This window comes from Nycticebus coucang, chromosome Y (genome assembly GCF_027406575.1).
Source record: "Nycticebus coucang isolate mNycCou1 chromosome Y, mNycCou1.pri, whole genome shotgun sequence".
Lineage (NCBI taxonomy): Eukaryota > Metazoa > Chordata > Mammalia > Primates > Lorisidae > Nycticebus > Nycticebus coucang.
The window spans coordinates 787,994-1,076,351 of NC_069805.1; the positions used below are offsets into that span (position 1 = coordinate 787,994).

General features: G+C 45.4%; 2 protein-coding genes and 2 pseudogenes across 2 annotated transcripts; 3 read left to right on the forward strand and 1 right to left on the reverse strand.

The window, feature by feature from the left end:
* Nucleotides 1–629: 629 nt before the first annotated feature.
* Nucleotides 630–182,586, reverse strand: LOC128579082 (protein Shroom2-like). The gene is given in 7 exon segments (XM_053581357.1): nt 630–2,132; nt 13,296–13,396; nt 90,582–90,679; nt 92,487–94,911; nt 97,191–97,322; nt 112,809–112,960; nt 182,294–182,586. Coding segments are annotated over 7 exon segments (3,096 nt in total). The 5' UTR covers nt 182,459–182,586; the 3' UTR covers nt 630–2,109.
* On the forward strand, nt 123,637–124,231 carry LOC128579083 (60S ribosomal protein L29). Its single transcript, XM_053581358.1, has one exon. The coding sequence runs from the start codon at nt 123,650–123,652 to the stop codon at nt 123,932–123,934; it is 285 nt and encodes a 94-aa protein (XP_053437333.1). The 5' UTR covers nt 123,637–123,649; the 3' UTR covers nt 123,935–124,231.
* Nucleotides 182,587–201,876: 19,290 nt separating the features above from the next.
* On the forward strand, nt 201,877–235,180 carry LOC128579181 (G-protein coupled receptor 143-like; annotated as a pseudogene).
* Nucleotides 235,181–247,232: 12,052 nt separating this feature from the next.
* On the forward strand, nt 247,233–249,219 carry LOC128579166 (ATP-dependent RNA helicase DDX18-like; annotated as a pseudogene).
* The last annotated feature ends 39,139 nt before the right edge of the window (nt 249,220–288,358 follow it).

Here is a 288,358-nt window from a genome sequence, read left to right on the forward strand (position 1 = left end):
TATTTTGCTAAGAACTTTACATTCCACATTTAGTAGGATTCACATATACCCTTGTAAGATGCACTGCAGGTGTAATCCCATTAATCCCCCTTCTTCCCCCTCCCTCCTATCCCTTTCCCCTTTCTTCTTATTCTTAGGTTGTAACTGGGTTATAGCTTTCATGTGAAGGTCCTACATTAGTTTCATAATAAGGGTGAGTACATTGGGTACTTTTTCTTCCATTCTCGAGATACTTTACTAAGAAGAATATGTTCCAGCTCCATCCATGTAAACATGAAAGAGGTAAAGTCTCCATCTTTCTTTAAGGCTGCATAATATTCCATGGTGTACATATACCACAATTTATTAATCCATTTGTGGATTGATGGGTCTTTTTCCATGACTTAGCAATTATGAATAGGGCTGCAATAAATATTCTGATACGAATATCTTTGTTATGGTGTGATTTTTGGTCTTCTGGGTATATGCCCAGTAGAGGGATTACAGGATTGAATGGCGGATCTATTTTTAAATCTCTAAGTGTTCTCCATATATCATTCTAAAAGGAATATATTAATTTACATTCCTACTAGCAGTGAATAAAGACCTTCCTCTTATAAACATGGTGTTTGGGTGCTCTTTCTGTCCGTTTGTGCCTAGTCTTCCTGCAACAAAGGCACATAATGTCTGGTTGTACCGATCACTCTTCAGTAGGTCCTTGGTCTCAGGGATTCAAAGAATGAACCCACAGACCAGAGATCAGTGGTAAGATAGGACTTTTATTAGAAGTTAGAAAGGAATACAGAATCAGTAAAGAGCACCAGAGCTTCTGGAAGGGGGAAAGAACTGAAGAACTCACTTGGGAGTCTCCATGTGGGCTCTTTCATCTAGGGGTCTTAAGTCTATAGTATTAAACATGGCTGGCAGTTGGTCCTTTACAATCATTGTCCCTGAGAAGGGATTAGGATGTGTGCTCCTTCCAAAGATGTTGGAACCATCCTAAAAACCATCACAGGCTGCTTTGTTCATGACCTTATCAGAGCCCAGAGGGTGTGTCCCCCAAAAGGCAGTCTGCTTGTGCCAGGAGATAGGGGTCTGACCTGAGCTCACCTGGGCCTAGAGAATGAGGGGCTCCCTGTCTAGCCCTGAGTGGTGGAATCCTGTATAATCCTCCCTCTCCAAATAGAAGCTCTAATTGCTGGTAGGAAAAAGGGGCTCTGACCACTCCAAATTGCTTCCTGGTGAAGATGGACAGTGATATGGGGAAGCAAAGATTCCTCAGAGGAGGTTGATCTAGGGTTCACAGTAAATAGAAACTTAGGTTGATTCTTCTAGCTTGGTGTAAAATGTTAGTGTATTGTCTTCATGAAATTGCCCAAGCCCAGAAAACCGGGGTCCCTTGTTCAGGCTGGAATGAGGGAACCCTATATCAACAGAAGTGGATAGTTAGGGTCTCTTCAGATGAGTGATGATTCAGGGGTCCACAATAGAGTCAGGTCTGGGCTGGAACCCTTTTCACTGTTTGTGGTTTGATGATATCTCTGAAAGACATAAATCTGATTAGTACATTAAAAGGCAAGGTTAGAACCATGAAAGGAGGGGGTTGATTTTGACAGAAAACTGTATTAACACTTTTGTTGCTGTCAAATTTTCTTTAGGCTCACAAGCATAGGTGGACTGTAGTTGATTCTCTTCATGGTCTCCTTCTGTAGGAGGTGATGGATTTCAGGATTTTACTCATGACTAATGTATCCAGGAATTTATTCCCATAATTTAAAAGCTGTATAAAACAAGATAACAGGAAAGGGACCTTCCCAAGTTGGGGTTGGGGAAGGTGAATTAAAGAGAAGAGTCATGGGTGGCGCCTGTGGCTCAGTGAGCAGGGCGCCGGTCCCATATACCAAGGGTGGCGGGTTCAAACCCGGCCAAAACTTAGAAGGGATTAGGGTGTGTGGTGAAGATTCTGTGAAGATTCTCCAGTTTTTGGTTCCCTTTTTTGGTTGCCTTCTCAACTGCAACCAAAAAATAGCTGGGCATTGTGGCGGGCGTTGTACTCGGGAGGCTGAGGCAGGAGAATCGCGGAAGCCCAGGAGTTGGAAGTTGCTGTGAGCTGTGTGATGCCATGGCACCCTACCCAAAGTGAAACTCTGTCTCTACAAAAAAAAAAAAAGAGAAGAGTCATGTGAGCCCCAGACTCGCGCAAATGTTACACTTCTAATACGTGCACTCGTGTACTACCTCCCTGGCATGACAAGCAACACAGGCTGGTGTTGTGCCCTCAGTGGACTGGAGAGGCCTCAGGATCTCCCCCTCAGCCAGTGGGAGCACCAGCCTTCATCTTCATTGTGCCACGGTGGCTTTCCAGAGTCTATAAAAGCCTGTAATTCCTAAGCCTTGAATCTGAGGGTTTGAAGTTTAGGGTGAACCATTGGTCTTATTCTTTCTTTGCCAACGGCTGTCTTCCCCTATGAAATCTGGAGACCTGAATAGCAAACTTCAGGTACACATAATTGTGCCTTAGCCTTTGAAACTTTGAACCCACAATCAGCTAGAAAGTTTAATAGAGCTTAAGTAGCTTTGCGGCATTTCTCTGCATCTGGCGCTCCCAAAAGAATGTCATCTCCCTACTAAATAAGAGTTGTAGGATATGAAAAATGACTCAAGTCTTTGTCTAGAGCTTGTCCAAACAAGTGAGGGCTGTCTCTAAATCCCTTGGGTAACACAGTCCATGTGAGCTGGATGTTGGAGTCAGAGGGGTCTTCAAAAGCAAAAAGGTGTTGGGAATTTTATTTTCCCACCTGACCACACTTCTGGGTTAATTTTTGTCTCTACTAAGGGAAGGCATAGTAAAGGTTCCTGTCCCATATTCACATAAATGGTTGTTCCTATTTTAGTTGGTATGTCCCTCCCCCAAAGGGAGGCAGGACTTTCAGGCATGATTAGGAAGGTGTGAAAGAACAGCCAGTCACCCTAATTGCAGCTTAAAGGCTGAGAGAAAAATTTGGTAACTGGCTTTCCAGACACCCCCTGTACAACTACAGATTTGGGGGATAAAAGACCAGGGATAGAGAGGAGTACAGAAAAGATTGCTCCGGTGTCCAGAAGAAATTCTGTCCTCTGGCCCTCCACTATGAGGCAAACCTGGGGCACTTGAGGAGCGATGACACAAGCTGGAGCCATGAGAATCTGCCCTGGGCACCCTCATCCAGTTTGGGTGCTGATGGAATCACTGTTCCAGGAGGCCTTTGCCTCTGAGGACAGGCCACCACCCTTCAGTGGTCACCCTTGCACTCTGGACAGGGGCCCAGTGGCTTGCCTGACAGGCGGTCCTGCTGGAAGCAGTCCTTCCTGAAGTGGCCAGCCTGACCACATTGGAAGCACTTGTTCTTAGCCCCTCTGACTTCCTTCTGCCCTTCAATGGTCCCTGTTTGTTGGAGTACCATTACTAGAGCTATCATTCTTTTTTTATCCCTTCTCTCTTTTTCCTTCTCTTCTTCCTCATCTTCATTATAAAAAACCATAGTGGCCATTTTAAGAAGATTCTCCAGGTTATGATCTGGGCCTAGAGCCAATTTCTGGAGTTTTCTTCAAATGTCTGGGGCTGCCTGAGTGATAAGTTTACCTTTTAATTTGGCCCTCTAAGGAGTCGGGTGTTAACTGGGTGTGTTTCTCATTGCCCCCCTAAGCTGCTTAAGAAAGGCTAAGGGAGTCTCATTTTGCTCCTGGTGAATAGTAGACAACTTAGAATAGTTCATAGGTTTTTTTCTTGGATCAACATATACCTTTTAGGATACATGTTAGAAAATGTTTATTTATTTATTTTTTTTATTAAATCGTAACTGTATACATTGATATGAACATGGGGCATCATACACTCGCTTCATAAACCATTTGACACATTTTTATCACAGTGGTTAACATAGCCTTTCTGGCGTTATCTCAGTTACTGTGCCAAAACATTTACATTCTACATTTACCAACTTTTGCAAATACCCCTGTAAGATGCACCACAGGTGTGATCCCACTGATCCCCCTCCGTCTACCCCCCCCTTAAATCACCAGTCACCTTGTTTCTCAGGGTCCCAGTTGGGATCCTCAAAGGGAACTACCTGTCTTTCCATGGGGTATCTGTCCCTTTCCTCAGGAGACACATTGCCATCAGTATTGGGCATGAACCATAAATCACCCCACTTTCTAGCTTCCTCCAAGACTTCATTTTTCTCATTAAAAGTTAAGTTTGATCTAGTAGTAGCATTATATCTCTCCACAAGAGGTCAAAGCTTTGTCCCAACCCCTGGAGAACATCTATGTACTTATCCCAAATCAACCTTAATTTGCTTGAAATCTGCCAGAGAAAATAGAGTGGATACTTGCACACTTTCCCTTTCGACACTGGCAGTCTCCACTAAGAGACACAAAGATGGATATGGTTGCCTTCTGGTCCCATTAGGACCAGAAAAACTCTCGGGACAGCCTCCCTCCTGGGGTTTTCTGAACACATGGAGGAAGGTGTGGGAGAACTACATGGTGGCTTTGAATTAGGTGGTAACAGCATCTCTCTCAGGAATCCCTAACCATTTGGGGAAGTCACTACAGCCAGGAGAGCTGAATCTATCTGACAGGTCTTACACAGTTGGGGGTTGCCCCTGAGTGATAAGAAAGTTTGCACATAGGGCACTTCAGACCACTTATCTTTTTTCTTGTTAACAAAAATTATCTAACTGAAAAATGTGTAATAATTTAAAGTACCCTCTGGGGGCCACTGTTCATCAGTGGAGAGTTGATACTGAGGCCAGGGCTGGGTGCAGAAGAAAACCATACATTCTTTTTTCAGTGACTGGAGATCTACACATCCCAACATAGCCCAGCGGAGTGGAGTTCTGGCAGCACAGGCCAAAATATCAAGTATCTGGGAGCTTGGTCCCACCTGGTGACAGTTGTCTTGGCAAGAACAAACATCCAGCATATAAATCAATCCCACCTTGTATTCCTGGATTGTCAAAGTGTCCTCTGACACAACTCAAAAAGCCTCTGGCCAAACAAAAGGAAGCATCCTTCCAATGCTTGGGGAAGAATACCTGAGGAGAGTGGGCTCCTCAGCCCCTGCACTTGTCTGGAATTAGCCACTCCTACTAGTGTAGTGCTTAGTACCCATTGGTTCTCCTGTGCTTATTACTTGCCAGAAGCACAGCCTGAGAAATAAGGTATCAGGGAACCTGGTCTCACTTGATGCAAGTTCTGCCCCTTTCTGTGCCTGCTTCAGAGTGAGTGTCAAGCAAAGTGGGGATGAGACCTGCCCTGGAGAAAACAGCTATGCAGTGTTTGCACATTGAACCTTTCATTATTTCTACAAGCTTCTTCTAAATTCTCAGTAACAAAGCAAAATAGGTTTTTTATTATGAGCAGGTCTTAAATGCTGTGCTTTCCAACCTCTTTCCCAAAAAGTTGGAAAGGCAACAATAATTAAACTGAGGGTTGAGAGACACTTTAAAATTTGCATTATAATCAGCTACAACTAGGCGAAGTCTTAGAGAAATCTAGAATGACTTTGAACTGTTGTACCCATCGCCTCTTCTAGGAAGACTCAGACCCCACTTCAGGTATAAAACAGATGATGATTTATTACACCTGCACAGGGGATCGCTGCTCCAAAGAATGGGCAGCCCCCAAAGGAGGAGCAGCTTGATTTTTTATACCCTTTTTGTGTTGTGTGGCAAGCAAGCAAACAAACACAGAAGCAGAATGTGGCAGTTAGGTTGGGGTGGGGTTACAGCGTGGTGGTTGGCTCAGGGGTTACAGCATGGCGGTTGGCACAGGGACAGCTTGGGGAACTCAGCTTGGTAGCTTGGGAAACTCAGCTTGGGTAAGTTTCCATTGTTTCATGGCTAGGGGGTTTTCAGGAACTTCTTTGTTCTGAAACCTGTTCTTGGAATTTACCCAAGAGGGGACATGCAGGGGACTAAGGCTGAGACAGACTGGGGCCTTTTGGGGGCTGGTGGTCTATTACTAGGGTCTTCTGGGAGCTATTATTCTATTGCATTCCCCACTGGTCTTTTGGGGATCAAATAGTTGATTCATCTGCATCACTGGGGAGGGGCTAATAGTGGGTATGTAATAACATCAGTATTATACTTTGGAGTCTCTGTTGTATGAACGCCATGAGGTGGTTAAAGATGATGGGGCCACAGGTTAGTCCGATTAGAAGGAGTGGTCCAGCTATGGCTGATAAGAGGGTGGTAAGCCATGGGGACCAGTTAAATAATGATTCAGACCAATTATTGTTTTCTTTCATACTTCTTCTCATTCCTGTAAATTTTTTCTGACTAATGCTAAGCAGTCCCTTATGACTCCAGAGTGGTTGGTGTAAACACGTTTCTCCTAGAGCCATGCAGAGTCCTCCTTGTTTTAATAATAAATCTAGGCCTCTTCTGTTCTGGAGAAATACTTCTGTTAACAAGTTTAAAGATTTTTCTAAGTGGGCAATGGACGTTTCTAGGTTCCGGAGATCTGAATCTATTTGGTTTGTGAGTGCTCTGAAACTGGGGCTGAGGGGCCCATTTGCTAAGGCTATAGCATTCATTGCTGTGGAGCCTGCTAACCCTATGCCTACCACTAGGGGCACCAGATGGGAGCCCTAGTTTGTCTCTGTAATCCAAACATGTTCTCATCCTCCTTCTCCAGAATATAAGTAAACTTGAGGGATAATATGGGTTAAAATACAGATCTGAGGAGTGTTATACAGGATTAGAGAATTTATGCAAGGAGTTAATCCAGTATAGCATGTGAACCAAGTTCCTTTAGGGGCAACTAAATAGTACAAAGTGGTAGGGTGGGTAAAGTTGGGAAGTTGGATAGTCGACAATTGTCTTCGTAAGGGGAAGAACTTAATAGGTACCCAGGGATATTATACACAGTCCTTGTCCTTGTACATCTCCTAAGGTTAAGGTAGGGGTGGAGCCCCAGGTACATAGGCTGTCATTTCTACTCAACACATGGGCTGATGCATTTAATATTTGCACTGGGGAAGATTCGAGGGTTGCATTTGTAGCCCCACCTTACGATGTAGCAATTCCTACATAGTAAGGTGGGGCTGGGTTTAGGCACATCCAGCAATCATTGAAGGGTTAGATTGGCATTTGTGGTGTTAGCAAATTTGAACACGGCATCTAAAAGAGTTAATATGGGGGATGAAGGACTAGGAGTGGTAATGACAGGTAACGGTACTTGGTTTGGGATAGTGGGTATTAAAGTTGGTGGGGGAGTTTTAGGAGGAGGCTTGGGGGGAGCCTTAGAGGGCTCTAGATTAAGGAAGAGGTTTGGACCTATTGGCTTGACAGGATGTGGATGGGGGATTTTCTGGATGGTAAATAAAGTACCAGGGTCCCGTCCAGTGATATAAAATCTAATCCCCCAAGTCCAGCCTGTTTTCCATTCTTCTTTCCACCAATCTTTAATGCAGTTCTTACAGTGGGTACAGACACCTGAATTAATTCTGTGAAGCCCTATGTGTAGGTCTTTAGTTACCCCTCACAATGCCAAGGTTTCACAGCCCCATTCTCTACAGTAGTAATCCCCTGCCCCTCTGCATTATTTCCCATCTGAAGGGCATAGATAATAGTCTGAGTCTTGGACATCTGAGACTGATATTTGGCTTATGCAGCCCCACTCTAGATCTCCTTCCCCTGAATCTGAGGCCTCAGTGAAGGTGTGGCCAAGCAGCATGCAAAGGTCGAAGAAGAAAGCTGGTTGGGTATTGGTTGCAAATGCGTGGGTGATTTCAGTGTCGTCTTTGGTTCTGGAGAGAATCCAGTTATGGGGATGAGTTGATGTTTATTATAATAGTAGCCCCTTCTGCCAACTCCTTGGTTGATGCCGGTGTGCAGCAGGTAGGTGAAGATGAGGAGGGAGATTTGCACAGCCAGAGTTTGAAGGGGTCTATAGTGGTGTCCAGATGCCATGTTGAAGGGATGTGTTCTTGGTGTGACAGTAGTGAATCCACAGTTTCTTTCCTCCAACCTTTATGGCTGTAGGGGTAGTTAGAATACAGGGTACGGACCTTCCCATGGGGGGGGGGTGTGGGGGGCCTAAGGTTTCTGGGTTATGTTTTTTTACCCAAGTCCAATCTCCAGGTTGGAGGTTGTGAAGTTGGTTTAATGGTGAGGCACTGGTGGGCTCTAATGCGGTCAACTGACTTACATCTTGAAGGTTTAAGCGGAGTTTTTGCAGGGCCTGTGATGAACTTAAAAGTTTATGGTTATGGATGGGGGCTAATAGTTCATCAGTTAGCTTGGGATTATAGGGGGCAGGGTACCATGGAGTATTTCAAAGGGTGTTTATCCCTGGAAGGGGTGCATCGAGTCCATAAAAGAGTAGAGGGGAGCAACCCAGTTGCTGCCAGTTTCTATCTGTAATTTGGTTAAGGTTTCCTTTAAGGTTCTATTCATCCTTTCTACCTGTCCTGAGCTCTGAGGTCTATAGGCACAATGTAATTTCCAAGTAATTTTTAATGTGGTTGCCAGGTTTTTAGAGACCTGGGCAATGAAGGCCAGGCCATTGTCAGATCCCAGAGTGAGGGATAACCCAAACCGGGGGATAATGTCAGTGAGAAGGTGCTTTGTCACTGTTAGGGCTTTTTCTTTTTTACAAGGGAATGCGTCTTGCCACCCTGAAAAAGTGTCAATTAAAACTAAAAAGTATTTGTAACTGTAACATCCTGGTTTGATTTTGGTGAAGTTGAGTTCCCAATGTTATCCTGGATTTGTGCCCCGGAGGCGTGTCCCCACATGATGTGGTACCTGGGTTGCATTTACTTTGTTACGTGGGAGACATCTGGAAGCTGCATCTTTTGTCCACTTGCAGAGGTGGGGAACATACAGATGTCTGGAGATGAGTTGGCTGAGTTTTGTGGCTCTTAGGTGGTGTAGTTGGTCAACTAGTTGCTATCCTAATGTTTCAGGGAGGAAGGGGCATCCATCTGGACAGACGAACCAGCCTCGGGGACCTGGCAGACAATCCAGGCATTTTCTTTCTTCTTGGTCTGTTGCAGAGTAGACTGGTGATGGTGGCAGTAAGCGATCTGGTAAGGCAGGAAGAATGTGGGAAAGCCCCACTGGTTTTAGGGCAGCTCCTTTTGCTGTTCGATGGGCTACAGCATTTCCTTTGGCAACAGGTAAGTCTGTTTGCTGGCATCCGTTGGCAATGGCTGATGGCAAGTTGCTTTGGCAGCCAAAGGGCTTCCATGAGGGCCAAGATTTCTTCTTTGTGTTTAATGTCCTTTCCTTCAGAAGTTAGGAGTCTTTATTTTATTTTATTTTATTTTTTGTGGTTTTTGGCCGGGGCTAGGTTTGAACCCGCCACCTCCAGCATATGGGACCGGCGCCTTACTCCTTGAGCCACAGGCGCCGCCCAAGTTAGGAGTCTTTATAAAGGCACTTTGGACATGAACTGTGGCAAACGTGTACTGGCTGTCTGTGTATATGTTGGCTGCTTTCCCCTTAGCTAGCTGCAAGGCTTGTGTGAGGGCGGTAAGTTCTACTTTTTGAGCTGAAACCCCATGTCCCAATGTCTGTTCCCAAAGGACCTCTGTGTGCGAGATAACAGCTGCTCTGGCTATGCGTTTACCTTCATGGATATAACTGCTGCCTTCTATGAACAGGTCAAGGTCAGCAGTCTGGAGGGGTGTGTCCTTTAAGTCCGGTTGTAGGCAGTAAAGGGTATCCAGCATGTCCAAGCAATCATAAATGAGCTGTGTCAGAGTGTCCTCCAGCAAAAAGGTGGCCAGGTTTAAGATAGCTGTTTTGAGGTATGTTACTCAGGATGGATCAAGTAGTACCTGGTACTGAGTGACATGGGAGTTGGAGATCCATTGGTCAGGGGGACTCTGGAGGAAGAGTTTCTATGGTGTGGCCCCCAACCACTTGCAGGTCCTGGCCTACAGTTAGCTTTTTTGCTTCTCTGACTAGTACAGCTGTAGCAGTGACAGCCACATGCACCCCGGCCACCCAGAGGTGACTGGATCTAGGCACTTGGAGAGATAAGCGACAGGTCTTTTCCAGAAGCCTAGGTTTGGGGTAAGAATTCCTTTTGCTACGCCCTTGGTCTCAGCTACGAAGAGTTGAAAAGGCTTATTGATGTCAGGCAGGGCCAGGGCAGGTGCAGAAATGAGGGCATGCTTTAATTGGTTGAAAGCATCCAGTTCTGCCTGGCCCCACGGAAGGGGCTTATTGCCTCCCCCTGTGCTTATGTACAGGGGTTTGGCTATTTCTGCAAAGCCCAGGATCCACAAACGACAGTATCCAACTGCTCCCAGAAATTTGCATACTTGCCTCTTAGTAGTCAGCAGAGGAATGTGGAGGATGGCCTCGATCCAGCTCTTGGAAAGGGCATGTTGGCCTCCTTGTAGCTCATACCCCAGGTAGGTTGCAACTGTGGTGCATATTTGTGCCTTTTTGGTGGAGATGCAGCATCCCAGCTTCCCCAGTTCTTGAAGGAGGTTATATAGTGGTGTGCTCACACTCTGGCTCTGTCTCAGCAGCTAACAGGAGACATCGACATATTGTAAAAGGGAGACTCCCTGATGAGCATCCCAAAATGGGAGGCTCAGGGCTTCATTGAATAAGGTGGGGAAGTTTTTGAAGCCCTGGGGCAGGTGGGTCCAAGTCAGTTGTCCGGCTTTTCTGCTTTTCGGGCCCACCCACTCGAAAGCAAAAATAAGTTGACTAGGAGGGAGAGGAATTATGAAGAATTCAGTTCTTTCAAGTCAAGAACTGAACGCCAAATTCTAGAAGTGTGGATTAGGCTGAGTAAAGTGTAGGGGTTCAGGACAGTGGGTTGATTATGTCTGTGTGGGCAGTTACCTCCCTTAAGTCCCGGACAGGTTGGTATTCATATGTACCAGGCTTTTTAACGGGAAGGAGGGGAGCATTCCAGGCCGATTTGCAGGAAACTAATATGCCTGCCTTTCGGAGTCAGGTGATGTTCACTGCAATTCCTGTCCTGGCTTCTCGGAACAGGGGGAATTGACAGACTCAGACTGGGTGGTTCTGCTGGAGACCTGCACTACTACTGGCTACTGATGGCTTGCCAGTCCTGGGGTTGTCCTCAGCCCATACCTGTGGAATCAGTGACTTCCAAGCACAAATTCACTCTTATTGAGTTGGAATCTTGTTAAGTCCCTCGAAAAACAGGTACTTGTCCCCGAGGGGGGTAGAGAACAAGATATAGGCAAGGCTGTTGGGTACCAACAGGATGGCTCCAGCCCGCCCAAAGGAGACAGTGGTATGGAGTTTTTGCAACAGGTCTCGCCCTAACAAGGGGTATGGGCAGTCTGGCATAACTAAGAAGGAATGGGTGATAGTGCCTTTTCCCAAATCAGTTATGAGGGCCGTGGTCTAGGGGACCTCCTGGGGCTCCCCCGTGGCACCTACAATTGCTGCCTCTTGTTTTGTGATAGGTCCTTGCGATTTCTTTAATATTGAAAATGTTGCACCTGTGTCTAGTAGGTTGGCCCCGAAATTTTAAAGTTATTATGGGTTCCTGGGGGCCTAAGGGAAAGGAGCCCTGACATCTTTAGTCCAGGTCTTCCCCAATGACGATTTTAGGTGTCTTGTTTCTTGACTGCCCTTTGGGGGCATTCGTTTTTCTAGTGTTCTATTTCTTTACAATAGGCACATTGATTTGGCTTTGGGGAGGGTTGAGACTCCTTGTCTTGGGGAGCTCGCTGGGAGCAGAGTGCTCCTGGAGGGCAGCTATAAAGACTTTAGCCAACTGTTCAGTAGTGGTCACATCCACAGAGTCTGACTGTTAAAGACCCGTAGGGCTATTTCTACAAACTCACTGAAATTTTTCCCTTCAAAACCTTCTAGTTTTTGTAGCTTTCTCCTGATATCTGGGGCCAACTGTGTAATGAAGGTCATGTTTATGACTGGATGGTTGTCAGGGGCCTCCAGATCAATGGGGGGGTAAGTTTTATAGGCCTCTAACAGCCTTTCTAGGAAAGTTGCAGGGCTCTCAGTGGGTCCCTGAATAACTTCACTGGTCAGCTTCTTAGAGGCCACCCAAAGGCCCTTCATTAGAATCTGGAGGTACTCAAGTAGAGCTCTCCGTCCAAATTGGAGTCCCACTGGGGTTGGTCTCTTGGAAAAGAAGCCTCAAGAAGAGCCACATCAGTGGTGGCTGCCTGTCTGGCCCTTCAACAGCTTTCTAGGTTGCCCTCAAGATACACTAGCATTCTTTAGAGGTGAACAGAATCTGGAGAAGTTGCTGACAGTCTCCCAAGTGGGTTGGTGGGTGAAAAAGATAGTTTCAAGAAGATAGATTAACCCTTGTGGTTTTTCTGAAATAGGGGGGTTTGGGGTTTTCCAACTGTACACATCACTGGTAGAAAAGGGGACGTATACCATGAACGGCTGACCCCCTTGGGCCGGAGTGGGGGCTAACTGGTACAGGGGTAAAATGGGGGCTGCCAAGGAAGGGGGACTGACTCCGGCTTAACAGATGTTGAGTCTGGGCTGAACAGCTGGTATGTGGTTCCTCCCTTGGTTTGGGAGGGGCCACATGGGGGTCCTCCTGCAGCTTCCTGGGCCTGCGGTGCTGGGGGAGCCGAAGACACAGGTGCCTCTGGCTGGGAATCACATGGAGGGGGGTACAAAGACTGGGGTTGGAGGAGAGGGTCGAGGAGGGGGTCCTCTAGAGGAAGGTGCAACACAGAGGCCTTAGGTTCCTGTCTTTTCGGCTTCAGGGGCTCTGTGTTGGAGCAGTGCACGTTTGCAGCACCTGATGGGGAGGCAAAAAGGATATGAGAGGGGGTTAAACGGTTGGCATATTTCGGAGCATAACATGGTCCCTAAGAAGTGATGTCAAACCAGATAGCAATGTATGGGATCTGATCCAGGTGGCCTGGATGACCATAAACAATCGTCCAAATGCTGGAGAGAGCAGAAAGATTAAAGGTACTCACAGGAGTACCATCAGGTCCAAAAGGATGGCCATTCTAATTCACAAAGGGTACATAAGGTGCCTGGCTTCACCTTCTCACGTAACCTCGAGCAACGGTGGCTGAAATCAGAGATTTACTAAGAAGACATTCTAAGGGAGTTAGCAGGGTGGATGATCCCTGAGCCATTGCATACAAATTGATAAGTGGACACAGACAGACAAAGATGAGTAAAGACAGTCCAGATGGACAATTCAAAGAGACAGGGAGACATCTCTCCTCTGCCTCAGGAACCAACTTTCAGCTGCGTCCAGCTTGTTTAGTTTCCCCCAAATCTCTAGAGATCCAAACAGACTCACCTGAATTGCCACAGTGGAATCACCTGAACAGTAAATTTGGGACCTGTGCTCCAAATCCACGCATCCAAGGGCCCCAGGGTGGGAAATCTCACTGGGGCTTCCACAATGTTGTACCCGTAGCCTCCTGTAAGAAAAGACTTGGACACCACTTCAGGTATAAAATAGATGGTGATTTATTACACCTGCACAGGGGACCACTGCTCCAAAGAACAGGAAGCCCCCTAAGTGAGGAGCAGGTTGATTTTTGTACCCTTTTTGTGTTGTGTGGCAAGCAAGCAAACAAACACAGAAGCAGAATGTGGCAGTTAGCTTGGGGAGGGCTTACAGCGGGTAGTTGGCTCAGGGGGTTACAGCGTGGCAGTTGGTACAGGGACAACTTGGGAAACTCAGCTTGGTTAAATTTCCATTGTTTCATGGCTAGGCGGTTTTCGGGAACTTCCTTGTTCTGAAACCTATTCTTGGAATTTACCCAAGAGGGGACACACGGAGGACTAAGACTGAGTCAGGCCAAGACAGACTCAGGCATTTTGGGGGCTTGTGGTCTATTACTAGGGTCTTCTGGGACCTATTAGTCTATTACAGAAATCTTCCATTTATGCCAATAGATCAGGAAAAAATTAAGTAGCTGGGGTCATTTTTCCTGCCCTTCTTCATTTTCAAGAGACTGGACCCATAGCAGAGGGTTTAGGGCCAATCTTGCCCTGGGGACTTGCTCCCAGGCTTCCGTTCATAGGCTCCTGGTCGCCCAGAGAAGCCACATAGAGGAGTTATTTTGCTCTTTGTTTGGAGCCAGCTTCTTGGCCTCTAACTGTTAACATAATTCAGCTTTTTCTCAAATATATGGAGAGCCAATTGAATTTAATTTTGCAATGAAAGGCAGTAAAACCAACCTTATGACACATCTACAACATCTGAAGCACACTTATTACATCTGAAAAATACCAGAATGAACCCATACAAACTTAACTAGTATATAAACCAATCCTTTACCCACATTCAAACCAAGGATGTAAACTACAAGGAGAGAGAGAGAAGCAGAAGAGGTGTATAGAGATAAATAGGAAAAGTTTGGGACCATGGAAGAGGAGAGAAGATAGAGCTAGAAGAGCACTATTTATCAAAGGCCCTTCCATGCTGTGGGGTCAGAACCATTGCTAGCTACCCCAGGACCTCTGGCAGTTACTTCTATTTGTTCAGCTTTCAAGCCTTCAAGCATTCCCTTCCACTTCTTTCTTCTGGAGCCAAGGGGGAATTAGAAAGTTCATTTCCCAGCAGCCTCCTGCCTGAGACCTGGAGGTCAGCAGTCACACTATGCACATTTACCAGCCTATGGGCATCAAAATTATTAGTCTCCATTATCAAGATTATGGAGAAAAACAGGACAGAGGTAAGTGCTCCCATTGCTTACCACAGATTTTCATTCCCAGACGACAAGCCCCCAAATATGATACCAGAATTTAACTCTTCAATAAGTCCTTGGTCTCAGCGATTTGAAGAATAAACCCATGGACCACAGATCAGTGGTAAGATAGGACTTTTATTAGAAGTTAGAAAGGAATACAGAATCAGTAAAAAGCACCAGAGCTTCTGGAAGGGGGAAAGAACTAAAGAACTCACTCAGGAGTCTCCATATGGCCTCTTTTATTTAGGAGTCTTAAGTCTAGAGGATTACACATGGCTGGTATTGGTCCTTTACAATCTTTGTCCCTAAGAATGGGTTAGGGTGTGTGCTCCTACCCAAGGTGGAACCACCCAAAAAACCATGACAGGCCGCTTTGTTCATGATCTTAACAGAACCCAGAAGGTGTGTCCCCCAAAAGGCAGTCTGCTTGTGCCTGGAAATGGAGGTCTGACCTCTGAGTTCACCTGGGCTCAGAGAATGGAGGGCTCCCTGTGTAGCCCTGAGTGATGGAATCCTGTATCAGTACCATTTACAGTGATGCTAAGTTTGATCTTAGTGGATTCAGGGGAAGGAAGGAAGGAAATAATGTGAGAATATATTCCATCTTAAATATGAAATGCATTCTATTCCATTCTATTCTAAAAATAAGTCAAATATTGGAGGAAGAAAACTTCTTTTGGTGATATATGATTCTCCACCTTTCTCTCCTTTGTAATGAGTCTAATAAAGAGCCCTTCCATATAGGCTTTCAGAAACTATTACGTCTGCATTCATGAAAAATGAAGCAACGGTGCTTGACTCCTGTTTGAGAAAACTTCAAATATCTGTAATCATAGGATTTAGGTGACTGCATTAGTATCAGCCTATTATCTTTGGGAGCACGAAATGTTCAAGTGTATTTTGTGGACTAGTTATCAGAAAGAGCCAGCATGAATTTGTGTTGAGTCCTATTCATTAGTAGCATTACATTCTCCCACTGAATAAAACTAGCAAGATGAGACTACAATAAAATTGTTTTGTGCTCACATTCCAAAGTAAAGCGTTCTAACACTATGGTAATACCTAAAAACACAGACTGTATAGGAATATAACCACTAATGATGGCTTTCAGATGAGTAAATGTAGAATTGAAAGAAAGACACTTCTCAGAAATTTGGCTGTGATTGAATTAGAGGTATGGGGTGTCACTGGAGAAAATTATAAGTAGAATTTTTTTGTTAAATCATAGCTGTGTACATTAATGAAATCATGGGGTACAATGTGCTAGATTTATAAAACATTTGAAACATTTTCATCAAACTGGTTAACATAGCCTTCCCACATTTTCTTAGTTATTGTGTTAAGACATTTATACTCTACACTTAGTAAATTTAACATGTACCCTTGTAAAATACATGGTCAGTGTGTTCCCACCAATTACCCTCCATCCTCTCATCCTCTCCCTCCCCTTCTTCTTGGGTTATACTTGGGTTCTTAAATAGCATCAACTATACAAAATCTCCCTAAAAAGAAAAGCCTAGGACCAGATGGCTTCACATCAGAATTCTACCAAACCTTTAAAAAGGAACTAGTACCTATATTAGTTAACATTTTCCAAAATATAGCGAAAGAAGGAATACTACTCAACACATTCTATGAAGCAAACTACACCTTGATCCCCCAATCAGGAAAAGACCCAACAAGAAAAGAAAATTATAGATCAATATCACTAATGAATATTGATGCAAAAATATTCAACAAGATCCTAGCAAACAGAATCCAGCAACACATCAAGCAAATTATACACCATGACCAAGTGGGTTTTATCCCAGGGTCTCAAGGATGGTTCAATATATCTAAATCTATAAATATAATTCATCACATAAACAAAATAAAAAACAAAGACCATATGATTCCCTCGATGCAGAAAAAGCTTTTGCTAATATCCAGCATCCTTTCATGATCAGAACACTTAAGAGAATGAGTACAGAAAGGACATTTCTTAAACTGATAGAGGCCATCTACAGCAAATAGACCCATTAAACCCATATTGAATATCATTATAATTTCCACTCAGATCAGGAACCAGGCAAGGTTGCCCATTGTCTCCACTGCTTTTCAACTTTGTAATGGAAGTCTTAGTCATCACAATTAAGCAAGAAAAGGCCATCAAGGGTATCCATATATGGTCAGAAGAGATTAAACTTTCACTCTTCACAGATGATATGATTGTGTATCTGAAAAACACCAGGGATTCTACTACAAAACTCTTAGAAGTGATCAAGGAATACAGCAGTGTCTCAGGTTACAAAGTCAACACTCATAAATCTGTAGCCTTTATATATACCAACAATAGTCAAGCTGAAAAACAATCAAGGACTCCAGTCCTTTCATAGTACTGCTAAGGAAGATGAGATGTTTGGGAATTTATCTAACAAAGGACGTGAAAGATCTCTATAATGAGAACTATGGAGTTGGAACATATTCTTCCTAGCAGAGTATCTCAAAAATGAAAGAAAAAATGTCCAATGTAATCAGTCCTAATATGAAACCAGTTTCACATGAAAGCTATAACACAGCTATAGAATTTTGTTAATGTAGTAAAAAGGTTGGAGTAAAATGAAGAGATCAAGAGACTACCTAATAGGACCATCCAGAGAGGAATGGACATCATGATCCACATTACTGGAAATGCTTTGAATACATGAGGCTTTGAGAAAAGTTGCAAGGGACCATTTGGAAGAGAGAGAAATTTATTTGTATTAGGAGAAATGTACAAGTGATCCCTAAGGGTAAGAATTTCCCAAAAAAAAAAAAAAATACAGGAAAATTTCCCAAGAATAAAGAACTTAAAGTTCAAAAGTAAGCAACCAGGGCTTACTTTCTTGGGCTTGCAGAGTAGAAGTGTTAGCAGATATACTAGAAAAAGATGGAGTAAAGGCATCCTCCCAATGTGCTGCTCCAGGGAAAAGGAGTGAAAGTTGCAGGCAGCGGACTTCATATGGATGACTTGCTAGTCTTTGAAGCAGTGTTGTGAAATCCCAGAGAAGCAACGCAGGACACCCAATGTGGAACAAAAAAATGACAGTTAGACACATATAATAAGAATAGTGAACAGGAAGGGGGAAACAGGAAGTTAGTGTGAGGGGGCACTGTGCATGCCCAGCCAGTGCAGTGGGAGTGAACTATAAGACAGTTCCAAGTTCACCTACAGACCTTCTACCTGCACTGTCAGGGTACTGCATAACATCTGTGTAAAACCATCGCGCTAGACAATAGTCACTGTGGGTATTAGACAACAATTGAAGCCATTCTAAACTCTTGGGTATACCAGGCCCAGACTGCACCAATCAGGGGAGGGAGCAAACTGACTTGGTACTTCCTGAGCCATTCCCTGAAACTTAAAGCCAGGGGCTTTGTCCCTAGACTGCAATGGGACTTCCACATGGGAAGTAACCCATTGTGTTTTGGGAACTGACCAAAACACAATGGGTTATCACCCAAAAGATCTGGAAGACTGCTTCAGCTGTTCCTAGGTGGGGTGAGGAGAGCTAAGACAGCTATACATCTGGCCAAACATCCGCGAGACATTTGGGGTAAGAAGCAGCCTCCTGCTGGTGCGGCTTAAGTCCACCCTCCAGACCCCAGCAGATTCCAGCCTGAGTGAATTTGACTCTACCCACTCAATCACTTTAGCCCCCAACCTGCACACCCATTTCCAGCTAAGGGGCTTTGCATGAAGGCCTTGCTCCTGGCTCTGCCTCAGTCCCAGCTTAGTGAAAATCACTGTTGCTGGAAGTGCTTAGGCTGGAGTCACAGAGGTAAGACCAGCAGGCAGAATGTACAGAGAAGCAGAGGGCTACAGCTCTCTCAGGCACACAGCACTTAACTTTAGGCTTGTAACAAGCCTATATACTCTTTTTTTTTTTCTTTTTTCTTGTTGGGGATTCATTGAGGGTACAATAAGCCAGGTTACACTGATTGCAATTGTTAGGTAAAGTCCCTCTTGCAATCATGTCTTGCCCCCATACAAGCCTATATACTCTTAACAACACTAAGTTCTGCATGTACACTTGATAATAACAAGTATACAGTTGGCAGCAAATGGTCTATATGATAAGAGTAGAAAGAAACCATACAGAGTAACCGGTAATGGTTACTTATTCAGCCATTTGTCTGTAAAAAAACAACTGCAATCTTTAACTGAGATGTGCCGCACCCTCGCTATGCCGCACCCTCGGCACCAAGCCGCAGCGAGGTGGCGCTGTCCGCGTTGTAAAACAACGGAAAGGAGGTCTGTGCTCCCCGGAGCGAAGCCCCCAGCACCCCCAGTGTGCGCAGCGACAGAGATGTTGCCCAGCATGCTGTTTTTTGTCGCATTAACCTAAGGGTATGGCTTTCTGTTACAGTGTACGTGTATGTTAAGCTGAATGTCTGTTTGTCCTGATAAGTAAGCAATAAGTCCTTGTCAGAATGAACACAATGATAGTTGATCCAGAAACAGCACTAGAAGTATGACTGTGCCAAACTCAGTGGCTCCAAGTAAGCCTGCACAAAAGCAAGTCCCCACCATAAACGCCAGTGGGCTAAGACAATGCAGGCACAACAAACAAGATGTTTAAACAAGATGTTCCAACACGACATGCACCATCACCACCCACAGTAAAACTTTCCTTAAAAAACATCTTACTTCACTACATTTCTAATCAATCAAATCACAATAGAATAAGCACATATGATTAATAATAAGCACATAATAAAAGTATATATAACCAACATTAACTTAAAATTTATATATCTAATAAGAGCCTTAAAACAAATTATGCCTTTACTATTACTTAAACACAAATGTAAAGAATTACACTATACTAACATTCCACAGATAAGAGGAAGCAAGAGGAAGCAAGTAGTTTTCGCTGATAACCACTAACCTTTGTTCTCCTTAAGGGCAGGATATTGAAAAATAGTAATGAATAACTACCCACGTTTGCAAACTTAAAATATAACTTGTAAAGGTCAGCAAGTTGTAAAAAAGCTTTGTGTAACCTGTAATGCTTTGTGTAAAATGTATAAAAACCGTACTTAAAACTCAGTAAAGCGCAGCTGCATACTTCACCAAGTGCTGTGTGCCAGACTGTCATTCCTGCGTCGACCTTTCAACCAACCTGACTCCGTTTCCCTGCTTTCCCTCGGACTGAAGCCCACCGACAGGGTGGTCCGTGGCAGAGATGCATATTAACTTATCTTGTTTTCCACTCCCAAGGTCCCTTCCAGGAAATTCCAGAGACAGCCAGACTCTGCTTTCAGGGCCTGTCTCCTACATGATTAGCTTTCTCACCAGTTCAGAACATCTTAAAGGAACATCCCTTCATGTGGACTCTGAGAAAGCTTCTTCAAACATAAGTCAATGGCACTTGAAGTACATTGAGGTTATAATCACACTGGGCTTAGTAGGCCCCACCCTTTGAGGCCTTGAGAGGCAGATTTGGCAGGCTTTGAGTGGGGTGGGGAGAGCTCTGGGAGTGGCCAGAGAAAACCTAAGCTCACTTGATTTGACATTTGCAGGACTAGTACCTGTAGAGTGGCCTGTGGCTTGTGTGGCTGAGAATTTGACCTCTAGCCCCAATAGCCTCCTGCCTACTTGGTTCTGACCAACCCTCCAGGTTGGTCAAACCTTTAAGATACTTGCATGGCCCAGGCTCTGGCCCATAACCCTTGCTCAGGGATTCTGCTTCCAGCTCCACACCAGTCCTGGCTTGGTGGTAGGTCACACTGAGGCACAGCAGGTCTCACCTTGTGAGAGCCTGAGTGACAGCTTTGGTGGGCCTTGAGTAGGAATGTTGAGAGCCCTGTGGTCCCTTGGCCACTGTAGATAACTTCAGCCTGGCTGGCCTATCCTTGTGAGACCCCAGTATCTGCAGAGCATCCTGCTCCTTGCTCAGCCAAGACTCTGCCTTCTGGCCTCAAATATCTCTTGCCTACTTGGTTCTGACTGCACCCTTGAGGTTGGGCAGGGCCGTGTCAAACTCTCCCTAGAAGGACTCTTCCAAGAAACTGGAAGTAGACCTTTGAGCCATGCATAAATAGCTAATTTGTCTGCTTTTAGGGAACCTGAGGGCAAGCCCACTTAATCCAGTCCCACCCAACTGCACTCCCCCACTGCCTCTGATACAGCAGAGATTAAAACAGAACCAACTAATGTGAAACTTACTAAATGTATAATATAAATGTCTTAATACAATAACTAAGAAAATGTCATGAAGGCTATGTTAACCAGTTCAATGAAAATATTTTAAATTGTATATAAAACCAGTACATTGTACCCCCATGACTGCGTTAATGTACACAGCTATGGTTTAATAAAAAAAAAAAAAAGGAAAGAAAACTTTTCTGGAAGCTCCAGGGTCCCACCCACCACCTAGGGCAATCAAGTGCTTCTGCTGGGGGACTAGCACCAATCACAGTCACAATGTTGCCTCCTAAACAACCCACTTTCTTAGGGAACTAATCCATTCCCATGAGAACTCACTCACCCCAGCAAGAGGGCATTTAGAGTGTGTTAATCCATTAGACTGTGTCCATCCATTTCTATGAAGGATGTTCTCCCAGAACCCAAATACCTTCCTTTAGGCCCCAACACTACTGCATTGAGGATCAAATTTCAATATGAGTTTTGGTGGGGACAGTCTATGTTCAAACCATACAAGCAATTTGTATCCATTATTTTATTTAATTTTTAAAACAGACCTAGGCTGGATTGTCCAATTTTCAGAAGAAAATGAAGCAGAGACCAGTTAATTAGTAGGTAGGAGAGATGGCATGATGCATGCATAGCACTTAGTTAAGCTGGAAAATTCTCACTAAATGCTAGCTAATAATAAGAAAAGGATAAAAGCCATAGTGAAATTAACTGCCCTTAAGATTCTGAGAGGAACACATGTGTCACATATAAGAACTCATGTACATGAGAGCAGGAAATTGAGCTCACTAAAGCAAGAGAATTGTTCAGAAGTACAGGGACCAATGTTCACATTTCAGATGAAGCATGATTAAAAAGGAGATAGGGTAGAAAGCCCTATATACCAACAGAGATTTTTGCTCATTTTGAATTCTGGCCTTTGCGGACTCAGCCTCATGTATCCATCATTGATGAACCAATGGATTAATGTCAAAATTTATTCTATCATTTTTGCATAGAAGAAATTGAGAGAGGATGCCCAGAAAAAGTAAGGTCTAAGAGACTAGAGGTCTTCTCAAGGAGACTCCAAGGATACAACTTCAAGGTCCTCCCCATGGTGACTCAGCTCTTAAGAATTTGTGGACATTGGGGCAGCACCTGTGGCTCAAGGAGTAGGGTGCTGGCCCTATATGCCGGAGGTGGTGGGTTCAAACCCGGCCCCAGCCAAAAAAAAAAGAAAAGAAAAGAATTTGTGGAAATTTAACTTCCTGGGACCTGGAAACTAACACTTGCTTCTGCTTCTGTAAAATCCCTGGTTCTGTAAAAGCTGAAGCCAGCTTCTCCAGCTTGATTCACATTGAACAAGAAAGGGACCTGCAGGCTGGAACTTTTTGACTGGGGATAAAGAGAGAAGATTGACCCCGTTGGGGAGCAAGGCCATTTTGAATTCTTCTGTGCTATTGCTCCAGCAGCTGAAATAAAGCCCTTCCTCTTTTAAACACATGTTTGGGCATTAATTCTCTTGACTGGGCCTCATCTTCCTGCAACAAAATAACTGAAAAAAGTAATGTTATTTTAAGCCAAGAAATGTAGTATTCTTGGGAAAAGATTCTGTTTAATAGGCATGCTTTCTTGTTTTCTGTAAATAAAGTACTAAGAATAAAAAACTCTACACAAAACTCAACTCCCTCAGTTCCCACAGAATTTGTGATGTTGTGTCTGGAATCCTTCTAGTTTTACTATTACTAATCATGGAGATATTTCTGTACTAAAACCCAACTTGAATCTCACTACAGATCTCACAGAATCTCACTATACTATATAATACAGATATATAATTGCTCCCTTAGAACATTTTTTTTTTTATGGGCAGAATGTTTTTATGTGGCATATTTATATTATTTTTAAAGTGTCAGACTTCATTGTAAATCACCAGTCTATTCTATTCTGAATTGCAGCATTTTTCTTTTGTACAGATACTGATCCCTTAACGTGACAATTTAGTCAGATGATCACTTTACAGTTCATCCATATAATCACAGCATAACAGATGACTGTTAGAAGATCAGAGTTGAAAAGTGTGAGAATGCACAAGCAATCTCCAGGTGGGATTAAAATCAAATTGCCTGCCAACTCATACCAATAGGGAGAGCTGTGGATTATGCACTGTCCGGTAAACTGCATGTAGCAAAGGAAATATGTAAAACTAAATTAAAAAATCATATAAGGATTTTAAATCAACCAGTGTATTATAATGGACCTTAACAAATGCTTGGGTATCAGCTGAAATTATACATTGGGGAAGAAGATATGCTTATACCTCAACAGATTCATCAAACTTTTAAATCCTTAACAAGACTTTGAAACTGAGAAATGGCACAGAAAAGACCATAACCCTAGCTCAGAATAAGCAACTCCTGACCACATCCACTTGGTTCCTGGTTATGATCTCACTCCTCACTACCAAGGTAAGTGCTCAATCATATACATATTAGACATATGTCTTAAATCATCCTCTATTAAGAAAAGTCAATTGGTTTAAACCTAGTGTACTAATTTATGTTAATAAATCCAACTGACTTCCTTGGCTTTGTGACATTCGTGGTCCTTTAAAACCTAGTAAGGAGGCTCAGTGCCTATGGCTGAAGCGGCTAAGGTGCCAGCCACTTACACCTGAGCTGGCGGGTTCGAATCCAGCCCGGGCCTGTCAAACAACAATGATAGCTGTAACCAAAACATAGCCAGGCATTGTGGCGGGCGCCTGTAGTCCCAGCTACTTGGGAGGGAGACTCGCTTGAGCCCAGGAGTTTGAGGTTGCTGTGAGCTATGATGCCACGGCACTTATCCAGGGCAACAGCTTGAGGCTCTGTCTCAAAAAAAAAAAAAAAACCTAATAAGGAAGAAATGACATTTTTAATTACAGTATTGGTGTCTGTGGACCACCTATTTGTTTTAGTAATCAGCCCCATTATTTAAATTTTCAGTATCAACTTTGGGTAAGTATAGACTGTCATTCCAGTGAATCTCCACAAAAGACATACCTTTTAGCAGTCCTTTCTATTAAAGGAACAAAACTTAATAATACTCTGATTTCTTCTGAGTTACCTCTTTGTCAAATGCACAACCTTTCACAAGTGAATTAGTACATTGGACAAAATGTAGAGGTAGAATTGCGTTCTTAATACTTCTTATGGAAGCCTCATAGATTAAAGCCCCAAGGGTTTCATGCACTCTCAGAATTCTTTAAAACTTTTAAAATAAAAAGAAAACTGTATATTCATCTCCACTATAATATCTAGTTAAATTATGTAGAAAAATAAAAGATTTTCTCCTCCTTCTCCCGGTCTATCAAAATGTCCTAAACAAAACCATTTATGAAAAATGGGAGACAAGAAAAAAAAAAACTGTGTCATGAGACTAAAGGTTTAGTACCTCATACTCAACAAGAAATGAATGCTACTAATTTGTTTCTAATAATTATTACATTGTAGTCCGTTCCAGCTGAGTGCCAGAAATATAAATATTAGACTTATGTTCCTTTAAGAAAGCTCATAACTGAATACATGAGACTTCTCTCTTAAGAAGTGTGATTTGGTTAGAACCAATGAAGCCTGTTTATATTAATAATTCAGCTTGGCTCCCAGGTCCTTATGATACTAGAGAACCATATAAGATTGAGGAAAAAGGCACACTGTTTTTAATTATATAACTAGAGTAACTGGCCCTCCAATTTGTTTTAAGAATTAATCTCATTGTCTTAATATGACAATGCAACCTTGGGTCAGCTTATGTAAAAATAAATCAGAAAAGCTGGATATAATAAAGTATTTATGTTGAGGACTTATTCCCTGAAAAAAGTTTAAAAATAATCATACTTTTTCTAATTTTGAATTACCACCTTGTACTATGCATTCCTTTAAGGAAGCTCATAACTGAATACATGAGACTAAATATAAAAAAAATATATCTTATATGCTTATCAATACTACTGGTGGTGAGATAATTGGGCACAACTGTCTTATATAAAGACTTCATTTAAAGCTCCAATACCACTTGATATTCCAGTGAAAAAAATATTCCTATACACTGGAAGAATAGTGGGTTTTCACCACCATCTCCTAGTATAACTAAGATTTAGATTATCCTAAACAAATACATCTATAAAAAATGACTGCAACTTTACAGACTTTAACAGCTTGGACTGGTGACTTATATAAAAATAAGATTATATATAAGATAAAATTTGAAGTAAAAAAAACTAAATATATTCAAGACTGTTTACAACTACCTTTCGTGTAGTTGAAGGGCAATGTTGTTTAAAACAAAGCAACAGGTGAATTGTTTTGTTCAACTTTGTACAATGTATACTTGCATTAACAATGCTGTGAGTTTTAATCCATCTAAGGAACTGTACCTATTAAGAGTGTGCACTGAAGACTAGATCCAGATCAACTTGACCCATCCATGGGAAGAATCCCCAATGCTCTCAATTCTACAATTATTGGCTGATAATTATTGGCAAATTCTTATTGACTGTAACAGCTGCTATTCTGGAAAATCACACATAGAGATAAATGTAGCTGTAGACGAATGTAGAGTCTTGTATTATTGCTCTAGAGATTCCCAACAAGTTCAAATGTGCCTTCGTTCACGTTTATGACTGAGGTGACAAATAGGCAGTACTATTTTAGTAGATGAAAACACCTCCTTTTATACATTTGTAGTTGTTTCTGAAGCAAACCTAGTGCTTCCCATAAGGAATGGGGAATTTGTTAGTTTCAAGAAACAAAGAAACCATGAACTTAATGCATTTTGTACATTAGGTTAATGGAGGAACCATATCAATATCAGAGAATCTGTGTATTACTAGGGAAGTTATTTGATGTTCCACAGTTTCATAAATCATGTTTTAATTCTTACTTCTTTTTCAGGCCCACAGAAGTGCTGGCAAAGAAAGACAACGCCCAGCTATTTTTTTGCCGCAGTTGTCATTGTTGTTTTAGCTGGCCAGGGCCAGGCTCAAGCCCACCAGCATCGGTGGGTGTGGCTGGTGCCCTACCCACTGAGCTATAGGTGCCACTGTTTAAATGTTCAGATATTTACTAAATTAAACTGCCAAAGGAATTGCTATTTCACTAACCAACAGAAACACTGCAGTGATGGAAGTCATAATGTATGCAGTGGTAAAGACATGTTCAGAAGCAATTTGTCATTTCCCTTTTTGCTCAAAACACTCCTCACACATTTGTATGTATCATTTGGGATGCTTGTAGTTGTTTGCATTTTCTACACTTTAATATCCCAAGATACCTCTCAAAATGAGGTCATCTGCAGAATTGCTAAAAGACGTTATTTAGATAGTAAACCTGCAAGTATGCAGAGAAAGATTTCCTATTTCTGCGGGTGGGCTAGTAGAGAAATGAATTATATTGTAGTTGTAAAGCTCTAAGATGCTGAGATATCTGGGGGAAACTCGTAACTTTACAGTTTTTTCTTATAAATATATTATTGGCATTCTACAATTCAGTAAGATCAAGTTCAAGCTGTTGATTTGAATTTACTCTTTCATATTAATATGTGATACTCCTGAAATTTTATGTTTCTGAAAGAAATACAACTAAAAAGTGAAACAAAATCTCATCTATGCACAATGAAATACTTTCCTTTAGCAGAAGCAAATTGTATAACTTCATCCTAAATCCCTTTCCTTGACTTGCCTCTCTTGCTATAAGTCACATGAAGACAGAATTAAAAAAAAAATAGGTATCAGAAATTATTTCATTTTGTATTAAATGTCCAATGAAAAACACTTTTAACAAATCTTACAGTATGGGCGGCGCATGTGGCTCAGTGAGTAGGGCGCCGGCCCCATATACCGAGGGTGGTGGGTTCAAACCCAGCCCCGGCCAAACTGCAACAACAACAACAACAAAAAAAACAGCATTTTGGGCGGCGCCTGTGGCTCAAGGAGTAGGGCGCCGGTCCCATATGCCAGAGGTGGCAGGTTCAAACCTAGCCCTGGCCAAAATAAAAAACAAACAAACAAACAAAAAAAACAAATCATACAGTAAATATGATATAACAATACAGATTACTGAAGCTCTCTTTATAATATGAAAAAAGTTCAAAGTTGTAGAATACCCCTACCTCTCTATCTATGTACCTGTGGGTGTCTATTCATACATACAGAAATAGATAATAAATAGAGGTAATAAAAATAGACATCATTTATCTAGTGATCTATTGTTTTGTCCTATGTGATCCCACAGATTACAAAACTAGTGTTTAATCACTAGTGAGAAGGTTTGTCTGTTCTGGGAATTTTGTATAGGTTTGTTTTCCAAGGTAAGAAGGTAAAGGGACAGTGGGGTTGTGTGAAGCATAGGAAAAGCAAAAATGCAAAAATGGAGGATATTTGTATTTTCTATAAAATTTAAGCACTGAAAAAGTAATCATTTCAGTACATATAAAATTTGTTATGTCTCGTTGAGAAAATAAGTAAAAAAATCTCCAAATAAATTAAAGAGTTCTAATCTTCTCATATAATTTGTGTCTGCATTTTTTAAATTTTTTTTTCAGATACAGTCTCAAGCTGTCGCCCTGGGTAGAGCATCATCATAGCTCACAGCAACCTCCAACTCCTGGGCTCAAGCTATTCTCCTGCCTCTCCTCCCAAGTAGCTGGGACTAGAGGTGCCCACCACAACGTCCAGCCCTTTTTTTGGTTGCAGCCATCATTGTTATTTGGCAGGCCCAGGCTGGATTCCAACCCACCAGCTCAGGTGTATGTGGCTGGTGCCTTAGCTGCTTGAGCCACAGGTGCCAGCCTGTGCCTGCATTTTTAAGGACTATGGATAACTATCCTTACTGTGAATAACAAAGATTAAATGGAAAAATTCATTCTATTTTATTGTATCACTTCCCATCCTGGTCACTTTTGTGGATAGTTGTCAAAATCTGGCATCTATTATTAATACGGTTTCGTATCCACACAGCCATATTTTTCTTCCCACTTTTCTACGTGTAAGTCTATTTTATATTAGAAAAATACTTTAATGTACATCAGCGTGCCCCTGAATGCCTAACAGAGTGGTCTTCATGTGAAAACTGGTGTAAGCAGCTGTGTGCAGGAGGGTGGTACTCATCATTACAGAAGATCCTCTATGACTTAAAGAAAATATTTCTTTTCCAGTATGTATCAACAAGAATTAAAGAAGAGGCCAAAAACGTCTCTACATTTCAAAATTTAAATTACTATTACAAACATCCTATGATTTCCATCTTTTCACTTTAGTGGTACAATTTGATTGAAATGGCTAGTTCAAGAACGCTAAGGGAATTAGCCAGGTGTTGTGCAGGCACCTGTTGTCCCAGTTACTCAGAAGGCAAAGGCAGGAGGATCTCTTGAGTTTGAAATTACTGTGAGCTAGGCTGATGCCATGGCAGGGTAGCCTGGCAACAGAGTGTGACTGCTTCCAAAAAAAAAAAAGAGAAGAAGGAGAAGGAAGAAGAAGAACTCTAAGGCTAAACTAATCCTCATCCTTTGTCTATAGGTGAGGTGTTTTGAGAAGTTGGAAGAACAAGAACAAGCTTTCTGGAGGATGTGAAGTAGAGACATGGCATCTCAAGCAAGCCCATTGGAAGCTAGCCAGACTCCAGCTAATCTGTCAGCTGATCACAAACCCATGAGAAAACCCAGCCTAAACCAGATGTGCCCAGCTAGCCTCAGCCTAAACAGATGGCCTACAGCACTGTGACCTAAGTGGTTCTTGTTTTAAGCCACTATATTTTGGGATGGTTTATTAGGGAGCAAATGCTATCTGATGTAGATATAAATATTCAAGATAAGGTACACACAATTGTGACAGTGCTGTATCTTTGATAAGAAGGTACATAAATCTACAAAACCCAAACTAGCATTGATTTTACTCTTCTAAGATAAACACCAGAAATTTGTCTGTGAAAAATGGGAAAGAAAAAGTTTTCAAAGTTTTTAATAATTATAATAGATATTTGTTGTCTATTATTTGCATGTAGGCACTTACTAAATAATAGACCTAAGATAGCTTATATATTTTATATTATACTACCTGACATAAAACATATCTCTTCCCATTTACCACAGAAAGTCTATAAGGTAGTGTAACATTCTTCCTTTAACATGTCTTATTATAAGGAAATCCTATGGTATTAATTTGAGCTCTGCAAGGAGTCAGCTGATTCTGAGTTATAGAGGTTGAATCAAAATAACTGAATTTGAATATTACAGATATAGAGCAGCCAAACAGTAGGGAAATGAAATGGGAAAGGCAAGCCAGTCAATAAAGGTTAACTATCAAGCAACCTAACATTGTGGATGAACAGAGCTTACTTTTAGTGAAACCACACATCCAAGACTTGTCTCAATTGACAGGTGAGGAATTGACTCCCATTGATCACTGAGCAAGGGATATTCTTGGGAGCTATTAACTGCCCACCACTTTTTAAAATTAAAAAAAATTTTTAAAGGTTTTAGTTTATTATTATTATTTGTGTGTGTGTGTGTGTGTGTGTGTGTGTGTGTGTGTGTCACAGCTCACATCAACCTCCAACTCTGGGGCTTAGGGGATTCCCTTCTGAGTACCTGGGATCACAGGTGCCCACCACAATACAATGCCTGACTATTTTTTCTTGGGGTTTGGCCAGGGCTGGGTTTGAACCTGCCACCTCTAGTATATGGGGCTGGTGCCCTACTCACTGAGCGACAAGCACCTCCCCTGCCCACCACTTTCTGTGTACTGCATAGCTACAAACTAAGCCTCAGAAGCCACAAAAGTATAAATTCAGGAGCTGGCATTTCTAAGTCAACAGATAGGAACTGTGATGGTAAGGGTGAGAGGATATAGGTGAGATACCAGGTATGTCTGTTACAATTATCATTGTTACAGGGTCAGCTGAGGATTTGATTCAATCTATTCAAAGTTTTAAAAAAATCAAGCAAACACTTTTCATTGCACCAGGCTCCTTGAAATCTATTCTTTGTTCTTTTTTTTTTTTTTTTTTGTAGAGACAGAGTCTCACTTTATGGCCCTCGGTAGAGTGCCGTGGCCTCACACAGCTCACAGCAACCTCCAACTCCTGGGCTTAAGCAATTCTCCTGCCTCAGCCTCCCAAATAGCTGGCACTACAGGCGCCCACCATAACGCCCGGCTATTTTTCTGTTGCAGTTTGGCCGGGGCTGGGCTTGAACCCACCACCCTTGGTATATGGGGCTGGCGCCTTACCAACTGAGCCACAGGTGCCGCCCTTTGAAATCTATTCTTAACCTTTAAAAAATAGTGTTGGATCAGCATGTGTAATGCAAGTGAATCTATATCCAGCATTAATCTTAGATTTCTGATAGAGTTTCCATTACAAAGAAAATGCCACTAAATCATTTCTTTTGTGTATAAAAGGTACAATAAATTTAGATTCTTTATTATATTTTGTTCCAACAAAATATAGAAAACTGTTGGAATACCCTTAAAAGCCTCACTATTCCAAAAACTGTTCCAACAGCTTTTCTTCAAACTACTGTCATTTTGTACATTTAATCTAAAATACTGTTCTAGGGCTATTAGTTTGGGCCCTAGACCCCACGTCTTTTTTTACACAAATCACTATGTCATCTTCATCCTCATTTTTTGCCAATTTTAAACATGAACCCCTCATTAAACTTCCATTACATTTAACCAAACTATTTTCCCCTCTGAACCAATTAATTTGATCCCCTCTGCACTGTGATTTGATGTGGAATTGCTTTACAATGGCATGATTTCCTCAGGTCACAAGGTTATGAATGATGGCAGCAGAAAGATTAGATGTCTAGGAAGAAGAATAGTGAGGCTTTTAATGGGAATTCCAAGTGAGAAGGGACATGCAGAGGGGAGTGTGATGCCACTGCTTTTCAATATGGTCTAAGTAAATGATTAATTATGAACCACTTTCTGCCTCTTCCAAAGCTATAACATTACTATTCACCACAATATGTATCATATCCATGATCCTGAGGTTTTTACTGAACAAGTTTCACCAAAATAAACACATTTTTTGTATGTTTGCTCCATCCATGTGCATGTTTCCCTTCTCATAAAAAAAGATGTTTGGGGCAGCGCCTGTGGCTCAGTCGGTAAGGCGCCGGCCTCATATACTGAGGGTGGTGGGTTCAAACCCGGCCCCGGCCGAACTGCAACCGAAAAAAAAATAGCTGGGCGTTGTGGCGGGCGCCTGTAGTTCCAGCTACTCGGAAGGCTGAGGCAAGAGAATCGCTTAAGCCCAGGAGTTGGAGGTTGCTGTGAGCTGTGTGAGGCCACGGCACTCTACGCAGGGCCATAAAGTGAGACTCTGTCTCTACCAAAAAAAAAAAAAGATGTTTGGTGCATAAATAGGGCAAGGCTTCCCAGATACTGCTCTCTGTCTAATTCTATGTCCTCATCTCCTGAAACCACTCTCAGCATAACCCAGAAAAGTTGCCCCTTGCTCTAACAAGCTACATTGATGTCCCCACTTTCTACTTCACTAATCAGACTATTCCTCCTTCTGGGGTATGATAGGCCCCATCTCTCCATCAGAGAACTCTTGCCTTTGACTCTACTATTAGCCATCACATCCTTGGCAGAACATTCCTTGACATTAGGATGCTGAGTAAACCACTTCATTTTTGTGCTTCCTCTGTATCATGTTTTCTACGTGTATTATAGTAATTAGTTTACTAAAAAGTATTAATTCATTTCAATATTACTCTTCAAACTAGACTTGAAGTCCTTAAGAGCCAAACTAAGTCTTATTTTCTTTTAACATCTAGAGCCAGTAATGTACACAGCTATGATTTAACAATAGTAAAGTATCTCAAGAATGGAAGAAAAAGTATCCAATGTACTCAGCCCTACTATGAAACTAGTTTATGGCTTTCACATGAAAGCTATAACCCCAGTTATAACCTAAGAATAGGGGAAAGGGGAGAGGGAGAGGAGGGAGGGGGGAGGATAGGCAGAGGGAGGGTGATTGGTGGGATTACACCTGCGGTGCATCTTACAAGGGTACATGTGAAACTTAGTAAATGTAGAATATAAATGTCTTAACACAATAACTAAGAAAATGCCAGGAAGGCTATGTTAACCAGTGTGATGAAAATGTGTCAAACAGTCTATAAAACCAGTGTATGGTGCCCTGTGATCGTATTAATGTACCCAGCTACGATTTAATAATAAAAAAAAATTAAAAAAAGAATAAAAACACAAAAAACATCTAGAACCAGGAATATATGGTACATGTTAAGAAAGCAATAAATGGCGTTTATTATTGAATTACCATTTTATTTGATTCTATCTTAGAACTTCTTATGTCTCCGCGACTTTCTATATTATGACATTAACATAGAAATCTCTATTGAAAATTTTTACCCTCCTTAAAAAATAATAAAATGGCATATTGAACTTTACTTGACTCTCCTTACTTTTTTTTCTCTTTCGAAGCAAAGAAAACCTTGCCACTTCAGTTTTTATAAAGAAAACTTTTGATATTTGAAAATGCTTCATACTTAGGTACATCTCTGAAACTTATTTATATAATCAGCAGAGTTGCTTTTTTCCTCAGAGGTTACCATAAGACATCAATCGTATCTATATCCCTTGTACTCTATTTTAGTAATTTGGGATGAAAGAAAGAATGAATTACACATCAAAAGAGGTCCTTACTAATGCAAGTATCATCATCAACGTGGTGTTAATACTCCTCCTTTTCCAAAATCATTTCATTTTACTGTTACTGTAACTATGAAGGTAAAATAATTGTGTAGTAGTAGAAACACTAAATGACACTCAACATAACAAGGGCCCAATTTAGCCCTCACACTTTGTTGTGTGTGTATCCTGAAGTGTACCACTTAACTACTGAAGCCTTAGACTACTTGATTAATAAAATAAAATAACTGTAAAAATTAATCAGAAGTTCCATTCTAGCTTGAATGCTCTGATTTATATTTTATCTTAGGACACAATGCATTCTTTTTTTTATCTTTACTAATGATACGGTTTATATGCTTGTATATATGTTATGTCAAGTAAGTGAACTTCAGGAATAAAGTCTTAAGTTTCTATGATGTTAGAAAGAGTATAAAATGAAGAGAGACTTTGTATACTTACATGAGAAAGAAAAATACGTAGGTGTCAGATCAAAAAAATGGAAGCCTGCAGGATGAGGGTTTTTAATTTAGGCTGGGCTTATTTATATTGTGGCCATACAGATGTCAATGACACTTTCACTTTAGTTACTTTTATAGTTACCTCTATGTAAAAGGTGAGGTTTGTATCTAGATTTTTAATAGTAACCTTAATAATAATGGCAATAAGGAGAAATCTAAAAAGGATTAGAAAGCAGAAGCTATAAGAAAAGAAAAGAAAAAAGATTTAAAAATCATGCTGCTTCTCAAGTATCCATTAATGTGAAATAAGATAAATAATAAAAAAAAATTTTTTTTTCTTAAGGAACAAGTACCATACAAGTCCATTAAATTACATACATTTACTAAGATCTATGATGATGGTCCTTCAATTCAGGATACAGCAAACAGTGGAATCCTGTAAGAGCAATGAGAAATCTAAAGATGACAAAGGAGAACTCAACATTTATTTTCATTTGGCGGAACATTAAAACTTAAAAAAAAAAAGTTTCTCCTCCAAAGCTTGTAGTTAAACATTTTCAAACTTTAACAAAATAGAAAAACTAGAGAAATTACATTTCAGATCATTGCAAGACTATAAAAAGCTTAAAAGACCTTGGAATAGAGTTTTACTTAACATTAAAAGAAATTTGAAGACTATCTTAAAGTTGAAGACTCTTGTATTATACTGTCACTTTATAAAAATAAAAACATTTTGCAGAATGTTACTGTATTTGTGAAAGATACTCTACAAATACTTATTAGTGGACCAATATTTATTTCAACAATATCTGAGAAACTGACAAACCTAAATGAAACTTTGTTAGTTCTTAAGCAGATAGGAATTTACTTCAGGAAATCTCTCCTTAATCACAATCCCAAATGATATTAGAAAATAAATTCAAATGTGCAAACACTATCTTTTACCACCCATATTTTCTACTTGGTAAACAATCAAATTTTTATTTGAAAAACACAGCTCAGAGAGTTCTCTCTGACTCCTTATGTCCTGGTCTCAGCCTATCCTAGGCAAATATGAAGTTATTTTCTATAATAAATGTCAAGGAAATGTTTCCTAAGCAAATGTCTGTCTAATGTATTTCAAAGTTGGTATATCCTATTCATATAGTGTCCTAAATCTAATTAACTGTAGTCTGTGTAAAAATATCAAAGTCAGTTCACGAAAAAATAAAATTTAAAGCTATAACAATAAGGTGAAGCAGAGAATTTCCCTCTATTTGGTACCCATTAATTCAGTTCAATTGCAATGGTCTCCTTCCTGGTCTTTCTGCTCCTATCTTGGCCCCACTGGTAGTGTCTTCTGGGGGCAGAATAAACTTTTCATATCACTCCTTTTCAAAACCTAAAGGCTTTTGATCTCACTTACAAGGCTCAAAATAACCTGATTCTATGACTCCTCTTTCTCCTCTACTCAGCACCAGTCACATATCCTCTTTGTGGCTACTAGAACACATAATTCTAGCCTTGCCCCAGGAACGTTTTACTTATTCTTCCCTGTTTATATATTCTTATCCCAGATATCATCACAGTGCACTTTCAGCTTCCAAACAAAACAAAAAAACGAAAGCAACAGCAAAACAAACAGTATATACTTTTCCTAATACATCTCTCCCCCACCCCTTACCTTGCTTTGTCTTTTTTAAAATTTCAAAATATGAAGGGGTTTTTGATACATGGCTTGAGCCAAGGCTATAAATGTGCCCATCCCCTGAACAGTGTTCATTGTAGCTGTTAGGTCAATTTTTGCTCTTCCTCTTATGCCCCATCTCTCTGCTTGATTTCAATGACTTTTACTTTCTTATGTGTACTTGTGTGACTACTGGTCAGTTCCAATTCATTAGAGAGTATGTGTGATGAGTGTTTAACCATTCTTGAGATATTTTGCTTAGGGTAATGGTCTCAAGTTCTTTCCAAGTTGTTGCAAAAGGGAACATACACCATATGTATCTCCCAGTGAGCTTTGACCTGGGGCTCATTACCATTTAATTAGTATAGCATGGGTGGAGTTTAACAAGATTCTAGGAGGATATGCATAGTAAGGAAACTGGTATGTATCTCCCTATGCAATCTGTTACGTAACCCCAATCTGTCAATCACCCCAAAGTAACCAATCCTGCCAGGAGAAAGGCAGGACAAACCAGAGAGCATTTAAAAGACAGTGTGTGTTCAGATATCAAGAGTTTTTCTCCATTTGTCGACAATGACCTGTCTCTCCCTCTGAGATGTGTTTTGCTTTGCAATGAATGTGTGTGTGTGTATGTGTGTGTGTGTAAGTGCTCTCTATCTGTGATCACTCTCTCATCACCTCAACTCAGTACCAGTACTCACTCTTGATGCTGGGAACTAGAAGACCAAGGAACATCCAGACAGACCTGATGCTTGTTCAGTAGCAGGCTATTTAGTTTCCATGACTTTGTTTTTAACTGTTACTCTTAGAATTAATTTCTAGTTTAATTCACTGTGGTCTGAGAAGATACACAATAATTTTGATTTTCGACATTTGTTGAGACATGTTTTGTTGCCTAACATATGATCAATCTTGGAGCTGCAAACTGCAAGAAGGGAAGGAGCCCTTCTGCAGTTTGTTCATCAGTTTGGTGAATGCTGCCTCCCAGCCCTTAGAATAATGAGTGGAACTGATTGAAACTGATGAACTTCATGCCCACAGGAAGCTTATATTCTAGCCCAAACAGAAAAAGAGAAAATAAATTTAAATATATTAAAATGTCATCGTGTTATATATATAATGTAGAAAAACAAAGCAAGAATGGATGACAAAACACAATCTAAGTACATATATAAGTATATATATATATCACATATGGATCTTCTGAGAGAAAAAATATATATGTATATGTATAAAATGTATGTTGAAGGAAAGAATGAAGTTAGATGACACATAATAGTAATAAACTATTAATATCAATAAATATTAACTTTCTTTTGGCCATTTTGCTCTCAATCATAAGATTTGTCAGTTGAACAAACATTTGCGTAGTTAATATGGCTAGACTGTGTATCTTAAAAGTTTGTTGTGACCAACAAAGTGTATACATGTGTATCATTTTGCTTCTAAATGTAAACCCTGGATTATCACTATATATGCTTTTGGGAAGGCAGCCTAGACAGTCAGGACTAGAGATGGCATCAAAGAAGCTTTATGTGAAGTCTTGGTTTTATTTCTTCTTAGCAGTGTTCAAACAAACAAATTAATTGGCTTCTCGTAGGTCTTCATCCCCTTGTTTATCCAACAAGCAGTGAGACAAAAGCATCAAACAACTTACTAAGGAAAACCCATCAGACTACTAGTAGACTTCTCAGGAGAAACCTTACAAGCCAGTAGGAATTGGAGTTCCACTATAAACATCCTAAACAGAATAATTGTCAGCGATGTATTTGATGTCTGACAAAACTAAGTTTTATAAGTAAAACAGAAATAAAATCTATTCCAGATAAGCAAACACTAAAGGAATTTGTCCCCCTAAGCATTCCCCAATGAGAAATGTTCAAAAGTGCTTCTCATACCAAAAAGTGTAGTGAAGGCTCAGTGCCCATAGCACAGTGGTTATAGCACAAGCCATGTACACTGAGGCTGGTGGGTGTGAACCCAGCACAGGCCAGCTAAATAACAATGACAACTGTAACAACAACAAAAAGCCCAGCATTGTAGTGGGTGCCTGTAGACCCAGTTACTTGGGAGGCTGACACAAGAGAATCGCTTAAGCCCAAGAGTTGGAGGTTGCTGTGAGCTGTAATGCCATGGCTCTCTATTGAGGGCAACATAGTGAGACTCTCTCAAAATACAAAACAAACAAACAAAAAAAAAGTGTAGTCAACACTCACCAGTGCAAAATCACTTGAGAATAAAAATGCATCGTGTTACGTAATTGCCCCAGAAAGCCCCTTCCTGCTTTCAACAGATCAAGAGTAGCTGTCTCACTCTTGTGCCTACTAGACATCTCCTTATCTCCCGGTAGAAACATACCTCATCTCCCTGTTGCAATTATCTGCTGAAAATTTCAATCTTGTGGCCTGCCCCTAACAGCTTTTCCTGCCACAGCAGTAACTCCTTATTGGCTTCTACCATCCCGTCACCACTCTGAAATTTACCCTAACTTAACCTATATAAAGGTTCTCTCTCTCTCTCTCCTCCTTGTGCTGCTCTGTAGCATCCCTCACCAGTAAAGACCTTTCCTAAAAGCCTTGGTGGCCCTGTGAGATCTCTGCTGGTTGAGTGCCACCTTTTCACATAGCTCTTACAAAATAGTAACGTGAGGGAGAACACAACGCAAATAGTTAATAATCAACATGATCACTGGAATAATACTTCACTTATCAATACCAACATTTAATTTAAATGATCTAAACGCATACTTAACAGATATAGAACAGAATAGAGAACCTTTTTATGTTTACGGGACATATTAGTTAAGATGCAATAAAATAAGGCCACATTCAAGAAACTTCAACAGTATACCGTACAGTTGAAATGTACATTATTTTGTAATAATCTAACCATTATATACATAATTTTGTAATAATCTAACCATTATATACTTAATTTCAAAAAGTGAAAACTGTTTTGTTAATTTAAAAGTTACCTAAGCTTTCAATGACTTTGTCCTATCTGCTTTCTGTGGGAAAGCATTTGAATACTAGGTTGCAGGATGTACATTCTAGTAACTAAAGAATACCAGAATATATTCACAAGCTATACAACCAATAAAAGACTAATAATCAGAATATACAAAAAACTCAAATCAGCAACAAAAAATAATAATCCCACCAAAAAGATAAGAACAGAAGTTTTGAAAAGAATACATGCAAATATTCAGGAAACGTGAAAAATTGTTTAATATCACTAATCTTCAGTACATTCAAAACCACAATGATATGCCACCTTACCCCTGTTGGAATGGTTATTAAAAAGTAAAAACGTGAGAAGGTGGTAGACTCAGGAGACAGCAGGTCTGGAAGGTCTGGAAGGTCTGGAATTGTGGAGAAATGACACACAAGGTCTGGAATTGTGGAGTACTGACACAGAAGGCAAGTGCTTACGCGAGTGGGGACTGGCCTGTGGCCTTTGGACAGGAGGGAAGGAGCCCTTCTGCAGTTTGTGGATGTCAGAGGGAGCCCACATTGGAACTGCAGTAGAACGACTGGACAAGTAGGTAGGACTCAAACAGCCTTCAGGCACCGGGGTTTTTATTATCTTTATTTTTTAAAAGACGTGGTCTCGCTATGTTGCCCAGGCTGCAGTGCAGTGGCTATTCACAGGCACGATCCCACTACTGATCAGCACTGGAGTTTTTTTTACCTGCTCCGTTTGCAACAAGGGCCAGTTCACCCCTCCTCGGGCCCTCCCCGCCTCATGCTCCCCAGAGGTCACAATATTGACGCCCAACTTAGTGCAGACACCTGGTATAGCGCACTACAGTCCAGAACTCCTGGACTCAAGCGATCCTCCTGTCTCCGCCTACCTGAGTAGCTGGGACTACAAGCACCCGCCACCGCCTCTGGCAGCCACCTGGTTTGGATTTGGGGGTGGAGTGAATTTCCTATCAGCTTGATTAGGAGCTGGGTCGCTATTGCCAGAAGGTCCTGGCTGCTAACTAGGCAGCTATTGTAGGAAGGTCATGAATGCCTCCTGGGCGCCATTGTGGGAAGATCTGTCCTCAGGGACCTAGTACATGGCTGGCCTTAGCATGCCTGCCCAGCCTGAGCATCCACTCCTGGGGACATTTGGGTGGCTCCAGCACCCCTCCGGAATTATTGTCGGGAGGCACTGTGAGACTTGTCTACTAAAGACTCTGGATAGTGTTAATACCCCAACCCAGAGGGCACGGAATGCTGAGTAAATAATCAGGCACTCACCTGTAGTCCCAGCTACTCTGGAAGCTGAGGCAAGAGAATCACTTAAGCCCAGGAGTTGGAGGTTGCTGTGACCTGTGTGATGCCACGGCACTCTACCGAGGGCCGTAAAGTGAGACTCTGTCTCTACAAAAAAAAAAAAAAAAATCATCAGGCACTCCCCCAGGGCAACTATGTAAAGATAACAAGTCCCTTTCTCCTCCGGTACTAGAGGAACAAGAATTCTCTGCGTGTGTTCTCCCTCTCCTAATACTACAGCGCCCCCTGGGGTGCTGGTGGTATGTTGCAATATGTATGTATATAAACACATATATACAGTCAATATTGTTCTACAATTGTTTTATTTTTATCTTATTTTTAGTTGTTTTTCTTTTCTCTCTCTCTCTTTTTGTTTATGGTTATTTTATTTTTTGTTTGTTTTGTATCTTAGTTTTTTTGTTTGGTTGTATTCTTTCTTACTCTTTTTTTTTTTTTTTTTTTGGGACTTACTTTGAGTCTTACTTTGTCGCTCTCAGTTGAGTGTCATGGCTCCCAGCAACCTCCAACACTTGGGCTTAAGCCATTCTTTTGCCTCGGCCTCCCAAGTAGCTGGGACTACAGGAACCCACCACAACACCCAGCTGTTGCACTTGTCATTGTTGCTTAGCAGGCCCAGGCCATGTTCGAACCCATCATTCTAGGTGTATGTGGCCGTGCCCTGCCTATTGAGCTACTAGTGCCACCCAAGGTTGGTTGTATTCTGAAGCTCCATTTTTGCTTGCTTCAAGAGCAAGGGCTTCTGCTTGCTTTTTACAGTATCTCAAGCCCATTTATTCTCTCTCTGTTTTACTTGCCTCCCTTTCCTGGTTTCTCTTTTGGCAAAGACTTTTCTACTTTTCTCATCTTTCCCACATAAAATTCTCATACAACACCTAACATATCACCCCTTTTAGTTGTTTCTGATTTTTTCTTTCTTCTTTTTTTCTTATCTGAAATAACTATATTTTTAATTTTCCATATGTATTTTTTTCCTTTTTCTTTTTTCTCTGAGAGCTGGGAGTTCTTGGCATTGATATGCTTAGGAGGTCTTAGCAGAGATCTGAATCAAGTTGATGGTGAGATCATGGTCTAGGGAGACTTTGTACCTTTGGCCTCTGAAAAGACATTTGTAAGTCTATACTGCTGAATTTTTCTTTCTTTTTAATTTTTATCTTTTCCTTCTTCTTTATTCTTTTCTCCGTCTTCCTATATTTGGCAGAGGTAGGTCTTGTTCTCCTGAGACTGGTTAGGAGCTCTTGATGGTGAGGGACATGCCCAGCCCAAACATCTTTAATCCTTGAGTTGCAGGCATGGCCGTAGCACCATGCTAAACATCTCTAGTTTTTCTGTCACTCTCAATCTCTTTCTGTCTTCCTTCTGTACTGTTTTTCAATTCTTTGATTTCATCCCCCTTCCTTTGTTTCCTTCTCTTTTCTTCTTCTTTTTTTTGAGACAGAGCCTCAAGCTGTCGCCCTGGGTAGAGTGCTGTGGCATCACAGCTCACAGCAACCTCCAACTTCTGGGCTCAACTGATTCTCTTGCCTCTGTCTCCCAAGTAGCTGGGACTACAGGCTCCCGCCACAATGCCCGGCTATTTTTTGGTTGCAGCCGTCATTGTTGTTTGGCGGGCCCGGGCTGGATTCGAACCCACCAGGTCAGGTGTATGTGGCTGGCGCCTCAGCTGCTTGAGCCAGAGCTGCCGAGCCTCCTTCTCTTTTCTTCTTTTGTCCTCTTCCTCTTCTTTCTCCCTGCTGGTTATTCATCCTTCTCTTCCTTTTGGCCTTGTACTAAGAAGCCACTTCAACACCTAAGCTCTGAGACAAAGTAATTTAAAGTGAAGGAGGAAGTAAGAAGGAAAAAGTAGGGCAAGGAGGTGAACAAGAAGAAAACACACAGGAGGAGTAACCAACAAAGAATTCTGGCAACATGAAAAATCAAACCAGAGCAACTCCTCCAAATAACCATGAGTCAGCTACTACAGAGTACTCCACATATAAATTATTAGTGACATTTACAGAAAGAGAATTTAAAATATGAATGCTAAAGGCAATACAGGGAACAGGTGAGGAAGTGGAAAACCAGAATCAAAAAAGAAGGATGAAAGAGATGAAGAGTATAGAAATGATATGGCAGAGCTTAAGGAAATGAAGGAATGAAACAGAGATTTTAAAGATGCAGTAGAAAGTATCAAAAATAGATTAGACCATGGAGAAGAAAGAACTCAGAGCTAGAGCATAAAGTTGCTCAGTTGACCCAGGTAGTTAAAGAGGTAGAAAGAGTAGAGAGGAAGTGGAATATGTGCTCAGATTTAGGGGACTTCTTAAAGTGTTCAAACATATAAATAATAGGGATCCCTGAAGGGGAAGATCATCGCAAAGGAATGGAAGCCCTCCTGTAGAATATCATAAATGACAACTTCCCAAGTTTCACTAAAGATTCTGACACACACCTTTTAAAGTGCTATCAAACCCAGGTCAGCACAACTCTCCAAGACATACTGTAATTAACCTGTCCAAAGTCAAGGTAAAAGAAAATTCTGCAAGCAGCCAGAAAAAAGCACCCACTGACCGAAAGGGACAGAGTGTCTAAGAAATGATAAGTAGACATTAATTCAGAGTGTTCTATAAAATGATTCCAATAACCTTTAATAAGAAATTATTAGAGAATTTGCTTTTTCTTTAATTTAGAAGGTATTTTTCTCTGTGCATTTTATCATCATCTGAGGCAGTCAGGAAGTTATGGTGAATAAGAAACATAAAAAGCTTATTTTTGCAAAGTTCACACTTTTTGTGGGGAGAATAAAGGTAAACATGCAAACAAATATATAAAGAAGATAATTTTCATAATGATAAGTAAGAAAAACTAGCGATGTGCTAAAAAGTGATTAAGCTGTAAAGGTCTATGTGTGTGTTTGCAAGACTGGAATGTGTGATAGATGCTATTGATATACTGTCCTGTATTTCCTTGTCCTAACTCTGATTTCACTTGCAGCCGTGTTAGAGCATAGTTCTGTAACCTAACCTTCCCTTCTGTTCCCTTTTCTTTCTTTCTTCTTCCTCCCTCCCTCCCTCCCTTCCCTCCTCTTTCTTTCTCTCTCTCTCTGTCTCTCTTTTCCTTTCTTTCTTGACAGAGTCTCTCTCTGTTGTTGCAGGCTAGTGCTATCGCATCACAGCTCACAGCAACCTCAAACTCTTGGGCTCGAGCGATTCTCTTGCCTCATCCTCCCAAGTAGCTGGGACTACAGGCGCCTACCACAACTACGAGCTTTATTTAGAGACAGGGTCTCATTCTTGCTCAGGCTGGTCTTGAACTCCTGAGCTCAGCCCATCCACCTGCCTCAGCCTCCCAGAGTGCTAGCATTACAGGTGTGAGCCACCAGGCCTGGACTATACTTCTGTAATTTTCAAGCCCTGCATAGTCAGCTCTTCTGCCTGGGGCTGTCTCTGCCACCACAGGAACTTGTCTGACTCACAAGTCAGAAGCACAAATGTAGAGTTGATCTAAACCCTCAACCAAATAGAGGTAAGAATTTATATACAAATACAATAGCCACCTTCTCTGGTGGGAAAATTCTAAGGTGTGCTTCATGGTTTCTTAGAGTTTCTCTGAGGGATTATGCCTTGGTTGTTCAAAACAGCAACCTGCTGGTTAAGAAGGTGTTTATTATAGGCTTTTTCACTTTCCTGACTCATTTACCCCCACTTCTTCATTTGTGTTTTCTGGAATCACCTCTTAAATAAACTACCTGCACTCAAGTCCTTGCCTCAAAACCTGCTTTTCTGGAAAAACTGAAACTAAGGTAGTTGGAAGAGAATATTGAGCATTATAATTGGGGAGTGGTAGGAGGAATGACATCTAAATGACAAGAAGTTACTATGCATTGGAAGATCCAGAGAGAGTGCTACTGTTGAATGCTAGAGTAATTGCAGAAGCTCCAAGGAGAGAATGAACGATCCACATTCAATGAAGGGCACTCAATCCAGAATGGCCAGAGTAGCTTGCATGAGTGGCAAATGGTAGGCAATGAGGTCAAAAGGGGCAAATAAGAGATCAATTTTATAGGAATGTATTGACGCATTAAAGAATTCAGGCTTATAATTATAATCAACCTTTGTCAGATTTTAAGCAGAGAGTGATATAATTTGATTTTTAAATAACTCTAGCTTTGGGTGAAGACATATTTTAGGCAGACAAGAGTTACACACTGTCCTAACAGGAGGAAAGCAAGAAACTACTCTACTGCGTTGGATGAGGAAAAAATATAAGCTTCTCTCAGGGAAGTGAAAAACAATGGAGGCAGAAAAAGCATTTATATTTAAGATATATTTTGCAGGAACCAATAAGACTCACTGATGAATTACATAGAGGGGCAGTAAAGAGAAAGAAAAAATTATAAAAGTATAAGAGGTCAAATTAAAATGAGGATGAGACAGGAGATATAATATTAAGAGTCAGAGGTATCTAACAATTTAAATTTAAACACATGAAGCCAGATGTGATCCTCCAAGAGTACAAAGTGTAGATCTGTGTGGAGAGGAACTCTTGAGGACTTATAAAGCAAACCGAGATGGAGAAGTCCGCCGAGTAGGCAAAGATGTGAACTATGGTTTCATGGACACCACAAACAATACAAATCAGGAAATACCAGAAAGGAGGAAGTGTGGAATGTTGCTGAGAGTACAACTAAGAAGAAGGTAGAAATTCAACCATTCTATTTGTCACTTTTCAGATCATTGTCAAGAGTAACATGGAAAATGGATTATTGTATGTTGGAAAGATAATAGAATTTGAGGATGATGAAATAGAAAATAGAGAGAAAACTTTTGAAAAAGTGGTCACTGAGGCTGGGTGCTGTGGCTCATACCTGTAATTCCAGAACTTGGGAGGCTGTGGAGGGTGGATCACTTAAGTTCAGGAGTTCAAGACCAACCTGAGCAAGAGCAAGACCCTGTTTCTAAAAAAAGAAATAGCACAAATAGCTATGCATTGTGGCAGGCACGTGTAGTGTCAGCTACTAGGGAGGCTGAGGCTAGAGAATCACTTAAGCACAAGAGTTTGAGGTTGTTGTGAGCTGTGATGCCACAGCACTCTATTGAGGGCAGCAAAGTGAGACTCTATCTCAAAAAAAATGTTGTAGCTGGATAAGACATGTGGAATTAGTACTATTATGCCTGAGAAAATGTTTCATGTTCACAACAGTTTCCTCTTCATGAGAATAAGAAGAGTACATTTCTTGGTTTCCCTTGTAGTCAAGTTTCAACCATGACATTGCATTGGGATAAGGGAGGGTTGATAGAAATTATGCATGCCATTAGCAGGCATAGAACTTTACAATTATCCCATGCATCCTTCCACTTATTTTTCCTCCAATGGCAAACTTAAACAACCTGGGTTGTTGAAGATAGCCACAAGGAAGAGCCAAGCTACTGACGTCGCACTGTTATGTGGAGAAGAAATAAACTTTTGTTGTGTTTGGTCACTGAATCATCTAGGTTCATATGTCACTTCATTAGAACTAAGCCTACCCTGACTAATACCCTGGCAATGTTTTTAAGATGATTAATAAAATGCTATTTTGCATATTTTTGAAAATGCATAATGGAGAGACAGACTAATAATTGCAAGAATATTATGCTTGAGAAGATGAAGGCTGAGATTAAGAGTAGCAATTGCTAAGGCCAACCTAAGAAGTAGGGGCATTGCAAAGGAAGAAATGCAGAGAGTGTAAGTATAAGAAGGTCATGAGGATAGATTTGACTAAAAGGAAGCTGAGGAAGTTTTCTCATTTGTTGTTTCTATTTTGTCAGAGATGAATGAGATAAGAGTATAGCTGAGGGAGAGAGTAGATGAGAAAATATTGGCTATCTGAAGAAACAGAGCATATTATAAAAAAAATTTGAGGAGTGAGAAATCAGTCAAATTAAGAAGGCAAAGAAGACTCTTTGGCAATTTTGTGTGTATTTGAAATGTATGATCATGAATGTAAAGTATGTCCAAGTATATTATTTGTGTACATTTTTTAAATTGTGATTTCAGCTTCCTGGCTGAAGGCATAGGTATTTGGATAGATGGCTTTAGTCAAGCATGCATAATGGAGAAGAGTGGAGCAAGAATACTACAGGTAATTGCAAAGGAGGATTTTTTTTTTTTTTTGTAGAGACAGAGTCTCACTCTATGGCCCTCGGTAGAGTGCCGTGGCCTCACACAGCTCACAGCAACCTCCAACTCCTGGGCTTAAGCGATTCTCCTGCCTCAGCCTCCCGAGCAGCTGGGACCACAGGCGCCCGCCACAACGCCCGGCTATTTTTTGGTTGCAGTTTGGCCGGGGCCGGGTTTGAACCCGCCACCCTCAGCATATGGGGCCGGCGCCCCACCGACTGAGCCACAGGCGCCGCCCAAAGGAGTGATTTTTAATAATGGATTGAGGAATCTTAGCTGGGTAAAGAAGGAATATAGACATCCACAGACAATGGATTATGGACCACCTGCAGATGAAAGGCCTCCATATAGACAAACAGTTTCTCAATTAACAGTACTGGTGTACATGGTGTACGATTCAGCCATAAGAAGAGATAGAGACTTTATATCTTTTATGTTTAACTGGATGGAGTTGAAACATTCTTCCTAGCAAGGTAGCTCAAGACTGAAAAAAAAAAAAAATCCAGTGTACTCAGTATTAATATGAAACCAATATATAAACAACTACATACTCACAAGAAAGATAAAACACAAATATAGTTTAGCAAAGGGAAGGCAGAGGAGAGAGAGCAGAGGGGGGGAGGAGGATGGGGGATTGGCAGGATCTCACCTAATGTGTCCAGCACACTGCCTGGGTGAAGGGCTCAACTACAACTTTAATTTTAGTTTAGAATTGAAAATAACCTAAACATTTGTATCCTCATATTAATTTGAAATTAAAAAAAGAGTACTGGTATAAGTGTTCTAGAAGGATAAGATATGGTGGTCAGAATGTAAAATGCTTCAAATTCAGATTTTTAATGTAGTTCATTTATTGATAATTAAGAACTCAAGTCTATGCATACTAAAGAGCAAAATACAGTGTTTTCTTTATTGTAGTTCTTGGGGAAATCACTCTCATTCTCACATCAGACAAACTTTGCTACTTCTGAGCAACTCTTGCTTTTGTTTTATGGACTCTGAAAATCATGTGAGTTACGGGAAAGAGTTATACACAAGGCAGAAACATGAAATGTATTTCAGCTAAACATGGTACAGTTGATAATAAATCTTACAAAGAGACCAAGAAACAACTTGCTGCTTGTCCTACAGTCTGGATCTGTGGAAATACAATTTCAAAAGAAGAGAGACTAAAGGAGTAAGGACAGAAGAAAAGAGCAGGCTATTAGGTGGAGAAAGAAGGCATCCTGCACCAAGTGTGTCATCCTTACTAGAGAAGATCAGCAATATTTGGGGTAGATAAATGTCAGGACCATGATAGCAGCCTTGACAGGAAATATAAAATCATTTGCAGGTATAGTGACGTATCTAATGTTTCTCACCTGATTAAGAGGATGACAGCACAGGAAGGAGTCCAAACAAGTCACAGCACACTGCACTCTTTTCATCAAACACAGCAAAGAAAGGGGACAGATAACAAATATTCCCTAATTAGATGTCCTACAGACCTCATTGCCTCTCTCTTCCCTATAGCTACTGGATAACTGAATTACTAAGAAGATGTGGAGCTTAGTAATGACAGGAACCTTGTCATAGGGCTAAAGGAATGAGTGGAAGGATGAAAGTAACCCCTGCTTATCACTCTCGGGAAACAAATCCCAGGTCTGTTTATGATTCCCATTGTTCCAATGACATATCTAAAGACATATCTAAAAACTTATGAATTAAGTTTTATATGATAAAAACATAAGGAAAGCAAAGAAAACAAACTATTGAAAATATGTAGAAATGAAGTTTAATCAATATTTGTTATGTAATTTCAACTAAATTCAAGAGGATATGAATTTCTGAAGCAAGATTAGATAATGACATAGTGGGACAACAGAGTTACCCAGAAAGAAACTGCATAAAATGCAGAACCAAAGATTAGATTTCACAAGGAAAGTAAAGAAAATAAAAATTAAACAGCATAAGAATAGGGAAAGCACAAAATCTTAATTCTGAAATTATGGAAATAATAATAGGGAAGAAAAATCTGATAGACTCCTCAAAAACGAAGACAGAAAAATAAGAAGACATAAATTGTCTTAGCTCAGGGTGCTATATCAAAATATCATAAACTGGGTGGATAGAAACAAAAGAACTTTACTTCTCACAGTTCCAGATGCTGGAGTGAGGTCCCTCTTTTTGATTGCAGACTTCTGCCTTTTCCTTGTATCTGCACAGGTGGAAAGCAGAGAAAAGTAGGCTTCCTCTCTCTCCAAAATCTTTTTTTTTCTTTTTGAGACAAGAGTCTCACGATGTCGCCCTGGGTAGAGTGTTGTAGCGTCACAGCCCACCGCAACTTCAAACTCTTGCCTCAGCCTTCCAAGTAGCTGGGACTACAGGCACCTGCCACAATGCCCAGCTATTTTTTGGTTGTAGTTGTCATTGTTGTTTGGTGGGCCTGGACTGGATTCAAACCTGCCAGCTCCAGTGTATGTGGCTGGTGCCTTACATTAGATGAAAGGGAGGAGCCTTTAGGAATGAGATTAGAGAGGCAACCTAATTGTCTCCCAAATGGCTCAAGTTTTAATTTCATAACAGTGGGAGTTAGAATTTCCACATGAAAGTTTTAGAGGCACAAAAACATTCAGCTTGTAACATTAAAAAACGGAAAATGGTACATGTGCAAGAAAGAAAATAAAAATTCAACACACATAAAATTTGCTATTAATAAAGAACCAGGAAAATTAAAACAAATACTCCAAACCCATGACAGTAAATCCAGTTCTGGTGAATGAAGACACATAAGGGTAAGTTTAAAATTAAGGCTCCTGGGGTGGCGCCTGTGGCTCAAGGAGTAGGGTGCCGGTTCCATATACCGGAGGTGGCAGGTTCAAACCTAGCCCCGGCCAAAAACTACACACACACACACACACAAAAGTAAGGCTCCTGGGTTCCAGAGAGCTTCTTTCTTCAGAAAGAAGCTTGAAATGTATATTTTCTAATAACATGAGGGAAAAATCTACAACCATCCAGGCAGAAAGAAAGACTTAAAAAATTTTCCTCTAAAGAAAGAAAATCTTTCTGATGTCAGTCTTCTATTTGAAATCAAAGACCATAAATTAAAGAAACACTATGTACAGTTCTGGATGACGTAGAATTCTATCCCTAGAAGAGATTTTTGTTTATTTGTGAAGTGTCACATGTGTAAGTTTTAGATCACTCAACCTTGAAGAATTACTTGGAGATGAATCAAAAATCTCAAGAACTGGGAAGGCTGATGGGAATGATTGAAACCATTTACTAAAATTTTATTTTAAATAATTGTTAAAAATGTGAATCAGGCTCACAGATTCCTTCCTGGCCACTCTCAGGGACAGGAATGCTTCTGAGGCTCCCGTTCAGAAGGAGAGTTAAAGGACAAAAATTCAGCAAGTAATCTGGTGGATTTGAGCTGCACTAAGAGAGAAGGTTGTAGAACGCACGTCAACCCCACTGAGGCGAGCTGCGACCACAAGGATACAAACAAAAGGTACAAAATCCATCACCAAGCGGATGGGAGTCCCCTCCCCCAGGAGAACGGCTCAGAGTGCCCCACAAACAACCGGGCAGAGTTCAAAGGTCCTCCCACTACACTCCACAGGACAGACCCTCTAAAAACTGGACCTACCTCCCCTACTGGGGTGCCACGGCATCCTCCTGCCAGGCATAAAACTGTATAAACTGTATATGGTCTCTACCTGGAATTCTGAGCTCCCAGCGCTCTCCTTCACTCACACTGGGGTCTGGAGGCCAGTCCGGGTCGGTCGGCGGAGAGGGGACTGCACCAGAGTGGCAGTTCCCTGAGGCACAGTGCGACAGCCGTCTTTTGGTGATAATATGGCCAGGCATAAAACTGTGTAAAGCTGTGTGTGTTCTCTGCCCGCAACCCCAGGCTTCCAGCACTCCCTGCGCTCCCCTCTGCTCTCATTCTGAGGTCTGGAGGCCTGTCCCCCAGGGGTCCAGACTCTTGGGCGATTGCTTGAGGGGTGTAGACAGTGCTGGGCTGCAGCCTGTCGGTGCAGACTCTGGGGTACAGAGCGGAGAGAGGATGATTGGCCAGAGGGGAGCTACACCGGAGCAACGGTTGCCTGAGCCATAAGGCAGCAGCACTCTTTTGCTAGCAATACGGCTCACTACAGAATATTCTGAAGCCACATCCCCTGTCTCCCTGGGCAACCAGAGACTCTGAGTTTGCCTGAGGCAACATAAACTTGCAAACCAGGGAAACTCCCAGGGCGGGGCTGACCCAGAGGTCCGCTTTACTAAACCTAAGATGCTTTACTAAACCTAAGACGCACCTGGCCCTCAGGGGATCGTCAGCCTATAGACAATACAAGAGCAAAGACAAGCTGATTTGGAACTATTCAGCTTCTCTTCTGCAGGGGAAACGCAGAGTTGTTCTGTTCTGTTCTGTCAGTAACATTAATCAGGGGTGAGACTGGACCTGAGTGAAAACCCCACAACCTTCATCTAGCACCCGAGGTTGTCAGGCCTCACCTCCTCCTGCTGGAGAGAGGCAGAGCGCAGCGGCCTGGCAGACTTCCTTGTGATTCAGGCAGGTACAAACTCCTGGAGTACTGATTCACTACAGGCAACTGGGTCAGCCAACTGCAGGGCTATCAGTGACTGGGTGTGAAGTGGTACAAGGTAGGGAAGGAGGTAGCAACGTTCCCAGACTGATTTATAGGCTGGGTGGCTTCTCCTGACTCCACGCAGCACTGGAGCAAGCCACACCAGAGTAGTCACCAGACCCCGGTGATCCAGTTCCCTGAGACCTCTTAAACTCTCTCACCCGAGACAGGTGCAGACTGAGACAATTGATTTGGACATTTTTGAACTGAACCAATCACCAGAGGACAAATCAGGTGGTGCTCTAGGTGCACGGTGGTAGGAAGGTTTGATTTTCCTTTTCCAATTGTTTGCCGGTGGGGGGTGGGTGACTTAATTGCTGATATTTCTCCACAGCTGAGACTTCAATCCAAAGTATCTGTTTCACTAGTGTGGAACAGAAACCAGCTGAAAACAAGGCAGAACCATTTAGCCCCACCACACCAGACAGGGCCCCAGTTTCTCAGGCCACAACACTGTATGGGCCCTCGACAAAGCCCCAGGGAAAAAAATCAGAGGGAGTAAAACAAACATGGGGTGGAATCAGCGGAAAAACTCTGGTAACATGAATAACCAGAATAGATCAACCCCCCTAAGGAAAGATATGGCAGATGCAATTGAAGATCCCATTCATAAACAACTGGCTGAGATGTCAGAAATCAAATTCAGAATTTGGATTACAGACAAGATTAACAAAGTGGAATTAGGAATTCGAGGAGAAATTCATAAGTTGTCTCAAGAATTTAACGAATTTAAAGACAAAACCACTAAAGACTTAGATGCACTGAAGCAAGAATTTGCAGCCCTCAAAGATATGAAAAATACAGTAAAATCCCTTCACCAGACTTATCAATATTCTCAGTAACAGAATGGAGCAAGCAGAAAAAAGCATTTCTGACATCAAAGATAAAGCCTTTGAACGCTCCCAAACTCTCAAAGAGGAAGAGAAAGGGAGAGCAAAAATGGATCACTCACCCAGAGACCTCTGGGATAATTCGAAGAAGGCGAATATCCGAATCATAGGAGTTCCAGAAACAGATGAAGTGGCCTCGCTGGGCACAGAGGCCCTTCTGCATGAAATTATGAAAGAGAATTTTCCAGACATGCCTAGAGATTCTGAAATTCAGATAGTGGACAGCTTCAGAACCCCAGCACGACTCAACCCCAATAAGACATCCCCAAGGCATATCATAATTAACTTCACTAAAGTTAATATGAAGGAGAAAATCCTCAAAGCTGCCAGGAGAAAGAAAACCATTACCTTCAAAGGCAAGAATATTAGAATGACTGCAGATCTCTCTGCTGAAACTTTTCAAGCCAGAAGAGGCTGGTCACCGACTTTTAATCTCCTAAAGCAAAATAACTTTCAACCCTGGATCTTGTATCCAGCTAAATTGAGTTTCATTTATGATGGAGAAATTAAATACTTTAATGACATTCATATGTTGAAGAAATTTGCCATAACCAAACCAGCTCTTCAGGATACTCTCAGACCTATCCTCCATAATGACCAACCCAATCCTATACCACAAAAGTAAACTCACTCAGAAACTTTGGATCAAACTCCAATTTCCACACTGGCGAAAGGATTAAAAATGGCCACTGGACTTTTGAAAAACTCGATACCAAAACTTCGCCAGACTTATCAATATTCTCCACTAATGTGAACAGCTTAAACTGTCTTCTAAAGAGGCATAGGTTAGCTGACTGGATACAAAAACTCAGGCCAGATATCTGTTGCATACAAGAGTCACATCTTAACCTAAAAGACAAATACAGACTCAGGGTTAAAGGATGGTCGTCCATATTTCAGGCAAATGGTAACCAGAAAAAAGCAGGAGTTGCAATTTTATTGCAGATACAATAGGCTTTAAACCAAGAAAAGTAAGGAAGGACAAGAACGGTCACTTCATATTTGTTAAGGGTAATACTCACTATGATGAGATCTCAATTATTAATATCTATGCACCCAAACAGAATGCACCTCAATTTATAAGAGAAACTCTAACAGACATGAGCAACTTGATTTCCTCCAGCTCCATAATCATCGGAGATTTCAACACTCCTTTGACAGTGTTGGATTGATCCTCCAACAAAAAGCTGAGCAAAGAAATCTCAGATTTAAACCTAACCATCCAAACATTTGGATTTAGCAGACATTTACGGAACATTTCATCCCAACAAAACTGAATACACATACTTCTCATCAGCCCATGGAACTTACTCCAAAATTGATCACATCTTAGGTCACAAGTCTAACCTCAGTAAATTTTAAAGAATAGAAATTATTCCATGCATCTTCTAGGACCACCATGGAATAAAACTTGAACTGAGTAACAACAGGAATCTGCATACTCATACAAAAACATGGCAGTTAAATAACCCTATGCTGAATGATAGCTGGGTCAGAGATAAGATTAAGAAAGAAATCGCCAATTTTTGGTAACAAAACAACAATGAAGACACGAACTATCAGAACCTCTGGGACACCGCAAAGGCAGTTCTAAGAGGGAAATTTATAGCACTGCAAGCCTTCCTCAAGAGAATGGAAAGAGAGGAAGTTAACTTAATGGGACATCTCAAGCAACTGGAAAAGGAAGAATATTCCAACCCCAAATCCAGTAGAAGAAAAGAAATAACCAAAATTAGAGCAGAATTAAATGAAATTGAAAAGAAAAGAATAATACAACAGATCAATAAATCAAAAAGCTGGTTTTTCGAAAAGGTCAATAAAATAGATAAACCTTTGGCCAACCTAATCAGGAAAAAAAGAGTAAAATCTCTAATCTCATCAATCAGAAACAACAAAGAAGAAATAACAACAGACTCCTCAGAAATTCAAAAAATCCTTAATGAATATTACAAGAAACTTTATTCTCAGAAATATGAAATTCTGAAGGAAATTGACCAATACTTGGAAGCACATCACCTTCCAAGACTTAGCCAGAATCAAGTGGAAATGTTGAACAGGCCTATATCAAGTTCAGAAATAGAATCAACCATACAAAACCTCCCTAAAAAGAAAAGCCCAGGACCAGATGGTTTCACGTCTGAATTCTACCAAACCTTTAAAGAGGAATTAGTACCTATATTACTTAACCTGTTCCAAAAGGTAGAAAAAGAAGGAAGACTACCCAACACGTTCTGGGAAGCAAACATCACCCTGATCCCCAAACCAGGGAAAGACCCAACAAAAAAAAGTATAGACCGATATCACGAATGAATATAGATGCAAAAATATTCAACAAGATCCTAACAAATAGAATCCAGCAACACATCAAACAAATCATACATCATGACCAAGTCGGTTTTATCCCAGGATCTCAAGGCTGGTTCAATATACGTAAATCTATAAATGTAATCCAGCACATAAACAAATTAAAAAACAAAGACCATATGATTCTCTCAATCGATGCAGAAAAAGCTTTTGATAATATCCAGCATCCCTTCATGATCAGAACACTTAAGAAAATTGGTATAGAAGGGACATTTCTTAAACTGATAGAGACCATCTACAGCAAACCCACAGCCAATATCATATTGAATGGAGTTAAATTGGAATCATTTCCACTCAGATCAGGAACCAGACAAGGCTGCCCATTGTCTCCATTGCTTTTTAACATTGTAATGGAAGTTTTAGCCACTGCAATTAGGGAAGAAAAGGCGATCAAGGGTATCCATATAGGGTCAGAAGAGATCAAACTTTCACTCTTCACGGATGATATGATAGTATATCTGGAAAACACTAGGGACTCTACTACAAAACTCTTAGAAGTGATCAAGGAATACAGCAGCGTCTCAGGTTACAAAATCAACATTCATAAATCGGTAGCCTTTATATATACCAACAACAGTCAAGGTGAAAAAAAAGTTAAAGACTCTATCCCATTCACAGTAGTGCCAAAGAAGATGAAATATTTGGGAATTTATCTAACAAAGGACGTGAAAGATCTCTACAAGGAGAACTATGAAACTCTAAGAAAAGAAATAGCTGAAAATATTAACAAATGGAAAAACATACCATGCTCATGGCGGGGAAGAATCAACATAGTTAAAATGTCTATACTACCCAAAGCAATATATAATTTCAATGCAATCCCTATTAAAGCTCCACTGTCATATTTTAAAGATCTGGAAAAAACAATACTTCGTTTTATATGGAATCAGAAGAAACCTCGAATAGCCAAGACATTACTCAGAAATAAAAACAAAGCAAGAGGAATTACGCTACCAGACCTCAGACTATACTACAAATCAATAGTGATCAAAACAGCATGGTATTGGCACAAAAACAGAGAGGTAGATGTCTGGAATAGAATAGAGAATCAAGAGATGAATCCAGCTACTTACCGTTATTTAATCTTTGACAAGCCAATTAAAAACATTCAGTGGAGAAAAGATTCCCTATTTAACAAATGGTGCTGGGTGAACTGGCTGGCAACCTGTAAAAGACTGAAAGTGGACCCACACCTTTCACCATTAACTAAGATAGACTCTCACTGGATCAAAGATTTAAACTTAAGACATGAAACTATAAAAATACTAGAGGAGAATGCAGGGAAAACCCTTGAAGAAATCGGGATGGACGAGTATTTTATGAGGAGGACCCCCCGGGCAATAGAAGCAGCTTCAAAAATACACTACTGGGACTTGATCAAAATAAAAAGCTTCTGCACAGCCAAGAACACAGTAAGTAAAGCAAGCAAACAGCCCTCAGAATGGGAGAAGATATTTGCAGGTTATGTCTCCGACAAAGGTTTAATAACCAGAATCCACAGAGAACTCAAACGCATTAGCAAGACTAGAACAAAGGATCCCATCACAGGCTGGCAAGGGATTTGAAGAGAAACTTCTCTGAAGAAGACAGGCGTGCGGCCTTCAGACATATGAAAAAATGCTTATCATCTTTAATCATCAGAGAAATGTAAATCAAAACTACTTTGAGATACCATCTAACTCCAGTGAGAGTAGCCTATATCACAAAAATCCCAAGACCAGAGATGTTGGCGCGGATGTGGAGAAAGGGAACACTTTTGCACTGCTGGTGGGAATGCAAATTAATACATTCCTTTTGGAAAGAGATATGGAGAACACTTAGAGATCTAAAAATAGATCTGCCATTCAATCCTGTAATTCCTCTACTGGGCATATACCCAGAAGACCAAAAATCATGTCATAACAAAGATATTTGTACCAGAATGTTTATTGCATCCCAATTCATAATTGCTAAGTCATGGAAGAAGCCCAGGTGCCCATTGATCCACAAATGGATTAATAAATTGTGGTATATGTACACCATGGAATATTATGCAGCCTTAAAGAAAGATGGAGACTTTACCTCTTTCATGTTTAAATGGATGGAGCTGGAACATAGTCTTCTTAGTAAAGTATCTCAAGAATGGAAGAGAAAGCACCCAATGTACTCAGCCTACTATGAGACTAATTTAGGGTTTTCACATGAAAGCTATAACCCAGTTACAACCTAAGAATAGGGGGAAGGGGGAAAGCGAGGGGAGGGACGAGGGAGGTGGGTAAAGGAAAGGGGATTGGTGGGATTACACCAGTGGTGCATCTTACAAGGGTATATGTGAAAGTTGGTAAATGGTCTGTGAAGCTAGTGAATGATGCCCCATGATCATATCAATGTACACAGCTATGATTTAATAAAAAAAAAAAATGTGAACATATTCTCGGGGCAAGACATAAATGCAAGAGGGACTTTACCTAACAAATGCAATTAGTGTAACCTGGCTTATTGTACCCTCAATGAATCCCCTACACTAAAAAAAAAAAAAAAAAAAAATGAACATAACAAGAAATCGAAAGTATTTTGTCTTAAATTAGCAACAAAACCAGAAACCAAAGTAATGTTTAAAATTAAGACACCAGACTACAACAACAGACGTTAGAGAAAAGATATTAATTTCTTTTCATATGCTTAGCATGGAAAATATTAGAAGGTCCAATTTAATGCTTAAATTTTCAATTAAGGAAATCAGAACTCAGCAATTTTTAAAGTTTATGTATAATAGTAGATTTCTCTTAATTGAAGAATTACATTAAATTGCACAAATCTTAATTTCTGTGGATTTTTCACATTTGTTCACATATGTAACCACTACGCAGATTGAGTTACAGAATTACTCAAGCACACAGAACCCTTGTGCCCCTGCCAAACAGGTAGCCTCTCCCATAAGAGTAAATATTATTCTGATCTCCATTTGGATAGATTAATATTGTCTTTTAAACTTTATATAAATGGAATCATACAGTGTGTACTTTTCTTGTGTCTGATTTCTTTCTCTCAGCACCATTTCTGTTGAACTAGGTCACTTTACTGCATGTAACGATAGCTTGTTTTTCATCACTGAGTAATATTATATTGCATAAATATCATACATATCACAATTTGCCCATTCAGATTTTGATGAATAAAACTTCTGACATCATTTCTATACATGCTTCATACATTTTAAAACACTTGTTTCTGTTGGTATATATCCTGCAGTAAAATTAATTGCTGAAGTTGCTATCTTAAGTTAGTATGGCTAAGTATTTTTTCCCAAAATGGGTGTGCAAATTTAAGTCATCATGAGCAATGTAAGTGTTCTAATATCTCCATATCCTTGATAACACTTGATAATGTCAAACATTTTAGTCATCCAAATTTTGAATTTTTGAATTTTTTTTTTTTTTTTTGTAGAGACAGAGTCTCACTTTATGGCCCTCGGTAGAGTGCCGTGGCCTCACACAGCTCACAGCAACCTCCAACTCCTGGGCTTAAGCGATTCTCTTGCCTCAGCCTCCCAAGTAGCTAGGACTACAGGCGCCCGCCACAACGCCCGGCTATTTTTTGGTTGCAGTTCAGCCGGGGCCGGGTTTGAACCCGCCACCCTCAGTATATGGTGCCGGCGCCTTACCAACTGAGCCACAGGCGCCACCCTGAATTTTTGAATTTTTAAAAAGATTTTGCCTTCTAAATGACAGACAAAAAGAAAAACGCTTAAAGCAACTTAGGCCAGCTAGAAAAGGTGTGAAAACCCAATAAACAAAAAAGAAAAAGTATAAACAAAATATCATAAATTAAAATCATGATCAGTAAAAATACCCCAAATAGTATTTACTTCAATTATTACAATTCCTAGTTAAATCTGTATTAAATTACATCAGACAACTCTACCTCTGTTTTTTTTTATTATTATTAAATCATAGCTGTGTACATTAATGCGATCATGTGGCACACTGGTTTTATATACCATTTGACAGCTTTTTCATCACATTGGTTAACATAGTCTTCCTGGCATTTTCTTAGTTATTGTGTGAAGACATTTCTATTCTACATTTACTAAGTTTCACATGTACCCTTGTAAGATGCACCGCAGTGTGATCCCACTATATTTAGAAATCTTGAAGATACAAATATTTACCATTGTGTTACAATTGCTCACAGTATTCAGTACTATAACCTGCTGTACAGGTGTATGGCCTGGCTCTCCCATATAGCCCAGGTGTGTAGTGGCAGTACCATTTAGGTTTATGTAAGGACACTCTGTGGTGTTCATACAAAGATGAAATTACCTAAGGCTGCATTTCTCAAAACTATCACCATTGCTAAGTGGCACATGACTATATATAAAGGAAATCAGATGTGTTTTTCTTTTGACACAAATGATCATACTCTATATCTTATTACTCATTGGCTTTTTTGGTATGACACAGAAGCTTTTTCAGACAGTTGATACAGAGTAAGGTTTTCTTGGCAATGACCATGCAATATTTCACTATAATCTTGAATGTACTGTAACTTATTTAAACAGTACTCAACATGTAGACATTTAGGTTATTTTTTGCTTCTTCTCTAGGTATATTGTAAGCAGTGCTGAAACTCACATCTTACTATTGTTCCTGGAATCAGCGTTACTGAACAGGAAATATAAACACTTTAGCTTTTGAAAAACAGTGTCCAATTGTGTTTCAAAAATGCCATACAAATTAGGACCACGGTCATGGATTGCTAGGCTTCTTATTCTAATCTGAAACACTTAAAATACTAACTGAAGACCAGTTCCCACCTAGAATGCTTAAATACAACTTTCAAACAGGGATGAGACATGACTGCTTAGCGCTCTCTCTAGCATGGCTCACGCACTGTGTTTATTTTTTTCTCTTTGGTGTTCCTGCCTGAGTTCATGTCTCTCTGCATTGTCTTCAGTATGCCTGAAATGAAGAGCTGGATCTGCAAACTCTTAGGCCTCCATCTTACTTATTTGGTCTGGACTTTTGGAATAATCCTCTCAATCAGCAAATCCTGGCATGTGTGGGAATTTGACAGCCAGATTGTTCCCATTGTGTTCATTGGACTTTGGGAAGCTTTTTATGTTCAAAAGTTTAACATCTCTGATTCAGTGGTGCTTTTGCCTATGCACAGCAGTTTGAATGGAAGCTGGATCATTTCAAATGAAATCGAGTATGGACAAGACCTGATATTGTTTGCTAATTTTATGAAGTCAGTCGTCCTGGTTTTCAGTTCAATGGCCATTTTGGTCAGCTGGATCAAAGCACCGTACCCTGAATTTCTCCAATCGTGCTACCAGATCTCTACCTTATTTCTTTTTATCAGCAGTTTCTGTACTATGGTTGCAGTGTGCTGGAAGTGTATTGTGGATTTTTATGGCCAAATGAGTTTTGACTTCCCAAATAACTTTCCTGTTGATAAAGAAATGCTGATAAAGAAACGTGTCTCCTATGTGCTCCCATTAGGAATCTTCTGTCCTTTCAATGGTCAGTGGTGGCCTATTCTTATCTGAGTCATTACTTTTAAACCAGCAGAATAGAGTGAAACCCACAAGTATATCCAAATGATCAAAAGAAAATGTTGCAACTGAGTGCTTTTACATTTTGGAAAAGCTGCCAATAGTTTCCTTGAAGACGTTTCCTACATACATATACCATTGTAATCATCTACTCATATAAAATAAAATATACCTATCAGGATTCTTCAGAGCATGTCTGAAGCTTATTCTCCACTTCTGCTCTATTCTGTTCACCTATTCATTGTCTTTGAAGTTTTTCATGTTTTCAGTTCTGTAAGCAAATACCTTCTTTACATACACTGCCAAAAGTTGAAAGTGGGAAAAGTACTTGTGTAATACAAGCATGCATCAATGAACACAAACAACTCCAAGCTGAATGAGTTTATAAGTTGAGTAAATAAGCTCACCTATATACATAGAAAAATAACCACATCTAGAGTTTAGAGATCTTGAAGGCTTTATAATTGGTGAGGGTAGAGCAGGATTTCTCAATCTGGGCATAGCTGCCATTTTGGGCTGGCTTCTTCTTCTTATTTTGGAGGGGGAAGGACAAAGTTTCACGCTGTTGCCCTGGGCAGAGTGCCATGGAGTCTTTGTACCTCACAGCAACCTCAAACTCTCGGGTTTCAGCGTACTCTTACCTTAGCCCCCTGAGGAGCTGGGACTACAGGCACCCGCCACTGCACCTGGCAAGTTTTTCTATTTTTAGTAAAGATGGGGAAACACTTTGCTCAGGCTTGTCTGGCACTCCTGGGCTCAAGGGATCCCCCTATTAGCATCCCAGAGTGTTAGGATTATATGCCTGGGCTGGGTTCTTCTCGGGGTAGGGTGGCCCTGCCATGGCCTGTAGGGTACTGAGCATTACCTGTGGTTTATGCCCAGTAGATGGGCAGAAGCACTTCCCTTTTCCTCTGCTTGTGACAAGCAAAATGTCCAGACATATGCAAATGTCTTCTGAGGAGCCAAATTGCTCCCATTGAGAGCCACTGGGCTAAATGTAGCTAATAATGATGCCACTTGCTCTCCAGGCTAGGGCTATTACCTAGAGACCTAGTCTCAAAAAATAAAATAAAAAGAAAGAAAGAAAGAATGAGGGCAAACTAACACCATCTCAGATAAAGAACTTAGGAAAAAAGATACCATAACAAAAAAGCAATTGGGCTCAAATGAACAAAGAAATTGGTAAACATGAATAAATGAACAACGGCACTGATTATGATTTTTAAAAGTCTATATTATAGGTTTGCAGATAATATGCAAACTAGGGAAGGGAATATTAGGGCTGAGGAATTTTGATGTCTTTGCTTATTCCGGGTCATTGATTAACATTAGCTTTTAATGAGTGGCTCAGCGCCCATAGCTTAGTGGGTATGGCGCCAACACATGTACCAAGGCTGGCGGGTTCAAGCACGGCCCAGGACTGCTAAAGAAAAATTACAACTGCAACTAAAAAAATGCTAGAGTTGTGGTGGGTGCTGGTAGTCCCAGCTACGTGGGAGGCTAAGGCAAGAGAACTGCTTAAGCCCAAGAGATGGAGGTTGCTGTGAACTGGGAACTCGCAGCACTCTACAGAGAGCAACATACTTGTATTCGGTCTGAAAAAAATAATAATTTTAATATGCATTCCTGCCCTTAGCTACAACTCCTGCCTATGGAGGAGGGCTTAGGGTCTCCCTATCTTGCATAGTGAACTAAAGTAGCTGTCAAATTTCTGACCTTTTCAGATGACCAAATTTCCATCATTTCAGCCCAGCTTATCAATCCTCTGGGACCTGGTCCCTCTGCCTTCTGTTCTCTCCCACAACCAAAGCTGAGGCAAGCCCAGGGAAGGTGCTTTGTCCACGTGGGCTGCTGGCACAAGATAGCATGAACTATGTGGCTTGTAAACACCTGAAAATGATTTCTCCCAGTTCTGGAGGCCGGCGAGTCTCTGGTCAAGGTGCTAATAGATTCAGTGTCTGGTGAGGGCTTGCTTTCTGGTGCACAGGGGATGGGTTCCTGCTGTGTCCCCTCTTGCAGGGGGATTCCATTCTTTTAGATGGCTAAGGTGTATTCCCCCCTGTCTCTGTCCCACATTTGGCCTAGGCAGTCATCGCTTGACAGCCACTCAGCTTGATTCCTTATCTTTGCTCTTGTGAATAGTGTTGTGATAGACTTACCAGTGCAGGAATCGTGATGCTAGAACCATCTCTTTTCTACCGGGCAGGTAGGCAGGCCTGAATGGCACTTCTCTCGAGTCTGCAGTCAGATCTTTCCCGTTCGGCTCTGGGCTTTGCTTTAGATAGAATGCTAGTGCACTCTCACCAGGCTACAGTGGCTGGTACACATAAACTGTTCCACGCACTGGGCAACCCCCACAGTAGTGTGACGGCCCTGACTGCATGCAGTATTTCCTCGATGTGCGTGGTCTGGAACCAAACTCACAACCTCCCTGAGGTAGGTTAGGGCCCCATACACAAATGTACACCCATGCCTATGTGAACAGGCAAATAGGGGAGATATTGATTGCAGCGTATTCTGTAATGGTACAGAACCAGGAAAAGGAAGTTCAAGCTACCAAGCGAGTGGACCGATCTACCAGATCGTTGTGTAAAGAAAGAGTCTCGTTTGTAGGTAAAGAAAGCAGGAGGCAGTTGTCAGAGCTGTGGGCAAGCTGAGCCTTTCACTAGCAGAAGAACTGACCTTCCTCCCGAGAGCACGGCAGCACCCTGCTCTTTGTATCTCTCCTGCCCGGGGACTCAGAAACGTGAGGCAATGGTGAGGTCAGATTCTGGGTGTGGATTCTCTACATCTTCTCTATGGAGTGTGAGTTAAGTTCTCATCATAAAATTTATCGGTAATGTGACTCCCCCTTATCAGCAACCAGCACGTCTGCGCTTTCTCCCTTCCTCCCCGCTGCTAATGCATTCTACAAAGCTGAATGCACTAATACCTATCACAGAAGACAGGAGACCCGGCCGCTCTGCTCCTACTGCCACTGCTGGAGGAAGGTGACTGCTCACAAGCTGCCCTGGGCCAGCTGGTTCCCCACTCTAGTCACTCACCCGGGACCCAGGTCCTCATTAGCTAATTTGTTCACACATCACAATACAGGTTGTCCCCAGGTTACAAATGAGAAACATTTCTGAGGCTGTCTGCAGGTCAGATTCACATAGAACTCAGATCCCCGATGAACAGCACATAAGCTATAATGTAATAATAATAATAACAACAATGGCTCATATGTGGAAATAATACAGTGTAACTGTAATAATAACAAATATTCCTGTGCTGTAATAAGAAATTACAGAAACTATTGGTGCTCTTTCTTTTAACTCTTAGGCTAATGAGAATGTTATGCTTATTAATATTTTTATCTTCTAACAGAGTCAATAATAACCTTTCCATTTCAGTAATTAATCCATCACACTGCTCAGTAATAATTGATGCTCTCATTGGAGCATTGTCCTTGACGTGTTCCATTCTTCTCACTTTGTAATTGTTCCAACAGTCAAGTGACTGACGCCTAATGCTTTCCAATGAATGATGGCACTGGCCCTTCTCCAAATGCTTATTTCAACTTTCGTTTCCACTATAATCACATTTCTCTTGGCTGCTGCTCAGCTGAACTTGCAGTGGACTTTCACTTTGGAAGCATGGTTGTAAGGATAAAGACAGACTCACAAAATTGAATTAAAAAGACTGAAGTGATGCCTTGCATAAGTGACATATAAACAATGGGACGAGCGGCTAGTGAAAAGATGCTGCCATGTGGGTTTGTTTACACATGCAGGAAAACTAGTTCCTGAATTATTAATTTAAAGATTTAATTATAAATGATCCCTATGGGAAGCCCTGGGAGCCTGTTGGCAAGCACAGAACACCGTCAGCTGGGGGTCGTCCCTAAGCCAGGACTACCTGTAATTAAATGAACTGCTGAGACACACAGCATTGTGAACGGGTCCCCAAAGTGTGGACCCTGCCTGAAGCAGCCGGCCAAAGAACACACATACAGAATCCAATTAGATGAAGCTCAAGAACAGGCAATACTAATGAAAAGGCACAAATCAGAGAGCGACTGCTGTGGGGGAAGGGTTTGATCGGAAAGAAGAAGACTATTTATACACTTTGATTATGAAGAATATAAAATTGTCAAAACTCACAGAACTGAATACTTAGGATGTATACATTTTACGGACTGTTCATCTACCCTAATGTGAAAAAAGGGCAAGAGATTAGGTAAGTAGATGTCTTTCTGCCATCTTAATAAAGAGAAGGCAGAGGCAAGAACTCAGCACATTTGTGTGGCAGTCTTAAAATACGTCCCCCCAGTCCTTTGAAACTCCCTTCTTCAAAAAGCTAGAGTCAAATTCCCCTCCCCTTGATGTAGTAAAAGCTAGAGTCAAATTCCCCTCCCCTTGATGTAGTAAAAGCTAGAGTCAAATTCCCCTCCCCTTGATGTAGTGAAGGCGGGACCCTGAGACTCGCATCTCACAAACATCTCACAAACAACGTACGCAGAGCACCCACATTCTCTGCAGCACTCTTCACAAGATGAGGACCTAATCAGAGTGTCCATCAGCAGATGCATGGATAAAGAAAATGTGGTGCGTGCATGCAAGGGGCTAAAGAGGCCTTTACAAAAGGAAATCCTGCCTTTAAAAGGAAGGGAACCCTACTATCTGAGACGACTTGGACAAACCAGAGGACATTGTGCTTAGTGAAATAAAGTCACACACAGAAAGACAAAGGTCATGTGATCCCACTCACAGGAGGAATTTAATATAGTCAAACTCATAGAAGCTGAGAGTAGAATGGCGGTTTGCAGGGGAGCTGCTAGAGAGTAAGAAGTGTCAGTTATACACACGAATAAGTTCCACAGATCAGCAGCCTAGTGCCTATAGTCAATGATTCTGTTTCCTATACTTAAAAATTTGCTAAGAGGGTATAGGGCTCATATTAAGTGTTCTTATCACACACACCCCCAAAGGAAGAGGGAGGAAACTTTTGGAGGTGATGGATATTTTTATGGTATGAACTGTGGTGATAGTTTTGTACACATACACTTATTTCCACATTTACAACTTATATACATTAAATATGCACAGCCTTCCATATGTAAACCACAGCTCAACAAAGTGGTTCAAAATGTACACAGCAGAAGTCACAATGCATGACTCTTGAGACTCGCTCACATGGGTATTGCCATGTCCTCCTGGCTCTCTCTTGTGGATAACCCACCCAGGGGGAGCTAGCCGCCATGCTGTGAGGACACTCAAGCAGCCCTATAGAACGCTCTCTGGGGAGCAGCTGAGGCCTTGGGCCAACAGCCACACCTGTGCCTCTTGAAAGTGGATCTTTCTGCTCCAGGCAAGCCTTCAGAAACCTGCTGTCCTGGCCAACATGCTGGCTGCAACTTCCTAAGAGGCCGGAGCCATCCACCAGGCTAAATCCTTCCCTAACTCTTAGAGGCTGTGTGAGAGAGCAAGTATTTATCAGCATTTCAAGCCACTAAATGAGTGCCTAATTTGTTATGTAATCATCAAAGTGATCTTGCTGATTCTCTGGCTGGCTTTCCTGTGTTCAACAATATAATAATACAGGAACTGGGTATGTGTGGTGGGGCAGGCAGCATATAAAATTTATAAACACATCAGGACATTGGCTTCCAAAATCTATACACAATCAGCACCCTAACTGGATTTTATGCCAACATTCCCAATAATGGTGGTTTATTGCACATGAACCAGGTTTTTTTCATTACTAAATTCTTTTAGATTAAAAGACGAAAAATCAGATTGAATCCCTGTGATACATATTATTTTGTCATGGCAAACATTTTCACTTACCTTGAAAATAGTTTTAGGAGCATTTAGCTTGCATATGTTTTATTAGGTACGACTTATGATTGGCAAAACCTTGTGGGCAGGTTCCCAGCAATGTATGAATCTGAGTTCACCTTAATCCTCGTTCCCTGCATCTACGCACGCTTTTGAGCCACAAACGTATGCATGAATTCCTAGAAATCCAGCAACAGATCTAGAAGCTTTCCTTGTCACACTCTTTTCCTCTTCCCCAACCACACCCGGGTATCAGTCACATATTGTAAAATTCAGTGATTTTACAGGTCCTATGAGTTTGGGTAGACGTACGGAGCTGTGCATTTACCACCACGACTGACTCTAAATATAATTTCATCACCTCGAAAGCTCCCTCTCGCTCTTCAGCAGTCACCACAGCCCCACTGCAACCTCTGTTCAGGAGCCATGTTCTAGCCTGCAAGGGTGTACAACTTCATACCATAGAAGCAAAGCATTAAAATACTTTAACACTACAGATCAAACCATACTGAAATGACAGTTGTGAAGCACCCCATTTCAACAAGTGAGAGGGTGAATTTATTTACAAGTTCCCCAGGCGAGATTTTTCCGAGAACTAGGCCAGCCTGCAGGAGCGGCTTAGTGCTCTACTGGTTGGGAGAGAGGACTCCTGAGGGCCGCTCCCATATTCTCCTCTCCCGCAGCCATTACACTTTTAGTTCTGGGGTTGGGGACGGTGATGGTGGGGAAAATGCAGAGAGGCCCAATCCTCTCCCTGGTCTTCTGGCCTGATGCCATCTTCCTGCCACCAGACTGCCACTCTGCCCCTCCATGCTCTCCTTGTCCTCCGCAAACCACTGTCCACTCCCTGAGACCTTGCTCCTGCGCCACACACTTTGCATGAAGGCCCTTCCTGACCTGCTGTGACTGGCAAGGTCTAGAGCCCTCCCCACAGAAACCACTCCTGTTCTGAACCTCTGAAGGAAACGCCTTTCCCAGGAAGTGGAAATCTGGATCTGCTGACACACCCAAGTCTGAGTTCACACAGTACTTACTCAATCTCTTTTTATCCCCAAACAATATTTCATCAATCTGAGTTATTCTCATTTACATTTACTAGTGTGCTCCCCAACCCCCGGGGTGTAAACCGGTACTATTCTGTGGCCTGTTAGGAACCAGGCTGCTCAAGAGGAGGTGAGCAAAGCTTTATCTGTATTTACGGCTACTGCCCCTTCCTCACATCACCTTCCAAGCCCCACCTCCTGTCAGATCAGCAGTAACATTATATTTTCGTAAAAGCCCGGACCCCACTGTAAATTGTGCATGAGGGATCTAGCTTGTGGTTCCTTATGAGAATCTAGCGCCTGATTATCTGAGGGGGAGCTGAGGTGGTGATGGTGCTGAAGGGCGGCTGCAAAAACAAATTATCATGAGCAGAGCAGTCTGACTGCACAGAGACTGTAATAAATCAGTTGCTTGCAGGCTCATATCAAAACCATCCCTCCCTCTGCTAAAGGGTCCATGGAAAAACTGTCTTCCATGAACCTAGCTCCTGCTTTACTGGCCACAACTATTGTGCTCACTCCTGCCTCATCAATTCCTGTTTTCCAGGACCCAACACAATGTGTGGCATAAAGCAGGTTTCAGCAAAATGGTCACTGAGTCAACAGGAGGGGAGTTGGGAGAGAGAGAAAGGAGAGGGAGGCAAGGCAAGCTGATGCGCTTGGGGCCACCCTGCAGCACACTCGCATTTATGCTAGGGTCTGAATGTGTGTGTCCCTTGAAAGTTGTATGTTGAAATGCTCAACCTTTAAGGGGATGTGTGAGAAGGTGGGGCCTTAGAGGTCCTGAGGTCCTCAGGGTGCAGCCTTGTGAATGACTAGTGCCCAAAGGAAAAACACAGAAGACAGAGCTTGCTTCTTTGCTCTGCTCTCCGCCATCTGGGAACCAGGAAGCATGCCTTCACCAGACACCCAACAGGCTGACCCCTTGATCTTGGACTTCTCAACCTCTACAACTGTGAGAAATAAATGCTGCTGTTTGAGCTACCCAGTGTATGGTAATTTGTCACAGTGGGCGCTGTCACCAACACAGCCCTGGTGGCGGAAAATTGAGTCTGCTAACAGAGTTAATTTTATTTGTAAATGGGTATAAAAGATTTACATATATTTGCATCTCATATATACATTTTTGTTCATAGAAATGATGATGGCAAATGAGCAAACCAACACAACTGCAAATAAGCCCAGAGGGCTGGATAACATGATTTGAAGGGGAATTCAAGTTTCTGGCTTCTCTGCCATGAGATTCAAAAATCACTATGGCTGAAAGGAACCTTAGAAATTGATTTAATCCGGGCAGCGCCTGTGGCTCAGTGGGTAGGGCGCCGGCCCCATATGCCGAGGGTGGCAGGTTCAAACCCAGCCCCGGCCAAACTGCAACCAAAAAATAGCCGGGCGTTATGGCGGGCGCCTGTAGTCCCAGCTGCTTGGGAGGCTGAGGCAAGAGAATTGCTGAAGCCCAAGAGTTGGAGGTTGCTGTGAGCCGTGTGAGGCCACGGCACTCTACCCAGGGCCATAAAGTGAGACTCCGTCTCTACAAAAAAAAAAAAAAGAAATTGATTTAATCCAATGTCCTTGTGAGAAACAGGTTCAATGTTAGGCAGCTTGCAAGCCACAGTAATGCAGGCTTAGGAGAACACGCCCTTTGCCTCTTCTTGAAGGTTGAAAGTGCTGTGTGTTTCTGTTTGTGGGAGTGTAGGGTTTAGAAGCCCAAAATTAAATTTCTCTTCGTTGCACTGTCAGTGCACTGAAGGTGGGATGTGAAAGTTAATAATAGCTTTGGCATCTTGTACGTGTTCCACACTCAGGTCGTGCTTACCGTAAGACCTTTTCCCATTTGTTAGCAGGACTCCACTGGATTGAAAATCAGTCACCCTGCTTGCAAGTGTGGTCTATTAGCAAGCTGTGAAAATTTGCACACTCAACCCCAGCCTGCTTAACCATAAAGTGAACTCAGTATTTTTAAAAAGTGTTGTGTCAAAATGTTTTAAAGGTGAACCTTAAAAAACTCTAGTATCTCCTTAGACATCCACAGATGTCTACAAGCCTTCCAGAAATGAGCCACTATCTAACCTGCTCCAGGAAAAGCTGGCTAGAAAGCACAATGGTCCAAGGACAGAGGAAAGTGGGTGGCCACAAACTGCCAGCTTGTTTCTACTGCTCCTTGACCCTAGTCTTCTTGAATTTTAAAGCATAATAAGCAAAGCACTACAGGTAGTAAGGAATAAAATTAATGTATTCCCAAGGCCACAATATAAAACACTTCCTTTCCCAGCCTTCAGAATCCAAAGGCAGATTGGGGGAGCAGCCAGCCCATACAAAACCATAGTCAGGGGACATTTACTAGGGTCACCGTCTGTCCAGCTGGCCAGCGGACGCCTTCTGCAATCTATACAGCTGACAACAACATGTATGGTTATGCTCAGTACTCAGTAAAAAATTCCTTGTGTTCCTGTGTTCTGTTCAATCCTCTACGAATGAGAATTCCCTTGCAGATGTGTGTGTGTGTGAGAGTGAGCATGAGAGACAGTATCAAATGTTTTTCCATTCTGCATGACAAAGGAAAGCATAGCTGAGCCCCTCTTTCTACCACACATGCAACAAAAAATACTTGCAGAATATGGCTTTGAGGGATCTATTTTGCAAAGAAGAAAAACATGCCAACCATTTATCAATTCCACACAAAAGGTTTTTACATGACATGTTGAAACACTATTTCCCATTAATTTTACGGATCTTAAGCAGGCTGTTTACTATAAATGCTGCCAGGTAGATTTCTGGAAACCTTTTTTCAAACACTTTTTTGCTTTTTACCTGTGAAGCAGCACAACCAGTAAACATGTGTTTCATGTGAGTCAGTAAATGTAGACCCAGATAGAGCCTCTGTGTGTGTGTGTACGGATGAATCTATGCAGCAATTTCAGTGTGAACATGGCACTGAGCCTACACACTCTCTCTCTCACACACACACACAGCTTCCTTTAGTAAAACAGGCATTCTAACCACTTGGAAATACAGCCAGAAATAATAATCTATTTCTTTTATTATAAAAGAAAAAAAAAGCGCACATACAGTAAAATCCTTAAACTGTCACAAGCACACCAAACACAGTAAATAAAAGAACTAGAAAATGCTAAAAACCACAGTGATTCCATTTTCTCCCCTGAAATTTTTTCACTGCTGTCAGCAGGCTATGAGCGAGTGTCTCCACGGAGCATCTGTCAGGACTGAAGGTGCACTCCTGATTTCGCCACCGTTTCCCTTCATTTGGCTGTGGCTGACTCACCATTTTCTTTCGGCGTCCGCATTCAGTGCCTGAGCAGTGGGAATGCCTGGTTCTTAGCGCTACTGGAAAGGAAGAGGCAGAACTAGGCAGACAGGTCTTCGAGTGCCGCCGCGTCCTCCAGCCAGCTCCCTCGGGGAACCCATCTGCAGACCTGGCACCCCAAGGGCTGCCAGGGCCACCAGCACAGATGACAGCGCTCGGGTCCAGCCTAGAACACGCTGTTACGAGGCCGGCCTTCCTGTTCCAATGTGCTTTTAGCTCACTGTGAAACCCAAAGCTGCCATGGTCACATCCATGCACACGCACGGCACAGGCAAGCGTCCCTGCACACACTCCTGCAGCACGCCCGCAGAGCCGGAGCCGGAGTCTGCACCCTGATTTGCATTAGTTTTCTTTTTTTATTTTTGTGTAGAGACAGAGTCTAACTTTATTGCCCTCGGTAGAGTGCCGTGCCCTCACACAGCTCACAGCAACCTCCAACTCCTGGGCTTAAGCGATTCTCTTGCCTCAGCCTCCCGAGTAGCTGGGATTACAGGCGCCCGCCACAACGCCCGGCTATTTTTTGGTTGCAGTTTAGCCGGGGCCGGTGCCTTACCGACTGAGCCATAGGCGCCGCCCGATTTGCATTAGTTTTCATCTTCAGGAGGAACAATAAGAGAATGTGTGCAGATCGCGCCAGATCCTGCCCACAGCACTGTGAGCTGACAAGCGGAAGGCAGCAGAACAAAAGAGTGCCGGGTAGTACAACCCCCTGACAAACAGCACAGGCGTTAGGGAGCCAGTCCTGGGGGGATGAGACGCCCTGAGAGCGAACACGGGGGGCTCTTACCTGGCTCTCTGCTTCCTGCAGCGGACCCCAGCTCAGCCAGCCTGCAGAGGCAGCGACCTGCTCCAGGGACTCGCCGCCCGCCTCTGCCGCAGCCCTCACACCTCGCTGCCTACAGCGCCGCCGAGGAGTCTCCAAGCCAAGCTCGCAACAGCTGGCCTGTCTGTGCTTGGTCCCTGTGACAGACAAGTTCACGCAGGCTCCGTCAACTTTCACCTCCACTGCTGAAGGCAGCCTCGCAGGGTTTCACCAGCGACGCTGACCCCAGGGTGGGTGGGGGGACGTTCCAAACCTTTCCCCAAGGCTCGTCCCTTTAAAGCCCTAAAGACACGAAGGTCTTCTTTTTTACATTTTAAGCCTGCTGCACCGACCTTACGCAGCTTTCTCTGTTTAACTATGCTAGACAATCCCTAAGCGTGCGTGACGCACGGATCAACCCAATAACCAGAACAGAGTAAAAGACAACATTCAATAGCCTATTTTATGTCCATTGAGATTCCCGGGTGGATTACACACTCACTAGGAATATAGGATTACACACTCACTAGGAATCCACTGTTTCCGGAAGTTTTACAGCTTGCAGCGCACTTGGGGCAAAGGCAAAGCAGCCGCAGGCTGACCCTGGCTTGCCCAATTTACCACCTCCACAGTGCTCTGTGTTTACAGCGCCCGCACCCCCCAGACCTCAGCACCACTGGCTGCCCCTACAGAGAGAAGCCTGCCACCCACCCTCCCAACCCCGCAAGTCCTGGGCTGAGCCAGCAGGACACATTTTCTCCTTCCAACCTGCTCCTGAAACTAACTTCTTATAAATTCACAGCAGCTACTTCCACCATATTGCTTCAATTTAACAAGAGTGACTCTTAACGTTTTTATTTCCGCTTGCTCTTAAGCACCGGGCTGGCATATTAATGTAACATGCCTTAAGCAGTTACATAAATCTGCAAGAAAAGTTGTACGGATGTGCCTGTAGTCCCAGGACGTGAGGTCAGCAAGTGTGGGTGGCCTGGTGCAATCCTGCTGAAAAGCAGAATGAGGGCTAAGCCCATACTTAAGTATGCGTCTTCGGCTCCAAAGCCCACATTCCTTCCAGTAATTTTGATCTTCACATGTTATTTTACCAAGTGCATGTTCCCATTTGCCCCAGCTACCTCCATACCCCAAATGCTCACTGCAAGGCCACACAGGGACAGAATCCAACAAACAGCTAGAGGCTGATTAAATATTTCATCACACTTGGTCCCCCAAAGGTATGTTCTTAATATGGGGTCATTCTGAAAGTTTGAGATACACAAAAATTGGGAAACATAAAATCTGCACAGACGGAAACAAATGAAGCACTCCCAGCAACACATAAGTTTAGCAAGTTGAAACTTGCTCCGGTGAATCGGAAAGGATGCTGTCCGGCCAGGTGCAGTGGCTCATGCCTGCAATCCCAGCACTCTGGGAGGCCAAGGCGGATGGATCACCTGAGCTCTGGAGTTGAGACCAGCCTGAGCAAGAGCCAGACCCTGGCTCTACAAAAAACAGAAGACGAGTTGGGCATTGTGGCGAGCACCTGTAGCCCCTGCTAGCCAGAGGTTGACTCAAGAGTTTAAGCCCAAGACTCTGAAGTTGCTGTGAGCTGTGACACTACTGCACTCTACCCAGGGTGATGGAGACTTTGTCTTGGGAAAAAAAGGAAAAAGAAAGGACACTTTCAACTGTTTCTTGGAAGTGAAATAATGGACCATATTCTTTCTTTGAGAATTTTTATCATTTAATGCCTTAATTTTAAGTCTTTTATCCATCTCGAATCAAATTTTTGTGAGTGGAGAAAGGTGCGGGTCCAGTTTCAGTTATTTACATGTGGATATCCAGTTCTCCCAGCACCATTTATTGAATAGGGAGTCTTTCCCCCAAGGTATGTTCTTGTTTGGTTTATCAAAGATTAGGTGGTTGTAAGTTGTTGGTTTCATTTCCTGGTTTTCTATTCGATTCCAAATATCTATGTCTCTGTTTTTGTGCCAGTACATGCTGTCTTGACCACTATGGCCTTGTAGTACAGCCTAAAATCTGGTATTGTGATACCCCCGGCTTTGTTTTTATTACTAAGAACTACCTTAGCTATACAGGTTTTTTTTCCTGGTTCCATACAAAATGCAGAATCATTTTTTCCAAGTCTTGAAAACAGGATGTTGGTATTTTAATAGGGATGGCGTTGAATCAGTAGATTGCTCTGGGAAGTATTACACATTTTAACCAATGTTGATACTTCCCAGCCATGAGGATGGTATGTTCTTCCTTTTTTTAAACTTGTCTGCTATTTCCTTTCTTAGGGTTTCATAATTTTCTTTATAGAGGTCCTTCACCTCTTTTGTTAGGTATATTCCTAAGTATTTCATTTTCTTTGGGGCTATGGTGAAGGGAGTTGTGTCCTTAATTAACCTCTCGTCTTGCCTGATGTTGGCGTATATAAAGGAACTGACTTGTGGATATTGATTTTATATCCTGAGACATTACTGTATTTTTTGATGACTTCCAAGAGTCAGTCTTGTGGTTGAGTCTTTAGGGCTAAGTGTAAGATCATATGATCAGCAAAGAGGGGGAGTTTGACCTCCTCTGCTCCCATTTGGATGCCCTTTATTTTCTTGTCTTGTCTAATTGTATTGGCTAGAACTTCCAGCACTATGTTGAATAGTAATGGTGACAGAGGACAGCCTTGAACCTGAAACTGGATCTGCACCTTTCTCCACTCACAAAAATTGATTCAAGATGGATAAAGGACTTACATTTAAGGCATGAAATGATAAAAATCCTTAAAGAAAGAATAGGAAAAACACTGGAAGATATTGGCCTGGGGAAAGACTTTATAAAGAAGACTGCCACAGCAATAGCAACAACAGCAATAATAAACAAATAGGATGCCTTTCGGCCGGAGACGCCATCTTCCAGCAATTCACCAAAATGACAAACACAAAGGGAAAGAGGAGAGGCACCCGATACATGTTCTCTAGGCCTTTTAGAAAACATGGAGTTGTTCCTTTGGCCACATATATGCGAATCTACAAGAAAGGTGATATTGTAGACATCAAGGGAATGGGTACTGTTCAAAAAGGCATGCCACACAGATGTCACCACGGCAAAACTGGAAGAGTCTACAATGTTACCCAGCATGCTGTTGGCATTGTTGTAAACAAACAAGTTAAGGGCAAGATCCTCATGAAGAGGATTAATGTTCGTATTGAGCATATTAAGCACTCTAAGAGCTGAGATAGCTTCCTGAAACGTGTGAAGGAAAATGATCAGAAAAAGAAGGAAGCCAAAGAGAAAGGTACCTGGGTTCAACTGAAGCGCCAGCCTGCGCCACCCAGAGAAGCCCACTTTGTGAGAACTAACGGAAAGGAGCCTGAGCTCCTGGAACCCATTCCCTATCAATTCATGGCATAATAAGCATATAACATAGCACATAGGAGTACCAGTGGATCCATGTTTTTAGGAGCAAGAACCTATTTATTCCCCATGAGCTCAGGGCATAATATGTGTACAGCATAGCACACAGGATAACCAATAGTCCCCATGTAACAGTGATACAAGGTGCTGGGACCTATTTCCCATGAATTCAAAAGTCAAGCAACACTTTGTCACATTAAATGGCAAGGTGCCTCCCTGAGCTGCTGGAACCTCTTCCCCTATGAATTCATGGCATGGTAGATACAAATAATAGCATAAAAATGTTTCTTGTTCATTCACTATAAGTGTGTTTCCCCCTGCCCCCAAAGAAGTATTAAAGCAAATTTTAATGTGTCCTAAAAAAAAAAAAAAAACAAATAGGATTTCATTAAACTGAAAAGCTTCTGTACAGCTAAGGAGACAACAACCAAAGCAAAGAGACAACCTACACAATGGGAAAGGATATTTGCATATTTTGAATCAGACAAAAGCTTGATAACCAGGATCTATAGAGAACTCAAATTAATCCACATGAAAAAAGCCCACAATCCCATATATCAATGGGGAAGAGACATGAACAGAACCTTCTCTAAATAAGACAGACGAATGGCTAACAAACACATGAAAAAATGTTCATCTCCCTAATTATTAGAGAAATGCAAATTAAAACCACCCTGAGATATCATCTAACCCCAGCAAGAATGGCCTATATCACAAAATCTCAAAACTGCAGATGCTGGCGTGGATGTGGAGAGAAAGGAACACTTTCACACTGCTGGTGGGACTGCAAACTAGTGCAACCTTTTTGGAAGGAAGTATGGAGAAACCTCAAAGAACTCAACCTAGACCTCCCATTTGATCCTGCAATCCCACTACTGGGCATCTATAGGAAAGGAAAAAAAAGGAAAAAAAGGAAAAAAGGAAAGGAAAAAAAAATCCTTTTATTATGAAGACACTTGTACTAGACTGTTTATCGCAGCTCAATTTACAATTGCTTAAAAGTGGAAACAGCCTAAATATCCTTCAACCCAGGAATGGATTGGCAAGCTATGGTATATATATACCATGGAATATTGGCCATCCATTAAAAGAAATGGAGATTTTGCAGCATTTATACTAACCAGGATGGAGGTGGAACACATTAATCTTAGTTATGCATCACAGGAATGGAAAAGTAGGAATCCTATGTATTCAACTTTGATATGAGGACAATTAATGACAATTAATGACACATTGGGGCATGGGGGAAGGGGAGAGCAGACAGAAGAGGAGGAAGGGGGTGGTGGAAAGGAAAAGAAAAAAAAAAGAAAAGAAAATAGTGACTAATTCTCACATAAATTGGATTTAATTTTGACCAAAGTATATTACTTAAACATTAATCTTTAATTCAACTTGTTAATATGTTGTTTAGGATACTGCATCCTCACTTCTAAGTGAAATATATTCGTAATTTCCCCTTTATAATAATAATATATTTCTTCCAATTTTAATATCAGGTGTATCCAGATGAAGTAGAATGATTTTGAAGTATTTCTTCTGTTTTTTTGAAGTTAACTTTTATTTGTATTTATAAATATTAGTTGTCTATTTTTTGAGACTTTGGAAAAAAAAAATAAGAAGTTAACTGATGACTCCATACCAAACCTCAGAGTCAAAGCATTCTATAATAGACATACTCTTATTTGACAATAGTGAAATTTGTGAATGTTACTTTTATTATATTATTATTGCTCAATATTTCGTTGCAGCAATCGTCTGATTTCTTTTCTGAATGTATTTATCTTTGTTCGTTCTTTATGAGGCTTTTGTTTCTAGTCCTTATCTTAAACATTGTTATTGTTATTAAATTTTAAGCCTTTTTAATTTTGTGAAGGCAAAAAGTGGAAACCAAATAAACATATATATGTAAAAAAAAATATAAAAAATGGGCCATAACACAGTCTGTCTCAAAACTTTCATAGTGACCTATGTACTTATAAATTGAACAAGTCAATATGTACACTTTTAAATACCTTTTGTCTGATGATGGTTTTAGATTTACAGAAAGTTGCAGCTGTGGAGAGAGCACCAGTATGCCCTGCCCTCAGTTTCCTCTGTTACTAACATCTGATTGCTGTGGTGTCTCTGTTACAGTTAATGAACCAATCAGTTCTAGTACACTGGTATTAACTAAAGCCCAGACTTTATTCAGACTTTCTTTTGACCTAATATCCTTTTTCGGCCAAAGAATCCACCCAGATACCAAATCACTTTGTTCATGCCTCCTTAGGTTCCTTTGGCTGGAACAGTGCTTTAGACTGATTGTGTACCCTGCCCAGATTCACAGGCTGAAGTCCCAACCCCTAGGTTAAAGCCCCAATTCCCCAGGCTGAAGCCCCAATTCCCCAGGCTGAAGCCCCCACAACCCAGGCCGAAGCCCCGATTCCCCAGGCTGAAGCCCCGAATCCCCAGGCTGAAGCCCCAATTCCCCAGGCTGAAGCCCCCACAACCCAGGCCGAAGCCCCGATTCCCCAGGCCGAAGCCCCCACAACCCAGGCTGAAGCCCCGACTCCCCAGGCCGAAGCCCCGACTCCCCAGGCTGAAGCCCCGACTCCCAGGGCCAAAGCCCCAATTCCCCAGGCTGAAGCCCCCACAACCCAGACTGAAGCCCCGACTACCCAGGCTTAAGCCCTGACTCCCCAGGTGCTAGGAATTGAGGCCTCTGGGAGGGTCTTGAGGGCGAGGCTTCATGAATGGGATCTATACCCTTTTCTTTCTTTTTTTTTGCAGTTTTTGGCTGGGGCCGAACCTGTCGCCTCTGGTATATGGGGCTGGCGCCCTACTCCTTTGAGCCACAGGTGCAGCCCAGGATCTATACCCTTCTGAGAGAACTCCTTCACTCCTTCCACCAGGGGAAGTCACACAAGAAAATCTGCTGGTGAATCGGAAAGTGAGCCCCCACCAGACACCAAATCTGCCAGTGCCTTGTTCTTGGACTTCTGGACTCAAGAACTGTGAGAAATGAATTTCCTCGGTTTGTACCCCATGTGAGGTATTTTGTTATACTAGGCTAAATGGACGGAGACAGAAGCGTTGCACTCTGCCCTTGTTTTGCTGCCCTTGACAGCTGTGAGGAGGACTGTTCAGGAATTCTGCAGGCTCTCAACTGGAACCGTCTGGTGTGTCTATGGTTAGGGACGATGGACATTTGGGAGACGGAGTTGAAGTATTACTGTCACCACATGTGATCAAGGGTCCTGCTGTCAGGATGCGTCAGGTGATCAAGGTCTGTCCACCTGAGCTCTGCCTGGCAGGGTCAGTGCAGGCTGGGTTTCCACACTGGGATACTGTCTTTTACCTGCACCATTCCTCACTGCACTCTTTGATAGGGCCTTCCTCTGCTCAGCATGAGGTATGGGGGGTTATGCCCCACCTCCTTGAGGGTGTAGTAGTTACATAAATTATCTGCCATTTTTTCTGCATGGCAGCATGGCAGGCTTGTTTATTCTTTTATTTTTATTTTCATTTTTTTTAAGACATAGTCTCACTATGTCACCCTCAGTAGAGTGCCATGGTGTCACAACTCACAGCAACCTCAAACTCTTGGGCTCAAGCAATTCTCTTTCCTCAGCCTCCTAAGTAGCTGGGACTACAGGCGCCCACCACAACGCCTGGCTATTTTTTTGTTGCAGTTGTTATTGTTGTTTAGCAGTCCCAGGCTGGGTTCGAACCCACCAGCCTCAGTGTACGTGGCCGGAGTCCTACCTACTGAGCTATGGGCGCTACCCAGACTTATTTATTCTTCATTGACTGATTCATTCAATTATTTCTGTGTATCAGTATGGGCTCATGGATTTGTCTGGGGGTTATAATCCACAACCATTTTTGTTGTTGTTGTTGTGTAAATTACTCCAGCTTTGGCCATTGCTGGCTCCTGTGTTCCTTTGATACACCCTTTTGTTGTTGCTGTTGGCTTTATTCACAGGTGTCTTTGAGCCCTTCCTCCCTTCTTAGCAGTGTAAGATGAGCCAGGCTCATCTTGTATTTTCTCTGCCCCAGTGGTTCGTCCAAGGAGTCCCAGTTCCTTTCCCAGGAGAAAGACACTAGGAACCAAGATCTAGGTGCCTGCTGGGCTCTAGGAGTTTCTCTTCAAAGGAGACGCTCCATGAATCATTTCTAAAGAGAAAACGCTTTTATAATATTAAGGTTTTCTGCATGTCTTTTTTTTTTTTTTTTTTCAGCAAGGCATAATCAGCAGGACTTAGAAGGTGATCAAATCTTTTCATACACTCTAGTATCAGTACTATTTAGGTGTCCAACCCACAGCCTGCAGTGGGCCATGAGACAATTCTTCAATGTGGTGCAGAAAAGCCAAAAGGTTGGATACCCCTGATAGACTTTTAAATTACAAATCATGACCATAAATTGCATACTAATCTCTTTTTAAGTGACACAAAGATCTGTGCCCTTGAAAAATTCCACAGATAAAAAAGGATCAGAACAGGGCGGTGCCTGTGGCTCAAGGAGTAGGGCACTGGTCCCATATGCCAGAGGTGGTGGGTTCAAACCCAGCCCTGGCCAAAAACCACAAAAAAAAAAAAAAAAAAAGGATCAGAACAAAATAACCAACCACCCTAGCACCCTTCCGTTCCAAAGAAAATCTTCCTCCTCACCTCCCTGATAGCCTGGTTGAAACCTTGAATCTTTCCTAAGTCACTTCACATTTGTTGAGTGGCACAGCTACCCCTTGTGGTCTTAAGGACAAGCTGCCCTCGCCCACGCTGTCACTGAGAAGTCAGAGGGGCTGGTGTTGACAGCATCCTGTGTTCTCCTGAACTTAAGCAACTATGCCCGAGACTAGGAAAATAAAAGTAACAGAAAAGTGCATATCACGTTGTAAGAAGCCTGACAAACATCCAGCCAGAATGCCATTCAGTTGCACCTTTCCTATCCAGGAAGCACTCGTGTTCAAGGCCATTCCTTACAGCCTCCAACTGAGTCTAATGTAGTTAGCAAACACGTGCATAAATGGGCAGAGAATAGATATTTTCAGCTCTAGGAAACATTTGATCTGTCCCAATGACTCAATTTTCTGGTCATTACAGACAGGCAGCAGTCACAAACAACCTGTGAGCAAACAGGTGGGGCTTTGTGGCCCTGAAACTTTATTTGCAGAACCAGGCAGGGGGCCGGAGTTGGCCTGAGGGCCAGTGTACCAGACCCATGATTAAACCAATGGTTACCCAACTATCTCCTCTGTTGAATCATCTGGACAGCTGCTTCCCTAGAACTGGAAAACGGATCAGGCTACTCCACACAGAGGTGAAAGCTGCTCTGCTCATATGTGCACCTCCATTACCAAGTGCATTTTACCTGGACCCCCAACATTCCTTGGTTCTACACCATCCAACACCATGCGATTTCACGTGCTCCTCCGAGATAGCATATCATAAACAGTGAGACCCAGACTCTGCAGACATCTCCCAGGAAGCCTGTGAGATGCAGCCTAAAGGGTGTGCAGGATCACCGAGGAGGAGGAGGAGGGCCAGGAACTCTGGTGTACATGCTGCAGGCAGAGACACACAGAGGACAGAGGGGCCCCCAGGGAACTGGTGCAGAGACGCTCATGGCAGCATAGAGAAGCTCCACACAGAAGTGTAGTCTGTGGCAGACACCTTGTGATTCTATTCAAGAAACTAAGGCGGGTTCTGCTGACAGACCTCTCCACACAACACTTGCGTGCTAAATAGGAGGCAGGGTGGCTGCACGAAAGACAGAGATGGCCTTGCAGGAAGGCAGCCAGGGAGTCCCGCCAGCTGACACCCACATCCCTGATGTCCACAGAACTTGGAGGTTGTACTCACTTTAGCTCCTGCTTTAAGCTGGAGGGAATGTGGAGAAGGGAACAAGGGTCCGTGTGGCCGCCAGGTGTGGTGGACAGTATGGATGCTGCCCCTGGTTGAGAGGACAAATGGGGTTTGAGGGCCAGCCAGGCTCCACTCCCCAGGCCTGTTTAGGAGGGCAGCCAGGTCACACGATGGCTGTGGTCATGTTGCTGGTAGGGCTGAGTGATCACACTACAGGGACATCACAGACCCCAGAGCCACAAATACTGACGGTTTGGTCTCCCCACAAAGTCTGACGACTTCTGAGCCATAGGCCCTGAATGCACAGACCCATTTTAAACAAAAACCAGAAACGAAAATGATTTTTGTAGATTTCCCGTGTTGACTGAGATTTTTTAAAATTTTAGATAAAATTTACATGCTGTTAAATGCGCCCTTTGAAAAGGTCCAGGTTCAGTAGTTTATAGGACATTCGGAGTTGTGCAACCATCATGACCGTGTCATTCCACCTTTATCACTCCAAACAGAAGCCCCTGCTCCCCGAGACCCTGGCAACCTACTTTCCGACTCTACACATTTGCCTATTCTAGACATTTTATATAACTGAAATCGCATAGTATGTGACTTCGATTCTTTATATTTAGATGTATTCAGTACTACAATAAAATACTGTTTCAGTTTCCTTATTTTTATGGCCCAGAGGCTGTAAACCACAACAGAAATTTGCAAGTTATGTGCAAGCAGAACTCTGAAGGCCCTGCTGCTCATCGTAGGGACCTGCCCTGAGGATGAGCTAGGGGACACATGCCCCCAGGCACTGTAGCATGCTTCTGGGTCCAGCTAACACGGCTTCGCGGGTGTTGCAGAAGGACCCGTTCCAATCATGGCTTTTCTCTGAATGAACAGGACACAGATCACACTGAAGACTCACCCTTGCACAGAGGAGGAACACTGCTTTCATAAGAACCCTGGACTTACTCTTTCCTCCCAACCAATGTCAATGAAGCTGTCACCACAATGAGATTCTCTCTCTGTCTTTCTCTCTCTCTCTCTCTCACACACAGACACACACACACACACACACACACACACGAGTTGCGTCATGTACGCTAGCTGCAACATATTGATAGGAACTTTAAGATTAGCATAAAGGCCAGGTGAGGTGGCTCCTGCCTGAAATCTCAACACTTTGGGAGGCTGAGGTGGAGGATTACCTCAGGCTGGGAGTTTAAAGTCAGCCTGGGCAACATATAGAGACCCCACCTCTACAAAAATTACAAAAACTAGCCAGGAGTGGTGATGTATACCTACAGTCCTAGATATTGTCTAGAGACTGAGGCAAGGGGGTCACTTGACCCTGGGAATTTGAAGTTGTGTGGAGCTACGATGATACCACTGCACTGTAGCCCAGTCAACAAAGCAAGACCCTGTCTCCAAAAAAACGCTTTAGTGTGGGCTCAGCGCCCACAGCACAATAATTACAGCACCAGCCACACACCCAGGCTGGAGAGTTCGAAACCGGCCTGGGCCAGCTAAGCAACTATGACAACTGCAAGAAAGCAATGCGTGCCTAGCATAGCTGCGTGTCTGAGCAGCATGCCCAGCGCACTGCGTTATCAAGTGCAGCAGCATGCCTTGTGTGCCTAAACAGAATGCGCCTACGTAACTGCATGCACCTGCGCCTTGGCACCCCTAGGCGGCGCGTGCCAAGGTGTTAACACCATACCTAGCATACTTCGTATCTAACGCATCGCGAGCCTAAGCAGTGCGTGCCTACACATACCTGTGTGCCTACGCCTAGCTGCGCAGTGCATGGCTACGCATAGCTGCGTGCCAAGGCGTAGTTGTGTGCCTAGGCGTAACTGCGTGCCAAGGCATGCCCATGCGTGGCTGCGTGCTTAGGTATGGCTGCGTGTCTAGCAAAGCCGCTGTCTAGCAAAGCCACATGTCTAGGCAGCGTATGCCTAGCGGGCTGCGTGCCTAGGCAGCACGGGGCTACATGCTTAGGTGTAGCTGAGTTCCTAGAGGTGCATGCCCGGTAGCTGCATGCATAGGTGAATTGCGCTGCTAATGTAGCTGAGTACCTAGACACGGTGTGCCTCGGCGTACCTGCATTCCTGCCAGGCTATGCCTGAGCAGCACATGCCATGCTTGACTAGTGTGTGCCCTAGCGGGGCCGTGTGCTTACATCGCTGCGTAGCCAGGCGTGGCTGTGTGCCTAGGCATTTCTGTATGCTGGACTAGCGCATGCCTAGAGGGGGTGTGTGCCTACGTAGGTGCGTGCTTACGCCTACCGGCGTGCTTAGGCAGCGCATGCCTACGCCTGCCGGCGTGCCTACGCATAACTGCGTGCCTAGGTGTAGGTGCGTGCCAAGGCGTATATGCGTGCCCATACGTAGCTGCGTGCCTACGTAGCCGCGTGTCAAGGCGTAGGTGCGTGCTTACGTGTCTCTGTGTGGGTAGGTGTGGGTGCGTGCCTACGTGTAGCGGCGTGCGTAGGCAATAGCAGCGTGCCCAGACGTAGCTGCGTGTCTGCACGTAGCTGCGTACGAAGACGTAGGTGTGTGTCTAGGCAGCTAGTGCCTACGTGTAGCTGCGTGCGAAAGCGTAGGTGCGTTCCTATGCGTAGCTGCGTAGCAAGGCGTAGCGGCTAGTGGCGTGCCAAGGCGTAGGTGCGTGCCTGGGCAGCGCATACCTACCGGTAGCTGCGTGCATAGGCATGCCCATGCGTGGCTGCGTGTCTAGCATAGCTGCCTGCTTAGGTGTAGCTGAGTTCCTAGGCAGTGCATGCCCGGTACTGCATGCCTAGGGTAGCTACATGCTTAAATATAGCTGCACCCCTAGGGGGAATGTGTGCCTGGCATAGGTGCGTGCTTAAGCATTTTGCATGCCTGGCATAGCTGCATGCCTTCATAGCTGCGCACCTACCAGGTCACATGGCTGCGTGCCTAGGCAGTGTGTGCCTAAGGTGTCTGCGTGCCTAGGCAGCGAGTGCCTAGCATAGCCGCGTGCCTAGCATAACGGTGGGTCTAGGCAGCACGTGTCTAGAGTAGGCGCGTGCCTAGGCACACGTGCTTAGTGTCAGCATGTGCCTAGGCAGCATGTGCCGAAGCAGCGTATGCCTAGTGTAGCTGCGTGCCTAGGCATATGCCAAGGCGTTGCCTAGTACAGTTGCGTGTCTGCCACAGCCGGGTGCCTCACGTAGCCACGTGCCTAGGGTAGCCGCATGCCTAGTACAGTGCACAGTCTGCCGGAGCCACGTGCCTAGGCAGCGCATGTATATTGTAGCGTGTGCCACAGCAGCTCATGGCTGCGTGCTTAGGCCTGGCTGTGCTTAGGTGTTGTGCCTGCTGTGTGCCTGATGTAGCTGCATACCTAGCATAGCCGCATGCCAAAGTAGTGCATGGCCCCGTGCCTAGGCGTTGTGCCTAGGTGCATGGAACAAGCAACAAAAAAACATCTAGCATGGAAACAAAGACACAGAAACTTAAAACAGGCATGTTCCTGTGGACGTGGCTCCAAATGCTACCTGTGGGGAAGTTTGAAGTAGGTATGCTTCTCAGGCCTTGTATCCCCAACCACCTGCCACCTTCTCACCGGGCAGAGATGGTGGTGCGTCCTGCGGTGCAAATGGGAGGAGAGCAGGCTGCCCAGTGGGGTCTCAGTGGGATGCAAACTTAACGCGGGTTCCTGGCACTTAATGTCTCTTCTAGGAATTTTTGGAATTTGTGCAGGTTCAAAACACACAAAACAATGTGGATGGTTTGAATGCATTTTCTATTTATATTGAGAACAAGGTGACTCACATACAGAACTGTTTTCCTTTATTACAAATGCGTAGGCCTTTTCAGAAAATGGATGAGTGATGCCAATTTCTTAGACTAGGTACAAGTATTGAACGCCCCCCTCAGACACTGAGTCTGTGGGACCACACTTAAAGTCAATGTACTTCGCCGGCTACACGTCTAAAATCCCACCTGATGGAGGCTGCAAGTGTGCCCTGAACTTGCCTGTGAATACTCACTGCACTCTACCTGGGGCAACACAGCAACACTCCATCTCTTTGAAAAACAAAGCAAAACAACACATTTCGGGACTGACTGCTACCTGGGTATGGGGCTTCCATTTGGGACTGATGCAAATATTCTGCAACTAGATAGTGGAGATGGCTACACAGTATTGTGCATGCACTGAATGTCTCAGTTATACAGGCTGAAATGGTAAATTTTGTCACATGGAGCTCACTATTTAAAGGTAAATAAGTTGACACCATTTTTGAAAAAGCAAGCCACGTAGAATAACTCTCAGAATAACTCTCCTAACCTTTAATCCTCAAACCATCATCTTAAAATTCCTCCTAATTAACATTGGAGTCACGAGATCAACCCAGCAAATAAACAAACCTGTGGCCGCCCGTCCTGGCATGAGGTTTCCTAAATCCATGTGCACATAAGGGGAAAATGTGTTGCAAATTAAGAGAGAACCACCCCACATACATGATGCGGTCTCTTTCCTCTGACGCTGCTGGCTCTGGGATGAGGGAGGCACCTGTGCAAGTACTCCCTGCACAGAGATTCTCCCCGCTGTGCAGTGTGGTGCGTAACAAGGACCTGCTCCACGAGGCTGGGCCGCCCTAAACCCCCATGCTTGACTTTAGCTATGTCACCAATCCAGCACCAGCCTGGGCTTTATAATTTACCTAGCAGAGCAGTTCCAAAGGGAAAGCTGCAACTGCCCCCCTAGCTAATTGAACGCCAGGGAAGGCAAATGTCTGCTCTCATACAACAAATGAGAAGGGCCTGCCTGAAAAACCTGTGACTTACTCTGAGAAGTACTCTTATCTCATGAGAAGCTTGCCTTGAAAAAATGAAAAAAATCAGTTCACATCTTTCAGGGAAAACACTCAGGAGGACAACTTCGGATTCATTTAGCTCGTTTATAATTTTATGTTAAAACACATTTTTCTGTGAAGAGTTCTCTGTTACTTTTTTTGCAGTTTTTGGCCGTGGCTGGGTTTGAACCTGCCACCTCTGGGATATGAGGCTGGAGCCCTACTCCTTTGAGCCACTGGCGCCACCCTCTGTGTCCCATTTTTGTGGCTGGTGCTGGATTTAGCATGTACTCTCTCCCACCCCTTCATCCCAACCAGATACAAGCCCAAGGCCAGTGCCATCCCGTCGGCCCTTGACATCTGCTCCAGCAGACATGGGCGGAAGGGGGACACTGCCAGCACCCACAGCTGCTGAGGGCCACCCCTAGATCTCATTTCAGATCCAGCCTCCAGAGCTGCCCAGAACACCATCCTCATGGGGTCTCAAACTTGAGGAGTGACAATCAAATGTAGTCCATCTTAACTTCCTCACAAGACTTACTTCTGATGCTGAAAAACAAGTCCACGCTTTCAAATTTATTTTGAGACATTTATATCTGCTTGATTCTAAATGCTATGCTGGTGCGGAGAGATAAAGCCATTTCACTTAGTATTCCATAAACTAGAATCTTAAAACAAAATTTCAGCACACAGGATACTAACATGGAATGATTTTTAGTTTTGAAAGGCTAATCAGGGGATGCAGTGGGAGGGGAGCTGGAACAAAGAAATCTGTAACTGCTTGTGATCAATTAGGTATAAACACCACTGCGCACTGACTAGTGTAACACAGAACGATTATTCACCCCAATCAAGGACTGACTCAAATAAAGTCAGGCTGGTGCCCACGCATTCAGCCATCAACCCTTCTACTTCCATGTCCACTCTCCCATGCTTCTAGCTATGTGCCCATCCACCTAGCTGCCCATCTTCCCACCCTTCCTTCTATCCAACAGTCCACACACCTATCCATGCACCCATACAATTATCTACATACTCTTCCAACCATCCGTCCACACACTCATGCCAATAGCCACATACACTTCATCCATCCATCCATCCACCCATGCAACTATCCACATATCCTTCCATTCACCCATTCACATGCCCATACCAGTAGTCATGTACACTTCCTTCCTTCTTTTCATCCATCCATCCACGTGACTACCCATATACCCTTCCATCCATTCACATGCCCATGCCACTAGCCATGTCCCCTTCCAATCATCCATCCACCCACCTAACTAAACATGTATCCATCCGTCCTTCCTTCTTCCCACCAACTATCCACATACCCTTCCATCCATTCACATGCCCATACTAATAGCCATGTACCCGTCCAGCCATCCATTCATCCACCCTCCCATCCATGCAACTAACCACGTACCCTTCCATCCATCCATCTTCCCATTCTTCCGTCCATCTATCCTTCCATCCATGCAACCATCCACAAACCCTTCCAGCCACCCATCCATCCACATGCCCACACCACCAGCCATGTACCTTTCCACCCAGCCATTCATCCACCCTCCCACCCATGCAACTCACCATGTACCCTTCTATCCATCCAACCATTCATGCAATTGTCCACACAAAGATCCACATACCCTTCCACCCATCCATCCACCTACACAAGTGTCCACGAAACCCATCCATTTATCCATCCATCCAACTATCCACATACCCTCCTGCCTACCTACCATCCATCCATCCATTCATGTACTCATACAATTATCTACATCTCTTTCCATCCACCCACCCGTCCATGTAACTATCCACATACTCACCCATCCATCCTCACACACATGCAACCTTCCACATACTCATCCATTTACTTACCCACTCACCTATCTCATCCATCCACCTATTTATCCATTGATGCTTCCATTGTATGTGCCTAGTGCAGCTGCGTGCCTAGCCTAGCCGTGTGCCCAGCATGGCGGTGTGCCCAAGCAGCACATGCCCAGCCCAGCCGCACGTCTAGTTAGCGCGTGCCCAGTGTAGCCGCCTACCTAGGCAGCGCGTGCCCAGACAGCGCATGCCCAGTGTAGCTGAGGGCCCTACGTAGCGGAGTGCCCAGGCAGCACGTGCCTAGAGTAGCTGCCTGCCTAGCGCAGCCGCGTGCCCTACGTAACAGCGTACCCAGCGTAGCCGCGTGCCCTACGTAGCAGCGTACGTAGTGTAGCCGCGTGCCCAGGCAGCGCGTGCCTAGTGCAGCCGCGTGCCCAGCGTAGCCGTGTGCCTAGCGTAGCAGCGTAACCGCGTACCCAGGCAGTGCGTGCCTAGTGCAGCTGCGTACCCAGCGTAGCCGCATGCCTTACGTAGTGGCGTACCCAGCGTAGCCGCATGCTTAGAGAAGCAGCGTGCCCTACGTAACAGCCTACCCAGCGTAGCCACGTGCCCTACGCAGCGGCGTACCCAGCGTAGCGCATGGTAGCAGCGTACCCAGCGTAGCTGCGTGCCCTACGTAACAGCGTACGCAGCGTAGCCGCTGCCCAGGCAGCGCGTGCCTAGCGCAGCCGCGTGCCCTACGTAGCAGCGTACCCAGCGTAGCCGTGTGCCTAGCATAGCAGCGTGCCCTACGTAGCAGCGTAACCGCGTACCCAGGCAGTGCGGGCCTAGCGCAGCTGCGTACCCAGCGTAGCCGCATGCCCTAAGTAGTGGCGTACCCAGCGTAGCCGCGTGCCTAGAGTAGCAGCGTGCCCTACGTAGCAGCGTACCCTACGTAGCAGCGTGCCCAGGGCAGCCGCATGCCCTACGTAGCGGCCTACCCAGCGTAGCAGCGTGCCCTACGTAGCGGTGTACCCAGCATAGCCGCGTACCCAGGCAGCATGTGCCCCGCGTAGCCGCGTTCCCAGGCAAGGGCGTGCCCATCCATCCTTCCTTCCATCCATCCATTCACATGCCCATACCACCAGCCATATACCCTTCCACCCACCCACCCATGCAACTCACCATGTACCCTCCCATCCTTCCAACCATTCATGAAACTGTCCACGTAACGATTCACATACCCTTCCATCCATCCATCCACCCACCTACGCAAGCATCCACATACCCGTCCATTTATCCATCCATGCAACTATCCACATACCCTACCTACCTACCATCCATCCATCCATTCACATACCTGTGCAATTGTCTATGCATCCTTCCTTCCATCCACCCATGTACCCTTCCAATCAACCATCCATTCATGTACTCATACAACTATCCACATATCTTTCCATTCAACCATTCATCATGTACACACCCATGTAACTATCCAGGTACCCTTCCATCCATCCATTCATGTGCGTGCACAACTATCCACATATCTTTCCATCCAACCATCCGTCTATCTACACACTCAACTCTCCATATACCCTTCTTTCTATCCATCCATCACCCATCCATGTAACTATCCGCATACTCACCCATCTATCCTCACACACATGCAACCATCCGCATACTCATCCATTTAGTTACCTACTCACCTATCTCTCTCATCCATCCACCTATTTATCCATTGATACTTCCATTCATCAGTCATCCATCCAACCAACCACTCATCAAGCACCTAACCTGTGCAGGAATTGTGCCAGGTACAGGGTGTTGAGGAATGAGAAGTAAAATCCTGGTCTTCTAGGAGCCATCATTCTAGTCTAGCAGGCAATGAGGACAGGTGAAGTTGTGGCAAATACATGTGTGATGTGACTACGAGTCACCACCACCCCGACCCCACCCACCCCTCATCCTAGTCTGCAGAGGACACCACTGTTCAGGGGTGGGCATCCATTTAGAAGGTAAACTCTTAAAAGTGAGTTTTACTGAACCAGACGGTGTGTGCAATTGTAAGGTTTGCACCTCATGTTACACCCTGTAAAAAAAGCCTCCCAGACAGGTTTTGCCAAATGCTCCTCTTCTGTGCTACCCACAAGGTGGCAGCGCCCCTCTTCCCTTCGAAATTTTAGGGGTTTTCACGCCAGTTGTGAATGTAAAAGCTCATTAGCTCAAAGATGGCATGACAATTCCTGAGAGACCTGACAGAAAACAGTTAGCTAGCACAAAGGGAGAGGGAGAAGCAGGGCCCTTTCCCCCATTGTAGTGGACTGAAAGGTAAAATTCAGTATGTCAAAGCCTTACCCCCCAGTGACTGTATTTGGAGACAAGGTCTTTAAAGAAGTCATTATGGCAAAACGAGGCCTTTAGAGAGGCTCCGATCCAAGAGGACTAGTGTGTTCATAAGAAGAGACACAGACACGCAGAGAGAGACAACCACATGAGGACACAGGGAGAAGACGGCGTCTGCATCCAGAACAGACACCTCAGGAGGGCCCAGCCCTACCAGCACCTTGATCTCAGACTTCCAGCCTCTCGACTGTGAAAAAACACATTTCGGTAGTTTTAGCCACCGTCTGTGGCAGTTTGTCATGTTGGCCCCAGGAAACAGACCCAGTGATGGAGAGATCCGGTCAATGTGTGAGAGCCTTTGCAAGACCCTACTGCTCAGGAGTGAGGTGGAGGGTCTGGTGCAGGGGATTGTGGGACTGTGTGGCAAGAGGGTGAGATGATCTGAGCAGGGCAGGTGGGCTGCCCAGGACAGGAAAAACCGGGCAGATAGCCAGGTGTTGTGGCGGGTGCCTGTAGTCCCAGCTGCTCGGGCGGCTGAGGGAAGAGAATTGCGTAAGCCCAAGAGTTAGAGGTTGCTGTGCGCCGTGTGACGCCATGGCACTCTACCCGAGGGTGGTACAGTGAGACTCTGTCTCTACAAAAAAAAAAAAAAAAAAAACGGGCAGAGGCAAACTGCTGGATCTGCACCCTTGGGTTCAGGCTGACTTGAACTCAAACACTTGTCTGCTTTGCCTGTGACCCAGCCAGAAGTCACCTGGCTCTCTCTCCTCCAAGCTCCTGAAGCCACAACATAACTTTAAAAACAAAATTATAAATATGTGCCATCACTTCAGTCCTAAGTATTTGAGTCTTTCTTTTCCTTCTGCACTGAGGTCCCTTTCGGGGCAGAATCTTTGCCCTATTTGCCTTTTTATATAACACGGGATCTCAACTTCACAAAACATTTTATCTCTGGTTGATCTGCACACACAACCAACAAAAAACAACTCCTATTCCAACATTCTTCTGTTGCCCAAATAGAATACAACAGCAAACACGTTTTATTATCATATGTCAATTAGGAGACTAGTCATTTATATTATTTGCACAGATATGTTTACATTGCTTTAAACTTATGTAGAACACTGTATCTTTGAACATTTTGGCAGATTTTGGTTTTGGTAGGCAAAAGATAACCCTTTGCTTGAACTTTCATTTCTATTACACCCAAATCAAACTTTTTGGGTATATTATTCTTTGTTGCTGACCCTTCAAACACTAAATAGTCTCTGGAAAAAGTTGAAAACCACTTTCCAACATGCATATTCTACAATTTCTTTGAGCCTCTCCCCTGTTAAAAGCACATAAACAAGTCTGAAAATTGCTGGGTTTGTAGCTCAGAAGCGGAGAGCTTCTGGAACCAATTTCTTCAGCCTAGTGTACAGTCCGCTGGGAGACACAGCCATGACAAATGGAGAGCTGGCCCCACCCCCTGCTTCTTGTGCTTTCAGTACCGACAGGGACATTCACTCACACAGCATGCACGTGAGAGCTGCTCATGGTAACCCCCTCTATAGCTACACTCTGGCCACCATGGTGCCCACGACATAGTCTCAGTGCTTGCAGCCCAGGCAGAGCAAGGGCCTGCGTGGCAGAGCCCCCCGAGTGCCAGGCCCACACGCTCTGCACAACTGGCCTCAGGATGGCAGCAGTGCCGGGAAGCCGGCTTTGAAGACAGACCACAGCTGGCGCTCGGCACGTGACTCGCTCGGAATCCACAGTAATAAAGCTGTAATTGTGCTTCTCAGACACGGCTAAATTCTGTAGTTGGATTATTCATGGGCCTTTCCTACCCAAGTGTTCTTTGTTTTATCCGTGCAGACTGTAAAGTAAGTGCAGAGACTTCTTACACAAGCACACACACAGTGTCAGTCCTGCTGCCTCACAGCCACATAAATATTTGGTACTCTTGTTTAAGGCTAACGCACTCAGCTCAAAGCCAAATGAAATCAGACCCCATTATACCAGGTTCTTCAAAGCAAACATTTAAATTGGTGATTTCTGCAACAGAACCTTGAGTTTTGAACTCAGCGTTCGAGTTGAATGGCACACCAATCACCCAAGGTTCTTAAGGCAGCAGAAAAATCTGCACCCAGAACCGTGTCCTGTGCACTAGCTTCTACCCCTTCACCGGCCCTTTTGAAATAAGGTCACACGTCTTCTGCAGAGATGTACACTTTCTTCTCCTGCCCTCCTGGTAGTTAATCTAAATCCCATGCGCACCACAATGAAACAGCTACCGTGCACATTTTGGAATTACGGCCACAGTCTGCCACAGCTGCCGCCTGGGAGCCAATTGACTTGATTTCTATTTCAAACCTCAAAATAAACTCATTAGCTATGTCCAATTTAGGAAGATTTGCCTGTTCCTTTCTGACTGACAAAGCCTTAGAGGCAACTGTGCTTCCAATACCATGGGCCAGAAACACAGTTGTGTGCTAGGTGGCCAAAGCTTCCCTTCAGCCAGGTGCCCAGGACAAAGACTCCGTTCAAGCTGCTTAAACCGAACTTCTCCTCTTTGTTTCCATAAAGAGTCTCACTGTAAGGAAGACACAGCAGCCATTTTAAGAACCAAAAACGTCACCATGGTGTTAGAAGGCGTCTCTGTCTTTGGGACGCTTTTTTAGGCAGGGATGTGGGGTACGTGGGGTGCATGGGCTCTGCTCAAAATTCCAGGGTACTGGGGATGCTGGAAACCATGCAGTTAGCAGTCACTCGGGCTTGGCAAAAACCAGACATCTGGCCATATTCACTGAGCGTTCACCCACCATAAAGAAACCCGCCCCAAAATACCTTTTTAGTAACCCCAAATCCTAATTTTACCCACCTCGATGTGGACTGCCCCTCCTCGGCACGGACTGTAGAGGGAGGTTCTCTGCACTCCCTGGGGTCCTCTGCCTGCCTTCGTGGTTCGACAGAAGCTTCCTGCGAGGGACAGCACAACAGACACGGAGAACGTCCGTCATTATGAAAACCCTCATTTGTGGGTTTGCCTTGCACGCCCATACCACGACATCAGTGACGCTGCCTGCTGTCCATCCCGGGACTCAGCGGAGAGCCTTGCCAGTTCAGCTCTACAAAGCGTTTCATTGAAGCGATTGAACTAAGACCCCCACCGCCCACCACTTCTATTCTGGGCAGGAAACAGATCTCCTATGTGAAGCTGTAACTGTGTGGCACAATTGGCCAAAAGAAATAAAAGAAAGTACAGCTGGTCACAGATAAAGCAGTAAAGCCTCAAGTCCTAGGACTTGTCAGAGTGTGGGATTCTCTGTTCCTGATGGGGCACACATGGGATTCTTGGAGGTCATGCTGAATCGTCCACAAGCCAGACCGACCACAGAAATAAATGCTTGCAGGGTCTGGTCTGTGGACCAGGGTGCCACAAAGCAAGCCGGCAGCTTTCTTGTGTTCATGTTATATATTATTATATCTTACATCAAATCTACCACTGGTTTGTTTTTTTGTTTGTTTTAAGAAATTGCATCTGTTGCGGCAGAATTTTTTTTTCTTTGAAATAAGAAATTAAATAAGTTACAAAAACAGATGTAACAGGCAAAAAAGCAGAAAGAAGGTGAGAGACTGGTGAGTCTGAAGTATGGCTAAAAATATGGAGTTTTCTGGAAAGCTTGATGCTAACTCTCACCAAAAAAAGTACAATGGTTAAATGCATTTTAAATATATTTTGCCTTAGGGCAATTCTTAAAAATATTTGCAAAAAGGCTCAGCGCCCGTAGCTCAGTGAGTAGGGCACCAGCCATATACACTGAAGGCAGCAGGTTCAAGCCCCTGGCCTGGGCCTGCTAAATAATGACAACTAGAACCAAAAAAAAAAAAGGCTGGGCGTTGTGGCGGGTGCCTGTGGTCCCAGCTACTCGGGAGGCTGAGGCAAGCGAATCACTTGAGCCCAAGAGTTTGAAGTTGCTGTGAGCTGTGATGCCACAGCACTCTACTGAGGGCGATGTAGTGAGACTCTGTCTCAAAAAAAAAAAAAAAAAGAAAAAATTTGCAAATAGGCCGGTGTGGTGGCTCACACCTATAATCCTCTAACTCTGTGAGGCTGAGTTTGGAGGATGGCTTGAACCCACGAATTTGAGACCAGCCTGGGCAAGAGTGAATCCCTATCTCTACCAAAAATAAAAAAATTAGCTGGGTGTATACCCAGCTACTCAGGAGGCTGGCATAGGAGGATCACTTGAACCCAGGCGTGAGTTATGATGACATCGCTGCACTCTACCCAGGGCGAAAGAGCAAGACCCTGTCTCAAAAAGAAAACAAAACAAAAATCTTACAAATAAAAAACCAAATACTGAAAATATTAAATGGCATCAATGTTGCAAAAGTGGCTCTCGTGTGTCACTGTAAGCCACCTGTGCTCATTTCAGAGGGATTCGTCACCGTTTTCTATAGTTTCTCTCCAGGTTTTTCGCCTAGCGGGGAGGTAGCGGGGCAAGCTAACTACGGGAAAGACAGAAGCCGGAGAGTGTAACGACCAGGCTGGGAATGAAAGCTGCAGGTTTTGAGGAATGTGGCACTTAACGGTGCCATGAACGTATGTACCAATGTCTGTCCCCTAGTACCTCTCACACCAGGTGATACTAGAAAGGCTGATGGACACAGATGCTCAGACAGCACGGCTGAAGTAGCACTGCCACCAGCCACCTGACCTCGGGCGTCCTGTGTCTCATGACAGCCAAGGGCAGCTGTGCCCTCACTGTGGCTCCACACTCACCTGTTTGTAGTGGTCTGTGGATGGCGATGACCGGGATCTTTCGTGAATGAACTGCGGCTTGTCGAGTTGGTCCAGACCCACATCCAGAATGTCATCTGCTGAGTGACAGCGCCCAGAACTCCTGGCCTCCAGAGGTTTCCTCTGTTCCTTCCAAGAGGCCTGATACTCTGCAAAGGTTCCAAGCCGCTGTGGGGCTTCCAACTTCCCTGCCTTTTCTGCTCTTCTGTGACTGGTGAGGCTCTCCCCAAAGGAGCTGGTGTGCAAGCAGGGCTCGGTGCCCTCACACCCTCGGCCAGCTGGCTGGGGCCTCTCCGGCTTCTCTCTTAGGAATGCATGAGGCACTTGTCTCTGCCCAGGCCTCTGGGGAACCAGTTTGCTTGTTTCCTCAAAAAACTTCCATCTGTCAGCAAAAGAGCCCATAGTATCTTCGGGTGTCCTGGGGTGCTGGCAAGGACCATAGGCCCCCGAGAGGCCCACCTCATTGATTTTCTCTGGTTCAGAGTACGACTTCAGTTTCTGCTCTGCCGTGAACCGTTTCCGGCCTCCGATGCGGGGAACCTGGGGCATGTTGCTTCCAGAGGAGGCTGGCTTGGCCAGGCACGCTTCCCACAAGTGGGGCACAGGATCCGGGTCCCCGGGCACTGAGGGTGAGGTGTCGTGGTGCCCCGTCCTGTGTTCTGTTGACCTTGAGTGCTGTTCCACTGGGTGGGGGTCTAAGTCACGGCGCTGGAAAGACGTGGCTCTCAGGACCCGCGCCTGGGCCTCCTTCAGGTGGTCCTTATAGGTGCCGGAGAAGGGTCCTTCTGTCGGGGTGCTGGCGGCATCTTCCCCCTCGCCGGCGCCAGTCAGAGTCGCTGTGCTTCTGCTCTTCTGCAACCTGGCTCTGCGCATCTGGATTTCATTACGCAACGTGGTGGCAAATTGGTCACTCCTCCGCGTGGGTCTTCCCACCTGGGTGTCGAATGGCGAGGGCCTCATTGTGCCGCCACCCTGGCTGCTCTCCAGCTGGCACGTCCCCTCCTGGGCCAGGGAATGCAGCAGGGGTGTCTTCTGCGGAGACACCTCACTGCTTTCTCCAGCCTCCCACCTGGAGCTGTCTGCCCGTGGCGGCTGGCTGGCTTTGTCCATGAGGCTGGCCCCGGGAGGCTCCTGAGTTCCAGTGGAGCAACCCTCGGCCCCTGTGTCTAGGGCGTAGCAGCGTCCTGCCTCGTGGGTGTCCCGAAGCTCCTGTTGCTGAGACAGGTGCCGGTGCAAGCTCTGGCCCCTCAGCTGCAGGGGAGGATGCTGGAGGGCCCCCAGGGCCACACTAGGAGGCCAGCATCCCCCTCGGGGCTGTGCTGCCCAGGTGCCCGCCTGCAGGGGCTGCCTGGTTGACACGCAGTGACGTCGGCCCTGCCTGCTGACGTCCACCTTCTGGTCGGCAGCACTGAGGTACCTCACTTGAGTATGGCTGTCATCCAGGAGGTGGGTGGTGGGAGGCTCCTGCCGGAGGCCTGTGGCCCATAGCTCCCTCGGTAGCATAGGAGCCCCAGGATTCTCAGGGACAAAGGGGCTCTCATCACTATACTGCCGTGGGTGTTGTCCCTTGTGGGGAGGCTGTAAGAAGCGCACATCTGTGCTGGACAGAGAGGCCTGGAGCCTGCCAGGAACCCTGTCTTCAGAGGATGGCTGGCTGGAGTCCAGTCGGGGCTCTTGTGGGCAGCCCAGGCCTCCTGCTCCCTTCCCACTGGTGGGGCGCACGGGCCTCCGTGGCCGATCAGCAGGGTCTGGTCGCCAGTCACTGCGAGGCTGAGCCTGGGCCAGGACTGTAAAGTGCTGGGTGGTGGCCACCTCTGAGAGTGGGGGGCCCGGGACCTTCTCGTGGCTTTTGGTGGCAGCAAAGCTATCGCTGCGGAGAGGGGGCGGGGGTGGGGGTGGGGAGGAAGGTGCTTTCTTCTTGTCAGGAACATGCCAGACTGGCCCAAAACTGGACCTTCCACAAGAGGACGTCTTGGGCACGGCACTGTCCTCTGGCCTGGAGCTTTTGCTGCTGTCACCAGGCACACTGGGCGGGAAGGACCCAAGCCTCTCCTCCAGGCCCAGAGGGTCACTGGTGGCCTGGCCGTGCCGGCTGCCGCCCTGCCTGGAGGCCTCCCAGAGGCCCACGCTGTAGGGGATGCTCTCTATGGAAGAGGCGTCAGCCTTGGACAAGGTGTGGTCTGGAGTGCCCGAGCTGGTGGAGAAGAAGCCGTAGGCCGAGTCTCACTGGCTATGGCAACCCAGGTGGTCAATGCTGCTGTTGGACTTGGCTGCTGAGAGATGGCCAGAGGGGTAGTGCTGGGAGGGGTGGTCCAGGCTGTCCATGCTCCCCAGGGAGCTGAAGTGGCCAGAGGCACGCTGGAGGGTCGTCTGTTCCCACGAGCTGGACAAGTCATGGGAGGAAGAACTGTAAAAACAAAGCAAAGATGGGCAGGCTTTAGCGTCTAGCATGGGCAAAGGGCAAGACTACAGGGCCAGGGCCAGAGCCATGAGCATGGTGCCCTTGACCAAGTGTCAAGACTCCCACAGTAACTCCCCGGGTAAGACCCCTGAGTCTGAGGTTTCAGCCCAGCACATCTAAACTGCGTTCTCTCCACTGAATGACTTTTCACCAGGCAGACACCTTTGAAGGCCAGCGCCTCTCCCAGTCCAAGGTCCATATCGCCTGCCGGCCATTGAGTTGAGACTCACATGCAGAAGTTGGCATGCTATAGCCCTGGAGTTGAGGATGGATGTCATACTTTTAAATGGACCGAGGGAAAGAACTCAAAGAAGTAATCTCTTTCCTATTTGGTATGTTAAAATTATATGAAATGCACACTGAAGCTTATTAATTAAGTCTTACTGGAACACTGTGCCTGTTCATGCTTGGTCTGTGGCTGTTTTCATGCTAGAGGAGCCTGTCTGCTGCACAAAGCCAGAAATATTTACTCCACCACCCACCCGCAGAATCAGTTGTGGACCCCTGGTTTAGTGTATGAAATGATGGTTATTATGGATTAACAACACAAAGAAAGCAATCAAATGAGAACAATATTAAAATTAAAAGAGAAAGTTCAAGGCTAACATTTCGCTTCCCAACCCAAACAGTAAAGTGTTAACAGGTCCTCTTTACACCCTCCAGTCAGTCTGTCATTTGATTGGGTAACAGGCTTTACTAGCAAAGCCATATGCAGGTGCACTTAGGACTGGTCACACCGTATGGAGTCCCTGGAGCCACTCACAAACCACAGAACAAGCACCCCCCACACAAGACGGTCCCTAAGAGGGAGAAATAAATCACCAGCTGAGAAGTTAATGCTCCAGAGAGGAAGTAACTGTCCGTGCAGCTGATGGCTCAGAGTGAGGGACAAAAGCTGTGGTACAATCAAAATAAGGGAGAACGGAGCACACTGCTCGCCCAGAAAAAGGGGACAGGAGAACAGATTGGCTGAGTCTTCAGGTTGAGGGAGTCTTACTCCATTTTCTGGTAAGGACAGGTGTCTTCAAACCAGGGGCATGTTCCTGGCCACCCTCCCTGCAACATATGCCTAAGTGACCCCTCCAAAGATCCTATGTCCAAGCAGCTATAAATACACTAAGTGCTGTTTCCACACCGACATGGGGAAGACAGATGTGTCTTTACTTGAGACCCTGCTACATTAAGTCCCATCAGTAATAAAAGGACCCCTTCCTTACTTACGTTTTATTGCTCAGTAGAGGACCTCTGGTTTTCCTAAAACACTTGGGGCTCTAGATACCACCACCTCTTGTCCTAAGCAGGTAATGTTGTATTTGAGAAGTATTCCCTTCATGTCTCATAGGCACTTAGCAATTCTGCAGCAGGTCAGTGTTTGATTACAGTCAGAAAATAGATTTTGTGTGGTTGTTAGCTCCAAACACACGCAACCGTAAGCACATACATGGATCAACATGAACACTCATGCTTGCACACTCACATATATTCAGGTGTGCACGCACAGGCACACAAAAACACATGCGCACATACAGGCACACAGGTACAACCACAACTGCACACAGACACACATGCACATCCACGCACACATGCAGTTGCACACACCCACAGAAACACATGCATGCTCACAGATGTGGCAACACACACATGCACACACCCTGAAACCACACTATCTACTCTTACCACCATCCTTCCGGCAGAAGACAAGTGAGGATATTTGCCACCAACCCCAAGAAGGCCGAGGACAGGGTGCAGACACTTAACAGAACCTCCTGGGAAGAGTACATGAAATATGCCTGCTGCCCAGTAAAAAACTCCTGCCTTCTCATGCACATGGAAAACCCTTGAATTTGAAGGGTGATGATGGCTGTAGGCACAAGAGTGCCCCGAATAGTAGCCTAGCACCTCTGAATCCACTGCTTGGCGTCCGCTCGGCTGCCCAAAGGCACTCTGCTGAAACCTAAGCCCCAGGGCGCTCCTCAGGCAACAACCCACAACACAGGCCCAGCCTGCTCTTCCCATCTTGCAATTTCTTTGTTTTCCATTGTCACACGCTTGCTCAGGGAACAACGTAGAGAGTTCTAACCATAATCATGTGTCCGTGGCCCTGCCTCCTCAGAAATGTGAGAATCATTCTCAAGTCAAGACACGTGCCCTCCTGACAGGGCTGCAAGGCCTGGTCTGTGGAATGCTGAGCAAACCTGGCACCCCTGTGGTGAACAAGCACCTACCTGGAGTGGTGTCGGCTGTGCCAGGAAGGGCCACCGCTAGCAGAGGGGAACAGAGAGGCCGCTGGCTCGATGTGGCTGTCAGAGAATTTGGTGGCATGCCAGGAGTGAGGCCTCCAGCTCAGATCACTCTTCCTGGAAAAGAACGCAGGTGATTCAGGGCAGCACATGCTGGACGTTCTCCTGTCATGACAGGAGTGCAGGAACTACGGCTGCAGCCACCTATGCAGCGTCGAGCCCGGGGGCTTCCTGTTGAGAATGCATGCGCGCTCTTTTTAGGTTTTTGCTCACCACCAACTTGACTTAATGTAGACTGGGAATCACAGAGAGCCCTCTTTAAAATTTACTCCATTACAAACATGTACAATTATTATTTATCCATTTAAAACTTTACAAATACAAAAATAAATAAAATTTATTGTAAATAAGTAAGTGAGCAAACCTTGCCCTCTCCCCTCTCCTATTCTTTTGCATTTCAGCACAGCTTTGCACAGGGCCCTGGCTAAGGAGCAGAGAAGGGGTCAAGCCAGAGAAATGGTCAAAGAGTTATGGGCCCTTGGGTGACCCGGGGTTCACACTGCTTATCTCTATTCACCTGGGTAACTAAGTAACCACAGCTGGCTTGTAGCTCCCTAATTTCAGGAGGCATGTCCTCCCCTGAGCCTACTGTGTGCACCCATGGAGGCACCCAGGGGTCCCTGTCGAGAATCAGGACACCCCAGACCAGGAGGCTAGACTCCCTGCCAGCCAGGGCTTCTGGTCCTGATAAAAGCCTGCTGGGCTTCCCTGAAACCGCCCCAATCCCATGTGGGGCTTATTAGTGTTTTGGCCACACCTGTCCATGCTTGTCGTATGACCAGCTGAAAAACCCTACAGATGTCAGTAAGGTGACAGAGCCTGCAAGAGAATGTTGCTAAGACCTGCCTCTCTCCCAGCTTTACAGGAAGTTTTACTGTTTTCTCTTTACAGCTTTACTGTTTTCTCTAATTGGGACAAAAATGACCTCATTTCGGAAAGTCGACAGCCCAATCACGAATGGAGAAGACACTCGGTTGAGCTCTTTCAGGTATTTTATGGAAATCATTGTTCAGGCAAAATATTAAATAATAATAAGCAACAAAGAATATCTGAGAAAGTAAACCCCCAAGGCATTCATAACACAAAACTTTGCATGAGTCACATCACTTTAACAAGGAAAAAAGTCTATGGGTGGCCAAATGTGGACTGTGCTGGCTTCCTAATAGTTTCCCACGAGCCAGACAGAAAGAATAAAACTGACAAATTCATCATACCACAGGAGGACAGGAATTATAAAAGCCCAGACTGTACCTCATAGAATTTCTCAAAATCCTCGTAAGGAAGGTTCTGGCCACGTGAATTTCATTTTCAGCTGGCTTTTTCTGGCCTATGATATCCACAACTTCTTTCATATTCCCTTATAGCTAATTAATGAAGGAAATAAACTACATTGAGTGAAACTCGAGGCAAAGGGCCGGGGGAGAACGCTGGGAAAAGGAAAGAATGCCTAACACTCTTGGCCACGCTCTTTCAGCCTCACCCCTGGAAAAGTGGGCTGCTAGCTGGGATTAGTGGGGCAGTTCTTCACGGGTAGAATAAAAGTCCTCCCGAAAAAACTACCATTAGCAAGCACGTGTAAAAATACTAGCAATACTTTTTGTTCTCACAAAGCATGTGTGCTAGATTATGGGGAGTCCAGTGACCCTGAGATGCCGTGTCAGCCGAGACCCCAAGCGAGCCACATGGAAGGCCATGTAGAGAGCAACACCAGGCAGCCCCAGCTGTCACAGTCTCGGCCCACCCACCTGACACAGGAGGGAAAGGAGTCATTTGTGCATTGTGTCCCCTGCAGAGGGGACATGGAGAGAGACTGAGGAATCCTGCCAATAGCAAGAACCAAGGCCTGAAACTTCCGGGTGTTTCCAGCAGGTCAAGTCACCCCTGAGGAGGCCCATGTCATTGTCGCCACTGTCCCTGTGTGGACACCTGGCTTTGGTCCCAGACAGATGTGCTTCAATCCCAGATGCGGCCCCTCCTGAGTCATGAGTTAGGAGACAAGACACTCATCGTCTTAAAGTGCTGCTGGAATCACCAGCCAGAGCCGTTATTTAAATTAATCAGCACAAAACGGAAGCCAAAGTTCAGTTCCTCAGTTGTACCAGCCACATGACAAGGGCAACAGCCACATGCTGGCTACCAACTTGCATGGTAAGGACACTGCTGCACTCCTGAGTGCCTGCTAGCAGGTGACTATCCACACTGCCTCTTCCCCTACCCTCCCAAAATGTGGAGATGACCACCTTCTGGAGATCTTCTATAGCAGGTTTTTCATCCAAAAATATTAATAACCAGCCACAGCACACACATGTGCTTCTTTCCATAGAGGTCAACTGCATTGTGCTCATGCAATTTTACAACTGGAAATACTATTTTACACCAAGAATTTTGGGACAACTTTTCATGCAGCAGAGATCATCAGAATAGAGGGTATGGATCTTAAGTCTGCTTCTGAAGATACCCATTAAGCATTTCCTTCCTGAAGACACAAAGTTTTAGTTTGTAGAACTGTTGCAGAGACACTGAATCACCCCCTGGGACCCATTCCTCAAATTCAAGCCTAAAAAGGACCCACATCTTTAACTTAGTTACTATTATAGGGAGAGCAGCTTGGTGGTAACGTTAACCTATCAGCCCTCAACAAATCCCTAACAAAACAAAAGTTTTATCCAACTATTAACCTCCTGCAGAAACAAAGATTAACTCAGTGCTGTAAATAAATCAGACTGTGACCGCAGACGCAATCTAACAGATAAAAGGACTAAGCAACCCCATTCCTGCACCAAAATGTTGTCTGCTAAAACCTGAATACTCTGTTTTAAAATAAAATTGTAGTTCAGCTGGGGCTGGGTTTGAACCCGCCACCCTCGGTATACTGCAACCAAAAAATAGCTGGGCATTGTGGCAGGTGCCTGTAGTCCCAGCTGCTCGGGAGGCTGAGGCAGGAGAATCGCAAAAGCCCAAGAGCTGGAGGTTGCTGTGAGTCCTGTGACATCATGGCACTCTACCGAGGGTGGTAAAGTGAGACTCTGTCTCTGCAAAAAAAATAATAAAATAATAATAAAAAATAAAATTGTAATAGTAACGTTTCAGATTTCTTCTTTTCCCTTAAAAGTTCATTCTATAAAATGTTACAAAATATTTGACTATTTCGCAAATAAAGTTACCTTTAGCTACAAATCCCCATTTCCCCCTACATACGGGGGGGGGCTTTAGTAAATTTTGTTACATGTATTTTACCACAATTACAAAAAAAGCAAAACGCCTTCTGTATATCTGTGGTAGCTACGGGACAACACTACGGATGTGTCTATCAGGAGGACACAGATGTACACGTAGAGATCAAAATGTAGGCCCGAGAAGGAGGAAAGAAAGATGGAGAGCCAGAACTGGGGGCATCAGAGGCTGATGGCGTGGAAGAGGGCTCCCCACAGCACAGCATCCATGGCAGGCGGCAACACAGTTAAGTGAGATATCCCACATGTTCGTAACACGCATCTCAGCTGGCTCACATCTTTGACAACTACCTAAAGATGATGGGCAATGCTCTAGGAGGCAATGAACAAATGAAAACAAACCCAGAAACTCCTTTTTAAAAAGGTAACACACAGATATATATGTCAATTTCAAGAACACCTAGTTAGCAGCTATGACTCTAATTGAGGTAAGGCTACTTTAAAAAAGAAACAGGCTCGGTGGCGCCTGTGGCTCAGGGAGTAGGGCGCCGGCCCCATATGCCGGGTTCAAACCCAGCCCCGGCCAAACTGCAACAAAAAAATAGCCGGGCGTTGTGGCGGGCGCCTGTAGTCCCAGCTGCTCAGGAGGCTGAGGCAAGAGAATCGCGTGAGCCCAAGAGTTAGAAGTTGCTGTGAGCCGTGTGATGCCACGGCACTCTACCCGAGGGCGGTACAGTGAGACTCTGTCTCTACCAAAAAAAAAAAAAAAAAAAGAAACAGGCTTGGTGCCTGTGTCTCAAGCGGCTAAGGTGGCAGCCACATACACCTGAGCTGACGGGTTCGAATCCAGCCCGGGCCCACCAAACAACAATGATGGCCGCAACCAAAAAACAGTCTGGCATTGTGGCGGGTGCCTGTAGTTCCAGCTACTTGGGAGGTGGAGGTAGGAGAATCTCTTGAGCCCAGGAATTGGAGGTTGCTGTGAGCTGTGATGCCACAGCACTCTACCCACAGCAACAGCTTAAGGCTCTGTCTCAAAAATAAAACGAAATAAAATAAATAAAAAAGAAACGAATGAAGACACATGGCCAAAAGGGTTATACACGTTCTGCCATAACTAAAGACACAGTGGTTACTGGGAATGGTGAAAATTTCCTAAAATACATGTGCTTTTTTCCCAACTTCCCTGAATTTCCTGGTGCCTAATGAACATGCTTAGGAATCAAGCCAAGGTCAGGCTGTTTTCTGTGTGTTCGTGCCTCTGAAATGGCTGGGTTATGTGGATAAGGAGACAGGAGAGGGGATGGAGGAGGGGACAGGGGAGGGGACATCCCGCCCTGCAGGCTGGCTGCCCAAGGGCAAGTCAAGGGATCTGGGCACGAGGCCACTCTGGCGCCACCTGGTGCCCACCCTTGGTTATGGTCCCTCTGGCTTAGTTCCAGCACTGCCTCAGCCCCAAGGTGGCCCAGAAAAGAGACTCCTTTTCACAAGGTTGTGGTATTTCCTCCTGCACAAGATGCACAGCTTTAAACCACCTGGTCCCCAGAACTGTGGGTGTGACAAGCAGGATGCAGATACAATTCTGTGCATTCCTTCCATCTTGCAGGTGTGGTGGGCAGCTTTCTTTTCTAGGTATGGCTGGTTTTGTGTATTCCCCCCAAACATTAACTTGAATTAGTCCATAATATTCCTTTCATACAGCTATCAAAATTATATAGTATGAACAACATCAGCAGTGGGGTTTCTGGTACTCCAAAAGAAACCGTTCATTCTAATAGAGGGGTCCCCTGAAATCCTTTCCCACTAATTATATACCAAACTTAACTTTTTAGAAAAGTCTTTCCCCCCACTCCTTGGAAAGGATAGCATTCAGATCACAACTTTAAAAAATATTGGGATGTCCTTGAACATTAAGAACCACACATTCTTCTTAGTAAACTATCTCAAGAATGAAGGGAAAAGTATCCAACATACTCAACAATAGTATGAAACCAACAGATAAACAGCCACACGCCCACACAAAGGATAAAACACAAATACAGTCTTTTGAGGGGGAGGGTAGGGAAGGGGGAAGGTTGATTGGCAGGATCTCAACTAATGTGCACAACGTGAGGGTGTTCAGCACGCCCCCTGGGTGAAGGGCTCAACTACAACTTGAACTTTACCTTAGACTTGAAAGAAAATATTCATTTGAAATACAGAAAAAAGGGCAGTGCCTATGGCTCAAGGAGTAGGGTGCTGGCCCCACATGCTGGAGGTGGTGGGTTCAAACCCAGCCCCGGCCAAAAAACTGCAAAAAAAAAAAAAAAAAAAGAAATAGAGAAAAAAATAATCAAAAATATTTGCTCTACAGATCAAATATTCTGTTTAATTTTTAAAAGAAATTATTAGAAGAACTGCACAATAAAATCTTTATTATTCACAAAGAAGAAAAGTCCTTCCTTCTCTTCAAAAAAAAAAAAAAAAAAGCACGTCAGTGTTGGGTCAGTTTCCTAACTTTATGAGAAAGTAAAGTACAAGCACCACCTGCCAAGCAAAGAAGGCTGGGAGCTGAAAGGGAGGGGTCCTGGCCTGCAGGGAGCCCACATCCCCACTCTACACCCTGCTTGGACACTATGATGGGAGGGCTGCAGAGGTGGGGGGCTGGAGGCTTTAAGCCTGGTCAGGGTTGCTGGGAAAATAGTAGACCCTCTGTAGCTGACCAGCTCCCTACACTAACCACCTCAAGTTGGCCTAATTTTCATAGAACAGACATGCCCCACGTATCAGTACAGTGGGCCCTAGTTCTTTACGGCGACCACCTCCATATAGTGACCAGTTTGTTACAGTCCCTGGGGTGGTCCACTTACAGAGGTGGAATGCTATCTGAGGGTTGAAAGAGCACTGAGTGGGAAAGGCCTTGCAGATAAAGGGCCGGGCTGGGAAGTAACGAATATATGCGGAGCTTCCTGATGTCAGAACTCCGAGTCTGGGGAGGGCCATGGAGGGCACATGCTTCAGGAACAGATGGCGTGGGGGGACAGGAGGCTTTGCTTGGCAGCTGAATCTTTAAACACCAAATGAAGCCCAGCTCTGACCCCGTGCTTCCTTCTGTTTCTTGCTAGTCCTGTGGGAAGTCCTCTTCCTTTCTCAGTCTGTCTCTAGCTCCTGCCAGATAAAATCTCCTGGCAACACAGCTCTGGCCAGATCTCCCCCTCACTCCGGAACCATCAGCTCCCCGTCACTGTGGAACCAGTTTCCACAGAAGGAAGGGTACCATCCTAGGCTCTTGGTGGGCTAGCCCAGGGGTTCTCAGAGCATGCGCCCAAGGCCCACAGCATCTGCATCACCTGGGGTAGATGCAAACACCTCTCTCCAGGTGAGTCTGCACAACCTCTTCCCCGGCCGTCCCTCAAGCCTCCCTTTCCTCTGCAGCCTCCCCCACCCCCCTTGCAGATTTCCTGCTCTGGTTCCCAGCTTTGAAGAGCTTGGTAAGGCTGACAGAGGTTCACGTCTGCATCTGAAGCCTGGCTCAGCTTCCAAGCACAGCTCTGCTGCCCTGTCCTCAGTAAAGACCCTCCTGGAGTTGGCTGCCAGCCCGTCTTTCCTCTCTCTGAGTCACCACTTGTCACAGCTCTAGCAGCCCACTCAGCAGTGCACTCTCGGAAGGCAGGACCTAACGGGATGATCTTAACCCATCCAGCTGGAGTGCTTCTAATATACATTCAGTGTGTGCACAGAAAGCACGTGAGTTGGGAGGCTGAGGCAAGAGAATCGTTTAAGCCCAAGAGTTTGAGGTTGCTGTGAGCTGTGACGCCACAGCACTCTACCCAGGGTAGCATAGTGAGACTCTGTCTCAAAAAAAAAAGAAAAAGAAAAGACATGAGAACACTGTGTAAATGGTAACTATGTGTTTACTATGAGAAAAAAAGGCACCGTGGGAAGATTTACAGAGTGTTCTCTCCTGGGGCAGTGTTGTGGACAATGCCATCCTGTAGACGGTGACATCATGCCTGATAAAATCTGGTAATCCTAGAAGATAAGGGTCAAGTAGTTCCTGCCTTTATACACACAGCGAATTAAGGCATGATAAAAATTCCCCAGTGACCTAACTCACTGAAACCCATACAAGACATCAAAGCCAAATTGTAAGCAAATGCCAGAAGCGGTGCTCACACCAGATGAAAGCTTCGAAGTTGCTCTCCCCAGCAAGAGCAAGCAAGCCCAGGCTTCTGCTTCAGCCTCTGGCCTTCCTCCTGGGTCCCTTGGTGTGCCCGAGGAACGTCACCAAATGGACACAAGCAGAACTTGTCCGTGAAGCAGACCCAAATGACTTGTTTTTTCTATGTTTATGAGGGCTATGTTTATAGCCCTCATTTCTATAAACCTGTAACTGTGGGAAAGAAAAAAAAGACCTCTCTCCCAGTATCCCAAGCCACCTGTGCTCTAAGACATATGCCCCCCAAATATCTACCATCTGGCTTTATTCATGTAAATGAATAAGTAGATAGGTAGATATTCGTAAAACGCATGAATAACTTCCAGCAGAACTTCCTGGCAACATTGCCGCAGAATGAATTGGTCAGCAAAGAATTTCAGGATGTTCGAGTGAGTAATCATTCTTAGGGCTAATTATACATAGCCCTAAGGATTAACAACAGGGCCAAGGAGGTTTATATATATAAGAGTAAAGACCAAAAATCCTGGTACCTGAGCGAACGTATCTTTATCAGGCAGAAACGTTACCAAAATAAAGCAAGGAGAGACTATAGCCTGCTGTCACCTATATGCTGCGTAGAAAGAGTTCTACGTGTGTGAAATAGATGCAAAGGAGAAGGTATGAAATCTCGAGAAACAATCTCACCCACCTCACCCTTTCTGGAATTCTGTCCAGTACACAAAGCCCACAATTAACTATGTTTTCACTGAATTTGCCCTCAAACTCCCCTCCGGGGGCCCTGTGGTTACTCACAGCATCCTCGAGGAGAAAGGTAAGGCAAGTTGAGAAGGTTTTTCTCCTAGAAAATGGAATGAGGAACAGGAATACACGGAAGATATGACATGCAGGGAAGGAACCGAAGAGAGGGCTGTCAGAGTCACTGCAAGCAGTGTGGGGCACTGACCATGAAAAGAGGGAAGGCTGCTGTTCAAACAGAGAGAGACTCAGGAGGGGAAATTTACCAAGAAAACCCAGCATTCCTCCCAATGCAAAGTATAGGCATTACCACTATAAGGTAACTGTGGCAAAGTTGAATGCTATTTCCACTAAATAACATTTCTTCACAGGAAATCTGTAATTTTACTCCAAACATCTCGCAGATCCTTTAAAGTTGGGAGAACTTTAAATACCACACATAGGGTGCTCAGTGCTCAATACAGTAAACCACCAGCCCACTCACACGTATGCTAAGTGGCTGATACTTGGGTCACTAGGAAAGTTTTGAGACAGACACAGTCGACAGCATCCTTTCTGATTCACCTGTGCAAGTTCCAACTTGCTTGGCTCATCGCTTTTGCTGGGAGGGCTTCATTTCTTTCCGTCCATGGGGATTTTACATTTCTTGATTTCTGTGTATCTCAAAACCTGCATAATGACCCAGATAAAACCTTTCCTATATTTTATATAATCTTCTGTCTCAGGACAGAAGGCATCCTTCTGCTTGCAAGACCATCAAGTCAGAGATTGATCAACTGTATTCTTATATTAAACACCACATCCTACTTGAAAAATTAAAGTAGGAAAGTCACTCAAGGAAGATCTGACTCCCCCCCGGACCCCAATATGTTAGTTCTGTCCTTTTAACACAGCTGCAGACAAACACCCTTGCTGCCCTTCTTATCACATGAAGGCACACCCACAACAAACGGAGTAAATGGCACAACCCGCTCCACGGTGGGTGCCAAGGACTCTGCCACCTGTCGCCAGTACCCCACCTGAACAGGGGCCGTCTCCATGCTGGGGTGACCCAATTTAGCTAACCAGCACATTTCACATCTGTCCCAATGCTGTGCAACTACCCTGCTGCAAATACCTCCTGAGTACTTTACCTAATAATGCCGCCTCATTCAATTAAAAGGCCTTTGGACTCTAGCTGCCCCGAACAGGCTTTCTTTCATGATAAAAATCAAGTTATCAGACACCTTCTGCAAGCAGTGTCAAACAGCTTGTTATCAGGGGTGGAAGGGAAGCATGAGATGAGGTAGTTTTCATCACTGAGCATTTCCTTTGTGTGAGAACAGGTGATGCTAAAATAAAACAAAAATGGGCTTTCTTTAACGGTAAGGTATGCCCTTACTTTCTGTAAAAGGTCAGGGCCATACTGTGTACTCATTTTCTTCTCCAGAGACTCGTGCCTTGGAACCAAGGGATGTTCCTGGTGGGAAGGGGACAGTTTTTTTTTTTTTGAGACAGAGCCTCAAGCTGTCGCCCTGGGTAGAGTGCTGTGGCATCACAGCTCACAGCAACCTCCAACTCCTGGGCTCAAGTGATTCTCCTGCCTCTGCCTCCCAAGTAGCTGAGACTACAGGCACCCACCACAGCACTCGGCTATTTTTTGGTTGCAGTCGTCACTGTTGTTTGGTGGGCCAGGGCTGGATTCGAACCTGCCAGCTCAGATGTATTGGTTGGCGCCTTAGCGGCTTGAGCCACAGGCGCTGAGCTGAGGGGGACAGTTTAAGGAAAGGTGGCATTTACTCCTTTATAACCCGCTGGCAGCCATTTGCTCAGGGCTCTGTCAACCTCACCTTTCCCTGAACCTTGGCAACAAACCAAAAGTGTGTTCACTGTGTCTAGACAAGCAGCCAGCACAGAGCACCGGCTGCTTGCGGGTACAGCTACAGCCAAACACAAGATGTGCAGAGAGGGGACCCCTCGGTGCGCTCAGCATCATGCGGCACAGAGCCCTGGGAGCGCTCACCCACACAGCCTTCACTCCAGACAGGAACACTCAACAGAACCGGATGTGGACCACCTCCCCTGTCATGCCCCTGGGCATCTGCTCAGCTGCTTTCTCTCACAGCCACCTTCCCCTGGGTGACAAGCACCGAGGTATGCCCCCAGAAAGGACACTCCCCAGGTCTGCTCTCCAAAACTCACCAGAACACCCCTCTTTCCAACTCAATAGCTGCCCAGCATGGATAAACCTTTTCTCCTAAGGCTGAGGGAGCTCAATTTGATGTGTCTTGTTAATGCCGCTCCTTCAAAAAAATAATAAATAAAAGTCATTTCGACCTCATCATTAATGCTATTATTAATTTCTCACCTTTCTAAGCCTCAAAATGATCTTAAATTGTACAGTGTGAACCCCACTGCACAGGATTCACAGTCCCCCTGGAGGCCTCACACAGAAAAGTAAGGGAAACATTCTCTGCATGTCCTAATATATTGGAACCATCATTGCTTTCGAACTGAAGTTTGCAGACATCACTTGCTTGCCTCAGTCATCACCACATATTATGTGCTTTGGACAGGTCTAGTTCCTTTACTACAATTAATAAAGGAAGAAACACAAGCAAAATCTGAACTTTTTACCATCTCTACTTCACTAATATATGAAATGTCATGTAATTAGAGGTTTCCCCGATTAAATTTCTCTCGCCACACACGAAATCTAAACCCAAACATAATTAACTTTCCTTGAAATAAAACAATTCTGGTCTATGTGGTTTTCCCTTATTTCTTGATTTTACTCAGTAAAAATAATCAGCCGAGGGCAGTGTCATGAGCCTGCAGTCCCAGCAACTCAGTAGGCTGAGGTGGAAGGATCACTTGAGCCCAGGAGTTAAGGCCAGCCCTGCAAGACCCCGCCCTTCCTTCCTTTCCTCCTTCCTCCATTATTAAATAAACACATAAATAAATAAAAACAAAAATGGAAAAACATCCTCAACACATTAGGGCCTCCTTTGTCTTAACAACAAAACAAGCACAGAGGCAAACAGCCCTAAGCCCCCCAATGCGCACAGAACAGAAACACCCACTCTGGAACCACAGATAAGCAACCTCAGACACCTGCCAGAGCTCAGGTTTCTCTTGGCATCTTCCAGGGCCCCCCCGGAGGAAGCAGCACACCCTCTGAACACACATACAGTTTCTGACCAAGGAATGGCTCTCTGGGTAGAGCGGAGGGTTTGGGAAGGGCAACCTGCTGACGTCTTAGCCAGTCCCCTACTCCTGTCACACTGTCAGCGCTGAGTGGCAGCTCCCGGAACATCTGTGCTAATTGATGCTGGGGCCACAGGGCCACCAGCTTAGGGACAGCTCCAAGAAGCCAGAAGCACAGGGGAGCGCCGCACAACGCTAGTGTGGAACAGAAGTCACCACAACTCGGTAACTTCCGAGAAGGGGTGCACGCTGCAAGAAAGGAAACTTGCTCCCAGAAAGCACTAGTGTCGCCCCCCCGCAGGAAGCCTCCTTTCTGCAAACGTGTGACCACACCACTCAGTCCAGCAAACCCTTACAGCCAGCAGCAAGAAACCCCCCCCCCACCCTTCTGCCGCTAATCTGCTCCTGAGTGCAGGCTTAGTGGATATAATTAGATTCACAAGAGGGTTTTGGGCAGAGAGGCAGGAAGTAACACGGATCAACCCTGCCCATGATTCGGCCCCAGGAAAACTCCTTGGAACTCATGACAGGTTCAAGAAAAATGACCCAGAACAGGGTTGACAATGAGGTGGACGGTATACTTCACTGTAAATACACTAATATTACAGTACAAATTTGGGGAAAAGGCCAAAAAGGTAATTACGGGCTTTAGAAAATAATGTGATATTTTATTTCCCAGGCTTGGTTTATCTTGGCATGTATAGTGGCCAGAGGACCAGGGGACCAAGTGGCCAGGATAGGATCACAGTGGGCCTGCTTCACAAAGTGAATAAAACGTGATTATTTTCCCTAGGCCGTTTGAAATTATAGATACTTTTTGAAAGTTGATTTTTTGGTGCTTTGCCTTTGAAGTGTGAAAAACGGGCGACTCCGTCCCCAGAGCTGTTAATGCACAATTTAGAGCACTGAGTGGGTAGGGCACCCTCAGCCAGGAGACACGACCTTTTTGGTCGTTCCTAGCCCAATTCCCAAACTCCAGCACAGCTTGAGGGCACTGGGCTCATCTGCCCTTGGCACATTACCCCAGGTCATCCACTGGGTTAAATTCGCCAGGCACAAGCCAAACTGCCACCCAGTTTTTTGCCTTACCCTTTTCCAAGCCCATTTGCTTAAGCCAGCAAGTGGTAGAACTACCTTGGCTGCCCAGCAAATAGCCTGTGCCCTCTGTGACAATCCCAGATGCAGATCCATTCCAGACCTGCCCATTAGGATCTCCGAGGGTGGCCAGGACAGCTAGAAAAACAGTGCAGACACAAACTGGATAGAGAGACACCCATGTGACAGAAGGCCGCATGTCACCCTGAACTTTCCTAGAAGGGGCACTTCCTTGTTCAAGCAAAGATGAAACAGGTCGCCTGGAAGCAAACGGCAAGTCAAAAATGCCTGCCTCCCAGCGTCTCCCAGCCTGACTAGTGGATCTGACTCCTGGGCAATCACCCATACCCCACCCGTGGCCCCATCTTGCCATCTCAGGGCCAAGAATACGACCTAAACACCACAAAAGAGCCTGTATGTGCCCTCGGTGAGGGTGGCTGTTCCGAGCTCTTTTGTTTCCAGCTAGCCCTGCCCCAGGAGGAAGGAAGCACTGTCCCTGTCTGTCTGGGGAGACAGAGATCCGTGCGTCTTCCCACACATCACTTTCCCAGCACTGGCTTCTCCATGATAACAAGGTCTGCACTGCCCACACCCAGGAAAAAAGATGGCACCGCTTTGTGAAGCGGTGATCGTACTCTGGCCGCTTGCCCTCCTGGCCACCACACACACCAAGATGAACCAAGCCTGTGAAATAAAAGACGCACCACAGCTGTTGCACAGGGGAGGGGGTTTTGTACATGAACCACTATTCAAGTTACACTAAGAAAGCCACCGGCACAGGTGGTTTGTGCCGAGGTGTACCAACCTCCTCCCCACATGGCTCCTGGGGTACCTGAGGCGGGGCAGACGGCTGCTTCAAGGTCAACAGAGGCTGAGTAACTTCACTCACCGCTGGGTCACACTTTCAGGAAGGGCGATGGGAACACGAGCAAGTAAGTGTCTCCCTAAGATGCTTACAGAGTAGCTTTTAATGAATGAGCCATTTATTTTTTATTTTTTGTTAATAGAGTAAACACTGCATGGAGCTGCAGATAAATGCTAGAAAATGCTAACTAACCCACAGGGACAGAAAGCAGGTTAGTGGCCGCCCTGGAATGGAGAAAGAAGAGGGTGGGGAGGCTTACAGAGAGACTTGAACCTAGAGAAGAATCCAGTCCTTAGAGAAGAACACCACTGAGAGGTGTTCCAGCTTTCACAAGAACAATTTTAAAAGCCCTTTTTTGTGTATTTGCAATAAAGAACACCATACAAGGTTAGCCGGGGTTTTAGGAGTCCTTACTATGTCCACCTTTGGTCACATAAGTCACCTGTGTCGATTGCTGTAGTGTAAGAACAGAGGAAAAATAGTTGGTGGGGATTTTCCCCTAACAGTTATTAAAAGTGTGTTTGAATAAACGGCTCTGCTTCTCTTTATATCTAATTGAGCATATTACTTAAAATATTAAATTGTATCAGAATCACCCTTCTGTGTATCCTTCATTTAAAGGAAATCTGAACAGAAAATGGTGATTCCACACAACGGCTCCTGTCTGTGTCCCAGGGAAGACATTTAATCCTCCTTCCTGAGTCTTGAAGCACTGTGTCAGCTCAGTCAGCTGGCAGCAGCCCTAAGGCCTTTTCTCTGTCCTTCTACCAGTCACTTTTCATGTGGCAGGGAGGCCTTTCTTTCAACAGATTTCAGATTGTCTATCTACATCCTTAAAAATGTATTTTTAGTTCAAGAAAGAATTATATGCACGTTGCACTTCTAGGGAATGACGCCTAATCAAACTCGTAGCTATAGAAACACAAATGTAGATAACAAAGCCATATGTCACTAGCACATTCACAGAGAGAGAAAACAAAAATACCCTATGCTAGAGATGATGTGGAAAAACAAGTGGCCTAAGGAATCTGGGGATGCCTATCAACACGTACAATGCACTAACTTCTGACTCAAAACCAGCCACGCTAGAACGTGCAGGCACAGACAGGCCCTGCTGAGGCACGGTTTGCTCGCCGAGTTGACTAAGCAGCCCTCTCCACCACAGGAAAGGCAGACAGAAAAGCTCAGGGCTTTGGGGGCTCTGGCAGCCCAGAACCCAGGCCGAATAAGAGACAGAAGAAAAAGGAAATCCCAGCTAGCCTGGGGCCTGGGCTGCAACTCCTGGAGACCTTTCACAGCTCCTTGTCTGAGCTCTGAAGCTTCCCCCTCTGTCACCATCTCCTGCTAAGGGAACTGAATCTTGTGAGAACAAAGGCACTGCCCCTGACGAGGGACCACAGGGACTCCTAGCACAGTATCACCGCTCACGCCCACCCGCCCCAAAAGGCGCAGACACTGCCATCTGAGATTTTACTTTCTGACTGTACAAGGAGGTATTGGAAGGAAAGCACAGACCACAGAAATGAGGCGGCTGAAAATGTTTTCCCTCCTTTTTCCTTTTTCTTTTAAAGTTTATCTTTATTTATATATATTCACGGGGTACAAGTGCAATTTTGCTGCATGCATTTGCTGATCACCATCAGTGACGTCGAGGCTTCCATCCTTCCTTGTTTCTGGATCTCCTGCTTGTCTGCTGTTTTGCACCACCTCCTCCTGCCCCCCAAAAAGTCCTTACGGAAGATGCCTTTAAGTCTACACTAAAAATTGAAATAAACATTTGAGTCTGTTTATTTATTAAAATCTACAGCCAACCTTTAAAAAAGTACAATAATTTGGTCAAGAAGGACAAGTAAATGCCTTACTGTTAATTAGCCACCTATAAAACCAGGTGGAGAATTATTTCCATTTGAAAACAGCAAATCACAAATGTTTCCGGTACCCAGGAGCACTCTTTCAGTTTCTGTAAACAAGCAAATTCTTTACAGCATAAAATCCTTAAACGCAGAAGCCTGCCACCTTGTGGAGACAACAGGCAACTACATACCCAGTAGCTGGGCACAGAAGCAGAGTTCCTCTCTCTGCCAAGAGAATAAAACATCTGCATGTTGCCAAAGGAAAAGACATGAGCAGTCGATTCACTTAATACATCAAAATTTTTTAAATCAGCAGCAATAAAATAAAGAAGATTTTTAAACTTTTCGGACTGGATTCACCCTTGGCCAACGGATATAATTCTAGGTGTGATTCACAAAGGACTCAGGCTTCCCATTCCAACATTCTACCCACTTGCACAACTGTCTTGATAACGTGGCAGGGGGCACTGATCTTACCTTTTGACCATGAGCTTCAGAGTCGTATGGGACCCCTTCACCAGGCAGATGGCTTCCTGCCTGAACCCTGAGAGACCGATGTCACTGATGCCCACGATCTCGTCTCCCACCAGTAACTTGTTGACGGCTGTGGCTTTGCTACCCTCTTCAATCTGAAAGAGAGAAGCACGGTCCATGAGCCCCAGTGAGCCTGCGATTCCCGAGTAAAGCAAGTCCCCAGATCACAGCTGGGGGCTTCACATTCGTAGAGCAAAGGGGACCCGGGCTGACCTATTCTCACTCCAGGCACTGGGACGCACCAAGCTGGGGCGTCTCTCACCATGTCCCTCACCCCGGGGGCCTTTGACAAGGTTTATGGTTCCTGCTCACCGGGCAACAGGAATCCTTGGAAACACACACCACCAAAAATATGGAACCTAAAGGTGTCGTTTTCTAGATTTCCTTTATCCAAACAAGAATTCTGGACCATGTTTATCACTTACTAATGATTTCTCCTGCATTAATCCTGGACCCGGTTGGATGGCATTTGTACCTGCTCTATTAAGCTACACTTCAAATACCATACGTTCACTCCTAACGCATATAATTGCATGGCTGGCTTTTAGTGACTTCACAGAGCTGTACAAGCATCACCACCACCAATGTTAGAACATTTCCTAATCCTAAAAGAAACCGCTTGCTCATGGGCAGGCACTCTCCAGTCTCCCACCCCCAGTCCTTGGCAACCACTGATTAACTTCCTGTGTCTCCGTCTTTGCCTGATCTGGACAGTTCATGTTAATGAAACCATACAATGACACGGCCTCACGTGTGTGGTTTCTCTCACCGAGCATGATGCCTTTCAGACTCTATCCACATTGTACCTGTGTCACTGCCTCATCTGCTTCTGTGGCTCAACAGTATACGTGGGTGTCCTTGTTTTTATGTGGAATATGTCTTCGTTTCTCTTGGGTATATACCTAGAAATGGAACTGCTGGGTCCTATGGTAACTACGTTCACCGCTCAGAGGAACTACCAGCCTGTTTTCCCAAGCAGCTGCACCACCGCATGTGCCCACCAGCAGTGTATGAAGGTCCAGCCCCTCCACATCTTGCAAGCACATCTGTATTTCATCACAGTCCTCATCAGTTATTCCCCCAGGCTGTGTGTATTAAGAAGCTCACTGCTCAGCACTGAACAGTCTGCTCTCAATGTATAACAAATGACTTCTGAAGAGCATTTTATGGTAACTTTATATCCTGAAAAATCTTGGTCTTTATTCCTATATAGTAATAATCCAACTCAGCTGCAGGTAATCTCAGTTGATACATATATTTTCTGAACAGTTGTAAGTCCAACCCAGCCAGCCACCTTTTTCTTTTTCGGTAAATAAAGTTTTACTGGAAGACAGCCTCACCCACTCGTTTACATATGCTACAGGACAGAATTGAGTAGTTTGGCCACAAAGCCAAAAATATTTACTACTTGGCTTGCTCCAAAAAGAGGTTTGCCAAACTCCATTTTACTCCCAAAAGCTTTACAAACTGCTAAGAAAACCTGTGGGGTGGGGGTGAATCACTGATTATGAGCACATCGGTGTGTAGTTTGAAAGTCTGCGGCTATTTGAAGCAGTGGGAGTTAAAAACAACTAGGGGCAAGCACCTCAGGATGCCTTGGTTCTGAAGCTGCATTTTCCTAAAATCTCCACCCAGATCTTAGCATAAGTGAGAATAAAGCAAATTACTCATTGCAAGTCCACGCCATAAACAAAGTTAAAAGACCACTTTTAACAAAAATATGAAGCAATTCATTTAGTCAACAACTGACTTCCAAAGTAGTGTAGACTATTTTATTTCAATGTCCTGATAGGTTGTAGGTAAGTTTCCATTTGCCCAAGACTCAGCCGCTGATCGCACAAGGCAGGCAATACCTGGCGGAGAGCAGACTGGGGCATGCCCCAAACAAGAGACCCCGGGGTTGCCTGGGTGGGCTACCAGGGCTCAGGGGATCCGGAGTACCCGCCCTCCTCTTCTGCACAGGACAGGTTCTTATTCCAGGCCGTGCCAGGATGGTTCAAAGACGAAGGGGGCATTTCTATCAAGTGTTATAGCTGGAAAGATGCACAGACATTTACATGTCAGTGACAGAAAGCCTGAGGCCTGATGTGGTTGATTTTGCCCCTTTCTATTCCCCTCCGCCCCCACAGCCAAACAAGGTGGGAGAGACAGGGTAAGTCAGGGTATGGATGAGGAGGCGTACCCAGGGATTCCAAGGCAGTTTCTGGCATCCTGGGGCCAGTCTCTTCTTTTGGCAACGTCCAGTCTTTAGCAACTTTTCTTGACTATAAAGAATTCCACCTCGTTCAAAGACCACAGAAGTTTGCTCTATCCATGGCTGCAAAAGAATTCTGCCTTCTTTTCCCTGGTTTCCTTGTATTCACAATGGGTAACACAGCTTGTGGGCAATGTTGACGCTGTTAATTACTAACGTACACTATTTATAAAAAAAAACAAAACTAATGTAACAGACTTTTAATTCAAAGCTTAAGCTAGACACAACCAATCAGTTCCTAACAATTCTTAGCTTAAAAGTGTACAACTGACCTCATTCAGAATAAATATTAAGTCCTTTCGCCCAAAGAGATAGCCTCACAATTGAATGGAAACATAATTTCTTTAGTACAAACAGGTGAAAAGACTGGCCTCTAAGTTCATTTTGATAGTAGGTATTTTGCAACTTACACTGTACTTTGGGTTGTTGTTTTAGAAAATTTGCTCTAGTGTAAAACAACAAAAATAAACAATTTGTGTATATTTATATACATTTATCTCATTTAAGATTTGGACGCTGACCACTGTGTGCATGTGCATATAGATGATTTTTCCCAATTCTAATTCTGCAGCGAAAGGAAATGCGGTATAAACTGAGAATTCAATTAATACATTCAAGGAGTTAGAAGGATGGCCATTTAATGAGTTAGAATGATGGGCACAAAAAGGAACTAGGAAAGAAACCAAAATTTATACAGAGAATTAAAACATAAAAACATGTTAAATTAATGAGGAAATCTCCTTAGAAAAATAATTTAACCTGTATTTTGGAAAGTATCCCAAAATGCACATTTACAAAGTATAATTCTATCATCACAAATGTCTAAGGACAGAACTTTATCATCCTTATTATTATTGCCTTTACACAATTATGAACTCCAGGTGGAAACAACACAAGTGTCGATCAACAAGTGAGCAAACAAAATGTGGTCTGCACATACAGAGGAAGGCCACTCAGCCTTAAGAGGAGGAAGAAATTCTGCCTCGGTGCCTGTAGCTCAGTGAGTAGGGCACCGGCCACCTACGACAAAGGTGGCGGGTTCCAGCCTTGCCCGGGCCTGCTAAACAACAATGACAACTGCAACCACGTATTAGCCGGGCGTTGTGGCGGGCACCTGTAGTCCCAGCTACTTGGGAGGCTGAGGCAAGAAAATCACTTAAGCCCAAGAGTTTGAGGTTGCTGTGAGCTGTGATGCAGTGGCACTCTACTGAGGATGACATAGAGTCTGTCTCAAAAAAAGAAAAAAGAAAAGGAGGAAATTCTGTCAGATGATACAATATGGATGAACCTGGGGACATTATGCTCAGTAAAATAAAGTCGTCAAAACCAGCACAAGTACTGCATGGTTGAGCTTACAGATACCTTAGCCATCCAGACCACACACATGGAGGAGGGTAGGATGGTTGGGCTGGGAAGGGGAGGGGAGGACAGGGAGGGAAGGAGAGCTAGTGTGTAACGGGCAGAGGTTCACTTTGAGAAGATGCAAAGTTATGAAAACAGACGGTGGTGATGGTTCACAGACAATGTGAACAAGTTCAATGCTGCTAAACCACACCCTTACAAATGATAAACTTCATGTTAGGTATATTTTACAACAATAAAAAGTTGGCCGTTACTTTACATCTAAAAACAAGGCAACGACTTTGGGCCAGTATAAGAGTGACATATGCTGACTACTTCTTTTTTATTGTTTTTTTAAAGACAGAGTCTCACTCTGCTACCCAGGCTAAGTGCTAAGTGGTGGCATCATAGCTCACTTTACATCTAAAAACAAGGCCAGTATAAGAGTGACATATGCTGACTATTTCTTTTTTATTGTTTTTTTAAAGACAGAGTCTCACTCTGCTGCCCAGGCTAAGTGCTAAGCGGTGGCATCATAGCTCACTGCAGCTTCAAACTCCTGGGCTCAAGTGATCCTCCTGCCTCAGCCAAAATAGCTGGGCATGTTGTAACTTTTGTAGAGATGGGGTCTCACTCTTACTCAGGCTGGTCTCAAATTCCTGGCCTCAATTAATCCTCCCAGAGCACTAGGATTACAGACATGAGCCACCACACCCAATTATGCTGAAATTGAAAACGGTATCCTTCTTCTTATGCTGCTATCTTGAAATTCAAATGAGAAAATGTTTAGGCAAAACCACGATGACTAATGGCTTGCAGGGTCTTGGGACAGCTTTTGAACCAGTACTTCCTCAGAGGGACACATTACCTGTGTCTGACTCAGCTATGACCAGGTGGGTTTTTCAGTCTCATTCCCACAAACACTTATATACACGAGTCCTTCGCAAAGTGCTGGCATTTACTCTTTGACTTCAGCTCCAAGGATGTTACTGTGTTATTTCTTCTCATCTTTAAAGGTTCCTAAAGCTCCCCCTCCAGAAACAAAGACCACATTCCCCAACATTCATCCATCTGCCTCCCCCAACCACACTCCACCTACATTTCCCAGCAAAAATATGTTTTGCTTTGGGAGATAAAGGAATCTTTTTTCCTCCCCCTTTTCTTGCTGGCCAAGAGAAAATATCTCTACGTGTTTGTTTTGCTCATGGGAAAAACTGTCAGAAAAGAAAAAGCAGCCTTGAAAACTTCCTTTCTACTTTCTTTATCAAACTTCTCAAGTTCAGGAGAATTCATTAGGCTTGAACTTGGTGGGGACCAAACCTAAAGTTGGCAATGGTTTTCACAGGAGAATGACTGGGACTGCCGGCACCCCTAAAGTGTAACCCAGGACAGCACTGCAAAGCAAAGCTCATGCCGTCTTAGTCTCCTGATTACAGGTAAAGACGGCGCTTGGTGCTGTAACTATTAGCAGCAATCGCCTCATGTCTGCAGCATGTTGAGCCACAGACAGGGCGGCTCTGCCCTGAAGTAGTTAGGGAAAAACCTCCAGTCTCACGTGGTCCAACTCCAAAGAGTCCCTCTGCAAAAACATCATGAAGTAAACTGTTCCACAACCACGGCGACGCAGGCCCCGTGGCTGTGCTGTGGGTATTCACACCAAAGCCCCAAGTTCACATGCCAGGCGGCATACTTGTGTCTCAGCCATTAAATGGTATTCTGCATGGAAACCCACTCTTACACCCTGAGATTAAGAGTTAAGCAGAGTGCCTCATGGTTCTTAGAGAAATGTTTTTTCCGCAAACAGTAGGGAAAAAACAAACAGTTAATCAAAGTCTTTTCTGGAACAAAGTTTTTCATACTTCACTGACTAGATAATGAAGGATGAAGACCCATGAAGGTAAAAGCACCTTGATTTCCAGCAGGAGACCAGGCTCACAGGGAAAGGAACCATGTCCCTCCCAGTGGGGGTGTGAGGAGGTCATCAAAGTCCCCCTCTGCCTCCGGATGGGGAGGAGAACTTGAAAAGGCTGGGACGAAGGGCGTGCAGGCAGAAAGCCTAGGAAGGGGTCTGGCAGAGAGTGAGCAGGCGGCGTCTGAGCTGAGGGCCGAGTGGGGAGGACAGGGACCCGGACCTGGCATCTGGATGCGTCCTGCCGCATGGGGGCCCAGCACTTGCAGGCAGGGAAGGGGGGCTTATTATTGAACCAACTGCTTCTAGATGATCAATCTTACAGTCACACACAGATGAATGATAAAAACAAATGGCAGGGAAGCAGAGCCTGGAGGGCACCCACCCCTGGGTCTGCAGCACTTTGGGGGAAAAGGAGGACCCCAGCCATCATGGGGTACAGAAAACTCCAGCGAGGGCTCAACTGAGACACTGCAAAGGAACAGACCTAATGATGGCATTACCTGCCTTGAGGCTAAATCTTGAGGGGTCTGGAAAAATCACTTTGACCAGAGATCAACATGAAAGGAAAAAGAACAACTTTCTTTTAAAAGTCCAGTATCCTATTTCAACCGATCCTGACGTCAAGAAAGCTCAACTTTCCAGAGAATGAACACCTGCGTGAGGTGAGGCCTTTGTTAGACAGGATGCCACCTCCTGAGTCTGTTACCTTAACTCTTATCCAGTCTGGTCGTGCTCGGTCTCTGGAAAGGAAGCCTGACCCACGGAGGGTGGAGGGGTGGGCGACAAATGGTCAAACAGCCTGAAAACACCCCATCCACTGCATGTTACACAGCGGGGCAGACAGGCTCTCTGATGACAATGCAGCTCCTCGAAAAATGGAAACCACCACCCAAAAGTGTTGAGACTTTTAAAAATAATAATTCCTGCTCTTGCTGTAGTACCAGCAGCCGCTGGGTCCACAGCACCAGGCACCAGCACCAAGGCACCCAAAAGGCTGGTTGGTGAAGAACAGTCCACAGGCCGTCGGCCAGGGCAGCTCAGCCTGCAAAAGTGGAGGTGAAGCCAAAAGAGGGAGTGGGGCAGGATACATCTTCAGATAAAAGTGCCCCCGAACAGAAGGAAAAAGCAGAGCAAACGGCAAATGGGCCAAGTGGCTAAGCAAGCAAGGAAGGTTTACCTGTGGGACAGTGGGAGATGTCAGCCTCATGTGGCAGAAGAGAAAGAGCTGAGCCCACCACGCCCCCGGTCTTACCAGAGCTCCTGTCGAAGCTGCTCTTGTATAAGTACAAGTTTTTCAGTAGCTCTAAAAACATCTTTAGGAGAAATCCCACCTCATTTCATTTTTTAAGTATAAACTCTTTTTAAAAAAGAGGTGATATTGTTTGCTGTTTATTTTTTGGCATATGTTTTATGTTAAGCTTTCACTGGGGTGCCAGGTTAACATTCTGTAATTAGTAGCAGGGAGAGCAGTTTTTATATCCTATAATACAAAGCATATTCAATGGCAATTTCGAGCCACCGTTCTGCATTTAATAATATGTCTTCAACAGTTTAAATTACTTTTAAATAGTCTTTTAAATTCCCAGGCTGGTTTTTTGTTTGTTTTTTGGGGTTTTTTGCAGTTTTTGGCCAGGGCTGGGTTTGAACCTGCCACCTCCAGCATATGGGGCTGGTGCCCTACCCCTTTGAGCCACAAGCGCCGCCCTCAGGCTGTTTTTAGAATTATTTCCTCGGGAAAACTGCTCCTTGATCCTGTTTCTACCTGTCAGAACTGCACGCCCTTGTGTAACATTTTTGGTCACAATAGTCAGTTTTCCTGATAATTTTGTTAATGTCCTATCAAAGATCAAACATTTGAATTTGTCATTTATATGATAATAAGCTGTGAATGACTGGGACTTACAATGTCAGCTTATCAACCTCTAAAGATATCAGTACTTTAGATTTTCTGTAAGCGATTTAAGAATTAAATACAGATTGAAAGGTCTGTTTTGATCTTCAATACAGCCAATAAAATCTCAGTTATGAAAAAAATTATTTTCCATGGTTGATCAAAAACACAAAACAAGAGAAATGATTAAAAAATAAAAATGAAAAATGATAAAAAACAATACCTCCCCCACCCCAAAGAAAGAGCTAGTGTTTTGGAACTAAATGATCAAGGAGGTATTTAAATGTTTAAGAACGTAAAGGTCTAATGCTCCTTTCATCCTTCACTAAAATGAGGGCTGGGTCACATATGGCCCCAGGATGGGAGCGGCAGATGTGGCCGGCACAAGGGGACACAGCCAAGCTAAATGATGGACAGGCCAATGAGCTGATGCTTGGGGATCAGTTCAGGTGCTAAGGGGCGTGTGGCCAGCAAAAATGTCCCAGGAGGACTCCATCAGACTGTCACTATAAGAAGATGAGGTTTGGAGGCTGTGACAATTGAGGTTAAAGCAATTCCAAATAGAAACTAAAAAGGTGCTGACCCATGCAGGAATGACGGGGGGGAGCCAGGTGGGGCGTGGAACCTGCCTCAGGCAGTTGGGAGTGGCAGCTGGCCACAGAATTCAGGCCAGCTGGTCAGGGAGCCAGACAAGGAGCATGTGCACTGTGACAAGGATCGACCACCTTCTGGGGACAAGATGAAGCTCAGAGATGTGTATCTTCATTCCAGACACAGCAAAAGTCTTGGGGTCTCAAGACTTGGCTGAGTTCTGATCATCATGCCAGCCCGGTACTCCAGAGAGCAAAGGGCAAGATGCAGCTTACAGACGGCTAAGGGAGAGCAACGCCCAGGGAGGATTATTTGAACATTGTTGGGTGTCAGAGGAATTCACAATCCAGCAGAGAAAGAAGAGTCACAAATAACCAATTCCAACACTGCCAGTTAGGACCACATTGCCTGTCAAGCCCAAATCCACCTCCGTTGCCTGCACTGTGATCGTGGAGCTGGACCCTGTGCACATTTCTCCCGTACTGGTGGGCACCTGTCAGCAGAGGGCACTGGAGCCATGCTCCTGGTGGGAGGGCTGCCTTCATCACTCCGTATGCTCGCCCCTTTACCTGCTCCTATGGAACAATGCATGGCACTCACTCCAGTGGGCAGCTTCCCACAGAATTTCCATAACACAGTCCCTTGGGAAGCTCTCCAGTGAGTTCCACAGACACCCCAGTGGGATTCCTACTGAGCTCCACCAGCAGCCAGCCAGTGGCACCCTGCTCTCCAGCTGGCAGTGGCCCCAGTGAGCTCCTCCACCCTCCACTGTCCCATCCCGTGCAGCAGAGTCATGCACACCCCAGAGAGATCCCAGTCTCCGCTCTGGAGGGCGTGGGGAATGGAATTCCAAACTTCTTCCTTCCTTGGGCATGTGGCCTCTGCCCTGGAGGGAGAACCTGCCCCCTGTATCTGCTGTTCCCATATTCTGTAGAGTTCCTTTCACCTGTGGTACTTACTAGTTAATAATTCGTGAATAATAAGCAATACCCTGATGCTAGTTAATAATTCTTTATTTTTCGGGCAAGTAAACTTTTTTACAAAGAGCACAGTGTAGATGTTTTTGGCTTGTCGGCTACACAGCCTCTGTGAGAACTGCTCAACCTTGCTCTTGCAGACAGACGAGGCAGGTGGGACTGGACCGACTCCTGACACCCGGCTCCACGTCAAGCATTCCTGTTCTGACTGCTGTGTGAATTCCGTCTCCTAACTGGATTCCGGTAGTTATAAATACCAGGAGACCAGGGCAGTCTCTCTCTCTCTCTCTCTCTCTCTCACACACACACACACACACACAGAAACCCTGGTGGTACAGAGTAGGCATGACCCCTTCATACGTGGGGCTGGAGGGCCTCAGAGGGCTTGAAAGATAGGGAGTGACCTTAAACTTAAGCCTTGCCTCAACCACCTCCTTAATGGTATGACGTGGAGAAAGTTACCTCATTTTTCTTAGTCTGAGTTTTATCACCCCAAAATGGTCGTAAGACTTGGCTGTCTTACATCTTAAGCCAACTAAGAGGATAAAAGTGAGGCAGTTAGGAAAATAAATGTCAAACTCTAAAGTACAGCACCAGATTTACAAATCACTTTATTGTTATGACCTGCTGATGTCCATGTTGTGACTGGAACCGAGGCTTCTGCTCCCTTGGGTCCGGTGACAAATGACCTGGTCTAGATTTTAACCTGAGGATACCAAAAGCGTAAGTGGTAAAGGGAAACCTCTTCACCTGCAATACTTTTATAGCTGTACAGGTAGAGTAGTTCCCAAGCCCTTTTATACAAGACAGTTTGAAATAAAAAATCCAAAACCTTATCCTGGGTGTCCTTACCATTTACTTTAAATGTAATTTAACCTTATGCTGGGTGTCTTACCATTTACTTTAAATGTCATTTAACCTAATTTAAAGTTTCCTTTTTCTCTCGTTCAGCTGCAACAGTATTATAGAAAATTCTACAAACACAGAAAGCGGCCATTTATAAACACGATGTTTTATAAAAGTTTAATCTAAGTGGATTATGTGCAAAGCAGGCCTTATTTCCTCCATTAAAAAAAACATGATTTAAACGGTTGCCGAGCAACAAATGCTGCTTTGAAATGTGCCCACAATTCCATTACTGTGTTCACAATCAAGCAAGGATTAAAAAAGGGAGCATGCACATGTCCCCAGCTGGCCCCTTTGAACATACAAAATAAATGCACAGGTGAGGTGTTGATAACACAGGAACAGTACTGAGCCACCTTGGTGAAAATGGGAACTACATTTTCCAGTATCTCTGTCCCTGTATGGCTCTCTGTTAGACCAGATCAGAAGAGGAAGCAGCCCACGGTCTGAGGGTGGAGGTGGCATGGTGGGCATTGGCCTGTGCATCACAGTCACCCGGGGCAATGGACGGGCATGGAGGTGTCTCTACCGTGTCTTCACACCCCACCGCCTCGCATCCCCTTCTTCCCAACTGGGGATTCTATGACCCATCAGCAGTGGCCTCGGCCCCCTGGGAGATGCCTGGCTCAGCCCTAGAGAGAGCCAGCCTCCCCTTCAAGCTCCTGAGAGCATCCCCTCCCCAAGAGGTTAGTGACTCGTGTGGTCCGGGACCCTCCAACTCTCCCTGTGAACCTTCTTCCACAATCACACAAGTCCTAATTCCTGCAGTAACCTCCTTCCACACAGAAAGAAGGGATCTGCCTATGTGCACGTAGCTGCCCAGAGCCAGCCTGTGAGGCCCATGTCAGAATGAGGTGCACACAGCAAAACCCCACAAACTCCAGAATGGCGGTCGCAGGTTGCGGTGCAGACATGGCCAAGTCCAAGAACCACACCACACACAACCAGTCTCGAAAATGGCACAGAAATGGCATCAAGAAACCCCGATCACAAAGATATGAATCTCTTAAGGGGGTAGATCCCAAGTTCCTGAGGAACATGCGCTTTGCCAAGAAGCACAACAAGAAGGGCCTGAAGAAGATGCAGGCCAACAATGCCAAGGCCGTGAGTGCACGTGCTGAGGCTATAAAGGCCCTTATAAAGCTCAAGGAGGTTAAGACCAAGATTCCAAAGGGTGCCAGCCGTAAACTCAGTTGACTTGCCTACATCGCCCACCCTAAGCTTGGGAAGCGTGCTCGTGCACGCATTGCCAAGGGTCTCAGGCTCTGCCGGCCAAAGGCTAAGGCCAAGGATCAGACAAAGGCCCAATCTGCTGCTTCATCTGCAGCTGCAGCTTCAGTTCCAGCTCAGGCTCCCAAAGGTGCCCAGGCCCCCACGAAGGCTCCAGAGTAGAGGCACTTGTCTGCCATGAGGACAAAAGGACTGGTGTGACCTCTAGGCTGCTGTCTGTATGGGGCTGGGGTCCTCCTGTGCTATTTGTACAAATAAACTTGAGGCAGAATTTGTTAAAAAAACAAACAAACAAAAAAAAAAACTCCAGAATGGCTATGAGGGACAAGGTGCCCATGTGGACGGTGCACCCACAACTTTTTTTTTCTTCTTTTTTTTTTTTTAAATGAGACAATCTCACTATGTCGCCCTCACAGCTCACAGCAACCTCAACCTCTTGGGCTTAAGCGATTCTCTTGCCCCAGCTTCCCTATAGGTGACTGCCACAATGCCTGGCTATTTTTTCTTTTTAATTTGTTGTCGTTGCAGTTGTCATTGTTTAGCTGGCCCAGACCAGGTTCAAACCTGCCAGCCTCACTGCATGTGGCCATCACCCTAACTACTGTGCTATGGGTGCCGAGCCACAACTTTCTTAATTGGGATTTTTTTTTTTTTTTTTTTGTAGAGACAGAGTCTCACTGTACCGCCCTCGGGTAGAGTTGCCGTGGCGTCACATGGCTCACAGCAACCTCTAACTCTTGGGCTTCCGCGATTCTCTTGCCTCAGCCTCCCGAGCAGCTGGGACTACAGGCGCCCGCCACAATGCCCGGCTATTTTTTGGTGGGATTTTTTAAAAAACACCAAACTCACCCTCTAAGCTGGGCACGTGGCTCAAGCCTGGAATCCCAGTACTTTCAAGGTGGGTGGATTGCTTGGGCTCAGGAGTTCTAGATCAGCCTGAGCAAGAGCGAGACCCCATCTCTAGTAAAAATAGAAAAATTACCCATGCACAAGTGGCATGTGCCTGTAGTTCCAGATTACTTGGGAGGCTGAGGCAGGAGGATGTCTTGAGCCCAGGAGTTTGAGGTTGCAGTGAGCTATGGCAATCTCAAAGTCTGGGCTCAAGTCTCTCTCCCCTTGCCTTTCTATGCCTGGCCACCTCTAACTATTTTTAATGGTACAGTTCAGTGGCCTTACCTATAATGATACTGTCATATAACAGATCTCTAAAACTGAAGCTGTACCCAGTGAACCACCCTCATTGCTCCTAGCAAACTTTGTTCTAAGTTCTGTCCTTACTGTGTTTGGCCATTCTAGATGTCTCATGTGGAACCCTGCAGCATATGTCCTTTGGCGACTGGCTTATTTCACACAGCAGAACATCCTCAAAGTTCGCAACGTTGCGGCACGTGACAGGAATTCTTTCCTTTTAAGCTGGATAATATTCCCTGTACATAAAGACCACATTTTCTCTACCCATTCATCTGTTGGACATTTGGACTGTTTCCTGCAACTGCAACTCTGGTATACACGGAGTGGATAACATTCATACCAGCACCATGTGTAATAGCTAAAAACTGGCTGTTTTTATCAAATGTCGAATAAATAAAACACAGACAGTCAAACAATGGAATAATGCAGACCAGGCTTCTCCTCTTCGGCACAGATGACATCGGGGCCAGATCACTGTTTGCTGAAGGGCTGTCTTGTGCTTGGAGGAATGTTAACCGTTTCCCCGGCCTCCACCCACTGGAAGCCAGGAGCACCCTCCACCCTGAGCTGTGACAACCGTGAATGTCTCCAGACACCCACATTTTCTGCAGTGCACAAAATCACCCCCCAGTGAGAACCACTGCCCCACGCCAAGCATGATGTATGCAGATGGCCATTATCGCTTGTGTGGAACAGAACCAAAAGCAAGTGACCTCTAAGGTCGCATTTAATCCCCCATTTATTGCAGCAGGAAAGAAGCAGCCACCTGCCTTACACAATGGTCTTCTCTCTGGCCTCTAGCAACAATGTAAAAGACTGGATCAGACCAGGAGGGGGCCGCTGTTTTTAATACAGCCCTTACCATCGCCATGCAAAACAAGCCTTGTACTTCTGGACAGCATCAGCCCGGCCCAGACATCACAGCCTTTGTCCTTCCTCCCTAGAGAAAGGTGTCTCTTGTCTGCAAAGCTTTGTTCACTGAGTCCCCTCTGGTTACACTGCCTACCACGCAGCTCCTGTGCACACGTTGCCTGCCTCCCCACATTTAGGCTCGAGGACACCCCTCCAGACCCCACGCCCCCACTACGGAACAACATATGCCTCTCCTGGCCTCTCTGATGCTGTGGGCACATTGCCACTCACTGTCCCTCACCCTCTGTTGACCATCACCTGCTTATGCAGAGATACAAGTCCCACATCTCTGAGGAAAAAACCCAAATCACATCTCTGTTTCTTCCCCTCCTATATGTGTGTACCAAGATTGGCCGCAAGGCACAGTGTCATTTCTGGAAGGGATGAACACAGAGGAAAAGATCAGGGAATGTGAGTGAAGTCGCTGTCCACACCCCTGCTTTCATCGCACGAGAAGGTGAAAAAGAACAAATCACAACACAGTGCTGGTCTCTCGAGTCAGTGCTAGAAGCGTCCAGGCCAGGCTAGGAGCACAGACCCAGATCCTCGCCTTTCTCAAAGAGCTTTTGAAAAGGAGTAGCCACGTCACTGAACTGACAGCTTAGACAGAGGTGACCGGAATGACTTAATTTTGCAGTTTTCAAAGTGAAAAGGCAATCTGAAAGAACTGATATGCAATCAAGAAACAGGAAAAGGAAGTGCTGGACAGGAGAACAAAGTGTCCCGCTTCTCAGAACACACGGCTGTTTATTTTCCACCGACTTTCCCATGCCAGTGCTGTTCAAAGAAACAACGCTGTACCGTTACATAATCCGATGCTGCCACTGAGCAAGGAAAGGGGGCTGTTGGGAGAGGGGGATTCGTGCCACAGCTAACCCTCCGTTCCTTGGAGTGAACTCCGAGGCCAAGGCTTCCTCTTTTTATTGGGTAAAATATGGATGCTCTCATTCCTCACTACCTTTCTTTCTGAAAAGCTCTTTTCAGGGATGTCCTTTGTCAAAGGTCTCGGCAGCAGAGCCTGACAAAGAAATTCAGGGAAAACCTGAAGCCCTGGTTGTACACACAAGTGCCTGCAGGGTCACGGCCAGTGAGGGTACACAGACCCCTGGCTGGGGATGAGTCTACAGCCCCCAGGGCAGTCGGCCTCATGGGAAGGGGCAGGGTCCTCCCTTCAGAAGGGGCAGTCGCCACCCAGCACCAAAGGGGCATAGCCACGTGGAAACAAGTGTCCAGGTCAGGCAGATTGCAAGTCTGTTTACAGCAGCTGAAAATCTGGACTCCTAGATCCCCAAATGCTGGCCATCCTTTTGGTTTTAAAACTGGGTGAGAACCCTCTCCCAACCCCCAAAATCACATCTGAGGATCCCACCCCCCTACGTCCTCTGGTTTGGGCAGTCCACACCCCACTTCCTGATACAAACATCAATCTGTGTCACTTTTGTGTTTGAATCCACAGCGCTGTGCAGCGACCCTACGCACCCAGGCAGTCTTCTTTCTGAGCCTTTTCTGTTTTCTCCTTGTCCTGGACTTTGCTAACTTGCCACCCTTTGTGTCTTCTTTTGGCCTCTCCAAAGCTCACCATTCTTTGAGGGTTTCCCTTAACCTCCAGGTCTCCATGATCCCTGACTGCATCTTTCAGAAGTGACATTACCCTCCCTCCCTCAGTAACGTCACTCTATGGTGGCCATCAGCCCTGCCCCTGGATCTGACTCCATCACAGAGACTGGAGGGGCAGTGCAGGGCAGCATGTGGCACAGGGGAGGTCTGCACAAGTCAGCTGGAGGCTTGAGGAGGGCCTCTGTCTCTGCAAAGAAAGGGGCAGAGATGTCTGGTGCCGCCCTTTCCCTTTTCTTCTGGCCTACAACAAAGACAGGATGCCCGGGGCTACCGAGGCTACTGCAACCAAGACAGAGCTGAGGCGTCATGGAGCCCAGGGCTGGCAGAGCCACTCCAGGAAGCACCGGGGGTGAGAGCACAAGTGCCCGGGAGCTGGGCACCCAGGACAGATGCTCTGTCACAGGGCTGCCTTCTCAGTCCAGAGGCCCAATGTCCACCGGAGGGGCCTGCAGCAAGGTGGTGAGGAAAACTGTGGGACTCATCCCAGAAAACATTGATATTTTAGAGTAACTGACAATTCTAAGTCCAAATTATATGTATTTTTCCTTTAAGTATTTATTAACTTAAAATTCAACACCAAATGGAATAGTTCTAAATAGCAACACTTTGCTTTTGTAATTAAAATTAAAAACTATTGCAGGGCATAATTTATTATTGTGTCTAAGATATAAGCAAAGAAGAGCTATAAAATCTGGCTGTTTTTACGTTTTTCTTTAAGGGTATGACTTATAATGGGTGGCGCCTGTGTCTCAGTGAGGAGGGCACCGGCCCCATATACCCAGGGTGGCGGGTTTGAACCCATCCCTGGCCAAATTGTAACAAAAGAAAATGGCTGGACAGTGTGACAGGCACCTGTAGTCCCAGCTACTCGGGAGGCTGAGGCAAGAGAATCGCCTAAGCCCAGGAGTTGGAGGTTGCTGTGAGGGCGTGTGACACAGACCATGGCACTACCAAGGGTGACAAAGGGAGACTGTCTCTTAAAAAAAAAAGAAAAAAAGAGTATGACATATTGCATCTGCTTGAAAATCTATCAGCCACAGGGAGTCATCACATTTCCCCTGGTCTACTGCCTGCACTCCTCCCTGACCAGGAAATATAATGCCATAACAAACTTAAAGAACAGTAAAAAACAGGGGAGTGAGGGCTCAGCACTTACAAAATCTTAGTAGTTTAAATGCAACTGGACTATAAGGAGGCAGTATTTTTCACTATGTTGAACACATTCTTCACCTCATTGGTGCTATTATTTCTCCGGGCTGAGATCATGTTAGAATCAAAGGAAAATAGCCCAACTGTTATCTAATTTGTAAGCTTCCTCTGCACGTATAAAATAGCAAAGTAGTTCAGATGTATGCCTTGCATACCGGGACAGCTCTGAACAAAACCCAGAGATTCTCTGCGGGCCTTTTCCAGCAGCCAACTCTTGATAAACACAATCTAATTTCTCAATGATATGTTTATTTCTCCTGAGTTCATTCAGAGTTTTGAAAGACAAAATGGAAACATTAAATCTTAAAAAAAAAAAAAAAAAGAAGACGACTCGTTTAAATCACTTAATCCTTCTGATACAGTAGCGCCTCAGCCACCCTGAGCAAGCAAACTGGACAGCTTTCTAGTTTTGCTGGGGGGTGGGGACAGTTGTCCCTTCTCCAGTATGACAGAATTTGATGAGACACCTACCTGTTTTTCCCAAGTTAAAAAACGAATTATCTGGGCGGCGCCTGTGGCTCAGTGAGCAGGGCACCGGCCCCATATGCCGAGGGTGGCGGGTTCAAACCCAGCTCCGGCCAAACTGCAACAAAAAAATAGCCGGGCGTTGTGGCGGGCACCTGTAGTCCCAGCTACTCGGGAGGCTGAGGCAGGAGAATCGCTGAAGCCCAGGAGTTGGAGGTTGCTGTGAGCTGTGTGATGCCACGGCACTCTACCGAGGGCAATAAAGTGAAACTCTGTCTCTACAAAAAAAAAAAAACAAAAAAAAAAAACGAATTATCCTTCAGTCTGTTGTAAACGCTAAGTATGTGCGTAGTTTTCAACGGGCAAGAATTTGCAGAGCAAGTGAAGATGGGACCGGACACTTCCACCGCCGGGTCGTGTGAGGCGAGGACGGGCTGATGGAAGATGGACTTGACTTGAGTGTTTCTTCCTGGCACAGGGCAGTTCCCACCGGCCGCAGCAGAGCAAAGCCAAATCCATTTTCAAAACTGTCAGCACCCTGTTGTTATTTACTCCGTGTCCTGTACTGTATTCCGTCCTTTTAGGGACAAAATGTGATGCCAAAGAAATATACATTATCTGTTAGGACTTGATGTGGGAATATTTGGAATTTTTATCATTGTGTTCAAAAAAATGAGGGGCACAGCAACTATTTCACATGACAGGCTATTAAAAAATTCTGTCTAAGGATTCTAAAAACAAAATAAGTATAGGGATCAGTGACAGATTCTGAACACAGCTAAAATGCCAAGCACATATTTAGATATCAAGGGCGCAATTCTAAAATGGCATGCCAGGGTGATGAGGAGATGGACTATTTATATGATTTTTAAAATAACACATTTAAACCAACAAAAACATGATTGCAAGAGGGACTTTACCTAACAAATGCAATCAGTGTAACCTGGCTTATTGTACCCTCAATGAATCCCCAAAAATTAAAAAAAAAAAATAAACTTTTTTTTGCAGTTTTTTTTCTTTGGCAGGGGCTGGGTTTGAATCCGCCACCTCCGGCATATGGGGCCGGTACCATACTCCTTTGATCCACAGGCACCGCCCTTAAAACAAATTTTTTAAAAAGAACAAATTTTTTTGCTCTCCATTAAAAAGATGCCCCCAAACATGTCTCACAGTATTACTCCTGGCATTCTTTGACATGGTTTTAACATGAAAGTCAGTAAAATTATGTGTGCCGTTTACTTGAAATCAAAATCACTGAGGGGGATTTGGCAATAAGGCCTTACCCGCATGCTTCTATTCATTCCGACCCTTATCAGTGTAATACGATGTAACTGTGCACACGACACCCCCAATCCAAACACCTCCTGTGTTGCTCAAACTTCATGTTTCACTCATGTCCTGTTTGCTTGGTTTCTGCAGAAGCTACTACAACGGAGGTTCTAAACCCCCTGTTCTTTAGCTTTCTAGCTTTGATTCCCTCTTTTTTCCTTCCCTCCCTTCTCCTCTCTCTTTTCTCTCTCCTGTTTCTCTTCCCTTCCTTCCATTTGAGAGACACGGTCTTTGCTCCGTAGCCAAGGATGGAGTGCAGTGGTACGATCATAGCTCACTATAATCTCCAACTCCTGGGCTCAAGTGTTCCTTCTGTCTCAGCCTCGTGAGCAGATAGGGCTGCAGGCACGGGCCACCAACAGCCTGCTTATTTTTATGTTTTGGAGACACGGACTCTTGCTGTCCTGTCCAGGTTAGTCTCAAACCCCTGACCTCAAGCAATCCTCCCACTGCAGCTTCCCAAAGGGCTGGGATTACAGGTGTGAGTCACCACGCTGGCCTGATTCCCACTCTTAGAAAACAACAGTGAAGTAGTTCTTTCTGAATTCTACAGAGAAGCAAATTAAGAACCATGAAAGTCAGCAAATTGATGGGCGGCGCCTATGGCTCAGTCGGTAAGGTGCTGGCCCCATGTACCGAGGGTGGCGGGTTCAAACCCGGCCCCGGCCAAACTGCAATCAAAAAATAGCCGGGCGTTGTGGCGGGCGCCTGTGGTCCCAGCTACTTGGGAGGCTCAGGCAGGAGAATCGCTTGAGCCCAGGAGTTGGAGGTTGCTGTGAGCTGTGTGACGCCACGGCACTCTACCGAGGGCCATAAAGTGAGACTCTGTCTCTACAAAAAAAAAAAAAAAAAATATATATATATATAAAAAAAAAAGAAAGTCAGCAAGTTGCTGTAGCACTTACTACGTACGTGTGACTCCACAGAACAGCAGAGCTGGAAGCAGCGAGCAACATGGCTTTGAAATGGGAGAAAGCACAGACTAACAGGACAGCAGCTGCAAGCCCTGCTGAGCTGCCTTCACTGTGTCAGATTCAATGGGGCTCCACTCGCTCAACCTGCCCTGCGTGACAACAGCCTGGGACCAGATGGGACTGCGGTCCCCTCCCACTCTCCAGGGAAGAGAGCTGTCCAGACAACCCTTCCACTTTAGGGCGCCCAAAACGTAAACGTGGATGGCCTGACAGCTGAGGGTTCCAAACCATGGCAGGTTAGAGTGGCATTTCTGCTTTTACGAGGTACAGGTCACATCTGAGATTTATTTGATAAAGACAACTTTGGTAGAATCGCTAACTTAAATCTAAGTATTCGCACTCAAAATGCAATTTATTTTATAGCAATATGTTTTGCAATAGAGTTCTCAGGAAGCTACAAGGTTAAAAAACAGACTTGTCAATTACGGCTTGCAATACAGGACTCCCATCCTCAGGTATTTAATGACACAGCACTTGACTAAAGTGTCAACAACGTACCACATTATACCCTAAAAGCTCAAACCAGACTAAAGAGCTTTGAGAAAGGCCTTGCCACAGAGGCTTTCCTTTTAAGGTGTGGGATTTGTGGTCTATTTTTTTACACTTGATGGTAGCCAAAAGGCCGAGAAGTAATTTTTTTAAAGACTATCACTTATATTTCTTCATCTAGGTGGAGGTTAAAGGTGTGGTCTGCCATCTAAACATTCAGCAATGTTTACAATTAGAATTTGAGCACTTTTCTGTACACAGATTATATCTCAAAAATTTTTATTACCCTTTCTTAAGATTTGAGTTGTGTCTCCCAAGATATGCAAAAGCGCTAACCTCCTGTGGTTGTATCCTTATTTGGAAATAGGATCCTTGCAGACATAATTACTTTAAGATGAGGTCATCCTGACACTGGCCTAGGGTCTCACACCTGTAATCCCAGCACTCAGGGAGGCTGGGAAGGGAAGATCCCTTGAGCTCAGGAGTTTGAGATCAACCTGAGCAACAGTGAAACCTGCCTCTACTAAAAATGCCTGTGGCTGGGGCGGCACCTGTGGCTCAGTCGGTAAGGCGCCGGCCCCATATACCGAGGGTGGAGGGTTCAAACCCGGCCCCGGCCGAACTGCAACAACAACAAAAAAAAATAGCTGGGCGTTGTGGCTGGTGCCTGTAGTCCCAGCTGCTTGGGAGGCTGAGGCAAGAGAATTGCTTAAGCCCAGGAGTTGGAGGTTGCTGTGAGCTGTGTGATGCCACGGCACTCTACCCAGGGCCATAAAGTGAAACTCTGTCTCTACAAAAAAAAAAAAAAAAAATGCCTGTAGCTCAAAGGAGTAGGGCGCTGGCCCCAAATGCCAGAGGTGGTGGGTTCAAACCCAGCCCTGGCCAAAAACTGCAAAAAATAATAATTAATTAATTAATTAAAAAATAAATAAATGGCCAAGCATCATGCTGGGTACCTGCAGTCCCAGCTACTCGAGAGGCTGAGGCAGGAGGATCATTTCAGTCCAGGAGTTTGAAGTTGCTGGGAGCAAGGCTGATACCACAGCACTCTAGCCTGGGGTGACAGAGTGAGACTCTTGTCTCGGGGGGGAAAAAAAAAAAAAAGAAAGAGGTTGTCCTGGATTAGGGTGGACCCAATCCATGGCTAGCACTGACGTAACAGGAGGGAAATCTGGACACGGATGTACAGAAGAGCTGTGCGGAGGCAGACTGAAGTGATGCGTGACAAGGTACGCCCGCAGTCACAGAATGCGGAAATGGCACAGAAGGTGCCTCTCCAGAGCCTTCAGAAGGAGCTCCTGGCTTCCACACACCTTTCCTGGGTGTCTTTACCACGAGACGCTAAATTTCTGTATTCTAAGCTGCTTGGATTGTGGTACTTTGTTAGGACAGCCCTAGGAAACTAATGAACTGTCCCTTCGCTACAAGGAAAAAGCTGCCAACAAGAGCACAAACTCAGATAGGTTGCTCACTAAGGGCTCCAGAACAGAGCCAGGCTGCCCGAGCCCCACAGCAGGGCCCAGCTGGGGCTGGTGGGGTGCCTGCCCCTCCACAGATGCTTCTGGACCCTGCAACCAGCAGGAAAGACCGAGGCTTCCGCATGAGCTGGGGGGTGGGGGGGTTGGCAGGCATGCAATACGTCTACATAAAATTCTTTCCTGTAAGAAGCTACAACCCCAGGGTGGTAGAAGGCCTGGTCTTTCCAGACTGTTGTAATTGGATACCGGGGAAGGCTGGGTGAGGCAGACAGTAGGTCTACTCAACCATCCACTATCCTGCGCTTGTGTAGACAGGGCACCACTGACTGAAGAAAGAGGGTACATTTCCAGCTTTCCCCAGAGACACACACACACACACACATTAGGGGCCGACTGTACCCTTTCTGGGCCTCAGCTTCCTGATTCATAAAATAATCAGCTCAACCCTATTTTTAATATCTTTTAGCTTAGAAGATTTGTCACTATAATTATATACTCATGTTAATTGGGGGTCAATGCAAGTCTTTACAATTTCAATTCATGTATGGATAAGGTGTGAGGGGTGTCCAGGGGGAAACTGGGCACAACATAAAACGGAAAGGCTTCAGCTGCCCCAGCTCAGGGATGACCTTCAAGGTGGGGATGGCAGTAAAAATTAAGCCTTAAATGTCATGAAGACCGAGCAAAAAGCTAGAGTAGCCCCAGCAGGGAAACTCCTACAGGTGGCTCAGGAATCAGAAGGCCATACCTTTAGCACCCGCCACCCTGCCAAAGGAGAAAAGTAGAGGGACAGTGCTTCCTAAAAGCAAAGCATGAGGGGGAAAACTAGCCAATTAACCATTCCAGTAATCTAAGCTTCGGCCAAATGTGTTGCTCAAGGTTTTTCAGACTACCATGTAAACCTTTTCACGGGCAGTCACCTCCTCCAAAGCGAGTGACATGCTCGGCCAGCCCCGAGCCATGCTCTGCACCCAGCACCTTCCGTCAGCTCTTCGGAGACTGCTTTTAAGCAGCACGCCCTTCCTACTGGACCGTGACTCTTCATAGGAGCAGAACCAGGGAGTGACAGGCCCCTCTCCTATCACAGTGAATTCCTGTTAACCCAAAACTAGAAGCTGAAGGATAAAACAGACTTCAGCCACCTGGGGAACATCCCTGGCTGTAAGTAAAATTCCTGTCTACAGGGTCAATGACTGATTAACAGAGTTTTACTACATCAAAAAGTTTTGAACTTTGTATCTTTACAATAGCAAGAGAGGGGTGCCCTCACAAAGCAAGAGCTGAAAACGGACAACGTCAGGGATCTTTGTGGCATGTGTCTTGACCGTCTGTACGTCAATATCCTGGTGGTGACAGTGTTGCCACACTGCTGCAACAGGCTGACGTCGGGGGAAACTGGGTACAGGGTCCATCCATATCCCTGTGTTCTCACAACTGCACATGAATCTATAATGGTCTCAAAATAAAAAGTTTAATAAAGAAAGAAAAACAACAAGACTGGCAAGGAGGTGTGAGGTGCCCCTGATTCTACTAGGGACAATAAGCATCTTGTGAGAGGCAGGGGCCCTCCTGCCAAGACTCGTAACACAGGGAACAGCTCACTCTATAAGGACACGGATACCACAGGGAAGGTCACAAGAACCAGGAAGCTAAACACCAATAGCCCTGGACCACGGTGTGACTGTGAGGAGATGAAGAGCTCTCCCTAGCAGGCCAATAGGCCACTAACTCACTTCATAACCTGAAGCCACTTTTTTTTTGTATGACTAGACAAAGAAGCTGGGCGAGGTGGCTCACACCTGTAATCCCAGCACCGTGGGAGGCTGAAGAAGGTGCTAGCTCTCTGGGAGGTCAAAGGAGGAGGACTTCTTGAGGTCAAGAGTTTAAGAGCAGCCTGTCCAAGAACGAGACCCCATCTCTACTAAAAATAGAAAGATTAGCCAGGCGTCATGGCAGGTGCCTGTAGTCCCAGCTACTTGGCAGGCTGAGGCAGGAGGATCACTTGAGCAGAGTTTGACATTGCTATGAGCTAGGCTGAGGCCAGTGCAGTTTAGCCTGGATGACAGAGGGAGACTGTTTAAAAAAAACAGCTGCCTCACACAGGGCATCAGCAGGTTCTTGGCATTATTTCAAGCGTCCTCAAACTTTTTAAACAGGGGGCCAGTTCACTGTCCCTCAGACTGTTGGAGGGCCGGACTATAGTTTAAAAAAAAAACTATGAACAAATTCCTATGCATACTGCACATATCTTATTTTGAAGTAAAAAAAACAAACGGGAACAAATACAATCACTCCGCCTCATGTAGCCCGCGGGCCGCAGTTTGAGGACCCCTGATTTAAACCTTTCCCTAATCCTGGGAGATACATCTGAATTTCCCCATCTTATAGATAAACAGATCCAGAACGCTAAAAAATTGGCCAAAGGATAGGCAGTTTGTCACAGAGACACAAAGTAACGTGCTCAAGGTCACACAGCTAATTAGTGGTACAGTATAAATCAGTAAAACAGAAAGCCTCCTTCTGTTTTCCACTCTTGATATCCTTGCAGCAAAGGGATTTTACCTAGATATCATATTAACATTCACAAGGGATACACAAACTGAGGCTTCTGTGACCCAGCCATGACCTGGAGAATCCCTAAATGTGGATTTATGAATCTATGCAACACACTTCCTCTTCAAATCCACCCAACACTTGCCCTAACACACATTCTAACACTCTTAGAAGCCTTCCAGGGTGTTCCTAAACAGCTTCCCAAAGGCTAAATCCATTACATATTCCTGCCTTTCTTGGGCACTGCAGGATAAACTCAGCTACAGATATGAAGGATTAAGGCAAAGACAAAGTGATCAAAAAATGGTAATTTCAGCTTGGCGCCTGTAGCTCAGCACTAGGGCACCAGCCACATACAGCAGAGCTCGTGGGTTCAAATCCAGCCCAGGCCAGGCAAACAACGACAATTACAACAACAACAAAAAATAGCCAGACGTTGTAGTGGGCACCTGTAGTCCCAGCTACTTGGGAAGCTGAGGCGAGAGAATCACTTAAGCCCAAGAGCTGGAGGTTGCTGTGAGCCATGTGACACCACGGCACTCTACCCAGGGCAACAGCTTGAGACTCTCTCACAAAAAAAAAAAAAAAAGATAATTTCATTAGGACACAAATAAATCACATGTAAGAACTCTTTAGAAAAGGACTAGTCAAGATCTTACGTGCTGAAGACCCTGGGGACTGTTGTGTACAGCAGCGTACTTATGTAAGCTGGCACCAGTATTTATGTATTGTCAGGATGCAGACCTCAAAATTGTTAGTAAGGACAACAGCAACTAAATACAATGAGTATCGTTCATATTTTAGGACTGGCTAGGGCTGCGCTAAAGACCTCTTAGGACAGCAAGCTCTATACCTTTTCTGTAGGTCCCTCTTCTCCCTTTTACGGGAGTTCAGCTTACTCAGTTACCCCGTAACCCTGCACCCCTTCTGTTCATCTGTGCTGACTACCTCCAGGGTATGGTTACATTTTCTGGCCATATCTGGATTCACATAGCTATTGTGACAACCACACAAAAAAATCCGACACGGTCCCCTACTGCCAAAGGCTGTTTGGTGATGGCAGTCAGCGTGTATTAAGATGCAGCATTCTCATCCGGCAGGCCAGGCCTTGTGCCCTGGAAGTTCCCAAAGTGAGTGCCCCTATTCACTATAATACAGCCATCCCTCTTATAATATAAACAAAGCCCCAGCCAGTAAAGGGCCCCCAGAGTGGATGCAGAGCAACTTTGAGGTCTTCCTTTGCACTCAGACTGAACGTTATAAGCCTGGTTGGCCAGGCTTATTATACATGGAGATTTGTCTGGTTTCGTGGATGTTGAACTGAAGCCAAGATAAGCACAGAACAATAAAAATGGTCAACAGTCTTAAGAAACCAAAATGAGAAAAACCTACAGATTAAAGATGATACTCTGGCGGTTGGATTACCCTTATAAAAGTAGGAAGCTGATGTGTCTCAGAGCCCAGATTCCATCTGGAAGGCCACCCCCTCCAACCTTTATAGTCATCGAGTATGCCAGACGCTCGGTGAAATGAAACCCACAAGCAGCTAGCATGAGTCCCAGCACCTCACTGAAACAGCAGCAAAGTCACTGTGGAGAACAATGGATGCTCTGGAAGGCAGACGCCAACCACAGAGTGGCTGAGCACGGGCTAGACCTCAGAAGGCAAGACAGATGCCAAATCTGTGTTCAACACCATTAAATTCCAAGGAAGGAAGGCCACTAAGCATTTTCAAACACACCCTTTAAAAACAACAAAGGTTCGGGCGGCGCCTGTGGCTCAGTCAGTAGCGCGCCGGCCCCATATGCCGAGGGTGGCGGGTTCAAACCCAGCCCCGGCTGAACTGCAACCAAAAAACAGCCGGGCGTTGTGGCGGGCGCCTGTAGTCCCAGCTACTCGGGAGGCTGAGGCAGAAGAATTGCTTAAGCCCAGGAGTTGGAGGTTGTTGTGAGTTGTGTCATGCCATAGCACTCTACCAAGGGCTATAGGGTGAAACTCTGTCTCTACAAAAAAAAACAAAAAACAAAAAAATAACAAAGGTTCTCAGCAATGAAAACGAACACACTCTGACTGCCATCAGCAAGGATGTGAGCGAGCCTCGTAAGTACAATATTGACCAAAAAAAGCTACACATGAAAGAGTCTCTACCTGAGGTCAGAGAGAGGCTGACCTGGTCTGTGCTGTGAAAATTCAAGAAGACAGCCATATCCCTGGGGGTGGGGGACATCGTGAGAACATAAATAGGAAGGTCCTCTTTCTTGATCTGGGTAGAGAGTTACATAGCTGTGTTCATTCCATGAAGGGGCAGAAGGGGCTGCTACGCTGGAGCTGCAGGAATGAGGTTTCTCAGCTCCAGAAGAGGGACTCCAGGAGTTGGGAGAGCAGAGAGGCAGAGAGGGAAGACAGGCAGAGAGGGAAGGGGACAGCAGAGGGCTGGTGTACCCAGGAGGTGAGGGCCACACCTCCCCCCCATCCTTTGATTCTGAAAACTACCCACCCCCATCCTTCCAACAATTACAGACAATAAAAGTCTTCATTTTTGTGTCCAGCAAAAAACAAAAGACAGCTTTGGGGATGGTGGGATGACTAGAAATGACTCCCCTGCCACTTCAAAAGCTAGTCCTTCCAGCGGGATTCAGGGCAAGAAGTTATGGAGGACTGAGACCCATCTAATTGCTCAGCCCTGCTCCTTGGTCAGGTTTACTGGGTGGGTTTAAATGTTACCTAAACATTATTCAGCAGTACAGCACTTAGCTGCCTTACAAACGGAACAGGTGCCCAGCAAACACCTGCCAAGTGAACAAATGAGATGTCTACCAAAGCAACAGACAAAAGCAAAACAAAATCAGGAAAGAAAGTAAAGACAGTATACACTTTGACACTACATCAAGGGTCAGCAAACTACAGGCCATGGGCCAAACCTGCCTGCCACCTGTTTGTGTAAAGTGAGAGTCACAGGAACACAGCTACTCCCTTCATTTATACGTCAGCCAGGCTGCTTCTCCCTGTATAGGAGCCTGGAGTAGCTGGCACAAAGGGGCCCACCAAACCTAAAATGTTCATTCATTCATTCATAGTCTCACTTTGTCACCCAGGGTAGAGTGCTATGGTGACATAGCTCACAGCAACCTTGAACTCTTGGGCTCAAGTGATCCTCTTGCCTTAGCCTCCCGAGTAGCTGGGACTACAGGCGACCACCACAATACCTGGCTATTTTTAGAAACGGGGTCTCACTCTTCCTGAGGTTGGTCTCGAACTCATGAGGTCAGGCAATGCATTGGCTTAGCTTTCCAGAGTGCTAGGATTACAGGCGTTAGCCACCAAACCTAAAACATTTCGACAGAAGATGCTGGCCAGCTCCTAGCCTAGAGAAGTGTATTAACTTGTAAGCCCAACGTCACGAGGGTCAGGGAGACGGTGGGCAAGTGTACAAGACTGAGAGTGAAGATGAACACAGGAGCAAATTGCTTCACTAAGTAGTTTCAAGCACTATTTTGAAACCTCCAATATTTATTTTTAGGGTGCAGAACAGCCCAGGATGAGATAAATAACATCCACAGGATACACTTAGTAGACCTTCTGTCTGGGACAATTATCTCCATAAATCGGCCATTCTCAGCAGCTCTGACCAGGGATATTCCAGGAACAAAGTCTCTTCACCAAAACACTTTCAGAAGAAAATTAATTCTTTCCCCCTTTAGAAGTTTCACCATCAAAGGCAAGTTTCCAAAGCATAGGGACTGTGAAAAATCTTCATTAATTCCTAGAGTTAAGAAAATTTGGAAACTCAAAAAAAACCAACCATCTTGTGTGATGGAATGGTCTGTTTTCTTCTCTAAAAGCTGTCACTTCACTCCCCTGTGAGAAAATCATCAGGCAAATCCCGGAAGAGGGGACACAGTTAACAACATACCTTGACCAGGACTCCTCAAAGGGCCAAGGTCAAGGTCATCAAAACACAAGGCAAGTCTGAAAAACGGTCATTGCCGAGAGGAGGCTAAGGCAACAGGAAGACTAAAATGTCACGGGACATCCGGCATGAAACTCCTAGGACCAAAAAGGACACATTAATGGAAGACCAAGGGACTCTGAATAGAGTGTGGCCTTCACACAACAATAAATAATGACTTGGTGTTTGTTCATCACTTGCACAATTTACCACATGAGGGAAGATGGCAATGGGAAACTTCGTGCAGGACGTGAGAGAATGCTGCACTTTCTCTGTAGATTAAAAACCTTCTAAAAATGGTGTCTCTGGGTGTGTTTGTTTATATTATTTTTTGGACACAGAGTCTCACTCTTTCATGCTGGGGTTGAATGCCATGGCATCATAACACATAGCAATCTCCAATTCTTTGGCTCAAGCCATCCTCTTACCGCAGCCCCCCCCTCCCCCAAGTAGCTGGGACTACAGGCGCCCACCACAATACCCAGCTATTTTTTTTTTTCCTATTTTTAGTAGAGATGGGGTCTTGCACTTGCTCAGGTTGGTCTGGAACTCCTGAGCTCAAGCAATCCATCTGCCTCAGCCTCCCAGAGTGCTGTGATTTCAGGCATGAGCTATCCCACACAGCCTAAAAATGGTATTTACAAACAACAATCGTGTATTGTGTTTTGCACAGGACAAGTAAAACTCAGCCCTGAGGGCGACCAGCACTCTCCTCTGAACTGTGTTCCTAACAAGTGATGCCAGTAACCAGCATACAGTGGTCAGAAGCCCCTCCGATAGCTGGGAGCACCCCTCCTTTCTGGGAGCTGAATGGTGTCAGAAAAGGGCTCCTGGAGGCTCCAGACAGCTTGGAGGACAGATGCCAGCTTTCTCTCCTGCCTGGCCATCCTTCCCTCCCTCCTAAGACAAACCCCACCCCACCGCCAGGCAAGGGGATAGGGAAGGGGTTTGGAAGGGTGGAGGTGGGGGGGAGGAGAAAACAACAGAGAAAGACTGATCTAGGGCTCTGCTCTCACCCTGCTGGGAGCAAGGGCACTAGGTCCAGGAAACCTACCACCCCCAGTCTTTGTTCTGGTGGGAGAGGAAGAGAAGGGATGAATTGTCTCCAGGGTCAATTATCTCACAAGGACACAGGGTAGACATCGACCCACCATGGTTAAAAAGAAAAATAAGAGATATCTCAGAGAAACTTCTCAGAATCCCACATGGGTCTTCAGGAATTTTTTTTTTTTTGCAGTTTTTGGCCAGGGCTGGGCTTGAACCCACCACCTCTGGCATATGGGGCCAGCGACCTACTCTTTTGAGCCACAGGCGCCGCCCTCTTTCAGGAATGTTTTTATGTGTCCAAAGATGGAAACAGTCCAAACTCTCTTAATTTATGTTGCTTGAACAACAATGAAAAGAAAAGAATCTCAAGAAGTCATAAATGTAAAATTCACGCTCAGAATGTTAAGTACCAATTACCATAGCATTCAGACATGCTCAAGGCAGCAGCACCACACAGCAGGAGCCTGAACTTCAAAGACTCCGCTCTGTGGCCCATTTACGTTGAACTCTCTGTGATCGCTTTGCACATAACTCGTTCTGAATCATTCTGCGAAAGCAATGGCAGAAAGGCTCAGACCAAGACCAGCATAGACACCCATCTGTAACTGCCTGGCTAAACCCGGGAGCCTCAGGCAAGTAACGCTAATCCTCGGGAGTTGCTCAAGTTGCAAGGCCAGAGTCCTGGGGCAAACGTCCAGTCTGGCACACAGCAGACACCACCGCCCTCCCACCACCCCCAAAACCCTCCTGTTTTCCCACCTCCTCCTCTAGAATCGTCACTTCTCTATTCCCTTCCTAAGGTGTCTGGATGGCCTGACTCAGAGGCTCTGCAGGGCTTTCTTCATTCATTATGTAATTCAAGGGGAGAAGGAAAGTAAAACAATTCACAGAGTGTGTACCATCATTCCTATAACATAGTATTTTATGCAATATAAAAAGCCCTGCATACATATTATTTTACTGCGTTCAGTGCCTGGAAGATGTAAAGAATTTCAAAACTGGGGTGGCGCCAGTGGCTCAAAGGAGTAGGGTGCCGGCCCTATACACAGGAGGTGTTGGGTTCAAACCCAGCCCCAGCCAAAAAACCAAAACAAAAAAAAAAAAAACAAAAAATGAAAAAAAAAAAGGAATTTCAAAACTAGAGAAAAACAAAAATATTTTAGCCTTCAAGTAATCCTAATGGGAAAAGCAAAGTTTTGGAAAATGTTAGATACAATATTTATCTGCTGTCCTAAAACAATTTACTACAGAAGAGTTTGACATTATGTAAAACTGTAAATATTTGACATCTTAGCATACTCTCTATTCTTCTTCCCTTCCTAAGCTACATACACAATTTTACATTAGATTATAACATCTGCCCTACTAAAAACTGCTCACAAACAGCAGCTGGAATTGCCACAGTCTATACCATAGTCTGAGCAATGTCACAGAGTTCTTAACATTTTCACTTAGCAACTGTGAAAACAGCAACAACAACAGATTTTAATCCCAGGGTTAAAGTTTTTGTTTTCTAACATATTAGTCCCAAGAATTTAAAATAAGAACCAAGTGTACGTGAGTTCAATTTACAGTATTTCTGTATAACAAGACTTCAAGTATACAGACATGGTTTGAATTTTTAAGAGAGATTAATATGAAAGGGGGCTTAGACTTGGTATGTTGAAAGGAAGCTTGTGAGCCTGTGTGCTGTTCTCCAATTAGCAATGCACCCCTAGACCACCTGAAAACTTCCCACTTCTCAAATGACCTCAAATATGGTAGAAAATAGGTCTTACCTAAACTTGGAAAGTGGTTTCAAGGTTGGAGTTAGAGTTGTGTGGTGCCGGAAATGGACTCTTGAATCATCAAAAGCACAAGCTGCCTTCTCTCCCTCAGTGGGAGGGGCATCCTCCACTGGCTGGCCCTCAGGGACAGGGGACATGTCTCTGTTCTCCCTGTTGACTCTCCCTGCAACTCTTTTCTAAAAGCTAGCCTCTACTATTAAATAAATAAGTAAATAAATGTCCCACCAGCATTTAAGTCACTACCTGATAACGCCATAAAAAGCAAGGAGCTGGTGACACATTTCACACCACGGGTGCATCTCAAAGCCAGCCAAAGAGAGGGCGTGCTGTAGACTCCATGTGTAAAGTCCACAAAACAGCGCACTAAGGCACAGTGACAGGAAGCAGCTCTGTGCTGAGGCTGAAGGAAACTGGAGGGACATACAAACGCTGCACATGTGGGGTGATGTCTACCGTAGGTCTTCTTGACTGTGGTTGAGGTTCCCTGGGGAGGGCAGGAAAGTTCTCTGATTGCAGGACATACCAGACTGACAAACAAGGTTTCCTTTCTGGGCAGATTCCAGACCCAGTGAGGAAATGTGAGTGACAAAAGAAAGTGGCCAAACCCTCAGACATACTGCATGCGAACCACAGCCAGCCACCTCCGGAAAACCACAGCTCCCCCCACACCACCTCATTACTCTGGAAACCCAACATCCACTCAGGTGTGACCACAGGACACTCTCACAGTGACAGAAGCACACCAATTAGGAAGTGACAGAAATAATCAAGACTTGGGGGGACCTGGTGTGGCTCAGTGAGGTAGTCTCAACACCCAGACCCATCTGGTGAAATTTCAGTCAAGAAAGCGACGTGGCTTTTTTCATGCACGTGGCACCCTTGTTGTGTCTCTGACTTCCTTCCAGACTAGACTAAAAGTTGTATGTGAGTGGACTGTATCTCTACATGTAAGTGAAATATCTGAAGCTGCTTCCAGAGAACGTGGCAGCCGTCTTTGCTATCACACGCAAATGTTTTCGTACCTAAACTGAGGTAGGGGCTGGGGCTATGGCTCACACCTATGATCCTAGTGCTTTGTGAGGTCAAGGCAGGAGGACTGCCTGAGGCCAGGAGTTTGAGATCTGCCTGGGCAACAAGTAAGACCCCCATTCCTGCAAAAAAATGTTTTAAAAAATGAGCCCAGCGTGGTGGTGCACGCCTGTGGTCCCAACTACTCTGGAGGCTGAGGCAGGAGGGTCGCTTGAGCCCAAGAGTTTGAGGCTGCAGTGAGCTATGATGAGGTCATTGCACTCCAGCCTGGCCAACAGAGCAAAACTCTGTCTCCAAAAAAATAAAAATAAACAATAAATAAAATAAAGCAAATTGAGCCATGAAGGGGAGGTTGTGTAAATTCTCTTATTTAAGGGTTTTTGTTTCTTTCTTCCTAGTCTTTCTTTGCATCTCTGCAAGGCTCAGGCTCACACTAGACTTGCCCTAAAGTTTTGAGAAGAAACAAAGGCCAGGTGATGAATTCTTCCCCATTATAGATACTTTCTTGCAATTACTGTCCCTCCTTTTTCCACTGGAGTGAAGACTTGATCTCCAGGATCCCTGCGGGTCACACACACCACAATAAAATATGTTAAGAGCAGCATTTCATATGCAATTTCCAACTGTCATGGCTGTGGCCAGAAGCCAATCCCAACCAACTCCCAGCCTTAGAACTCCTGATATACCCCAACCTTCCTCAGCGCCTGTCCCTCAGTGTCCAGCCCATCCACGCTGTGCTCTGCTGCCCACTGGCCTGTTCCATCCATGGGGCAGATGTCACCACTGTCCAGGCTGCAGTGCCCTGGAGGCGGCACCCGGCCTGGCCCCAGGTGGACAGGCAGGCCTGCCACACCAGACCCCAGCCAGACATGCAGGATGAGGCTGAGGGAGCCTTCAGCCAGAGAGCACAGCAAACAAGACAGGGAGCAGGTGTGTCAGGCACGGCCCCCAGTCTGGGGGACAGAAGCAAGGCTTTCTCCCCAGTTCCTTCCACATTCCTCCCTGCAGGAGGGCAGGGGAGGACACGTGGGTACCACACATTTTCTCCTCAGAAAAACGACACGAAGAATATGCCTCCAGAAGCCTCTGTCCACTGAGCTGTCAATTTAATGATGTTGGGGACTTTTCGCCACATGATAAGAACTGAGAGCGATTTCCTGAGGTCAGGGAGAGGCAACATGAAACAGTGTTCAAATGTTTGGTTTATGAGATTTTTCTAACAATCTTATGATATATTAAAAGAGCCTCACCCCTGCTCACAAGTGATGGAGCTCATGTTTCAAGGACCAGAGCGACCAGCACAAATGACCTGCTCTCCAGACCTGCTGGTGCCTGCAGGAGGCCAGCATGCAAGTGGCTGCAAAGAATATGCCTGGGGTGCAAAGATGCGCATGGGCTCAGCTCCTCCACAGGGCTGTCCACCCCTGACAGCCAGCTCTAGAACTCCAGCTAGCTCTCCTGGGTGAACCCCGTGCCTATCCTCCAAACAAGCTCCATGAGAGCTGGTGAAGAGGGGCGTGGTAAGGAGATCAGGTACATGACGAGGGTGAGGAGGCTGAAGTGGTGAGGGAGGGGAAGGTGCTGAGGGTGGGTGAGGAGGGGCGGGAGCTGGGCTTCTCCATGAGGCCTCCAGGGTGGGGCTCTATCTCTTCCACAGCCTTGGCAGTTCTGTTTTCTGAAGTCAAAATTCTTGCAACATATGCTTGTGCTGGAAACCACAGCCTTCTCCTGGGGGTACAAATGGCCTGTATGAGCCCTGCTTTTGTTTTGCATTTTGCCCTGGGCATCCCTGGTAGGACTAGGGGATGCTTCTCTCAAACCCAATGTGGCTGCATGGTCCTCGTGAATATAGATTATCATCCCAATTTCCACCATACGCCACATGGATGAGGCTGCTGCCGGCCTGCTCCCCTAGGACAGCAAAGCTTGCCACGCTGAAAGGGCTACAGAGGAAGGAAAGATTCCCAGAAATTATATACCACAGGCACACTGTACATGCATATATTCAGCTGGCTGCTTCCTCCTATGAACTTCTGGCCCTCCAAGCAACCCCAATGCACAGGTCCTCTGGCAGGGCAGGTCAAAATTCCTGACTTCCAGTTTTGAAAGGAAAATGTTAAATTAGGTCACCATAGTTACAGTGAATACTGTCAATGAGTGTTTTTTCCCCTCACCTTGTTTTCAGGGTTAACGCACACTTCAAATAAAGAAAAGAATTCTCTGTAAGATCCTGAACATAGGAATAATAGGATTAAAAGGGACTGACCCTACCTGGCACCTTGAATGGGACACGATAGCTGCCCACAACAGAGCCACCTGTCTCTGCACAGTGGCAGGTGCTGGGTGGGGTCTCAGAACAAGACCAGTGCAAAGCTAAGACTCGAGGTCTGCTCCAGTTATCCCCACAGCACAAGGCACAGACAGGGCGCCTGGCAAACATCCCCTTCCTCCCCCGGCTCAGCTCTCTAAGGAGGAAAACCCTAGGGCGGGCTGTACTGTATCCAGCTGCGCCCTTGCTGTGTCTGCTTGAGGGACTTGCCTGTTTCTGTTCATGTCTATGAGAAAACCCCCACCGCCCTTGCCTCTCCTTCCTGGGCTCCCTTTTTCTCCCTGAGGGATCTAATGCTGACTCAACCCTAAGATGCGGTGCTAACCCACCAGGCTCAAAGCCAGAGGCTGTCACTCTGAGCCCTCAGCTTCCCCCGCTTCTCCGGTCAGCTTCTGCCTGGGCAGTGAAGACTGTTCCTCATTGGCCACCTGCTGCCTTCTTTGCTCACTGGGGTGACACTCTCTAATCCAATGCCTTCAAGCAGCAACCAAAGTGAAACCTCCAGCCCTCTGGCATTTCCAACTGCCCAGCGGAAAATCTTTAGTTACAAACAGGAAAGGGCAAAACAGATATCAGAGACAACACAGTCCACCATGTGTGATTCATACAACGCGCTTAACACTATCTAAGGCACTAGTCCAGCGGGGGAGAAAACAGGAGTGGAAAGCAGAGGAAATCGCAGGACGAAGGTCATGACGGAACGGGGTGCCTGTCGGGTGCCGAGAAAACAGACCAGGCTGAAAGCAGCAGCAGAGATGCTGCCCCAAGGGACCAAAGGTATAGACAGAACAGAAGAGACCAAAGACCAAGTACTGGGGACAAGACAGGATAAACTCTTACAAGTGGACACAGAGGCGCCTGAGAACCAAGGGCCCAGCTGCTGTTTTTAAGACAAGAGAATAAAGGAACACTCACACAAAAACTCGCCAGATGACTTAAAGGACAGAACAGGCCTTTGTATCTCAGCTAGAAACAGAAATTCATTAGAGAAGGTTGTAACCGAATATAAGAGACGGCGTTTTCTGACTCTTTGGTAACATCCCAGTGGCAACTATGCACCCTTCTTTTAAAGCAATACCATACAGCGGCGAGTGGGGGTGTCCCAGAAGATCTACAGCTCTGTGCTCTCTTTAGAACACCACCATCACCACCATGAGAACAAGAGTCAGCTGTCAGAGTCTCACAAGTTCACGGGAAGGAGAGCACCTGGCTTTGCAGCCCTCCCTTACTAACCAAGCGCTGAGCTGGTCATTTAATGTGTGTTCCTTGCTCCCTCATTATAAAGAGGAACAATGGTCCTAACCAAGAGAGTCCTTGTTGGTTAAATGGCATCAACCATGACTTACACTTAGCAGAAAATCTGCTCAACTAAGTGCTCACTAAGTGATATTATTTATGTGGTAACATCTGTAGGGACACTGCAGAGGGCTGACTGGAATACGGAGACCAGCAGCTCGATGGTCCAGATGGGCGGTGAGGGGAGGCTGCTGTAGGAGGCAGACAAAAAACTGTCAAATTTTACTTAAAAAAAAAAAAAAAATCAAATTTCACTCCGTAAGTAGTAACATCATTTTCTGCTCTGCAGGACATTTCAAAATGAAAATTCACCACTAGAATTGCACCTGGCCAGCCCACACATCTCTAATCAGAAAACACCATGTTAAGAAAGAGACACCAGGGCGGTGCCTGTGCCTCAGAGGGTAGGGCACCAGCCCCATATGCCGGAGGTTGCGGGTTCAAACCCAGCCCTGGCCAAAAAAAAAAGAAAGAGACACTGGGGCAGTGCCTGAGGCTCAAAGGAGTAGGGCGCTGGCCCCATATGCCGGAGGTGGCAGGTTCAAACCCGACCCCGGCCAAAAACTGCAACAACAACAAAAAAAAAAAAAAAAAAAGAGAGAGAGAGAGACAGAGTGAGACCAGGGAGCCCAGTCTGCATTTAACTTAAACATAAAGCCCAGGCTGGAGTAGTTATTGATTCTTACCAATATCAACTGCTGCTATTGTGATGATGCTCTTGAGAAGTAATTACATAACTCCTTACCACCCATAGGAGTTGTTTTTAAAGGAATGGCCCAACACAAACGTTCTTTGAGGCACCCTATTGCTCAGTTAGCCATCATCCTGCCTTGGGCCAGCTGTATGACCTTGGGATGTGTCCTTCCCTTCCCTGGACTGCAGCACTTCCTCCTTTCACAGGGGCGGGGGTCCATGCACATGCCTTCCCGACACCTGAAGTGATGCAGGGGTGTAACTTCACAAAATGAGCAGATGGGGGGAAAGAAAGCTCAAACAGCTAACAAGGGAAGTGACAAGGTTTGCAGGAGCAAAAACAAGGGGGAGAAAGGAGAGTGGGGAAGAACGCCCAAGGGCACCGAGGGGCAGAGCCAGAGGCCTGTGCAAAGCTTCTCAATTACCCTTGACCTTTTCTAGGTGAAGTTCCAGGAACTTCCTCATCAGCACCTGCCTGTCACAAAGAAGCTGAGCTATGCCTGTCTGTCTTAAAGCACTCTCTGTGCCCTGGCAGGTGACTGGCAAGTGTCCCTGCAGGGTGCTCCTGGACAGTGCCATATTCGCCACAGAGTGCCCTGTGCGCGCACATGCTGCCATGCAGAGACCCTCTCCCGCTTTCCTTCCTTTTGAGGAAACCACCTCTCCCTACAGGCTTTCCCAGCACTCTCTGGGGCACAGCACGATACCAGCACATTCCAGCAGGCCATGTTGGCTACAGGGCTGCAGCTCACCACTCAGCCAGCACTCCTGCTGTGCTGGGATGGACCCCACCTGCTGTGGGCATCTTATGGACTGCAGGAGGCTGAGCAGCCCTCCTGGTCTCCACCCACAAAGACCAGCAGCATACTCCCCACCCTCCATGACAACCAAAGAGACCTAATATTGCCAAATGTGCACAGGGCAAAGTACCCGCCAGCTGTGAAATACCAGTCCACACAAGAACTTCTGCAAGACTAGAAGAGGAACATTCCCTTCCTCTGCAACTGCAGGTCTGTAGCCAGACTGCATAATTAACTTCCATGACACAGCCATGGGGCCACTACACCTCTCCTAGTGCTGGGGGAAAAGGTGTTTGGAAATCGATCCAGCAGGAAGAAGAAAATCTGACGTCCTTGTAGGTGGGTCCGCGAGACTCAGGAAGACCCCCAGCGTTTGTATGATACCCTTTACCATCATGCTTGAAGCAACTTTGAGACTTCCCTGCTGGCAAAGTCAATGTGGTCCCTTTTCCACTGAAGTTCATAGTTTAGGTTGTTACCACCACGAACAACCAAAATAGCTCTGGCTCTCTCAAGTTCTGTGATCTGACAGACACACACCGCAGACAGTGTTCCTCGCGGCTCCATGTCTTAGTAACTAGTCGCTTAGGTTTGAGGTCCTGCATCAGATCTGCCTGGGGACAGGGAAGCTGGGAATGGATGCAGAGATTCACAACATAGTCTTAAACAAAAACAATCTGTGATCAAACAAGGAACCATGTCTCCATCAATGACCTAAGAGAGGGGAATTTCAGAAATGTTGGAAAAATGTGTAATTCTCCATCCTGCAGAGGAGAGACTGGGTCACCACAGTCATGGAAGCACCAGAAAGGGAAACTGGAAAGAAGTGCCTTTGTTTTAACACAGGGTAATCTGTGTTACAGATTGTTACAATCTGTGTTGCCAGAAATCTCTGGCAATAAATGCCCACTAGCTAATGAGGTGGGCTTCTGTTGCCAAGCAGAACTAAAGTGCTCACACGTGCAGGGAAGGAAGCTTGGGGAGCCCTCACCAGAAGGTGCGTTTTTCGAGTGTGTCATTTCCTAGTAAACAGAGTGTGAGGGTTGCCTGCAGGACTCCTTTCCAGAACCACTTGTTAAGGAGTGGGAGGGAGGTACTCCCTGTGGTGCCGGCAGCTCTGTCCCCCTTTTTCCTCTCCCCTTTGCGATCTCAAGGTCACAGGGAAACTTTCTCGAAACGTGTCCTCACCCTTCCTTGGAGCCATCAACAAGTGAATTTCTATTGTTCCCTGGACACAAAACAAGAGACATCAAATATTTGATGTTTTGACTTTGGCCAGAGAAACACCTGGTAGACCAGCAAGCCAGGTGGCAATAGCCCAGCCGGCTCTGCAGGTGAGCTGGGCCCTGTGTGCAGCACACACTTCAGTGTCCACAGCTATGAGCCCAGTGACTCATGGCCCCATGACACGCTTATGCTCAGGGGAGCCAGCCACACAGCTGGTCCACACACAGGCTCCTGCTGCTTTTGCAGTGTGCTGGGAGGCTCCAAACCACTCCAGCTGTGCCCACTCCCCACCCCATCTGCTTCCTTCTAACTGAACTGTTTCCCAGCTATGGAGCATGCATGCGCCACCTGGTCACACCCCTTCAGTGTGCCAGCACACTATGACCTAAGAGATGGTACACTGCCGCACCCCCGGCATCTAGCCGGGGTGAAGTGGCGCTGTCCGCATTATAAAATGCATGAGTAGGTGGTATGTGCTCCCCGGAGCGAAACCCCCAGCACCCCTGGTTTGCGACAGCAGCGCATAAGTTGCCTAGCATGCCTTTGTTTGAACGTAATGACTCACGAGGTGCGGCATAAAAGCCTAAAAAACCTTTGCTCTGAAACCTGTCTGTTCAGTTGAATGCCTGATTGTCTTGAGAAACTAAGAATAAACACAGTGACTTACTGATCCACAATTAAACACAGCAAGTATAGCTGTGCCGGACTCAGTGGCTCCAAGAGAGCCTGCACAACAGCACGTCCCTACCATAAATGTCAGTGACTTGAGACAATGCAGGCACGGCAAACAAGATGTTCCAACATGACACCTCCTGCAGTAAAACTTTACTTAGAAAAACATCTTACTTCACTAATTAGTAAAACTTTACTTAGAAAAACATCTTACTTCGCTAATTGTCATATGTAACACAAATCAATAGAGTAGTTTAATGTTTAACAAACAATGAATCAAAATATAGTTACTAATTAGAGTAAAAATACATAGAATATATATAGAAGTAGTCAAACATTATACATAAAAGAATATGTTCAGCTGTTTTTAAAAGAGATCATAAGAAACTGAAACCAATTACAGAACTAAGAGAAGTCACAAACCTTGACATTCCTAGATAGGGGGAAGCAACCAGGTGTTACTGATAAAACCACCTCCCTAAAGCAAAAACCTTGAAAAAATAAACTACGTCCCTCCGCCACCTCCCTCCAGAGAGCAAAACCTTGAAAATATATAGTGCATGATAAACCACATATGGAGACACAAAGATAATTTACAAGCATAAACAAAATAATGATTACATTGTTTAAACCCTGGGAAGAAAATGTATAAATACCAGACTTAAAAATCAGTAAAGTACAACTGTTCCCATCATCACTCGTGGTGTGTGACAGTTTGTCATCCTGCGTCGACCTTTCAACCAACCTGTGTCGTTCACCCTGAGCACCCTCGGACTGAGGCCCATCGACTGGCGGTCCGCGACAGTACACATCCCAGATGCCACAGGGCTGGAGTTTCTGTTTCCACTCCTGATCACACTCCCAGACAAACACAAAGTCCAAAATGAGGGGGGAATGTCGCTTGGCAGAGGGCTGTGCCACTTCATCCTCTAAGACAGAAATAAATCCTGATGGTCCCTGGCTACCCCTTGGAGGGCTGGGGAGGGCTCCCCACCTCTGTACAGGAGCCCTGGGCCCCTCTGGGTCTGAGGGGCTTGCCAAGGCTGTCCTGCCCCTTCAAGAAGCAAACCACTTATAAACTCCTAAGAAGAGCGAAGGCAAACTCCAGTGCAGAAGCACACTTACAGGGAGATGCCTTGACCAAACTCCACTGGGGCTCCCAGCCCAAAGGCCGAGGGAAGGTGACCCTGTGAGGAGAATCTATACACAGCAGTGGCTCCTGACTATGGTGGGCTGCACACTGAATGTGTGTGCCCCCCTCCCTTACGTTGGAATGCTCACCCTCAAAGTGATGGTGTGAGGAGGGGGGGCCTTGGGGAGGTGATGAGGTGCGCTGGGTGGAGCCTCATGGATGGGATCAGTGCCGTTATGAGCGGGACTGCAGAGCTCTCTCACCCCTTCCACCAAGTGAGGACACATAGAGCTCTCTCGCCCCTTCCACCATGTGAGGACACAGCGAGAAGGTGCCATCTCTGAACCAGGAGTGAGCCCCAACCAGACACAGACTCTGCCACGCCAGATCTTGGACTCGTAGCCTTCTCATGAAAGAACTGAGAGAGATGCGTATCTGTTGTCCACAAGCCACCTAGTTCATGGTATTTGGTCACAGAAGCCAGAACAGACGGACTGTGGTCCCCACCCCTAGCCCTGGACACTTGGCAATTTATGGGGACACTTTTGGTTTTCCCCACCAGGGCTAGAGGCCAGGGAGATTGCTAGACATCCCTCTAATGCACAGGACAGCCCCTCACACCAAGGACTAAACCAGCCTCTGTGGTTGAGACAGCAGGGAGAGGAACACATGGGGGAGAGGTGAGGGAGAAGGAGGGGAGGGTGAGAGAGGGGAGGAGGAGAAGGGGAGAGAGGGGAGGGAGAGAGAAAGCGAGAGGGAGGGTGAAGGGGGAGAGAAAGGGACAGCGGGAAGGGCGGAAGGAGGGGCAAGGATCATTATGAGATGAAATCATATAAAGATGAAGATAACATACAGAGAAAGGAGAGAGAGGGAAAGAGAAGGGAAAGAGAGGGGTGGGAAAGAGGAGGGGGGAGGAGAATGGGAAGAGAGAGAGGGAGAAGGGGAGGGATGGGAGTGGAAAGGGGGACAGGGAGAGAGAGACGCGAGAGAGGGGCTCAGACAAGCCACAGAGAATCTGAAACTGACCTAGCAGATCTTCTGAAGCCATTAACTAATGATCCTTTAAACAAAAAGAAAACAAAACTACCGTGGGTCAAACCGCTCTCCTGAAGGCATCCACTGGACCCGAAACCTGAACACTGCTGGATGAGATATGAGCCCTTGGTTTTCTCATCCTCAAAACACACCTGATCAATAATCTTGGTACTTACCCCAACGAGAATGTCATAAGGGGCACACTCAGATAACGCCGCCGCAACAAGCAGGGGTGTTCTTTTTCTAATCTGAATAATACTTTCTGGCTTAGAAATACCCTCACTTATGATTCACCCTCAGCCAACAGCAATTTCTCAACCTAGATACTCTCCTTCCCTGTTTTCATGTATTTTCTAAAATGCCTTATAACCAGGGCTGGTTCCCAGTCTCTTGGCCCCAACTCTGAAGTGCTGCAAGGGAGTCAGACAGTGTGAGGATGAAGGGCAACCCTGGATTCCCTCCTGAGAGGACAACCCTGGTCAATGGCATCACTGGCCTCCAGAGCCAGCTTTCCGCTGAACAGACCAGTCACACCCACTGCAAGAGCATTTGGGAAGTGGGGACTCTAACCAGGGCAGCTGTTAACATCACCAGCACCAGCGTGTGTACAATGCAGGCCCCATTTCTCACACCACCCAGGAACCAGCACGTTGCCAACTCTACATATGGAAAACTGTGCTCAAAGAGTTAAGTCCAAGGTCAGTCACCAGAAAAGATTAGTACCTGGTTTTTGACCTCACACATAACACTATACCGTTATGCTATACCTTGCTGAGGTGTTTGGTTTGCCTATTCAAAGATGGAAATAAGCACTGCTTTGCCCCACTTAAAATTGAATGTGTGGAGGAACAGATACAGCAGACAGAAATACACACATACAATTTTGCTTAAAAACCCAAGCACTACAGTCATGCATAAAATATAAAGAGAAGTTAACCCCTTAAGGAGACCAGATAAAAGTTTTAAGAAAGAAGTCTGTAATCCTAACACTCTGGGAAGCCGAGGTGGGTGGATCACCTGAGCTCAGGAGTTCAAGACCAGCCTCAGCAAAAAGCAAAATCCTATTAAAGGATCTCTATTAAAAATAGAAAATCTCTATTAAAAGTAGAAAAACTAGCCAGGCGTTGTGGCAGGAACCTGTAGTCTCAGCTACTCCGGAGGCTGAGGCAAGAGGATCACCTAAGTCCAAGAGTTGGAGGTTGCTGTGAGGTAGGACACCATGCCACTTTACCCAGATCACACAGTGAGACTGTCTCAAAAACAAAAACAAACAAACAACAACAAAAAAAACAACAAACCTAAACACATATCAACACCAAATCCTATTCCCCCAACACATTGTCCTGGGAGCTCCTTCTGTTTCAAACCCCTCACAGCAGACACTGCCCCCTTTCCCTTCCCACAACCCTTGGCAACCACAGCCTGGCCAAAGTCAACCTGGTTGCCTGCCCTGGCCCAAAGGGAACAATGTGACCTCCTCCCTCCTCAGGAAACAATCTATTCAGGGCACCCAGGAGGGCCCCAGCCTGGGAGATTCATTTTCCCCTGGAGCTCTGCAGAGAAAGCTTGGTGGTTGTGAACACAGGTGCTTGCAAAACCCAACCAGCAAAGTAATTCCAGCATTTTGGGGGGCCCAGGTGGGAGGATCGCTTGAGGCCAGGAGTTCCAAGACCAGCCTCAGCAAGAGGGAGACCCTGTTTCTACAAAAAATGGAAAAATTAGCCGGTGTTGTGATGCACACCTGGAGTCCCAGCAACTCAGGAGGCTGAGGCAGGGAGCTGGCTTGAGCCCAGAAGTTTGAGGTCCCAGTGAGTGAGGCTGATGCTGCAGCACTCCAGCCTTGGCAACAGTGGGAAACCCTGTCTCAAGAAAAAAGATGGCAAGGGGATGGAAAGCACCCCTTTCACTTAGACTAAGGGCACTGCACAACAGATCCCCTGAGGACCTGTACTGTGGCCTAGGCTGAGTAGTGTGGTGGGGACACTAACCCCAGAGCCACTGTGGCCTATTCAGTTAAGCCATGGAGTTGCGACCTTGGGATGCATAAGCTGCCGCCCTGGGTTGGGGCTGGTGGGGCTGGAGGAGCTACAGGAAACTGGAGGCCAAGGCAGGCTTGCCCACCCTGGGCCACGGGTGGGATCACTACAGGGCATAAGACATACTCAGGGGTACTGATGAACTGCTGCCCAATCATCCTTTTTTGTCTTTTTAAATTTCTTTAATGGGCAGACAGGGGCCTAAGCGCCAAGTGAGGGGGAAGTAGCTACCGCCTTCCTCACAGAGACACAAACACACACCCTGCTTAAGGAACCAGAAATATGCCTGATCGCCCAGTGTCCATAAGAAATGCCCATTTCCCAAGGGCTGTGCTGATCATCCTTGACACTGCAGTCCCTGGGGAATGAGCTACACAAGGCTGCATTTTTATCACTGTGGATGTAAACAACGGGAGAAGCAGGACATTAATGTTCTTAAAATGCCATCTCATTGATTTTTTTGAGTCTTCGGCAACAAAATACCAAGAGTCTCACCATGTTGTGAGAACCCCAAAAGCTTGACAAGTTACAATTTCATGCTGTCATGGGATTATGGGTTCAAATACGGCTTTCCTGAAGCACAGACTGAGCAACAGAATGAATGGGCCTCTGTCCTGGGAGAAAGAGCCTGGGGGCAATCAGTGACCCCTGAGAAAGAAGCTGGCTTCAAATACACATCTTTCTTCCCCCTTTTCCAAGAGGAATCTATAGTTTTTCTTCCTCTGTCTCTTTTTGGGTTTTTTTGTTTTTGTTTTTTGAGACACATCTCACTGTCACCCAGGAGCAGTGGCCCAATCATAGCTCACTACAACCTCAAATGGTCCTCAGCTCTCCAAAGCACCTTGGCAGGCCTATATCTCCTAATAAAGAGCTGCAAAGAGAAATTTTTTTTAAACAATTTGAATTTTCTAGAGAGAGCTATTTAGGACTATTTTTTCCAAAGCTCCCAAGGAAAGGACAGTGAGCTCTGATCCAGAGAAATCTTTCCTCCTTGCTCCAGGACATCTGACAGACACCCAGGGGAGCCCTGAAACCACACAGAGCTCTGACTGAACCTCACTGCCATCCATTGGAACCCGTTTCTGTTCAAGTCTTCCATGCATACAACTCACACTATGCACTTAGCACACATGGTGGCTGCAGCTCTTGCATTTGAAAGGAAAACAAGCACAGATTTCTTTTTCCCTCTTCACAATTACAAATAGATCTGTTCATGCCATAGATCATGGTTTGTCGACATTTTCATCTCACAGAACACGTGAACCTATAGTTAAACTTCTGCAGTGCACCTTAATTACGTTGGTCAAATAAAGTAAAAAACAACAACATATACACACACACACACACACACACACGTTTGAACTGTTTTCAAAAATAATTAATGATCTTTGAAATTTTTCCCAGCAGATGAAAATCACTGCCACAGACCTTACCAACATCTGCACGGGATGTGAAATACTGCGGAGTGAAGCTGCATCACTCCTTTCACAACATGGAACCACCACAGCCTCTCCTGTCCTGAGATTATCTAGGGACCAGAGTCTCAGGGAGCAGGCAGCCCAAATGCTGCTGCAGGAGACTGCAGGAATGCTGGTGCTGGAGCATCTTACCCTACTCTGCCAGGTACTGAACTATAACTGAACATCCTACTGGGAGAAAACAGCCATATAAGGACTGGCCCAGCCCAGCACAGGCCCTGCACAGTTCAAAAGTGCAGAATTCTAGTGCGCTGGGATCACAGGAGCACAGCGGGGCCACTGAGCCAGTGGCCTGCATTCCAATACCCAAGATGTTTCTTCCTGCTTTCTCTATTATTCATCTGGGGAAGCTCTGGTGCCCCCTAAGAACACAATTCATGCAATCGCTTTTGTCTAAGTGAGTTATTTTAAGAAATAACGCAGAGAAGGGGAGAAAAATCTATGGAGGATTTCTAGGTTTATGTGTCCCGACTTACCTGTCCCTCCCTGCTCTTACTAGAAATCAATGATCTTTTATTTTTTAAACTGTTGTCTAAACTCAAGAAAGATTTAAGGCAAAACCAAGAATGTAAGTGAACTTCCTCCACATCTTACCTATATGTTGTTTGCCTATGTAAACCTAGAATATAAATTCGTGAATTTCATGATTACTACCAAAAACAACCCGCAAAGCAAAAAATAAAAATGACTTTGTACAGATCCAGCCTCTCCCTGGGAAAACTATTAATAAATATCCAACTACATCTTCATGGCACACTATGTAATTTTATGTGAATTGAGGGCATGACTATATAAATAACATCTCATTACTTAGATTATATTGACAACTCAAACACAATCTCATGATTAAGAATAACTCAAAATTGTCGGCCAGATGCAGTGGCTCATGCCTGTAAGCCTAGCACTTGGGAGGCCAAGGTGGGTGGATTGCCTGAGCTCAGGTTTGAGACCAGCCTCAGCCAGAGTAGATCTCGTCTCTAAAAATAGCCGGCATTGTGGCAGGCGCCTGTAGTCCCAGCTACTCAGGAGGCTGAGGAAAGAGAATCCCTTGAGTCCCAGAGTTTGAGGTTGCTGTGAGCTGTGACATCACAGCACTCTACCGAGGCGCAACAAAGTGAGACTCTGTCCAAAAAAAAAAAACCTCAAAATTAATGACAACAAGACTCTCAAAAAGCATTTTATCATAAGTATTATTGTAGAATGCAATTAATTTGGCAGCAGTCACATAATCAGAATGGTTATTTGTGCAAAATTAAGCAATTAATCTGATGAGTTTCTTGGCAATTAATACTTCTATTGGGCTACAACTTGGGGCAGAATTGCAAGACAAGTCTGGCTTTAAGTGCTCCTATTGGCATTGGGTCCCCAAAGTCCAGGCAGTTCAACACAGAGCTATTTAATATTCACTGCCTCTCCCAATTAGAGTGAACTTTTAAATTACCTTTCTCTGTGTCCAGCACAGAGGTCTTCTCTATCTGCAGCCCATAATCCACAATTCCACATAAAGGCACTCTTCATAACTGCTAATGACAGGGACAAATGATGCCCCCATCAAATGATCTTGTCGCATCTCGAGCTACTGAAATCATAATTATGGCATTCAATCCCCACCAAGAATTGCTGGCTCCATGTTACTTTGAAAAAGAAAAAAGGGTCTAATCTTCTCTTCTAGAGACACCTGACCAAAACATCTCCCCCGTATTCATTTGTGACATTCTTACTCTGACTCATGAAGTTCACAAAAAGGAGAAAATTTAAGTTAAAGTGACTCAAATGTGTTAGCTGAAAAACTATTCTTTATTAATTCTAATTCTCAAATGGAGTAATTTCCATCCACTTTCCTCTTTTCCTTTAGAAGCAGCAAGGACAGGGCCTGGAAAAGCGCACTGTCAGTTTCTATCCTCAGGGAAGCGAGAGCCCTTGGGTGACCTGGGCCCTGTGCACATCTGCTCCTGCACCTGGGCCAAGAGAAGAGCCACTTGGCACCAAATGTGCCCATGCCATCCACAGAGCTTTCTGGAACTGCTGCCTGCCTGGCACTGGGGGCGGATCTCTAGAAGCTGAGATTCCCAGGACTCATCGCTGCTCGGCTCTGGCTCCCCAGCAGAGGGGTGGATGGAGGCAGAGGCAAGCAGGCCCTGCAGCCACTTGCTGTGTTCAGGCAGCACCCCCAGCATCCTCCACCCTCCATGGTGCAGGTCCCATGCCCGGGGCACCAGTCAGATCACTGGGCTTTTCCCTTCTCCTCCCTGTAACTCCTTGCCCTTCAGCTGCCAGAGTGATCCCTGCCACCGCACTGCTTAAAAACTCTCCATGGCTCCCACTGACCCTGGAGCAAGGCCCTGTCCCCTGCCTGCCTTGCTGGGGCACTGGAGCCTTCTGCCCTTCCCCTAACCTGCAGGCTCCCTCAGGCTCGTGGACCCTTCCCGCTGCACACTCCCCAAGGAACACCCTGTGATTTCCTTCCTCAAATCACAGATTACCCGGTCAGGGGCAAGGCTCCTTAAAGAACACCCAGCTCTTTCCCAGGCCTGTCTGCCTGTGGGTCAGATTCAGCATCAACACAGACAGCTTAGCGGTGATCCTGTGAAAACAAGATCTGCAGGGGCCTCCTCTCAGCCTCTCATCAAGGTCTGTGCAGCTCAAGAATAACGCTGAACTCGTGACCCATTTCATTTTTTCACACGCTGGCTTTCCTGAGATATAGTTCACATACTATGAAACCCACACATTTAAAGTGCACAACTGAGGTGGGACACAGTGGTTCATGCCTGTAGTCCCAGCACTCTGGGAGGCTGAGGTGGGAGAATCACTTGAGCTCAGGAGTTCAAGACCAGCCTGAGCAACAACAGCAAGACCCTGTCTCTACTAAAAATAGAAAAACTAGCCAGGTATTGTGGTGGACACCTGTAGTCCTAGCTACTCAGGAAGCTGAGGCAGGAGGATCGCTTGAGCCCAGGAGAGAGAAGTTGCTGTGAGCTGGGATGGCTCAAGCCTGGATGACCGAGTGAGACTCTGTCTCAAAAAAAAAAAAAAAAAAAGGTGCACAATTGACTGGTTTTTAGTATATTCCCAGAGTTGTACCACCACCACTATCTCCGTCCAGACTATTCATCACTGCCAAAGAAACCCCGTGTGCTCACTGGCAGTGGCTCCTACACCAGTCTCTGCGCATAGACCCGTGCAGGGTATTTGATACTGACAGGATCTTACAGTGCTTCTCCACCACAATTTCCACTTCGAGTACTAAACACCAGTAAGCAAATGTGGTGGGGAGCAATGGCCATTATAACCAACAGGCTTAGTTAAAATTCCAGAACTGCCTGGGCTTCAGGATAGACATTACAAGTTAGAAGAAAAGGTGTAAACCCACCCTCCCAGATCGGGAGCTCCAGGTGGGGTTCACAACAAGGTAATACAAAGCCACACCCACCATAGTTTTCCAAATCCACTTCACCAGGCATTGTGGTCGGGAGTTTGAGACCAGCCTGGGCAACAAAGCAAGACCCCCATCTCTCTTAAAAATTAAAAAATTACCCAAGTCCCAACTACTTGGGAGGCTGAGGCAGGAGAATTGCTTGAGCCTAGCCATTTGAGGCTGCCGTGAACTTGATTGCACAACTGCCTGTGTGACAGATGTAGGGAAGGGAAAAAGGAGGTTAAGAGAGGGAAGGAAAGAAGCAAGGAAGGGAGGGAGGGAGGGAAGGGAAGGAAGGAAGGGAGGGAGGGAAGGAGGGAAGGAGGGAAGGAAGGAATGGAGGGAGGGAGGGAAGGAAGGCCTCTCCCCTACCCCGAGTAGTTCATGTGGAACAGTGCGTGGCAGGCCTTTCACCCGAGTTACACCGCTACTGGAAGAAACTCTCAAACATCCCAGATCAGGGGGCTCCTGCAGCAGGGCCTGGGAGGAAGTCGGACCATGGGTACTATCCACCGGCCAGGCCTGCCAGCAGTGCCAAGCCTGGGCTTGAAGGTGAGCTCTCTTCTCTGCACTCCTGGGCCACACCCCTCCCCACCTCCTGACACTGAACCCTGGTTATGAAGGAACTTTAGAAGGAGTTAAGACAGGGAAAATGCCTCCCCCAGAAAGAACCAGGCAGCTGGGGGGTGGGGGCGGTGCAGGGGAGAGGATACTCAGGGCAGCCACTGAACCCTCTCCCCAGGGGAATCCCAGCCTCTAAATGCCTAAGCATGCCTTTTCAAAGCATGGCCAAGTTGCGAGCAATTTGCAAAGAAAAGCAAGTAGCTTTAATCTCAGGAGTGTAATTCCCCGGCTTTCTTTCTTTCCTTTTTGGTGGGGCAGGGGCACATTTCTTACAGTTTAGACACCCAGACACACAGCTTTACAAGGCGGCGTCACTCCCACCACAGCACATGCTCTGTGCCAGGCCCAGCTGTGGGGAGGCCCCTGCATGCCTGGCCCCATGATGCCTTTACAATAGGTCAAGGCCTGTTCCTTGGAAACACCAAAGGCCCATTCTTCAATCGCCCAGGACTGATGGCCTCCCCATAAGTCATGGAGGCCCAGGCCCACAAAAAGTGTCCTGCGTGCAGCACTTGCTTGGTCCTGGGAGCACCCTGACCTCTCTCCCCACAAACTCCAGCAGAACCCTGGCACCAGGCTTGGACACAGGAAGGTTCAGAGTCCTGTTACAGGTTGGGTTTCCTGCCCCTGCCAAATATCTGCTGAGCATCTGCCATAGGCTAGGCAAGGCTAATAAGAGGCTGGTCCTGCTGTAACCCCAGGCAAGTTTCTTAACCTCCCTAAGCCCAACTCTATTTTTTTTGGAGACAGAGTCTTACTATGTCGCCCTCAGTAGAGTGCCGTTGCATCATAGCTCACAGCAACCTCAAACCCTTGGGCTTCAGCGATTCTCTTGCCTCAGCCTCCCAATTAGCTGGAACTACAGGTGCCTGCCACAAGGCCCGGCTATTACTAAGCCCAACTCTCATCACCTGCTCTCTTGAGCAGCTAGAGAAAAACACCATAGACCAGGTTTTCAAATGAGAAAAACCTATTTCTCACAGTTCTGGAGGCTGGAAGTTCAAGATCCCGGCATGGCAGAGGCTGTGTCTGGTGGGGACTCACCTTCTGATCATAGATGGCACCTTCTCGCTGTGTCCTCGTGTGGTGGAAGGGGCAAGGGAGCTCTCTGAGGTCTCTTTTCTAAGGGCACTAATTTCATCCAGGAGGCTCCATCCTCATGACCTCATCCCCTCTAGAAGGCCCCACCTCCTCACACTATCCCCTTAGGGCAGTGGTTCTCAACCTTCCTAATGCCTCCTAAAACCTCGACCCTTTAATACAGTTCCTCATTTTGTGGTGACCCCCAACCATAGAATTATTTTCGTTGCTACTTCATAACTGTAATTTTGCTACTGTTATGAATCGTAATGTAAATATCTGATATGCAGGATGTATTTTCATTGTTACAAAGGGGTCGGGACCCACAGGTTGAGAACCGCTGCCTTAGGGGATAGATTTCAAAACAGGAATTCTGGGGTGGACGCAAACATTCCAACCTGGCACCTGCTCAAACTGTTATAAACCTACCCTGCAGAACCATGGTGAGGTTCATGTCACATTGAACAGTGCCCAGAACATTGGAGAGATTCAGCAGATGCTACTTGGGAGTCTGGCTCCACCACCTCAATGTGGTGTGACCTGGTGACCTGGGGGATGACAGCAGTTCCAAGTTCCCAGGAACTGTGTCATCCCGCACAGCCACTCCATATAGCAGGTTCTTAATGGAGGCAGGGGATCACCACCTACAATGCTCTAGCAGGACTCCAGATTGGCCAGTGCTGGTGAGGGGAGGGAAAGGAAAACTCCTCAGAGGTGTGGGGATGCCACCCGGGGAAGGTCAGTGTGTAGGAGATGGCCACCAGCTCACCATCGCCCGCCTCAAGGAGCGGCTCCTCAGAGCCTCGGGGGCAACTTCCCCACAGTGGATCAGGCGCCACTTGTGTAGCAGACAGCAAATGACAAAGTGATAATGTGCTAACACCTGCACACTTCTTATTAGGTCATTTGAGGCCTCAATTTTCTTGGTTACAAGCCCAGCTCCTACATCTAAACTAAACGGCAATTCACTAACATGCTACCAGGAACACCGGGGCTGGTGGAAGTCTTGAGTAAAGGGTCAAAAATGAGCCAGAACCAAGAAGCCCATGGAAGGTCAGTCTTACAGATCACTATGGCCAGGCCTTAATCTCTGGGCACTGGCCTCAGCCACAGCAGGCCACAGATCCTAGTTCTGAAGCATCTGCTCGAGACTCAGAGCTCCAGGAAGGAGCGTGAGGTTACACACCTGCCTCCTGCAGCACCAGAAACTCATGCCCCTTTGGCCTCCACCTCCTCACAGACCTCGTTCAGTGGGGAGGTGGCAAAGGAAGACAGGGCAGCCAGCAGGTAGGACCATCCTCCCCTCCACGGAAGGGCGGAGTTAACCTAGAGGACTCTGCCCATCTTCCCAATGACAGGCATGAGGCGGAGGGCCTCAGAGAGCTGTCGCACAGCCAAATACTGTACATTGTGGGCTTATGGACACTTCTAGCTTCTTAATGCTACCCACACACCAATGCTTAACAGGAAAAAAATGCCAAGAGGAGAAGAAAAGTTGAGTCTGCACCCATATCCACATTGCATGTAAAAGAAACACTGATTCAAACAGGCAATGTATGCACATGGTTATATTACCAAATCAAGTCAAAGGAAGGGGGCAAAAGAAGCTTGGAACTCTACACAGCAGGCAACAACAGCCCCTCAGGGCATGCGGGTATTGTATCTCCCTTAATAAGGTTTACTTTTGCTTATCCAGGGTGCTATCCTCTCCTCTTCTCTAAACTGTGATGGACTGGGTTAACCATGTGTATTTACTTTTCCCTGTATAATTAAAATAATGTCTGTCATGGATGGAGTCATTATCAGGATTGGTTGCCTGTTCTTATATTTAATACACACACATGAAAACAACACTATCTAAATTCTTTTTCTCCTTGCTGCAGAATTTTTTAGCATTCTGCCTAAAGCCAGGTGGCCATGGAGCGTATTACATGCACGAACTTCACCTACTAGGTGGCTCCGTTGAGGAGAAACGGCTAAGACCCTGATTTCTGTGTCCTGAGGTGTTCTGCAGAGGCAGCCCTCCTCTGTGTGATGTGACAACGAATGACTGATGCACATTTAGTGAAAACCACACATCCATTCCTCATCAAAATCACAGGGCAGGAGCAGCTCTGAATCAGGTGGTGGGTGGCCACTACTTCTTTCTTCCTGATTGGAGGCCTGGAGCATGAGCAGGTGAGAAAAGCACCAGTCCTTTTCTCTGAATTCCTGGGGGCAGGCACCAAAGACAGGCAGGTGCAGCCTGCCTCACACCCAGCCACTGGCACCCCAGCAGGTTCCAACCTTGTGGGACCAAAGTTCACCCCACTTCAAGGGTGCTGTGTGCATTTGTGCTGTAGGGAAAAAATTTTTTTAACATATTTTGAGCCTATAATTTTTTTTTTTTTTGCAGGGAAAGAGTCTCACTGTACCGCCCTTGGGTAGAGTGCTGTGGCGTCACACGGCTCACAGCAACCTCTAACTCTTGGGCTTACGCGATTCTCTTGCCTCAGCCTCCCGAGCAGCTGGGACTACAGGTGCCCACCACAACGCCCGGCTGTTTTTTTGTTGTTGTTGTTGCAGTTTGGCCGGGGCTGGGTCTGAACCCGCCACCGTCGGCATATGGGGCCGGTGCCCTACTCATTGAGCCACAGGCACCGCTCCTTTTTTTTTTAGAGTCTCACTTTGTCACCCTCGGTAGATTGCCATGCTCACAGTTATGGGGCTCAAACTCCTGGGCTTTGATCCCCTTGCCTCAGCTTCCCAGGCAGCTGGAATGACAGGCACCTGCCACAACACCCAGATACTTTTTCTATTTTTAGTGGAGACAGGGTCTCGTTTTTGGTCAAGCTGGTCTCGAACTCCTGAGCTCAAGCAATCCACCAATCTCAGCCTCCCAAAGTGCTAGGATTACAGGTGTGAGCCACCACACCCAGCTGAGCCCATAAAATTAAAAAAAAAAAAATTACTTCTACAAAGCCTTGGTGAGGACGCTCCTAATGTTTACACGGTAAGAAATCAAACATCTCATGTAGGAAGGAGGCAAAGAGGGAGAAAGAGCTGTGATGTCACTCAGGTACAGATCTCAGATCCTGATTCTGCACATATGACCTACATGCTTACGGCAGGTCCCTCTCAGCCCAAGCCACTTTGTCTGAGGGTCCTCCTAATAAAAATAAAAGTGAGGAGATGAAGGGCTTGATGGTGCTCAGAACAGTATAAACCCTCAACACACCTGTTCTCTTTTGTCCCTCCCAACGTCACACGTTAACTGTGTCTTTAAAGGACTTTCATGTTTGAGGACCTATTCCATGCAGGTGGTAAGCCTGTGATACCACTGTCAAGGACCTCCCGTCACCTGGGCTCAAGGATGCTGTGATGTCAGTGATCAGAGACCTGCTAACGGCACTACGGGAATCTGTGCCTGGCCGGGGCAGAGGGCCCAGGGCCTGGGTGGTGCAATTTGCACAAAACCTTCCACAAAGCTATAACTTGGGAAGAATCTGTGCAGAGCCTTGAATAACACAGGATGCTGGGAGACCAGCAAATTATTCTTTCCAGCAGCACTTGGCAAACTTGACTCTATGAATGAATCACTTTGTTAAAATATGGGTCTGATTCTGCATTTCTAAGAAGCTCCCAGGCAATGCTGAGCTTCCCATCCCAAGGACCACACTTTACCCAGCAAGATTCTAAAAAGCAGAGCTGTCCAATTTGAAAGCCTTAATGTAATTTTAAATTAAGAGCCTTGTTTTAAAAAGCAAAAAGAAGCCTGAACTTAATTTTAATAATACATTTTACTTATTTAACCCAATGGAGTCAAAACAGTATAATTCCAACATATAATAAACATAAAGAAATTATGAAGATATTTTACATCCTTTTTGTTTCAGAGAAAGTCTAAAAGCCAGTGTGTAATTTAATTTACAGCACATTTCAATTTAGCCACACTTCAAGTGCTCAATAGTCACATATGGCAAGTGGCCACCAGATCACAATCTATGACAATGTTGGAATACAGGATCAAGGTGGGGGACAGCCAGAAGATGAAGCTAGGAAAAGAGCAGGTGCTAAAACACACACACAAAATACCCTTTTATACCCAGCTGAAGTATTTATAAGTTAACAGCAGTTGAGGGTAGGAGAGGCTAGGATAGAGAGGTAGGAGCTAAAACATAAAAAGCCTTCTGTACCCTTGGCTCAGTGCCCATAGCACAGTGGTTATAGTGCCAGCCACATACACCAAGGCTGGTAGGTTCAAAACCAGCCTGGGCCAGCTAAACAACAACAACTGCAACAAAAAAAAAAAATAGCCGGGCATTGTGGCAGTTGCCTGTGGTCCCAGCTACTTGGGAGGCTGAGGCAAGAGAATTGCTTAAGCCCAAGAGTTGAAGTTGCTGTGAGCTGTGACGCCACGGCACTCTAACAAGGGCAACATAGTGAGATTCTGTCTCAAAAAAAAAAAAAAAAAAAAGCCTTCTATACCCAGCTAAGGTGTTACATGAAGAGATACGGAGCCCCTGGCAGGAAGAGCATGAGAAGCACATCAGTGTTCTGTCACATCCACTGTTGGAGGTTGGAATAGCACCCCACGTGCATAGGTTAGCAGCAGTAGGCAAGTCAGACACCACGGTGACTGCCAGGCAAGGAATAACGGGGGCAGGAACCCTGGGAAAGGGTAAAAAACCCAACATGCACGAGATATTTGGGCTCTAAATCAACTGGGTGTGGCAGGTTAAGTGAAGGGAGGCATCAAGGATTTGAGGACAAACCTATGGTCCAGAATCAGAGACAGTAAAAGAAAATGAATGATTTCTCATCATGCTGAGTTTGAAAGGGCCCTTGGCAACACCCAAGGGCCCTTCCAGGGTTCTGAAGAAAATTAGGCTGCACTTGTAGATTTGAAAGTTGTCGTCAGATACATATGATTTCAAGAAAACACGTGAGGCCATGTAGATGAGCGTGGAGAGACATGGGTAAAGGACCTTTAAGAAAAGCCCAACGGGAAACAGTCCGTAGAAGCCACTATAGAAATAGAAAGGAAGAGAAACAAGGAGTTTTCCTGCGAACCAAACACCTTTTTCAGAACAGTGATTACAGCCTGGCTGATTTGAGAATTAAACTCTGTAAACAGAAAAGTGAGTTCTTGCCTCAGGCTACAAGAAGAAGCATCCTTAAGAACTACCATAGAGGGCGGCGCCTGTGGCTCAGTCGGTAAGGCCCCGGCCCCATATACCGAGGGTGACGGGTTCAAATCCGACCCCGGCTGAACTGCAACCAAAAAATAGCCGGGCGTTGTGGCGGGCGCCTGTAGTCCCAGCTGCTCAGGAGGCTGAGGCAAGAGAATCGCGTAAGCCCAGGAGTTGGAGGTTGCTGTGAGCCGTGAGCCGTGTGACGCCACGGCACTCTACGGAGGGCCATAATGTGAGACTCTGTCTCTACAAAAAAAAAAAAAAAAAAAAACTACCATAGAATGTAGAATTTACCTTTGAGTTAAAACATCTCCACTATGCAGATATGAGGTTTCATATGAGGTTTCAATTACTTTCCCTCAAACACCAGCCACTAAAAAACGGTGTAGAAATAGCTCCTCCCAAACCCTAAAGGCATCAGCTGTGTAAGATCTCTGTTGTTAAATCAGCACAAGGAGGATTCACGCAGCAGCAGACCTATCTTTTTAAGTCCAGATGTTTTCTTTCCAAACTTTGGTTTAAGATTTAGGGCATCTAAGCATAATGAAGATGTTAAGAAAAGCTGTGCATATAAAAACAAGCACACAGTTGTTTGAAAGACTGACATGTTTAACCAACAAAGTACTCAGTTTTTCAAAAGTTAGGCGATTTTATACGCCTGCCTAGAAAACCTAAGTTATAAAACTCAATATTTTCCACAATAACAAAACATGCCATTTCTTAAAACTTCAAATGCTATACCTAAAATTAAATTTCTTTTAATCTAATTCCAAAGATTGTTGACAATGTAATTCTTAAGAGAATTATCCCTAAGCAATTAATACTTAGGTCCATCCGGTTCAAAACAAAGAATTCCACCGAGAGAGGGGAGAAAAAAAAAAATCAACGTAGCTATACTTCCAAAAATAGGATTATTATATGTTTCGGGCTTGCCGACCAATCTTTTTGTTTATTTTCAGTTTTTTTTTTCATTTTAATGTTTGTTCAACAGGATAAAACAATGCCACTATGCTCACAACTTTATATGAGCATATGCACAATTAACATAGATTAATATCACTGCCTTTACAAATTTACAACCATATGCACAATTAGCATGGAGAGATGCAGAATTTAATCTGCTTCAGAATCTGCAAGCCAAAGCATCTCCTTCACCTCTTTTGCAAGTCCAGGGAGAGCTTTCAGCTCCAAGAATCTGGGCTGGGCCACTGGTGTCCTTACCTCCTCACCCTCCCGAGATTGGCTCACTCTCCTCTGCAGGGGGCCGGCACCTGAACAGACTGGTCCCTTCCCCCCACCTTTTCCTGTGGTCAGTTTCACTGGGCTTTCACCTTTATCTCCCTTCATATGCTGGTCTAACCGCCATGTGCTATTCCCTAAGGGGGAAAAGTCTGCTGTACAGGATTATAATGAATTAATCTGATAAAAGCAGCTCTGCTAATGGTGACTTAATGTGTAGCCCTCCCAGGCAGCATCTGCACTTTAATCAAGGCAGTTAAGGAAAAGGACAACAAGATCAGGGAAAGGTCCAATCCCTGGGACCATATAGCTGGCCACTGTCCCCCCCTCCCACCTCTGCCTCTGGGCAACCCCACCAGAGAGCTAATGACCAGTCTTCCCACCTCTCTAGTAGGGCAGGCAATCATGTGGAGGGAGGGGCAGGAAGACAGGGGGAAAATTAAAATGCCAGCTGAGAAAAACGGCCAAGTATGACGAGAAGAAGCTGGTGGGCGCAGAGGCCTCATTTGATATAGTAAGTGTGCAGGGAAATAAGCTGTGTGCTGGATACCCATAGCTATGGGTATTTACTCCTTCCTCAAAGTAAATGATCACTCCCCTCTATGGGTGTAAAGGAAACATTGTGTATACCATCTCTTACTGCCTCCTGTAGTTGTTAAAACTTATTTCTTTCAAGATTTCATTTGTTAGCCCAAACACAGCAGAGGCTCATTGCTTGCTCATGTAATGGTACTGCTGGGACAGTGGCCATATCACAGGGGCCACCTCCTAAGTCCTTCAAGGACTGCTGAGCTCTGCCCGGGGGCCATCTTCATTCCAGCCTGCCAGGAAGGGGAAAGTATGGTGGAGCTAGAAAATTAATTGGAGACATCACTTCTGCTTGGTCTGCACTGGGTAGGACTGTCACACAGCCATACCTGGCAGCAAGGAAGGCTAGGAAATGTAGTCCAACCATGTCTAAAAGAGAAGGAAGAGGAGCAGACACAGGCTCAGCCACACCTGTGGGTCCAACTCCAACTCTAGGCCCAGAAAGATGGTCTACTGCCAAAGAATGAAGGAGAGAAGAAACCAAGTCTTATTGCAGGTACATTTAGCCTTCATTCTTCCACTATTCCCACTTTCCCCAACTACTTTTAAAAACCTATTCTGGCCAAGTACAGTGGTGTTCATTCATGCCTGCAATCCTAGCATTCTAGGAGATCAAGGTGGGAGGATCACTTGAGCTCAGGGGTTTGAGATTGCTGTGAGCTAGGCTGCGGCCATAGCACTCTAACCTGGGCAGCAGATAATTTTTTAACCTGGGCAGATAATTTTTATTATCTCAAAAAATAATAATGAATAGGCTTGGTGCCCATAGCTCTGCGGTTAGGGCGATGGCCACATGCACCAGGGCTGGTGGGTTTGAACCTGGCCCGAACCTGCTAAACAAACAACAAAAAAATAGGCATTGTGGTGGGCGCCTGTAGTCCCAGCTACAAGGGAGGCTGAAACAAGAGAATCGCTTCAGCCCAAGAGTTTGAGGTTGCTGTGAGCTGTGATTTCACAGCACTCTACAGAGGGCAACATAGTGAGACTCTGTTTCAAAAAAAACCAACCAATAATAATACATAAAATAAAAATCCAATTTTTCTGAATATCACATTCATCTAAAAGAGTTACTCCCTTCATTAGTGTTAAAAAAGGAAGAAATAGGCCAGGCATTGTGGCTCAGGCCTGTAATCCTAGCACTGTGGGAGGCTGAAGTGGGTAGGTCGCTTGGGCTCAGGAGTTCAAGACCAGCCTGAACAAGAGTGAGACCCCATCGGGGCAGCGCCTGTGGCTCAGTGAGTAGGCCACTGGCCCCATATACCAAGGGTGGCGGGTTCAAACCAGGCCCCGGCTAACTGCAACAAAAAAACAGCCAGGCGTTGTGGTGGGCGCCTGTCATCCCACCTACTCAGGAGGCTGAGGCAAGAGAATCGCCTAAGGCCAAGAGCTGGAGGTTGCTGTGAGCTGCCATGCCACAGCACTCTACCAAGGGTGACAAAGTAAAACTCTGTCTCTTAAAAAAAAAAAAGTGAGACCACATCTCTAAAAATAGCTGGGCCTTGTGGTGTGTGCCTGTAGTCCCAGCTACTCTGGATGCTGGGACAAGAGGATCGCTTGATCCCAAGAGTCTGAGGTTGCTGTGAGCTATGACGCCATGGCACACTACCCAGGGTGACAGAGACTCTGTCTCAGAAAAAAGAAACACTATTCCAAAATATTAAAATTTTTGGTAAAGGAAAGAATCACTGCCAGTAAGCTAGTGGGCTGTAAACAGCTCAGACAATGCACTGGTGCTGGCCATTACATGTATCTTTAATTAAACGCTTTCTTACAAATCTGATACTTCACCATCAAAATCAATAAAAAAACATCCCTTGGAGACACATTAAACCTCTGCCATACAAACTCCAACTTAAAGTCTTTCCGTAGCAAATTGGAGGTTCAATACAGTATCTTTTATAGTTTTCCAAATTCTTAACAAATCAGGATTAAGTAGGGAATGGGGAGAGGAGAAGGAATTTAAATTTACTAGAGCTAGCTTCACAGACATGTCGCCTCATTTAATCCCTGTGATTCGACAATAGGAATGATTCTAGTTTAACAGACTGAGGATTAAGAATTAGAAAATATTAAGACATGATTGCAAGAGGGACTTTACCTAACAATTGCAATCAGTGTAACCTGGCTTATTGTACCCTCAATGAATCCCCAACAATAAAAAAAAAAGAATTAGAAAATATTAAGAATGAGCACGAGACGGAGCTCCAAGCACTGATACTTCTTACCAGGGGTAACCTTCCCTCGAAACTGGAAGCGATGTGCGCAGAGTAGGGGGCAGAGACAACCACCCGCGCCCAATTAAGCAAGAAAGGGATCCCCTCAACTGGTCAACTTCCTGTTATTTTTCATTCTGCTGTACACCAGAAATGTATTAAGTAGAGAAAAGTTGCTATCAAACAAGTTGCCAGCCCAGAAAGAAACATCTGAAGCTGTGTCCTTAGCGGAGTTCCCAGGAAAGCAACCCTGTCAGCTGCCTCAGCCGCCACGTGCACAGAACCAGCCGGCCACACAGTGATAAAGGGGTGGGCTCAGCGAGAGGTCGTGACACACTCACCAAACCATCCAAAGCCACTTCTGGTAACCCACTCTTCAATCCAGCAGATGGCCAAGGAGCACTAGACCCTTGAAGTAAACCGCTAACAGGAAAAAAAGAAGCCAAAACAAATAAAAGCAGAGCCCAGAAACAGAATCTATGCAGAAAGAGGCCACCTTTATAAACCAGCTTAACATTTATTGTCAGAGATGTGGGAAAAGAACCCCGAGACAGGTTCTGTATGGTATGAAAAAGGAACATATTAGAAACAAACAAAAACCTTGGAATTTGCGAGGAGAAAATGAGTGCATAAGTTTAAAACTCAATAGAAGGACTGGAAGAAGAGGCTGAATACGATCTCTCAAGAAGAACAAAAACACAAAGAAATGGAAAATGAGAGAGACACAGCATGCTATGGCACACCTGTGATCCCAGCTGCTCATGGGGCTGATGGAGGAAGGTGCCTTGAGCCCAGGAGTCTGAGGTGGGAGTGTGCTATGACGAAATGACACTGTGCATAGCCACTGCACTGTGCTATGACGAAACTGCACTGTGCATAGCTACTGCAGCAGCCCGGGCAACATTGTGAGACCCTGTCTCTCTCTCACACACACACACAAAAGGAAAGAAAAGAAAAGAGAAATAAGACAGAAAACATTAGAGTCATCCCAAAGTATAAAAACACAGAAAGGAGGCTCGGCGGCCATAGCTCAGCAGCTAGAGCGCCAGTCACGTACACCGGAGCTGGCGGGTTCAAATCCAGACCAGGCCTGCCAAACAACAATGACAACTACAACCAAAACATAGCCGAGCATTGTAGATAGTGCCTGTAGTTCCAGCTACTTGGGAGGCAGAAGCAAGAGAATCACTTAAGCCCAAGAGTTTGAGGTTGCTGTAAGCTGTGACGTCACAGCACTCTACCCAGGGCAACAGCTGAGACTCTGTCTCAAAGAACAAAAAAAAAAAAAAAAAAAACTCCCAGAAAGGTCTGCTCTCCCCCAAGCAATACTGCACATCAGCAGAGAATGGACACCCTTCAAAGTGCTGAGAAGGAACTGTCTCTGACTGATACTGCACTCAATCAGTTCATTGTCAAGATAAAAACCATGGCATCTTCTGAAAATAAAAGTCTCCAAAGATGACACCCTGTGTGTTGGGGAGGATTTGAGGGATGAATCAATGATAAAGCCACAGAAAATCAAGCAAAGAAACAAAACTGCCCTTAACTCCAGTGATTTGTGTAGGAAAAATAATTACAGTGCATACCCCCAAATGGAGCACTGATAGCATTTGTGAACAAAATAACATCAACAATGAATATTCACTGCCCTTCTCAGAGGAGGCAATTTTGCTCCCCGCCCAGAGGAGGTCTGGAGATGTCTGCAGACAGGACTGGCTATTGTGCTGGGAGAAGGGGGTGACAGGGGATTTCAGGGGCCAGAGGCCAGAGAAATTGGGAAACATTTTACAATTAAAGGATAGCTCCACAGCAAACAATCAGGTGTTCCAAAGTGTCAATAATGCCAGGGGTCAAAAGCCCTGTTCTAACCAAAATTATGATGTGATTACAAGGTGAGGGATGGGGCCAAGCAAAGTGTCTAAGTGCAGGAGAGTTCGGGGAGATAAGGTGACATCCTAATCTCCTCCAGTGGAAGAACAAGCCAACAAACAAAAGTAGGGGCAAAAATGGGCGGCGCCTGTGGCTCAAAGGAGTAGGGCGCCGGGCCCGTAACCAGAGATGGTGGGTTCAAACCCAGCCCTGGCCAAAAAACTGCAAAGAAAAAGTAGAGGCAATACACACAGTAAGCCATGATTTAAGGCCATGGATGAAAAAGCCAGAAGAAATTGCTAGAAAATTTCAAGAGAAATGACAGTGAGGAGAGTTACTCCTATGTAATAACCTCTAAAGAACTACTTGATAATTCATACCTTACAAGAGGCACTTCGATAAAATAAAAACAAAATTCATAAAAGATAACACTAACATTTAGAATTAGCATGATGACTAAAAAACACACTAACATTTTGCCTCTTTCCTTCTGTGAGTAAGTAAAAGTGTTGCCTTTCAAAGGCATAGACCTACCCTGCCTGACTTCTTGTTGACCTGCACAATTTGCCTTTGATCTGAAAGTCTAAAAGTCACCTTTTGCCAAAAGAAAGATAATCTCAATCCTTCCCAGCCAATCCAGAAAACTGCTTTTCCTCCCTCTCCATTCAACAGAAGCGGCTCTCACTGCCTGCAACTTAATAACCTGGGGATTAAAGAAAAAAAAAACCTAGGGCGGTGCCTGTGGCTCAAAGGAGTAGGGCGCAGGCCCCATATTCCAGAGGTGGTGGGTTCAAATCCAGTCCGGCCAAAAAAACCCAAAAAACTCAGGGTCACCATAATCAGAAAAAAATGTTACCTTTGCAATTCAGATCCTAGTTTTGAAGTTGAACCAGATGAGGTTAGCCTGATTTTTTTTTTTTTTTTTTGTAGAGACAGAGTCTCACTTTATGGCCCTCGGTAGAGTGCCGTGGCCTCACACAGCTCACAGCAACCTCCAACTCCTGGGCTTAAGCGATTCTCTTGCCTCAGCCTCCCGAATAGCTGGGACTACTGGCGCCCGCCACAACGCCCGGCTATTTTTTGGCTGCAGTTTGGCCAGGGCCGGGTTTGAACCCGCCATCCTCGGTATATGGGGCCGGCGCCTTACCAATTGAGCCACAGGCGCCGGATTTTTTTTTTTTTTTAAAAGATGCACTATTGTCCTTCTACTAACGCATGTTTCCCCAAAGAGAAGCCTAACATTCCCACCCATAATTGGAGCAGGCTCTGTCTTCTACAGGACAGGGCAAACATTGGATAAAACAAAGTAAAGGAAAACAATTCTTCCAGAATACTACCTTCCCTGTGTTAGAGCCTGGTAATGCTTTTTAAAGGCCTAAAAGAGCAACATGCCACTCAGATCTCTTTTAACATCTTTCATGTGGGTTAAAGTTTGCAGCTTTTATGTGTAGGAACAGCCAAAGCTTGCAGAAACCTGCAGAATTTCTCCTCAGAGTGTTGCCCCATTGCTGACTACGGTGTTTGAAAGTAAAAGAAGACCTAAATAAAAAGTCTATTCAGACTTTAAACCCTAAAATTATCCTGTAGAATGTTTCCACTGTGCCCGGTTTGCAACCAGAAAAGTTCTACAAAGCCCCGACTTTCCTCCCTTGCCCCAAAAACTTGGCCACAGAGCCAAGTTTATTTGCATGCTGAGACAAAACAACTCTGGCAAGGGGACAATTCCAAAATGCTTTCCAAAAAGAAAACCCAGCCCTTCCAGAGAAGCCTAGTTTCCCTGGCCATGAGACATACAGGGGGTTTAAGAAACTCCAGCTCATTATGACAAGGTGAAAACTGTTTGTTATAAGTCTTTCATTATCATGCTATTCTAACAGTGAACTCTTGGGCAAACTAGTTTTCTTCTTCTTCTCCAAAGATACATGTTAGGACATGTTAAGAAATACTCATAACCAAGCTACGGATTCATCCTGGTACAGGAGCATGATGCATAGCTCATGTTTATGGCTTTCCATAATCGTGAAGGTCTCCTGGGATTTATAGGTCTGAGTCAAACTAAATTAACGTCTAAGACAGGAAGAATCCACTAGGAGTTGAACACCTCAGAGCCTCCAGCTACCACACTCTGGAACAAGACTTCAGGCAGACCTTGGAATAGGACTTCAGGCACTTGGCCTAACTCCCCCACCCACCCCACACCCCCGCGCTGAAAACATCTCTGGAGGAACAAGAATTAGAATTCAGCAGGGCCAAGTTAATTTGCAGACTGGGGAAAGGTAATAAAGATACATTTGAAAGCCAGTTGGCAAGGTATGTTCTCCAACTGAAAGGGGCTTTCAGGACAGGAAAGAAAATTCACCTCTTGTTCTTTAACCTATTAATTCTTTTTTTTTTTTTTTTTTTGTAGAGACAGAGTCTCACTTTATGGCCCTCGGTAGAGTGCCGTGGCCTCACACAGCTCACAGCAACCTCCAACTCCAGGGCCCAAGCGATTCTCTTGCCTCAGCCTCCCGAGTAGCTGGGACTACAGGCACCCGCCACAACGCCTGGCTATTTTTTGGTTGCAGTTTGGCCAGGGCCGCGTTTGAACCCGTCACCCTCGGTATATGGGGCCGGCGCCTTACCGACTGAGCCACAGGCGCCGCCCTAACCTATTAATTCTTAAGTACAAATGAGTCTCTGGAATTACACTCGGCCTAATATTAACAATTCATGCAAACAATGTAGCTGTCATCAGAAAGTGACCAGGACTTTATATTGTGGAGGAGTCGCTGCAGCCACAGCACCCTGGGTTGGACGCGGCTGTGCCCCAGCCCTGACCCACTCCCAGTTCTCAGACACCTGGAAACTGCAGCATGCCCCAGTGCAGACGCTGCCCAGACGGCCCCCACATCCACAAAGCTTATAACCATTTGTTTCTAGCCCACTGCTGAATTCAAGGAACTTTAGTGATATTTGATTGAGAACTTGACTGGCTCTTGGGGGTGAAATAAGGACATAGGTTACAACTTATCCCGACCCAGGTTGTCACACTACCATTCCCAGTGCTCTAGTCGTGGTGGACCGTGACTTGGCATGATAGCCCCATAAGATGTGGCCACCGTTTCAAACCAGTAAGGAAGGTGCATTAGGTCCAAGGGGGCACCCTCACATATCACCAACCGCTGGTCTTTGTGCCAAGCTCCCTGCTACCACTGACTCCAACTTTACATAGGACATTTGCAACCTAGCCACAAAGTCCCCCAAACATGCCGTGATTCCACCTTCCACATTCACACTAGAAAGGATGTTTGAAAGTTCAGTCTCATATCTAGAAAAGTACTCTAATGCTCTGAAGCGCCCCTCGGGGTGAGTCATGTGGGGACCTCTCCCCCCCCCCCCAAGCAATACAGGTCACAGCATTCCTGCGCCCTACAGGATGGCTCTGCTCTCCAAAGGAACCTTGGCCTGGACCAAATTAAAGTCTCCTTTGGAGCTGGTGGCTAAGGCTTTCTTGCATTCTTGAAGGGGGGAGACTAAAAAATGGCATGGGGGGAGCTGGGGCTTCATTCCTTCCCTCCCTTAACAGACATTCCTAAGGCCGCAGGGGGCCTGCTGACACCCAGCTGGTGGATTTAATGCTTCCTAATGAATCCCCCAAACTGCTTTGTGGAATTCCAGCCATGCCAGTGACATTTTAGAAACCAGCCCCCTCCCCAACCCCCCAATGAAGTTTACCACTGGTTGACTTGACAGGGATGGGAATGTACAAACCCACCAGACCCCACATATCCATCTTATCTACTCACACAGATCCTGAGACCAACTTGCAGTCTTGGAAATACTAACAGCCACACGGTTTCCTAGAACATGGGCATAATTCCTGTTCCCTTTCTAAAAGCAACATGGAAAAATGAGTTTACAGGTATTTTTTTCACTAACTGTAGCAAAATTTTAAGCCACAAATAAGCAGAAATGTACTACGTAGCTATGACTCCTGCTGCCACCCTTCCGTGGAAAGCTTGCTGGACTTCCTGCTTGCACCTCCAATCCCAAGAGGGCCACTCCCCCTCAAGTTAGAGTCTCTTTAACTTCGGTCTAGACCCAGGGACAAGTCAGTCCTAACCCAACAGCCACTCTGAATGCCCATAAAACACAGCACTGGGTGTTCCTACTTCAATTTCCTTTCTCCAGCTACAAAAATGCAAATAAAGCAAATATTTGAGTTTTACTATGTAAATAAAGCCTATTCTAGGGGCCAGTGCTTGGAAAGAAAACAATCCTCCAGGCTAACACTGGCAATGCCAGAGCCTCCAAACCCACACCATTCTAAACGCCACTGTCTTCAAAAAGAATTAAACACGACCTCTAAAACCAAAACTCTTCAAGAGCAAAAAGGATACACAGTTAATCTAACGAAAGTGATTCCCCTCCAGGGTGATATGCCCACAGGGAATATTTGGCAATGTCCAGAGACGCTGGTCATCACATCTGGAGAGAAGTGGCGTGGAGTCAAGTAGGCAGAGGCTAGGGAAGGTGCTGAACAAGACACAGGACAACCCCACAGCAAAGGCTGACTCAGCCTGGAATGTCCACAGTGCCACGGCTGACAAACCCTCACCCAACGGACGTGACAAAGTTATTCAATATGGTACACAAGAGATCCTGGACCCAAGCAGATGGCAATGACTGGAGAGTGGGGAGGGACATTTGGGGCCAGGGTCTGATTCTTGGGGCCTCTCCCAGGACTAGGCAGGCTTGTGACTTCAGGGCACACCGTCTTAACCTCCCTGGCCACAGCCGATCTATAAAATGGGCTAATAAAACCTCTCCATCCTAGATCAGGAGTGAACCAGACTGGTTCTTGACACCCTTCTCCGTTCTAAGAGACACACTCCTGTGAGGCTTTCAAATGATGTCTCCTTATCAAGAGACTGTGTCCTCAGCCTCTTCCATTGGCTCAAACTGCGCCCAAATCAGAATGTGCTAAACAGAAGGTGAGTTGTAGTATGAAACCATCAGAAGGCTTTTTTTTTTCTTTTTGGAGACAGAGTCTCACTATGTCCCCTGGGTTAAGTACAGTGGCATCACAGCTCACAGCAACCTCCAACTCTTGGGCTTAAGCAATTCTCCTGCCTCAGCCTCCCAAATAGCTGGGACTACCGGCACCCACCACAACACCTGGCTATTTTTTGGTTGTAATTGTTATTGTTGTTTGGCAGGTCTGGGCTGGATTCGAACCCATCAGCTCTGGTATATGTGGCTGGTGCCTTAGCTGCTTGAGCTACAGGTGCTGAGCCCAGAAGCCTTTTTAATGGGTAGGGCTCCAGCCAGTGTGTAGGACGCCAGCCACATACACTGAGGCTGGTGTGTTCAAACCCAGCCCAGGCCTGCCAAACAACAATGACAACTACAACAACAAAAAATAGCCAGGCGTTGTGGCGGACGTCCCAGCTACTTGGGAGGTTGAGGCAAGAGAATCACTTAAGCCCAAGAGTTTGAGTCCACTGTGAGTTGTGATGCCATGGCACTCTACCCAGGGTGACATAGTGAGATGGTCTCAAAAAAGAGAAAAATTATAATTTAATGAACCCCAGTGACTTTTCAGTACTATTGGAGGAGAAAGATTCAAAGCTTGGATTATTCTAAATTCTGGTGGTGGAATAATTTTCCCCAGTGTATTTCCACTCTTTCAGTAGTCACAAACGAACATGTTTTCCTTCATCTTTTTCTAATAATGGGACAGTCACTTATCACCTGTCAGATTGTACGTAAGCAGCACCAATGGTCCCAATCCAGGAGAAAAGACTGGTATTGAAAAACTGCTGATACCATGCAGTTAAGATGTGGTTAAGCACACATGTGAGCACACGCATGCCCATACACATATATATGTGTAGAGATTTGGTACAAAAGTCCAAAATTGGCTCGGCGCCCGTAGCTCAGGGCGTAGGGCACCAGCCACATACACTGAGGCTGGTGAGGCTGGAGGGTTCGAGCCCAGCCTGCGCCTGCTAAACAACAATGACAACTACAACCAAAAAATAGCCAGGGGGCCTTGTGACGGGCACCTGTAGTCCTAACTACTCCAGAAGCTGAGGCAAGAGAATCGCTTAAGCCCAAGAGTTTGAGGTTGTTGTGAGCTGTGATGCCATAGCACTCAACCAAGTGTGATACAGTGATACTCTGCCTCCAAAAAAAAAAGCCCCAAATTGTCCTGAATTGCCTCCATCCCAAGCAGTAAAACCACAATTTTCCATTCACATTGGAGCCATGTGTAAAAACTAAGCATCAGTTCAAGGGAGGGATTTACCAGCATCCCAGATAAGAATAGATAAGAATTACAAGCAGCTTTATTTCTGTCAAATGCTACTACAAAGGCTACTGCATACACTGCTCTGAGACTAGCCATAGAAACTTCCCCCCAAAACCTTAGCAACTGCCCTGAGAGCAAACCAAAGGGCAGAATCCCAATCAGAGGAAAACTGGCCAGCTGTTCTGAAAGGTCCTGGGGTGTGTCCACTAGGTCTAACAACCTACCCCTTCAGTTTCTGGACTACTTCCAGAGTCCCAGTCAGGAAGACCTAGAAGACTACTAAGGATATATCAGAGCTTTTAGTTTTTAGGAGTACCTGGAGAAAGGGGGATGGACTCTGGGGGGTCCCTCCTTCCAGTAGGAACTTTAGAGCTTATTAATTTTTTTATTTATTAAATCATAGCTGTGTACATTAATGCAATCATGGGGCACCATGCACTGGTTTTATACACAATTTGAAATGCTCTCATCAAACTGATTAACATAGCCTTCCTGGCACCCTCTTAGTTATATTTATTTTTTAAGAGACAAGAGTCTCACTTTGTCACCCTCAGAAGAGTGCCGTGGCATCACAGCTCACAGCAACCTCCAGCTCTTGCACTTAGGTGATTCTCTTGCCTCAGCCCCCAAGTAGCTGGGACTACAGGCGCCCACCACAAGGACCGGCTATTTTGTTGTTGTTGTTGCCATCCTCCGCCATCCTCAGTATAGGGGGCCGGTGCCCTACTCACTGAGCCACAGGCGCTGCCTGGAACTTTAGAGTTTAAAGGGACTCTCATCTGTCTTACACTACACAAGAGCAAAAGCAAGACTTCATCTTAAATGATGTTTTACAGCTTATTCCATCTGCTATAAAGACAATTCAGAGGAAGAGGTGTGAAATTATGTGGATGTCTTTTTTTTTGAGACAGAATCTCACTTTGTTGCCCTGGGTAGAGTGACAGGCTGTCATTGCTCACAGCAACCTGAAACTCTTGGGCTCAAGGGATTCTCTTGCCTCAGCCTTCCAAGTAGCTGGGACTACAGGTGCCCACCACAACACCCAGCTATTTTTAGAGACAAGGTCTTGCGCTTGCTCAGGCTGGTCTCAAACCCGTGAGCTCAAGCAATCCACCCGCCTTGGCCTCCGTGAGGGCTAGGATTACAATGTATGTCTTCTTTTAAAAAAAGAAATCCCTAAAGTGGTAATGTTCTGAGTGCTTTACCTGAATTTTGTTTAACTGTTACCATCAGAAATAGCGCCTAAAATCTTTATTTAAAAGGCACAAGCTGCTGGGCGCAATGGCTCACACCTGTAATCCTAGTACTCTGGGAGGCTAAACCCAGTGAATTGCCTGAGCTCATGGGTTCAAGACCAGCCTGAGCAAGAGTGAGACCCCAGTCTCAAAAAATAGCCAGGTGTTGTGGCAGGCACCTGTAGTCCCAGCTACTCGGGAGGCTGAGGCAAGAGAATTGCTTGAGCCCAAGACTTTGAGGTTGCTATTAGCTATGACACCAGGGAGACTCTGTCTCAAAAAAAAAAAAAAAAAAAAAGAAAGAAAAAGTAAAATAAAATAAAAGGCAAAAGCTAATATGTTTTAAGAAATATGCTGGCCAGGAGCGGTGGCTAATGCCTATAATGCCAGCACTTTGGGAGGCCAAAGTGGGCGGATTAGCTGAGCTCAGAAGTTGGAGATCAGCCTGAGCTAGAGACCAGGTCTCTAAAAAACAGCCAGGGGTTGTGGTGTGTGCCTGTAGTCCCAGCTAGTGGGGAGGCAAGAGAATCCTTTGAGCCCAAGAGTTTGAGGTTGCTGTAAGCTGTGACTCTACAGCACTCTACCAGGTGCAACAAAGCGAAACTCTGCCTCCCTTCCCCCCACAAAAAAAAATGAAAGAAAGAAAAAGAAATGTTCAGAAGAGTGCCTGGGAGGGCAAGCTACACACACTTTATGACTGCAATTACATAAATGACTATACATTGGATAAATTTATAATAACAATGACATCTTGTTTCTTAGGTTCAACATAAATTTAGTGCACAGCCAAACAAGCCTCTCTCTAAAGCCTAATTTTTTAAATATTACATAAAAACGAAAGAAAATACAGAACAGAGAAGTCTGCTGTGTCATTTGAATTTTCAACAACAAAGACTTCCCACTTTCCAAATTGATTCCACTGGGCAGGCTACTTGCTTAATTTCTTCCTGCTGTGGTGAGGCAGGAGAGCAGAGAAAACCAGTAAGTCACCTTCAAACACTTCGGGTAGCCAAGAAGTTTTACGCTTTACCGGGAACTTTGTCAGTAGGAATGGCCCGACTTGACCCTTCCCGGAGAAACTGACCACCAGACAGACACTCTTATCTATAAGGAAACAGGGTGGGCTGCTGCTTCTGTTTGTTTTTACAGGTTTATGTGGGTTGGGCTGGTAGGTTTCAAGACGAGTTTTGAGACAACTTGAGAATTCCATGTTTTAAAGCAAACCATACAGCCCCATTCCTGACGAGACACGCCAAGAATTTCTTATTACTGGAATGCAAGCCTAACTTTCACAAAGGTTTACCGCTTCTATGTGTTTTTACAGGTATCTGTGCGCGGTGTACGCAGGACTGGAAGCCGAAAGGCAGTAAATATTGATGGGCCGATGGGAATCGAGACGCTAGGCCGGCGACAGCTGCTAGTCTGGGTTTCGTAGCGATAAGGGATACATGTCCAAGGGGTGCAGAACCGGCAGGGGCACCCCAGGAGGCCGCACCAAGTTAGGGCTGGACCCATTCACCCCCTGACTCGTGTAAATGCGCCTCCCCTGGCCTCTGGGCAGCCCCGCAGGTGCAGGCCGCCCGTGGCGAGCACGGGAGTGACAGAGGACCCTGCCAGGCCCCTTCCCGGAGAGGGACGGGAAGGGGAAAAGGAGCAGGAACGAGAGCCATTTAAACTCTGCGAGGCTCTGGGAGCCGCCGGAGGGTGGACAGAGGGGCGCCAGGACCACCCACCGACCGGTTCCAGCGCATAGGTCCCCCGCAGGTGACCCCGCAGACGCACGCCCCAAAGGCGTGGGCCCCAACAAGCCCCGCACCGCGGCCACCTGGGGGCTGTCAGAGCGCGGGCCCCGCGGGCGCCTTACCTTTGTGATGACCAGAGGCTCTCCGTCCTCGCCGCCGCCCTTCAGGGTGAAGCCCCACGGGGCACCGCCGCTCAGATGCACCTCCACCAGGCGCCCGCCGTCGGCCGCCCGCGCCTCGGCCTCGGCCAGACGCTCGGGCCGCGCGCGGGTCTCGGCGCCCTCCATGGCGCGGGGCGCAGAGGGGGCGCGGCCGCTCAGCCCCCCGGGCCGGTACCCATGCACTGCGGAGAACGCCGGCTGTCCGAGGGCGAGGAGGCACGGGGCACACGCACCGCCGCCGCCGCCGGCCACTGGCGAACTTGCGCTGCAACTTGGGAGGAAAGTGCCGGCCGGGGCCGGAGAGCGAGCGGGGAGCGCCGGCGGCGCGGGGGCGGGCCGGCGGGGAGGGGCGGCGCGGGGGCGGGGCAGGGCGGAAGCGCTCCGGAGCCCGCGCCGCTTACCTCGGGCCCGGGGCGGGGGGGCGCGCGCGGAGACTCCTGCCGGTGGCCCGGGCCCCGGGGGGCGGGGCGGGCGCGCGCCTGGGGGTGCGCCGGGCCCCGGGGCTGGGAGGGGGAGCGCGGCCCGGCTGGCGACCCTTTGCCCGCACGGGGACACTGAGAGGAGGGGCGCGCAGGGGCCAGCGCCGTTCGTCTGGGACGGGGGCGAGGAGCGCGCGCTCCGGGGTCCACAGGACCGGCGCGAGTGGGGGCCGCGGCGCGAAGTCCAGTCCTTTCTTCTGCGCGAACGCCTGGCGGAACTTCGAGGCTCGGGGCGCGACTGCCCGCGGCGGGGAGGCCGGGCCGCAGCAGGTGAGGCGGCGGGGACGTCCGCGGGGCGCGTTGGCGGTGCCCAGAGCCCCCCTGGGCCCTCCATCTTGGAGCGCGTGGCGGGCCCGGCGACACGGCCTTTGTTCCCGCCACCAAGGGCGGCGGCGCAGGTGAGGGCGGAAGCGCCGCGAGAGGACCCTGAGTGCCTGCGCGGTTTCTGCGCGGCCAGCCCCGGGGCACCGGGACGGCCTGTGGCTAGAGCCCTCGGCGCGCAGCCCAGGGGACTGGAAGGGCGACCCCACAGCCTGGCGGGGCGCGGGGCTCTCCGCTGCGCTGGCCTCCGGAGCGTGCCCGGAAAGCCAGGGCTGGAGGGCAGGACGCTGGACCTGCCCCCCGATGGCCTCCCACAAAGTACCTCCTGCAGCTCCCAGCCACTAACGAAATGAGGGTTGTGTCGTTGACTCTTTGGCTGCCCATAGCTGAAAAAGCCTTTCCGTCCAAACCCAGTTCTTAACAGAGAATCGTGCCACCAGGTCTTAATGTCCTTTCCCTCTTCAGCGCCGCCCCACCCCGTTGTATCTTTTCCAAGGGGGAGGTGGTGGTCTCGGACAAAAGAGGTCTGCCACTTCCGTTTGCTTCTCTTTATTGCCCCTAAAACCTTGGTCTAAAGCAAAAGACATTTGCATGTTTTCACTGTTGCTTATATACGTATTGGGACCCTGCTGAACACCTGTATACTCAAAGAGGCTCCGCCCAGGCATTCCAGGAGGTGGTGATGCTGAGAGTAGGGGGCAAAAACAAGCCAGAAGAGCTCTGGAACCCCCCCACCCCGTCCCCCAGAGAACTAGGGGTCTCGGGGTCTTCGGGTTTTGCCACAGTCCGTCTGGAACAGAGAACCTCAGTCTGCTCTCAGTTTCCTCAGGTGTTAAGCGAGAGGTTTTTATTGCATGGGAGTTCATGTTGCGTTTCACCAGCCAATGGAATTTGGAGTCCAAACTCCACTGGGCCCCTGTCCTGGCACTGGGGCACGTGGTTACTGCATCGTAAACAAATTTCCAAGGTACAGTCTTCAGAATGCTTCTAGTTAGCAGAATGAGGCCATTCTCTTCTTATTCAGGACAGAGACTTAGGAAGTGTGCTCTCTGAATCCCAACTGTACTGTGACTTTGGTGGTGACAGGATTCCTTGCAGATTGATTAAATTGCAGAGAACTGACTATACAAATGACTGAAACTGGGGAAATCCCAACAAACTTGGTGGATTGTATCAGTGTCGATCTAGGTTGTGGCATCCTGCTGTAGTTTTTTTTTTTTTTAATTAAATCGTAGCTGTGTACATTAATGCAATCATGGGGTACAACGTGCTTATTTTATATACAATTTGAAATGTTTTCATCAAACTGGTTAACATAGCCTTCACAGCATTTTCTTAGTCATTGTGTTAAGACATTTATATTCTACACCTAGTAAATTTCACATTACTCTTGTAAGATGCACCATAGCTGTGGTCCCACTAATTACTCTCCCTCTACCCATCCTCCCCCCTCCTCTCCCTTCCCTCCTCCTCTCTCCTCCCTCCCCTCCCTCTCCCCCCTCTCCCCTTTCCCCTTCTTCTTGGGCTATAATTGGTTATAGCTTTCTTATGAAATAGGTTTCATAGTAAGACTGAGAGCTTACTTCTTGGGCTATAATTGGGTTATAGCTTTCTTTTTTTTTTTTTTTTTTTTTGGCCAGGGCTAGGTTTGAACTCGCCACCTCTGGCATATGGGACCAGTGCCCTACTCCTTGAGCCACAGGCGCCGCCCGGGTTATAGCTTTCTTTCTTTTTTTTTTTTTTTTTGTAGAGACAGAGTCTCACCTTATCGCCCTCGGTAGAGTGCCGTGGCGTCACACGGCTCACAGCAACCTCTAACTCCTGGGCTTATGCGATTCTCTTGCCTCAGCCTCCTGAGCAGCTGGGACTACAGGCGCCCGCCACAATGCCCGGCTATTTTTTTGTTGCAGTTTGGCCGGGGCTGGGTTTGAACCTGCCACCCTCGGCATATGGGGCCGGCGCCCTACCCGCTGAGCCATAGGCACCGCCCCAGGTTATAGCTTTCTTATAAAATTGGTTTCAGGGTGGCTCCTCTGGCTCAGTGAGTAGGGCGCCCGCCCCATATACCAGGGGTCGAGTGTTCAAACCCAGCCCCAGCCAAATTGCAACAACCAAAAAAAATAGCCGGCATTGTGGCGGGTGCCTATAGTTCCAGCTACTTGGGAGGCTGAGGTGAGAGAATCACCTAAGCCCAAGAGCTGGAGGTTGCTGTGAGCTGTGATGCCACGGCACTCTACTAAGGGCAACAAGGTGAGACTCTTGTCTCTAAAAAAAATAATAATAAATAAAATTGGTTTCATAGTAAGACTGAGTACATTGGATATTTTTCTTCTTTCTTGAGATACTTTGCTGAGAAGAATATGTTCCAGCTTCATCCATGTAAACACGAAAGAGGTAAAGTCTCCATCTTTCTTTAAGGCTGCCTAATATTCCATGGTGTACATATACCACAATTTATTGATCCATTCATGGGTGGATGGGCCCTTGGGCTTCTTCCATGACTTAGCAATTATGAATTGGGCTGGAATAAACATTCTGGTGCATATATCTTTGTTACAATGTGACTTTTGATCTTCTGGATATATACCTAATAGAGGAATTATAGGATGGAATGGCAGGTCTATTTTTAGATCTCTAATTATTCTCCAAACTTCTTTGCAAAAGGAATGTATTAGTTTGCATTCCCACCAACAATGTAGAAGTGTTCCCTTTTCTCCACATCTGGGCCAACATCTCTGGCTCCCTGCTGTAGTTTTATAAGGTGTTACCACTGAACAAGGCAGGTGAAGAGTGCTTGAGACCTCCCTGTGTTATTTATGACAACTACATGTGAATCCACAGTTAACTCAGAAACTTTAAGAAATGGATGGACAGCAGTAAATCAAAAGACAAAAGACTACCTACATGTACTGAGTGTACTTATTAGAGTTTGCAGAATTCTCCTTGTCCCTAAAACCAGCCCTCTCCCCCACCCCAAAAGCTGATACAGTCTTAAGTCTGAGCTCCTACCAGGGGCTGAAATTCAGACCATTAGATTCAGTATAAAGCAGAGACAATGATTTAATTGTCTCCATCAATCTGACATTATGCAGTCCCCAAGTCATCGTCAACATTTTTTGTTCTTGCATAATCATTGTCAGATGACCCATCTGTCACTTGAAAGGGTTATACTTTTAAAACTCTCCCATTCTTAAACTTAAGTGCAAATTTACATTTATCCTTACCAAATACCATTTTGCTGAGTTTTCTTCACATTAGGCATCCATCCCAGTTTAGCATCATTGCAATATTTATAAGGCTGCTATCTATAGTGACATTAGCATGTTGGAAGGGACTGGCCCACAACTGGTGTGGCCTGCCATGAGACAGATGCCCGCTTAGACTCATCATCCTTTAATCACAGTTTTTGGAATTACTTTATAGTCGAGCATGTCTTACCTGGGCTGTCATCACATTGAGACTTCTACCTTGTGTTTGCTCTTTCATCACAAGACACTCTCCGACACCTTGTGAAAATATCAGTGTATTGCTGGCTTGCTGTGGCTCACACCTATAATCTTACCACTCTGGGAGGCCTAGATAGGTGAATTCCTTGAGTTCAAGAGTGTGAGACCAGCCTGAGCCAGAGTGAGACCCCGTCACTAAAAAATAGCCGGGCACTGTGGCAGGCTCTGGCAGTTGCAGGTACTTGGGAGGCTGAGGCAAGAGGATCACTTGAGCTGTGACAACACAGCACTCTACCAAGGGTGACAAAGTGAGACTGTGTCTCAAAAAAGAAAAAAAAATCAGGGTCTTGTGGCTGACAGGCACCACCCCAATATGTCAACCTTGCACCCCCTTGGGTGAGTGTAGGATGATATTGAACTAGCACATGGACTCTTAGTAGCGATGGCCTTCTTTTCTGAGAAGTCACTACTTTCCCAGAATTTCCAAAGGTAAAATATATTTGTTGGCATTTGTCTTTTGTCCTTTTGGGAAGCCTGTGTAACTTCTTACTGCGTGGGCATTCAGCTGCATTGCTCAGAGCACCGGAGGGTGAGCATGTACTCTCTTCTGGATCTGCAGGGAGGATTACCTTTCAGCACCTACATCTAGGGTTCTAGGTATTGATTGCACTTTTTCCAAATCGGAGGTTTATTTCCTGTGAGAGAGAAGCGATTCTTTACTTTGTCAACAGTGAAGGAATCAGTCAATCAAAGGCAAATCAACCAACTTACAGAGACTCATCCTTTTTGTGAAATACAGCTCAAATTATTTTAGTTTTTGTTCTAACAAGATTTAGGCTCATAAAATGTGGTAGAGGATGGTGTTCAAAATTTTTACTTTTTATCTTTTCAGTTATTGGCTCTGTGGGAGTCAAGAGTGGTCTTTTTAAAAGGGCAATGTTAACAGTTTCCTACTTGCCCCACATGCACCTGAGTTAGGGTCCCTGTGACTTCAGACTGGCAGAGGGTCAGCCGAGATCAGACAGCACGTGAGTGATGCAGTTAAAAGAAAACTGACGCAGCAAGTTTAGCCTTTGTCACCAAGGTTCATCATCTTATCCATGATTTCTCCCAGTTATTACTGTAGACTGACTATTGGGATTCAACTCAGCTGCACATCTTCTGCCAGGGATAAAATGCTGAATGCTGAACCACTTCCCACTGACTCCCCCCTCTGACCACTGAAGGATTTTACTTTACACTGATATTGTTGTTGAAATATTTACAGACCTGCAGGGAAGAGCTTTCCTCTGTTTGTACTGGTGGAAGGAGGGCGGGGAGACCACTTGGTCTCTGCCTGTGCCTGGCACCATTATCCTATTTATGGATTCCACATTTGGAATTTGCATTCTAGGGCCTGCTACTTTTCACTGAGGAAGGAAGTAGCCACAGCAACTAAAAAATAGTAACTCTCATTCACAGAGCATCTTCTGTGTGTCAGGCATCTTCTATAAAGTATTCAGGTCCTCGCCACGTTGCTGGGTATATGCATCACCCCATTTTACAGTTAAAGAAGCTGAGATCCTGAGAGTTGAATAACTTGAGCCCAGGTGCTCATGAGAGACCCCTGCTCTTCCTCTCAAGGACACCAAACCTCTGCTGGGTTCAGTGATGGCAGCTGAGGGAGCTTCTCGCTGTGTAGCATGTTGGCTTTCCTCTGTCAGATACTTGGGACACTGCCACCTTTAGAGATTCCCTTGATCTACAGTCACCAACTGCCAAACAGGAAAAAGGCTGAAGCCCACCAGTGAGACAGCTGTGCTCATCCGATCAAGCTGGGTGCTCAGTTGGGTCTGCTCAAGTTCCCATTCTTTTATATTTAGGATGTGTTCTTTAAAATGTTAAAGAAATGTGTGTGGTGGCTCACACCTGTATTTTTGGCACGCTGAGAGGCCGAGAGGGGAGGATTGCTTAAGGAACTTAGGAGTTCAAGAACAGTCTGAGCAACAGCAAGACCCCATCACTACTAAAAACAGAAAACTTAGCTCGGCATTGCACCAGGAGCCTGTGGTCCCAGCTTCTCAGGAGGCTGAGGCAGAACAATCACTTGAGCCTAGGAGTTTGAGGTTGCCGTGAGCTATGACAACATTACTGTACTGTAGGCTGCTTATGTGTGTGACGTGGATATGAAGTATACATCAATAAATCTCTTTTTATTTATTTTTTCTTTTTTTGGCCAGGGCTGGGTTTGAACCCACCACCTCCGGCATGTGGGACCAGCGCCCTACTCCTTGAGCCACAGGCGCTGCCCCATAAAAAACGTTATATAAAAGGCCATGTTTCCTTTTTTATGTATTTATACTATCTGTGTCTGTATAGTTATGTAATGTCCATATTATGTAACAGATTTATGACATAGGTTTAGATTTAGATACATTTTAATAAGTAACTTTTCAAATCAGGAATCCTTAAAAGATTACAGTACTTAGCTGGAGCTATTGTAACAAAGTTTTTATATTTTAGCAAGATTGTAGCTTTAGGAAGCCCTCAGCTGTTCCTTGCATTGTAATAAAGTAGCCAGTGAGCCTCTGTTTCCTGAGCCCTTTTTACTAACCCAGCACTGGGGGCGGGGTTGCTGGGGAATGTAAAGGTCGCAGGAAACATGAAACATTAACTCTGCAAGGAAAAATAAATGAAATCTCATGAAAAAAAGAAAAAACCTCAGCAATTAAGTGCTAAGCCACTTTTAACTGCAAAAGTTTCAGCAGTTTTTTTCAGGGAGAGAAATTAGAGATGAAAAAGAAAAAATTTATAAAGCCACACATGAGAGCTTTTCATTTTTCACCTTTCATTGTGGAAATTTCAATGGGACACAGAAGTAAAGCTCTTGTTTGAGCCATTGCCCACTTTTTTCCCTCAAGTATTTCAAAGCACGTCCAAGCCACAATGACAGCTGTCTTAGGCGGAGAGGAAGTGGGGTGCGGGTTCATTTGGTGGTCCCCACAAAGGCTGCATGCTGACTAGAGGTCCTATTGAGAGCCTCCAGACTAGAGGTAGAAGTCTCTGAGTTCAACTCTTATTAGACTCAGAAGAATAATGCCAAAGGCAGGTTTGGAAAGGCTGTTCCCACATCCAAAGCGTCACTGCAGTAGTACCTGGTGGCCGGCAGAGTTCATTCCTTCCACCAAGCTACTGAGCCCGTGGACTGTGGGCCAGGCTGTGTCTCAGACCTGGAGTGGAGACAGCAGGGAGGAAGCAGGTGGGACCTGTGCCCATGGGGGCTGGGTGGGTTGGGAGGGTGCCTGGAGTCAGTGGAGGGACTGCTGCTGCCCCTGGTAATGTTGAGTACCACGTGTGACCTCAGCATGGTGACTGAGCTCAGGAAGGAGAAGATCAGCAGTCAAGGTCACAGACCTCAGAGGTGTATCCCCATGGACACTGGAATAGGAGAACGGAGGATGAGGGCTGTAGGTGGCCAGGGACTACGTCCAAGGAGTGAAGGGTGACTCTGGTCCACAAATGACTTCTGCCTGAGCCGGGGTTGGGCAAGGTAGAGTGCCAGGAGAGCCGGGGGCTCCTCCACGCACTGGCAAAGGACTGGGTTGAGGAGGCGAGGGACAGGGATTTCTGCTGGAGGAGGGTGGAGCTGTGCATAGGGAAGAGGTTGCTAGCACAAGCAGTGATGGAGGGCAGCTGCTCCTGTGAATTCAGAGGACAGTGGAGGCAGGGAAGGACACATTTGGAATGCAGTGGGGATGTGTGTGTGTTGGCAGTGGTGTCAGAGACAGCTCTTGGAGTTGTGGCTTCAGTAACTGGGTGAAGACACTGGTAATTGGGAGATTGGGAGCAGAGTGGGGTGGGGGGAGGTGGTGAGTTCTGTTTGGGTAGGTTGAGTATAGGATGCCTTTGTGTTAGTTTTGTAAGACTGTGTGTAAATTACCAGAAATATGGTAGCTTAGAACAAGAGAGACTCTCTCCCATTTCTGCAGACCAGAAGTCTGAAATTCAGGGGTGGGCAGGGCCGTGCCCCTCTGGAGTCTCCACGGAAGAACCTTCCTCCCTTCCAGCTTCTGGTATGCCGGCAGCTGGCATTCCTTGGCGTGCTGTCACGTTGCGCCAGTCTTTGCTCTGCTCACTGGCCTTCTCCGCTTCTTGATTTTAGCCTGCCAGCCTCCAGCAGTGTGATAGAACAAACTCTTGTTGTAAGCTCTTCAGTCTGTGGTCATCTGCTCCAGCAGCTACATTTGCCATGAATGCTTTTCTTCCCTCCCAGCGGCCTACCCCGGCCCCTCCCTCTAGGACACAGCCTCTGGTACAGCACTGAGCTCTGCGCCTGTGCTCAGAGAGCCTGACGGGCCAGACGGGCAAGGAGTGCCCACCCCCGGGGGAGCCCTGGCTGGCAGAGCAGGGCACAAACATTCCAGCCCTACCCCATCCAACAGCGCTGAGTGGCTGTGCTGGGCACCCTTTCCAGGGGACTCCCTCAGGGAAGGCTTGGAGGAATCAAGCCTTTGTGCGGTGAGCTGCCCTGTGGAGGGGCCTGAATGCCAAGAAATGAGGATCTGCCTCTGGCCCCCAGCCCACCAGGAAGTGCATCCTGCCAGTGAACACTGAGGCTGGGAAGCATGTCCTGCAGCTGACGGTATTCCTGCCTTCTGACTTTAGCAGTGAACAGGATATTTAAGAACATCTATCATCACTTCATTTTGGAATGGATTTATTGATTTTTTTTTTGGCAGTTTTTGGCCAGGCCTGGGTTTGAACCCACCACCTCCAGCATATGGGGCCAACTTTTTTTTTTTTTAAACAGTCTCACTTTGTCGCACTTGCTAAGAATGCTGTGGCTTCATAGCTTACAGCAAGCTCAAACTCCTGGGCTCCAGTGATCTTGCCTCAGCCTCCCAAGTAGCTGGGACTAGGGCAGCATTTCTCAACCTGTGGGTCGCGACCCACAGAAACTGTATTAATGGGCTGTGGCATTAGGAAGGCTGAGAACCACTGGACTGGGGACACCTGCCACAATGCCCAGCTAGTTTTTTGTTTGGGGGGGTTATTTTTTAGAGATAGCATCTCACTCTGATTCAGGCTGGTCTCCAACTGCTGAGCTCAAGAGATCCACCTGCCTTGGCCTTCCAGAGTGCTAGGATTACAGATGTGAGCCACACCACACTGCCTGGATTTATCGACTTTTGATTGAAGAAATCATTTCTATTATTCATGATCTTAAAAGCACAGTAAAACTTTTCTTCTAAGTTCAGTTTGGATGTCAATGAAGGATGTGTGATTTTTCTGCAATTCTCTTAAGAGTTAATTTTGTGTATACATTCAAACAAACAGCGTGTGTGTGTCTGTGTGTGTTGTCAAAGCTACTCCAGAGACAGCAGATTTATATGGAAGAGATTGCCCTTGATGGGCCTTCATTGCTCATCAACAGAACACAAGTATAGCTGAGCACTATCATCTCTCAAAGTCATTACTTTCCTTTCTATGTGTTTTTGTTTTTGTTTTTGTTTTTTGAGGCAGAGTCTCACTAGGTGTCCCTTGGTAGAGTGCCATGGCATCACATCTCATAGCAACCTCAAACTCTTGGGCTTAAGCGATTCTCTTGCCTCAGTCTCCCAAGTAGCTGAGACTATAGGCGCCCAATACAATGCCCAGTATTTTTTGGTTGCAGTTGTTGTTGTTTAGTTGGCCCAGGCCAGGCTCGAACCTGCCATCTTCAGTGTATGTGGCTGGTGCTCTACCCACTGAGCTACGGGCACCGCTCCTAGGTGTTGTGAATTTTCATTAAAAACTTTACCCTCTTTAAATTGAAAAGACCAAATGTCAGCCGACAGTGTAAGGTGCACTGAACTGAAACTCTGATATGGCTTGTTATAAAAAATGGTTGAGAAATGTCCTTAGGCATGCAAATGGGAGCAGGGTTGTTTCTTACAATGACGGAATGTAGAATTTTTTTTTTTTTTTTTGAGAGAGAGCGCCTCAAGCTGTTGCCCTGGGTTGAGGCAGGAGGACCACTTGAACCTAGGAGTTTGAGGTTGCTGTGAGCTGTACTTCCACCAAGGCACTCTAGCTAGGGCAGCAGAGTGAGATATTGCCTTAAAAAAAAAAAAGTTTCTGCTTGTCTGCTTATTTGTAACACTGTTCCTTTAGTTGTCAAACATTTTAAATAATAGCATTAGCCACTCATATCACAATCAACCTTTGATATATGTTTTATTTCATTTTATTTCTACTTGGTGTTTACTCCATCATGAGTGGCAGTTTCAGCCCTGAGCTGTACAAAAACTGTCACTCCTGGTACATTTAGTGCACCTGACTGTCACCAGTGGTTCCTATGGAATGGACTGCGTGTGTTCCAGTAACTTTAGCTGTGAATTAATTGAAAGCCGATCGCTGTGAGGCAAAGCCTGGTTTGCCTTTCATTTGAGCTTTACCCTCACAGTTGACAACTGGCCGGTTGACATTTGGTGAGAAAGGTGTAAAAGGCCATGTGAGGATTTGGGGTGCTTAGCGATGGGCTTGGTCCACGGGAGGGCAGGAACCTGCTTCTCAGGGAGTTCACCCAAGGCCAGCTTCCTGTCTTATCTAGACCAGGATGGGAGTTCTCCTGTAAGTCTCAACCTGCGCAAATTGTCAGGACATCCTCTGTTTTGGACACAAGTCGCTTGTGTTTGTCACTCCTGGCCTTTACCTGTTGTCTTCCTCCTCCCTTTGCTCCCTTTCCTGCCAGCATCCTGACTTCTGTCCCCAGTTAGTCCCTGACATGTCACTCAGGGGGCTGCAGACTCCCAGAGGAAGGCTGCTGTTTGTCAGCCCTCGTTCGCCACCTCCCTCCCTGACTCACCCTTTGCATAGGCAATGCTCTTAGTTGGTGGTAATCAATTTTTCTGCACCTATTTGTTTTGAGACAATCTCACTCTGTCACCCTGGGTAGAGTGCTGTGTCATTGAAGCTCACAGCAACCTCAAACTCTGGGTTCAAGTGATCCTCCTGCCTTAGCCTCCCAAGTAGCTGAGACTACAGGCACCTGCCACGATGCCCGGCTAATTGTTTTGTGTTTTTAGTAGAGGTGGACACTCACTCTTGATCATGCTGGTCTCAAACTCCTGAGCTCAGGGATCCTCCCTGTTCGGCCTTCCAGAGTGCTGGGATTACAGGCGTGAGCCACCTCACCGGCCAGTGCATCTGTTTTAAACCAAGCTCTCCCCAAGTTCAGATCTGATCTGGAAGTGCTGTTGGTCTTTCAGGGTGACACACAAGCCCCTGGGATCTGCTAGTCCAAGTAGGAGCCACAGACCACAGTCACCATTCTCCTGGGAAGTGGTTAAAATGCAGAGTCTCAGTCCCCCACCCTAGACAGGATCCACCCTTTTACAAGATCTGCAAGTCAGTGCTCAAACTGGACACATACTGCTCTCTGGCCTGATGTCACTTCAAATGTCTCCCTGTTTTCTAAAAGCACAATTTAATTTAAATTTTTTTTTTTTTTTTTTGCCTGGGCTGGACTTGAACCCACCACCTCCGGCATATGGGGCTGGCGCCCTACCCCTTTGAGCCACAGGTGTCACCCCTACAATTTAATTTTAAACCGTGTTCATTCCCTAGCTTTTCCCACCCCCTTCACTTTTCTGGCAGCTATAGTTTATTTGGGGCTGGCAATGCCCCTCTGCTCTTTGGGTGTTCTTTATTGAAGTCTGGAAACATTCCCTTTCTTTACTGCACACAGATTGTCTCTTGATTGTTGCTCATTCAACTTGCATATGGCACCCAATAAGTTTCTGTCAAATTGAACTGAATTGAAAGGCAAAGGTGCTGCTGGTCCTCAGAGGGTTCCGAGGGAGATCTGTGGCTCAAGCAGCTGAAATCCCTTATCAGGAAGGCAGCTGTCTGAGCCGGGGCCCTTTCACACAGAGCCTCCGGCCATTGTGCCAAAGCTTTATTGGGGTCAGATCCGAAGACTACAGGACTGAAGACAAAAGGGAAGTGAGTCAGTGGAGGAGGAAAGCACATTGTTTATGAACTGGCCGCAAGATCCCCAAGAAGCCAGGCTCATTGCTCAGGGCCCTATGGCACCACTCCTCAGACTCCCCAGGAAGGATGAGCAATTTGTCTACCAGTGGCTTTCCACGTCTGCTCTCCCACTGGATTCAGTTTGCCTGCCCCATGGTGTGTTAACTGCCCTGAAGTTCCAGGTTAGTTCCCCAGCCCTTTGGGTCAGCTGCTGAGTAAGCCAGAGCCGCAGTTTGGAGCTGCAACCTAAGGCCCTTTGCCTATGTTGTAAATAAAGTTTTGTTGGAACACAGTCATACCCATTCATTTAGGTATAGGTAAAAGCCCCCTGCAAGGCGCAGCATCGTGGCTGCCCACACTCCATCAATTATTTCATTATTTAAATCTTATTATTTAAAGTCATATTACTGTGAATAATAGCCTCCTTACTTAGGCTGTGACTACTGTTCTCTGCCCCAGTCATCTCCTCTATTAGACTCTAGAGGTTACCTGGATTTTTTACCGTGAACTCAGTCCTTTCTGGGAGACATGTGGATATGGGGACTCGCTGTGAAAAATCAGCTGCCTGGGGCGCCTGTGGCTCAAGGAGTAGCGGAGGTGGAGGGTTCAAACCCAGCCCCAGCCAAAAACTGCAAAAAAAAAAAAAAAATCAGCTGCCTGGGAGAGAAATCACTGAGCACCTTCCTGCTGATAGTGCATCTGATCAAGCGTGAGTGGTGAGCAAATGGACAGACGTATTTCCACATACTTGGAAACTAATCGTCACTGTGCAAACGTTCATGCTCAGCAGTACCATCTTTGTGTTTCTCCCATCTACAAAACACCCAGATGTTTTCGCCTCCTGTGTGTGTGTGTATGTGCGGGTGTGTATGTGTATGTATGTGTGTAGGTGCGTATGCATATGCATGTATGTGTATGCATGTGTGCGCTTGTGTGTCCGTGTATATGTGTAAGCATATGCACGTGTCTGTGTGTGTGCATGTGTGTACACGTGTGTGCATGCATGTGTGTAGGTGCGTATGCATATGCATGTATGTGTATGCATGTGTGTGCTTGTGTGTCCATGTGTATATGTGTAAGTATATGCACGTGTCTGTGTGTGTGCATGTGTGTACACGTGTGTGCATGCATGTGTGTAGGTGCGTATGCATATGCATGTATGTGTATGCATGTGTGCGCTTGTGTGTCCATGTGTATATGTGTAAGCATATGCACGTGTCTGTGTGTGTGCGTGTGTGTACACGTGTGTGTATGCATATGTGTAGGTGCGTATGCATATGCATGTATGTGTATGCATGTGTGTGCTTGTGTGTCCATGTGTATATGTGTAAGCATATGCACGTGTCTGTGTGTGTGCATGTGTGTACACATGTGTGTATGCATGTGTGTAGGTGCATATGCATGTATGTGTATGCATGTGTGCGCTTGTGTGTCCATGTGTATATGTGTAAGCATATGCACGTGTCTGTGTGTGTGCATGTGTGTACACGTGTGTGTATGCATGTGTATGTGTGTAGGTGCGTAGGCATGTATGTGTATGCATGTGTGCGCTTGTGTGTCCATGTGTATATGTATAAGCATATGCACGTGTTTCTGTGTGTGTGTGCATGTGTGTACACGTGTGTGTATGCATGTGTGTGTGTGTTTCCTTTATATCATCTACTTTCCCCTTTCATGAAAAAGTTTCTGTCATCTCCGTTTTATTTCTCATGCTAATTCCATACCTGTAGGCCCAGCTATTTATGGGGAAGCTGAGGAAGAGGGTTGTTCAAGCCCAACAGTTTGAGATTGCTCTCCACAGCACTCTACCCAGGGTGACAAAAATTTTTTTTTTTTTTTTGAGACAGAGCCTCAAGCTGTCGCCCCATCACAGCTCACAGCAACCTCCAACTTCTGAGCTGAAGTGATTTTCCTGCCTCCGCCTCCCAAGTAGCTAGGACTACAGGTGCCTGTCACAACGCCCGGCTATGTTTTTGGTTGCAGCCGTCATTGTTGTTTGGCGGGCCCAAGCTGGATTCAAACCTGGCAGCTCAGGTGTATGTAGCTGGCACCTTAGCTGCTTTAGCCACAGGCGCCGAGCCTCAAAAACAAAATTTTAGTCTTATAGCCATGCTTCTTCCCATTCACTCTGAGGCCCTTCTTTAGCATAGTCGTCTGCACACTTGGGCCTAGGAATCTGCTTTTGTAAGGAGATTCTGACTTCTGACCCTCGTGGGCTGGCTATTGAACACTGGACACTAGAGTCAGCCAGAGCCCTGTGGCAAGCACCCCCAGGTTTGCATGTGGGAAGCAGACAGGTAGACATGAAATGGTTGGAGGGTAACCACTCCATTGACTGGACTGGCCACACAAGCCCCTGGCATTTGTGCAAACATGCAGATGCTCCTTTTCCACTTTTATCTTTTTTTTTTTGCAGTTTTTGGCCGGGGCTGGGTTTGAACCCACCACCTCCGGTATATGGGGCCGGCACCCTACTCCTTTGAGCCTGCCTCCATTTTTATCTTTTAAAGCACATTCCATTACACTAAACTCCAGGAGCAGCCTCTGCTCACCAAGAGAGAAAGAAGAGAAAAATCAGCTGTCCAAATGAGATATCAGGATTCTTGTGTTTCTTTTCTTTCTTTTTTTTTTTTTGAGACAGAGTTTCACTTTGTCACCCTCAGTAGAGTACTGTGTCTTCACAGCTCACAGCAACCTTCAACTCTTGGGCTTAAGTGATTCTCTTGCCTCAGCCTCCCAAATAGCTGGGACTACAGGCACTCGCCACAATGCCCAACTTTTTTTTTTTTTTGTAGTTATTGTTGTTTGTCAGGCCTGGGCCATGTTCTTGAGCTACAGGCACCGAGCCAGGATTCTTTTTTTTTTGAGACAGAGTGTCACTATGTCACCTGGGGTAGTGTGTCCTATAGAGTGCCACAGCTCACAACAACCTCAAGGTTTTGGGCTCAAGCGATTCTCTTGCCTCAGCCTCCCAAGTAGCTGGGACTACAAGCTCTGGCCACAATGCCCAGCTATTTTTTGGTCGGAGTTGTCATTGTTTTTTGGCAGGCCTGGGCTGGGTTCAAACCCCCCAGCTGTGGTATATGTGGCCAGCGCCGTAGCCACTGAGATACAGGCGCTGAGCCAGGATTCTTGCTTTTTAATAACAATGTTTGGGAGGTAGTTCTCTGGTCCTTTCTATTTTTTTTACGGCTAAGTGTGTAAGACAGAAGAGCCGTTAAGGTTTCTGAAAATGCTGCTGTGTTCTGACTTCTGTCAGGGCAGCTACAGTGTGAACAGGCTGTACTCATACACGTCCCTGTCTGTTCTTTTGAAGTGGTGGTATTTGCAGCCCATTGTTAAATAGGGCTCCGTTTCCTGTCTGGCACTAGAGCTTCCTGTCTGCCATCCCTGGGATCCCAGTGGAAGTCCAGGAGCCATATAGGCACACAGTTTGCCTTTTTTAAACTGCAAAGCTGCTGTGGAAAATTTAGACGAGCCCTCACCCTCCCACCCCCGGGAGGAAGAGCCCTCTGAAAGAAAGGGGACATCTTAGCTTTGGGGGATTGAAAAAAACTAGACTGGGGCCTGTTTTACTGGGGTAGAGGCAGAAAGATGTCTCTTTTGTGATGGAAAATGACCCTATTGAGTTTAATGATGACAAAGAAGATAGATGTGGAATTTTTTTTTTCTTTTTTTTTTTTTTACTTTTTATAAAAAATAAAGGTCATAGACTAGACAGGGCATTTCTATGTTTAACCTTGAAGAATTTTGTAAAAATGTAACTCAGGGGTGGCGCCTGTGGCTCAAAGGAATAGGGCATAGGGCGCTGGGCCCATATGCTGGAGATGGAGATGGAGGGTTCAAACCCAGCCCCAGCTAAAAACTGGAAAAAAAAAAAAAAGTTAGTATGCCTTTTTTTTTTTTTTTTTGTAGAGACAGAGTCTCACTTTATGGCCCTCGGTAGAGTGCCGTGGCCTCACACAGCTCACAGCAACCTCCAACGCCTGGGCTTAAGCAATTCTCTTGCCTCAGCCTCCCGAGTAGCTGGGACTACAGGTGCCCGCCACAACGCCCGGCTATTTTTTGGTTGCAGTTTTGGCCGGGGCCGGGTTTGAACCCGCCACCCTCGGTATATGGGGCCGGCGCCCTACCGACTGGGCCACAGGCGCCGCCCAGCCTTTCTTTTTTTTTTTTTTTTTTTGAGACATAGCTGTCACCCTGGGTAGAGTGCCCTGGTGTCATAGCTCATAGCAACCTCAAACTCTTAGGCTCAAGTGAGCATCTTTCCTCAGTTTTTCTTTCTTTTTTCTTTTGGTAGAGACAGGATCTTGATTTTGCTCAGGCTGGTCTCGAACTTGTGAGCTCAAGCAATCTACCCGCCTCAGACTCCCAGAGTGCTAGGGTTACAGGTGTGAGCCACCGCACCTGGCCTTCAGTATGCTTATTATTATCATTATGACTGATATTATTTTGAAACTCCTATGTATAGAATAAAGCCAGATTTTCAGAGTATAAGACAATACATAGAAAGATTAATGCAGGCTCGGCTCCTGTGCCTCAAGCAGCTAAGGTGCCAGCCACCTATACCTGAGCTTGCAGGTTTGAATCCAGCCTGGGCCCACCAAACAACAATGATGGCTGCAACCAAAAAATAGCCCAGCTTCTGGCGGGCACCTGTAGTCCCAGCTACTTGGGAGGCTGAGGCAGGAGACTCGCTTGAACCCAGCAGTTGGAGGTTGCTGTGAGCTGTGATGCCATGGCACTCTACCCAGGGCCACAGCTTGAGGCTCTGTCTCAAAAAAAAAAAAAAAAGAAAGAAAGAAAAGAAAAAGAAAAAAGAAAGATTAATGCAGTTAAGAAAAATCTGAAAAACTGGAATAGCTTTCTTTTTATTTTTTTATTGAGACGGAGTCTCACTTTGTCATCCTGGGTAGAGTACCTGGTGTCACAGCTCACAGCAACCTCCAACTTTTGGGCTCATGTGATTCTGTTGCATCAGCCTCCCTTGTAGCTGGGACTACAGGTGCCCACCACAACGCCCGGCTATTTTTTTTTGTTGTTGTTGTTTGTTTGTTTGTTTACCAGGCTGGGGCCAAGTACGAACCCACCAGCCCCAGAGAATGTGGCTGGCACTCTAACCACTGAGCTATGGGTGCCCAGCCAGGGATTAGCTTTTTTTCTGTTATACACAGGATTTTTTTTGAGACAGAGCCTCAAGCTATGGCCCTGGGTAGAGTGCTGTGGCATCACACCTTACAGCAACCTCAAACTCTTGGGCTTAAGTGATTCTTTTGCCTCAGCCTCCCATGTAGCTGGAACTATAGCCTGACACAACGCCCGCCTATTTTTTGGTTATAGTTGTCATTGCAGTTTGACAGGCCTGGGCTGGATTTGAACCTGCCAGCTCTGGTGTATGTGGCTGGCGCCTTAGCTGCTTGAGCTACAGGTGCCGAGCCCAGAGGATTATTTTTTTTTTTTTGTGGTTTTTGGCCGGGGCTGGGTTTGAACCCACCACCTCTGGCATATGGGACCGGTGCCCAACTGCCTGAGCCACAGGCACCGCCCTGCCCAGAGGATTATTTTTGAGAGGTAATTTGGAGTGTCAGAAACTTAATACTATTGTGTTGCAGCTGAGTAAAAATGGAACAGAACTGAAGTTAGGGTGCAAAAGGTATGTGTGTGTAATGTTTTTTTTTTTTTGTAGAGACAAAGTCTCACTTTATGGCCCTCAGTAGAGTGCCATGGCATCACACAGCTCACAGCAACCTCCAACTCCTGGGCCTAAGGGATTCTCTTGCCTCAGCCTCCCAAGTAGCTGGGACTACAGGCGCCTGCCACAACACCCAGCTATTTTTTGGTTGAGGTTCAGCCGGGGCCGGGCTTGAACCCACCACCCTCAGCATATGGGGCTGGCGCCTTACCAATTGAGCCACAGGCGCCGCCTTGTGTGTGTAATGTTAAGTAGTTTTCCCTTTCTTTAAGATTGATCTTGCTGAACTCAGTGGCTCATGCCTGTAATCCTTGCACTTTTGGAGGCTGAGGCAGGAGGATCGCTTGAGCCCAGGAAGTGGAGGCTGCAGTGTGGTATGATGCTGCCACTGCACTCTAGCCCAGGAAACAGAGCAAGATTCTGTCTCTTCCAAATTATGTGTTTAATTTCATTTAAAAATTAAAAAGAGATCTTAATTTTAAAGGAAACTCTTACGTCTGCCAAATTGTTTCCAAGAATTGCAGAGTCTATAAACAAGCACTGCACTATTTTAACAACAATCCCTGCTTACAGGCATTCGTGAGCATCAGACACAGTGTGTCAACACGTTCTGGTGCCTGAGCGGCCTCAAAATCAGGATGTCAGAATCCTAAATAGGAAAGATCTGGCTCATGAGGCCTGCATTTCTAGTAAGAGGGCAGGTTAGGGGGTCTTGATGCCTGAGAATTAAAGCACCGGGAGCTCTGGTGACTGGAGAGAGGGCAGAGCTTCCAGACATCCCTCTCCCCTCTCCCCTCTGCTCCGTCTCCCGTCACTGCCCTCCTCTCTATTTCCATTCCCCTTCCCCACTCCACCCCTCCTACCTCCATTCTCCTCTCCCCCTCCCCTCCTCTCCCCTCCTCCCATTTCCATTCCCCTCCCCCCTCCATTTCCATTCCCCCTCCGCTCCCATCCCCCTTCCCCACTCCACCCCTCCTACCTCCATTCTCCTCTCCCCCTCCCCTCCTCTCCCCTACTCCCATTTCCATTCCCCTCCCCCCTCCATTTCCATTCCCCCTCCGCTCCCATCCCCCTTCCCCACTCCACCCCTCCTACCTCCATTCTCCTCTCCCCCTCCCCTCCTCTCCCCTCCTCCCATTTCCATTCCCCTCCCCCCTCCATTTCCATTCTCCCTCCGCTCCCATCCCCCTTCCCCACTCCACCCCTCCTACCTCCATTCTCCTCTCCCCCTCCCCTCCTCTCCCCTACTCCCATTTCTATTCCCCTCCCCCCTCCATTTCCATTCCCCCTCCGCTCCCATCGCCCTTCCCCACTCCACCCTCTCCTACCTCCATTCCCCTCTCCTCCTCCCCTCCCATCTCCTCCTCCTCTCCCCTCCCTGCCCTTCTTTCCCACCCCTCCCCCTCCTCCTCCCGCTCAAGCTTCACCCTCGTGAGGTCTCGTGGCGTTTGCAGAGGTCCCAGGGCCCCCACGGCGCCTGGCGCCTTCACTTCAAGCGCAGGGGGGTTGGGGTGAAGGGGAGGAGGCCCGGGGCGCGTGATGCCGCCCCCAGCCCGCCCAGCACCTGACCCAAGCCGGCCTGCCGCACTCGCTCCACGTCCCCTAGCAGGGCCCATGGCTTCCCCGCGCCTGGGGACCTTCTGCTGTCCCACCAGGGACGCGGCCACGCAGTTGGTGCTGAGCTTCCAACCGCGGGCGTTCCACGCGCTGTGCCTGGGCAGCGGCGCGCTCCGCCTGGCGCTCGGCCTCCTGCAGCTGCTGCCCGCGGGCCGGCACGCGGGCGCTGGGGCCCCCGCCACCTCTCCGCCCGCCTCGGTCCGCATCCTGCGCGCGGCCACCGCCTGCGATGTGCTCGGCTGTCTGGGTAAGGGCGTGGCCCGCGGGCTGGGACCTGTCGGGTCCCACGAGGGCCAGAATCTGTTGGGTGTCCGGGGAGGGCGCGCGGCCCGCGGGTGGAACCGGGCATCCACGTACTGGAAGCTGGAGGCTATTCCCTAGGGATCCCGCCAGACGACAAGGTGATTTTTGCAAAGCAAGAAGATCGGTAAAATTCATGCCCCGTGAACGTGGAGTTTTAAAAAATAACTTTATTGTGTTCGATGTAATGAAACTTAAGATAGTGCAATCAAGGAGACTGAGTTTTGCTTAACTGCAGCGTGGAGAGACCAACAGTTAACACGGTGTGTGTGTGTGTGCTGTTTTGCATTGTGTAGTCTTTAAAGAGTGTTTTTTAAACCTGAAACCCTTCCTGTCCAGACTTTATAGATTTGATCTGTACACCTCATGGGTGCAAACTGCAGCTCCCAGGACAAGCCCTAATGCCTGTCTACTGCCTCTCAGGAGCTAAGAATAGTTTTAGATTTTAAGAGTTTTATTTATTTATTTATTTATTTGTTTTTTTAGTTTTGAGACAGGGTCTCTTTCTGTCACCAGTGCTAAAGTGCAGTGGTGTCATCACAGCTTACAGCAACCTCAAACTCCTGGGCTCAAGTGATCCTCCTGCCTCAGCCTCCTGAGTAGATGGGACCACAGGCATTCACCACCACCCAGGCTAATTTTTCTATTTTTTGTTCAGACCAGGACTCGGACTCCTGACCTTAAGCTGTCCTTCTACCTCAGCTTCCCACAGGGCTAGCATTACAGGCATTTTAAGATTTTTTTTTTTTAACAAAGTAATACATCTATTTGCATGTGACTCCATGTAAGATTTAAATGTTAGTGCCCATAAAGTTTTATGGGAACACAGCTATGGCGTACGTGTGACTTTGCCCATTGTCCAGGGCTGCTTTTGTCCCAGGAAGGCAGGGTCAGTGTTGGATAGAGAAAGCGTGGCTTACAAAGCCAATTATTTACACTCTGGCCCTTTACAGAACAAGTTTGCCAACATCTGGTTTAAACTGTAGCATGACAATTCTTGCAGACCTCTAAGCTAGGTTTTGCCATTTTGTCTAGCTTCTCATTTTGGATAATTTCCAACATACATAAATGTAGTGTATTATATGTGAGCAAGTATAACGAAGTTTCCTGCACCCATCACCCAGCCTCACCCACACCCCTCTTCACGCTACTCACTGGGTGAGTTTGAAGCAAATCCCAGGCTTCATGTCCTTCGTCCATCTAGATGTCAGTGCAGAGCTCTAAAACATCTGCTAACTGCTCCTTGTATCCCACCTTGAGCAGGTGTCTGGGCACAGGTGGTTACATGTCACAAGGCCCAGTCCTGTCTGTTCCTAAGCCAAGAGTGACACAGACTTGATTGGAGACACTCAAGAACCTTGACTTCAAATGATGCTGTGCAACCTCAGGCGTTAGGAATAGGGCATACTTACAATCCAAAGTGATTCAGGGGATTGTAAAAAATACCAATTTTGACTGAATTATACTGTACCAAAATGATTTTATCAGGATCATTTATCAGGATATATTCCTGATAAAATCATTTTGGTATAGTATAATTCAGTCAAAATTGGTATTTTTTACAATCTCCTGAATCACTTTGGATTGTAAGTATCTTCAGTAATTCAGTTTCTGTGACTTGAATATCTGGAAATAAAGATGTGCCCAAACATCTTTTAATGGCTATCACATAATACTTCTATAGCCTTTAGAAGTGAGGTCAGGATATTGTGGGCACGTGGGCAGAAGCAGAAGTCAGGAGAAGGCAGCGTGGTCAGTACCCTTACTGAAAGATGAGAGATTTGAATGAGTTTAAATTCACTCCTTAAGCTCAGAGGAGTGCCATGTGCTGAAAATTATATAGCATTATGCAGGAGGAATTTTTTTTTTTTATCTTTTATTTTTCCTTTTGAGACAGTCTCACTATGTTGCCCTCGGTAGAGTGCTGTGCAGTCACAGCTCACAGCAACCTCAAACTCTTGGGCTTAAGGGATTCTCTTGCCTCAGTCAAGAGAGCCACAGGCATAGCCCTAGAAACAAATTATTGAGAGCTAATTTATGAAAATCTTAAATGCATTTAAAAAAAAACTATATATTAAAACTTCCAAATTGTGCTTTTATTTATTATTTTATTTTATTTTGAGACAGAGTCAAAATAAAAGGTTGAGTTCACAGCAACCTCAAACTAACTCCTGGGCTCAAGTGATCCTCCCACCTCAGCCTCCTGAGTAGACTGGCTTGTTTTCTATTTTTATAAAGTTTTTTGGGAGACCCCAGAGATGGGGGTCTCCTATTGTTCAGGCTGGTCTCAAACTCCTGAGCTCAAGGGCTAGGTACACAGGTGTGAGCCACCATGCCCGGCTCACACAATGGTTTTGCAATGCCAAGTAAACAAAGAAATGAGGGATGAGTCCGTGGCTGACCATAAATTAAAACAAAGTGCCTAGGTTTGCTTTGCTACCCTAAGAGTTATTTTCTGAGTGACTCAGTCTTCTCTCTGCACACACCAATGCATTTATCTTTTTCTTTTTCCTTCCTTCCTTCCCTCCTTCCTCCCTCTCTCCTTTTCTTCCTTCCTTCCTCTCTCCCTTATTTCATTCCTTTCAATCTTCCTTCATTCTTTCCTCCCTACCTCCTCACTCCTACCTATCTATCCATCTGTCCATGTTTTTTTTCTTTTTTGAGACAGAGCCTCAAGCTGTTGCCCTGGGCAGAGTGCCATGGCATCACAGCTCACAGCAACCTCCAACTCCTGGGCTCAGGATTCTCCTGCCTCCACCTCCCAAGTAGCTGGACTACAGGTGCCCGCCAAAACGCCTGGTGATTTTTTGGTTGCAGCCATCATTGTTGTTTGGTGGGCCTGGGCTGGATTCGAACTCGCCAGCTCAGGTGTATGAGGCTGGCACCTTAGCCGCTTGAGCCATAGGCGCCAACCCTGTTCATCATTTTTATAAAGCAACAAATAGGGTTTAGATTATTTATTTATTTATTGAGAGACTCACTCTGTCACTCTGGGTGGAGTGCCATGGCGTCATAGCTCACAGCAGCCTCAAACCCTTGGACTCAAGTGATCCTCTTGCCTCAGACTCCCGAGTAGCCTCCAGAGGCTACAGGTATCTACCACAGTGCCCAGCTTATTCTTTTATTTTTAGTGGAGACGAGGGTCTTGCTCTTGCTCACGCTGGTTTGGAACTCCTGAGCTCAAGCCGTCTGCCCACCTCAGCCTCCCAGAGTGCTAGGATTACAAGCATGAGCCACCAGAGCTGGCTAAGTGACTTTTAGATTTGAATTAGGATCAGACACAGAGTACCATCTAATTCTCACTTAGGCATTGTAATCCGGTCTACAGTGTGGTTAGGATACCCAGATTTCATAGAGAGCATCTCTGATGTGAACAGGACAGACATCTGGCCTGCTGCCTTCTGCCTGGGGAGTGCGGTAAGCCTGCATGCTTCGTCTGCCCTCTTCTCTGTCTGTGCTTCCTGGTGGGTTGTGGGCCTCAAAGTTCAGCAACGGCAACCCAGGTAGTCTGTGAGAAACGTAGATTCTCAGGCCCTGCCCCAGATCCAGGACCAGGAACGCAGCCAGCTGCTGGGGCCTTACCAAAGCTTCCGGGGGACTGGAAGTGCTGTTTCCCCACCTCAGCCCCTCAGCACACATATGCACCTTGCCTGAAAGAGAGCCACAGTCAAAACTGGTGGCAAAAACACAACATTCTCAATATACTGGATGTGTTTTGCTTAATGAAATATACATTTAGGGTCGACGCCTGTAGCTCAAGCAGCTAGGGCGCCAGCCACATACACCAGAGCTGGCGGGTTCGAATCCAGCCCGGGTCTGCCAAACAATGACAGCTACAATAAAAAAATAGCTGGTTTTTGTGGCAGATGCCTGTAATCCCAGCTACTTGGGAGGCTGAGGCAAGAGAATTGCTTAAGCCCAGGAGTTTGAGTTTGCTGTGAGCTGTGGTGCCACGGCACTCTACTGAGGGCGACAGCTTGAGACTCTGTCTCGGAAAAAAAACAAAACATTTCAAAAGATTAAATAGAATATGCAAATAAGTAAGGAAGTATACATTATACAGACACACACACAGACATGTAATGCTCCATTCCCTCACTGGGGCTCAGACAATGGTGCCAGGTACAAACGTCCACACACTAATGCTGACCCCTGACTGTGGTACCAGCGTCCTAGCTCCTCTCCCCTCCCATGACGCATCTGTCTCAGCCCATGATAGGGAGGCATCTTGATCTGGCTTCTAATACCCTCTTCTCCTTCTACTTGAAAGTACATTGTGAGTTTTTCCTGTGCATGTTAATTCATTCGTGGAAAAAGGCTTGTAGTTGAAAGCACCTGTGAGGTGGCGCCTGTGGCTCAAAGGAGCAGGGCGCCGGCCCCATATACCAAAGGTAGTGGATTCAAACCCAGCCCCAGCCAAAAAAAAAAAAAAAAAAGCCCCTGTGAACGCTCACACCACTCTAAACTGCACATCTTTTTTTTTTTTTTTTTGTAGAGACAGGGTCTTACCTTATCGCCCTCGGTAGAGTGCTGTGGCGTCACACAGCTCACAGCAACCTCCAAATCCTTGGGCTTTAGGCAATTCTCTTGACTCAGCCTCCCAAGTAGCTGGGACTACAGGCGCCCGCCACAATAAACCGCACATCTTAGAACCTCTCCTGCTGCTCTTGCGGTGGACCAGCAGACGGAGTTCCTTAGTGAGATCTGCCTGACAGACGGGACTCACACACCCAGGCCACACACCCCTCTTGGTTCCATGGCCTGCATGCACACGTGTCCCAAGAACTTGGCAGGGCTGCTTCCTGGCATCAGAGGCATCTGCTGTTTTATTTCCCGGGTGGGCTGGGCCGCTGGTGCCTGTTCCAGACGCTGTGACGCTGGACTCTTCTTGATTACAGATGTGGATACAGCTGTGGTACAGCACCTGCTTCTGGTGGCTGTTTTGCTATGCAGTGGATGCTTACCTGGTGATCCGGAGATCAGCAGGACTGAGGTATTCCCGGAGGAAACGAGGGAGGATTTCTGCCCTAGATCCATGTTATGAGGAAAAGTTTGGAGACAGCACTGAGCAGAGTGTTTGGCGGCAGGGCAGACGCTGTCAGTCAGAATCTCCCTGCTGGCCCCTTTATCTAGAAACAGCCATGACAGCTCAATATTTATAAGAGGCCAATGGCAGATTGAAAATTCTGAGGATTGGGCGGCGCCTGTGGCTCAGTGAGTAGGGCGCCAGCCCCATATGCTGGGGGTGGCGGGTTCAAAACCAGCCCCGGCTAAACTGCAACAACAAAAAAATAGCTGGGCGTTGTGGCGGGCGCCTGTAGTCCCAGCTGCTTGGGAGGCTGAGGCAAGAGAATTGCGTGAGTCCAAGAGTTAGAGGTTGCTGTGAGCCGTGTGACACCATGGCACTCTATCCGAGGGCAGTACAGTGAAACTCTGTCTCTACTAAAAAAAACAAAAAGAAAATTCTGAGGATTTTAAAACCTTTAAAACAGGGCAGTGCCTGTGGCTCAAAGGAGTAGGGCACTGGCCCCATATGCCAGAGGTGTTGGGTTCAAACCCAGCCCTGGCCAGAAACTGCAAAGAAAAAAAAGGTAAAACCTTAAAAACAAATCATTCAGCAAATTAAATATTTGGAACTAGACAAATACTGAAAAAGAAGGGTGTGAATATAAGCAATGTTTGATTGTACACAAAGGTTCAAGAAATGATCTATTTGTGCTATATTGGGGAACCCAAGAATGCTGGGGGTGGAGGTCGCTGCTTGGCAGGGAATCATACAGTGGTTAGTAACTTGGGGCATTGGTAGGTTTGAACTCCTGCCCAGTCACCCACGAGTGGTGTAACTGTTGGCAAGATGTGTTTAACTTCTTTAGACCAGGGCGGCACCTGTGGCTCAGTTGGTAAGGTGCCGGCCCCATATACGGAGGGTGGTGGGTTCAAACCCTGCCCTGGCTGAACTGCAACCAAAAAATAGCTGGGCGTTGTGGCGGGCGCCTGTGGTCCCAGCTGCTCGGGAGGCTGAGGCAAGAGAATCGCTTAAGGCCAGGAGTTGGAGGTTGCTGTCAGCTGTGTGATGCCATGGCACTCTACCAAGGGTCATAAAGTAAAACTCTGTCTCTCCAAAAAAAAAAAAAAAAAAGTCTCTAGACCTGTTTTCTCAGCCATCACAGGGGCCCATGCAGGAGGTTGCCAGAAAGAGTAAACGTGATAACCTGTGTGAGTGGTTAAGCCCAGTGCCTGTGTTGAGGCTCTGAGCAGATGCTGGCTGTTACCACACTTGGGATGTATGCGTGTGCTGAGAAAGCGGCAGCACAGAGAACTTCAGTGACAAAGAGAAGCTGGACAGTGGCAGGGCAGGACTCCAAGTCCAAGAAGCATCTTTCCCCATGCTCCCCCCACCAAGTTCATGGTCCATTTGAATCAGGTCCCCTTTGGTTGGAGCCTTATTTTGCTTTTTTGTTCACCCATTTGAAAATCTAGTAGTTTTTAGTATATTCAGAGGATTGTGTAGCCATAGCCAACATCTGATGTTACATTTTAATTATCTCCTTCAAAATCTTTTATATGGTTTATTAGTTATCCCTCACATTCCCCCCCAAACCCCTAGCAACCACAAATCTACTTTCTATCTGTAGGCATTTACTTATTCTGGACATTTTATATCAGTGGAATCATACAATACATGACCCTATGTGCTTGGCTGTTTAAACTCAGCGTACATACCAGATGACCACTTTGTCACCCTGGGTTGAGTGCTGTGACATCATAGCTCACAGCAACCTCAAACTCTTGGGCTCAAGCCATCCTCTTGCCTCAGCCTCCCCAGTAGCTGGGACTACAGGTGCCTGCAACAGCACCCAACTTTTTTCTTTTTTTAGAGACAGAGTCTCACTTTGTTGCCCTCGGTACAATACCCAACTATTTTTAGACAAGATCTTGCTCTGGCTCAGGCCGGTCTTGAGCTCCTGAGCTCAGGCAGTCCACCCCACTTGGCCTCTCAGAGTGCTGGGATTATAGGTGTGAGCCAGTGCACCCTGCTTCCAAGGGGAGTGCTTTGAAGGTGCAGCCATCAGACCTGAATTCCAGGCCATAGGCTGGAGGAAGAGGACAATGGAACAGGAGCCAGTTTCCTCCCTAGCCGGCCTTAAGCAGCGCCTTGTGTGTTTTGCATAATGCTACTTATTTATTATTGGCTAGAACTTGGTCTCATGCTACAGTCTGGTGCTGGAGGATGTAGAAATTATACTCTGTGAGCTGAGCATGATGTAGGTCTCCATGACATCCAGATGATGTTACTGAGGGGAAAGAGGAGACTGGCTTTCAGTAGACAACAAGCAGCCTTGGCCTTGATAAGGCCTTGGCCCCAAAGCATACAAGGACCCTTCAACCAGTGTTAGAGGGATCAGAGCTCTGACATACTGGAGGTATCATAGGCACCCAGTTATGCAGAGAAAAGAGGGGCCTTGGAGTGCCCCAGGGAAGCTGGGAGGAGAGTGCTGCCCCTTCTGTCACTGGACGATGCCTCATACTGTTTCGGCCACACCTGTGGCAGGGAGGTGGGGCTGGCAGTGATGGATGGGACCCAACAGGGCAGTCTGAGAACTGTGGATCAGAGGTCAGGCAGAGCCTTCAGAAGCTGCTGAAGGCAGTCACCAAGCCATCTCCACCCCCAGGAGAGTGTGTGGGAATTCACTTTGAAACTCAGCGTTCCCAAGGCAGGATAGATGGTGGGGATGCTGGGCACAGTGTGGCCTCCTGGGACCTGCCATCATGAGAAATCTCCAGACACCGTCCCAGGATAAGAGCAGGGGCAGGTTTCCAGCACTAGGATGGCTGTCTGTGGGGTGTGACATGGGCTCTCCCATCAAGGAGGATTAGGCACCGGGCAGACAAATAAGACAGGTGCTTGGGGGGTCCTGGAGAGCAGGCCCCACCTCCCAGCTGATGGTCTGAGCCAGGGCTGAGAGTGTGGGTTCAGAGCCTTTGCAGCTCCTCTTTTGAGAGGCAGCTTGTTCCAGAGCCGTGGGTGGAGCTGATGGCCATTAAGAGGCTACAGCTGGGGGGTGTGGTTGGTCGTCCAGAGCAAGTCCAGGGCAGAGGCTGGGCTTTGCAGGTATGGGGGGGGGGGGGTCCAGCTGCACATTCCTTTCTAGAGCCTTACAGTACTGAGCTGTTTTCTTTGGCACAGGAATACTTTTTCTTTTAATCCCAATCCTAAGAAATGTCATTAAAACAGATTTAAAGTTAAAATTTAAACCATTATTCTGGTTCCGGGTGTGGGATATACAGGTTTTAAGTAGTAAAAAAGCACTTGGGATCCTAGAACAGGCCTCGATTCAAAGTCCCCTTTTGTTCTACGAAAATGGAAGTGAGAGAACCGAAGGGGCCTGGGAGGACCCTTGTGTGCCTGGACGTGGAAACTGGGGTGCAGACTGCTGCCCTGGGGTGGCTTCACACTCACCCACGTGATGCTGCTTGCAGGACTCCCATCCCGTGGGGGGAGGGGTGGGGAGCTGCACCCAGGCCTTGGCGAGCTCTAGCCCTGGCCTTGCTGCTGGCTTATGCTCCCCAGCTCAGTCTGCACCAAGGCTGGGGTCTGCGAGGACAGCTGCTGTCCTCTCCAGCAGGCCAGCCCTTTGCAGTGTGCCACTGTGTTGGTTATCTGGGTCTCCCACTAAGCCCTGGTTCCTCTGCAAGACCCTGCATTGCTGAGACCCCCTCCTGGGGAAGGGCTGCTCTGCTCTGGAACGGGTTACAATGTGGGAGGCAGAGTGCGTTGGAGTCGGCTCCATAGGGCTTTGCAGGGAGCTGGCCAAGAAATGTTTGTTTTCCTCCTGAAGCTCACTCCTCTCTCCAGTGTGTGCAGTTACTTCTCTTTTCCCTGATTGTAAAAGGGAGTCCTTTCTCTCAGTGCCCTGACTGTTGTCCACACAGCTGATCTTTGCAGTTAAAATCCCAAGAAGATGGAGTTTCTGCTATTTGGCGGGCGTCTCGGAGAGTTACGGGATCATTAGGGAGGCAGCAAATGCTGGCCTGCCAGGGTCATGTGCGGTCAGAGAGCCCCGTGTGTGATGTGTGTGAAGTGCTTATGTCTTCCACACTCTGCCTGCCCCGACTGGAAGGCCCGCAGCCTCAAATCCCTGGGGGAAGCAGGGCTGGCTGTGTGGAGGGACTAAGATCAGTGATAGAGATCCTCCAAGAATGCTAAGTACGCGCGCGCGGGGATGGTAGTCATCTGCTCTGCTGTCTAATTCCCACCAGGACCCCTGGAGGGGGCTAAGCTTTCAGACTGGTGCACCCAGATTAGGTGCTTTGGAGATTAGGTGTGGAGGGGACTTTGGGAAGGGGTCAGGGAGTCCTTGTGTATGGGGTGAGCTGGGTGTTTAGGGGGCCTCACAGTCCTGGGGGCCCCGCGTTCAAGTCCTGGTTTGTTCCAGACCCATGTGTATCCATGTCCACATCAGAGAAGCAGGTGGTACAGAGAAACCAAGAATTACCCCTCTGCCTCCCTTTCTGTCATCTCACCTGGCTGATTTCTTCCCAAAACTACCCCTGCCTTTTTTTTTTTTTGTGGAGACAGAGTCTCACTGTACCGCCCTCGGGTAGAGTGCCGTGGCATCACACAGCTCACAGCAACCTCTAACTCTTGGGCTTACGCGATTCTCTTGCCTCAGCCTCCCAAGCAGCTGGGACTACAGGTGTCTGCCACAACACCCGGCTATTTTTTTTTTGTTGCAGTTTGGCTGGGGCTGGATTTGAACCCACCACCCTCAGCATATGGGGCCGGCGCCCTACTCACTGAGCCGTGGTCTACTTGAACTCTGGCTTCCCCTTGAAGAGAACCCACCATCCAGAGTGTTTTTCCTTTCTTACCTCTTCCCCGCAGGGACCATTAAATGCTTGGGGGGTTACGAGGCAGAAACGTGACGGGTCTGCCCTGCTCCCTGCTGTTCCAGACACAGAGAAATGAGTCAGATTTCCTCTGGGCAGAGTCAGAAGCAGATTGATTTATTTCCCCTTTCGTTCTCATCCTCTTATCTGGGCTTCCAGATGTATTTTAGCCAAGCCTCGCCTCTGAGGAGCCTCGCCTCTGAGGAGCCTGACTGGTTTTCCTCCCTCAGGCGTGAGAGGGGCTGAAAGACTTGGGGCAGAACCCCCCACTCTGCCCGGAGCTCTGACCACCCCAATCAACCGCAAGAGACGTCGCTTGATGCAAAAACGCAAGAGGATTTTTATTCCTGCATGCCGGGGCTTGACCCACAACTCTTTTAGAAGCCGAGGAGTCAAGCCCCACATGGCAGTTTTTACAAGCTTATAAAGGCAAAAACTACAAAGTAGGCGGGAATAGCAGACATGGCAGGGGCTCTAATCATAAAGTAAGAGGAAATAGACATAGCTGGGGCTCTAACCAGATAAGAAGAACTCTGGTTCATTATTCAACTGTCTTAAGATAAGATCAACAGTCAAATATTTGTCTTTAACAATAAACATTCGCTTTAGCTTGGGGAGCTATCTTCTGGAACAGTTACAAAAGGTCACATTCCTATGGTAGGGAGTGAGAGGTGGTCACATTCCTATGGTAGGGAGTAAGAGGTGGTCACATTCTCATGGTAATATTTTCTTTCATTCCTCCATTTGTTTTTTTGGGAAGTTCTAATCATGGAACTTCTGGCTCTATGTATTCATTCTCATGGCTATTGTCCCGGCGGAGAGACTGGTAATGCTCTCTGAGCATTAATACTTGTACAGCACTCACTGTCTCCCGGACGAAGGTGACTATATGGTTGAAAATGTAGGGCCCAAAGGTAAGAATTAGAAGCAGTATAATAAGAGGGCCTATTAAACTGGAAACGAGAGTGGTGAACCAAGGTGATCGGCTGTACCAACACTCAAACCATCCTTGATGGGCCTCCCGATCTCGTTGTCTTTTTTCTAGTCTCTCCCTGAGTTTAGACATGGAGTCTTTTACCATACCAGAGTGATCTACATAGAAACAGCATTCTTCTCTTAGTGCAGCGCATAACCCTCCATCTTTTAGGAACAGGAGATCGAGTTCCCGTCTATTCTGCAATACTACTTCAGATAAGGATGTTAGTGATTCTTCTAATTTTGTGATTGATTGTTCTATGGCTTTTAGGTTCTCATCTACAGCTGTTCTCAGTTCTTCAAGATACTGTGGGGTCTGGACAAGCGCAGCCGTTCCTGTTCCTACTCCGGCCGCCACCCCTATACCCATCAGGACAGCTAGAGTAATAGAGACTGGTTCCCTCTTCTGTCTACGGGGTCCGAGATCGAATTCTGCCTCGAAGGAACTCGCCTCGTGACAGATAACTCTAGGTATTAATTGTACGAGGATACAGTAGTCTGCAGTGGAGTTAAACACTGATGAGGAAATGCACGGGGTTAGCCCGGTGCTGCAAGCCCACCATCCTCCTTTAGAGGGCACTAGATAATAATTGGTAGTGGTTGATGGGCTTTTAATGGTCTGATTACACAGATGCTGGCGATTTTCAGGGATCGTGCCTAGGCAAATGCTTTGGCTAGAGACTGCTGTAAGGGTGATCTTGGATCCCCAGTCACAGGAATTATGGGAGGTGGTATTTTGGAAGATACCTGAGAAGGCGATCCCTTCATAATAGGGCGGGCCTGAGGCTAGACACAACCAGCAAGATTCGGTAAAATTAGGGTTGGAAGTATTGAGGACATTGAAAGCCCCCTGTATTAAGTTAAGAAGTCTCTGCCCGGTGCTTGGAGTCTCCGGGGATGTTACCTGGGGAGACAGTTTCGCAGGCGATGGGGCTGTGCTGGCCTCAGTAAATTGGGTGCTCCCCGGAGTCTGGGGCATACGGGGAGAAATAAGCGGCTGCTGTCCTGAGAGTACGATGTTGGGTCCTATCTGGACAGCGACGGGGGTCTCTATTTTTAATTTGATGAAGAAGGTAAATCCTTTATTCCACCCTGACATATAGAAACGGAATCCCCATGTTCTTCCTTTTATCCAATCTCGGGCTTGTTTCCCCCTCTCCGTGAAGGAAATATTTAGGGGGTTTGACCCTGCTCCGGTACTGCTCCTCTTTACGGTTATTAAGTCCCAAGAGGAGAAGGGGTGCCAGAAGGCCTGCCCAGTCGTCTCACATTCCCATTGTTTACAATAGAAATTTTCTTCCCCCCCACATCTGTTGGCTTGGCTTATCGTTCTCCCGACCCGGGGACAGATATAGAACTCCGTTTGTCGCATCCGGCGCTGGGTGGGCAAGTTGCCACAGCCAGGGGCGTCTGCAACGTACTGGCCTTGGGATGTGGAGCCTTGGGTAAGCGAGCGCTTTGTTAAATGGTGATCAAGCCTTGATGGAACCTCTTTAAAGGTCTCATCGGAGATATCCCAATTATCTAGCCCTGCTATTAAGGCGCAAATATCTGGGGTGAGGGATGGCCACCAGGTCCAAGGAGGGTCTTCTTTTGTAGTACTCCATACTACATTACCAGTCTGAGAGAGAACCTGCCAGGTTAACCTCTGGGGGGCATGGGGGTTGGGACCGGAGCTACTTATCACTGGGAGTTGTTTCAGCAGGAGCAGGGCTACTGCGGCGAATGCGGAGCTTGAGGGGGTTGTCCGTCTTTTCTACTTTCCACCCGGAGTCTGGCGGCGGTGCTGGTTTGACATGAGATGCGTGGATCCAGGCTGCGATGCCATCAACTTTTATTGCCGTCAGGGTTGTGAGCAGCACTAGGTATGGTCCTTTCCACCGTGGTTCAAGGTTGGCTGTCCGGTGGCGCCGGATGTACACCGAATCTCCAACCTGGAACTGGTGAGGTATTTGCAGATCCCCGGGCTTGTAGGCCTCGATCAGCCGGCTCCACACCTCCTTTTGCACAGTTTCAAGGGCTTTTAATCTGGTGTATAGAGATTGAGAGGAGTAAGATTCTGGGGAAGGGAGGTGCTGCATGGCAACAAGCGGGGGGTGAGCTCCATATAGGATTTCAAAGGGGGTCAGCTTGAGAGTGCTAGGGGTGTTGCGCACACGGAACAGGGCAAAGGGAAGGAGGACTGTCCAGTCAGTAATGCCAGTCTCTAAGGATAATTTAGTCATGGCCTCTTTTAGGGTTCTATTCATCCTCTCTACCTGCCCTGAGCTTTGGGGCTGATAAGCACAATGTAATTTCCACTCAAGCCCCAGGATTTTGGTTAAACCTTGATTAACCTGGGCAACAAAAGCGGGACCGTTGTCGGATCCGATTATCTTGGGTAGCCCAAATCTTGGAAAAATTTCTTCTAATATTAATTTGGCTACGACTTGAGCAGTCTCCCTTTTTGTAGGAAAAGCTTCGACCCATCCTGAGAAAGTATCTATGAACACCAGCAAATACTTGTATCCGTATTTGGCCGGCTTAATCTCTGTAAAATCTGTTTCCCAGTAGCTCCCAGGACGATCTCCTTGGAGTCGTCTTCCCTGAGGTAATGTGCTAGGCTGGGTGTTTACTAATTGGCAAGGTCTGCACTCTTTTACAGCTGTGTCAACGAGTTTACTTAATTCCATAATATAGTATGGGGAGGACTGAACAATAGTTCTTAGATGCTTGGGGCCCAAATGAGTTAATTTATGAAGTTGTCTGAGAAAGGTGATCGCCTGCTCTTCAGGGAGGATGATTTTTCTTTCCGGAGTTTCTCGGATCCCCTCTGGGGATTCTAAGTGGAGGCCTAATCTGTTCATTCTCTCGAGATCCCGCTCCGAATATTTAAAGTGTTTGACAAGGGGGGGTGCTATTTCTTTAAGGCTAGGCCTTAAAGTGTTTTCATATAGCGGCAGGATGTTGAGCCTTTGAGCTGCTAGCTTAGCTTCTCGGTTGGCTCTTTGGTTTCCCTCGGCAACTCTGGACCCCCCTTTCTGATGCCCAGGGCAGTGGATAATGGCCACTTTCTTAGGGAGGTGAACAGCCTCCAGTAGACTTAGGATTTCTTCCTTGTGTTTAATTTCTTTTCCTGCTGAAGTCAGCAGTCCTCGCTGCCTGTAAATGGCCCCATGAACATGGGCCGTAGCAAAAGCATACCTGCTATCGGTGTATATGTTAACTTTTTTCCCTTCTGCCAAACGTAAGGCCTGGGTCAAGGCGACCAGCTCGGCCTTCTGGGCCGACGTCCCTTCAGGCAGACTACTTGCCCAGATGGTCTGCTTATCGTCCACTACCGCCGCCCCGGCCACCCTTTTACCTTCTACTATGGAGCTGCTCCCATCAGTGAACCGGGTCAGCTGGGCATCCGGCAGGGGCTGATCACAGAGGTCCTTCCGAGTTCCAGTTTCCTCAGCCAGTACTTCTTGGCATGTGTGTAATACATCTTTCCGGACAGAGGTATCAGGTAATAGGGTAGCTGGGTTGAGGATGACAGGCGGGCCAAACTGGACTCTGTCTCCGTTTAATAGGAGACTCTGGTAATGTGTCATGCGGGCATTAGACAGCCACCAGTCAGGGGGCTGTCTGATGATGCTTTCTAAATCATGGGGGGCAATGACTGTCAACTTCTGCCCCATAGTCAATTTGTCTGCATCTTTTACCAGTACCGCTACTGCCGCCACAGACCTCAGACAGGCTGGCCAACCACCAGCAACGGGGTCCAATTTCTTGGAGAGGTATGTTACCGGTCTTTTCCATGGCCCTAAAGGCTGCGTCAGCACCTCTTGGGCCACTCCTCTCTTCTCATCTACGTGTAGGACAAAGGGCTTTGTTACATCTGGTAGAGCCAGGGCCGGGGCTGATAATAATGCCTTTTTAATGTTGTCAAAGGCCCGCTGTTGGCTGGCACCCCACTTGAAGGGAGTGCCTTTCTTGGTCAAAGGCTAGAGGGGAGCTGCCAGAGTAGCAAACCCCGGTATCCATAAGCGGCAGAACCCCGCAGTTCCTAAGAATTCTCGCACCTGGCGGGGCGAGCGGGGAACTGGAATCTGAGTCACAGTATGCTTCCTGGCTTCTGTTAACTATCTCTGCCCTCCTCTTAAGGTGTAACCCAGGTACGTTATCTCTTTCTGGCAGATCTGGGCTTTTTTAGCAGAGGCTCGATATCCTAAGCGGGCTAGTTCTTCTAGCAACAGTTCTGTGCCCCGATAGCACTCTTCTTTTGTTGTTCCAGCTAGTAGTAAGTCATCTACATATTGTAAGAGCGTTATCTGAGGGTGGCTGGCACGAAAGTGAGCTAGGTCTTGGTGGAGGGCTTCATCAAAGATGGTTGGGGAGTTCTTAAACCCCTGTGAAAGTCGGGTCCATGTCAATTGCCCCGTTGTTCCAGAGTCCGGGTCTCTCCATTCAAATGCGAAGATGTTCTGGCTAGAGGAGTGTAGTTGGAGGCAGAAGAAGGCATCCTTTAAATCCAGGACAGTGTACCAGATATGGTTCGGAGGGAGAGAGCTTAACAGATTATAAGGGTTAGGCACGGTGAGGTGGATGTCTTGCGCCCGCTTGTTTACTTCTCTTAAGTCCTGCACGGGGCGATAGTCTCCTGTGCCGGGTTTCTTGACGGGTAATAAGGGCGTGTTCCATGGTGACTGGCATTTTACTAGTATGCCCAGCTGTAGGAGATGCTGAATGTGAGGCTTAATTCCTTCCTGAGCTTCCTTAGTCATAGGATATTGGCGCACTGCCACAGGAGTGGAAGTAGCTTTGAGTTCTATGGCTATAGGCGGCCTTTCTGCGGCCAGTCCCATTCCAGCAGTTTTGGCCCATGCCCCAGGATATTTTTCTAGTCAGTCATTTACGAGACTAGTCCCTTTCTCCCGCTGCTTTTCAAAGAGTCTATGTTCATCCTCTAAACGCATGGTCAGGGCTGTTACCCTCTTATTCTGGGTTACCTCTGGGCCATCAGGAGTGAAGGTGATCTGGGCTTCCATTTTGGTGAGTAAATCTCTCCCAAGGAGCGGCGCAGGGCACTCAGGGATAATTAAGAACGAGTGGGTTACCCATCCCACTCCCAGATCTACTGATCTTCGGGTAGTCCATGAGTACTGCTGATGCCCTGTGGCCCCTACAACCCAGGATTTTTTCTTGGAGACGGGTCCTGATGGTTCAAGTAGGACTGAGTGTTGAGCTCCGGTGTCTACAAGGAACTCAACTGGCTTCCCCTCCACTTTAAGTATTACCCTAGGCTCGGGGAGGTGTTCCGAGCCCTGTCCCCGCTAATCTTCTTCTTCCTCTAAGGCCAGTACTTTCTTGGAGAGTTCTTTCTTTTTTTTTTTTTTAGGACATTCCCTGGCCCAGTGCCCCTTTTCCTTACAGTAGGCACATTGATCCTTATCTAACGGGATGTGGTTGCTCAGGCTACCTGACTTCTTAGTTCTACCTTGGGTCTATTCCTGGCTCTTCTCCCCTACTACTGCAGCCAAAATCCATGTTAAGTTTTTCTCCTGTCTTTGGTCTCTCTTATTTTCCCTTTCTTCTCTCTCTTTCTCCTTTCTCTGCTCTTTTTCTTCCTCAGTTTCTCTTTTATGGTATACTTTCTCAGCTTCCTTAACTAAATCCTGCAAGGTATAGTCCTGCAATCCTTCAATTCTCTGCAGCTTTCTTTTAATGTCTACAGCTGACTGCCCTATGAAAGTCATAGCCACGGAAGCCCTCTGTCCTTCAGAGGCAGGGTCAAATGGGCTGTAACGCCTAAAAGCTTCCATTAGACGCTCAAGAAACATGGAGGGGGGTTCTGTGGCCCCCTGTATTACTTCTCTTACCTTAGCCAAATTAGTGGGGCATCTTGCCGCCCCACGGAGGCCAGCCACTAGAGCCTGGCGATAGACTGACAGTCGCTCCCTACCTTCTGCCGTGTTGAAATCCCAGTCTGGTCTGGAGAGGGGAAAGGCAGCCTCGATGATGTTGGGGAGCTGGGTAGGACGCCCGTCCGCCCCGAGTACATTCTTCCTAGCTTCTAGTAAAATCCTCTCCCTCTCTTCAGTAGTGAAGAGAGTCTGTATGAGCTGCTGGCAGTCATCCCATGTGGGCTGATGAGAGAACATCAGGGACTCTACCAGCCCAGTCAGGCGTTGGGGTCTTCTGAAAAAGGGGGGTGATTAATTTTCCAGTTATACAGGTCTGCGGAAGAAAATGGCCAGTACAGGAGGGGCTGGAGAGGAGGTGGTCCCTCATCTGTTGCCACCGGCGGGGGGCCGTATGCCCTCAGGGGTAGGGCAACAGTAGTGTCGGGAGACACTCCTCCCCGGCAGTGACTCCTGGTACCTTGTGCGGGCCCCAGTGAAGGTTCCCCTGGGGGTGCAGAGGGGGCAATCGCCGGATCTGGCGATGCTGGTCCTCCCTGCCCCCTGACAGGAGCCAAGGCGGGAGGTATGGGGGAGGAGGGGGTGGAGGGTCGAGGAGAAGATGATCAGTCTGGATTTCCGGGTAGATCTTCTTAGGGGGGTCCGAACTGTCGCCCCCTTTTCTGGGACCGGAAGATTGGACAGCGAGCACCTGAGGATTAGATGGGGGCCTGGATGTGGCAGTCCACGGCCGAACCCAGGGGGGCGGATTCTGCACCAGGTCCTGCCAGACTATGATGTAAGGTTGTTGATCCGGATGGGCTCCCGGTCCTCTCTGAAAAACAATCTCTTTAACAGCAAAAATAAGAGATAAGTCAAAGGTTCCTCCTGAGGGCCAGCCGACGTTAAAAGTAGGCCACTCCAAGGAGCAGAAAGTCTGCCATGGGCCTTTTTTAACCTCTACTGACAGATCACGACCTCTTCTTTTCACTTCAGTCCAATGATCTAGAGTTAAACTCAGAGGGGTTGTCACAGTCTGTCCCATCATCAGTGGATATGTCAGAAACACAAATAACAGGAATAACAGAAATATTACAGGTACAAGGACCCACCTACCACACTTGGTCCTTCACAAGCCTATAACAGAATCAGACGGGCGCGTTTCCCGTAATTTTTGATGGAACAACCAGACTCGACCAGCGCCCTTACAGCAGGAGACAACCAGGTGTCCCTGGTTCTCCTCAATTCCTGGGGCGTCCCCCAGGGTTTCAGCCTGTGGTCCTCCGGGCACGTCTACCGACCACTGTCCGGCCACTCTCACGAGGTGCCGAACGGCTGCGAAATCGAAAGCGCGCACACAAAGTCAAATAAAAGGACTGAAGACACAGACTAGACAGTTTTCGGGGTACCCCTTTCTTACCTCCAAGGTCGACTCTGCAGGTGAGGGGTGGTCGTTATATCCCGGGCAAGCCCCCAAATGAAAGACTTGGGGCAGAACCCCCCACTCTGCCCACCCTAATCAACCGCAAGAGACGTCGCTTGATGCAAAAACGCAAGAGGATTTTTATTCCTGCATGCCAGGGCTTGACCCACAACTCTTTTAGAAGCCGAGGAGTCAAGCCCCGCACAGCAGTTTTTACAAGCTTATAAAGGCAAAAACTACAAAGTAGGCGGAATAGCAGACATGGCAGGGGCTCTAATCATAAAGTAAGAGGGAATAGACATAGCTGGGGCTCTAACCAGATAAGAAGAACTCTGGTTCATTATTCAACTGTCTTAAGATAAGATCAACAGTCAAATATTTGCTTTAACAATAAACATTCGCTTTAGCTCGGGGAGCTATCTTCTGGAACAGTTACAAAAGGTCACATTCCTATGGTAGGGAGTGAGAGGTGGTCACATTCCTATGGTAGGGAGTGAGAGGTGGTCACATTCTCATGGTAATATTTTCTTTCAGGGCCTGGACCATGCCATCCCCCACTATGTCACCTCCTACCTGCCACTGCTGCTTGTGCTGGTGGCCAATCCCATCCTGTTCCAAAAGACGGTGACCGCAGGTAAATGGCGGGCCATTCTCTGAGTGCATGGCCACCGGGTACAGCCCCTTGCCTTGGCTCACATATTGACAAATGTTGGCCTTCTGGAATTATCCATGATGGCTGACATCATTTGACATCCTCCAGAGATGTGGAATAGAGCTGGAGAGAGTGGGCAGGTTTAATAAATGAACATGAGCAAGCCTTGCTAACATTCGTTTGCTCAAGACCACGACGAGTTGACTTTTCCGTTCTGTGCCAGGCTCATCCTGTCTGCTTGGGACAGTCCTTGCAAGACTGTGAAGGTGCCGTAGGAACAGAAGGAGAGGCAGGGGAAGGGGGGTGGACTGAGGGGGCTCGAGTCCCGGGGTGCACTTGGCCTGCACCTTCTCTCAGACAGGCAGGGGCAGGATGCAGAGCACAGGCAGTGAGTCAAAGGCTGAGGTCAGAGCTGGATAAGAAGCTGGGGAGACACCTCTACCTCTTGGCTGGCTGGGGACCTACTGTCCAACCCCAACCACTGCCTAAGGAAGTGTACCTGGAGTGAGCTTCCAGCCTGCTCGAGCTGCCAAACGCCTTCTGAGGGTCAACCATTGTGGATTGTAGAACTTTTTAAAAACATGGCTTAAGTACTCTATCAGACCGAGTGCAGTGACTCGAACCTGTAATCCTAACACTCTGGGAGGCCAAGGCAGGCGGACTGCTTGAGCTCAGGAGTTCAAGGCCAGCCTGACTGAGAGTGAGACACCATCTCTACTAAAAATAGAAAAACAAACCAGGTGTTATGAGAGCCACTTGTAGTCCCAGCTACTCAGGAGGCTGAGGCAGGAGGATCTCGTGAGCCCAAGAGTTTGAGGTTGCTATGAGCTATGAGAGCCTTGGCTGTCTACCCAGGGGGACAGAGTGAGATTCTGTCTTAAAAAAATAAAGTATTCTATCACTAATAATGGGAAATTATTGCAGCTCTTTGAATGAATCTTTCATATCTACATTTAAATATAGCATATTGAGTGTAGTACAACTTTTATAAAATTGCATAAAAAGCAATGATTCAAGTGTATCAAACACATTAAAATGATTTATAGGAAGAGGACTGAGGCTGGGCGTATGACTCACACTTATAAACACACATTCCTTAAGAGCTGGTGGGACTGAAAGCTTGGAAGCTGTGAGGAGTGGGTGTCAGTGACTCCCTTTTCCACAGGCCTCTGGCTGTGCACCCAGCTCCCCTCTGCTCTGCTCTGGTTAGCTGGCTTTTTCTGCGGACCTGGAAATGGTCCTCTCTGTTTTTTGCAGTGGCCTCTTTGCTGAAAGGAAGACAAGGCATTTACACGGAAAATGAAAGATGGGAGCTGTGATCAACATCCGATTTTTCAAAATAATGTTGGTTTTAATGATCTGGTAACCTTTCCCCTGGTTTCTTTGTTTCTTTGTTTCTTTCTTTTTTTAATTGCTGGAGGGGAGGGATATGCAAACAACTTGCTTTTTGCCTTTCCAGGAAAGCTGTGAGACCCTGCTAGGCCCCTTTGAGGAAGTGCATGGACGGCAGGGTAGCAAGTGCAAAATTTAGGAATTTCTGGAAAAATATTCAAATTTCAAATTCTATATACAAAGCCCCTAGAACATGAACGCCTGGGTTTAGTTTTGAAATGCCCCAACTGTGGGCATTTGGCATCTTGACTCATGGCTGGGGTTAACTAAAATAAAGTCCTGTGTCATGTTTTTTTTTTTTTTGAGACAGAGCCTCAAGCTGTCGCCCTTGGTAGAGTGCTGTGGCATCACAGCTCACAGCAACCTCCAACTCCTGGGCTCAAGCGAGTCTCCTGCCTCCGCCTCCCAAGTAGCTGGGACTACAGGCGCCCACCACAACGCCCGGCTATTTTTTTTGGTTGCAGCCGTCATTATTGTTTGATGGGCCCGGCTGGATTGGAACCTGCCAGCTCAGGTGTATGTGGCCAGCGCCTGAGCTGCTTGAGCCACAGGCACCGAGCCCTGTGTCATGTTTTCAAAGTTCACTCGTTGGCCCCCCTCTTGACCCCGGAACCACCTCTCCAGTGGCTCAGTTTGCAAGAGGAGAGGACAGGCCCAGTGTCCCCCGCCACTGGTATCCTGTCCAAATGCTTCAGGTAGAACCTGTGAAAATTGACCTGTAACCAATGCAAAAAAAAAAAGATTGAAATCAGAGTATGGGACACTGTGGTAAATCAATACTTAGCAGGACAGGGCAAGCCCAGTGGTGTTAATAATTCACCTGGTATGTGGAGGTCTATATGAACACCATCCTAGAAGAGGTGTGAATTATCTCCTGCTAATAATGCACCCAGCTCATCATTTCAAATTTCACTAATCCACCTAGGATAACATTGAAAAATTCCAACATAAAATGTCAAGGTTGGTTTTGGTGTCCATGAAAATGTTACCTTACTTCTCAAACAAAGAATGAATTCTGGGTTACATGATACAGTGTCAGAACCTTACACTCTGAAGTGGTGTTGTGGAAGGATTTGCTGGTCTCTGCTTTAGAGTGAGAGAAGGACTTATGTTTTTTTAATTAAATTCATAGTGTGGGCTCAGTGCCCATAGCGCAGTGGTTAGAGCACCGGCCACATGCCCCAGGGCTGGCGGGTTTGAACCCGGCCCAGGCTTGCTAAACAAAAAATGACAACAACAGCAAAAGTATAGTCAGGCATTGTGGCAGGCACCTGTAGTCCCAGCTACTTGGGAGGCTGAGGCAAGAGAATCACTTGAGCCCAAGAATTGGAGGTTGCTGTGAGCTGTGTTGCCACAACACTTTACCCAGGGCGACATACTGACACTCTGTCTCAAAAAATAATAATAATAAAACATAAAAAAAAATACTAAAAATAAATTCTTAGCGTGATGGTTCCTTGTAGTTTTTTTTTTACTGCTGATGTGGTCATCTCCCCACTGAGTAGAGTTAGCACTTTTAGGTCTTGGTAGAAAATGTTCCCTAACCCCAGCATTTAAAAATGAATTTTATTGCATGTTCTCGTTACCTGTGGCCATTTTCTTCCTAACAGTTGGTTGTTGAATTATCATCAACGAAAGCCTTTTATTCTATCTTGAAATGCAAACAATGGAGGCTCTTTGAAAAGCATTAGAAATGCAGCCAGGACTACATGGTTTATTATGGTAGGTCAATCTAGATTTCAGATTTTTGCTTTAAAAAAAAAGAAAGAGAAAATGAATGACTTAGAAATACAACATATTATTTCAGTATGTAGAATGAGTTGACTAGGTTTCTAGTCTGCCTGCGTCTGGCCATGGGGTACCAGCTAGCTAGACTCACGGTTACTCAATCGTATGACCCTGGTAAAGCAATTTGATGCAGCATGCCAAACCTTTCCGTCATAGTCTCACAATAGCAGGGTGTTTAACTTGAAGGAATATTTCTGAGCATGCAGAGATGAAGATATTCTTGCTGGTGTTCCCCATAATTGTAATGCATAGTGGGAAACCCAAATTTCAAAAAAAGAAATAAAAGGGAATGGTTAAATAAATATGGCTCTTCATCTTGATGGAATTGTTAAAATGATGATTGTGAAATCTCTAGTATTAATTAAGTGGAAAATGTTATGCCAATTGCAAATACATGAAAACGTATGTAACAAAAGATATTGGCTGGAAACGCATGAAATGACAGCAGACCAGAAGCAGCACCACGGGTAGGCTCCCATATGTCTTCATTATATGACATTGATAATAAGAAACGCATGCATGAGCTGGGGTGGGGGGGGTGCACTCAGTGCCGCACAGGATCGATGTTTGTGTTGCTTTGAGTTGGGGGAAAACCTCATTCACCAGGCCTTTCAAGTAGGACAGCCTTGGCCCTGGTCCCCGGCTTTGGAGTTTCACCTGCTTCCTTTGGTCAACTGTACGTGTACTTACCCCGCACGAGTGGAGGAACAGTTCCCAGACTCGTTTTTAGCCTCGAGAACTGTTCTTAATGAAATTCTAGCTGGCATGGCAGGGTGGAGAGCAGCAGGCGGGGAGAGGTGCCCTGGCTGCACGAGGACGCCACTGTCCGGGCTCTGTGTGGCAGTGGCGCTTACCACTCTGACCCCTGCATGCTCTGACTCTGACCGTGCCACACCAACCCGTGTGTTTCTTGTCCCCACAGGGGATACTGAATCCAGCCCAAGGATTCCTCTTGTCCCTGGCATTCCACGGCTGGACAGGATGCAGCCTGGAGTTTCAGTCCCCCTGGAGGGAGATCCAGTGGGAGTCACTGACGACCTCGGCTAATGAGGGGCCTCACCCAGCTCCCGTGGGCTCCCACGAGCCTCCCAAAAGCCCCACTTGCAGGAAGGAGTCGAGACTGGGCGGGCAGACTTCTGATGAAGCCTTGAGCATGCTGTCTGAAGGTAACGCCCCTGCCAGGGCCCGTGCATCTGGGGCCCCGGAGCGCCCTTGGAAATCCTTTTTCAAACAACAAGGTGACCCAGTGTGGAGAAGGAGTGTGAGCCGTGGACTTCAGGGCGTAAAGGGAAGTTCCGTTGCTGACGGCCACTCCTCTCACGCTTTACCTTCTACCTGTCCTTTTCCTATTCCAGGGTGCCTTCCATTTACTCCTTTATGGATCGTGCACCATAACCTCATATTGATTCTAACTGGCTTCCCCTGGGGTTGGAGGACATTTTAGAGCGTTTTGTAAGATATTAAGGGGCTACAAATGATTCTGTTTTATAGATAGCTTTTGTGTGTGGCATTTTGAATGTGTGATAAATTATCACTTGACACCCTGCCATACATTGGCTCTGAGGCAGTGAATGTGCTGACATGGTTTCTTTAGATCCTAAGTGCAGTTTAATCTATTCAGCTCCCCTAGAGCATTTAAGATGTAAAGCCCATCAGCCAGGGCTGGCGCTTCTGGTCTGTCCTTTTCACATGGAGACTCTGGTGGTGTGATCCTCAAGCGAATGAGGTGTTTTCGATATCCAGTAAATCTCAGTGGCTCAAATTCCATACCAAGTTCATAGGAACATCTGTGATAAAAATCGTGAATGCTTAAATGTATTGGCCACCAAGCACTGACCCCCAAATCCCCTGACTTGGCCTGCCAGGGTAGCTTGCTTGCGCTCAGAATGACATTCTCCCACCAACTTCACTTAGGTGAAAACTTAAGTTCCAAGATGGCAAGATAAACCCTTCAAAGCTGCTCTATTTTTAGCTCCTTAGCCACTTAAAACTGTTCTTTATTTGGGAGGGAGAAGGTTGAGACAAAGTCTTGCTCTGTTGCTGGGTCTAAAGTGCCATGGTATCATCATAGCTCACAGCAACCTCAAACTCCTGGGCTCTGGTGATCCTCCTGCCTCAGCCTCCTGAGTACCTGAGACTGAAGTCACCTGCCACAATGCCTGCCTTGTTTTTCTGTTTTTATAGAGATAGGATCTTGCTTTTGCTCAGGTTGGTCTCAAACTCCTGAGCTCAAACAAGCCTCCTGAGTTGGCCTTCCAGAGTGTGGGTTGCAGGTGTGAGCCTCAGCACCTGGGCTAGATTTTCTTGATATGGTGCCATCAAATAATAAAAAAAAGAGAAAAAACCAAGATGCTCAAGTTGATAGAAGATTATAACTGTCACCTTAGTTTTTGATTTCATAGTTTTGTGTTGACTAAAGCATCCTTGAAATTCTGATTGATGGGGCGGTGCCTGTGGCTCAGTGAGTAGGGCGCTGGCCCCATATACCGAGGGTGGTGGGTTCAAACCCAGCCCCGGCCAAACTGCAACAAAAAAATAGCTGGGCATTGCGACAGCCACCTATAGTCCCAGCTGCTTGGGAGGCTGAGGCAAGAGAATCACATAAGCCCAAGAGCTGGAAGTTGCTGTGAGCTGTGTGACGCCATGGCACTCTACCGAGGGCAGTAAAATGAGACTCTGTCTCTACAAAAAAAAAAAGAAAGAAAGAAATTCTGATTGACGACAACATTGATTTTTTTTATTTTTTACAAATTTCAATTATGAAATAAATTCTCACTAATATACTGCTCTGTTTGTCTTAGGGTTCCTTGTAAGGTTTTATTTTAGTAAAAAAAACTTTGGGTTAGGAAAAATGTTTGTTTTTATTTATTTATTTATTTTATTTTGAGACAGAGTCTTACCCTGAGTAGAGTACCTTGGCGCCAGGCATAGCCCACAGCAACCTCAGTCTTAGGTTCAAGCTATTGTCTTGCCTCAGTTTTTTCGATTTTTTTTTTTTTTTTTTTCGGTAGAGTGCCATGGCGTCACACAGCTCACAGCAACCTCCAACTCCTGGGCTTAGGTGATTCTTTTGCCTCAGTCTCTTGAGTAGCTGGGACAACAGGTAACCGCCACATCGCCTGGCTATTTTTATGTTGCAATTTGGCCGGGGCCAGGTTTGAGGCCACCACCCTTGGTATATGGGGCCAGCGCCCTGCTCACTGGCCACAGGCACTGCCCAGTTTTATTTATTTTTATTTATTTATTTTATTTTTTTGAGACCGAGACTCAAGCTGTTGCCCTGGATAGAGTACTGTGATGTCATAGCTCACAGCAACCTCCAACTCGGGTTCCAGTGATCCCCTTGCCTCACTTTTTCTATTTTTAGAAGAGACAGGATCTCTGTTTTTGTTCAGGCTGGTCTCGAATTCGTGAGCTCAGGCAGTCTGCCCGCCTCAGCCTCCCAGAGTGAGCCACCGTGCCCTGCCAGGAAAAAAGTTTGAAAATCACCACTCTGACATCCATGGAGTTTTTTTGTTGTTGTTGTTGTTTTCCTTTTAATTAATTTATTATTATTATTATCATTTGCAGTTTGGGGCCAGGTTTGAACCTACCACCTCCAGTATATGGGGCTGGCGCCGCCCACATCCTTGGAGTTTTAACTGAGCTGACAATTTGTAATGAACAAGCAAATTGGTCCTTAATGGGTGATGTCTGACAGCTGTTAACTTTATGGTGGCCCATTGGATGTCTAGGAAGGAGGGAGAGGAAATCTGAGAGGATGTTTAGACCCTCCAGGGACATCAGTGCTGCTTTCCTGTCCTCAGCAGGCTGCTGGATTGGGGGGAAGCAGAGCTGGTTCTCTGTTCAGTCTCTGCTCAACTCCCTGTCTCTTCCCTCAGAGCAGGTCCCCAGCTTCAGTATTATGAGCATTCAGGGTGATGGTTCCTTGTCCTGACGGCTGTCCCCAGGATGCTCCCACAAGCTGGCCGGAGCAGCCTCCCCCAGCTGTGGAAACCCAAACTGTTTTCCAGTCATTGGCAAATGTCCTATGGAGGGAGCCACCTCAGCCCCCAGTACAGAAACCGCTGCTTCAGAATAATTCGGCTTTCTGAAAGCTTGGATCTAGAAATGTGATTTTCCCAAGATGTATGAGCTAAATGTATACACACACACACACACACACACGCACACACACACACACCCAAAGACAAAAAGACCTCACAGCCCAAACCACTGTGGTTTGTACCAACATCACATTGAGATGTGAAGTAGGAAAGATGTGTGCAGAAACAGCTCAAAGAGTTTCCTTTTATTTTGTGTTTCTACTGTTCACTTATGTTGAAGGAAGGTTTCTTTTCAGGTGATGAGCTCAGCTGCTTCGGAAGGCCACCAACATACAGTGATGAAAGGAGGAAATGATTCCATGAGACAGTCCTGTCTGGTAGTAATTGAGAGCCAGTGTTTTCTTTTTAATTTTATTTTTTATTGTTAAATCATAGCTGTGTACATTAGTGCAATCAAGGGGTACAGTGTGCTGGTTTCATATACAATCTGAAATATTCTCATCAAACTATTGAGAGCCAGTGTTTTAAAGGGGCTGAGCTGGTCTTTGACAGTCAAATAAAAGGCTAGAAATAACAATAAAAGCCCTCCAGATCCTCACCCTCCTCCCCACCCCAACTCCCACAGAGGAGCAACCCAGTCAGCACCCCCCCAGTCCACTCTCTCCTCCACAGGTTTCTGCTCTGCTGAGGTTTAAAAGCAAATAAAGATCCAGTAGAAAAATAGGGCAGCCAATCCTAGAGGCTGCAGTGGATAGTGGCTCCCATCCTCTTTGGGAAGCCCCGCCTACCTACTGCATGCACTGGGCAAGGGTTCACATTGTGTGACAGCTCACGGCAGTGTTGTTGTCAGGTAGGGCAAGAGTTTGCCTGTGAAAACTGGACTCCATTTAGTTAGTCAGTTTTTGCTCTAGAAAATGAGAGAAGGAAATGTCTTAAATGTCTGTGAGTATGGCCAGTGACATAGCTAACTGGCCACACTGGCCCTTGCCCGGGGTGTTTTCCTTCCTTACGGGAGGTCAGAGAGCTGCAGACAGCCACCAGTTAGCAGCCCAGCCCTAGTCACATGCTGCTTGCTCGTCTTTCCTTTGCGTTTTAAAAAAGTTGACGTAAAATTCACATACCAGGCTTAGCGCCCATAGCACAGTGGTTACGGTGCCAGCCACATCCACCAAGGGTGGCTGGTTCGAACCAGGCCCAGCCAGCTAACCAACTGCAACAAAAAAATAGCTGGGCATTGTGGCAGGTGCCTGTAGTCCCAGCTACTTGGGAGGCTAAGGCAAGAGAATCACTTAAATCCAAGAGCTTAAGGTTGCTGAGAGCTGTATGCTGTGGTCCTCTACCGAGGGTGACATTGTGAGACTCTGTCTCGAAGAAAAAAAAAATTCACATACCATAAAATTGACCCTTATAAAGTGGGTGCTTCAGAGGTTTTTTTTTTTTCTTTTTTGCTGTTCTTTTTTGGCCGGGCCTGGGTTTGAACCCGCCACTTCCAGCATATGGGGCCGGCGCCCTGCTCCCTTGAGCCACAGGCACCACCCTACTTCAGCCCTGGTTTTTAGTGTGTTTGCTGCTGTGTCCATCCAGAACACCGCTGAACCCCTCTGCTTCTCCCCGCTCCCTGCAGCCATGAATCTGCATTCTGTCTCTGTAGATTTGCTTTTCCTGGGCTTTTCACGTACGTGGCATTGTATAACATTTGTCCTTTTGTATCTGGCTTCTTTTATTTAGGATCAAGATCCACCCATGTTGTAGCATGATCAGAATGTTGTCCTTTTTATGGCTGAATACCGTTCGGTCGTACAGATGGACACTCTGTTCCTTTAATAACTACTGGTGACTGCCCCAAACCCCAGAAGGCTATGAGGCATGTGGGTGCTGGAGATTGTGAACCTTGCCTGAAAGGATTGCATAGTCTGTTGGAGAATTTTTTTTTTTTAAACATTCTAAAAATTAAAAAAAAAAGAAGAAACATTTTATTTATTTATTTATTTTTGGCCAGGGCTGGGTTTGAACCCGCCACCTCCGGCATATGGGACCGGCACCCTACTCCTTGAGCCACAGGTGCCGCCCAGAAGAAACATTTTAAAAATGGTTCTATCTAGGCCAGGTGCAGTGGCTCATGCCTATAATCCCAGCAGTATGGCACACTGAGGTTGAAGGATGCCTAGAGTTCAGGAGTTGAGACCAGCCTGAGTAACAGGACTCCATCTTTACTAAAAATAGAAAAATTAGCCAGGTGTCATGGCGGGCACCTGTAGTCCCAGCTACTCAGGATGCTGAGGCAGGAGGCTCACTTGAACTCAAGAGTTTGAGGTTGCTGTGAGCTAGGATTTAACAGCACTCTAGCTTGGGCAACAGAGTGAGACTCTATCTCAAAAAAAGAAAAGCATATTCTATTCTAATATAGGATAATCAATGGAAATACCAGTTTAAGAAAATATTGGAGGAAAAAAGCATATAAGAAAAGCCTTTTGAGAAAAACCAAAAAATGTAATTGATATTTCTGAGTATAGAAAGGATTTCTGGGCTTGGTGCCTGTAGCACAGTGGTTATGGTGCCAACCACATACACTGAAGTTGGTGGGTTTGAACCCATCTTGGGCCAGCTAAAAACAACAATGACAACTGCAACAACAATAACAAAATAAATAAATAAAATTTTTTAAAAAAGGGATTTCTGTAAAAATGACAGCTATCAGTTTAGAATGCATAGTGACACATTGTTAGCTAACATCTGTTGGGTCAGACTTTTTAAGGACTGCTTGAAACAGTAAGTTTGCAAAATTAACAAGAAAACATCTCCTGCTAATGTACGAGTATAAAGTGGCCAAGCATGGTGGCTTGAGCCTGTAATCTACTCAGGAGGCTGAGGTGGGAGGATCACTTGAGACCAGAAGCTGGAGGCCGAACTATGATTGTTTCACTGCACTCCTGCCTGAGCAGTACAGTGAGACCCTGTCTCTGCCTCTAAAAAAATTTTTTTAAGTATAAAGTGGAGGTGCTGCTGAGGTGGCAGTTAGGGTCTTAAGTTTATGTCTAATCACCCTTGGAATATCTTGAAATTGTAACAGGCGGTCGTCACCAGTTAGTATGGTAACTCTGCAGGAATTTGCATATATTAATCTAGTAAGAATTAGGGGGACTTTTATTCAGAAATTAAATCATTTAACTCTTTTGCTGCCCAGGACATTTTAGCACAGTTTACGAAGATTTCCACATCGGACTTTCAGCTGTCATCACTGTACTGTCTGGGGACAATTTTAGGATTCCTTTGAAATCTTCCCTGGTATTTCTCTGGGGCTACTTGCCTGTCACCTAGGAATTCACTTTTCTTCCCTGTCAGTACTGGGAGAAGCTCTGAATGTCAATCAATTTTTCTTACCAGAACTTTACCAACCTGCAGAAATGTTTCCTAATCTGCCTCCCTCCTGGCCTTGGGCACAGGCTAATTGTGAGTCCCTGGGACTAAATCCTCACCTATCCCTCTCCCTAAACAGAGCTGAATTTGGGTAAGTTAAATGTGCATATGAAGCTATTTCTGTGCATAAAGTTAAAGAAAACCCCCTACCAGAACTTTCTGGTGACTAACCTGATGGTTACCATCTAAGTGGGTACCAGAAAACTTGGGCTCAGGCTAAGCAACGCTTCTCTCTGTGTGAACTGTCCAAACGAAGCTCAGCTTGTTTTGCTTTAGATTTTGCTGCAAAGCCAGGTGGCTCACGCTAAGCCATCTGAATTGTTAACTATCTGATGTGTGGCTGCCACACTAAAGGAATGCTCGCTGAGCATGTGCTAAATGGTCATCCCAAACCAGAGGGAGTATGTGTGTGCCTGGACACAGGAAAGCAGCTCTAACGATATCACAATCTCTCAGGACCACCGTCGCCTTATTGCAGATTGAAAGTTCCTAATGCAGTGTGTGACTCAGCATTCAAGTCTCAGATCTGCTATGGGGCTGTGAGAATCACAAGAACTTGCTTGGGAAGGGGGTCGCCCCGGGCACCAGGACATCCCTGCAGGGACACCCGGTCAGTAGGGAAGGAGTTGGTGTCCCCCAACAGCCCTGATGACTTGTCCTGTCAGGTCCTCAGCACATTCTCTCTGCACTGAGACCTCCAAGACCCCTAGAGAAGCCCAAGGCACTTGGGCTGCTGGGGAGGCTCTGCTGCAGGGGCCCATCTTACCCGGCAGGGCTCAGGCCTTCCTCCCAGCAAGGTTTGTTTCAGGAAGGTCCTGTGTAAATATCTCTTTCATGGTGCCCCAGTGGGAAGATGACGGCACCAGAAACTTTTCAAAGCTACAGGACCCAGGGCACGTCCCAAAGGGTGAGGTCACAGGGGAGTGTCCTCAGTTTAGCCCTTGATCATGAGTTGCTGTGTGACGGCCCACCCTGGAGTCTTGTTGAAAACCACCACATAAATTAGCCGAGTTCCCACGAGTCCCGGATATCCAGATGAGCAGTGGGTGATGCTGTTAGAATCGAGTCTTTGTGATATGTCACCAGCCCCTCCGGCAGGAGCTCAGCACACTTGGCCTGACTCACCCAGACCTGAGATTCTCCCAGACCCGTCTGGATGCAGCTCTGAGAGGGAGACGGGAGCGACTCATGCTGTCCCTGCTGGCCAAAGCATACGTGTGCATCTATGCCCTTTAGTGCACATGTGTTTGTTGGGGGACAGAACAGCCTCACGTGCGTCTTCTCTGTGACATCAGATGTTGCCACCTCTTGTCTGCAGCCTGGGATTCTCGATGTCTTTCCAGGAACACTGTCCTGTTGCCACAGTGTATCACCTCTCTCTTCCACGTCATGGCAGCGCGCTTTTGGCCCCTCAGGTGTCCTCCCACCCTGTATGACTCTCTGGGCTCCCTCTGCCCCATTCACGCCTGACAGCTTTCACAAGCGCTCTCTGTAGCAAGTGCTGCCTCTGGATAGCATCCTGGCCTCAACTGGACCGTCCTTGTCCCCTGGATGTGCTTGGTGAGCGCCTTCCATGTGCCAGGCGCTGAGGCACTAGTGATGTTCTGCTGGCAATTAGACAAGTTCCCTGTCCACTGAGACCGTCTGTCCTAGTGTCAGGGACAGAGAATGAAAAACACAAATAATTGCACACGACTCCGTCTGGCTAGTGACAGGCTGGAAGGATACCAGTGTGGCAGCCAGTGGGAGACTGGTTTTAGAGGGGGCTCCCAGCAGTCTCCCTGAAGATGAGGTGACCCTTGACCTGAGACCAGAATGCAGCATAAGATCTGTGAGGAAATCTACACAAGAACCTTACAGGGAGAGAAAGAGCTGTGCAGGCGGCTGGGCGTGGTGGCTCACGCCTGTTAATCCCAGCAATCTGGGAGGCCGAGGCACGTGGAGTGCCTGAGCTCACAAGTTCAAGACCAGCCTGAGCAAGAGCGAGACCCTGTCTCTAAAATGCCTAGCATTGTGGAGGGCGCCTGCAGTCCCAGCTACTTGGGAAGCTGAGGCAACTGGATCCCTTGAGTCCAGGCGTTTGAAGTTGCTGTGAACTATCATGCCAGGGCACTCTACCCAGGGTGACACAATGAGACTGTCTCAAAAACACCCCCCAAACGCCAAAACCTCATTATTAGAGAAAGCAAACATGACCACAGGAGAATGACAACAAAATCAAAAGGATAGTAGGACTAGCCTCCCATAGTTACTGAAAATTAGCTACTAGTTTGGCCTTGAGCTTCCTGGATGGGTAATAAAGAGAAAACATCATCAGTTGTAAGATTCGTAATCACCTGCAAGAAAACACAGCGCATGGAAGCAAATTCTCTTGACACCCGGGCCTGAGAAAACGTCTGCAGTGAGTCCTGTTGAAGGGATGTGGGGTGACGCTGGGCAGATGTGGACGTACACATGCTGGTATTCAAAAAACAGAGCTTTTGCCACTTTCTTGTCACATCCAGCGTCCCAGTTCACGATCAGAACAAAGAATCTCACTCTGGGGAACCCTGATCAGGCATGTGCTATGGTGTATGTGATTGCAGCTTGAGAGACGGGTGGGCAACCGTGGGGAACAGTTAGGTGTTGGCAGGAGGAGCTCTCTGCACCACGGGGCTGTGGCACCATTCTTGAGAAGACAACATGGAGGTGGCTGGTTTTAGGAGGGCCGTCTGTCTCCTGCTGGTCACATCTGGTGTTGACTGTAGGCAGCCACAGGTCCTCAGTAGTTGAGCTGTCGCCCCCGTGGAAGGTCCCAAGAGCACTTATCCTCTGTTCTAAGCTGCAGCAGGTGTCCCCATGTCAGAAGCCACAGTTTCCTGCACCGTCTGCAGGGCCATCCTACTTCACTTGTCCTAGACACTCCTGTAGGATCAGTGTCATCTTCCAAAATGACTGAATAAAATGTAGATGGAAGGATAATGTAGCTTCCTTCTTCTCCCACAGAAGAGATGGCCGCTGGGACGTTGGCAGGGGCAACACCAGGGAGCGGTTCCATGCCGAGGACGTTCCCTGAAGCTGATGACAAACCTTCGTCACTGTCTTGTCTCTTTTCATCCTCAGGTTCTGACACCAGCACAATTGAAATCCACACTACAAGTGGGCCCCACATCAACAGTGAGGTTGGCTCTGCACCCCAAACCCATGGAGACCTGTGAAGCAACACTGTGGGGTCCAGAGCCATCTTCCTGAGACTCCACCTTCTGTTCTCCAGAGCTGTTTCTCCCCTTGCCCCCCCACCAGGTGTGGGACCCACGCCACACCCCATCCCCAGCCTCGGTCTCGTCACCACACAGGAGCTGCTTCCTCGGGGTCCCTGCAGCTCTGCGAGGGAGAGTGGAGCGTATCACGGGGAAGTGGCCCCCCAGCACACACATGGGCAGGGAAGAATTCCTCACAGGCCACCAGCAGCTTCTCTAGACCCATGGCTGCCAGTAGGAATCTCCCTGGGCCTGGCTGTGGTGTCAGTGCTAGACCTGAATACTTGGGAAAGTTCCTAAATAAAGGAATTGTGACTGAGCTCCGGCCTCACTCCGATTTTGTCCAAACACTTCAAAATTCACAGGTGGTTTCTGGCACATGAATGGGCCCTGTGCTGCGCACAGCAGTGACAATCTAAGCTTGGGACTGACTGTGCTCAGATCGTTGCCTGGGTCTCCATCTTTCCATCACTTCAGATATGTGATGGTATGAAAAGTTCATGGGAAAGTAGGGTTTAAAGACAGAATAAAAAAACGTATAAACTTTACTTTTCAGCACAAGCTCCATCAAGGTTAGGACACTTCTATAAGCAGTGGTATCAGCTATGTGGTCAAAATTGAGGGTCCTGGGAATTTAACCCCATCAATGTAGTCTTTACATAATTAACTGAAGAAAAAAGGGCATCTTTTACAGAATTTTTGAGATCAGGAAACAAAAATAATTCAAAAGGCATCCAAGTAGGACCATGAGGTGGGTGGCTGATAATTTACCATTGAAACTCTGGCAAACTTGCCCTTGTTTGATTAGAGGGATGAGCTGGAGCTCTGCAGTGAAGGACCCTCTGCTGAAACTTTCCTGGGTGTTTGCTGCCAAGCTTGGGCTAACTTTCACTAACACTCTCCTCATAAGCAGATGTTATCATTCTGGGACCCTCTGGACAATCAACAACCAAAATTTTTTTTTTTTTTTGAGACAGATTCTCACTATGTCACACTCAGAGTGCCGTGACCAAGGGCAACAAAGTGAGACTGTCTCAAAAAAAAAAAAGAACCCCAAGATCTGATGCCTGTGCCCAGCAGCTTAGACCGAGGCTGAATGGACACTTTGTGTGGCTGCTTGCTGGGTCCCGGGCCAGGCCTCGGCCCCAGGGACTGACAGAATGACCATGAGATGTTGCAGATCTAGTCATCCAAGGGAGTGAGGGAGCAGTGATGGAGCAAAAAAGCGAAGGAGAGGCTGACAGCCAGCTCTGGTTCTCAGCGAGCTCCTTGTGAGGCTGCCACGGCCGTGCACAGGGGCATGTGCCACTGGAGGGAGGGTGATGAGGACGGAGTGAAGGATACCAGCAGTAGGAAAGCTCCTGAAGAGGGGAGAGAGCATGGGGATTTACAGCTGGGAGGCTGGGCACAGGACACCCAGGCAGAGGTGGGGCCGGGAGGGAAGGTGAAGCTGCCCCCTCCTGAGTTTCCCCTTGATGTTCACTTGCTGGCCAAGTCTGCACCCAGTCTGGTTACCAGTGACACCATAGGAACCTTTCCAGCAGCCTTTCAGAGTAACAGAGTGCCCTCCTCTGCAGCTGGGTTCCTGGGCAGAACACACACCGGCCCTGTGCCTGCACTTGCTGGAGGATAATGTGCATCCTCACGGAAGGCCCCATCCTGTGGAGCACTCACTTCCCGAGGGCGGGTGCTCAAAATAACTTTTCCCTCCTACTACCCAGGAGGAAGGCTGTCTCCTGGCCTTGCTTACCTTGCTGTGGATCAGACAGTGCTGAGACAAAGCTCCCACACTAGAAAAAAATGTCCCTGTAAATGTGTGACCCCCCGCCCCCATAATTCAGTCTACAAAGTGACTGCCCGCTCCTGCCCATAGAGGCCGACAACACCGAGGACATTCTCAAATCCTTCTGGAACAGCACCAAGATGGGAGCAATTAAAAAAAAATGAGCTCTCTGTTCAGTGAATTGAAAGTTAGATTCCCCACATAAATAAAAGTGGGAGCCTCGATGAACAAGGAAAACATTTTTAGAATCACTGCAGTGAAAGGGTCCACTGAAGGCTCCTCCCCCCGACCTCTGCCCCGAAGGTGACAATTGCTCATTTAACATTTAGTCTTTAAAAGAAAAAAATTTTTCTTTTAACAGGTCTCTTTCTGTTGCCCATGTTGAGATGGCTCTTAGCTCACTATAGCCTCGAATGCCTCAGCTCAAGTGATTTCCTGCTTTAGACTCCCAAGTAGCTGGGACTTAATGCTGAGATGGAGAACCACGTCTGGCTGGACGCCTGACACAGACAATAAAAACCACAGAAGCCAGAATTCAAAACTTCAGTGAATGGTGGAAACATTTCTGCATTGGACAAGAAACAACCACCACTATGCCCAGCTAACTTTTTAATATTTTGTAGAGATGGGGTCTTTCTATGGTGCCCTAGCTAGTCTCCAACTCTTGGCCTCAAGTGATCCTCCTGCCTTGGCCTCCCAAAGTGCTGGGGTTACAGGTATGTGAGCCACTGCTCTGGCCACGTTTAGTCTAAACTTGCCAATTCAAGGAATCTGGGATGTGACCTTTTCAACAGCCTGAGTCATCTGGGAAGGCCACAGGCATTTGGATATTTCCCACGCAATTATCCACAGCAGCCTTGACCCAGATGGAGCCCCAATGTCTTTGTCTACAGCAGCATGAGGGAAACAACGGTTTCCGTGACTCACCTTCATGGTGAGGACTTTCTTAGACTCTAAGAGCAGTGGTTCTCAACCTTCCTAATTACGCAATGTACTTTCATTGTTAAAAAGGGGCCGCGACCCATAGGTTGAGAACCACTACTCTCAGAGTAAACCCATCTCCTTGGGTCTCTGAATCTATTGTCTCCTTCATAGAATAAGGATAGCAACGTCCATTAACTAATTGCATTATATAATATCCGCCAATTAATTAAAGTGGCATAAATGAAAACACGAATCAGAGTGTGGCACAGAGAAAACATCGGTCCGTGATTGCTACACGTCAGCCTGCATTGTGCAGAAGTAAAGGTCAGAAGTCATCCCCTCCTGTAACTGGGAAGCTCATCAGATTTACTCAGGGCTAGTCCTTGAATTGAAACTCCCAATGAACCAAACTGCTGACAAGAGAAAATTCATTTGTGTGGCCTTTTTGAAAATAGCCAGCCTGAAATAAAGTAATGAGACCCACTAAGAAGCACGCTCCCTGCACATGGTGCTGTGCCAGCCACCTCGCCGTGCTGTGCAGGGGTGGTAGCAGGCACTCAGACCCTCGTGTGCAGGGACCCTGCGCTCTGCCTCCCACCACGGGGGCAGCATGCCCCAGGGTTCCTGGGCACCGGGAAGGAAGCACACCCACCAAATTCTCTAATATCAAAATAGAGCAATTTATTCAAGACACTGAATATGATCTGTTGATTCTCTCTTGAAACAAATGAGCTACGACACACAAGGCGATTCTTTTTTTTTTTTCCAAAGAGCGTGAGGGTGAGCATGGGTGGCGAAGAGAATGGAACAGGGGTGGATGTCGTTTGAACAGAATCTGGAAAATGCTGATGGAGAACCACGTCTGGCTGTACGTCTGACACAGACAATAAAAACCTCAGAAGCCAGAATTCAAAACTTCAGTGAGTGGTGGAAAGAACATTTCTGCATCGGACAAGAAACACAATTAAAAAAAGAAAAAGTGAAACAAAAGGTTAGAAGAGAGGAAAATAATAAGGAACAAAGCAGACCCTTACGTTGACAAAGTACTTGACTTGGCTCCATGATCTAGTTTTAAAAAGACGAAACAAGTCCAGTCCTACAGTGCTGTGGGTTAAGAGGGCTGAGCCCTGTTGCATCCGGCCCATTTGGTCCCCCGTGGGCAGCATCCGTTTCCCAGGTGTCACCCAACGAAAGACCTCAGAAGGGACCCTTGTGCTGTCTGCTCTCAAGGTTACGTTTGGTCACTAACACACTTTCCTCACCATTTTTTAAGAGCTGTAAATGTCAAACAAAAACATTCCAACATCAAGGCCACCCCCACGATGACAAAGATGAACCCGCCAACTTTCCAGCAGCAGAAGGATGAAGGAGGGCACTGGCCACGTCCTCATGCTGGGCAGCCCTCTCGGCCAGCGGCAGTTGGGAAGCCGGGATGCAGACAGTCTCCATTCGTCCAAGGGTTCCTCACAGGCACAGGCATGGAGCCTGAGTCCAAAGTCACACAGCCCCGGGCTCCAACCTGACGATTACGATGAGGTTCACATACAAAAGACTACAGCCAACACTCTGGAGAGACCCTGGCTACTGACACTTATGTGAAGATGATCTAACGAATTCCTCACGGTACATCTGACCAGCACCATCGTATGGCATTCTGGTTTGTGAAATGCAAGCTGCAGCCCAACGATGGGGGTTAACATTTGATGGCTGACACTCTGTAGAGATGAGTGCATTTTTATGAGTGGGGCAGTAAAGATGGTCTTCATCTGGGCCCCCACAGACGGCCCCCCCAACCGAATGAGTCCTCAGGGCAGGAAGCTGTCAACTCGTCTGGGGACAATCTTCAAAGATGGGCATGGTGATGCCACCCAACTTTGGCCTTCTTTGCTAAGTGTTTAGGGAACAGAGCCTGAATAAAATACTCATCTCGGAAACAGAGCAGTCTTTTGGTTGTGAGGGTTTGAAGAATTCACATAACCAAGTGCAGGAGAGTGAATTAATTGAGAATGATTAACGCACCCTGGCTTTTGTGGCTGGTCCCAGCACATTCCCAGTCCTGGTGCCTCCCTGAAGGCTGTTTTTCAGCTCTATGGATGGACACCACCCTGTGATAACACCCTGTATTGCTGCTAGAACACATACCGGACTGAACCCTTCCCACTGTCTGACTCGGCAGCCCTCAAGGGCCTGGCCAACCTCCCCAGGTCCTCCTCTGCCCACAGGAAAGCCCGCGAGAGCGGACGCCCAGTCCTCAGACCGTGCCCCAGTTGCTAATCCAAAAAAATAAGTCAGCGTGGGCTCATGACAATGGGAGTAAAAAGGTCGCATGACCAATGAAAGGAAGCTCTTCTAGGAACACAAAGCTTTGTTTACTTTTTTAAAAACAGTAAAAAGATTCATTATTTAAAAAAAAAAAAAAAAGAAGAATCTTTCTCCTAGTCTCTTGTGAGAGAAAGAAATTATAAAGGTGGCAGAAACTTCTAGTGACTTTCTATCTATGTAATTCATGCTCAGCACTGAAAAAAACCTTCCTTCCATGTTAACTTTTATCATCATTAGACCAAGGGATGTGCCAGGGCCCTTTATGTGGGATCTGCATAGAAGGACTTGCTGAGTGTGCGCTCCTGGTGGAGCAGCCTGCTGAGGGAAAGGTGCAGCCTGTAGCAGGCTCCTGCTGGAGAGGACACTGCTACCCCATCAAGCTCCTAGAGGAGCAGCCTGCTGAGGGAAAGGTGCAGCCCGTAGCAGGCTCCTGCTGGAGAGGACACTGCTACCCCATCAAGCTCCTGGTGGAGCAGCCTGCTGAGGGAAAGGTGCGGCCTGTAGCAGGCTCCTGCTGGAGAGGACACTGCTACCCCATCAAGCTCCTGGTGGAGCAGCCTGCTGAGGGAAAGGTGCAGCCTGTAGCAGGCTCCTGCCGGAGAGGACACTGCTACCCCATCAAGCTCCTGGAGGAGCAGCCTGCTGAGGGAAAGATGTGGCCTGTAGCAGGCTCCTGCTGGAGAGGACACTGCTACCCCCATCAAACTGCTGGTGGAGCAGCCTGCTGAAGGAAAGATGTGGCCTGTAGCAGGCTCCTGCTGGAAAGGACACTGCTACCCCATCAAGCTCCTGGAGGAGCAGCCTGCTGAGGGAAAGGTGTGGCCTGTAGCAGGCTCCTGCTGGAGAGGCCCTGGTGCCCTGTCATGCTCTCGATGGACTGGCCATCACCGCCATGCTGAGGGAAAGGCATAGCCTGTCACTTGCTCCTGGTGGAGTGGCCACTGCTGCCCTGCTGAGGGAATGTGTGGGTGACAGGTTGATCCAGCTGAGGTGTGGGCTTCTCCAGTGTACCCTCTGGTTCCAGAAACACTTCCTCGTGGTCCAAGCATGCTCCCGTTGTCACTGCTACAGTAAACACACTCTGCTCTTCCTCCACCCCAGAGCTGGGATCCTTCTCACTGGCTGCTGGAGGCCCCTGCTGTCTCAGGCGTGATCACCCCCAGGGGTGACCTCCATGGGTGTTTTCTTGACCACCTTTCACGAAGCTGAGGAGGAAGGGAAGAGTTTCCGCAGACCCTGCCTGTGTCTTCTTAAATTCTTTTTAAAATATGAATCACACAAAGCTCTCTATGTCTGATGGCCATTTTAGGATTTAAAAATTGTTTTAACATAAAAATATATATTTTTTTTTCCAAAAATACTCCAGGCTCTTTCTCTTATAAGTCATTTTTTTTTCTCCTGTAAAAAGTTCCCCGGCCCTGCCTTCTTACATAAAGCACTTGTTATGCACCAAAAGTGCCCTTGAGACCTCAGATCTGAAGTGACTATGACAAAGGACAGAGAGAGAAAGAGAGAGAGAGAGAGAGAGAGAGACGGGGTGGGGGTGGGGTGGATGGGGGAGGACGCAAAGGAGGGGCAGGGAGGGTGGAGGTGGGGAAAGCTGTCCACCAGAGATCTTCTCATCGTGTCCACGTGGCTGTGCCTATGGAGGGTGCAGGGAAAGCCAGACCTCACCAGACAGAGGAGGAAGGTGGCGGGGGCGGCGGGCGATGGAGGCAAGGAGCAAACACCAACACCAGTTTCCATCTCAGACCGCAGGCCCTGGACGACACAATCCCAGCCAAGAGAAACACCACTGAACAAAGATCCTAGAAAGGAGACGGCCTTGTGGGGTGACGAAGTTGCACATCTCATTGGTACAAACTGGTCTCTGAAGATCCTTTCTCAGAGCCACTGTAGTGTCCAAATCGTTAGGGGAAACAAAACACAAAATAAAGTGATGCCACGGCGAGGGGGGTTTGTGGGGCTTTTTGTTCTTCCCCTTTTGGTAGGTTTATCACAGCATTTTTCTTTTTCTTTCCTCTTTTTTGGCACAGCTTTTAAACTTGTTTTCCACTCTGTTCTGTTCAGCCATCACAGAGCCTGTTCCAGATGGAAACCATGCACCATCCACCTGGTGGCCTCGCGTTCCCTGGACTGACTGTCCTCGGCGGGGACCATTCTTTCCCCCTTGGATATGACCGTGTTTTTGCTTTTGCTCTTGTTTGCCTTTTGTGTTTTATAAACTTCTTGATGAAGATTGTGATAAAAATACAGCCTCCTGCGGCCAGGGCTGGGCTGGTCTCAGAGTACACACTAACCAGGTCAGTGCGCGCCGTTCTGGAGCTGGCAAGAGTTGTGTCTGAACAGTGCTGCAGCCTCACACATTCCCTGCTGGTCCTTTAGAATCCTTTGTCTCTTTTTTTCTGTGACATTTTGTGGTCACTTCCGCAGATCCAGAACACACACCTGGAAGGAAGGACAAAGCACCTGTTACCTGAGAGCCCACTGAAGGTGCCTTTAGAGCCGGGTGGGCAGGCCAGTGTCTGAGCATCCAGCACCCAGGACTCAAGCAAACAGCATAAGGAGGAGTCACGCAGGGTGCTGACAACTGTGGCGTGACCCTTGGCTGGTGTCCAGGCCAGATGTGTATGGTGGTGACACAGATGGAAAGCAAGGCTAAGTGTGGAGCTCTGGGAACAAATGGGGGCCACACCGACACATGGCTGGCCAGCCAGAATGCCGTTTGCCTTAGAGGTCAGGGCAGCCCAAACTCCTGGGGCAAATAAAAAATCTAGATGCCCCAGGGCGGCGCCTGTGGCTCAAAGGGGTAGGCGCTGGCCCCATATGCCAAAGGTGGCGGGTTCAAACCCAGCCCCCAGCCCAAAACTGAAAAAAATAAAATCCAATTGCCCCACGGTCGTAGAATCAGGCCCACCGGCACCCAGGAGGCCTGTGAGATGAAAGGCCATGTCTTGGTGCCAGAGGGGGCCCAGGCTGTGGGTTCAAACTTGGGCATGAGAGGAGTGAGCTGTTGCATCCCGACAACAGTGACATCGAGAGCTGGATGTTTCCTTGCCACGTGGGGGTCCTGTCCTGGGCTCAGTGGGAGGCTGAGCAATGTCGCTGTGCTCCACTCACAAATGCCAAGAGCACAGTCATGTGCCGCAAACGTTTCCCTTCATCAGTGACACACCACACAGACAGCACTGCAGTGGGCCCGCTCGATGACAGTGCTGGATCTTTACTGTGCCTTTTCTATGTCTGGATGTGGCAGGAATACTCACCATCGTGTTACCACGGCCTACAGTCAGTGGTACTATAGGTGTGGGCCAAGGGCAGTGCGTCACGCCATACACCCTGGGTGCACAGGAGGCCGGGCCGCCGGGGTCTGCAGGACTGACGAAATCACCTAATGATGCATTTCTCAGAATGTCTTCATCACCCCCCAAATACCTCCAGACACTGTTTAATGTCCCCCAAGGGGGAGAATCACCTGTGCTGAGAGCCTCAAATTGAACTGCTGATTAGAGTGACCTGCTGCAAGGGACAAGGAAATGGACATTCTTAGACGTGGTGCCAACCCAGAGGGAATCCAGTGCAAAGCTTCCTTCCGTAAGACAGGCTGGCTGAGAGATGGCTGTGTGCCAGATGCTAAGCCATGTCCTCCAGGACACACACGCCATAGACACTCCGGGAACCCTCTCAGGACCAGCCACATGGTGTCACTGCCCACCCCCCCCGCCCCAGCAAACCAGAGGTGCTGCTTACAGAGCCGTTGGACGCGCTGGCCCCCACTTTGTCTCCTCGGGCATTCCAGCACACCTCAAAGACACCGCCGGTGCCTCGGTAGCTGTGGACGAGACTTCCACTCTGCAAAGAAAAGCAAAGCGGTCATCACTGAGACAGTGCCTCTGGCTCCCGCCCTGTGTCCATCACAGGTAGTTGGCCTCGAGCCCCTCATCTGCCTAACCTTGTCTGTTTCTTTGACAAACAGCCCCCTATCCTGCTAGCAATGAAAACAGCTATCTAATGATTAACTACTAATTAATTAACATACTGATTAAATGTATCAATATGTCATGAAGTTAAAGCCCAAATTATTTTTTGGACAATTAGTTTGAAAGATCAAATATATAATGTACATTGGTTTCTGCTTTAAACCAGCATTAAGTTGACAGATGTAACAGAGAGGGGAAGGATAAGGCTTTGGAAGTACTGAACAAAACTTCACTAGTCACGGGCAGGACGAATCTGAAGATCAAGCCCAGGGAGTTCTCACAAAACCCTGGCTCAAATTCACTCTTTAAAGCAGCGGTCCAACCTTTTTGGTATCAGGGTCTGGTTTCATGAAAGACAATTTTTCCGCAGACTGGGGAGGGGGTGATGTAAGCACATTACCTTTACTGTTCCCTTTACTTCTATTATTATTACACTGTAATAAACAGTGAAATAATCGTATGACTCACCATAACGCAGAATCAGTGGGAACCCTGAGCTTGCTTTCCTGCAACTAGATGGTCCTGTCTGGGGCTGATGGGAGACGGTCACACCTGAACTGTGTTGTTGCTATAAAGCTGGCCACCAGATGCAGCTTACTAGTCACTGGACACTCACTGGTAGGGTTTTTTTTTGAGACAAAGTCTCATGTTCCCCTCGGTAGAGTGCCGTGGTGTTAGACTCAAACTCTTGGGATTCAGCAATTCTCTTGCCTCAGGCCCTCAAAGACTTGGGACTACAGGCACCTGCCACAATGCCTGGCTAACTGATAGGGTGTTTTTTTTTTTTTTTTTTTGCAGTTTTTGGCCGGGGTTGGGTTTGAACTCGCTACCTCCAGCATGTAGGGATGGCTCCCTATTCCTTTGAGCCATAGGCGCCGCCTTGATAAGGTTTTGATATGAGTCTGCAAGCAGTTGATTTATTACGGTCTCTGTGCAGTCAAACCTCTCTGCTAATGATAATCTGTATTTGCAGCCGCACCCCAGCACCAGCATCACCACTTCAGCTCCACTTGGAGCACTGACCATTGGATTCTCATAGGAGCCGCAACCCAGATCCCTCACATAAGTGGCGTACAGTTGGGTTGATGCTTTTGTGAGAATCTAAGGTCATTACTGATCTGACAGGAGGCAGAGCTCAGGCAGTGAAGTGAGTGAGGGGGAGCAGCTGTGAATATGGATGAAGCTTCACTCGCTCACCCACTGCTCACCTGCTGCTGTGCTACCAGTCGACGGCCCAGGGGGGTGGGGACTGCAGCTTTAATGGTGGCATTCTGTGAACTGGGAGAGGACCAAGTCAACAGGATTCTGTATTTTATTTTCATATTTAGAGGAGGATTAAAATGAGCTTAAAGATTTTCTTTTTTGGTTAGTTTATCCAAAAGGGTTGAAATGATTCAATGAGTTCATGATGGCTCTGCCTCCTGCTTTTGTTCTTTATTCTTACTTATTCTTATCTGATGAGTTTGGATATATAATACAGTGAATAAAGATGTACAATCGCTGTGGGTCTGAGCGAGCCTCCAGTCTTCCCTTAATTAATAAATAATTCATTCCGTCTGCAGAATGAATTAATAAATAATTCATTCCGACACATTCCTCTGTGTCGTTAATTGGACTAGTGGACAGCAACACACGCTACTAAAACAAAACATTTTCAGCTCCAAGTTTCAGATGCAGGCTGCATCTAGTTGATACGGCTTTTTCTTTTAAAGATGGGGGTCTCACTCTGTTGCCCTGCCTAGAATGGGAGTGGCACAATTCCAGCTCACAGGGACCTCAAATTCCTGGGCTTAAGTGACCCTCCTGCCTCAGCCTCCTGAGTAGCTGGGACTACAGGTGTGCTGTCACAACTGGCTAATCGTAAAAATCTATTCATAGAGGTGGAGTCTCACTATGTTGCTCATACAGTTCTCAAATTCATGAGCTCTAGGGATCCTCTGCCTCCTGGGCCTCCCAAAGTGCTAGGCTTATAGGCATGCACTACCATGCCCAGCCGATCACGTAATTTACTGATGATGTCGTTTCACAAGTACATCTATGGCAGCTATTTCTAGCAAGCATTTCATAAATAAAGACCTTTGCACATGAGTCCTGAGATGAACGTTTCCTGGGAGGCCCTTCTAGAGCTGTGGGACTGGGCTTGGCATCAGGCTGCTTCTACACAGAGTCCACCATTCCCTTTCCTCCCTTGAGAGCGTGTGGTTCATGTGAGGCAAGTTCCTGGGAACCTGGGAAGCCTGTGATCTCAGGGGACCCCTTGCAGTGTGCACTGCTCATCGACAATCTCCTCCTGCCGGAGGGGGCATGAACTTGACAAAGCAAATCCACCTCAATGTCATTGAAGTCAAAAGGATTTAAGACCATGGATCAGATCAAGCGGGGTGTAAACCATCCTGGGGTCCAACCAGTGGATCCTTGGTTATTTTCTGTGACTCTTGCCATCGCCCCATTTGTCTCTCCTGTAAGAAAGAGAATGAAAGTCTGACCGCCCAACTCAGTCCTTATCCGACACAACACTAGTCCCCAACATTTTCACTCTTCCTACTCAGGATTCATCCATCATCAGGTGTGGCCAGAAGTACCCACAGTAGATCCTGTCTCCTTTTGGTCCCTGATAAGAGGACAATCCAACATTGATATATCCTGTGCTTGAAGGGGCACACTACAACAACCCAGAAAGGTGGCTTTGTCTCATATGTGCTCCTTGAAGTACGAGAACCTAGGAAGGGAAAATTCCATTCTTGGCTATAAGCAAGACTCAGGGGTTAATTCCTCCCTACTTGTTAAAACAGCAGAGATGCAGGGGTTAATTCTTCCCTGCTTGCTGAAAAGGCCTTGAGAAATGTATCCCTGAAGTCCCCACCAAGTTGTACTAGAGATTTAACACCTGTCTGAGGCTGAATTGTTACTCTTTATTCCCTAACTTCAAATTACACAAAAGTTTCATTTAACCTTTTAGGGAGGTGGGCGAACGGAACAGATAATCTGATATCCTTGTAGTTTAAGTCATATGCTCCAGACTTAGAAATGACATGTATGCGCTTTGTAACATTTATGCTGAGAAGAAAATTTTTATAGCAGTCTCAATTAATGCTTTTGTTCTTTATTCTTACTTATTCTTATCTAATGAGTTTGGATATATAATACAGTGAATAAAGATGAACAATTGCTGTGGGCCTGAGTGAGCCTCCAGTCTTCCCTTAATTAATAAATAATTCAGAGAAGCATTTCTGCTCTGCTGGGCTCCGGCATTCCTGGTTTTGCTGAACTGTGCGCATGCAGCAGCAATGGAAGTAACGTCAGCCCCAACAGCAGAGGATTCTTGCTGTGGCTCCGAGGTGCAGGTGTTTCTACAAGATGTCTCACCTGCCTATGAAACTTCTGCGCAAGAAGATCGAGAAGCAGAACCTCTAGTTGCGGCAGCGAAACCTAAAGCTGCAGGGGATCTCAAATGTGAACCTGTCAGAAACTCAAAATGCAGGTGAGACCACCTACTGAAGAAACAGTAGGAAGTAGAAAACTTAAAAAATCCTAAAAACAATCTATGAAAGTGGGCTTGTCAGAAACCCAAAATGGAGACATGTCTGAAGAAACAGTGGAAAATGTAAAAGTAAAAATATCCCCTCAGAAAAGTATATCTACCATATTAACCAATGGACAAGCAGCAATGCAGTCTCCCAATTCAGAATCAAAAAAGAAAAAGAAGAAGAAGTAGAGAAAAATGGTGAATGATTCTGGGCCTGATGCAAAGAAAAAAACATAAAAACCCCAAAACTGAAAACCAAGGGGAATCTGAAGAAAAAAGTGCTGAGGCGCATGAAGAAACAGAAAATCATGCAGGGGAGCCAGATACTGAGGGAGGTGGTAGTGAAGCCCCCCATCCTGCCCTTGAGAGTGACAGGTGCTTTTGAGGATACTTCATACTGATCTTATCAATGAAAATACTCTGAAGGCAATAAAGGAAATGGGCTTTACAAACATGACTGAAATTCAACATAAAAGTATCAAGCCACTTCTGGAAGGCAGGGATCTTCTAGCAGCTGCAAAAATAGGCAGTGGCAAAACTCTGGCTTTTCTCATCCCTGCAGTGGAACACATTGTGAAGTTAAAGTTTATGCCCAGGAATGGAACAGGGGTCCTTATTCTCTCACCAACTAGGGAACTAGCCATGCAGACTTTTGGTGTTCTTAAGGAGCTGATGACTCACCATGTGCATACATACAGGTTGGTAATGGGTGGCAGTAACAGATCTGCTGAAATTTGCTAATGGGATCAACATCATTGTGGCCACCCCAGGTCGTCTCCTGGACCACATGCAGAATACCCCTGGGTTTATGTATAAAAATCTACAATGTCTGGTTATTGATGAGGCTGATCGTATCTTGGATGTTAGGTTTGAAGAAGAATTAAAGCAGATTATTAAACTTCTGCCAACACACAGACAGACTATGCTCTTTTCTGCCACACAAACTTGAAAAGTTGAAGATCTAGCAAGGATTTCTCTGAAAAAGGAGCCATTGTTTGTGGGTGTTGATGATAAAACTAATGCAACAGCGGATGGTCTTGAGCAGGGATATGTTTTTGTCCCTCTGAAAAGAGATTCCTACTGCTCTTTACATTCCTTAAGAAGAACCAAAAGAAGAAACTAATGGTCTTTTTTTCATCTTGTAAGTCCGTGAAATACCACTACAAGTTGCTGAACTACATTGATTTGCCTGTCTTGGCCATTCATGGGAAGCAGAAGCAAAATAAACGTACAACCACATTCTTCCAGTTCTGCAATGCAGATTCAGGGATTTTGTTATGTACAGATGTGGCAGCAAGGGGGCAGGATATTCCTGAAGTCAACTGGATTGTTCAGTACAACCTCCAGGTGACCCTAAGGATATATTCATCGAGTAGGTAGAATAGCCAGAGGCTATTCTCATTTTGCACCCAGAAGAATTGGGTTTCCTTTGTTACTTGAAGCAATCCAAGGTTTCATTAAGTGAATTTGACTTTTCCTGGTCTAAAATTTCTAACATTCAGTCTCAGCTTGAACAATTGATTGAAAAGAACTAAGTCAGCCCAGGAAGCATATAAGTCATCTGTTTGAGCCTATGACTCCCATTCCCTGAAACAGATCTTTAATGTTCATAACTTAAATTTGCCTCAAGTTGCTCTGTCCTTTGGTTTCAAGGTGCCTCCTTTTGTTGATCTGAATGTGAACAGCAATGAAGGCAAGCAAAGAAAGAGAGGAGGTGGCAGCAGATTTGGCTACCAAAAGACCAAGAAGGTTGAGAAGTCAAAAATCTTTATACCCATTAGCAAGAAATCATCTGACAGCAGACAGTTCTCACACTGAAGACACAACTTCCTTTCATCTGGAATAGCTTTGTCCTGAAGTGAATATTTTTCTTGCTCTAACGAAGTAATTTTTGTAGCCGTAGAATTTGGGCCTATGTAATGAGAATATGAATTAACCCAGGTTGGAAGCACTGAGCACTGTGATTTTTTTTTTTTCATCAAGTGTCTTTTATTTTAGAGATACAAAACAGACTTTAATTTTTCTTAGTTGCTTAAGGGCAAGGCAAGGAATTTTTCTAGTGTTTTTGTGGTGATAACATGCGATTTTAATTTTAAATACACACAAACGTATGTAATTTTTTAATATAATTTTTTTGTCCTTCTAGGTTTTTGAAGATTTCTGTGGTGTGAATTTCTGTACTGAATTGTTGTAGAAGGTAAGTTAGTGTACTAGACAGATGGTGGTAATGCAAAAATAGTTTCAAGACTTTTTTTAGTTTTAGTTGTGTCTAGGAACCTTCATTCTGTTATGTCTCCTGACCCCTCCTAAAAATTCTGCAGAATAGGGCAGAGAGCTTTGAGTTATACCTACGAAGCACCTTAGGATAAAGGTACCATCATTTTTATATAGTCTTGATTTTTTAAAAATGAGCTTTTCCCAGTTTCTTTTTTCCTTTAGAGTAAGAAATATGGGTTATTTGTCATTGTTATTTGAATAGTGTCCCTAGCAGTCATAACAGGGGTGGGGGAGAAGGAGATTGAGATTTATGAGCTTCGTTTACACCAATATTGGTGTAATACGCTGCTGATCTTTATCTGGTAACTTGGCAAATACTTTAAAGAAAAAAAAAAAGAATAGTAACATTCATCCTCCAGATTTGTTGATTTGAAGGCTGTCTGGGTTTGGGGAAGCCCTTCGAATGCTGCAGACCCCTTAGAAGCCAGGGCCAACTATCAGTAGATGTAAAGCCAAGCCATCACAGTGCTCAGCATCCATCACTGTTAGTTACTTGGTGAGAAAAATCACCTTTTCCAGATCCATAAAACAAAAAATAAGATCTGTAGTGAAAACTGAAAATGAACGGTGGTCAGAAAAAAATAGCTAAGTCAATCACATGGGTATTTTGTTATAGGCGCACTTGATTTCTATTGTGTTAGGGTAGTGCGTAAGTACAAAACAGTTAACAGTTCAAAACTCAAAGCCAAAATTGCCAGCATAATTTTGCTGTTGTGCCAGTTAATATTTGTAGTCTCAATAAATGTAGGTACACAGAGAACATCAAATGGAGGAAACAGTCTGATAGTTAACATTCCAGTACAGAAAGAACAGTGCCCCCCTCTGGGCTTGACTGCTGCCATTGGCTGCAGGCGTCCTGGATTCAAGCCTTGACTTCTGGGCTCCTGGCTTGTTTTCTTAGATTCCTAACTCATGACTCTCTCCAGTATCATGCTTTCCTTTTTTGTTCAGAAATAATTATGTTTTTAAACTATACAAAGGGAAGAATATTTAATCAATCAATAGAAGTAAATACTGTTGGTATTTTGGTATGTAACCTTCCAGTTTTTTCTATGCATGTTAATATGCGGTAAAAATTTTTTTATCATAAGGGAAATTACCTTCTGCCTACTACTTGTAACCAAATTGTTAAATAACATGTCATTAAATAATTACATTAATCTTAAAACAATAAATAATTCATTTCATCTGCAGTGATACGTCTGTGTCCTTAATTGGACTAGTGGACAGCAACATGTACTACTAAAACAAAATACTTTCAGCTGCACGTCTCAGGGGTGTGACAGCAGCAAACGCGTTCCTTTGGAATTCCCTGATTTGCTCCTCAGCAGGGATGAGGGAGCAAATGGAGCTGGTGTGGGTGAGGGCAGCAGAGCCAGCTTCAACCCAGGAAAGCACAGATGGAAGGATGTTGCCCTGCACTCCAGCCTTGGGGACCAGAGGGCAGTACATCCAGTGACAAGGTAAATGCTTCTGCTCTTTCCAGATGCTGCTCGCTCATACCCGCCAGGAGGACCAGGCAGGTGGAAAGTCTCATACCAGATTATTATTATTATTACCAGAAAATTAAAGAGAGGACTGTAGCTCATGCTCCAAGGGAGAGCATTTACCAAGATGACGAGGTCAGAGCTTGGGCTCTGAGTCACACAGCTGACAGCCCTGTGGATAGCAGAAGCTGACCAAAGCATATCTCTTGGGGAAAGATGTCACAGCCCATGACACTTGGCTGACAGCACTCATGGGGGTGTGCTCGACCCATCGCCAACACGAGGACTGTCTGAGCCTGGTCCCTGGGAATGTGACTACTGGGGCAGGTGCCAGCTTACCTGGGTATTCCAGATGTGGACACACTTGCTGAAGGAGCCGCCGGCCAGGTGGAAATTTTCCCATCAGGGCTGAAAGCTACGAAGTTTCTCCATGCTGTATGATGGGAAGGCTTGTCTTTCTGAGCTTTTATGTTTTGAAATACAACAAACTGGTGAGACTTTCTATTCTAAAATGCAACTCAGATGTATTGAAAATAAAGACAGTCATTAAATAGCAATCCCCCCACCAAAAAACCCAACAATAACTTCCCAAGATGGTGCTATTAGGGGAATACATTTAGTTTTTTTTTGTTTTCTACAGATAGGAATGGTAAATACTGTTGCACAATATCAACCTTTCTAAAGCTGCCACAATTTAAAACACAACTTCTAGGCTGGGAGCAGTGGCTCATGCCTATAATATCAGCACTCCTGGAGGCCAAGGTGGGTGGATTGCCTAAGCTCATGAGTTCCAGACCAGCCTGAGCTAGAGTGAGACACCGTCTCTAAAAATAGCTGGGCATTGTGGTGGGCACTTGCAGTTTCAGCTACTCAGGAGGCTGAGGCAAAAGAATTGCTTGAGCCCAATAGTCTGAGGTTGCTGTAAGCTATGATGCCACAGCACTCTACTGGGGGCAACAAAGTGAGACTCTGTCTAAATAAATAAATAATCGAACACATGGCTTGGTACCTGTAGCACAGTGGTTATGGCGCTGATCACATACACCCAGGCTGGTAGGTTTGAACCCAGGCCAGGCCAGCTAAACAACAATGACAACTGCAACAAAAAATAGCTGGGCATTGTGGTGGATTCCTGTAGTCCCAGCTACATGGGAGGCTGAGGCAAGAGAATTGCTTGAACCCAAGAGTTTGAGGTTGCTGTGAGCTGTGATGTGCCACAGCACTCTACCCAGGGTGACATAGTGAGACTTTGTCTAAAAAAAAAAAAGAGAGAGAACACAACATCTATTATTGTCCACTAAATTAAAATACATTCACAGGGAGAGCTGTGCCAAGAGAGAAGGTTGAAGAATGCACATCAATCCAGCTGAGGTGAGCTGCAACCTCAAAGATAAAAACAAAAGGTACAAAATCCATCACCAAGCAGATGGGAGTCCCCTCCCCCATGAGAACAGCTTGGAGTACCCCATAAACAAAGGAGTAGAATTCAAAAGTCCTCCCATTATACTCCACAGGAGAGACCCTCTAAAAACTGGACCTACTTCCCCTACTAGGGTGCCATTGTTCTCTCCTGCCAGGCATAAAACTGTGTAAAACTGTATATATTCTCTACCTGCAATTCTGAGCTCCCAGCACTCCCCTCCACTCTCACTCTGAGGTCTGGAGGCCTGTCCCCCAGGAGTCCAGATTCTTGGGTGATTTCTCAAGGGGTGTGCACTGGGCCTGGACAGTGCTGATTCTGTGGCACGGGAGTGAGGAGAAGATAGTCGGCTGAGAGGGAACCACGTCAGAGTGGCAGTGTCCTGAGGCACAGAGCAGCAGCCGTTTTTGGCACCAATAGGGCTCACCCCTGGATATTCCAGAGTCACACCCCCAGTCTCTCTTGGCAACTAACGAAGGCTAAAATAAGATTGCAACTCCTCTTTTCTTCTGAATTCCATTTGCCTAAAAATTTGTCTTCCAACCTTTGACTTGGAGTTTTAATTTGTCTTTTGAAGCCAGGTGTGTTTCTTGCAGACAGCAAATGGCTTGTGTTTTTTAATCCAGTGAGCCAATGTATGTCTCTTCAGAGGGGAATTCAAGTCATTAACATTTATTGAGATAATTGATAAGTGTGGTAATATTCTATTCATCTTATTTTGTGAGAGTTCATTGCTTAGTTTTATCTTTTGCATCAGTGTGGAGGTTAGGTTCTGTCCTTTAATTTCTGAGTTCTTACTTTGCTGTTGATCCATTGTGATGGTCAGTGTATAGAACAGTTTGAAGTATTTTATGTAGAGCTGGTCTTGTTGTGGTGAATTTCCTCAATGTTTGTATATCCATAAATCTTTTGATTCCTTTGTCAATTTTTATTTATTTTTTTTGACTTACTTTTTATTTTCAATTTTTCTTTTTTCTTTTTTTTATTGTTGGGGATTCATTCAGGGTACAATCAGCCAGGTTACACTCATTGCAATTGTTAGGTAAAGTCCCTCTTGCAATCATGTCTTGCCACCATAAAGTGTGACACACACCAAGGGCCCACCCCCCTCCCTCTGTCCCTCTTTCTGCTTCCCCCCCCATAACCTTGTCATTAATTGTCCTCATATCAAAATTGAGTACATAGGATTCATGCTTCTCCATTCTTGTGATGCTTTACTAAGAATAATGTCTTCCACTTCCATCCAGGTTAATACAAAGGATGTAAAGTCTCCATTTTTTTAATGGCTGAATAGTATTCCATGGTATACATAAACCACGGCTTGTTAATCCATTCCTGGGTTGGTGGGCATTTAGGCTGTTTCCACATTTTGGCGATTGTAAATTGAGCTGCAATAAACAAGTGTCTAGTACAAGTGTCCTTATGATAAAAGGATTTTAGTATAAGTGTCCTTATGATAAAAGGATTTTTCTCCTTCTGGGTAGATGCCTACTAATGGGACTGCAGGATCAAATGGGAGGTCTAGCTTGAGTGCTTTGAGGTTTCTCCAGACTTCCTTCCAGAAAGGTTGTACTAGTTTGCAGTCCCACCAGCAGTGTAAAAGTGTTCCCTTCTCTCCACATCCACGCCAGCATCTGCACTTTTGAGATTTTGTGATGTGGGCCATTCTCACTGGGGTTAGATGATATCTCAGGGTTGTTTTGATTTACCTTTCTCTAATATATAGAGATGATGAACATTTTTTCATGTGTTTGTTAGCCATTTGTCTGTCGTCTTTAGAGAAAGTTCTATTCATGTCTCTTGCCCATTGATATATGGGATTGTTGGCTTTTTTCATGTGGATTAATTTGAGTTCTCTATAGATCCTAGTTATCAAGCTTTTGTTTGATTGAAAATATGCAAATGTCCTTTCCCATTGTGTAGGTTGTCTCTTTGCTTTGGTTGTTGTCTTCTTAGCTTTAGTACAGAAGCTTTTCAGTTTAATGAAGTCCCATTTGTTTATTTTTGTTGTTGTTGCAATTGCCATGGCAGTCTTCTTCATGAAGTCTTTCCCCAGGCCAATATCTTCCAGTGTTTTCTGTATGCTTTCTTGGAGGATTTTTATTGTTTCATGCCTTAAATTTAACTCCTTTATCCATCTTGAATCAATTTTTGTGAGTGGGGAAATGTGTGGGTCCAGTTTCAGTCTTTTACATGTAGACATCCAGTTCTCCCAACACCATTTATTGAATAGGGAGTCTTTCCCCCAAGGTATGTTCTTGTTTGGTTTATTTAGGTGGTTGTAAGATGTTAGTTTCATTTCTTGGTATTCAATTCAATTCCAAGTGTCTATGTCTCTGTTTTTGTGCCAGTACCATGCTGTCTTGAGCACTATGGCTTTGTAGTACAGACTAAAATCTGGTATGCTGATGCCCCCAGCTTTATTTTTGTTACTAAGAACTGCCTTACCTATATGGGGTTTTTTCCGGTTCCCTACAAAATGCAGAATCACTTTTTCCAAATCTTGAAAGTACGATGTTGGTATTTTGATAGGAATGGCATTGAATAGGTAGATTGCTTTGGGAAGTATAGACATTTTAACAATGTTGATTCTTCCCGTCCATGAGCATGGTATGTTCTTCCATTTGTTAATATCCTCTGCTATTTCCTTTCTGAGGATTTCATAGTTTTCTTTATAGAGGTCCTTCACCTCCTTCATTAGGTATATTCCTAGGTATTTCATTTTCTTTGAAACTATGGTGAAGGGAGTTGTGTCCTTAATTAGCTTCTCATCTTGACTGTTATTGGTGTATACAAAGCCTACTGACTTTACATTGATTTTATATCCTAAAACATTACTGTATTTTTTGATGACTTCTAGGAGTCTTGTGGTTGAGTCTTCGGGGTTCTCTAAGTATAAAATCATGTCGTCAGCAAAGAGGGAGAGTTTGCCCTCCTCTGCTCCCATTTGGATTCCCTTTATTTCCTTGTCTTGCCTAATTGTATTGGCTAGAACTTCAATTACGTTGAATAGTAAAGTTGACAGAGGACAACCTTGTCTGGTTCCAGTTCTAAGAGGAAAAGCTTTCAGTTTTACTCCATTCAGTAAAATATTAGCTGTGGGTTTGTCATAGATAGCTTCAATCAGTTTTAGAAATGTGCCTCCTATGCCTAAACTCTTCAGTGTTCTAATTAGAAAAGGATGCTGGATTTTATCAAATGCTTTTTGTGCATCTATTGAGAGGATCATGTGATCTTTATTTTTGCCTCTGTCAATATGGTGGCTAACATTTATGGACTTGCGTATGTTAAAGCAGCCTTGCATCCCTGGGATAAAGCCTACTTGATCAGGATGAATGACTTTTTTGATGGTAAGCTGTAATGTATTGACTAGGATTTTGTTGAGAATTTTTGCATCTATATTTATGAGTGAGATTGGTTTGAAGTTCTCCTTTTTGTTTGGGTCTTTTACTGGTTTTGGTATCAGGGTGATGTTTTCTTCATAGAATGTGTTGGGGAAGATTCCTTCTTCCTCAATTTTTTGCAATAATTTCTGCAGTACAGGAATAAGCTCTTCCTTGAAGGTTTGATAGAATTCTGGAGTGAAGGCATCTGGACCAGGGCATTTTTTGGTTGGAAGATTTTTTATTGTTTCTTTGATCTCAGTGCTTGAAATTGGTCTGTTCGGGAGCTCTATTTCTTCCTGGCTGAGTCTAGGGAGAGGGTGTGATTCCAAATATGATCCATTTCCTTCACATTGTCAAATTTCTGGGCATAGAGTTTCTGGTAGTGTTCAGAGATGATCTCTTGTATCTCTGTGGGATCAGTTGTTATTTCCCCTTTATCATTCCTGATTGAGGTTACTAGAGATTTTACTTTTCTATTCCTCGTTAGTCTGGCCAATGGTTTTTTTTTTTTTTTTTTGTAGAGACAGAGTCTCACTTTATGCCCCTTGGTAGAGTGCCGTGTTCTCACACAGCTCACAGCAACCTCCAGCTCCTGGGCTTAAGTGATTCTCTTGCCTCAGCCTCCCGAGTAGCTGGGACTACAGGTGCCCGCCACAGCACCCGGCTATTTTTTTGTTGCAGTTTGGCCGGGGCTGGGTTTGAACCTGCCACCCTCGGCATATGGGGCCAGCGCCCTACTCACTGAGCCACAGGCGCCACCCTCTGGCCAATGGTTTATCTATTTTATTTATTTTTTGAAAAAACCAACTCCTTGTTTCATTAATTTTCTGAATGATTCTTTTGTTTTCAATTTCATTGATCTCTGATTTGATTTTGGATATTTCTTTTCTTCTACTGAGTTTAGGCTTAGATTATTCTTCTTTTTCCAATTCCATAAGATCTCTTGTGAGATTGCTGATGAGCTCTCTGTCTGTTTTTTGAATGTAGGCATCTAAAGCGATGAATTTTCCTCTCAAAACTGCTTTTGCAGTATCCCACAGGTTTTGGTAACTTGTGTCTTCATTGTTGTTATGGTCAAGGAAGTTAATGATTTCCTATTTTATTTCTTCCTGCACCCATCTGTTATTCAACAGAAGATTGTTTAATTTCCATGCCTTTGAGTGAGGTCGAGCATTTTTGTTAGAGTTGAGTTCCACCTTTAGTGCCTTATGGTCTGAGAAGATACAAGGTAAAATTTCAATTCTTTTGATTCTGTTGATATTTGTTTTGTGTCCCAGGATATGATGAATTTTGGAGAATGTTCCATGGGGTGATGAGAAGAATGTATATTCTTTATCTTTGGTGTGGAGTGTTCTATATTCGTCTATCAAGCACAGTTGGTCTAAGGTCTCATTTAAATCTCTTATACCTTATTTAATTTCTGTTTAGAGGATCTGTCCAGCTCTGTAAGAGGAGTTTTAAAGTCCCCTGTTATTATGGTATTATCAGATATCATATTGCTCAGACTGAGTAAGGTCTGTTTCAAGAATCTGGGAGCATTTAATTGGGTGCATAAATATTTAGAATTGAAATGTCTTCTTTTGTGTACTTTTCCCTTGACTAATATAAAGTGACCATCTTTGTCTTTTTCGACTTTAGTTGCTTTAAATCCACATGTATCTGAAAATAAGATTACAACTCCTCTTTTCTTCTGAATTCCATTTGCCTGAAAAATTGTCTTCCAACCCTTGACTCGGAGCTTTAATTTATCTTTTGAAGCCAGGTGTGTTTCTTGCAGACAGCAAATGGATGGCTTGTGTTTTTTAATCCAGTCAGCCCATCTGTGTCTCTTCAGTGGGGAATTCAAGCCATTAACATTTATTGAGATAATTGATAAGTGTGGTAGTATTCTATTCATCTTATTTTGTGAGAGTCCATTGCTTAGTTTTATCTTTTGCATCAGTGTGGAGGTTAGGTTCCGTCCTTTAATTTCTGAGTTCTTACTTTGCTGCTGATCCATTGTGGTGGTCAGTGTGCAGAACAGGTTGAAGTATTTCCTGTAGAGCTGGTCTTGTTGTGGCGAATTTCCTCAATGTTTGTATATCTGTAAATTATTTGATTTCTCCGTCATTTTTTAAGCTTAGCTTAGCAGGGTACAGAATTCTGAGCTGGAAATTGCTCTGTTTAAGTAGATTAAAGGTAGATGATCATTGTCTTCTTGCTTGGAAAGTTTCATTAGAGAAGTCTGCGGTCACTCTGATGGATCAGAACCCCAGCATGACTCAACCCGAATAAGACATCCCCCAGGCATATCATAATTAACTTCACTAAAGTTAATATGAAGGAGAAAATTCTCAAAGCAGTCAGATGTAAGAAATCCATTACCTACAAAGGGAAGAATATTAGAATGACTGCAGATCTCTCTGCTGAAACTTTTAAGCCAGAATAGGGTGGTCATCGACTTTTAATCTCCTAAAGCAAAATAACTTTCAACCCTGGATCTTGTATCCAGCTAAACTGAGTTTCATCAATATTCTCCACTAATGTGAATGGCTTTATGTGCCCTCTAAAAAGGGACAGTTTCACTGACTGGATACAAAAACTCAGGCCAGATATTTGCTACATATATAAGTCACATCTTACTCTAAAAGATAAATATAGACTCAGGGCGAAAGGATGGTCATCCATATTTCAGTCAAATGATAATCAGAAAAAGGCAGGTGTTGCAATTCTATTTCCATACACAATAGGCTTTAAACCAACAAAAGTAAGGAAGGATAAGAATGGTCACTTCATATTTGTTAAGGGTAATACTCAATATAATGAAATTTCAATTATGAATATTTATGCACCCAACCAGAATGCCCCTCAATTTATAAAAGAAACTCTAACAGACATGAGTAACTTGATTTTCTCCAGTTCCATAATAGTCAGAGATTTCAACACTCCTTTGGCAGGGTTGGATAGATCCTCAAGAAGAAGCTGAGCAAAAAAACTTTTAGATTTAAACCTAACCATCCAACATCTGGATTTACCAGACATCTATAGAACATTACATCCCAACAAAACTGAATACACATATTTCTCATGAGCCATGGAACATACTCTAAATTGATCACATCTTAGGTCACAAGTCTAAACTCAGTAAATTTAAAGGAATAGAAATTATTCCTTGCATCTTCTCGGGCCACCATGGAATAAAAGTTGAACTCAGTAACAACAGGAATCTGCATACTCATACAAAAACATGGAAGTTAATCTTATGCTGAATGATAGCTGTGTCAGGTATGAGATTCAGAAGCAAACTGCCAAATTTTTGGAACAAAAGGACAATGAAAACATGAAGTATCAGAATCTCTGGGATACAGCAAAGGGAGTTTTAAGGTGGACATTTATAGCACTGCAAGCCTTCCTCAAGAGAACAGAAAGAGAGAAAGTTAACAACTTAATGGGACATCTCAAGTAACTGGAAAAGGAAGAACATTCAAACCCCAAACCCAGTAGAAAAAAAGAAAGAACCAAAATTAGAGCAGAATTAACCGAAATTGAAAACAAAAGAATTATACAACAGATCAATAAATCAAAAAGTTGGTTTTTGGAAAAGGTCAATGAAATAATAAACCTTTAGCTAACCTAACCAGGAAAAATAGAGTAAAATCTCTAATCTCATCAGTCAGAAATGACAAAGATGAAATAACAACAGACTCCTCAGAAATTCAAAAAATCCTTAATGAAAGTTACAAGAAACTTTATTCTCAGAAATATGAAAATCTGAACCAATACTTGGAAGCATGCCAGCTTCCAAGACTTAGCCAGAATCAAGTGAAAATGTTGAACTGGCCCATATCAAGTTCTGAAATAGCATCAACCATACAAAATCTCACTAAAAAGAAAAGCCCGGGGCCAGATGGCTTCATGTCAGAATTCTACCAAACCTTTAAAAGAGAGGAACTAGTACTTCTATCACTCAAGCTGTTCCAAAATGTAGAAAAAGAAGGAAGACTATCCAACATGTTCTGAGAAGCAAACATCACCCTGATCCCCAAACCAGGAAAAGACCCAACAAGAAAAGAAAATTATAGACCAATATTACTAATGAATATAGATGCAAAAATATGCAACAAGATCCTAACAAACAGAATCCAGCAACACATCAAACAAATTATACATCATGTCTCAAGGCTGTTTGAAAATCCGTATATCTATAAGTATAATTCAGCACATAAACAAATTAAAAAACAAATACCATATAATTCTCTCAATTGATGCAGAAAAAGTTTTTTTTTAAATTTTATTTATTTACGTATTTATTTTTATTAAATCATAGCTGTGTACATTAGTATGATCATGGGGCACCATACACTTGGTTCATACATCGTTTGACACATTTTCATCACACTAGTTAACAGCTTTCATAGCATTTTCTTAGTTATTTTGCTAAGACCTTTACATTCCACATTTACTAGGATTCACATATACCCTTGTAAGATGCACCGCAGGTGTAATCCCCTTAATCACTCTCCCGCCACATACCTCCCCACTCCCTCCCCTCCCTTTCCCCCTTCTCCCTATTCTTAGGTTGTAACTGGGTTATAGCTTTCATGTGAAGGTCCTACACTAGTTTCAAAATAAGGGTGAGTACATTGGGTACTTTTTCTTCCATTCTTGAGACACTTTACTAAGAAGAATATGTTCCAGCTCCATCCATGTAAACATGAAAGAGGTAAAGTCTCCATCTTTTTTTAAGGCTGCATAATATTCCATGGTGTACATATACCACAATTTATTAATCCATTTGTGGATCAATGGGCACTTGGGCTTTTTCCATGACTTAGCTATTATGAATTGGGCTGCAATAAACATTCTGGTACAAATATCTTTGTTATGGTGTAATTTTTGGTCTTCTGGGTATATGCCCAGCAGAGGAATTACAGGATTGAATGGCAGATCTATTTTTAGATCTCTAAGTGTTCTCCATATCTCTTTCCAAAAGGAATGTATTAATTTGCATTCCCACCAGCAGTGCAAAAGTGTTCCCTTTTCTCCACATCCACGCCAACATCTCTGGTCTTGGGATTTTGTGATATAGGCTAGTCTCACTGGAGTTAGATGATATCTCAAAGTAGTTTGATTTGCATTTCTCTGATGATTAAAGATGATGAGCATTTTTTCATATGTCTGAAGGCCTTGCGCCTGTCTTCCTCAGAGAAGTTTCTCTTCAAGTCCTTTGCCCAGCCTGCGATGGGATCCCTTGTTCTTTTCTTGCCAATGCATTTGAGTTCTCTGTGGATTCTGGTTATTAAACCTTTGTCGGAGACATAACCTGCAAATATCTTCTTCCATTCTGAGGTCTGTTTGCTTGCTTTACTTGTTCTTGGCTATGCAGAAGCTTTTTAGTTTGATCAAGTCCCAGTAGTGTATTTTTGAAGCTGCTTCAATTGCCGGGGTGGGGGAGGGGGGATTCTCCTCATAAAAGACTCACCCAGACCTATTTCTTCAATGGTTTTCCCTGCACTCTCCTCTAGTATTTTTATAGTTTCATGTCTTAAGTTTAAATCTTTAATCCAAATGAGACTCTATCTTAGTTAATGGTGAAAGGTGTGGGTCCAATTTCAGTCTTCTGCAGGTTGCCAGCCAGTTCACCCAGCACCATTTGTTAAATAGGGAATCTTTTCCCCACTGAATGTTTTTAATTGGCTTGTCAAAGATCAAATAGCAGTAAGTAGCTGGATTCATCTCTTGGTTCTCTATTCTTTTCCAGATATCTACTTCTCTGTTTTTGTGCCAATACCATGCTGTTTTGATCCCTATTGATTTGTAGTAAAGTCTGAGGTCTGGTAGTGTGATTCCTCCTGTTTTGTTTTTATTTCTGAGTAATGTCTTGGCTATTTGAGTTTTTTTCTGATTCCATATAAAATGAAGTATTGTTTTTTCAAGATCTTTAAAATATGACAGTGGAGCTTTAATAGGGAGTGCGTTGAAATTATATATTGCTTTGGGTAGTATGGACATTTTACTAATGTTGATTCTTCCCAGCCATGAGCATGGTATGTTTTTCCATTTGTTAACATTTTCAGCTATTTCTTTTCTTAGAGTTTCATAGTTCTCTTTATAGAGATCTTTCACGTCTTTTGTTAGGTAAATTCCCAAATATTTCATCTTCTTTGGCACTACTGTGAATGGGATAGAGTCCTTGACTGCTTTTTCAACTTGACTGTTGTTGGTGTATATAAAGGCTACCAATTTATGGATGTTGATTTTGTAACCCGAGACACTGCTGTATTCCTTGGTCACTTCTAGGAGTTTTGTAGTAGAGTCCCTAGTGTTTTCCAGATACACAATCATATCATCTGTGAAGAGCGAAAGTTTGATCTCTTCTGACCCTATATGGATACCCTTGATCGCCTTTTCTTCCTAATTGCAGTGGCTAAAACTTCCATTACAATGTTGAAAAGCAATGGAGACAATGGGCAGCCTTGTCTGGTTCCTGATCTGAGTGGAAATGATTCCAATTTAACTCCATTGAATATGATATTGGCTTGGGTTTGCTGTAGATGGCCTCTATCAGTTTAAGAAAAGTGACCAATTTTCTCGAGTGTTCTGATCATGAAGGGATGCTGGATATTATCAAAAGCTTTTTCTGCATCGATTGAGACAATCATATGGTCTTTGGTTTTTAATTTGTTTATGTGCTGAATTACATTTATAGATTTATGTATATTGAACCAGCCTTGAGACCCTGGGATAAAACCAATTTGGTCATGATGTATGATTTGTTTGATATGTTGCTGGATTCTGTTTGTTAGAATCTTGTTGAATATTTTTGCATCTATATTCATTAGTGATATTGGTCTATAATTTTCTTTTCTTGTTGGGTCTTTTCCTGGTTTGGGGATCAGGGTGATGTTTGTTTCATAGAACGTGTTGGGTAGTCTTCCTTCTTTTTCTACCTTTTGGAACAGGTTGAGTAATATAGGTACTAATTCCTCTTTAAAGGTTTGGTAGAATTCTGACGTAAAACCATCTGGTCCTGGGCTTTTCTTTTTGGGGAGATTTTGTATGGTTGATGTTATTTACGAACTTGATATGGGCCTGTTCAACATTTCCCCTTGATTTTGGTTAAGTCTTGGAAGGTGACGTGCTTCCAAGTAATGGTTAATTTCCTCCAGATTTTCATATTTCTGAGAGTAAAGTTTCTTGTAATATTCATTAAGGACTTTTTGGATTTTTGAGGAGTCTGTTGTTATTTTGTCTTCATTGTACCCGTTGATTGCATTAACGTACACAGCTATGATTAAACAATAAAAAAAAATGGAAGAAAGAGGCAAAAAAAAAAAAGAAAAAAAAAGAAAATCACTAGGTTCCTTGAACAAACTGACATGGAGACACAAGCATTCAAAAAAATGAGATATTGCAAAAAGAATTTCTAAGAGAGAAATGTATCATATTAAATGCCCACATCCAAAAACGAGAGCATCAAACAACAAACTAATAAAAAATCTCCAGGAACTGGAAAAAGAAGAGCAATCTAAACCCAAATTAGGAAATTTGAAATAATTAATCAGAAATATTAATAAAAACATTCTTATTAATAATAATTAGAAAAGAAAAAATCACAATGAGATCAGAATTAAATGAAATCGAGAATAAAAATCTATCTAGAATATTAACAAAACAAAAGGTCAGTTCTTTGAAGAGATAAATAAAACAGATAAACCTTCAGCCAGATTAATTAGAAACAGAAAAGCAAGATTTGTTTGAGAAGTGCCTCAAGCTGTTGCCCTGGGTAGAGTGCCATGGCATTACAGTTTACAGCAACCTCCAACTCCTGGGCTTAAGTGATTCTTTTGCCTCCACCTCCCACGAAGTGAGACTGGAGGCACCTGTCACAATACCCAGTTATTTTTTTATTGTAGTTGTCATTGTTGTTTGCCAGGCCCAGGCTGGATTTGAATCTGCCAGTTCTGGTGTATTGCCTGGCACCTTAGCCGCTTGAGGTACAGGCGCTGAACCAGAAAATCAAATTTTCTAATAACCTCAGTCCAAAGTAGAAAAGGTGAAATAACAACTGATATCACAGAGGTACAAGTGTTCATCAGGGATTACTACAAAAACCTCCTGGCCAGAAATTTGAAAATGTGAATAAATGGACTAATTGCTGGAATCACACTACCTCGCTAGAATTAACCATAGAGAAATACGACTCTTGTATTGCACCAAATTGCACCAACAATAAAAAAGATGCCTAACAACAACAAAAGTACTGAACCACATGATTTAACACTAGAAACTATGAAATTGTCAATAAAGAGTTTATACCTATATTACAAAATCTATTCCAAAACACAGAAGAAAGAAACCCTTCTCAACTTCTGCAAAATTAATATCATCCTGATACTAAAACCAGGAAAGGACCCAACCAAAAAGGAGAACTACAGATCAATATTTTTGATAAAATGACTAAAAATTAATAAAATACTAGCAAATGGAATACAGCTACCCATTAAAAAAATTACATATCATGATCAAATGGGCTTCATTCCAGGAATACAAGCCTGGTTTAATATACAGAATCAATAAATATAGTTTATCCCATTAAAAAAAAAAAAAGGCCACTTGATCCTCTCAATAGATGCAGAAAACAGTTTCATCAAAATTCAGTATGCTTTTCTAAAAACAGTTAAGGAAATAGTGAGAGATGGGACAGTTCTTAAAATTGATACTGTTAACAGATCCACAAAGAGAGTTCATGTTGCTTATCACATTGAAAGCCCGCTATTGAGACAATGAGGATTGTTAAGAAGAAAAGAATTTACTGCAGATATGTATCACTGCATGCGGAGAAGCAAATACTGTCTCGAATCTGCCTCAGCAGATTTTTATGGAGGGTCAGCAGATTTTTATGGTGATGAAAATGAGTATCTAAAAGAAAACTGAACATCATTATATTTTTGGGGTGGAGTGCAGGGCACACATGCATAGTGAGAAATCATGCTATTATGTAAATCTCATGAATAAAAAATGGTGAAATCAGATTCTTCCAAGGTATTTTAGTATTACTATGAGGGAGAGTTAATATTGGTCATTTCTCTTTCAGTTTGTGCATGGCAGTGATTCCTTGGGCATAATCTCTGCTGGTATATCATGTATTTCATCTTTTCTGGACAGATGGTGTAAAACTCTGTAGTTATACCACATCTACAAGGAAGTTTCACTATTTGTGAGAAAGATAACCCAATGGAACATTACAAAGTTCTGATCATCAAATCATATTGATCTGGGAACTTTATTTTTTTTTATTTTTTTTTTTTTTTAGAGACAGGGTCTCACTTTATGGCCCTCGGTAGAATGCCGTGGCCTCACACAGCTCACAGCAACCTCCAACTCCTGGGCTTAAGTGATTCTCTTGCCTCAGCCTCCCGAGTAGCTGGGACTACAGGCACCCGCCACAACGCCCAGCTATTTTTGGTTGCAGTTTGGCCGGGGCCGGGTTTGAACCGGTCACCCTCGGTATATGGGGCCGGCGCCTTACTGACTGAGCCACAGGCACCGCCCTGATCTGGGAACTTTAAACATGAAAGAAATACAAAAAGATTATCTTTAAAAATGTTTTTTTTTTTTTTATAATTCCCCATCTTCTTTGTTCATTTCTCAATCTTGGGAATCAAAATGTCAATCAACCTCCTGTTTCCTACTGAAGTGGAGGTATAATTGTAGTATGAGGAATAAAATTTTTGAGTCTGCTGTAGAAAGTACTCATGAGTTACAGGTGAATAATTCTGCCTAATAAAAAACTTTTATTTCAGGGCGGCACCTGGGGCTCAAGGAGTAGGGCGCTGGTCCCATATGCCGGAGGTGGCGGGTTCAAACTCAGCCCAGGACAAAAACCACCAAAAAAAAAAAAAACAAAAAAACCACTTTTATTTCAGCTCAGCACACATAGCACAGTGGTTACAGTACCAGCCACATACACTGAAGCTGGAGGGTTCGAACACAGCCCAGCCCAGCTAAGCAACAATGACAACTGCAACAGAAAAATAGTTGGGTGTTGTGGCAGGTGCCTATTGTCCCAGCTACTTGGGAGGCAGAGGCAAGAGAATCACTTAAGCCCAAGAGTTTGAGGTTGCTGTGAGCTGTGATGCCACCATACTCTATCAAGGGCGACATAGTGACCCTTGTCTCAAAAAAAAAAAGAAACAAAAAAATTATTTCATATTTAATTAATGTATTTGTTGAGGTAATAAGAAGGGAAAGGCTAATTTTTGTTTTTTAATTGTCGGGATTCATTGAGGATACAAAGAACCAGGTTACACTGATTGCATTTGTTAGATAAAGTTCCTCTTATAATTGTGTCCTGCCCCCAAAAGATGTGTCACACACTAAGACCCCACCCCATCCCTCCTTCCTTCTTTCTCCTCTCCCCTTCCCCCACCTTGCTCCCTTTTCTCCTCTCTCAACTCTCCCTTTCCCCTACCCCCAACTATGTACTAGGTCACCAATTTTCCTCATATCAGAATTGTGTACATAGAATTCATGCTTATCCATTCTTGTGATGCTTTACTAAGAATAATGTGTTCCACTTCCACTGAGGTTAATACAAAAGATGTAAAGTTTCCATCTTTTTTAGTGGCTGAATAGTATTCCATGGTATACATATACCACAGCTTATTAATCCATTCTGGGTTGGTAGGCATTTAGGCTGTTTCCACATTGTGGTGATTGTAAGTTTAGCTGCAATAAACAGTCTAGAGCAACTGTCCTTATGATAAAAGGATTTTTTTTTCCTTCTGGGTAGATGCCCAGTAATGGGATTGCAGGATCAAATGGGAGGTCTAGCTTGAGTGCTTTGAGGTTTCTCCATACTTCCTTCCAAAAACATTATATTAGTTGGTAGTCCCACCAGCAGTGTAAAAGTGTTCCTTGCTCTCTCTACATCCACGCCAGCATCTGCAGCTTTGAGACTTTGTGATGAAGGCCATTCTCTTTGGGGTTAGGTGACATCTCAGGGTGGTTTTGATTTGCATTTCTCCAATAATTAGGGATGATGAGCATTTTTCACGTTTGCTAGCCATTCTTCTGTCTTCTTTAGAGAAGGTTCTATTCATCTCTCTTGCCCATTGATATGTAGGATTGTTGGCCCTGACCAAGTGATCTCTCTATGATTGGGTCATAGTTTGATATAATACATTTTATGGAGACACAAATTACAAGTAAATTAATAAATGAAAGGCTACTTTTGTTTGGCCTAAAAATTAAAATATCGTGAAGAAGAGGATTACAGATTATAGGTGTGTTAAAAGATTCTTTGATTTACGATTGATTTTAAAAATGAAGCTTTTTCTAAAGGCTTTAAGTTAAGGAAGTCTGCTAATCAGAGATAAGCCAAAGGACACACAGTATGTATGTACTCAGACTCAAGTAATCTGTCAAATTAATTGATGATCTGGTGTGGCTTGAACTTTTTCTCTTATGTGGCTTTAGACTTGTTAATAATTTTGTATTTTGCCTCCAGGCCTGTTGTTCAGTGGGTAGGGTGCTGGCCCCATACACTTGGACTGGCAGGTTCTAACCCAACCAAGGCCTATCAAACAACAATGACAACAACCACAATAACAACAACAACAACAACAACAACAACAACAAAAAATAGCCACGCATTGTGGTAGGCGCCTGTAGTCCCAGGTACTTGGGAGGCTGAGGCAAGAGAATCATGTAAGCCCAGGAGTTTGAGGTTGCTGTGAGTTGTGATACCACAGCACTCTACATAGTGAAACTCTGTTGCAAAAAAAAATGTATTTTGTTGTTACAAGATAAATTTCAAGAAAGACAAGGCATGACTAGACATATCTGACTTATCTTCCCTCGTATAGTGGCTCAGACTTAAGGTTTGTTTTTTTTTTTATTAAATCATAGCTGTATACATTGATATAATCATGGGGCAGTGTTCACTAGCTTCACAAACTGTTTGACGCACTTTCATCACACTGGTTAACATAGCCTTCCTGGCATTCTTTCAGTTACTGTGCCACATTTACCAAGTTTCACATATACCCTTGTAAGATGCACCGCTGGTGTAATCCCAAGAATCCCCCTCCATCTACCCCGTCCCCCCTGCCTCCCCTCCCTTTCCTCCTTCTCCCTATTCTTAGGTTGTAACTGGGTTATAGCTTTCATGTTAAAACCCTAAATTAGTTTCATAGTAGGGCTGAGTACATTGGGTACTTTTTCTTCCATTCTTGAGAGACTTTACTAAGAAGAATATGTTCCAGCTCCATCCATGTAAACATGAAAGAGGTAAAGTCTCCATTTTTCTTTAAGGCTGCATAATATTCCATGGTGTACATATACCACAATTTATTAATCCATTCATGGATCGATGGGCACTTGGGCTTTTTCCAAGAGTTAGCAATTATGAATAGGGCTGCAATAAACATTCTGGTACAAATATCTTTGTTATGATGTGATGTTTGGTCTTCTGGGTATATGCCCAGTAGAGGGATTACAGGATTGAATGGTATATCTATTTTTAGATCTCTAAGTGTTCTCCATATATCTTTCCAAAAGGAATGTATTAATTTGCATTCCCACCAGCAGTGCAAAAGTGTTCCCTTTTCTCCACATCCACGCCAACATCTCTGGTCTTGAGATTTTGTGATATAGGCTAGTCTCACTGGAGTTAGATGATATCTCAAAGTAGTTTGATTTGCATTTCTCTGATGATTAAAGATGATGAGCATTTTTTCATACGTCTGAAAGCCATGCACCTGTCTTCTTCAGAGAAATTCTCTTCAAATCCCTTGCCCAGCCTGCAATGGGATCCCTGTTCTTTTCTTGCTAATGCGTTTGAGTTCTCTGTGGATTCTGGTTATTAAACCTTTGTTGGAGATATAACCTGCAAATATCTTCTCCCATTCTGAGGGCTGTTTGCTTGCTTTACTTACTGTGTTCTTGGCTGTGCAGAAACTTTTTAGTTTGATCAAGTCCCAGTAGTGTATTTTTGAAGCTGCTTCAATTGCCCAGAGGATTTCCTCATAAAATACTCGCCCAGACTGATTTCTTCAATGGTTTTCCCTGCACTCTCCTCTAGTATTTTTATAATTTCATGTCTTAAGTTTAAATCTTTAATCCAGTGATAGTCTATCTTAGTTAATGGTGAAAGGTGTGGGTCCACTTTCAGTCTTCTGCAGGTTGCCAGGCAGTTCACCCAGCACCATTTGTTAAATAGGGAATCTTTTCCCCCACTGAATGTTTTAATTGGCTTGTCAAAGATTAAATAATGGTAAGTAGCTGGATTCATCTCTTGGTTCTCTATTCTGTTCCAGATATCTACTTCTCTGTTTTTGTGCCAGTACCATGCTGTTTTGATTACTATCGATTTGTAGTATAGTCTGAGGTTTGGTAGTGTGATTCCTCTTGCTTTGTTTTTATTTCTTAATAATGTCTTGGCTATCAAGGTTTTTTTCTGATTCCATATAAAATAAAGTATAGTTTTTTCAAGATCTTTAAAGTATGGCATTGGAGATTTTATAGGGATTGCGTTGAAATTATATATTGCTTTGGGTAGACTTAAGGTTTTTTTGAGGAAGAATCACTTTGGCCAAGAGGGATCCATTCAATTGGTTGAAGGATCTTAAGATTTTATGTTAGTTCAAGTCATCTTTTAAGAAAAAGAATGAGAACAGGAGCAGTGGAGGCTCAGACCTGTCATCCTAGCACTCTAGGAGGCCAAGATAGGATTTCCTGAGCTCCAGAATTTAAGACCAGGCTGAGCAACAGTGAGACTCTGTTACTACTAATAAGAAAATTAGCTAGAGGCCTGGCATGGTGGCTCACACCTATAATTCTTGCAGTCTGGTAGGCTGAGGCAGGTGGATTGCCTGAGCTCATGAGTTGGAGACCTCATGAGCCAGAACGAGACCTCATCTCTAAAAATAGGTGGGTGTCATGGTGGACACCTGGAGTCCCAGTTACTTGGGAGGCTGAGGCAATAGAAGAGTTTGAGGTTGCTGTGAGCTGTGATACCATAGCACTTTATCAAGGGTGAAAAAATGAGACTCTGTGAAAGGAAAGGAAAGGAAAAGAAAGAAAAGGAAAAGAAAGGAAAGGAAAAGAAAGGAAAAAGAAAATAATCTGGGCATGGTGGTGCATGCCCCTTAGAAGGCTAAAGCAAGAATCACTTAGCCCAAGTTTGGGGTTGCTGTGAACTATGACACCATGGCATTCTACCCAGGGCAACAGAATGAGACTCTGTGTAAAATAAAGAAAGAAAAAAGGAAAAAAACAAAGGCCTTGAAGATAATTCAGAGAAATTTGGGGCTACCACTCCTAACACAGGCCCAAGTGCATATGTCTGGAGGTCAAAGTTGTCTCTTTCTTGATTTCAAAGGCTGAGACCACTACCATGATTTTAACAAAACAGATGCTAACATCTGAAACCTTGTGGGAGTGTAGCTCAGAGTGTTGGGGAAAGAGTAGCTCATGGCCTTGTGGTTAGTGTTCCCACATAGTCATCTAAGGGCACAGTGGATTTGGAAGATAGAGCATCTATTGAACAAAAAAGGATATTTTTGAACCTTAGTTATTGGCCCTACTTCCCAGTTTGACTATATTGGGATGGAATTTCTGACTCCCTTCTTGTAGAGCATTTTCCAAGAAGGATTTACAACGTGAATCTATCATGTTGGTCGTCTGTTATTGGTTCTTGGTGTGCCAAAAAATGATCAGTCACACTGAAAGTAAGACAAGCAAGAAACAAAGTTTATTGAGGAAAGGAAGGATAAATTATATAGAGAGTAAGAACAAAATACATTCTCCATGGATGATAAATGGGTCTCCTTTCATAACAAGTGGCTCTAGTTATGGTTTTAGGTATCATTTCATATTGTCTAGATTAAACCCTTGGCTCACTGAACCTCTTTGATGGACAGCTAATAACATGATAATTAGGCTTAGGTTATTCTAGGTTACTTTCCAAACCATATTGTGCCTGAGCTGTTTGGTTCCTGGGCTGGGAAATTCCCTGTATTTATTTGCAGATTTACAGGGTATTCTTTCTTCCTGTAGGTGTGGCAATTGCTTGGGGTAGCATCAAGGTGGGTGCTACTAAGTAGAGGCACTTATCCTGTCCCTAATAGAGCTAGATCCTTACTAGATCTACCTAACAAATGTTTTTGATGCACATTTATCTCCTACAACTCAGGAGTGCCTTCATCAAGAAACTAAGAGATATGTTTCTGAATTGTAATCATCAGGAAGGATATCTCTCAGCCTCTGTGGGAGGATAGAAGCCCAAATTCAGTAACTACCAGCTAGCTGACATAGCTGGCCTAACTGAATTTATACTTTTTTGCAATTTATAATTTTTCATTTTCTTGACTCAACTTGAACTCTCCTCCAACACCCATGCATCATACTATCCCCCTCTCTCTCCCTAAAATGTCTGGTTATCTGAAGAAATTTAAACAGAAGTCAGTTCTTTCCAACACAGTAGTTATAGAATAAAATTGTTTTTTCTTTTCCTATTGTATCTAATGTCTAGCTATTTGTTTTTGATAATACAAAAAAAATCAAACCTTTATAAGAAAAATGTTTCCAGTGCCTATGTCAAATAGATTTTTAATACCTATATGCCTATATTTCCATCTATCATCTATTTTTTAATATATTCCATCATTGGCACAATATGAGATAAATTGAGATAAGATGGAATCCAGGCAATTTGGGTAAGTTTCCCTTCTTCTTAAGAGAAGAATGGATCCATTCCCTATGAAAGGGGGGGCACTCGACCAGCAAAGATCTCACAGAAAACCAAGGCTTGTATGAAAGGTTTTTATTGGTGAGGGAGGGATGCTGCAGAGCAGCACCAAGGAGGAGAGAAAGGAGAAAAGAGAGAGAGAGGAATGGGGGGCTGAAAGAGATGGGGAGAGAGAGAGGAGAGACAGAGAGACACACAGAGAGAGAGAGCACGCGTGCGAGAGAGAGCTATATAGGTTTGCTTAGGGGAAGTCTTAGAATGGTGACGGGAGGGTAGAATAGCCAATAAGGAGTTACTGCCCTGGCCAGAAGAGGCATTAGGGGCAGGTCATAGTTAATCTTGGTCTGTAGAAAGTAGGAAGGGCTTTTCTGGGGGCAATTACCTAACATTCCTCCCTTATTGATTTATTAAAAATAGGGGGCTGGCCTTGGGATAGGGGACATAGAGTTCTCTCTTCTGTAGTTTCTTCCTCCTGAGAGGGGCTTGTAGTTTCAATTGGCCAACAAGAGGACGATTATGATTCTTTTTTGTTGTTGGGAGGATGTAAGTTTTTCTCTTCAGACTGTACTTTTAGTGGTGGTTGTTTAGAAGTGGTGTTTAGGAAAGTCTTGTGGTTCAGAGAAGCATAGTCCATTCACAAAGAATAGTTTCTCTTGTTGTAGGTTTGGAGTATCAATGAGTACCTGACAGATAACTTTGAGAGTTGAGTTTGAATAAAACGAGTTATTGAGTAGGAAATGTTAGCTGTTCCTGTGTCTATGTTAGCCGTGATTCCCACTGCTGCCAGTAAGGGAAGTATGGCAACTTGGGTAGCCCGTTTCATACACATTGTTGGATAGAGAGAAAGAGGAGGCACTGGAACAGGTTCATCTCCTGCAATAATTTTAAAATCAGGTAGTAATATAACTACGGAACAGAGACTTTGAATGTGGATAGGGGGAATTAGGTATAATTTTTTCCTGCAGAGAAACTGGAAGGAAGAATGGCACTTTCTGTGTAACTTCTTTTTTGGTTTGAAAGGGAAAGTAACTATATTAGAGCACTTTGATGGGTTTAGGCCCAATAGGGGAGTGGTGGTGGTAAAGTTGAAGTAAAGAGGGTATGACTGAATGACTTGATTGAGTGAGGGTATAAAAAGTTTAGTTTCATGTGTGTAAGTTGTTGTTAAATTAAGAGATGTGGGGTCTGAAAGTTTGAGAGATAAAATATTAGGAATTATGACTGGGGTGGTTTGAAGTTTAATATGTAAGAGACCTTGAAGATTTAATCTAATTCAGTAGTTCAGTTTACATTTAGGGTGATGTTTTAAAAGTGAGAATGTTCATAAAATGGAATTATAGGTTAGATTAAGATTTAGTTGGAGTGTGAGGGTGGAGAGATTGAAATTTCGGATTTGATTTTGGCTAATTTCTTCTTTTAAAATTTGAGAATGAGTTTTAATGATTTTGATATCTGTTAAAGGAGTGGGGATAAATTTTGGTTTTAATACTGTTATGGTGAGTTTGTAAAAGTATGGTCAAGAGTGTGGAAAAGTAGTTGTTGATTGTTGTATATTGGTGTCGGTGACCTTCCAGGGGGCTATGGATTCACAGCCCCAATAGGCACATCCTTTTCTACATTTTTAGTTAGGATTTTGAGTACTGTAAGTATATATTTGGAGGGTGTAGTTTAGATAACAAAAGAGACTAAGGTATATGAATCACCTTTAAATAATTTATATAAGGTAACTTTAAATAATATATTAGAGTGATTTGATTTTCTAATTAATGTTTGTTAATAGAGGTGTGATATGATTTCCAGGTGTTAGATCACAAATTGATGTGTAATTTTCATATTTCTTCTTAGTGGCCAGAGAGTGAGAGAAGTTGAGGGTTTTGTAATTGAGACCCATAAGTATTAGGAGAGGTTATTAGGAATAACCTCTTATTAGGAATTTGTTGCAGTTTGGCCAGGGCAAGGTTTGAACCTGCCACCCTTGATATATGGGGCCGGCACCCTGCTCACTGAGCCACAGGGGCCGCAGGTTATTGCAGGGGCCGCCCCAACCTCTCTCCTTTTGAATTAATTATTAACTGCAATAACCTCTTATTAGGAATAAGAAAATTATAAGAGGTATTTTAGGAAGGTAAGAGAATATTTTATGAATATGGAGTAAAGGGATAGAGAGTATTTTGTTTTTGTGATTATGGTGAAGTAATTGTGATTGGATTAATCTTAAAGAGTAGTATTAGGAGTATAGTTATTATTACTATGACGATGTCTCTATTGGTGAGCATTAAAGGAGGTAATGATTGAAATTTTATGAGATGTATTTTTTAGAGTGTTGGGATCTCAGGTGGAGGATGAATTTTGGTTTCCTGGACCTTTGGAATCCAAGTGAGTTTAAGTTTCAGGGGGCCTGTTTCTTGAGCCGAGTATGAGGGAAGATTTGTAGGTGTTGTCTGTTGACCTGTAGTAATAGTTGGATTAAGGAAAGGCTTAGTGTGAGATATATGAAATTATCCAGGAAATGAGGCTAACTTTACTGCAGTAGGTGTTGATAAAATTACTCTATGAGGTTCTTGTCATTTTGGCTCAAGTGGGTTTTGGGATGATTAGGAGAAGCTACTAAAACTTAATCTTCTGGGTGAAAGGAGGTGGGTAATGAAGGTGTTGGGATAGGAAGAAGTTTGTTTCCATAAAAGGGATCAGATATACTAAAGAAGAGAGGATAAGATGGAGGGAGATAATGGGCAATCTGATGGGGTAAGTCCTGGAGGAAGAATGGGTCTACCAAACATTAATTCAAAAGGAGAGAGGTTGGGGCAGCCCCTGTGGCTCAGTGAGCAGGGCGCCGGCCCCATATACCAAGGGTGGCAGGTTCAAACCCGGCCCTGGCCAAACTGCAACAAAAAAATAGCCAGGTGTTGTGGCAGGCGCCTGTAGTCCCAGCTACTCAGGAGGCTGAGGCAAGAGATCGCTTAAGCCCAGGAGTTGAAGGTTGTTGAAGGTGGCTGTGAGCTGTGTGATGCCACAGCACTCTACTGAGGGCAATAAAGTGAAACTGTCTCTACAAAAAAAAAAAAAAAAAAGGAGAGAGGTTGGAGTGTTTCTTTGGAAGGGAATGTAGGTGTAGAAGTGCCAGAGGTAGGAGAGTGATCTAGTTTAAGTGAATTTCAAGGGAAAGTTTGGTTAATATAGATTTTAGGGATCTGTTAGACCTTTCAAGCTTCTCTGAAGATTGAGGATGGAAAGGAATATGGAAATGTCAGGGGATACCTAAGGCTTTGGTTAAGTTTTGAGAAATGGTAGAGGTGAATTTAGGTTCATTGTTGGACTGTAAAGAACAGAGGATTCCAAAGTAGGAAATAATGTCTTGGAGTATGATAGAGGCAACAGTGGTAGTCCCTTTGTTTTAATTTAATTTGAGAAGGTATTTATTAATATTAAGAGGTATTTATAATGTTTGATTTTAGGTATGTGTGTGAAATTAAATTGCTAGTTTATTTTAGAAAGAAGTTTCTTAGCCTGGTGAGTTAGAAAGTGTGGGAGGTCAGACTTTGTTTGTGGGTTAGAGCGCTGGTAGATTTCACAGGATGATGTAAGTTGATTCAGAAACTGTGAATCTATTTGTGAGGAAAGAAAGCTTTAAAAAATTGTAGTAAAGTTTGAGAGTTGGGGTGAAATAACTTGTGGAGATAGATGAGGAGGTCATGAGTGGGAGTTTGATTTGTTTCTTCTACCGTGGCAGTAATAGGAGTAGAAATAAGTAGGAGGTGAGAGGAGGTGTTAGGAGATGATTGTGCACGTGTTGCACCGTTGGCTCAGTTATTACCCTTTGATATAGGTAAGTGATTAGATTGATGTAAATGGCAATGAACAATGCTTATAGTCTTAAGTAATTTAGAAGCTTTTAGTCATTTGATAATAAAGTGAGACTTAAGAGGTCTTCCTTGTATGTTGGAGAAGTAAGGGAGAAAATAGTGTATAGTGTTTGAAGGCAATCATGAGTGGGAGACGAGTTAGAGGGAGTAGGTAAGAGGGATGTAGGACTTAGTGTGGATATGTGTGAAAAGATAGCCTGTGGCTCAGTGAGTAGGGCGCCGGCCCCATATACCGAGTGGGTTCAAACCCAGCCCTGGCCGAACTGGAACCAAAAAAAATAATAATAATAATAAAAATAGCCGGGCATTGTGGCAGGCGCCTGTAATCCCAGCTGCTCAGGAGGCTGAGGCAGGAGAATCGCGGAAGCCCAAGAGTTAGAGGTTGCTGTGAGTCCTGTGACATCATGGCACTCTACTGAAGGCGGTAAAGTGAGACTCTGTCTCTACAAAAAAAAAAAAAAAAAGAAAAGAAAAGATAATGATGGGTCAGATAAGAGAGGTTTGAAGGTTAAGAATGCGGTATGGTGGTAGGGTTTGAAGATTTTTGTATGTCAAAAGATCAGATAGAGAATGAGGGGATAAGACAGTAGTAGGGGAACCAAAAGTGAGTTTCTTTGATTCCTGTATTATAGTAATTGTGGTTGCCAATGTCTTGAGATAAGGGGTTTAACTTTGAACAGTGTGATCTGTTTTGAGAGATACGTAATTGGAGTAAAGGTGGGGCTTAGTTGATGTTTAAGTATGTTGAGAGAAAATATATATTTTTTGTAATATAGAGGAGGAAGGTGAGAAAGATTAGGAAGGTGGAGGGCTGGAGCTTTTAATAAAGTACACTGTAGAGATTTAAAAGAAGTGGAAATGGAGATTAGGAGAGGCTTATGAGGGTTATTTCAAGTAGGATTATATAAAGGAGTAGTTTAAGGAGAGAAAAGTTGTGAATTTATGCTCTGGGGTATCCAGCTAATCCTAAAAAGGAGAGGAATTCTTGTTTTGTGGTGGGTAGAGGAAAGTTGTAAAGAAGGCTTTTTGTCTATGGTAATGGTTCTGAAGTTTGGGGATAAAAGGATATTAAGGTATGTGACTTTCTGTTGGAATAATTGAACTTTTGAGGGAGAGATTTCATATCTCCTATTTGCAAGGAAATTAAGGAGGGAATAGGTGTTTTGCTTAGAGTCATGTAAGGTGGGATTATAGAGTAGGTGGTTATCTACATACTGAATTAAGGTTGAAGGAGAGGGATTATAAGATTGAAGATCTCATGCTAATGTTGGGCCAAATAAGTGGGGGCTATTATGAAATCCCTGGGGGAGTATAGTTTAAGTAAGTTGGGAAGAAGTCCAACTTACTTTTGGAGATTTTGTACAATAGGTCAGAGTTCCAGGAGACTAGATTGGGAAGTAGATATTGACATTGAGAAGGAAAAATAGAGGGTTTTTTTTAGTTTAATAAGAATTGGAGAGTAGGAGGCAATTGAGGGGGTTTTAGTGTCCTAAATGTTAGGATTTACTTGCTCTGATGGAATGGGCTAGGGTAACGAGTCTTTTATAGTTTTGGAAAGGATGAGGCAGAGTGAGGTAGAGGCAGATGGGTCAGCATTTATCAATTTAAGATCAAAAGTTAGAGTGGTACTTAATTTGGAAAGTATGTTATGTTAAAGAAGGGGAACTGGACAGGAAGGTAATATTAAAAAGAAATGTATAGGGGTGGCACCTGTGGCTCAGTGAGTAGGGCGCCGGCCCCATATGCTGAGGGTGGTGGGTTCAAACCCAGCCCTAGCCAAACTGCAACAAAAAAATAGCTGGGTGTTGTGGCAGGCACTTGTAGTCCCAGCTACTCGGGAGGCTGAGGCAAGAGAATCGCTTAAGCCCAGGAGCTGGAGGTTGCTGTGAGCTGTGTGATCCCACGGCACTCTACCAAGGGCCATAAAGTGAGACTGTCTCTACAAAAAAAAAAAGAAAAAAAAGGAATGTATAAATGAAAAATTGCCAATCATGCAGTGTAAAAAAGAAGTTTGATGTTGACAGGGGGAAAAAACCTTTACTCCCAACAATAGAGGTGGGTGACAGGGATGTAGGACCGCTGAACTCTTTAAGAACTGAGATGCTAGATTTTGTGTCTAATAGAAAGGTGATCATCCTACCTGCCACCATGAAGGTTACTCTTAGCTCCATAGAGGTAACCTTCATCAGGCGAGTGAAGCCAGGGTTCCATTAGTCTTCAGAAGAGGCAATTCCCAGTAAGTCTGCTTGTAGGTGCTGTAGGTTGGCTGGCCCCATGTCCCCTCTGACCTAAGGGGCCGTCAGCCTTCCAGCGACCCTTTTTTTTGCAGAGGGAATGGGCATGGTGGAGGTTTTGGACTGGGGCAATGTTTCACCCAGTGGCCCTCTCCATCACATTTGTTGAATGATTCAGGTGGTTGAGTCATGAAGCAGTCTTTTGCCCCTGATTACTTAGGTAGGTTAGGAATGATGGCCTTAGAAATACTGTAATGTTTTGAGCTAGTATTTGATAATTTTGGGTTTGAGATTTTTTATTTTCCTTTCAGAAAATATCTCGTCCCATGTAAACTTTAAAGGCTGTGTTTAAAATTACAGCCTGGGGTGTCAGGGGTCTGTGCTCCAAGCGCTTTAGCTTAAGTTTGATGTTGGGGTAATTTTGGTTAAAGGAATAAGTTATAAAAATGTTTTTCCCATCTATTGTTTTAGGATTTAAGTTAGTATATTTAATAAAAGCCTTGGTAAGGTGTTGGAGGAAATTTGAAGGATTTTTAGACTTATGTTGTATGATTGTCATTTCCCCTCCTTTTTAAAGATGCATGGTACATCTATGTATACACTGACCACATTTGGCTTATCAATTTATCTGTTAGTAGACATTTGGGTTGCTTTAGCTTTTTGACCATTGTGAATAATCTTACCATAAAATAAAAGACACTGCTTTCCTCTCTCTCTCTCTCTCTCTCTCTCTGTGTATACAACATACTCAGAAGTAGAATGGCTCATCAATTATAAGGTAATTTTATTATTATTTTTTAACTGCCATAGTATCAGAGCTTGCCATTTTACTTTCCCAACAGTGCGCAAAAGTTCCAGTTTTTCCACATCTACACAAACACTTCTAATTTCTGGGTGTTTTTAATTTTTGTTACACTTTTGTTTTGTTTTTGGTTTTGACAGCAGCCATTTTGATGACTGTGAACTAATATTGTGGTTTTTACTTGCACTTTTCTAATGACTAATGATATTGAATACCCTTTCATATGATTGTTAGCCATTCACATATCTTCTCTGGAGAAATTCAAGTCTTTTGCCTATTTTTTAACACATTATTTGTTTTCTTGTTGAGTTGTAAGAATTATTTATATATTCTGACTTTTAACATCTCATCCGATAATAATTTGCAAACATTTTCTCCTATTTAGTAAGTTATTTTTTCACTCTATGGATTATACCTTTGGTATGCAGAGGTGTGGATTTTTTTTATTATTTTATTTTTAATGTAGACCTATTTGTTCCATGTGATTTTGGTACACAGAGGTGTGGGGTTTTTTTATTCTTTTATTTTATTTTTTTCTGGCATTTTATTATTTTATTTTTAATGTAGACCTATTTGTTCCATGTGATTTTATATCACATTCAATAAATTATTGCTAATGTCAAAATCATTTCTTGTTTTATATAAACACTTTGTAGCTTTAGGTCTTAAGCTTAGGTTTTTGATCCATTTCGAGGTAATTTTCAAACATGATGTAAGGGAAAGTTTCAGTTTTTATCCCTTTTATGTGAATATCTCTTTTACTTCAAACCAATTATTAAAAATATTGTTTTTGCCCACAGAAAAAGGATATTTGAGCAAATAGTCTTGGCTTCCTTGTCAAAATCATCTCATCTCTATCTTTGCTAATTTTTAATTTTTATAATTACGCTATTTTTAAATTTTTATATGTTTTGGCTACATGATTTTCTTTTGTGTATTTAGAGTTATAGATCTATCTTTCACGCAGAAAGTCTGCAATGTATTGGTGCAATCTACCCATTGGGTGGGAATTTACTCCTCCTCTTTTGAATGTCATTGAGTTTTGCTTCTAAGTATTGATCAACTACTTCGAACTTAGTATTGAGTACATATGGTGTCTGTTTTTCCATTCTTGTGGTATTTCACTTAGGAAAATAGTCTCCAATTCCATCCAGGTTGTTAAAAAAAATATTACCTCTTCCTAATTTTTAATAGCTGAGTAGTACTTCATGTTATGCATATACCATCTTTTATTAATCCATTCAAATGTTGATGGGTGCTTGGATGGTTTCCACGTCTTTGTGATTATGAATTGTGCTGTTGTCAACTGTGCTGGTGCGAACATTTCAGTGCAAGTATTTTTTACAAAATGTCTTTCCTTCCCACCCCACTGGTTACACACCTAGTAGAAGGATTGCAGAATCAAACAGTAGATTGATTTAGGATCTTTGAGGAATTTCCATGCAATTTTTATTGATGTTGAACTAGTTTGCAGTTGCATCAATAGTGGGTGAGTATTCCTTTCCCTCCACATCCATGTTAGCATCTACTGATCTGGGACTTTGTTTTGTGTGCCTTTCTCACTGGGGCCAGGGGATATCTCAATATAGTTTTGATTTGCATTTCCTTATGATTAGAAATGATGAACATTTTTTTATGTTTGTTGGCCATTTGTCTATTTTCATAAGAAAACTTTCTGTCCATGTCTCTTGCCCGATTTTTGCAAGGTTATTTGATCTTTTCCTGTTGATTTTAAGTTTTTTATAGGTTCTAGCAATCAGTTCTTTTTCAGCTGTGTAGCATGCAATATGTTCCATAACTGCTATTAAAGATCCTTTGAGACTTTATTTTTGGTGTAATTTTCTGACTTTATAAAATTGTTATTTTGATGGGTATTACATTAATCTGTTTATTATTTTTTGCAGTATGAGCATTCTAACAATATTGATATTTCTAACTTATGAATGTATCTTTTTATTTTTATCTTCTATACTTATGTTGTGGTAGTTTCTTTCTAATCATACTTGATTACTTTCTTATTATGTAAGCTTTTCTTTCTTTTAAAATTTTCTGTATTATTACTATTATGTAATAGATTTTCTTTCTTTCTTTTAAAAATTTCTATATTATTTCTGCCTAATCATTTTGGAATCCTTATTTGGATGGTGGAATAAAAAGGAAAAAGATACAACATACATTTTGCAGTATGCAGTATTGTTGTGATAGATAGACAGGCAGAAATAAGGCTGGAATACTTTATTGAAAACATTTATTCAATGCCCTTTGTGGTGGTATTTCTTTTGTGTGTGACAGGGTCTCATTATGTCATCCTCAGTAAAGTGCCATGGTGTCAGCTCACAGCAACCTCAAACTCTCGGGCTTAAGTGATTCTCTTGCCTCAGCATCCCAAGTAGCTGAGATGACAGGTACCTGCCAAAACCCCCAGCTATTTTATGTTGTAGCTGTCATTGTTGTTTAGCTGGCCTGGGCCCATTTCAAACTTGCCAGCTTCAATGTTTGTGGCCGGTGCCATAACCACTGTGCTATGGGCGCCAAGCCTGTGGTGGATTCTTCAGGAAGGCATCAATGATCATTGCCTTCTGGTATCTATGCCTTTTATAATCTATTTCCACCTGGATCAGAGTTGTTCTGTGTGACTAATTGCCAGGAGCCAAAACATATCACAAAAATGCCCCTTGTTATCTTGATTTTACGAGCAAACTATTCTCAGGAATTCAACCATAAACAGCAACGGTACTTTCCCCTTGCATATCTCCTCAAAAATGCACCCCCCCTGCCTTAGAGTCCTAGTAATTTTCCAGAAACTAGCCCCCTCCCCGCCCTGTTAGGAATAGCCCTTAGTTACTTCCTCGTTTCTGTGCTTAAAAGTCTAGCTGAAAAATAAACTCTTTGGAGCTTGATCAGACTCTTGACTTGCTCTCATTCTTTCGTGTCTTTTGTCCCCTCATTCGACTGACCCCTTTGTTTCCCAGGTCCCTGTTGAATTCCCCGCAGGCCGGGGCAATTGGTGCCCAAATGTGGGGCAAGGGTACGGGGATGTCATCGAATGTTGTTGCCAGTAAGGGTACCCTTATCATTGGATTGCCGCAACACCAAGGTTGTGAGTGAAAATCCGCACTGTGATGGCCACGCCACAAGAAGGACGTGAGTGAAGATCCACACTGAGATTGCCGCAGAATCACCCACCTGCGAGTCTGATCTGTCAAGGTAAGAGAAAGCAACGAGTTTATGGGACAAACGTTAAGTAAACATGACTTGTTTATTCAGGGACTCAAGGAGTCCCTCAAGACACAAGGAATTCTGGTAAAGAAAAAAGATCTCTATAAATTGTTTGTTTTTATTGGTGATATCTGTCCTTGGTTCCCCCAAGAAGGCACTGTTGATGTTCTGAGATGGACTAGAGTCGGTGATTGTCTAAAAGATTATTATAGAACATTCGGCCCCGAAAAAATCCCCGTTCAGGCATTTTCCTACTGGAACTTGATCTATGATATTTTAAAAACTTACAACCAATGGTCTGATATCCAAGAAGTTGTTAAAGAGGAGAAAAGGTGCTTAAAGAACACTCCAGACCACCCTCAGTCTGCCCTTCTGTTTCTGTTCCTATGCCTGAGTCTGACACTCCCCCCAATCCTGAACCTCTAAAACCTCCTATTAATTCCCTATACCCCTCCCTCGAGGAGCCCCCTCCCGACTCCCTCTCCCCCGAAGAAACGACCACCCAGGAAGAGGAGGCCACTAAGTATCACAATTCTGACTGGCCTCCCTTCCCTTCCGTCCTAAATCATCCCCCTTCCTATGCTTCTGCCCCTCCATTTTGTTCTCCGATTCTAGGTGTAGACACTCCAATTGAAAATGTCAGATGCAAATTATGTCAAGAGGTCTCCTCCCTTAAGCACTTACTCCAAACAAGGAAGGAACATTTAAAACTCATTCAAGAGTTACGTGCTTTAGAATTAGAACTAAACCCCCCCCTCACCCCAACGTTTCATAAACATAGCTCAAAACAAAAACTTTTAAAGGCACTGCACGCCTTTCCTGTAACTAAGATAAAAGGGAATCCCCCTCCCGAATCAGAACCAAAACCCCCCTCTGATGGGGACGAACACCCCTCGGCAGATGACGCCTCAGATAATGACCACGAGGCCTCTGACTCAGATGCTGAAAAAAGCTGAAACTGCCAATCAGCAGTATTGTCGCTTGAATTTCAAGCATGTTAAAGAATTAAAAACTGCTGTGTCCCTCTATGGCCCCACAGCCCCTTTCACTATATCTATAGTTGAATCTCTGAGCGAGCGGTGGCTCACCCCAAATGACTGGTTCTTTGTAACCCGTGCAACCTTGCCTGGAGGTGATTATGTCCTCTGGAGAACTGAATATGCTGATAACTGCAAAGAAACAGCAGCCCATAATCTTGAAAATAAGACCTCCAAGAAATGGACTAGGGATAAACTCATGGGACGTAGTCCCTATGATAGTAACATCATACAAACTAAATTTTCCCCCGGCCTCCTGGCCCAAATACAGAATGCTGCCCTTAAAGCATGGAGAAAGCTCCCTCCCAAGGGATCGGCAACTACCTCCTTGGCCAACATTCGACAGGGCCCTGACAAGCCTTATAGTAATTTCATCAGCCACCTTACTGATGCGGCTGAGAGGCTCGTCGACCAACAAGAAAATGAAAGTGAGTTCATTAAACATCTCGCATTTGAAAATGCAAACCCTGCATGTCAAGCTGCCATACAGCCTCACCGCAGCGGCAAGACCATTTCTGATTATGTTAAACTTTGTGCAGGTATCGGCACCACTCACTCCATGGGACTCGCTATTGGAGCCACCCTTAAAGAATTCGCTCAAGGAAACAACCCAAAAACTTGTTTTAGTTGTAAACAACCAGGACACTTTTCTAGAGACTGCACAGCCCCCAAGGCCGAACGATCCATACCCCCCTGTCTTTGTCCACGATGCAAGCGAGGCAAACACTGGGTGTCGGAATGCCATTCGAAAACAGACGCCCAAGGCAATCCCTTACCTCAGAAGCAGGGAAACTTCCTACGGGGCCAGCCCCTGGCCCCCAAATGGACACGAACCCCTGGGGCTATCAGGTTTGTCCCCCAAAACCCGCCCCCTCAAGTCAAAACCTCCTCTCCCTCTCCCGAGCAACTGCCGGCAGCGCAGGACTGGACCTCTGTTCCTCCACTGGCGCAATACTAACACCCGAAATGGGCATCCAAATCCTACCTACTGGGGTTTATGATCCCTTGCCCCCCAACACTTTTGGACTTCTTCTTGGCTGTGCCAGTACCACCCTGCAAGGCCTCACTATTCCCCCGCCATCATTGATAACGATTATGCCGGAGAATTAAAATACTTGCTTCTGCCTCCCTTGGCCCTATAACCATTCACCCAGGCCAAAGAATAGCTCAGCTAAAATTACTTCCCCTCTTACCCTCCAACCATCCTTATTCTCTAAAAACCCGGGGTACTCATGACCTCGGTTCCTCTGACGCTTATTGGATCAGACAAATCACACAAGAAAAACCCCTCCTTAAGCTACAATTAAACGGCAAAACTTTTGAAGGATTACTTGACCCTGGGGCAGACGCCACAGTAATCGCCAGTAAATACTGGCCCCCTTCCTGGCCCCTCTCTACTTCCCTAACCCATCTCCAAGGTATTGGCCAAACCTCCAACCCCCAACAGAGTGCCGAAATCCTCAAATGGACAGACGAGGAAGGCAACACTGGTACTGTCCAACCTTATGTTGTGCCTGGCCTCCCAGTCAATCTCTGGGGCAGAGACATCCTTGCCCAACTAAGACTAATTATGTGCAGTCCAAACAAAACCATCACCCACCAAATGTTAAAACAAGGGTTTCGCGCTGGTCAGGGATTAGGGAAATATTCCCAAGGAATAAAAGAGCCCATTCAAATAACCTCAAATCTTAACTGTGCTGGACTAGGCATAGAAAATTTACCCTGACGGCTATTGACCTTCCTGTACCCCACGCTGATAAGATTACTTGGAAATCCAATGAACTGGGGTGGGTCGATCAATAGCCATTAACTACAGAAAAATTAACTGCAGCAGCAACATTAGTACAGGAACAGCTTGCTGCTGGCCATATTGAACCTACTTCTTCCCCTTGGAATACTCCTATTTTTGTCATAAAAAAGAAATCCCGCAAATGGAGACTACTGCAAGATTTACCCGCAAATGGAGACTACTGCAAGATTTAAGAGAAATAAATAAAACAATGCTTTCCATGGGAGCTTTACAACCAGGTCTGCCTACTCCTGTGGCTATCCCTGTTGGATTTTATAAGATTATAATTGACCTCAAAGATTGCTTCTTTACCATTCCTTTACATCCCGAAGATAAGGCACGCTTTGTGTTTAGCTTACCAGTAACTAATTTCAAAGGACCCATGCCTCGCTTCCATCGGAAAGTTCTACCTCAAGGCATGGCTAACAGCCCAACACTGTGCCAAAAGTTTATAGCCCAAATTATTGACCCTTTTCGAATATTATGGCCTACTATCTATATAATTCACTACATGGATGACATTCTTTTAGCAGGAGCAGATGCTTCCCAAGTACTCCTATGTAGTCAGCAACTCTCACAGACACTAATAGACCGAGGCCTCCAAATTGCCCCAGATAAAATTCAATTAAAAGACCCCTATTTTTATTTAGGATTTGAGCTCCACCATCAGAAAATCACCACACAAAAACTCCAATTAAGAACCAGCCATTTGGCGGCGCCTGTGGCTCAGTGAGTAGGGCGCCAGCCCCATATGCCGAGGGTGGCGGGTTCAAACCCAGCCCTGGCCAAACTGCAACAAAAAATAGCCGGGCGTTGTGGCGGGCGCCTGTAGTCCCAGCTGCTCCGGAGGCTGAGGCAAGAGAATTGCGTAAGCCCAAGAGTTAGAGGTTGCTGTGAGCCGTGTGACGCCACAGCACTCTACCCGAGGGCAATACAGTGAGACTCTGTCTCTACAAAAAAAAAAAAAAAGAACCAGCCATTTAAAAACCTTAAATGATTTTCAAAAACTTTTAGGCGATATTAATTGGATTAGACCCTATCTCAAACTTACCACCGGAGACCTCAAGCCCCTCTTCGACATTCTTAAAGGTGATCCTAACCCCTCCTCCCCCCACTCCTTAACCCCTGCAGCAATAACAGCCCTAAAAACTGTTGAGGTGGCCATCCAGAAACAAGGAGTCACTTTTATCTCTTATGACAAACCCTTCTCGATCCGTAAGCCTATTTGATACCAAAGAAAATGCAGCCAGATGGCTGCCTGAAAGATTAGTAAAACAAATTGATAACAATTCTAAAATCCAGGGAGAAAAACCTCCCTGAGATTATCTTTCTCCTTTCCCTTCCAGAACCATGGATTTCCATCCATGATGCTGCCTTATCTCCTGATCTTCTGCCTCCCGGCACTGGGCCAACCTGTTCCAGCGGTTACCAAGCCCTTCGCTTGGTGCTTCTATTTAACCGAAAACTCGACTGATGAAAACATAGATTGACAAACTTCATAAGCTTAGCTTAGATTTACAAAAACAAAATTTTCTTCTGAGGCAAATGAGTGGTGGAAATCCTCCATGTACTCCTTACTCATGCCCCTTGCAGGTCCCCTTATTAGCTTGCTATTAATAATCACCCTTGGACCCATTATTCTTACCAAAATCATGAATTTTATCAAATCACAGATTGACTCCCTGGCATCAAAACCCATTCAAGTCCATTATCATAGACTCGACCTTGCAGACCGGGGCCTTGCCAACGAAGATATTCCTCTGGGAACTGTGTAAGCACTCAGAGCTATGCACATTGACTCACCATATGTGAGTACAACCTGGGTACCTTTTTATGGGGTGCAATAAAGACACTGCAAAGGGAAGGCATAAACAGCCTCTCTGAGTCCCTTGGAAGCAAACCTGATTTGCATAGAGGTTAGCGTCGTAAAAATTTCTCCTTTCCTCCCCAAAAGACGCTCAAACTTATCATGCGGTCATTATGCCCATGGGAGGAATCAGGTCAATACTTCCCTCCAAAAGGTTAATGCCCTCTCTTCTATGCCGACAACTGACAGACCCCAACAATTTAAAAAACTAAAAGGGAGGAGATGCCAGGAGCCAAAACATATCACAAAAATGCCCCTTGTTGTCTTGATTTTATGAGCAAACTATTCTCAGGAATTCAACCATAAACAGCAACGGTACTTTCCCCTTGCATATCTCCTCAAAAATGCACCCCCCGCCTTAGGGTCCTTCTAGTAATTTTCCAGAAACTAGCCCCCTCCCTGCCCTGTTAGGAATAGCCCTTAAAAGTCCAGCTGAAAAATAAACTCTTTGGAGCTTGATCAGACTCTTGACTTGCTCTCATTCTTTTGTGTCTTTTGTCCCCTCATTCGACTGACCCCTTTGTTTCCCAGGTCCCCGTTGAATTCCCCGCAGGCCAGGGCAACCAATAAATTAAAAAAAAAATTTATGGGTGATTTTGAGGTTAGGCTATACAATCCATTCTATCTCAGTCTGGTCTTCTATGCTGCTGATTTGGTGATACAAAGACCCTCAGGTCTTGAGGACATTGAAGATGGTTAAGAAAAGATCTAGTTAAGAAGTGAGACCACTCACCAAGAAATACTATGTAAAATCAAATTATTAGTAGTGTGCATGAGCTATCATGTAAGTATATCTTCAGCCCCATTCAAGACTTTTGATGAGGGCTGAGATGGTGACTAACACCTATAATCCTAGTACTCTGGGGGGGCAAAGTGGAAAGATTGCTTAAGCTCAGGAGTTTGAGACCAGCTTGAACAAGAGCAAGACCCCCATCTCTATTAAAAATAAAAAAAATTAGCGAAGTATAGTGGTGATCACCTATAGTACAACCTAATGAGGTGGTTGAGGCAAAAAGATTGCTTGAGCCCAAGAGTTTGAGGTTGCTGTTAGTTATGATGATGCCATGATGCCCCTTCTTTATCTTTCCTCTCTCTCTCTTTTCTCCCCTCTCTTCTTTTCTCTCCTCCTCAGGGCTGCTCTGCAGCGTTCCTCCCTCACCATTAAAGACCTTTTGTACAAGCCTTGGTGGTCTGTGAGATCTCTGCCGGCCAAGAGCCACCCTTTCATCTGGAGTCAGAAGTGGGATATAATTAGGGAATGCTCCCAAGGGTCGCTTCCACCCCTTCCACAGGTTTTTTTTTGTAGAGACAGAGTTTCACTTTATTGCCCTCGGTAGAGTGCCATGGCATCACACAGCTCACAGCAACCTCCAACTCCACTCCTGGGCTTAGGTGATTCTCCTGCCTCAGCCTCCCGAGTAGCTGGGATTACAGGCATCCGCCACAATGCCCGGCTATTTTTTTGTTGCAATTTGGCCAGGGCTGGGTTTGAACCCGCCACCCTCGGTATACGGGGCCGGCACCCTGCTCACTGAGCCACAGGAGCCGCCCCTTCCACAGGGTTTTAACTCCTGGGGGCTCCCTATCCTTTTCTCGGACTCCTGGCATTCACCACCCATTGGCTTGTGTTCATCCACCAACGCACTCTAATCAGCACTCAACACTGGCCTTATCCAGACTTGATGAGTATCCCTATGGGAGTGAGTTTTCCCTTATTGTGGGCTGGGTTGCTTACATTCCTGGCAATTCACCCATTTGTCAAGCCTTGAGTTCCCTATTCCCATTAACCTTGCGTGGCTTAGCCCAGAGCTTCTACACTTCATACGAAAAGTCCTGGCACCAG

Bases quoted from the DNA above. Each gene is read 5' to 3' on its own strand.
- LOC128579083 (XM_053581358.1), top strand. From the start codon at position 123,650: ATGGCCAAGTCCAAGAACCACACCACACACAACCAGTCTCGAAAATGG.